The 287,762-nt window shown below is 45.3% G+C and overlaps 2 protein-coding genes and 3 long non-coding RNA genes across 15 annotated transcripts; 3 read left to right on the forward strand and 2 right to left on the reverse strand.

Annotated features, from left to right (window-relative positions):
- Positions 1-33,518: 33,518 nt before the first annotated feature.
- Positions 33,519-35,403, reverse strand: LOC115835216. Its single transcript, XR_004030215.1, has 2 exons — positions 35,272-35,403; positions 33,519-34,616 (listed from the first exon to the last, which is right to left on the reverse strand). It is a non-coding gene; the product is annotated as an uncharacterized LOC115835216 (long non-coding RNA).
- Positions 34,322-225,257, forward strand: ARHGEF7 (Rho guanine nucleotide exchange factor 7). Of its 10 annotated transcripts, none has more exons than XM_030813698.1 (22): positions 34,322-35,416; positions 73,289-73,375; positions 125,463-125,547; positions 130,017-130,147; positions 137,992-138,193; positions 153,140-153,228; positions 163,760-163,854; positions 164,087-164,182; positions 187,060-187,182; positions 193,553-193,691; positions 194,465-194,524; positions 195,271-195,417; positions 197,325-197,411; positions 199,992-200,070; positions 200,262-200,401; positions 202,844-203,068; positions 205,847-205,940; positions 208,038-208,127; positions 211,787-211,963; positions 220,386-220,485; positions 221,125-221,179; positions 222,532-225,257. In XM_030813698.1, the coding sequence occupies exons 1-22, from the start codon at positions 35,252-35,254 to the stop codon at positions 222,652-222,654; spliced, it is 2,589 nt and encodes an 862-aa protein (XP_030669558.1). In that variant the 5' UTR covers positions 34,322-35,251; the 3' UTR covers positions 222,655-225,257. The 10 variants fall into 10 exon arrangements, with proteins under 10 accessions (XP_030669558.1, XP_030669561.1, XP_030669562.1 ...); XM_030813705.1 differs by lacking the exon at positions 34,322-35,416 and adding an exon at positions 73,043-73,105 and having other exon boundaries at positions 222,532-225,251; XM_030813706.1 differs by lacking the exon at positions 34,322-35,416 and adding an exon at positions 73,046-73,130 and having other exon boundaries at positions 222,532-225,251.
- LOC100607034 lies at positions 42,387-64,519 on the forward strand. The gene is made up of 2 exons (XR_001115834.2): positions 42,387-42,515; positions 63,242-64,519. It is a non-coding gene; the product is annotated as an uncharacterized LOC100607034 (long non-coding RNA).
- Positions 197,885-199,992, reverse strand: LOC115835215. Its single transcript, XR_004030214.1, has 2 exons — positions 198,576-199,992; positions 197,885-198,545 (listed from the first exon to the last, which is right to left on the reverse strand). It is a non-coding gene; the product is annotated as an uncharacterized LOC115835215 (long non-coding RNA).
- A 9,202-nt stretch (positions 225,258-234,459) lies between the features above and the next one.
- TEX29 (testis expressed 29) lies at positions 234,460-263,396 on the forward strand. 2 transcript variants are annotated; one of them, XM_012506972.2, is made up of 7 exons: positions 234,460-234,530; positions 240,783-240,875; positions 247,635-247,745; positions 260,312-260,453; positions 260,726-260,795; positions 261,971-262,146; positions 263,232-263,396. In XM_012506972.2, the coding sequence occupies exons 3-7, from the start codon at positions 247,653-247,655 to the stop codon at positions 263,270-263,272; spliced, it is 522 nt and encodes a 173-aa protein (XP_012362426.1). In that variant the 5' UTR covers positions 234,460-234,530; positions 240,783-240,875; positions 247,635-247,652; the 3' UTR covers positions 263,273-263,396. The 2 variants fall into 2 exon arrangements, with proteins under 2 accessions (XP_012362426.1, XP_003270238.2); XM_003270190.3 differs by lacking the exons at positions 234,460-234,530; positions 260,312-260,453 and adding an exon at positions 240,570-240,688.
- The last annotated feature ends 24,366 nt before the right edge of the window (positions 263,397-287,762 follow it).

Consider the following 287,762-nt stretch of genomic DNA (forward strand, 5'->3'; position numbering starts at 1 on the left):
ATCCATCTGCCTCGGCTTCCCAAAGTGCTGGGATTACAGGCATGAGCCACTGCACCCGGCCCTGGCATGGAATTCTTGAACCTGATTTTTACAGACATCTATTGATGGCATAGTAAAATGCAAGCACACTCAATTAACTAAATGTAATGATTAAATCAAGTAATAAAACGTGTTTGTCTATGGCATTTTAGAAACATCCCTATGTTCTGCAAAGAATCTCATTTTTTGTTGACTTTCTTAAGCCAAGGCACAACTCCCTCTGACTCCTCCCGAGTGTGAGCCCGTTCCATCTGCAGCCAACACTTCTGGAAAAAGAGAAGGGTGGGGAGAAACACCATCTCATGGTTGGCATGTGGTGTGATGAGCCAAGTGATGGCCCTGCCCACTGGGTCCTGCACTTGCTTCAGGGCTGAGAGGAGCATTTCTTCTCCCCAAGAAAACACATCCAGTGATTGACCTCAGCCACTGCATCCTGGGCTGACCGTGGGATTAGGACTACAAAGAAAATCTGATCAAGGGGTTATGACTCTTAGGCAAAAATAAAAATTCTATTTTATTGTTTTTAAATACAGACATTTTATTAAGAAGTTAAACATGCTGTAAATTTCAGTCTCACTAATGGATATTAGAGATTTTTAGTTATTAAAGTACTCATGAGATGTTTTAAAATTCAGCATCTATCTTGATAAATGAACTCTAAGTAATACCATCTAAATGCACGGACTTGGGTTTTGGGGGTGAATGCTGGAGCAGTTTGCAAACTTGCAGCTATACAGTGTATCGATTACAGGCATTTTATAGCCACAAACACAGGTGTGCCAAAATGAAACTTCACTTTTTCATGATTTTTAAAAAATTTTATTTGTAGGGACAAGGGTCTCACCATGTTGTCCAGGCTGGTCTCAAACTCCTGGGCTCAAGTTATCTTCCCACCTTGGCCTCCCAAAGTGCATATATTTAAGTTACAGATAATTACGGTACAGAGGAGCCAACAATTGCCATGCAGGTAAAGAGGAGAAAGTCACCAATGCATGGAGCTCCCCATGTGCCCCTCCCTGACCCCATCGCCGCCTTCCTGACCTCACCAGGAGTAACCCTACCCCAAACTGTGGGTTTGTTATTCTCTTCCTTTTTATTTGAGCTTCATTAATATATCTGAAATGCTAACCAGTATATTGTTTATTTTCCCCTAATTTTACCCTATATATAACTGGAACTGTATCGTATTTTTCCAGTGACATGGTTGTTTCTGCTCATGCCTGAGGTTTATACGTTCTGCTGGTAGAACCGTGTAGTATTCACATTTCACTGCTTTGCAGTACTCCCTTGTGTGGATATATCACAATTCTTTTAAAATCCATTCTAACTTCCATATTTTTATCTTGAAAAAATTTCAAAACTGAAGAAAAGTTGAAAGAATTGCACAATGAGCACCATATGCCTTTCACTGAGTTTCCCAAGTCAGTAACGTGTTGGCGCATTTGCCTTCTCTCTCTTCAGTCATTTTCTTCTCCCTGAACCACATGAAATTCTTTGTAGACATCATTACATTTCGCCCCTACATATTTCAGGGATACATTTTCTATGAATGGGGATATTCTCCTACAGAACCACAATGTCATTATTATACACAAGAAAACTAACTTTAATTCAATAATATTATCTAATAGGCAGTCCATGTTCAGATTTTTTGAGTTGTCTGAAAAATGCCTTTATATGGCTGTTTTTCAATTCCGGAGCCACTGAGGACTCCCTCGTTGAATGTTGGGTTTGCCTTTCTCGAGTGTGCTCTAAATCCCTCAGGAATTTTATTTTTCAGTTGTGGAATGAAGTAGGGGTTGCATTTTGATTTTTTTCGACATGGACAACCAAGGCCAGCACCATCTGCTGAACAGACCACCTCCCTTTCTGGCCTGGAGTGCCTCATTCATGTCAGGGGCCCATCCATGAGTGTGAGCTGAGACCCCACCAGTCCCCCTGGCCTGCAGGGCTGCAATCGCACCAGTGCTGCTGTGCGAACCGCTGCAGCTTCGCACTCATTCCCCACAGCCCTGGAGGCAAGCGCCCCGCGCTGCCCTCCCTCCGGCACGTCTTGGCTGCTTTCCACCCTTTCCTTTTCCACCTGACTTTTGGAATCAATTTGCCAACTGGGATTCTTAGTAGAATTACTTTGAATATGTGGATCAATTTGGGGAAAATGATACTTTTATGGCAGGATATATCTCCATTTAAGCCTTCTTTCATGTCAACTCATTTTATAGGTTATTCTCCAGAACATTCTTGCACATTTCTTCTTTACATTTAGTCCCAAGTATTTTTTTTCTTTATTTTTTTGAGACGCAGTCTTGCTCTGTCACCCAGGCTGGAGTACAATGGCACGATCCTGGCTCACTGCAGCCTCTGCCTCCAGGGTTCAAACGACTCTCCTGCTTCAGTCTCCCAAGTAGGTGGAATTACAGGCACCCACCACCAAGCCCAGCTAATTTTTGTATTTTTAGTAGAGGCAGGGTTTCACCATGTTGGCCAGGCTGGTCTCAAACTCCTGACCTCAAGTGATCCCCCGCCTTGGCCTCCCGAAGTGCTGGGATCACAGACGTGAGCCACTGTGCCCAGCTGTCCTAAGTATCTTTTATCACAGTGTAGCTATCTATACCTTTTGATTACACTTAAATCTTTGTTACTGGAATATACGAATAAAATTGACTTTCCTTGTGTGATTTTCTATTCAGTAACCTTAGACATTTTATTTATGCTGTTCGGTTATTCCTAGTTTTTTGGGTGGCAGAGAGTGTTTTGGGGGATGGGGAACACTTTTCAAGGTGTTTCATGTAGGTAATCATATCATTTGTAAATGAAACAATTTTCTTTCTTTCTTTCAAATCTTATGCCTTCTATTTTTATTTTTGCCTTTTATAATTGGCTATAATTGCTCATATATTGTTGAATAGAATTGGAGACAATGGCTATTTCATCCCCCCTGTAAATGGGGCAATTTCTCCTTTTTTCACAGATATGCATGATTTTGCTGTAGGGTCTTGGTAGCTATCTCCTCTGGTTTGAATGTGTCCCCTCCAAAATTTAGCTGTTACCAATGTGGTGATACCAAGAAGCAGACCACTGAGAAGAGATTAGGCCATGAGAATTCCTCCCTCCTGGAAGGGATTAAAACCCTTGAAAAGGAGGCTTCCCTCAGCGATTGACCCGTTGGCCTTGTTGCTCCTGCCCTGCAAGGACACAGTGTCCCTCCTCTCCGGAGAACGCAGCCCTCCCCAGACACCAAATTCCAGCGCCTTGATAGTGGACTCGCAGCCTCCAGAGCTGTGAGAAATACATTATCGTTCTTTGTAAATGGCCCAGTCTGAGGTGTTCTGTGATAGCAACCACAAGCTGAGGGAGAGAATACCCTTTCACATGCAAAGGGAGATTCTTTCCACCCATAATTTGCAGAGTTTTTATAATGAATGTTGAATGCTAATGATTTATTTTTTCACCCACTGAAGTTCATCCTATTAAACTGACCAGGAATTCAAGCGATAAACCTGAATATTTGTGTTTGCTATTTTTGTATACATTGATTTGCAAATGATTGCTGTACAGTTTTGATGCTCATGTTTGAGAGTGACATGGGCCTGCAAATTTCCCTTCTCACATAATCCTTGCTGGGTTCAGATGCCAAAGTGATGCTAGATCAATCATATGAGTGGGGAGTGTTCCCGTTTTGCACAAGTCTAAGGAGGCCAGACTGCAGGAAGTGCAAATCTTGCCACAGACAACTTTCTGCGAGACAGACACACTCCCCTGCTCCCTGTGTGAGATGGTCGTCTTAATGCCCCTTGATAGTCAGGATCAATCACCCCGGTCATAACAGAAACCCTCTTCTTTCCCATAAGTTCGTTGGCACACAGAACCCAAAGTGGCCAGGGGCCAGCGTCCTCCAATGCCATAACACGTGCATGTGTGTCCTCCAGTACAGGAAGGGCGTGTCTTCCTTCTGTGACTGGGAACTAAGACCCCGAGTAGCTGGGATTACAGGTATGCACCACCACGCCTGGCTAATTTTGTATTTTTAGTTGAGATGGAGTTTCTCCATGTTGAACAGGCTGGTCTCGAACTCTTCACCTCAGGTGATCCACCTGCCTCAGCCTCCCAAAGTGCTGGGATTACAGGCATGAGCCACCATGCCCAGCCCATAAAGGTGTCTTTCCAGTGAGGACAGATCACTGCCCATTCCCTTGTAGACCAGTGTAATCAGGCGGCCACCCAGTCCTCCTAGGGCATGGTGCACCACAGCGGCTGGGCATGAGCCTTTGGTATTGACAGGTAGCCCCCTCCCCTCTTAGCTACTCAAGAGGCTAAGGTGGGAGGATTGCTTGAGCCAGGGAGGTCAAGGCTTCAGTCAGCTGTGATTGCACCACTGCACTCCAGCCTGGGTGACAGAGCAAGACCCTGTCTCAAAAAGAAAAGAAAAGGAAAAGAAATTTGCAAGATCAATAGCTGCCTACTATGGTCTGTGTTTATATGCTTGAAGAAAGAGACTGTATGTGGAACATTAGGTACCTTTGGGCCAACAGATTATCAATTCAAAATGATCCACTGTCATTTTCTAAGATTCATCTGTCTTTGGCTCAGTCCAGGTAGAATTGATTAAGGATGTGCTAGGAATCACAGCCCAAGCATACATCAGATCTTCGATGATGGCATTAATCTTTGACATTCCTGAAGGAATGTGGAATTGTCTTCCTTATTGTTGAAATTCAGGTATAGTTCACACGTAGCAAAGCTCCGCTTTTGTAGTCTAGTTTGAGAATTTTGGCATACGCATGCAGACATTTAGCCATCACTGACATCAAGACATAGGGCAGGCCTCTATAGCCTGGTGCCTCTGTAGCTGACCCCTCCCCTCCCTTAGCTCCCCAACACACCTCTGGTTTCTGTTCATATTGTTTTCTCTGTCATATAAATGGAATTATATGGCATGCACTCCTTTTTTGGGGTGAGAGGGGGATCTGGTTTCTATTATTCAGCAAAATGCATTTGAGGTTCATGGTTTGCACGTATCAATACTTCATTATTTCTCATTGCTGGCTAGTATTCCATTGCATGGATAAACCGAAATTTGTTTATTAGTTCACCAGTTGAAAGGCATTTGGGTTATTTCCAGGTAGGGGTGATTAAAAGCCACTATAAACATTCATGTATGCAGGTGGGCATGGTGGCTCACGCCTGTAATCCCAGCATTTTTGGAGGCTGAGGTGGGAGGATGGCTTGAAGCCAGGAGTTCCAAGACCACCCTGAGCAACATAGCAGGACCCCAACTCTACACAAATTAAAAAAATTACCTGGGCATAGTTGTGCATACCTGCAGCCCTAGCTAGCTACCCGGGAGGCTGAGGCAGGAGGATCATTTAAGCCCAAGAGTTTAAAGCCACAGTGAGCTATGGCAGTACCACTGCACTACAGCCTGGGTGACAGAGCAAAACCCTGTTTCTAAAAAAAATAAAAATAAAACAAAAGTAAACCAAAAAACTATTTAGGTATGGGTTTTGTGTAGACTTGTATTCATTTCACTGTAAATATACCTAGGAGTGAGTTATCTGGGGCTTTCGGGGAATGTAGGTTTAACTTTGGAAAAAACTGGCCAAGTGGTTTCCAAAGTGGCAGCACTGTTTTGCATCCCCACTAGCAGCATTTGAGAGTGCCAGCGCACCCAACCCTGCTCAGCTCTGACCCGTCTTTTTCAAGCCATTCATACTCATCACTCATTGTGTTTTCTAATTGACAACTCATGGTGGGTTTTTTGTGACAGGTTTATCGATATGTAATTCACATATGATAGAAGTCACCCTTTTAAAATACAGGCATATCTATATTGTTTTATGGTGCTTTGCATATATTGTGGGGCTTTTGTTAAAAATAATTTCGACTTTTACTTTAGACTCAGGGTACATGCGCAGGTTTATTACATGGGTATATTGTGTGTTGTTGAAGTTTGGGGTGTGATTTATACTGTCACCCAGTGATATGGTTTTGTATGGTTTTGCTGTGTCTTCCCAAATCTCACCTTGAATTGTAATAACCCCCACATGCCAAGGGTGAGGCCAGGTGGAGATAATTGAATAATGGGGGTGGTTTACCCCATACTGTTCTCATGGTAGTGAATAAGTCTCATGAGATCTGATCTGATGGTTTTACAAACGAGAGTTCCCCTGCACAAGCCCTCTTGCCTGCTGCCATGTAAGACGTGACTGTGCTCCCCATTCACTTTCCACCATGATTGTGAGGCCTCTCCAGCCAGGTGGAACTGTGAGGCAATTAAACCACTTTCCTTTATAAATTATCCAGTCTCTGGGATGTTTTTATTAGCAGCATGAGAACAGACTAATACACCCAGCTAGTAAGAACAGTACACAATAGGTAGTTTTTCAGCCCTTGCGTCCCTTCCTTCCTCCCCACCTCTGGTAGTCCCCAGTATCCATTGTTCCTTTTTTTTTTTGAAATGGAGTCTCACTCTGTCACCCAGGCTGGAGGCCAATGGCACGATCTCGTCTCACTGCAACCTCCACCTCCCAGGTTTAAGCAATTCTCCTGCCTCAGCCTCCTGAGTAGCTGGGATTACAGGTGCCTGCCACCACACCCAGCTAATTTTTGTATTTTTAGTAGAGACAGGGTTTTGCCACGTTGGCCAGGATGGTCTCAAACTCTTGACCTCTTAGTCTGCCCGCCTCGGCCTCCCAAAGTGCTGGGATTACAGGCATGAGCCACCACACCTGGCCCATTGTTCCTTTCTTTGTGTTCACATGTACCAATGTTTAGCTCTTACTTACAAGTGAGAACACGTGGTATTTGGTTTTCTGTTCCTGTGATTAATTTGCTTAGGATAACGGCCTTCAGCTGCACTCGTGTTGCTACAAAGGACATAATTTCATTCTATTTTATGGCGGCATCATTGAGGTTTTAGTATGCATTTCCCTTATGACTCTTGATATTGAATACATGCTTATTTGCCACCCACGTATCTTCTTCAGTGAAGTGTTTGTTCAAACATTTTGCCCATTTAAAAAAATGGAGTGCTTTTTTATCATTGATTTTGTAGCATTCTTTACATATTCCGGATACAAGTCCTTTATCAAGTGTATAGTTTGCAAATAATAACTCCCAGTGTGTGGCTTGTCTTTTCATTCTCTTATCAGTATCCTTCAAAGAACAAAGTTTCTAATTTTTCTAAAGGATAATTTATTAATTTTTTCTTTTATTATATTAGTAAGGCTTTTGGTGCCATATCTAAGTAATCTTCACCTAAACCCAAGATCACACAGATTATTTCCCCCAAAGTTTTCTCTGAAAAGTTTAAGAGTTTCAGGTTTTCCACTTAGGCCTGTGATCATTTTGAGTTGATGTTTTCATGTAGTATGAGAATATCTCTTCATTAATTTAGGTTTTCTTTTATCCCTTCCATGTTTTATCACTGTTTTGTCATTTTTTTTAGCACACAGATCTTATACATATTTTGTAAAATTTGTATGTAATGTATTTCATGTATATTTTATCCCCCTAAATATTTCACAGTTTTTGGTGCTATGATAAATGGCCTTATTTTTTAAGTCTCAATTTCCAATTATTCATTGCTAGATATAGAAATATGGCTAATGTTTTTGTATTGACCTTTCGTTTGGTATTCTTGCTAAACTCATGTATGAGTTGAAGAGCTGCAAAAGTTGTCAGAATCAAAATGGAGTCACTTGTGTAAAAAAAAAAAAAACCCTGACAAACACAGTTGAGGAAGGCCATGAAGAGAAGGTTCTCATGCATAAATGACTAATAACAAAAACTATCACAAAAGATTCTACAAAAAACACAACCTTGCACAAAGGCCATCACAACCTTATACAAAAAAAATACTTCTGTGAGGACATCTGTCCAGCAACTGCCTGTTCAATCTTGGACTGGAGTCATCCTGTATCCTTGCAGCCAAGAATAATTGTCTCAAAACGATTATGTAGAGCTGAGCATGGTGGCTGCCTGTAGTCCCAGCTACTTGGGAGGCTGAGGTGGGAGGATCGCTGGAGCCTAGTGGGTTGAGGCTCTGGTGAGCTATGATTATGTCACTGCACTCCATCCTGTGTCACAGAGTGAGACTTTGTCTTTAAAAAGAAAATAAAATGATGTAACCTTCCTCATTTTTTTCCTTTAAAAACCTTTGTCTTCCTTTACCTCCCTTTTTTGGGGGTGGGGAGATGGTGGCAAATTTTGTTGGTTTATCTATGCAAACATGTCATCTTCAAGTAGAGAGAGTTTTAGTTTTTCTTCCCAACCTGTATGCCTTTTATTTCTTTTTCTTTCTTATTCACTGGCTAGGACATCTAGTACTATATATATGTTTGTTTTTTTTTAAAGAAACAGTAGTCTTTATTTTAGCCTGTATGCCTTTTTTCATTCAGGAAGATACATTTATAATGTTAAAAACAGATAAATAATATTGGTTATAACTGATGTGTTCTAGTACATCAGTTGCTTTCAACATTTTCAGATTGTTACATGTTTTCATATTTTTATTCCAGATTTATCCTTTATTCTGACTATAGTGAACTATCGCAAGGACAAAAAACCAAACACCGCATGTTCTCACTCACATGTGGGAATTGAACAATGAGAACACATGGACACAGGAAGGGGAACATCACACACCGGGGCCTGTTGTGGGGTGAGGGGAGGGGGAAAGGATAGCATTAGGAGATATACCTAATGTTAAATGACGAGTTAATGGGTGCAGCACACCAACGTGGCACATATATACGTATGTAACTAACCTGCACGTTGTGCACATGTACCCTAAAACTTAAAGTATAATAAAAAAAACTTGAGAAAAATCTCAATTTATAATTAAAAAGTTTAAATATTTGTATATATGTATGCAATGAGAAATACTGGAAGAAGACATGCCAAAATCATATCAGTAATTATTCTTGGGGTTTGGGTCATAAATATATATTTTCATCCAGTACTATATTAAAAGAAGTGTTTGTTCTTGATCTTAGGGAAAAAGCAGTTCACCATACTGAATTTTTCACCATTCAGTATGACATCAGCTGTAGGTTTGTTGGTAGAAATTCTTTCTTGGATTTAGGAATTGCCTTCTAGTTTGTTGAGAGATTGAATGATGAAATTTTGTCAAGTGATTTTCTGTGTCTATTGAGGTGGTCGTATGCGTTTTCTCCTTTAGTCTGTCGGTAGAATGGATTGAATGGTTTGATTTTCAAATGCTAAACAGGCCTTGCATTCCAAGCTTTGTGTGAACATATAAAACAAACTTGGTCATGACATATTGTGGTTTTTTCGTATTGCTGAATCTGATTTGCTAATATTTTGATGATCTATGTTCAGGAAAGGGTATTGGTTTGAAGTTTTCCTTTACTGTAATGTCTTGGTGTGACTTTGGTACCAGAGTAATGGTAGCTTGATATACAATGAGTTGGGAAGTGTTTTCTCCTCTTCCCATATTCTGGAAGAGTGTGTTTAAAAGTGGCATTATTTTTTAAACATTTGCTAGAATTTATCATTGAAACTATCTGGGCCTGAAATTTTTTTGTTTTGTTTTGTTTTTTGAAAGCCTTTTAATTAGGGATTTAATTTATTTAATGAATATAGGGCTACTCATTGTTTCTTCTAGAATGGGTTTTGTTAGTTTGAGTCTTTCAAGTAATTTGTCCATTTAATCTGTTATTTTTGGCACGTAACACCTGTGTTGCTGTTTCTTTCTGTGAACAAGGCTTCTCAGCACTTACATTGATAAAAATTTTAAAAGGGACAAAATTGGTGATTGCAATGTTGTTCAGTGGTCATTTTGGGCTCCAGTAGACATCTAGACTGGTCAGGGGTACAGCCTTGCCCTCTGGAGGGGGGCACATCTGGTGAGGACTTGGGAGCCCCATGAGCCTCAAAGATGCTAAGGCGGAGCCTCTCACGACACATAGGGTGCAGCAGGCTGGGTGGGTGTCTCCCTGCATTGCAGCCTCCCGCATTCACACCTTCCCAATTCAGATGAAGGGAACCAACCAGTGTCACTTTCATCATGGGCAATATCACCTCGTGACAACACAGCTGACATCATCTCGCCACGACACAGCTGAAACGCACCTGGATACAGCTTTCAGGGGACAGAGCTGGGAAGTCAGCCCAAGGTCAGGTTTCTATGGTGGAGAAAAAACTTTAACATAAAAGCTGAACTTTGTTTCACATCAGCCATCAGAAATATTTACCCATGGACATATGAACTAATTGAAAAGTAAAAAAGCCCTATCCATCTCATTAAAACAATCACTTCTAGAGTCATTTTTATTTTTAATACTGTTATAAAATTGGTATGCTACATTGTTTTTATCAGTCAGGAACTGATAAAAATTATAATGATAACAATCTAAAAGAAATGTTTTTGACACTTGGAACTTTATGATCACATTTTAAAAGATATATATTTCTACTTATGTATGCATTTTGGCTGCAAAGTATGCTAGACTGATTAAAAAAGTCCTGCAAGTATAAAAGTATATTAATTATGATAAATTTGACACAGAAAATTAAAAATACAATTTTGGGGAAAAAAGGTAAAATGTAAAGTTCAAACTTTTAAAGAACTTGGTGCATTTTAAAATGGATAATGGTGGGGATAAAATTTTTATAGTATAAAAATTCAATACGTTAAAAGATTGATACATTAATGTTTATAATACACTGCAAGTTAAATCCTTTGCAACTATTTTAACTTATGATGAAAGCCTTTAGATGTCAATTTAAAAAATGAAAAGCTATAGTAGTTTTCCATTAGTAAAAATATTAGAGGAAGCTGGGTGTGGTGGTGCACACCTATCCCTGCTACCAGGGAGAATGAGGAAGGAAGATTCCTTGAATCCAGGAGCTTGTGGCCAGCCTGGGCAACACAGCAAGACCTGATCTCTAAACACACACACACATGCACACACACACACACACACACACACACACACACACACACTGGGGAAGCACTGCTCTAAGGTCCAGCTTTCATGAGTTTAGTGGTTGTATTTGGGGATGTAACTTGAGTCACCCAGCTAAATATAAGTGCTCCATTTATTCTCTGGTAACTATCCTGGGCGGCTCTCAGCCTCAGCAAGGTGGCGATGGACCTGTGTTGACGCTTCTGTTGTTTTTTTAGTAGTAAATTACAGCAAGGTTTTAATAAGTTAGCTGGAGGGCAGAACATTAAAAATTATTGAGATGTAAAATATACAGGCATGCCAAGAATAATTGTGAAGTGTCAACATAAATAAATTAAAAGTCATATTTTGTTTGTGAACCTGCATTTCGGACACGGGTTGCTAATACATTTCTGATGTAAAAACCTGTGTACACATCTTAACTTTGCTATATCCTTGTTACGAAAATTGTCCACAAAGCTTGAGCATTTTCTATGTAACAGTAGCATCACGGAATTGATGAGTAAGCCCTCCCAACACTTCTATCCATTCTGTCAGCTTGTCCAGAATGCCGCGGTAATTGTGTTATGTGGAATAGAAGAAGTTGATATGTCTGAAAACTGATTTCATCGTGCCTGGGCTTGCCCCGCTCTGTGTCTGCCACCACACTTTCCCTGAAGCCCTCATCCCCACTGGCCACTGGCCCTCCGAAATTGCCAGCCTAGAGGTAGGAGAGTGAGAAGCTGCTCCTCTCGGTTCATGGCTACAGATGCTGAGGTCGACTGGAATCAGGGAGAGGCCCATGCCGAGGAAAGAGCTGATCCTTGTCTTGATCTCATTTTTGATCCCTAGCCACAAACATTATGTTTGGCTTGTAGTTGACCCACAAATCCAGGTAAATGAATTTGTTGGGAGGAGGAACAGGAGGAGGTGGGATGTTGTCAGCCTGAGATGGGGCAGAGTGTCAGGTGGCATGCCGTTGGGAAGCAGTGTCTTCGAGAGGGTGTCCCCCTAATTCATAGGTTGAAGCCACAACCCCCAGTGTGACTGTATTTGAAAATGGGACTTTTAGGAGGTAATTAAGGTTAAATGAGGTTATAAATATGGGGTCTTAATTCTATGGGCTTGGTTGCCTTGTAAGAAGAGGCAGAGAGAGAGAGACAGAGAGAAAGTTCCCTCTCTCTTCCTCGTCTTATAAGGGGACCAATCTCTCTCTCTCTGTTCTTCTCTCCCCCTCCAGCCCCACCTGCCCCCTCTGTGAGGACACAGTGAGAAGGCGGCCGTCTGCACCTAGGGATAAGCCTTCACCAAAACCCCACCATGCAGACACCCAGATCTAGGACTTCCAGCCTCCAGAACTGTGTGAAGTAAATATGTGTTGTTTAAGGCTGTGGTATTTGACTAAGACAGGTGGTAACTTATTTGCAGAAACGTTGTTTCAAAGCTTAGACCTGAATTTTTCAGGACCAGGAGCTACAAGCTGGTACTGTGTAGGAAGGTGTGGACTCAAGTGAACCAAACCTCCAACTGACTGATGTATAAATCAGATCGCCAGTTATGAACTAAGAATACAGGGGTCTTGGGGACCAGCCAGTGAGGTCTCTTGCCAGCACAGTGACCCCCCCCTTGCATCAGCACAGGTGTTGCCACAAGCATTGCTGCAGCACAATGAGCGGTACCTGCATGGGCCCCAGTGGGTGTCATCAGGCTTTGAGGGCATCAGGTGCCCCCACTCCCATGGGCTGGCCAGGTGGATGGTGGTCTGTGAGCCTGGACATGTCTTCCCCGACCAGTCCTGGTGTCCAGGACGGTCTTCTGCACCTCGCCCCCATTTCCTGCTTCATGCTGGCTTCTCCATTTGGTCAGGATGTTCTTTCTACAAAAAGAGTCTCCAGTTTATTAATAAGCTGCCTTCAATGGGAGGAAAACAGAACGTTACTTTATTCTTTCTCTCCAAAGCCCCTTTAAACAGATCTGTCCACTCTTTCTCTGCAGGCGTCCCAGAAACGCTCGGAGCAGATCTAGGGCACAAGCCTTGGCCTTGCTGGTCGCTGTCGGGTATGAGCCAAGCATCACAGCGTTTGGGTATGAAACCTCCCGGTCACCCGATGTGAAACCCCCACGACTCCTCTCTCCTCCCCCGCCAGGCTCTGACCTTGACTCCGGACGGACGCGGTGGGCAGGGGGTGCGGCGTGACTGTCCTCTTCAGCCCCATCTTCCACCTCCCCCAGCACACGCCGCCTCTGGCTTCCCCGTGGAGGGAGAGGAGGGGAGAGAGTTGAAGGCAGGGAGGTTCTCCCTTGCCATAGAGTTGGCACCTCGGGCCATCACAGAGCTTCTGTATGTTCTCCTGAGATGTCCCTCAAGCAGGGACCTCCAGCTTGTGGGTCCCTGATGAGGATGGAGCCTCCTCCAAGTAGCTCTGAATGCCCCTGAGCCCCTGGGCATCAGGGATGCTCCCTACTCTCTTTCTGGAGTTGCTGCATCTCTCCCGATATCCGTTTCAGGAGGACCCGGGTCTGGATCCCTCTTACAGGGTCCACATCCAGCCCCGGGGAGACACGAGCACACCTCATCCCACCATACTCCCAAGGCAGCCTCATGTCTCCCTGCTACCTGTCCCTGCGCCCCCTGCAGATCTGGGGGATGGCATGATGCTCTGAGGGGTCCCTCAAGCCCCTCTCTTGGCTTGGTGGAGTGAAGCACCCCCTCCTGGTGAGAAGCGAGAGAGCCACAGCGCACCTGCCCTGCAGACATTGCTCCCCTGACTGTCCTAGCCCTCATGTTGCCTGGAGGTGGGGAAGGAGGGAAGGTTGGCAGACCCTTCTCATGGGGGCACCTCAGCACCTTATTTTAGAATGTGGGGTCCCTGAGCACTTGTTTTTATTCTTAAAACTCAAGGCAGGAAGAGAGTCCTTTAACCCTGTACACATGCAGAAAAAGGGTATGGAAGGATAAAGAAAAAAATCTTAGTAGCCATTCTTTCTGGGGAGAGGAGAAGGAAGGGAGGTTTTTAATTGTGCATCTGAATCCTCAGCATTGTTTGAGTCTCTTGCTCTGTGCTTCATGGCATTCTGATCAATTGGAGCAGTTGTGACTGGATAGACTGCTAGCTGGTCAATTAGCACAGTCACGATTGGACAGACTGCTAGCTGGTCAGTTAGAGCATCCATGACTGCATAGACTGTTAGCTGATCAATGAGCACAGTCGTGACTGGATAGACTGTTAGCTGATGATTTAGACCAGTCATTATTGCAAAGACTGCTCGCCGATCAATTAGCACAGTCGTGACTGGACAGACCGTTAGCTGATCAACTAGAGCAGTCGTGACTGGATAGACTGTTAACTGATCAATTGGAACAGTCCTGCTTGCATAGACTGCTAGCTGATCAATTAGGGCAGTCATGATGGGACAGACTGTTAGCTGATCAATGAGTGTAGTTGTGATTGTATAGACTGCTCGCTGATCAACTAGCACAGTCGTGACTGGATAGACTGTTAGCACTCTGCACAGCTCCTGGTCCTCACGCCATCTCTGTGAGCAATTCTATTCCTTTCTCTCCTTTTCTCTTCCTTGCCTAATACTTTTTCTGGCAAACTGATTACCCTGTTCCATATAACACCGACTCCTCGTTTCACTAACCACCTTCCTCAGCTCTTTGTATCTAACCCAGCCCTCGCCTGGCTTCCGTGCGCTGTCCCCTCCTCAATGCCCCTGCTGGCTGGGGTCCCCTGGGAAGCGGCATGGTTGTCCTCCAGGTAGGACTGCATCTGAGGGACCGGTTGCTCGATAGAACCCACTGGAGGCCACAGGTGAAGGGGGCTCTGAGCTTCCATGGGGTGACCTGCAGGAGGCCACAGGTGAAGGGGGCTTGGATCTCCCATGGGGTGACCTGCAGGAGGCCACAGGTGAAGGGGGCTCTGAGCTTCCATGGGGTGACCCGCAGGAGGCCACCACCTACGGGGCTGGCAGGAGGGAAACGTGACCATCAGAACTGAGAGTGGGGGCAGGCCCTGTGGACCTGGAGCCCAGGCTGGACAGGGAGGGACTGCCAGGCTGCTGGAGCCCAGGGGGTGCTGGCCAGTCCATGGGGCCAGCCTGGGAGAGGAGGCTGCCGGCTGCTGGTGGGGCCTCTAGAGGCTGCGAAGGGCTGGTGTAGGGGAGTGGGGGAGGAAACTGAAAAGGGGACAGACAGCTCTGCCAGAGTAGGGTGGCAGGGCAGCAAGCCCGGACAAGGAGTGCAGCTTCAGCCCCTCTGGGTGCCACTCTTGGTAGCAGTTACAGGGGTGGGGTGGGATTGGCTAGGGTGCAGGGGAACAGAGCTGCGAGGCTCCAGCGCAGCGTGATGCCCCAGAGCACAGGAGGGCGTATTGGGAGCTGAGAGAGAACAGCACCAGAACACGTATGACCTGCCATTTAGGAAATTTTGTAATTCAGACCAGTCTTCGTGTTTGAAGAGAGTCACTGTCCTGCCATGGGAAACGCTTGCATTATCTTCCAACGTCGACAGGATTAAGCGTGCTCCTGGACCGCGTCCACATAGATCTCTCCCTTATGCCCAGGGCTTGATGTGGCGACCGGCTGTGGGGGCCACGGACCCCTGCTTTTCTGGGGTGTGGCCGTAGTTGTAGTATAAACAGTCGTGCTTATTTTCTATACACTGACCTCAGGCTCTTCACGTTCCCTCTGACGTCACAACAGTCTGTAAAGGTTCTACCCTGTTTACCACGCCCTTTCCCAGTGATACGAATTATTTCCAGGCTCCCACATGAAGTAATTACACTGCTATGAACACACGCATGGATGCTGCCTTTTCTTCATTTACCGTGTTTCCTTATCCTAATACTTTACTTCTAAACCACCTTTAGCCTTACATTTGAATTAGCTGGCACCCCACATCCACATTTTATTAGAACCTCCTGTGCTCGCATATTACCATGAGCCTATTCTCTTTTTCTTTCTGTCCTTTCTGTGTTTCATTCTTAACCCTTTTGACTGATGACTTCTTTATTGGGCTGGTTGTTCCACTCCTTATTTTCTTAACTCCTCTTTGAACCCTCCGTTTCATTTTACTGTCTTCATCTCAAACCAGTTTCCTGAGCTAATGGAACCCCCTCCACCAGAAGCTGTTTGGTGGGGATGAGGCTTTCTCACCCCAGGCAAATTAGCTCACACTGTCTAGGCAGACTCTTAATGAAATCCAGGACCAGGACAAGCCCAAAAATCCTTGTTTCTTAAAGGTCTTCCGTATATTCAATAAGACGTGGCTTCTAAAATTGGGTTCCAATTAATCAAACTCATAATTTAATTGATGTGCCTTTTTTCTGGGAATAAATAAAAATAAAAACAGCAGCCAGGGCAACTAAAAATGCTTCCCTCTGGAAGTAAAATTTACATTCAAATGGCCAAAGCCATAAAAAGCAAAAAATGTTCACGTAAGATTGATTTACTATCCAGGTACAAAATATGGCAAGGAACTAATTATGTCATCAAATATTTATTTGTTGGTATCTGCTTTGGTTCTGCTTCAAAAAGTACTTCTCCAGTATAATTTTTTTTTTTTTTTTAGTTTTGCACAGAATATAGGTAAAGCATTAACGGGCATTTTAAAAGAAGAATCACAGTACCGCTCACTTCTAAGGCAGTATTTGTTTCAGGCTTTGTGACAGATCAGCAGTTTTCTCACCCAGTCCTGGATTCGGTCTCTGCTATTTTACACCCAGGCAAGGGCACTGAGGACAGCACTTGCAAGCCTCTCTTAGGTAAATTCCCATGGAGAGGAAAACAGATTTTATTTGTAAAACATTTGACTTTCCAACAAGCCTTGTCTGTCATGGCATCCTGATGATGCATAGAAACAAGAGCTCACCGGACTGGTTTAATCTTCCAGTGCCTGCTGCTTTCTCCTGAGTAGGTTTTCTGGGCCATGGAATCCTTCAGGATCGTGTGTCTTCCACTTGCATTTGCTCCTGAGCTAGCATGCGCTTAATCCGAAGCCCATGGCTACACCCCGGGGCATCCAAGTGCCCTCTGAAATGTTCTGTGTTGGAGGAGAGTTTCCTTAGCTTCCACCAGATTCTCAAGAGGTTTTTTAGCCCTAAGACCATTAAGAATGAGTGTTACAATCCTGTTTTGGACCTTCTTGTTCGTGCTTTCTGGAAATAAAATGGTGTGAGAGCCTTTCCTACTTAGCCCTGGGGAAGTTCTGGTACCTGCCGGGTAATTATAACTTCCACAAAAAATATGCTTCATTCCTAGTTCTGAGGCTCGTTTAGCAAACTAGTGAAGGAGTTTTACTCAACGCAAGCATGATTGAGGGGTGAGGAACTAGGAAGGGGAGGGAGAATAAAGGACAATAACTTGAAGAGAAGATGATAGGATTGTGGAGAGATTGTTAAAGGTTGGGATCGGAGACAAGGAAGGTGGAGAGAGTAGGGGTGCAGAAGGCGAGATGGGGAGATCCAGGGAATATTTGTTAGCAGAAGAGATGAGGGGATCCATCCAAAGGATGGAGAAGACAGAAAAGGGATGGGAAAGTTAGCAGAATACCATCCAGAGGACAGGAGCAAGAGTTCTGGTGTGATAAACATACTCACCAAATTTGGGTTGTACTTTGGAAAGAAGGAAATGAGGAATTGGAGTGCGGGGTCTGGGGAGGGCAGAAATGCTGGGGGCAGCTGTACTGTGAAATAGGAGAGGGGCTGCCACTTGCTCCAAGCCTCCTGAGCCTTCTTTCCCCCTACTTTGGCCATAAAATAATGGAACAATTGTTTTAACCACCACAAACCCGATTGTGAAGGAGAGAATTTTTGTTCTGCAAATATACATTTATTCCTGAAATTATAAACACAAGACAAAAATACGCTTATGGAGTTTTAAGTGCAACACACACACAACTTTCTGAAGCTAAAATAACAAAATAATTGATGAATTAGAGGAGAAGAACATCCAAATGATTGGACTAGCATCTAAAAGAGAAGACAAATCTCAAAGTACAAATCTCAGGCAGTTTAGGCAATTCATAACATAATGTGTGCACGTGTGCTCTCTTTCTCTCCCCAATCTACACAGATAACATGGGTGTGTGTGCGTCCATCTATCATTGCTCACAACCATTTTGTTTTCTTCATCCCTTCACGCAGCCTAAGGCCCCTGTTCTGGTTTGTGCGGTGTTGGTGTGATGTCTGAAGAGATTTACCTCCGGGGGACATGTGGGTGATAAACGATATAATTTCATCTGTCCCGATTCCCCATTTACTTCTTCTCAAAACACACATACCTTGCCCATCTCAAATTTGGTGAATGTGTTTATCACACCAGAACTCTTGCCTCTGTCCTCTGGATGCTATTCTGCTAACTTTCCTATCCCTTTTCTGTTTTCTCTCTCCTCTGGATGGGTCTCTTCACCTCTTCTGCTGACAAATATTCCCTGGTTCTTTGAAAGTGAGTGAAAATAGAAGGAGATGGAAATCATTAGGAAAAATATCAGAGACAGTGAAAACACGTAAAGAATTCACAGGAAAATAATAAAAGTTCTAAAATGTTGAAAGAAGACATGGAGGAAAGGGATTAAACAAATAATCAAAGAAGATACTTCTAAACTGAAGAGAAATTGAGTCAGGAATTTGAAAAGTCTCATGAAGTTTCAGGCAAAAACGATGACCAACATGGATATGTGCACACATGCACGCACACACATGTGCACGTGCACACCCATGCATGCACATGGTAATCATAGCCTCATGAAAGTTCTAATATCTAATGATAAGGAGAGAATATTATAAATTTCTAGACCAAAATAACCAGTTATTCACAAAGAATAAAAGGATCCAACTAGCATAGGACTCCTTATCTGCAACAGCAGAAGCTGTAAGATAATGGAATAATATTCTGCCATACTGAGGAAGACAGACTGCATCTTAGCCATTCTCTATCCCGCCAAGATAGCAGTCACTGGTTGCGTGATAAAAACAGATTTGCAAACATGGATGAAATTAAATAGTTCATCACCCATACGTCCCACTGGAGGTAAATCTCTGAGACATAACACCAACAACACACAAATCAGAACCAGGGCCTTAGGATGTATGAAAGGATGAGGAAGAAGAAATGATGCGAGCAACAGTAGACAGACACCCACCTACCCATGTTATTTACATAGATTAGGGGAGAGAGAGTGCACATTTGATTACATTCCCTGAGCATGTGTAATATAAGTGCTAAATAAAAACTCCTGGAAAAGGACGGATATTCTACAAGTGAAACTCTAATAATAATTGAAAACTAAAACGACTAAACTGATTGAAAAATATAGGCACTGGAGGCAGAGATGAGCGGAGGCCAGAGCTCTCTAGTGGTCACTCTGGGATGTGAGTGTGGCGGTGCCAGGAGCACAGCTCAAGGCCCTCTGCATGTCTCTTCCTGCTCATGTGGGTGGTGAGCTGGAAGAAGAAAGAACCTATTGGTGGAAAAGCAGTGCATTATGGTACCTCACTTTTAAAACTAGAGGAATATGTGTCTGACTGTAAGCCAATAAAGGGTAGATAACTATTTTCTAAATGGAAAATTATAATGCTGTTTTTAAGTTTTAACAAAAGGACAAAAATGGAAAAGAAGAGTAATTTGAACAAATGAACTAAAACGTGGGAAATGAAAATAGAGAACAACAATGTAAAATAAATAATAATTTATTAAAATAAAGACAATAAAATGAATGTATTAGTCAGTATAGGATGGACTATTTTTCTTTTAAAAAATACACTGTCAAGTACACAAAATAAGCCTGATTTCATGCTATTTATGCACTCTCGCTTAAAATGAAGTCTTGAAAAAAGCTTGAAAATTAAGATGTGGACAAAGAACTATCAGGTAAATACAAGTAAAAAGAAAACAAGGATAGAAAAATGTCAGACATGCTAAAATTAAGAACAGAAGAATGAGGGACATCATGAATTGATTTAAGGCATAACTTATGAGAAAGATGTAAAAGTTTTCAACCAACCTGTGCATCAAACATCTTATGTAATTTTTAAAATAATTTGGAATTTAGGGAAAATGATTTAAAAATTTATGTCCGTGAGAGGAGGGAGAGGAGGGGCCAAGATGGTGAACTAGAAGCAGCTCATATGCGCCACTCTTTTTTTTTTTTTTTTTTTTTTTTTGAGACGGAGTCTCGCTTTGTTGCCCAGGCTGGAGTGCAGTGGCGTGATCTCGGCTCACTGCAAGCTCCGCCTCCCGGGTTCACGCCATTCTCCTGCCTCAGCCTCTCCGAGTAGCTGGGACTACAGGCGCCCGCCACCACGCCCGGCTAATTTTTTGTATTTTTAGTAGAGACGGGGTTTCACCGTGGTCTCGTTCTCCTGACCTCGTGATCCGCCCGCCTCGGCCTCCCAAAGTGCTGGGATTACAAGCGTGAGCCACCGCGCCCGGCCCATATGCGCCACTCTTACTAAAAGGAGACAAAAGGGCTGGTGAACACTGACCCTGCCGGTCGATCATCTGAGAAACCATGTCAGGATCCATCAAGACAGCAGTGGGACACAGCGAGCACAGAGGAGCAAAGCTGGGCCCCAGCCAGTCTGGGCTTAGTGAGTAGCCGGGAGAACCTCTCCAATATGGGAAAAGATGAGTGAGTTAGTGGAGACCCCTGGGGATTCACACTCTCCACAGGGACCTGTGTAAGATTGGGGATGGGAGAATCTCCCTGGCACCCCGAACACCCCCACTGTGCTTCTAGAGTCAGGCAGACAGCCACCTGGACATTTTGTGAGGACAACTCTTGAGTCCAAGGGCACCTCTACAAGCATTGGGTCCCAGAGCACACCAGCACTGGTGCCATAGCTCCAACAGAGCCACAGCTGCAGGACCTGGGAGGAATACGATTGCGCCACCAGCCCTCACTGGACTGGGCTTGGCATTAGCTTCTGGCTCAGCAGCCCTGCTTTTACCTGAACTCAGCACAGCAGCAGCCTCCTGCTGTCCTAGAAAGCACCATGATAGCAGGGTGGGAGACCCCACCCATCCCCACCCATCCCCACCACTGGCAACCACGTAAGCAACACCTGCTAGCACTTCCAGCCCAGGGTTCTCACTTCTGTGTGAACTCAGCCAGAGGATGTAGCCTCCTGTTGTCCCAGGAAATACCCAGGCAGCAGGATGGGCAACCCTATCCAACCCCACTGCTGGTAGCCAAGTGGGCAAGTCTTGCTAGAGCTTTCAGCCCAGCAGTCTCTCTTCTGCCTGAACTCTGCTGGCAAGCACAACCTTGTGTTCCTTCAGGAGGCACTCAGACAGCAGATTAGGGCTGACCCACCAAGGGTATGGCCTCTCTGCCAACTGCAGCCCCTGCCTGAGGGAGCCCCATGGACGAGAACACCCATTAAAAGAAGCAAAGGCATGGAGACAGTGGTTGAAGGGGCCTCCTCCAAGACCCAATAGTAGACTAGAATCGAAGCCAGTTGACTGAACCCACCTTATACCACAAACGAATCCCCGAGGGCATCAAAGAAACTAAAAACAACCCCAACAAAAGGACACCAGTTTCAAAGATTATAAGAACATCAGCCTACACAAATGAGAAAAAAAAAACAGGGCAAGAGCTCTGGCACTCAAAAAGCCAGAATGTCTTCTTTCCTCCAAATAACTGCACTAGTTCACCAGCAGTGGTTCTTAACCAGGCTGAAATGGCTGAAATGTCAGAAAAAGAATTCAGAATATGGATAGGAATAAAAAGCATTGACATTCAGGAGAAAGTTGAACACCAATTCAAGGAATCTAAGGAATACAATAAAATGATACAGAAGATAAAAGACAAAATGGCAACTGAACTGATAGAGCTAAAAACTCACTTCAAGACTTACATGGCCGGGTGCTATGGCTCATGCCTATAATCCCAGCATTTTGGGAGGCTGAGATGGAGTTCGAGACCAGCCTGGCCAACATGGTGAAACCCTGTTTCTACTAAAAATACAAAAATTAGTCTGGCATGATGGTGTGTGCCTGTAGTCCCAGATACTCAGGAGGCTGAGGTGGGAGAATCACTTGAACCCAGGAGACAGAGGTTTCAGTGAGCTGAGACTGTGCCACTGAACTCCAGCCTGGGTGACAGAGTGAGATACCATCTCAAAAAAAAAAATTCATAATACAGGCCAGGCATGATAGTTCACACCTATAATCCCAGCAGTTTGGGAGGCTGGCACAGGTGGATCACTTGAACCCAGGAGTTCCAGACCAGCCTGGGCAATATGGAGAAACCCCATCTCTACAAAAAATACAAAAATTAGCCAAGTGTGGTAGCACACACCTGTAGCCCCAGCTACTCAAGAGGCTGAGGTAGGAAAATCACTTGAGCCTGGGAGGTGGAGGTTGCAGTGAGCTGAGATCACACCACTGCACTCCAGCCTGAGTGACAGAGTAAGACCTTGTCTCAAAAATAAAAAAATTATAATACAATGTAAAGTATTAACAGCAGAATTGACCAAGCTGAGGAAAAAATTTCAGATCTAAAAGACTGGTTCTCTGAAATAACTCAGTCAGTCAAAAATAACAACAAAAACAAAACGAAACAAAGAAGAATGAACAAAACCTTCAAGAAATATGGGATTATGGAAAGAGACTAAATCTACAACTCATTGACATCAGTGAAAGAAGGAGAGAAAGCAAGCAACTTGGAAAACTTATCTGAGGATACCATCCACGAAAATTTTTCCAACCTTGCTAGAGAGGCCAACATTCAAATCCAGAAAATGCAGACAACCCCTGTGAGATAGTATACAAGATGACTGTATTAGGTTGTTCTTGCATTGGTATAAAGAAATACCTGAGACTGGGTAATTGATAAGAAAAGAGGACTAATGGGCTCATGTTTCTGCAGGTAGTACAGGAAGCATAACATTGGCATCTGCTTCTAGGGAGGTCTCAGGAGGAGACCTCATGGTGAGTAAAAGATCCACCTTTTACTCCTGGTGAGTAAAATGAGAACTTTTACTCATGGTGAGTAAAATGACCCACCCCCATGATCCAAACACCTCCCACCAGACCCCACCTCCAACATTGGGGATTATATCCTAACATGAGATTTGAGCAGGGATAAATATCTAAATGATATCAATGACCATCCCCAAGACACATAGTCATTAGACTCCCCAGGGTCAAAATGAAAGAAAAAATATTAAAGGCAGCTAGAGAGAAGGGGCAGGTCACCTACAAAGGGAACCACATCAGGCTAACAGCAAACCTTTCAGTAGAAACCTTATAAGCCAGAAGAGATTAGGGGCCTATATTCAGCATTCTTAAAGAACGTAAATTCCAGCTGAGAATTTCATATCCAGCCAAACTAAGCTTCATAAGTAAAGGACAAATAACATCCTTTTCAGACAAGCAAATGCTAGGGGAATTTGCCACCACCAGGCCTGCCTTATAAGAGGTCCTTAAGGGAATGCTAAATGTGGAAAGGGAAGACTGTTACCTGCCACCATGAAAACTGACTTAAGTACATAGACCATTGAAATAAAGCAACCACACAATCAAGTCTGCATAATAACCAGCTAACAACATGATGACAGGATCAAACCTGCACATATTAATATTTAATCTTGAAAGTAAATGGACTAAATGCCCCAATTAAAAGGCACAGAGTGGCAAGTTGAATAAAGAAGCAAGACCCAACTATATGCTGTCTACAAGAGATCTATCTCACTTGCAATGACACCCATAGGCTCAAAGTAAAGGGATGGAGAAAAATCTAGTGAGCAAATGGAAAACAGAAAAAAATCAGGAGTTACAATTCTAATTTCAGACAAAACAAATTTTCAACCAACAATGGTCAACAAAGACAAACAGAGGCATTAGACAATGGCAAAGGATTCAATTCAACAGGAAGACTATCCTAAATATATATGCACCCAACATAGGAAGACTCAGATTGATGAAGCAAGTTTTTACAGACCTATGAAGAGACTTAGATGACCACGCAATAGTGGGAGACTTCAACACCCCACTGACAGTATTAGACAGATCACTGAGGGGGAAAATTGACAAAGACATATGGGACCTGAACTTGACATTTGACCAAATAGGCCTAATAGATATCTACCGAACTCTCCACACCAAAACAGCAGAATATACATTCTTCTCATCTGCACATAACACATACTCTAAAATTAGCCACACAATTGGCCATAGAACAATCCTCAGAAATTTTTAAAAAACTGAAATTATATCAAACACACTCTTGGACCACAGTGCAATAAAAATAGAAATAGAAATCAATTCTAAGAACATTACTCAAACTCCTATAATTACATGGAAATTAAACAACCTGCCCTGAATGACTTTTGGGTAAACAATGAAATTAAGGCAGAAATCAAGAAATTATTTGAAACTGATTAGAACAAAGATACAACATACCAGAATACCTGGGACACAGCTAATGCATTGTTAAGGGGGAAGTCAACAGCATTAAACATCTACCTCAAAAAATTAGAAAGACCTCAAATTAACAACCTAACATCACACCTAGAGAAACTAAAGAAACAAGAACAAATCAACCCCAAAGCTAGCGGAAGACAAGGAAGAGGCAAAATCAAAGCTAAACTGAAATAAATCAAGGTGTGAAAAACCATAGAAAAGATCAATGAATCCATGAACTGGTTTTTTGAAATAATAAATAAGATTAACAGACTGCTAGCTAGACTAATAAATAAAAGGATAAAGAAGATCAAAATAAACACAATGAGAAATGACAAAGTGGACATTGCCACTAAACTCACGTAAATACAAAACCCCCTCAGAGACTACAATGAACACCTCTATGCACACAAGCTAGAAAATCTAAAAGAAATGTATACATTCCTGGAAACATACAACCTTCTAAGATTGAGCCAGAAGAAACTGAATCCTTAAACAGACCAATAATGAGTTCTTACTAAATCAATATTAAAAAGGCCACCAATCAGGAAAAGCCCAGGACCAGATGGATGCACAGCCAAATTCTACCAGATGTATAAAGAAGAACTGGTACCATTCCACTGCAACTATTCCAAAAAATTGAGGAGGAGGGACTCCTCCTTAACTCATTCTACAAGCCCAGCGTCATCCTGATATAAAAACCTGGCAGAGACACAACAAAAAAGAAAACTTCAGGCCAATATCATTGATGAACACAGATGCAGAACTTTTCAACAAAATCCTATCAAACCAAATCCAGCAGTATATCCAAAAGCGAATCCAACCCAATCAAGTAGGTTTCATCACTGGAATGTAAGGTTGGTTCAACATATGCAAATCAATAAAAGTGATTTTATTTTTATTTATAAAAAAAGCCAAAAACAAAACCACCTGGTCGTCTCAATAGAAACAGAAAAGGCTTTTGATAAAATTCAACATCCCTCCATGTTAAAAACCCTCTACAAACTAGGCATTGAAGGAACATACCTCAAAAGAATAAGAGCCATCTATGACAAACCCACAGCCAATATCATACTTACTGGGCAAAAGCTTGAAGTATTTCCTTTGAGAACCAGAACAAGACAAGGATGCCCACTTTCACCATTCCTATTCAACATAGTACTGGAAGTCCTAGCCAGAGGAGTCAGGCAAGAGAGAGTAAATCAAACTCTCTCTGTTTGCAGAAAATATGATTATATACCTAGAAAATCCATAGTCTCTGCCCAAAAGTTCCTAGATCTGCTACACAATTTCAGCAAAGTTTCAGGATATAAAATCAATGTACAAAAATCAGTAGCATTTCTATTCACAAACAATGTCCGAGCTGAGAGCCAAATCAAGAACACGATCTGGCCAGGTGTGGTGGCTCATGCCTGTAATCCCATCACTCTGGGAGGACAAGGCAGGAGGATTGCTTGAGCCCAGGAATTCAAGACCAGCATGGGCAACAGAGGGAGACCCTATCTCTACAAAATTAAAAATTAGCTGAGTGTGGTGGCTTGTGTCTGTAGTCCTAGCTACATGAGAGGCTGAAATGGGAGAACTGCTTGAGCCCAGGAGGTTGAGGCTGCAGTAAACCATGATCACACCACTGCACTCCAGCCTGGCTGACAGAGTGAAACCCTGTCTCAAAAAAGAAAAAAAAAAAAAAAGGAAAAAGAAAAGCAAATGCAATCCCACTCACAATAGCCACAAAAAGAATAAAATACTTAGGAATACAACTAACCAGGGAGGTGAAAGATCTTTTCAATGAGAATTACAAAACATTACTGAAAGAAATCAGAGATGACCCAAATGGAAAAACATTCCATGCTCATGGGCAGGAAGAATCAATATTGTTAAAGTGGCTATACTGCCAAAAGCAATTTATAGATTCAATGCCATTGCTATCAAACTACCAATGATATTCTTCACAGAAAAAAGAAAAACTATTTTAAAATTCATATGTATCAAAAAAATGGCTCAAGTAGCCAAGGAAATCCTAAGCATAAAGAACAAAGCTGGAGGAATCACTGTACCTGACTTCAAACTCTACTACAAGGCTACAGTAACCAAAACAGCATGGTACTGTACAAAAACAGTTACCTGGACTAATGGAACAGAATAGAGAGCCCAGAAATAACACCACACACCTAAAACCATCTTATCTTCAACAAAGTCAACAAAAACAAGCAATGGGGAAGGGACTCCCTATTCAATAAATGGCTAGTCATATGCAAAATATCAAAACTAGAACCCTTCCTTACACCATATACAAAAATCAACTCAAGATGAATTAAAGATTTAAATGTAAAACCTAAAACTAAAAACCCTGGAAGATAACCTAGCAAATACCCTTCTGGACATAGCCCTGCCAAAGATTTCATGATGAATATGCCAAAAACATTGCAAAAAAAACAAAAATTGACAAATAGGGCCTAATTAAACTAAAGAGCTTCTGCACAGCAAAAGGAACTCTCAACAGAGTAAACAGACAACCTACAGAATGGGAAAAAAATAATTGCAAACTATGCATTTGACAAAGGTCTAATATCCAGAATCTACAAGGCACTTAAACAAACTAATAAGCAAAAAAAACCCCATTAAAAAATGGGCAAAGGATGTAAACAGACATTTTTCAAAAGAAGACATACACGCGGCCAACAAGGATACAAAACAAATGCTCAACATCATTAATCATTAGAGAAATGCAAATTAAAATCACAATGAAATATCATCTCACACCATTCAGAATGGCTATTATTAAGAAATCAGAAAATAACAGATGCTGGCAAGGTTGTGGAGAAAAGGGAGCACTTACACATTGCTGGTGGGAATGCAAATTAGTTAAATCATTGTTGAAAGCAGTTTGGTGGTTTCTCAAAGAATTTAACATAGAAGTACCATTTGACATAGCAATGCCTTTATTGGGTATATACCCAAAGGAATATAAATCGTTCTCCCACAAAGACACATACACATGCATGTTCACTGCAGCACTATTCACAAGAGCAAAGACATGGAATCAACATAAATGTCCATCAATGGTAGCCTGGTTAAAGAAAATGTGGTACATATACACCACGGAATACTATGCAACCATAAAAAGAGAAGATCACATTCTTTGCAGCAACATGGATGGGGCTGGAAGCCATTATCCTAAGGGAACTAATGTGGGAACAGAAAACCAAATACTACACTTTTTCTCACTTGTAAGTGGGAGCTAAACATTGAATACACATGGACACAAAGAACGGAACAACAAACACTGGGGCCCACTTGAAGTTGGAAGGTGGGAGGAGGAAGAGGATCAAAGGACTGCCTATCAGGTATTATGCTAATTACCTGAGGGATGAAATAATCTGTACACGAAACCCCCATGATATGTAATTTACATATGTAACAAACCTGCACATGTACCCCTGAACCAAGAATAAACGTTAAAAAAAGTATGTCCATGAGAACTGACATTTCTAATAGACAAAAAAGGTGAAAACAGGAAAAAATTTAAAAACTCAATTGGCTATTGGGAGGCTAAAATGGTAGGATTGCTTGAGCCCAGGAGTTTGAGACCAGCCTGGGCAATAGAGCAAAAACTGTCTAAACAGAACAAAACAAAACAAAGCAAAACAGAAAAACCTCAATGGGGCACAGTCTGAGTCCGAAAAAGTAGCTAAAGGGAAGTTTTTTGTTTTTTGTAGTTTTGGGAACAATTCTGTGGCCTGATTGTGGTAGTGGTTATAAGAATCTATGCATGTGGTAAAATTTATAGAACTATCTACATACATAGACATATAGTGCATGTAAAAACTGGCGAAGTCCAAATAATGTCTATAGTTTAGTTAATAGTATTGTACCCACATCAATTTCCTTATTTTGAAAGCATACTCTGGTTATGTGAGACATCATCATCAAAGGAGCTGGGTGAAGGGCACACGGGAACTCTCTCTACTTTTTGAAACCTGTTGTGAACATAAAATTATTTCAGGATAAAAAGTGTTTTAATTATAGAAACTTTTCATAATATAATTGCATATTCTCTTGAACAGAGTGTACACATTTTTTCATAAGTTCATGAAATATTTAAAATCCTGGCAAGTTTTAGTAAGTAGGAATATATAGGCTTGATTGCCTAATCTCAATCAATGGCCAATGAACTCTGAATTCATTGGTAATTAAGAAAACGTGTTCCTAGATAAAGATTTGGTCAAAGAGGGGGAACCCTCATACACTGTTGGTGGGAATGTAATTTAGTACTGCCACTGTGGAAAACTACGGAATTTCCTCAAAAAACTAAAAATAGAACTACCATATGATCCAGCGATCCCACTGCTGGGTATATATCCCAAAGAAAGGAAATCGAGCCAAGTACAGTGGCTCATGCCTGTAATCCCAGCACTTTGGGAGGCCAAGGTGGGCAGATTGCTTGAGGCCAGGAGTTCAAGACCAGCCTGGGCAACATGGCAAAAACCCATCTCTACAAAAAATACAAAAAAATTAGCCAGGTATGGTGGCACATTCCTGTACTCCCAGCTACTTGGGAGGCTAAGGTGGTAAGATCACTTGAGCCAAGGGCGTCAAGGCTGCAGTGAGCTGCAATCACGCCACTGTACTCCAGCCTAGGCAACAGAGTGAGACTTTGTCACAAAACAAAACAAAACACAGATGAATGAAATTTTTTAAAAGTGGTATATATAAACTATGCAATTTTGTTCATCCATACAAAACAATGAAATTTTTTTGTAGTAACATGGATTAAACTAGAGGTCGTTTTGTTAAGTAAAATAGGCTAGGCACAAAAAGACAAATATGGCACGTTCTCACTTATATGTGAGAACTAGAAAAGTGGATCTCATGGAGAGAGAGAGTAGACTGGTGGTTAGCAGAGGACAGGAAGGGTGGAGGGGAGCAAGGGATGAAGACAGGTTGCTTAATGCATACCAAAATATAGTTCGATAGGAGAAAGAAGACCTAGTGTTTGATAGATCAGTAGAGTGACTATAATTTACAATAATCTATTACATATTTCAAAATAGCTAGGAGAGAATAATTCAAATGTTTCTAGTATAAAGGAAAGACAAATATTTAAGGTTATGGATATCTCAATTACACTGACTTGATCTTTACAATGAATCTTTATATGAATGTATTAAATTATCACATGTAACCCCCAAATATGTACATCCATTATTTATCTATTAAAAAAATTGAAAGGATTTGGCCAAAGAGGAAATTGAAAGGGAACTTATAAATCCCCTTGGAAGCAATGGAAAAGAATGTACTTTCTAATAAAACTCATGGGACACAGTGAAAGTTATATTTAGAAGGAAAAGGGTAATTGAGCATTCATCTTGAGAAATGAATAAAGGCACTGTGAAGAACTAGAATGGATCTGAGATTTTACCCTCCTCACAAACTAACGCAGTCAGCCACAGTTTCATGGATGCTGGAAGAAGACACGAGACTCCTGGGTCAGAAACAAAGGACCATATGAGCCCTGGCTGAGCAGGCAGCACGGACTTCAGGTTCATAACAGGCTCCTTGCTTCTGAGTCCCATGAGGCCATGCAGAGGTGGCCCAGGGGAAGGCTGCAGGCATGGTGGGCTTGTGTCACAGCTAAGGGACTTCAAGCTTGGGCAACTCTAGTCTTTAAAGGCACTGCAAGCAAACCTGCTCAAACTCTCCCAGAGAGAGACATTTTTTTAATCTACTGGTTGGCAAGCAAATTTGTCCTCTGCCCCAAAGGGGAACAATATATCTACTTTCCAAGCCTGTTTGCTTTAAAAGACTTTTGAAAAGATAGTCTGCAACAAAAACTGTCATTACCTCTGCTCAGATATTCAGAAGTGGGAGAGACTCAAGGAGAAAGGTCTCCCAAGAATTCCAAAAAGAGAAATTAAGAAGAGGGAAATGATAAATTGAAATGCATCAAATGTGTTTTTCAAAGTCTGTGAATTCATAATGGTATTCAGAAAAATCACTGGTCTCCTCTGCAGGATGCTGGAGCACCAACTTGTGATGCTGAAAAGTGGTAAACAATGGAAAATGAGTGAGCATTTATCTTGCCTTTCCTGTAGGAACTACATTTCAGAATACACATATAGCTGATAAAGAACAGTAACTCTTGCAGAATTCTAGCTGAAATATAACTGAAGGATGATCAAGATATGGCAATTCTGAATGAAGCATTGAATCTAGTAGGAATTACGAATCATTGCTGAAGCAAATAGATGATGATGGGTGGAATCATAATGGATGGATCTGGATAGTAACACCAGAACGCACCAATCGATCCTAGCACCACAGAGATCCCAGGACACCACGTGCCTTCTGAGTGATGTGATAGGAAGTTCCACTTCCCCTTCCTCTCATGTAATATTTCTGGTGCAGGGTCCTGATTTCTCAAAGGGCACTATTGTGAGTTAAATTGTCCACCAAAAGATATGTTGAAATCCTAACTCCAAGTACCTGTGAATGCAACCTTATTTAGAAATAGGTTCTTCACAGATACAATCAAGTCAAGATGAGGCCATCCCAGATCAGAGTGGGTGGGTCTTCATCCAGTGACTAGCATGCTTATAAGAAGAGAGAAATTCAGACACTGACACAGAAAGGGAGAGAAGGCCATGTGAACACAGAGGCAGAGATTAGGGCGATTTATACCCAGTCCAAGGAGGTTCCCTTGGATGGCTGGCCACCCACAGAAGCTGGGAGAGAAACCTGCAGCAGATTCTCCCTCTGGGCCCCAGAAAGAACCAATTCTGCCCACACCTTCACCTCAGACTTCCGAACTTCGGAAATGGGAGAGAATATATTTCTTTTTATTTGAGCTGCCCAGCTTGTGAGACTTTGTTATGGCAGCTCCCAGAAATGCATAGGCCCCAGTGGGACTGCAGCCCAGGTGCCCGTAGCAAAAACCTGCCATCAAGGCAGCCTTGTGTTTAGCCTCTCCCCTTCCCTGTCCCATCTTCCCACTTTCTCCTTCGTGCTTTTCATGGTCACTTCCCAAAGAGGCAGCCTGCACTGAAGCCCTGGCTCAGGGTCTGCTTTCGGGGGCAGGAGGGGACAGACCAAGGCAGATGGTATCAGAGGGGACTTTGGAAAGCAGATGCCCAGGGGGAGAATCCCAAGACACATCTCTCCCCAGCCAGACGGCACGGCCTTAGGACACTGTGTCAGTCAGCGTTCTCCAGAGAAACAGACCAATAGAATCTCTTTCTATTGACCAACTGATCAATTGGCACAAAGGGAGAGAGAGGGAGGGGAGAGAGATTTATTACAGGGAAGTAGCTCATGTGACTATGGAGGTGGGCACATCTGCTCTGCAGGGGGCCCACAGGCTGAAGAACCAGAGAAAATCCTCCCTTACCTGGGGAAGGTCAGTCTTTTTTTCTATTCAGGTCTTCAACTGATTAGATAAAGCTCACCACATTGGGGAGGGCCATCTACTTTACTCAAATGTTCATTACATTCCAAAACCCCCTTTCACAGACACACCCAGAATAATATTTAACCAAATGTCCGGGCACCCTGTAGCCTCGTCAAGTTGACACATAAAACTCACTGTCACAGATGCCATTGTTGATGCGCCATGAGTGGCAATCTCCCACGCCCGTTCTCCACCATCACAGTGACTGTGCCTGTCACCTGGGCAGAACTGGCATGTGGAGCAGGTGCGGTGGAAGCGCTGGCTTATGAAATAACGCTAATGCCTGCAGTTGAATTGTCCCCCCAAAATACGTTGGGCTCTGCTGAATCAGAGGTCACTGCTGGGGGAGCCCTCAATCCAGAGTCCATGGGTAAAGTCAGCCTTCCTGCCCTCTGGCCAGAAGGTGCTGAGACTTGTTCCACTTGTTTCTCAAGGGCCCCCTAGGGGAACAGATCCCTAGCGCTCATTTTCACCCCTTGACTCCCTTAGCTGCTTCACTCCCCTTCCTCACTGTCCTTCCTGGGGTCACTCCCTAGCAAGCTACTTGCACCCAATTTGTTGGCTCAGGGTCTGCTTCTAGGCGAAACCCAACCAGGATAAGCGTCTTGTTGGCATCATGTTTCATAATATACTATACTGGTCAAACGCTTTCTGATCCGGCATACTCCTTCAGCCATATGTGTTGATAAAGTAATGTTTCCTGCCTTTTATCTTTTAATTTTAGCATTTTATCATATTTATCCCAAATGAATAGGACCTTGTTTCATACAGTAACACACAGCAGACACAATGAGCTGCATAGAGCCACTTCGCAGTGCATTCTCCAATCTAGACGGGGTCCAGTAGGATAAAGCTAGTTCTACAGGAAGTGATTACTACCCACTCTAGATAAATGGTCATCTGCTTGTCCAGCTTAAGTTTGGAGTGGATTTTGCCTTATTTTTTAGATTTTGGCATTTTTATAGTGACCCCACACACGCTGAGTTGGCAGGGTTCAGCTGAGCTTTGGGTGGAAACTGGTTTGCAGTCGGGTTTGTGGGTGAACTCCTAACAGTGATGTGGAAGGCGCCTACCAGGCACTAGCAAGCAGCCAAGCTGGGTGTGAGGCTGACATCCTCTCATTAGAAACGAAGGAAGCGAAGCCACAGGCTTGCGTGGAAAGCCGTTCTCCACCTCTTGAGGCAAGTCCAGAGGAGAGCCACAGAAAGGGCTAAACTTCTCCTTAGACAATAGCCTTAACTCGAGCTAACCCCATAGCCCAAAAGTGATGGGCGCCAGATTGCACTCCGCGTGGCCTCTGTAATAGGAACCTGGAAAAGTGCTAAGGAAGGTTTAACCAAAATGCCCACTTTGGATACTAAAATAACTCAATTAAGCACCTAAAAATATGTAGTTTGAGCAACGTTACTTTATAAAATCCCTTCCAAGTAAACCCTTTTTCTGAAATTAATAAATACCCAACATAAAAGAACGCAACTCGTAACCACAAAGTGTTTAAAAGTCTGGGCTTCTCCCCACCAAGAAAAGACGAGTTGTAATACCTGGACCGTGGGTCTCCAGTCCGACAAGAATTGGCTCTCTGCTTCACTGGTCTCCTAAGGCCGCTCCCTAGAGTTGGCTTTCTATAGGACCATTTAATTGAGTCTATTTGAATCTTACTCAAGTCTACCACCTTGTAAGTACCAAACCGAATTTAGTGGGATTCGAAATGGTAAGGACTGCCTTAAATTATTTCTCTAATTCAGCAGTAAAGAAAGTGAACAGAAGACTCGGTGTACAACCATCCCCCGGGTTGACATCTTTCCTTCCATGAAGACACTGGGTACAAGCCTTGATGTAGTTGTTAATTGCCCTCCTGTTTCCTAGAAAGCTTATAGGGCAGCAGCAGGAAACGGGTTAGGTATGCCTTTCCTGGTAGGAGCCGAGCTTTGGGTCTTATCTCTGCCACTTGTTCGGCATCTGATCAGTAAAAGGGGACCATGATGGGAGGCGAGGCAGCAGACAGCACTTTGTGAGGGTTCCTAACCAGTCGCTGTTATCACTGAGCACATTGTCCTGGTAATCCAGAATTCACACTGCCATTTGAATATTTTTTGTATTTGCAAAGAAAATTTTAACCACTTAACTCAAGGCTAGAAATAAACGCAATTAGTGATTGCAAGAGAAATCCACCGGCAGAAGGCAGAGGGAGACGACTTAAGCCTCTGATTATTTTTGGAAGCTTTATATGCGTTCTAGCCTTTGTCATTGAATGGATTAATGTGTGTGCCTGGCATAGAGTAAGTGCTTTGCTTGTTAAACTGCCCGCGGGTCACAGCGAGCAAACTGGGGGAGCGCCCAGGGACAGTGGAGGGAGTGGAGACCCGTGTCCTTTTAAGAAGAGGCTCCATTTCTTCCTCGCATGTCAATGTGTTCGTGTCATCAGTTGTTCGAGGAAGCTCGCGCATGACGCGACACTTGCCGTCTGGGCTCTCCAGGTTCGGCCTGCTGCGTTCACAGCCCAGATCTTCGGCGTCCCCGAGACGCAGCCTGGCGCCCGGCCCGGCCCGGCCCTCCGCACAGCCCCACTTCAGGCCACGCCGTTTCCTTGACCTTCCCCCGGCAGGGTCTGAAGCGTCACCGTCCGTCTAGAGCGGAGTCACGCAGGCCCCTGCCCTGCCGGTGAGGTCGGCGCCGCGCTCGGGAGAGTCGGTTCCTCCCGATTCAGACCCATATGGCTTCAGATGGAACCATCATTTGTGTTCCGTAATGACCGGCTTGCAAGGTAGCAAAGGGAAACAAACGTCTCGTTTTCAGCCTCTCCCCACCACCTTGAAATAAAACTGGCAAAAATAAAAAGAGCATTCTGGGAAGTACTTCATCATTTCAACGCTCACGAATTCAAAACATAAACAAAGGGTTCCGAGTGCCCCGGCCAGGGGCGCGGGGCGCACGGCGGGCCCGGGGCAGGTGAGCGCAGGTGCGCGCCCGCCCCCACCCCCGGGTCCCCCGGCTCCCTCCCCATCCGCTCCCCGCTCCCCTTCCCCTTTCCCTTCCCCGCCCGCTCTCAGCCGCCGCCGCCGCCCCGCGCACGGCCTGGAGCGGAGGCTGCGCAGGGCGCGGGGCGGCGCGGGCCGGGCGCGGGCCGGGCGGACGGCCGCGTCTTTCTTCTCCTGGCGGTGATGTCATTGGGCGACGGCGGCCGAGGCCGGGGGGCGGCGGCGGGGGCGGCGGCGGGCGCCCGCAGGTTCCCGAGCCGCTCCTGAGAAGGCGCCTGACAGCGGGCCGGGGCGCACGGAGAAGCGGGCCGGGCTGGACCTGCTGGGCCGCGCCGAGCCAATCGCCGGCGCCGGCCGCTCCATGGGCGAGGAGGCGGCGGCAGCGGGGGCGGTGGGGGCCGCGGGCCGGGCCGCCACTCCGAGGTGAAGGCGCGCGCCCCTCCCCGCCTGCCTCCCGGGCCGCAGCGATGAATTCCGCCGAGCAGACCGTTACGTGGCTCATCACTCTGGGGGTGCTGGAGTCGCCCAAAAAAACCATCTCGGACCCGGAGGGCTTTCTGCAGGCGTCGCTGAAGGATGGGGTGGTCCTCTGCAGGCTGCTGGAGCGCCTGCTCCCCGGGACCATCGAGAAAGTAAGTCCCGGCCCGCGCCCCCGCCCGCGCCCCCCGGTCCGGCCCGCTGCGGCCCGGGATGCGCGCGGAGCACCTGAGGCCGGCCGCGCTCGGGGAACCCGTGCGCCCTCCTTTGTGCGCGAAGCGGCGGCGCGGCCGGCGCCAGGACCGTGGCGGGAGCTCGGGGGGCGCCATTGTGTGCGGGGCAGGGGGAGGGGGCCGGGGAGGGGGTCGGGGGGAGGGGCGGCGCGGGCGGCGGGGGTCCCCGGGAAGGAGAGTGCACCGCAGCGAGGAGACGGGGCTTCTGCGCCGCCCGAACGCTAAGTTGCCCCTCCGCGTGGGGGCCGGCCCCGCTCCCTGGCAGCAGCCGGATCGGAAACCGCGTTCCGACGCCGTGCGGCTCACTCCGCTGGCTTTGTGTGGACAGTTCTTGCCGGTGGCGTTGCGTGAGTTTCGCCTCCCGGGTTAATTGACCGGTTGCTCTGTATTTTTAAAGAGGCACGCATCTGTAGCTGAGGGCTGCGCTGTGAAATGATCTACTACTTTCCCTCAAGAAAATTCCCCACCTATCCGAGCCGAGAGGACGGCAGACACGGGGTCTAAGTCCTGGCACTCTTCAAGGCTTGTTTAAAATTCTAGATTTCGTTCTCAGGTCCCTCCCTCGTTCTGAACAGAACCTTTAGTCCTGCAGGCACTCCTTCTCCCTTCCGGCTGGTGGTTCCCAGGCTGGAGCGTGTGAACCCTGACCCGAATCTCTGGAAGTGATTAAAGTTTGTTTTCATCGCCCACAAGCCGGCCAGCAGGGCCGAGGAGACAGGAGAGCTTCTAAAAACGATGTCTCCCTGTAGCTCAGAATACTAAAATCTTATTCCCAGGGTGTTTCTTCGAGGGGTGGGGTGGGGGTGAGGGTGGCCGATATATAGCGTTAAGATCAACAGTTATTTAAAAGGTGTTAAATATAGAAATTGAAGTGTACCATAATTAAGAAGAATTTCAGTTTTTAAGTGGGGTGTATTGGCCCCCATACAGGATGACAACAACTTGTAAATAAAATGCCACGTAAGTGACTTGAAAAAGTAAAATGTTTAATTTTATTCATACACATGTACATGTTCTCTTGCTACATTTTAAATGAGGTCAGAAAACATTTTATTTAATATGAATTTGGCTTGCATTCCAGTTTTAGGTATTTTTCTTACTTGGAACATCTTTATGAAAACAGAATCTGCATATTAGAGTGAATGGCTGCCTGCCTGTCCATGAAATAAAAATGTTCCTTAAAAATGAACCTGATGTCACAGTGAAATTATGATTTAAGACAGGAGGACTAAGGAGCAGGATCTGACTTTCAAGGCATTCAAAATACTTTGCTGTTTGGATACTGGTACCTCTGGTAATAAAAGACAGATGTTGAGAAGTGTTGAAATGCATGCAAAGTTCACCAAAATAGGCTTAAATAAAATTCTGTTCCATCTCTAAGAGCAAAGCTTTAAGAAATGTCATATGCTGTATTGATAAAAACATGTCGCCATTAAAGAATATGTTGTTTGGCATATTAACTGTATTAATATTGATTGGTCGACTTCAATAATCATTTTCTTTTAAATTATAGAAAGATTTTCCTAGAAAACAGTAGCATTCATTTCATCTCTAAAACAACAAAGAGAAGAACGAATAAAATGTTGAGCTTGCAGAAGCCAAGTTGAAACAACTCAACATATTCTAAAACTACAGTCATTTGGAAATTTCTTAGGTCAGAGCTGTTTCTGATTCCCCCTGAGCTCCAGTTGGTTTGTGTTAAACTGACTGTGTCGCAATGAAAGTTTAACGTCAAGGCAGCATATTGTAGACACAGTTACTGGTTCTCTGGAGTTCAAAGGTAGGTTTTTGGAGTAAAATATTAGCCGTTTTCTGCCTCTGAGATCCCTGTGTTTCAAAAGTTTCATGAGCTTTTTCCATTTCCTAGGCAGAGTTATCTGGGTTGGTTCCTTCCTTCCTTCCTTCCTTCCTTCCTTCCTTCCTTCCTTCCTTCCTTCCTTTCTTTTCTTTTCTTTCTTTCTTTTTCTCTCTCTCTCTCTTTCTTTCTCCTTCCTTCCTTCCTTCCTTCTTTCATAGAGGTGGGTTCTTGCTCTGTTGGCCAGGCTTGTCTTGAACTCCTGGCCTCAAGGGATTGTCCCATCTCGGCCTCCCAAAGTGCTGGGATTACAGGTGTGAGCCACCACGCCCAGCCAGTTATCTGGGTTTTTGGTGTTTTCATGCTTACCAGATAATTTATGCCACAAAGCACACATGCTGAATAACTTTTACTTAAATGTGGGAATGTGAGTCTGAGGATGTTTTTTCCTTAAAAGGAAGCATTTGGAAACTTAACTGAATGTTCATGTGGACATGACAGGGGCTTCACTTGACCTCTGCTGCAGGAGTGCCCTGACAGCCAGTGAGCGGAGGGCAAGTAGCCTGCAACCTTCGCCTCTGCAGGCTCACAACCTGGCATGGGCCATGAGGCTGGGGATGAGGGCAGAACTAAGAAACATGGCTGGGTGCCTCGGGCTTCCCATATGTCTTTTATTAAGAAACCATGCCCTAAATGTGTTTCTTCCATTATGCTCATTTGTTCTGTTTCAGAGTTAGGAAGAGGGTGGAGGGAGCAGAGAGGACATTCACGGAGTGTCAGATTCTTCTGCTCATTTAAAGGAAACTTTCCACCCAGGTTCCCGCTTTGCTTTTAAGGTGGAAGGTTAGACAGTGAGAAGATGGAATTATAAACTTTACATGAACAGTTCAGAAAAGAAACGCTTTTCATTATACTGGACAAATGTTTTCTGCTATAGGGGAGACGAAAATGGGATTAAAAAGTTTTCCCCTTCTCTGTGTCTGGAGATCCTGCACTTTGGTTTTCTCCAGGAGGGGTCAGGATGTTTGGCTGGGCTGCCCACATCTTCGGCTTCCCACACTCCTCCCGTGAGCAGACGCTCTCTGAGGTCATGACATCTAGGGAGCCCTGGTAGCCTTTTTCTCACAAATTCACTTTAAACATCCCTAGGGTATTTAGTCAAAGGAGGTGAAATCAAGATAGATGAATTTTAGAAGATGGAAAATTTCTGTTAAGACTAATACAATGCATTAAAATCATGGAAATCATGAAATGCTCTTTTAATTTCACTTGTGAATGCAACAAATGAAGTCTCTTAACTCACTATGAAAAACTCAAGGAACTTGGTTCTTTCTCTGTGTGTCCCAGGAGAACAGAACACAGAGAACCTTCCTGTGTAATCCATGTGATGTGCTCCCGAGAGACCCTGGCTAGGTGTCTGTGGAACATAATTGAAAGTCAGACGCTGCCTCTGGTCTTAGTGCTGGATGTGGAGGCGTTTGTCTCTCAGCTCTGGAGGTCCAAAGTCTGGGATCAAGGTACCTGCAGGGCCTCGTGCCCTCAGAAGGTTCCAAGGAGGGATCTGTCCCAGGCCACTCTCAGGCTCTGGTAGTTCCTGGCTTGTGGCAACACAAGTCCAATCTTCACAGGATGTCCGTGCTGTGGTTTCTTCTTTGTGTCCAAATTCCTCCTTTTTAGCAGGACATCAGCGGAATTGCATTAGGGGCACCCTACCCCAGTATGGCCTCATCTTAACCAATTACATCTGCATTGACTTCATTTCTGAATAAGGCCCCATCCTGAGATACTGGGGGTTAGGACTTCAAATACGAATGCTGGAGGAGCACAGTTCAGCTCATGACAGGTTGTTTCTACGTTTGAACCAGATCAGTTTATTAGCTGTTGATCTGATTGCACAATGCCAGGTGCTAGGGGAGATTACAAAACCTACATAATAGAGTCTTGGGGGTTCTAGTACAGAAAACATAACTCGAAAGACAAGAACAGCATGAGGCAGAAGGAAGTCAAGAGTCGTAATGTCAGATACGGATGAGAAGGAGCAAAAGAATCAAGGAGCTGAGACCAGCATTTGAGCAGGTCAGACCCAAGACCTTCCTGACGTGTGGGTCAGAATATGGTTTGCATTTCCCAAACTAACCTGGCAGCCCTAGGTGATTTTCCACAGGCTTGCAGAAAATCAGCAAATCTGATGTCGCATATGAAAAAAAAGATACTTTTTTCCAGGTGAACTGGAGACTCCCTTTCTGCTCAGTCTTAGGGTTCTGGGGTTGGTTAGGGGCTGGAGTGGCGAGAAGCAGAAGTGCTCACCTGCTAGAAATGTGCCTTTTCTTAGGTCCTTCGGCCCTAAAAAGAACGTGGTGAGTGACCACATGTGGTGGTAGGGTAATGTTCTCACTCAGGCCTTTGACCTGTAGCCATCGTAAAGACTTGTTGATTGGCTAAGTCACTTATAGAGAAAAGTTATAATATGGTATCTCCAGACTGTGTTTTTAAGGAGAGTTCTTTAAACCCTGCAAACTGAATGATTGGTTATATCAAGTTGCTTCTAACTAAACTACTCTGAATATGGTTTCAGAATAGTGAATTTTGCAATAATAAACATTTCCTTTTGAAGCATGTGACTTTATAGTCCTGTCTCAACCCTGAACCAGTGTGATTCTTGTTTGGGTTTTAGGCCTAGGGAAGAAGGTAGCTGGAACTGCATTTGCTGGCTCACTAAAAAGAAAGCAAACAAACTGAAATTCAATTTAAATCAGGAGCGCCTGAAGAGATTTCCTGAGAACCAGAGTAGAAAGTAGTGTTTATGTTGGCATCACACAGACAGGAGTGCACACACACATAAGCATACACACACGCATACATGCACGCTTGCACATGCACGTGCACACACGAACTTATGCACACACACGCATACGTGCACAAACATGCACATACGTAAACATGCATGTAAATACACGCACATGCACACACAGACACATGCGTGTACACAGACATGCACACATGCACACGGACACGTCTGACTGGGGTTGAGGGAGTGGGGGAAGGAGTGCTGGCATATGTGGCATTCCATTTTCTCAGGGGCAGCCGCTCTATGAACTCTCCAAGCCCAGTCCAAAGGATGCCGTCTCAGGACCCGGCCCTCATTCTGTTAATAGAAGTCACTCCAGAATCTGCCTGCTCGCCTCTTTTCTTTAAGCACTGCCTGCCTTTCTGTACATCTTCTTAAAAGAGAATAAGATGTCTGCCCAGCATGGCAGACAGCATGCTCCTCTCGTTTGCAGGCGCTGTCCCTTGCAGTACCCATACTGCAGATGAGGACCCTGAGGTCTGGCAGTTAGCTTTGCCCCAGGTCATCTGGCTGCACTCGGAGGCGGAAGATTCCAGCTCAAGACTGTGACCTTTCCCATGGAAAACAAGACTGCTTCTGCCACCTATACTGAACTTAGGGGAAGATTGGCAACCACTGCCTTCAGAAATTTACAAACCAGGTCAGGAAGTGAGACAGAGGCAGCAGTGTAATTGAGCACCCAGGCAGGACAAAAGTGAGGACTGGAGGGGGTGGCTCAGGTCACCGGCCACAGGGGCAGAGTGGGAGCCCTCAGGAGTGCCTGGAGCCACTGCTGGTGTCCTGCTTCTCGGGACATCTGGAAGCAGCTCTGCCCTTCAGTGGACATGACCCCAAAGGCACCCAGGGTATAGCCCCTTGCCCTGGGGGAACCTGCAGAAGCTCCTGCAGAAGGCTGTGTCTGGGCCTTTCTCCCCGGCCGCAGAACGTGAGTTCAGTGTTCCTGTGCATCCGATAACTCACTGTAGTTCCTGGGCTTCGCTACTCTGCAGGGCTTACCAGATTTCCGCTTAGTCCCAGATTTCAAACAATGTGTGCGTCTACACCACACACACTTTAAAATTCAAGTACTATGTACACGCGAACATCTCTCTCCCTTTAGAGGACACTGATCACTCTAAAATGTAGAAAGTGGAGGTGATGGGGGCTGTGAGGTGAGTGGGGGCAGAGCTGTTTGCTCTTGTGTAGGGTGGATTTTAGCCGTTTGGATTGGAGTCTTGTGTGGGCTTGACGCCCACGCGTCTCTCACTGCACGAGGGAGGTGGCAGAGGCACATCATCCCTCTGGGCACGCAGCTCTACCACGTGCATCGCTGGGAGCCGGGAGGACTGGCATCCCCCGAACCCGCGGGTCCCTGCCTGGAGACACTGGGAGACCCGGTCCTCTGTGTGCTTCAGAGTCAGGCACACCTGGCTTTGTTCCTGCAGCCATTTGCTCTCTGACTTCCGGCACCTGTCTAACCTCTCGGAGTCCTAGTTTCTTCCTCCTAAAAATGCGATGAATGATATCCACTGGTGGGGGCAGTGAGGTCATGACCAGGGTAAATGAGTAGATGTGCTGGGCACAAAGTAATTCCTCAGTACGTAGTAGTTACTGTTTTGTTGATTGACACTAAAAACCTTCCCCATTGTGTCCAGAAGACTCTAAGCCAAGATTTGAACCTCAGAGCCACCCAAATCCAGGAACACTGGTTAATTCTCACAACAGGGCAGACTCTTGCAACTTTCAGGGGCTGGCAGCCTCTGCATCCCACTCTGGACAGACCACCATTGTCTGGGTTGGTGGGCCCGCTGAACGTGGCTTCCAGGGCCCTCTGGTCAGCGCCAGATCTGGGCCCAGCTGCTGAGTGCACACAGCTGCTGGTTGGGGAGCGGGAGGGCTGAGCGGGTGGACTCAGATTTCGCTTATATAAAGTTTCATGCATCAGCAGGGCCGGGAGTCAGAGATGGGAAGTGAGGGCCAGCCTGCCCCACCTGGTGTCTGCAGAGAGAGGGCTTTGGGGCCGCCCCTGGGCCCACTGCTTCCCGGGTACAGCTTCTGACTTCTCCTTCCTTTATCAGTTCTGTCAAGTTAGGTTAGGAGAATTAATCTATTGATGTTTTTATATTTCTAACTTTAGCTTTGAACTTTTAAGGTTTGATGCACCAGACTGGCAGTTCTCAACCCTGTTTTTGCAGGATGGTGTCATGTCTGCTGGGGTCTCAAGGCGAGGAGGTGGGGGGAACTGAAATGGAATGTGTGCACAGTGTATTTCAAACACACGTATGTGAATTCATTTAATCATCCCTTTTACTAGGTTCCTATTGTGTGCGTGCTAGTGACCCACATCACACACATGGAAGCGCACACATGGATGCCAGCCATACCACCTCTTCAGGCAGGTCAGAAGAGAAATGCTAGGATCTTGGGTATAAAGTATTTGTGAGTTCTCAGGATGAAGGAATGTAGAGTCATCCAGCCCATATGACTCCTTTTGCAGATGGCTTCACTGAGGGCACCTGCATGTGGTTGTGTAAGCTGTGTACTGCCCAGTCTTGGGAGAACCGTTCACACTGTAGTCTAAGAGAATGGCTCTAAGGCCTGTGCTGGGAGGCGGCCCTGGGATACTATGTATAGAGGTCAGCCTCCCAGGACACAAAGCAGAGTGGAGAAGGGTTGGAGTAGACGATAGAAGTGGCCCCAGTTCTCCAACCCTCCCATGCCCCTGGCAAAGTGACCTTGTAGCGCTTCCATCAAGAGGTAGGAGTCTGCTTCCTCACTTCTTGAATCTGAGCTGTGACTTGTTTTGGCCAATGGACTGTGGCAGAAGTGACCAGTGTCACTTCGTAGCCCAGGCCTTGGAAAGGGTTGCACTTTTCTGCACTCTCTCAGGCCCTGTGTCTACCCCCGAGGAGACCCCAGGGCTTGGGTGCTGGTGGTGTGTGATCACATGGAGGAGAACTCAGTTGTCCCTGCCTAGGCCATCCCAGACCTATCTGTAGCCAGCCAACCTCAAACATTGAAGAGAGCCGAGCCAGGGTCAGCAAGCTGCCTGCCCTGCCCAGAGCAGGCACAGCTGCACCAGCAGGCCCAGACCAGGCTGACTCGAGCCAGCCACTGAGGTTTACCATGGCCATAGATAACAAATCACATACACACACACATGCCCATGCCGTTCTTAACTAGGGACGTGCTGATATATGTAAATACATTCCATCCCAATCACAGGAGTGCTCGTACCTTTGTTTAAAATACCCTCTGTATCCTTTATTTCCTTGATAATTTCCTCTCTAGTATTTTCTCTATTCTCATTTTTTAGAAATCTTATTAAGACTAATCAGAGATAATATCTATTGAGTGCATACTGTATGCCAGGCACTGTTCTAAGGACTTTGCCCATAATAATGGATCTAACCTTCCTCACCACCCTATAAGGGAGGCGGTGACAGGATCGCCCTCATTTTCAGATCACGAAACGGAGCTCCAGAGCGCCTGGTAACTGGCCGTCCTTGGCTGGTGGGCTGCGCCCCCGGCCCCGCCCCCTGCCCCTGCGGCCGTCAGGCCTCCTGGGTTGAGTCTCATTTGCTGACCTTTCCGCTTGTATCTTTCTTCTCCTTTTAAAAGACATTTCCTTGACTTGATCTCCCAACTTTTCTACTAACATTGTTTATTTTGACCTACTTTGGCTATTTGTTTTTTAATTTCTAAAAGTTCTTTTGTTATCTGGTTTCTCTCCGTTTCTTCCCTTTCAGTCAGTCCCTTCCTGTTTCTGGGATGATTCCTCTCTTCCGGTGAACATTCATTACAGTTTCCTTGAAGGGTGGTTCCTTCCCTGCATTCACTGTCTCTGTTTCCTCTGAGTCCTCTTGTGCAGTTTTTTTCTTCCATGTTGGAGATTTACTCAAACATCATGTGATCTTTCAAGCGTGAGGCCCTCAAAATGACCAGGAAGTCCTGTGTGACTGCTGGGGCCCAGGGACACGCAGGTCTCACCGTGGGGCAGCCTGGCGATGTCCGGAGTCTGGACCTGTTGGTCTCTTCTCCAGCAGCTGTGAGTCTCTCCAGAGACGCCTCCATCTGCTGCCTATCAGAGCAGTGTCCATCCTCACCTTGGCTCCTGTCCATGCTGGCCCTCTCCATGTTCTGGCCTCTTTGGTTCGCTTTTCCCCAGAGAATAAGCCTCAGACCCCTGCAAGGATGGCAAGAGGGGTGGCCAGCTGTGATGGGGCTGGGGCCCCTAGGCCTGCGTCTGACTCTCAGACAGGTGGCTTGTCTACCACCTGGCAGGGTGCACTTGCCACTGGCTACTGGGATGGGACCTTCCTAGTCTCTGCTGAAGCCCCACCCATCCTCCGTCTGCTTCCTGCCTTCGTAATGGTGGCCTGGGGATGGGTGTCTTCTAGTTTGTTTTGTTTTGTTTTGCTTCGTTTTTTAGATAGAATCTCACTCTGTCACCCAAGCTGGAGTCCAATGGCGCGATCTCGGCTCACTGCAACGGCCGCCTCCCAGGTTCAAGTGATTCTCTTGCCCCCGTCTCTCGAGTAGCTGAGGCTACAGGTGTGCACCACCACGCCCGGCTAATTTTTGTATTTTTAGTAGAGACAGGGTTTCTCCACGTTGGCCAGGCTGGTCTAGAACTCCTGACCTCAGATGATCTGCCCGCCTTGGCCTCCCGAAGTGCTGGGATTACAGGTGTGAGCCAGTGTGCCCGGCCAGGTGTCTTCTAGTTTTATTGAAGATGATGCATGTGTTTCTTGTTCTCCTGGCTGTTTTGGAGGGATTTTTTTTCAAGAGAAGTGAGGCTGAAATAATTTTACTGTACTGCTTTGGACCTGGAATCTTTCCATTATGAGAGAAAGAGAGAGAGTGAGAATATATGAATGAATATCCATGTCCTACACCCTGGGTTTCATATCTCCTGAGTACTTTAAAATTACTAGAGAAAACCAAACTGAAAGCTGGTTATTTGAAATGTTCTTTTTTCTTGTTGCTTGGTATTTTGTGCATAACTTTATTATTATACCTGGAGCATTTTTTTTTAAGGGGCTGGTGGTCATCCTATCTTTTCTCTATAGAAGCTATATATAATTCAGAATCCCAAAAAGTGTATATAAAAGAAACGTAAGCCTCATCCAGTTTATATTAAATTGCTTTTGTCTAAAATGGGCATCCACAGCTCCAAGTGTGTTTGGATTTGCATGTTCTCTTGCCGTGAAGCCTTGTTCTGACAATGTGATCTGTTAGCAACGCCTTTGAAGTGGTCCGGTTTTGATTATTTGTAAATATTATGGCCAGTGGTGGCTTTTCTCCCTCAATTCTGAGTGTCTCACTACTAATTTCCTATGCCAGGATACTGTTTCACCAATGTCCTGTCCTTAAAGTAGCTTAAGTCCATAAGGGACTTTTAAGTACCCATTTGTAGTTAGCAGATTTTTCAGATGTCTTTTGTTAGGAATACAGATTTTCTGAAAAAGCCTTTTGCTTTCTGAACACATGTCAAAAGACTGTGGCTTTGTCATTCACTTTAAGGAAGAATGCTACAGTGATTTTGATAGGAAATTGGGAGATGCAGAGGATATTCCTGGTTCTGACTATGTCTGTTTGGCTCCTCAGGAAGAGGGAGAGCCTCACCTGCCCGTGTGGAATCGGTCCAGGCCTCTGTTTACCTTGAGCAGTGTCATTGAGGCTTCCTCTGGGGTGCTTAGGAAAGTGCCTTAAGACCTGGGTTTGTCTCATTGATCTCATAAAGCACTGGTGCTGGTGACAGATTTCTTCTGGTGGAAACACATTTTCTGGTTATAGTCGTCCGTATTTGTTAAGGATTTTTGTTTCTTTTGAAAATAGGCTTTAAGGCTGGGCGCGGTGGCTCACGCCTATAATCCTAGCACTTTGGGAGGCCGAGGTAGGCAGATCACCTGAGGTCGGGAGCTGAAGACCAGCCTGGCCAACATGGTGAAACCCCATCTCTTCTAAAATACAAAAATTAGCTGGGCATGATGGCGGGTGCCTGTAATCCCAGCTATTTGGGAGGCTGAGACAGGAGAATCGCCTGAATCCGGGAGAGTGGTTGCAGTGAGCCGAGATCATGCCACTGCCCTCCAGCCTGGGCAGCTGAGCGAGACTCCATCTCAAAAGAAAAAAAAAAGGCTTTAACTAAATAGAATATGGCCAAATTCTTGTGACTTGTGACAAAGGTTAAAATTCCAGAAAGTGCCCTAGAAGCCATAATTTTCCATGATAACAGACTAGAATGGAATGTCTTTCAGACTTTATCAATTGATGAGAAATGGAGAAAAATAAAAGTTCATTTATGGCACTTCTGACCAAGCACATTTCCCTAGATTGAATCTGAGTAATTGCAACGTCAGCTATCTAAGGTTGGCTCTTCAAACAAATAACCTGGAGTCATAAGCACACTGTTTATGAATTGCTCAAATGAAATTCTGGGAGCGAGACACCACTCACCCTGCACATAGTTAAATCTTTTGTTGCCTGTAATGGAGCTTCCACCTTAAGAAACTAGAAAAATAAGGGCAAATTAAACTCAAATTAAGTAGTAGGAGAAAGAGAATAATAAAGAACAGAATGGAGATTAGAAAATTACTAGCGAGAACAAACAAAACTGAAAGCTGGTTATTTGAGAAGAATCAATAAAATTGATAAACCTGTTGTGGACTGATTAGGAAAAATGGGGAAAAGACAGAAATTACCAATGTAAGGAATCACCACGGATCTTACAGATATCGAAAGATAATAAGTGGATATTAAAACATTGTTATGCCAACAATTTCTACAACTTAGATGAAACGGATAACTTTCTTGGAAGACACGAAGCTCACTAAAGAAGAAATTGATAACCTTAATAACCCTACATCTATTACAGAAATAAATTTGTAGATAAAATTCTTCTCATAAAGAAAATTCCAGGCCATATAGTTTCACTGGTAAATTCTACCAAGCTTTTAAGAAAAAAAAAAATAGTAATTTTACACAAGCTCTTCTAGGAAATTAAAATTGGGCCAGGTGCAGTGGCTCACATCTGTAATCCCAACATTTTAGGAGGGAGGATTGCTTGAGGTCAGGAGTTTGAGACCAGCCTGAGCAACATAGTGAGATGCCCCCCCAATCACTACAAAAAATTTTAAAAATTAGCTGGATGTGCCTGTGGTCCCAGCTACTTAGGAGGCTGAGGTGGGAGGATCACCTGAGCCTGGGAGGTTGAGACTGCAGTGAGCCATGATCACACCACTACACTTCAGCCTGGGTGCCAGAGTGAGACTCTGTCTCAGAAAAAAAAAAAAAGAAGAAGGAAGGAAGAAAAGAAAGATTAATAATGAGGTTGTACTTCCCAACCCATTCTAAGTGGTAAGCATTATCCTGATAACAAAACCTGACAAAAACATTATAAGAAAAGACTATAGGCCAATAACCCCTATGAACATAGATGTAAACCTTCAAAAAAATTCAGCAAATCAATTTCAGCATTACATGTAAAAGGTAAAATATCATAACCAAGAAACATTTATCCTAGGAAATAAAAATCAATCAATACAATTCATGATATTAACAAACTAAAAAAGAAAAATCCAGAGGATTATCTCAATGGATGGCAGAAAAAGCATTCAATCCAATCCAATCCAATGTAAACTCTTGATAAACACTCCCAGTGATCTAGGAATAGAAGGAAACTTCCTCAACATGCTAAGGGGCATCCATGAAAACCTACAGCCTATGTGAGACTCAATGGTGAAAGACTAAAAGCTTTCCCCCTAAGATCAGGAACAGGACAAGGGTGTTCACTCTTACTACTTCTGTTCAGCCTTACACTGGAGGTCTCAGCCAGTACAATCAAGCAAGAAAAAGAAACCAAAGCCATCCAGATCAAAAAGGAAGAAGTAAAGCTGTCTTTATGTGTAGACTATATGATTGTCTGTGTAGAAAATTTGATAGGATCTACAAAATAGCTACTAGAACTAGTAAGTCAGCTGGATGTGGTGGCTCACACCTGTAATCCCAGCTATTCAGGAGGCTGAGGTAGGAGAATCGCCTGAACCTGGGAGTTGGAGGTTGCAGTGAGCCAAGATTGTGCCACTGCACTCCAGCCCGGGTGACAGAGCGAGACTCTGTCTCAAACAAACAAACAAACAAAAAACTAGTAAGTCAATTTAGCAAGGTTGAAGGGTTAATATACATAATCAGTTGTATTTCTATATATTAGCAACAAATGATCAGAAATTGAAATTTAAAATACCATTTACAATAGCAAAGAAATGAAAGAAAGATGAGTTAATGGGTGCAGCACACCAATATGGCACATGGATACATATGTAACAAACCTGCACGTTGTGCATATGTACCCTAAAACTTAAAGTACAATAATAAAAAAAAAAGAAATGAAAGAAAAGACAAATGCTTAGGGATAAATCTGACAAAAGATAAGAAAAACATGTACACGCTCAGCAACATATATTGCTGAGTGAAATTAAAGATCTAGGTAAAGGGGGCTATACATAACATTCTGGGTCAGAAGTCTTGCTATTAAGCTGTTCTATTCATGTTGATCTATAGATTCAACAGAATCACAACAAAAATCCCAGAATTTTTTCGATAGAAATTGATAAATGATTCTAAAGTGTCTATGGAAAGGCAAAGGGCCTAGAAACAACTTTGAAATGGAAGAAGAAAGTTGGAGGACTTGGTTTCCAGGGTTTTGGAACGGTAATGGAGTCAGCATGACGTTGCAATAAAGATAGAGAAATAGATCAACAGAACAGAATAGAGGTAGAATTAGATCCTTAAAGACATAGACAACTGATTTTCAACAAAGGCACCAAGACACTTGGCTGTCCAAAGGACACTCTTTTCAATAAATGATACTGGAACAAGTAGATACCCATATTTTTAAAGATGAACTTTGATCTATACCTCTTAGTATACAAAAATTAACTAAAAATGAATCATAGATCTAAATGTAAAGCCTAAAACTAAAAAAATCCTAGAAGAAAATGTAAGAGAAAACATTTGTGACTTGGCACTAGGCAAATAATTTTTATATATGACACCACAAACATGATCCATAGAAGAAAGAATTCCATACAAGAAAGAGTGGACAAATTGGACTCAAAACAAAAAGAACTTCTATTATTTGAAAGACACTGTTAAGAGAATGAAAAGACAGTCTATATATTGGAAGAAAATATTTGCAAATCACATGTCTGTTTAAGGATTTGTAGCTAGAATATATAAAGAACTCTCAAAACTTAGTAATTTTAAAAATGGGCAAATGATTTGAATAGACATTTCACCACAAAATATGTACAGATGGCAAATAAGCACTCAAAAAGAAGCTCAACATTATCAGTCATTAGGGAAGTGGAAATGAAACCTGCAAGGAGATAGATACCACTACACACCTATCATCATGGCTGAAATCTAACAGAGTGATCCTCCCAAGTGTTGGCGTGTATGTGAGGGAACCAGCACTCTCATGCACTGACAGTGGGAAGGTAAAATTGTATAACTGCTTCAGAAAACAGTTCATCAGTTTCTTAAAAGAGTAAACATACATCTACCAAATGTTTCAGCTATTCTACTTCGAGATGTCTGCCTAAGAAAATGGAAATGATATGGCCATACCACGCCTTGCACACAAGTGTTCATAGCAGCTGTATTTTTAATAGCCACAGACTGGAAATAATGCAGATGTTGTACAGTTGGTGAATAGATAAACAGATTGTGGTATATTCCTGTAATGGAACATGGCTCAGCAATAAAAAGAAATATTCCATGACATGGATGATTCTCAAAATTATGCTGAATAAAAGAAGCCAGACAAGAAAGTACTTAATGTATGATTCCCATTTATAGAAGATTTCTAGTGACAGAAAGTAAATCAGTGCTCACTTGGGGACAATAGCTGGGGTAGGAGAAAGTGATTGTGGAGTACCTCAAGGAGACCTCTGCGTGAGGGGCAGAGTCATTACCTTGCCTCTTGTGACATTTCCATCAGGTTGCACTATGTCAAAACTTATCAAAGTGCACAGTTTACATATGAGCAGTTTATTGTATGTCAGTGATACCTCAATACGGCGTATGACAGTCTTTACCCTGAGCATAATTACATTTTTGTTGAGTGTAATGGAGCTCTAACTCATTTTATTTGCTGTCCCCTACTTTTGAACCTAATCGTGAATTTAGAAAACATATGGAATTTTAATGTGCAATGGTAAATTGTGTACTTATGTTTTATTAGGGGAAGGGATTTATTGACAGCTCATTTATTGATTTATTTGTTTATTTTCTCATCAAATCTTTACTATGTTCCAAGGATAGTGCGAGGAACTGGAGATTTCGCAGAAATAGACTCGCATACTATTTAATGGAGGAGAATAACATGAAAAGAATTACACGAACTGATTGTATCACACATGAGCTATGTGCTCTGAGGCAAGAGACAGATTTCCAAACACGCAGCAGACGAAACTATGCCCCTTGGCAGATGGGGGCCCAGTGGCGGTTTGGGGAAAGCTGTCCTCAAGAAGTGGCATTTGAGTTGCCCTTTGACTGATGGGTAGCTGTCGTAAGAGGAGGGGCATGCACCCCTAGACAGAGGGGCCCTTCGAGGCCTGGGGCAAGACGAGGCCTGCTTTGTTGGGAGTGGCGAGGAAAGGCCTGGATGGGTAGTGCTGGAACGGAGGGGACACGGAGAGACAGGCAGAGCCAGGCAGCACAGGGCTGGTGGGCCCTTAGTTTTTAAAGGTTTTGATACTTTTCAAATTTTTAAGGGGAGAATGATATGATCAGTTCTGTGTTTTGAAAACAATACTCTAGCCATATCGTGGAGAACAGATGAAATGAGCCCAGGACGGAGGATGTGAAGATGGTTATGAAACTCCCACGGTTGCCCATGGAGAGCTGTGGGAGCCTGGACTAGAGTGGAGGCAGTGCTGACAAGGAGATGGGGATGGCACTGAGGGAGTCCAGGAGGGTGCGGTGGCAAGCGGACAGGGGGACAGTGCTTAGAGTGACTCCTGGGTTTCTGGTTGCACAACAGGATAGATGGGGCAGTCGCCTGTGCTGGAGCCCTGGGCGAGGCTTACCTAGGTTTGGGGCAAGGAGATCAGGAATGGATTCAGGGTTGGGTGTGTCCTTGGAGGCATCCGCATGAAGCTATTGGAGCTTAGAGGCCCCCTGGACTGAAGCATACACGTGGGACTCGTAGTACAGAGATATGAACTGAAGCTGAAGGACTTGTAAGGTTTCTTACAGGGCAGTTAAAGTGCGAACGTGAGAAGGCCGAGGGCCAGCCTTGGGAAGGGTGGAGATGAACAACCAGGCAGTGCTGATGAGCCTGAAGAGAGAGACTAAGGCAGGGTGGTCAGAGGCCATTAGGAGACGGGCAGTGACCTGAGGTCAGGGGACGAGGGTGCTGCTGTGTTTCTGAGAGGTCAGATGAGTGCAATTCAGAAGACTGTCTGCCGGCTTTGGCCTGTGCTGGGTGGGAAGGAGGGTGCTATTCCTAGCTGTTCTGGGACAACTGGCCAGCACACACCCAGAGCCCACATACTGGAGCAATGCGGGCGTGCCCAGGACTGAAGAGGGGGCTGGGAGGGAGCCTGGCAGTTGCCGAGGGGAGTGGAAATGTTAGAATAGAATTGTGGAGTATGAGAGAGGGGTGGACTCAGTGAGGGGGTGGACGGTGGGCCCCATGGAAACCCACCCATGAAGGGGTGCATGCACCTGTAGCGATTGGCAGGGAACTGAGCGGGAGATTAGGGCACTCATTAACCGTCTTGAATGTTTGGTTAAGAGGAAGTGATCTTCAGTGAGGGTCAGCGTGTTTTTCTTGATAAAGGAGGCTCTAGCAAACTGTATCCCTTTCAACAGCTTTAGGGGAGAATGTCTCACATTTTTTATTTCCTTTCCCACGTTTTAAAGTGTATTCTTTTCCTTCCTGATGGATGCATCTGGTGGTTTAAGGCCAATAAGTGTTGCATTGAGCATGAACAGTTGTTTGTTACTCTCAAAATGTCTAAGACTCTCATCTCCAGCTTCTAAATGTATTGATGTCAGGTGTTTAATATTTCCCCTTTGATTCATCTGATAGTGAATGGCTTCTGAGGTCAGGATGGGGACACTGCCAAAACCAGCTGCTCTCTGCTGAGTCTCTGTTTTGCAGGTGACATTTGAAAGTCTAGATTTGATATCATTAAGGCATTTTAGGGAAGTCAATGTATAAGTTTTAGAAAGTTCAGGTGCAAATTGAGGACTATTTGTGTGAGGATTTTATGAATACACTTGTGTCTCTCCTGGGATTTACTTTTTCTTTCCCTTTAGAAAATGCTCACAGTGTGTTACATATCATGCTAAATAGATGGAGATGAAGCAAATCCAGTGGTGCTTATTGGGAATATAGTTCCTAAATAACTGCTGTAAATGTAAGTAATGTCCTGGGGAATTATTTTTCTAATGCAAAGCATTAAAACATGAACAATTCAGTTCTGTCTCCATGTGTGGGAGAAGTAAACTCACCACTTACTTTTTTCTTTTTAATCCTTTTTTTTTAGAGGAAGGTGGGTAGAGAGTGTTATTGGGAGTAGGGTAGGGATATTGAGGGAAGGGAGAATGATGTACACACACACATACATGTACATACATAAGTACACACACATCTATGCATATACACACATGCATCTGTACACACATGTATATATACATGTATATGTGTACATATTTATATATACACATGCACACATACACACATGCATATACACATTATCTAATGCACACATATATATACATACATATATACATATATACATCCAGTATATACACACCTCTATATGCACATATCTATAAACACATATGCCTATATACATGGATATGCACATATGCAGACATACACATGCACACACGTAAACATACGTGAACACGTGCATATCTATACACATGTTGATACACACACGTGTATATGCATGCACATATATGCATATGTTTCAGCTTATGGGTGGAAAATATCGGTTGGTTTGGTTTTCCTCCTTTTATAGTCAGAAATGGCAGACCTGCTCAACACGAACTTTTGTCCATCAGATATGGAAATGTTAGTGATGTCACTGACATCAGAATTGGCAGTACATGTTTTTCCAAGTTGTTTTCAAGTAAGATGGTTCTTCCATCTTTTTTTTCTTTTGTCTAGGTGGTTATATGGTTTGTAAATTTGGGTGTATGTGAGACTGCCCAAGGACCTGTGGAAATCGATCACTGGATACTACCCCCAGAGTTCCTGATTTCGTAGGACTGGGATGGGGCAGAGAATCTGCTTTTCTTTATATATATATATTTATTATATTTTAAGTTCTAGGGTACATGTGCACAACATGCAGGTTTGTTACATATGTATACACGTGCCATGTTAGTGTGCTGCACCCATTAACTCATCATTTACATTAGGTATATCTCCTAATGCTATCCCTCCCCCCTCCCCCCACCCCACAACAGGCCCTGGTGTGTGATGTTCCCCTTCCTGTACCCAAGTGTTCTCATTGTTCAATTCCCACCTATGAGTGAGAACATGCGGTATTTGGTTTTTTGTCCTTGTAATAGTTTGCTGAGAATGATGGTTTCCAGCTTCATCCATGTCCCTACAAAGGACATGAACTCATCATTTTTTATGGCTGCATAGTATTCCGTGATGTATATGTGCCACATTTTCTTAATCCAGTCTATCATTGTTGGACATTTGGGTTGGTTCCAAGTCTTTGCTATTGTGAGTAGTGCCGCAATGAACATACGTGTGCATGTGTCTTTATAGCAGCATGATTTATATTCCTTTCGGTATATATCCAGTAATGGGATGGCTGGGTCTAATGGTATTTCTAGTTCTAGATCCCTGAGGAATTGCCACACTGTCTTCCACAATGGTTGAAATAGTTTACAGTCCCACCAACTGTGTAAAAGTGTTCCTATTTCTCCAAATCCTCTCCAGCACCTGTTGTTTCCTGACTTTTTAATGATGGCCATTCTACCTGGTGTGAGATGATATTTCATTGTGGTTTTGATTTGCATTTCTCTGATGGGCAGTGATGATGAGCATTTTTTCATGTGTTTTTTGGCTGCATAAATGTCTTCTTTTGAGAAGTGTCTGTTCATATCCTTTGCCCACTTTTTGATGGGGTTGTTTGTTTTTTCTTGTAAATTTGTTTAAGTTCTTTGTAGATTCTGGATATTAGCCCTTTGTCAGATGAGTAGATTGCAAAAATTTTCTCCCATTCTGTAGGTTGCCTGTTCACTCTGATGGTAGTTTCTTTTGCTGTGCAGAAGCTCTTTAGTTTAATTAGATCCCATTTGTCAATTTTGGCTTTTGTTGCCATTGCTTTTGGTGTTTTAGACATGAAGTCCTTGCCCATGCCTATGTCCTGAATGGTATTGCCTAGGTTTTCTTCTAGGGTTTTTATGGTTTTAGGTCTAACATTTAAGTCTTTAATGCATCTTGAATTAATTTTTGTATAAGGTGTAAGGAAGGGATCCAGTTTCAGCTTTCCACATATGGCTAGCCAGTTTTCCCAGCACCATTTGTTATATAGGGAATCCTTTCCCCATTTCTTGTTTTTGTCAGGTTTGTCAAAGATCAGATAGTTGTAGATGTGTGGTATTATTTCTGAGGGCTCTGTTCTATTCCATTGGTCTGTATCTCTGTTTTGGTACCAGTACCATGCTGTTTTGGTTACTGTAGGCTTGTAGTGTAGTTTGAAGTCAGGTAGTGTGATGCCTCCAGCTTTGTTTTTTTTGGCTTAGGATTGACTTGGCATTGCGGGCTCTTTTTTGGTTCCATATGAACTTTAAAGTAGTTTTTTCCAATTCTGTGAAGAAAGTCATTGGTAGCTTGATGGGGATGGCATTGAATCTATAAATTACCTTGGGCAGTATGGCCATTTTCACGATACTGATTCTTCCTATCCATGAGCATGGAATGTTCTTCCATTTGTCTCCTCTTTTATTTCATTGAGCAGTGGTTTGTAGTTCTCCTTGAAGAGGTCTTTCACATCCCTTGTAAGTTGGAAAGTATTTTATTCTCTTTGAAGCAATTGTGAATGGGAGTTCACTCATGATTTGGCTCTCTGTTTGTCTGTTATTGGTGTGGAGGAATGCTTGTGATTTTTGTACACTGATTTTGTATCCTGAGACTTTGCTGAAGTTGCTTATCAGCTTAAGGAGATTTTGGGCTGAGACGATGGGGTTTTGTAGATATACAATCATGTCATCTGCAAAGAGGGACAATTTGACTTCCTCTTTTCCTATTTGAATACCCTTTATTTCTTTCTCCTGCCTGATTGCTCTGGCCAGAACTTCCAACACTATGTTGAATAGGAGTGGTGAGAGAGGGCATCTCTGTCTTGTGCCACTTTTCAAAGGGAATGCTTCCAGTTTTTGCCCATTCAGTATGATATTGGCTGTGAGTTTGTCATAAATAGCTCTTATTATTTTGAGATGCGTCCCATCAATACCTAATTTATTGAGAGTTTTTAGCACGAAGGGCTGTTGAATTTTGTCGAAGGCCTTTTCTGCATCTATTGAAATAATCATGTGGTTTTTGTCTTTGGTTCTGTTTATATGCTGGATTACATTTATTGATTTGCGTATGTTGAACAAGCCTTGCATCCCAGGGATGAAGCCCACTTGATAAGCTTTTTGATGTGCTGCTGGATTCGGTTTGCCAGTATTTTATTGAGGATTTTTGCATCGATGTTCATCAGGGATATTGGTCTAAAATTCTACAGAACTCTCCACCCCAAATCAACAGAATATACATTCTTCTCAGCACAACACCGCACCTATTCGAAAATTGACCACATAGTTGGAAGTAAAGCACTCCTCAGCAAATGTAAAAGAACAGAAATTATAACGAACTGTCTCTCAGACCACAGTTCAATCAAATTAGAACTCAGGATTAAGAAACTCACTCAAAACCGCTCAACTACATGGAAACTGAACAACCTGCTCCTGAATGACTACTGGGTACATAGCAGAATGAAGGCAAAAATGAAGATGTTCTTTGAAACCAACGAGAACAAAGACACAACATACCAGAATCTCTGGGACACATTTAAAGCAGTGTGTAGAGGGAAATTTATAGCACTAAATGCCCACAAGAGAAAGCAGGAAAGATCTAAAATTGACACCCTAACATCACAATTAAAAGAACTAGAGAAGCAAGAGCGAACACATTCAAAAGCTAGCAGAAGGCAAGAAATAACTAAGATCAGAGCAGAACTGAAGGAGATAGAGACACAAAAAACCCTTCAAAAAATCAATGAATCCAGGAGCTGGTTTTTTGAAAAGATCAACAAAATTGATAGACCGCTAGCAAGACTAATAAAGAAGAAAAGAGAGAAGAATCAAATAGATGCAATAAAAAATGATAAAGGGATATCACCACTGATCCCACAGAAATACAGACTACCATCAGAGAATACTGTAAACACCTCTATGCAAATAAACTAGAAAATCTAGAAGAAATGGATAAATTCCTCGACACATACACCCTCCAAAGACTAAACCAGGAAGAAATTGAATCTCTTAATAGACCAATAACAGGCTCTGAAATTGAGGCAATAATTAATAGCTTACCAACCAAAAAAAGTCCAGGACCAGACGGATTCACTGCCGAATTCTACCAGAGGTACAAGGAGGAGCTGGTACCATTCCTTCTGAAACTATCCCAATCAATAGAAAAAGAGGGAATCCTCCCTAACTAATTTTATGAGGAGAATCTGCTTTTCTAACAAGTTCTCAGGCAGTGCTGGTGCTGCTGGTCTTGGGGCCATGATTGAGAATCACTGAGCTAGCCCACTGAGCTCATTAGCCCAGCAGCACCATGACCTGGACCAGCCAGATGGTGTGCATGACCCTTGAAGCAGACAAGAGGCCACGGTGTGCTCACCTGGGCATTTTTTCCATGGGTGGCACAGGCTGCTCGCTCACCTTGGTGTGCCCTCCCCATCCTCATGCTTAACAAGTTTCCTAACTAGTACATTCTTAGTTCCAGACAGAGCAGACCCCGAGTGCTGCTTCCTCATGGGCTTTTGGAGTATTTAGGCATGGAGGCAGAGAGACAGAAAAGACATCCTGCTTGGGTTGGAAGGGGACTCAGAATTTATCTGAAAAATTGGAATCCCATTTGTTTCTGTGCATAATTTTTTAAAATAAAAAAGAATGTATGTTTTTTTTTTTCATGCAACAGAAGAGAAACAATCTCTATTAAGAGGCCAAGCTCAGGAGGTTTGTACAAGATTTGATGAAATATGTTACTAAATTGAGGCATGTATGGAGACATCAGTGAAATAATCAAATTAGTGTTGGGAAGAACTATAGCTAAAAAAGATATTGAGTCACAAAAAATGACCAGAAGACGAAGTCACACTGTTTTAGGTAAAGATGCTTTTTAATGCCGAGGCTTTTAAGGAAGAGTAAACCAACCATGTTGCCTGGTTGTGGGAACTAAGGGCAGCCTCAGGGAAGAGTCTGGGTTGCCAGTTCAAAAACACAGCTGGGGCCAGGCACGGTGGCTCATGCCTGTAATCCCAGCACTTTGAGAGGCTGAGGCAGGCGGATCACTTGAGGTCGGGAGTTCGAGACCAGCCTGACCAACATGGAGAAACCCCATCTCTACTAAAAATACAAAATTAGCCTGGCGTGGTGGCATGTGCCTGTAATCCCAGCTACTCGGGAGGCTGAGGCAGGAGAATCGCTTGAACCCGGGAGGCAGAGGTTGCAGTGAGCTGAGATCTCACTGTTGCACTCCAGCCTGGGCAACAAGAGCAAAACTCTGTCTCAAAAAACAAAAACAAACAAAAAAAATTAGCCGGGTGTGGTGGCTCATGCCTGTAATCCCAGCTACTTGGGAGGCTGAGGTGGGAGGATCACTTGAACCCAGGAGGTGGAGGTTGCAGTGAGCTGAGATCACACCACTTCCCTCCAGCCTGGATGACACAGCGAGACTCCATCTCAAAAACAAAAACCAAAAAACACAGCTGGGCGAACGGCTGCTCATCAAGGAAGCAGTTCATGTTGTGGAGTTCAGCTGAGCCATAGCCTCTTTCTAACTCGAAGGGTTGGTGGGTTTTCCTGTCCTTAAATTGGGGATGCCCTTGTACTCTGAAGGTCTGAAGCAGCCTGCACCGTTTGCACTGTCCTTTCGGCAAAACCAAAGACACATTGCTCAATTTCAGTCCAGCGTATGCTTTGCAATTCAGTGGCCAATTGAGGGCCCATCTGTAAGAACTGAATATGGAGAAAATGATGACAATTTTGACAACACCCCACCCCCAAGTCTGGCCATAGGAGAAAACACTGCATCATGTAGAGAAAGAGCTGGGTCTGGAGAACTGGCTCCAGCTGACACAGAAGCTCCTTTTCTAGACGGTTCATTCCCTGGTGGTTTTGCTGAAGCCTTTGGTGACTGTGGCTGCTTTCATGAATGGTGCTGGAATCACCTGACAAGGATTTCCAAGCAGCCATCATGAAAAGGGCTCAAAAAGCAATGACAGGTTCTCTGGAAACAAATGAAACAATGGAACATCTCGGCAAAGAAATAAAACTTATGAAAAGGAAATTAAAAGTATAGAACTGAATAGAATAATGGAAATAAAACTCACTGGATGGGCTCAAAGGTACAGTAGAGATGGCAGAAGATTGATTAGTGAACTTGATCGTGGACTCATCAAGGAAGGGGCTCAGTGTGGACAACAGAGAGAAAACAGACCTCAGAAAGCAAGGGCTGCCCGGGGTGGCAGGACGTCTGCAGGACGGCAGACAGCGTGGGAATGACAACAGGATTCTTCCCTTCCCTCGCTGGCTCCTTGTCTCTCCCTCTGTGTCTCTCTGTGACTCTGTTTCTCCCCTCTTTGTCTCTCTGTATCTGTGACATCCTCTATCTCTCCGTCTCTCCCTCTCTGTGTCTATGTCTCTGTCTCTCTCATCTCTGAACTGTCAGAATCACAGGAGGCCTTCAGAGCGTGTTTTGTCCCCCTTGTTAGAAGAAGAGCCACCCTGTGAAACCTGTGGCTCTTGCGGGTGCCTGCATGGAGCACTGGCAGGTGCCTGCATGGAGCACTTGCGGGTGCCTGCATGGAGCACTGGCGGGTGCCTGCATGGAGCACTGGCGGGTGCCTGCGTGGCGTACTGGCGGCAGACGGGCCTGATGTGGGCTGCAGGAGCAGGCCAGCTGCTTAGGGGGAAACCCAATTTGGGGCCTGCGATTTTCCTTAGTGAAAGGGAGACAGGAGCTGTAACCAGAGCTTGCTCTGGACAGCACTGGCTGAACTGATGCCCATGCACAGAGGAAACTGAGCCATGGGCCTGCAGGTGGGCAGTCCTGGGAGAGCACTGGGAAGCCCATGGGCAGCTGGCCGCAGGCAGAGCCAGTGGCAACAGGATGCAGCCATCAGTCTCAACAGGGAGGGGTGAAACTTTTAAGGTAAAACTAAGACAATCTTTCATTTATCTCTATCATTTTGTCTACAGTGATCATATTTCCAAGTCTTTTTCGGGATAGTTCCTGTCTTAAACATCCAATTCTCACATTAGACCAATTATATTACTTTTTGGTATATTACTTTTTGCCGTGTCAGCATCACTGAACTTCACTTTTGATAGCCATAATCAAGTGATTTATTAGAGTGTCACAGGCACAGGTCCTTCGTTCATTAATTCACAAATAATATACCAAGTGCCTGTATATGCCATCTGTTAAGATACAACCGTCATCCAAACAGACCAAATACGCCGCAGCTGGAGCGTGTATTGTATAGTGCAGGGAGAGATTCTGTAAACACCACACAGAAATCAATGAGACAGTACATTTACCAGTGATATGTGTTATGGAGGAAAACAGCAGGTGGCGGGTGGGAAGTGCCAGCACTTAGGGCGGTGGTGCAGGTTTACATCGGGTCATCGGGGAGGTGTTACTGAGAAGTGACGTGAACAGAGACTTGATGAATGGGAGCAAAGAAAGGAGTGATGTGAAGATCTGGGAGGATGGTGTTGCAGGCAGAGGGAACAGCTATTGTGAGGTCCTGGGGTAGAAGCCTGCCTGGCGAGTTCCAGAACAGCAGAGGCCAGTGAGAGTGGGGAGGGTGGTAGCTGGCTGATGAGGTCAAGGAGGGAACAAGGGAGCAATTGTGTAGTACCTGCTTGGCCATTCGAAGGACTTGGCCTTTTATTATTAACCTTTTTTTGTTTGTTTGTTTGCTTTTTTAGAGGCAGGGTCTTGTTCTGTTGCCCAGGAGGGAGTGCAGTGGCAGATCACAGCTCACTCTAGCCTTGAACTCCTGGGCTCCAGTGAACCTCCTGAGCCGCTGGGACTACAGCATACGTCACCATGCCCAGCTAATTTTTAATGTTTTTGTAGATACAGGGTCTTGCTATGTTGCCCTGGCTGATCTTGAACTCCTGGCTTCAAGTGATTTTCCTGCTTTGGCTTCCCAAAATATTGGGATTACATATAAGGTCTAGGCATGAGCTACCACACCCAGCCTAGACCTTATTTTTTAGAGTAGTTTTAGGTTTCCAGAAGAACTGAGCAAAAAGTACTGAGTTCCCATACAGTCCCTTCTTTTGCCTACCCACTTTCCCCCATTAACACCCTACATTAGTATGATGCACCTGTTACAATTGATGAGCTGATACTTATACTTCATTATTAACTAAGGTTCACAGTTTCCATTAGGGTTCACTGTGTGTTGTATGTTCTGTGGGTTTTGACAAGTGTATAATGACATGTAGCCACTGTATAATATCATGCAGAGTAGTTTCACTGCCCTGAAGTCCCCTTTACTCTGCCTAGTCATCCCTCCCTCACCTCAACCCCTGGCAACTGTTGATCTTTTTAATGTCCCCATGGGTTTTTTTTAAAATTACATTTACTGGTTTATTATAAGAATATTGTAAAGGCTACAGATGAAGAGACATGTAGTGCGAGCTGTGGGGGAAGGGTCGCACAGCTTCCATGCCCTCCCTGGGTGTGCCCCCTCCAGGAACCTCTATGTATTCAGCTGCCTGGAAGCTCCAAAAGTTTTGTCTTTTCCGGAGTGTCACACAGTTAGAACTACACATTCTGTAGCCTTTCTGATTGGCTTCTTTCACTTAGCAATATGCATTTAAGGTTCCTCCATATTTTTTTTTTATGGATTGATAGCCCATTTCTTTCTATCACTGAATAATCCCATTGTATGATGTACCACTGTTTTTTCTCCATTCACCTATTGAAGTACATCTTGGTTGCTTCCAAGTGTTGGCAATTGTGAAGAAAGTTGCTATAAACAAATGTGTGCAGGTTTTTGTGTGGACATACGTTTTCAGCCCCACGTGGGTAAATATAATGCCAAGGGGCACAATTGCTGGATCATATGGTAAGCCTACGTTTAGCTTTGTAGGAGACTGCCCAATTGCCTTCTAGTGGCTGCACCATTTTGCATTCCCACCAGCAATGAATGCGAGTTCCATTGCTCCACATTCTTGCCAGCATTTGGTGTTGACAGTTTTGTGGATTTTGGCCATTCTAATAGGTATGCAGTGGCATCTCCTTGTTTTAATTTACATTTCCTTTAATATATATGATATTGGACATCTTTTCATGTGCTTATTTACCATCTGTGTATCTTTGTTGGTGTTTTTTTCAGATCTTTTGCCCATTTTTAAAACTGAGTTGTTTTCTTAATGAGTTTTAAGAGTTCTTTGTATATTCAGAATACAAGTTATTGATTAGATTGTTTTGCAAATATCTCCTCCCTGTCGGTGGCTTGTCTTCTTGTTCTCTCAAGGACTTTGGCTTTTCCTGAGTGAAATGGGGAGCTTTTAACGGTTTTGAGTGGAGGAGTGACATTACAGGCAAATTATAAATAATGATAGTAATATGAACCAAATGGAATTCTTGTGTATACATTAGCAGCCTTATCTTTAAGTAATGAAGATCAGTGTTTCTAAGTGGTTTTTAAAAAATGCATTTCCCAAGTACAGATTGCCACACATCTTATTCACAGCTATGGCCCTATTTATTTCAGCCCACACTGCTGATACTTGAGTTTTGGGTAATAATGATCTTTTTGTCAACCTTTCTATTACTCACAGATAATATGAAAGTCCCAACTGGCCTGTCTTTCATGCAAGAGGCTTTTATAGCCCACAAGTGTCCTTGGCCAACGCTTCCTGCCCTCTCTTCCTATCCTCTCACCTCTCTCTCTAGGGCAGGCTCAACTGCTATTTATAGAGAGATATGCTTAACTGTGGATGTCCTCAGCTGTTTCCAGCCCCTTTATTTCACTTTCTTCCTCTGGGTGAATGGTTCCCTCCTGCTTCACCATCTCCTCTCCAAAATGAGCCTGCCTCTTTGCATGCCTTCAAATCCCCCACAAGTTAACATGGGGATGAAAACAGATTTCTTCCTAGGTAGTCAGGTTCAGTCTTCTCTTAGGTGGCTCTGAGACTTGAACTTACATTAAACACAGCTTCGAACCAAAGACTCTTGAGTGGGAAGGGCCAGGAACAAAACAGTGCACGACTGCGGAGCTCCCACTCTTGCCCCCTGGCTTCACTGTGTGTGGAGCTGGACGGCAGGAGGACACTTCAGAAGCAAATCTGAATAGTGGAGGCAAACAAATGCAGCGCCACCATAAAAAAACCGTAGACGTCTGAGAACACAAATATGAACAGCGGAGTAGCACTTGGGACTGCAGGGACAGGAGCTGCCATTCTCACTGAGGTACCTTGGTCAAGGATAGGATGTTGGGTTATTGGTGAGGCAGAGAGTAGATACAGGAGGCAGCATCCTGGCAGAGAACAGACTGCTTGTGCTGAGGGTGGACATGACCCTGCCTCGTTTTGAAACTCACCCAGACAATGACTACACAGCCAGTACCCACCTTGGATTCACTAGCACATTTCCGTCAGAGACCACAAGCTTCTCAATAGGTGTCTTTAACAATGGGCAATAAGAAAATAATCACCAACCATGCTGAAGTGCACTCAATGGGAGAGGGAACAGGCTAAAGGGTCGGAAACAATAGAGCAAAGGAGCTTAACAAGAAAGTGATGGGCAGGTCTGATACACAGAATGCCATGCCATCATTTACAGTCTGTTTCCATTAGGTCACAAGCATGAAGGTGAAAGAAAAAAGACAATTATTCCACGTGAACAGGTGAAAGAACAATCTTCGACCACAAGACTCAACTTAAATTGTCTTATGAATCTGTACTGCTCTCAGTTCTCTTGTACCCAGATCCTTCAAGGGCACATGGAATGGCAGCTGCCGATGGAAGTGGCGAGACGTCAACCATGCCCATCCCATCTGCACTTGCTTCCTGGGGATCTGCATCGCCGCAGCCTGACCTTGAGGGGTGGCGGGGCACGTGCTGTTTCCCAGCTCACTCTCACTCAACAATTAAGATACAACTGCTATGTTTTCATCTAACAGTACTGGGAGAACAAAATATGACTCAATGGTGAAATGTATTCTGGGTTATCTGATGAAGTTTTATCTTTAAATATTTTGTTATCCATTTTTGGCAGTGGTATGAATTTGGGACGGTTGCCACCAACTCTGAGGGATTTTAAACTGTGCTTTTAGAGTTTGTGAGAACGAAGCCTCAGGGGATGCGTGAGTCAGTTGAAGCACTGTAGTCTTGTTGGTCTCTCTTTGACATTTCATGTCTCTGGCATATCTGAATTTAGTTGGGAACTGGAGGTTTTGTACACTTGTATCTATTACTACCCTTTATAATCTGGCCAGTTCCATACTCATGGAAAACAATTTGTTTGTTCCCAGATGGCTGCAGCATTTCATTTAGAGTTGGGCTTTGGGATTTCTTGAAGAAGGAATGCAAAAGAGAAACATGCTTTATAAAAGGTTTAAATTTCTTCCAGTAAACGACTTGCTTAGTATGCTAAAGACTTTTTGGGGGAGCAGCTTACTTATCTGGTATTTAACAGTCACATCCTTGGCATTTCTGCCTGTTGCTTCATGTTTTCCAATGGATTTGGAAGAAGAGTTGTCCTGGAGACTTCCAAGTTAGCTCCACTGACCTACATTTTCACTCCATTTAACATTATTGACTGTGGAATGAGCCAGAGTGCCGTGGAAGAGCATAATTCCTGATCAGAAGACAGCTGCAATTTAATTAGAATAAAGCAGTGACTACCATGTAATTAAAAATTACATGAACCATTGAATGCTAAGCAGACTTTTAGAAGGTGAACTTAGGATTTCAAACCTAGCACTGCATCTCTGCATGACATGGTGGAGATCTGCCCTACAAAGACCCCAGCACGCTGGCAGCCCAGCTGTGTTGAGGACTGTTCTGTGACGGGGGAGTCATGTTGGCCTGAGGGGAAGAATAATAGATTGGGAGTGGTCATCGTCTCTTTCTCTAATGTATTTAATAATACTTGCACATGGGACAACATTCAAAGGGTACAATATGTAGAGAGAGAAAAGCAAATTTCCCTTGTTCCCTTGTCCTCCATGCCCAATTCTGTTTCCCTGTAGGGAACTCTTGTGAAGTGTCTGGCATATGCTTGCAGAGACAGCTCCACGCATTTCTAAACACCTACATACATTGTCTTCTTGCTTTTTTTAAAAAAAAACACAAAAGGTAGATATTATCCACAGTGTTCCCCATGTTCCCTACCGCACCAAACATAACTTGGAGATTGTAACATGTCAGGATATAAAGCTGCCCCTTTTTTAAAGGCTGTATGGTAGTGGTGACAGTCTGTTTGTGGAAGCATTAGAATTCATTTAATCTGTCCTCTGGATTGTTTCCAATCGTTTGCCATTCCATTGTGTTCTAATTTTAGATGCCACCAGGATGCTCTCCAGGTTAGGGGCCAGGCAGAAAACAGACAGATGGCACACCGAACAGAGGTGGTGGAGACGATTTATGAAGTGAGGGCAGGAAGAAGGACAACCTAGAAGAGATGGGTTAATGACTGAAAAGTCATTAACTCTCCCTGACCCCGAAGGGAAAGGTCAAGGGAAGCAGGGTTTCTCCAGCCAGTGAGAGCTGTAGTTACAGGAGAGGCTGCCTGACAGGAGCCATGGTCTTCCGCCAGTGGTGTGTTGGTAAATGTTAAACACCTGGCTGTCTGCGACGGGGGCCCTGGTGTGTACCATTTGCTGATTTCTGTGCCATAGGTACTTACACCAGGGCTTTCAAGGCACCAGTGTGACGGGGCGAGACCCATACGGCCCCCTGTGAGCCAGCTCCAGCATCTACTGCTCTAGGCCCTTGCTTCCTGCCCGGGCTCCCTATTGGCTCAACCCCATCAGAAGCCAGAGAGCAGGGAGGCCTGGTTGATGCAGTCCTCAGAGGTCGGTGCAGGTTGGTGAAGTCCACAGGCTGTGTAGTTTTGGACACGACATTTCAGCTCTCTGAGTCCCTGTTTTCTCATCTGTAAAATACCAGAACTACCTCAAAAGTTTTCTGTGACCCTTTCAGCTAAGGTTCTTTGTTTCACTTACTCCGTGATGAGTGGATTTGGTGACCTAAGTGAGTTAGGTCATTTAGTGCACGGTTGCTGACTATTTAACATGAGACATCGGTGGGCCCTGCAGTTAGGGAGCTTATGTCTAATGAGGGAGATGAGATGTGCACAAGTAGGTCCAGCTGTGTTGTAGGTCTAGTTGTGGACAGAACCACACGCATTCAGAGGAAGTGATCTTTCATAGCTGGGGTGTGAGATTTGATGGCAAAGACCTGGGGTGACCTTCGTTCTGTGGTTGGGAGTCTGCATTATTCTCCAAGTAGGAAAAAACCAGAATACTTGTAGATTCAGTCTATATATACCACTAGGTTCTCTAAGTATGGTCCTGGTACCATCAATGTCTACAGGGAACTTGTTAGAAATCTAAATTCTGGGTTCCACCCCACCTACTGAATCTGTGTTACTCCAGGTGATTCTGATGCATGTAGGTGTTTAAGAAACACTGAGTTATACCATACCAGTGGTTCCCAAACCTGGCTGAAAATCAGAATCAGATGAAGACTTTAAACATACACACACACGTGCACACTGACGCTAGGCTCCTGGGCTGTACTTCAGATCTACGCAGAATCAGAATCTCCCTGGGGAGATAAATACTTCTCAGATGTGACTGTTTTCTACTGTTGATCTTAATTGTTGAGATAACATTGAACCTGTTAATTATTTGCCTTGCTGATACTGCCTGTTCTTCCTTCTGTAGTGGTTTTTTACTCAAACTCTTTCAAAGTTTGAGAGTCTTTAATTTCTGAGAGGTGGCAGCTGTCTTAGTCGGCTCTCTGCTTTGGTTGAGGGTGGAGATGATTGTTCCTGCCCTGGAGTAGTTGGTAAGGACTTGACATGAAAACTGGATAGCTGTGGACGCTTCTGAAGTCTGACCTTAATGTTGCTTTGTGATTAATTTGTAGCAAATTTTCATATCACACACACTGCTTATCAAATATTAAGTTCAAAAGCCATACTTTGAAGGAAAATTGTAATCATTCTGGGACTGTCTATGCCTCTGCCTGGTTAGAGTTCTTGATGGAAAAGCCTGGAGTTTATTACCATGGAGAATTTGGCACAGGATTTCTGAAAAGTGAACTGGGCAGAGTTGTTGGTCATTTGAGGCCTGAGTTTTCTGAATATTTCTGGAGACTACATGAAAAAGGAGACGTCCCCACCCCTTTGAATTGTGACGGCTTTGCTGATTATAAATAAAGCTATGAACATTGTTGTACATGGCTTTCAGTGGACCTATGCTTTCATCTCTCTTGGGTAAATACCTAGGAAAGGAATTGCCGGTCTTAGGGTAGATGTATATTTAACTTTGCAAGAAACTGCCAGTTTTCTAAGCATACCATTTACACTCCCATTAGTCGTGTCTGGGAATTCCAGTTACTTTACATCCTTGCCAACACTTGATATATTGTCAGCCCTTTCCACTTGATCCATTCTGGTGGGGTGCTATGTTATCTGTGGTTTTCATTTGCGTTTCCCTAATGACCAAAGAGGTTGAACCGTTTTTCACGTGCTCACTGACCATTCGTTTGTATAGCTTCTTCAGTGAAATATTAAAGGGACTTTCAGCCATCTTGTTTGTATCATAATATTCCAAACATGTTTTTCCACTGCAGCTTCACCCATGATCTCAGCTACCCTTTTTCACTCGCCATCCTTGAGAACACCCTGGACTGCCAAAATGGCACACCTTTGAGATGCAGTTCCATTTGCCTCTTCACCCTTCCAGGCCCAACTCAGAGGTCACCTTTGATGCTGGTTAAGCCTCTAGCCCTGCCCTATCTCTGCAGAATTTAGGTTTCCATCTGCCATGCTTCTGTAGTGCTGAGTCTGCATCTCTGTGGCCACACTTGCCATGCTGTGTGCAAGCTTCTGTGCGTCTCACTCTTTGCATTCGCTGTGCTTATGCCATCATCTGCCGTGGAGTCTAAGCCCAATATTGCTGGATCAATTTATTACCCATTTCATCCTCCCAGCCGCTCTGTACAAAAAGATGTGTTAGCCTTAGATCAGGGACAAGGGCATAGACCCAAGGGGTCAAGTGACTTGTCCAGTGTGACACAACATATTTGTTACACAGCCAGGCACTACTTACTATAAAGTTTTGGTTCTTTGACATTACAGTTTTCCAAACAAATATGTTTTAGGTACAGTGTTCTTTGACCTAGCTTGCTACAGGTACCCATGTACATGTACAGAAATATTTTTCAAGGGATATGCAGGCACAGGATGGTTTTAAGGGAATCCACTTCCAGACCCTCAACTTACATACACAGTCACCTAAAACTGACTAGCCTTAGAAGGTGCCTGAAGCCATGGAAGACATGAAGCTGGCTTGGCCGTCCCATCTCCTCTCTCACGATGGCCATTCTCCCACTTCATACAGAAAGGCAGACTTTGCACCTGTCATCTTCCTGAGGTGCACTGCTGCAAGATGGAAAACTTCCAGGCCATGTAACAAAGAGACAATGAGAAATATTGATGGTATGAAGTCAATGACTTTAACGCCTGAAATTTTGCTACTCAGGGGTTTCCACTTCTTAGCTTTCACAGAAATCAAAGGAGACCTAATCAAGTTGTTAATAAATGATTTAAAATATTTTTAACTTACGAGAGACCATATCTGGACTTTGTCCATGTAACTCAGAAGGCTTCAAAGAGTTAAGTTATATCATGACAAAACTCCTTCCATTTTCAAGTATTTATTTTTGTGAACAAAGTTATTCAGTGTTTGCATAAAAATCCTCCAAGATAGGAAAACAAGTGATGCTAGACCATACCTCACTCTAGCAAAAAGTGATAGTCATTCATGGGTAAATGAACAAACTAAAAAAAAAGCCCTATACATTTCATTAAAAAAACCATTTCTGGCCAGGTGTGATGGCTCACGCCTGTAATCCGAGCACTTTGGGGGTCTGAGGTGGGCGGATTGCTTGAGCCCAGGAGTTCAAGACCAGCCTGGGCAGCACAGTGAGACCACTATCTCTGAAAAAAAAAAAAAGAAAAGAAAAAGGAATACACTTCCAGATAAAACTTTGCTTTTTATATGTAATAATTTATAAAAACTGTAACATATTGTTTTCATCATTTGTGTACTCATAATAGTTGTGTTAACTCAGTTTAGAAAAAAATCATAGCAATTAGATTCTTATGGCTTAATACTCTTAAATGTAGAGTCAATTATCATTATTTGTGGTAGTTATGTTCTAGAAAGTTACCTTGATCATTGAATTACTGACAAATGCAACACTGCTCTGAGGAGAAATATAGCGTTAGGATCCACGAAGACTCTGGCCAGAACATTTTGCCAACCAATCAATATGTAACCTTGTTTTATGTGTATTTTTGTTTGAAGATAGCTTATTTAATATAAATTTCGTACAATTAGTCATATGCAGTATTTCTTTATAATAAACACTGTGTTTCAGTTACAGCATTATGTACTCCTATGACTGTACTAGTTTAATTCTCAGTCATAAGTACACATATGCACACAATACACATATACAGTACTCACATAACACGGAATACTGTGAAGATGCTTTATACTGTATAGCACAGTAATAACAAATACATAAAGTCCTGAAAAAATCATTAAGTGAAGATTAAGCATTTAAAGTTTTATACACATTAACTAAAGTCTTACTGTAATGGAGCTGCAGGATGTGTGATGGTCAGTGAGTGCGCTGTGGTTTACCCTATCAACCTTAGCTTGCCCCATGAAAATCAAAAGAGGCTGGTGGAACTCACTCTGCACAAGAGGAAGATGTCAGTAAGGGCAGCACATTGTGATCTGGCAGAGCTACCTTAGGAGTTTGTCTTTTGCAACTTGTTGATGGTGTTGGCAACTGTCTGTCAAACTGGCTAGAGAAATTGGTTCAGCCTTGTCTGCCTGGCTTTTCGCCTCAAATCTTTAAGCATCTCAGAATAAGGGATAAATGCAGTGGAAGTGAGGTGCTTAACTGTGAGGCTACGTTCAAGTATAGGGTCACATTCTTACATGTCATTGAAAATTTTTTCCAAGGCAGAATTCTATTCTGATACTTTGGTTGCTGTGAGAGGGACAATTCTTGGAGTCTTAGGGTGACTTTCATCACTGTCATGACTTTCATCCCTGACTATGCTGCCATATTTTGCCATCTCATCCAGGTTTTTGTTTGTGGGTTCTACTGCCTTCTCTGACAAAATTTCCTCCACATCTTCTTCCTTCATGTTGTTGAAACCTTCTCCACTTATGTGCCATGCAATATGCATTGTTTTTTTACTTTTTTTTTATATTTTCTGAAACACCTGCAAAGCCTTGAAAAGTTTTCATATAGTCTGGCCAAATATTTTCCCAGCAGTTATTGATAGTAGCCTGCTTGATGCTGTCCCAGGCTGTGCCAACATAATCAATAATGCTGCGTATAGTGAGTGATTTCCAGTAGTCTATCATGGTGGCTTCCTTGTTGGTGTCAAGAGCCTCATAAGCTTTACAATAAAGTTCCCTCGTGTAGTGTGCCTTGAAAGTTTGTATTATGCCCTGAGGGGCTGGATGAGAGATGTAGTATTGGGGGCATGAAAAGAACTTCTTTGTTGGGGTGAGCATTTTCAAGTTCATTGTGCAATGAACTGGGGCATTATCCAAAATTAATAAGACCCAGAAAGCAAGGTTTTTGCCCTGGAGATATCGTTCAACTTCTGGAATGAAGCAGTGGTGGAACCAATCCCAGAATATTTCAGATACCATCCATGCTTTTCTGTTCTACCTCCAACAGACTGGCATGCAGTTCAGGTTTTTCCCTTTAAGAGCTCATGGGTTTTGGGCTCTGTACACCATCAGAGGTTTGCACTTAAAGTCGCCCTTGGCATTGGTGCACAATAGCAAGGTTGAATGCTTTCAAGCCAGGGGCTTGAGTGACCATTTACATTACATAGGTTCGTTTGCCAACATTCTTATAAAACAAGCAGTCTCATCAGCATTGAAAACCTGCTCTTTAACATAACCCTTTAACCCTTTTCACATATAACACTTAGCAGGCATTTTAAAAATTCTTCCGCAGCCTCCTTATGGCAGAACCTGCCTTGCCTGCAAGTTTAAAATTTGATTTAATGCTGTACCACCTTTTGAAACGTGCCAGCCAGCCTGCACTAGCTGAGAAGGGTTTAACATTTTCCTGACCTTGGGTAACATGGCTGTAAATTTCTTCGGCTTTCAGCCTCACAACAATACTGCCCACTACACTTTTTTTATTGGTTGTGGTCTCATGAATCCACAAATTTAGCTGCTTTTCCATCTTTTCCATAGCTTCGTCATGCACTATAGATGTTACTTTAGCACTTTCTGGAGCAGCCTCATGTACACATGTGAATGTACCGTATTGTTGATTCATTAACATTGAACTCATGGCCAACAGCACTGTAACTCATTCCGAACGAAGCTTATCTAACACATGTATTTTCTCTGTTAAGACACATCACAGCCTTCTTGGGCTTAGGGACATTAGACAGCATTTCAGCACTACGCTTGGGGGCCATTTGAAACAGAGAACTCACCATCGGAAAGCACAGAAATTTGAAAAACGTGACACTCAGAGTGAGAAGAGGACATATGTTTACAGAATGAGAACTAAAAAAAGAAGGCAGAGCATGGCCTCATTCAAGCACAGCTGGGAACGCGTACGTAAGGTGATCCAAATTTTTCACTGTTCTGCATGTGTCCATATATGACTGAGAGAGTGCTTCAAGTATTGATTTTTGTGTTACACATAATTTTTAGCAAGTAGCTGAGTTCATAAATAGACTCTTTGAATGATGATTGACTGTATTTGGAGAGGTCACTTGTCAAAAAAGTGTGTTTCAAGCATAAAAATAGACTATATGAGGATACAACTTTTTGGGTGAAGTGGAATGAATTAAAGGAGAAAGAATGTCTGACTTGTTCAGAAACTTTTTAGATGGAGAAATGGGCATTATGTTTCTATTACATTTAGATTCTATTGGATATATTTTTTATAAAGGATGCAATGGTTTAATTTAAAAATGTCATCAGAATGTCAGAAATTACATCCTTTACAACTATGTAAAACTATAAAGAAAAAAATTAGGTATTACCTAGATATGTGATAATTTTTGAAAATTATTTTAAAGAGAAGAGCAAAATGGATTAGGAAGCAGCTTTGCTTTTGCCATTCCACTGAAAAAATGTACAATTTCGATGGAAACATGTCAGCACTTGCTTGTAGGAATTTTTCAACTGTAGAAAGAAAAAAACTTCATTTCATCCCTTTTGGCATTGCTGAACACTTGGTTTTGATGTATAATTTTAAAACACCTGAGCATCATGAAATGAAACCACAGTATGCCTGAGAGTAGCCTGGTGAAATGTCGTGATTTTCTCCTACAGTACAGAAGGACAAAAATGCCTTTAATGTCCTCAAATGCTAGAGTTCTAGATGACGCATTAGTTTAAATGTCAACGCTTAATGTCTTCACATGTAATTTGGAACAGAAATTTTCTTACAGTTAAAATAATCCTTAGAGTAAAAAATGAAATAAACGGTTTTTCGTATGCCTCAGGCTTCTTAAAATTTTCTAGTAGTTGGTACTGTTTCTGGTTTCCTTAGTTTCTCGCCGTGGGTAAGGTGCAAACACCTTACATGTGTTGCTGGTGGCCCTCAAAATTCTACCTTGGACCAAAGCACTAGGGAGTCTGTAGGTGCCTTCCTGCGCTCCTCCACTGCGGTGGATCCACAGTTTCTTCTCAGCTGACTTACTGGTTTTCATGTTAACTGTCTATTTCGGTTAATCATTCATGAAGCACGTGGCTTATACTTGGGAAAACATTCCACCTTAATCCCAACATGCATAATTTATGTTGCTTAATTATTTTAAGTCATTGCATTAGAATCGTTAACTGCGCTCTCCATGAGCCTTGGCTGGAAAGAAGGGAAGAAATCCCAGGTTCTCTTCCAACAATCAGGGGTTACTCAAGCCGCCCGAGTTCTCTGGGGCCCCTCTGGGCCAGACTGCGTCCACTTGGGAGAGGCCCAGGACCGGGAGCCAAGAGGCGGCGGTGTCTGCGCTCGGGGCCGAGCGGGTGCGCTGTGTCTGCGGGGCCAGGCCAAGGACCTGGCGCAGGGAGGAGGCCGCGCGCGGGGCCGGGCCTTGTCCGCTCCGTCCGCGGGGCTGGGGTCGAGGCCGAAGACTGGACAGGAGGAGGCGGCGGTGGCCGCGCGTGGGGCCAACCGGTGGGCTCCCTCTACCGGACCGAAGCCCAGCACTGGGCCGGAGGAGGTGGCAGCTCGCCGGGTAAGCACGGTGGGCTGCCTCCGCGGGGGCGAACACCCGGCGCCAGCCGAAGACGTCCCGCGCGGGCCGGCGGGGGCGCGGTCTGAGGACGTCACTTCCGGCGCCGGGGCTCGCTTCCTGGTGCGGGAAGGGGCAGAGATTGGTGCAGCCCCGGAGGAAGAAAAAAGGGTGAGGAGAAGCAGCGGCTGAGCAGGTTGGCATCTGGGGCAGCGGGCTCGCTCCAGGCCGTCGGGGGCCGCTCGCCAGCGTCGCCCGCTGTGTTGGGAGCGCGGGCCGTGGGCGTCGCTCGGCCTTGTCCGCGGCCTCCCTGCTGCCGGCCACGGCGCTCAGCGCTTGTGCTCTGTGTTGCAGGTCTACCCGGAGCCCCGGAGCGAGAGCGAGTGCCTGAGCAACATCCGCGAGTTCCTGCGCGGCTGCGGGGCTTCCCTGCGCCTGGAGGTGAGCGCGGGCGGCCACAGGCCGAGGGAGGGGCCGGGAAGACGGGGTTGGGCCCGGGGTGGGTGCTTCGCTCCAGCCGGACCTCCCGCCTCCCCCGCTCCCGAGTCCGACCCTCCCCGGCCGCTCGGGGGTCCGGGATGTGTGGAGCGAGGCGTTGCGGGTTTGGGTAACGGCCAGGAGGAGGCGGCGCGCGGGCCACCCCCAGGGCAGGGTGGAGTCTGCGTGTGGAACCCCAGACATTGCCCTCGTTCCAGTGAGGAAGAGTGGTTCTGGTCGCTGGTGGTGCAGGTGACACACATTTTCAACAACCGTTTATCAGGGGTGTGAACCGATTTCTTGGCACCTGCCTCAGCATGAACTCTGCTTTTAGAGATTGTCATCTACGGCCTCGCATCTAGGTCTGGGTCAGGCCTTAGAATCCTCAGCAGGTGATCAGGCAAAGTCGTGCAGAAATAAAATGGGCCAGCCCTCCGCCTGCTTCTCCCAGCCGCACTCCTTTCTCTGCTTTTTCTTCCTGAAACCAGAAATTCAGTGGTTTTTCCGTACCCTCAACACTTAATGTTTAGGTTAGAGAATTCACATTAACCAGTATCTGAGGTTTATAAAACATGCTGTCGGGGAACATACTGGGCGGGGTCTCGATTCCCTGTTGCAAAATGTTGTGTCACTTTAGTAACCATTGTCTTTTCAGTCTTTCAGTGGCAGTTTCTGGGAATTTAACTCTTTCATTTTAATTTACTATTGCGATTCTTCCTACACTTGGGGTAGCACTTTAAATACAGAAATCTAGCTTTGCTTTTCTTGGGATCTGCTTAAGTGGTTGCAGTCAGTCCTGTACTTAAGTCCTGCCTTTTATGTTGCCACTTTGTCACTCTTAACCTTAGTTTTCTTATCTGTAAACTGAGATGGGCAAAATCAAGCTCCCAGATGAGAGTACTGTCGGTCCTCCGTATCCAAGGTTACCCACCTGTGTATTCAGCCAACCTTGGATTGAAAATATTGGAAATATTGGAGGAGGGGGAAACCAATTAAAACAAAATAAAAAAACAACACAGTATAATGATTATTTACATATCATTTATAATGTACTAGGTAGTGTACATAACCTAGAGATGATTTAATGTTTACGAGACTATGCCATTTTATATAAAAGACTTGAGCAGCTGAGGGTTTTGGTATCCACGGGGATCCTGGAACCAATTCCCTGCTGATAAAAAGGGACAACTGTATATGAAAGCGTCTTTGTAGAACCTGTTATATAGGATAACCCAACAGAGGTTTCCCTTCCCGAAGGATAGTCTTTTGCTCTAGGTTTCTCGGAAGACCTAGAATATCAAATCTGTGAGGGCAGGTTACATGGAAAGTTTATTTAATTGAATTAGACATGTAGGAATTCATAGATTAAAGTACTACTGGCGTTATGATTGTAAACAAAGAAATTTACTGTTGGTAGTATTTCATGTTGGCAAGGAAATTATTACACGTAAGTGAAAGTGCTAGGCGAGATTCCAAGAAACTTAGGGCCCTTTCAAAGGGGAAAAAGACAGTGTTTCAGTAGTCTTTCCCTGATACCCATTGTCGTATCAGCTTTGTCATTCTGTAATCCAGCTGCCTTATTGGCTGTGATAATATGCCTTGCTAGTGGCAAGTTTTACTTTTTCTTGACCTTTGTGTGGGATTTTGTTATATTACCCTCTTGAAACTACTGAGTTTTGTTTATGTTAACATACTTTTGAAACTCAATTTTTACATTATCTGACTTTAGTGTAAGACTTTTTAAAAAAGTTTTGTTTTAAAGTAAATTGAGGCTGGGCGCAGTGGCTCACGCCTGTAATCCCAGCACTTTGGGAGGCCGAGGTTGGTGGATCACATGAGGTCGGGAGTTCGAGACCAGCCTGGCCAACATGGTGAAAGCCCGTCTCTACTTAAAAAAACAAAAACAAACCCAAAAACAAAAATTAGCCGGGTGTGGTGGTGCACATCTGTAGTTCCAGTTACTCGGGAGGCTGAGACAGGAGAATCCCTTGAACCCCAGAGGCAGAGGTTGCAGTGAGCTGAGATTGCCACTGCACTCCAGCCTGGGTGACAGAGCAAGACTCCCTCAAAAAAAAAAAAAAGTAAATTGAATGTTAAAAACTTACTGTTTTTAGTTTTCCAAAGGTTGCTGCTGACATTTCATATGGTAACTATTGTTTTTATAATTAAGAGTTTATTTGAAGGTTCTCTGGAAGAGAGTTTTCACTAACATATCCCAAGCATCTAGAATAGTGCTTGGCACATAATAGGCTTTCAATAAATATTTGTTACTAATAGAATGAGCTTGAGGTTGTAGTTGATAGCAAGTGAGTTTCATTTTAAAGTAAAAAATTAGTTTTGACTTATTTTGTGCTATTTTTAAAGAGTAAATATCTCTTCCAGTAAATTTAAACAAGAGGCAAATATTAGCATTCTTCAAGCTTAGTGTGAGTCACCCTTGTAATTACCTAGGAGATAATAAAAATGAAAATATGGAAAAAGCACATGAAAAACCTGATAAATTGTTCAGTCACTGTGTTTTTTGGGAAGTTACCCTGAGAAGTCATTTTGTATGGTGTGCATTCAGCTCTGGCTTCCAGCCTTGTAAGGTGATGTGAAGGGACAGGGCTGGGCCCTGAAGGACTTGGTCATCTCCCGTGCGGGCCACAGTGCAGCAGTTTCCCAGTGTTTAAGAATTGCCTCGGGAGTGATGAGGGAAGGGCCTTGCACTTGTGAAATATGTTGTAGGATTTACACATTTCATTTTCACAAAATTCTGAAAGGTGGGAAATTGATAAATGTTTTGAAATTACAGGCACAAAACTTAAAACTGATAGCTTAAATTCTAGATTAGCTTTTGTTCTATAGTTGTAAATGTCAAGGTGCTTTTCTTCCAGGGGTTAGACTGAATTGTGTTTGTAACAGATTGTGTTTGGTGTATATATTCTTATTTACTGTCAATTTAAGCTCTGCTAAGATTTGTTAAAGGGAAAAAGGAAGTAAACTTGGTTAATATGTCAGCTGTTTTGGTGCATGCCCTCCTTAATTACCTGTAGAAAATCAGATATTATCCCCCAATTGTTCTGATTATGAAAATATTTTTATAAATTGGTTTTAAAGGAATATTGTGTGAGTTGCATTTATTGGTAAACTTTGAGAAGCACTAGGTTTTAAGTTGGAAAACTTTGAAATTTGGAAAATTAAAAAAATTTAATTAGTATTGGAAAGCAGTGCAACTTAGATGACTTCATTTTCTTATAACTTTTATACTTGGCATGCTTAAATTTTTTTTTTTTTCCAGTTAGGGCAAAAAAAAACCCTAGGCACACAATTTCTCTCTATTTGTATCTCAAAAGCAACCAAAATAATAATTATTAATAAGAATAATGATGATGTTGGCTGGGTGCAGTGGCTCATGCCTGTAATCCTAGCGCTTTGGGAGGCTGAGGCGAGTAGATCACCTTAGGTCAGGAGTTTGAGACCAGCATGACCAACATGGTGAAACCCCATCTCTACTAATCACGCCATTGCCCTCTAGCCTGGACAACAGAGCAAAACTCCGTCTCAAAAAAAAAAAAAAAAAAGATGATGATGATGATGTTTGTAGAATTTCACTTGAGGATAAGTAACTTACTGAGGCAAACCAAGCAAGTGATAGGACATTTCTTTGCATTTTCTTAGGTAAATAGCTACAGAGAAATTCAGAGTGATTTCTGTTTCCAGTTTTTTGCTGTGTTACTGTGGAATTCTGATTCAAGTGTTGTAGCTACTGTAGGGTGTGTATGTGTGCATGTGTGTTTGTGCACATGCTTGTTTGTTCACTGAAAAGGTCACAATGAATTAGCTTCCAAGATGTTCCCACCCTATTCAACATTGTCTGATTAGGCATCTGACAACTAGGGAAGCAGGTGAAATGTAACTGGCAAAAGCAGATTTTATGTTCCTAGGAGAAAGCTTGTTTGGTTAAAGCCATCACACCTGTAGCATGTGCTGTGCTTGGTTAAAGCCATCACACCTGTAACATGTTTACCAGTTTTTTATTTCAAGAGCTGAAAGTTAAGGATATAAGATTCCAGTTGTTTAAATGGTACATTATTAAGCTCACATTAATAACGTGGTTTCAGAAATATTAGCAACAAAAGTATTATAATAAAGCTATGGATTTTCACTTAGTTCTGTTTGAAAGAAAGATGTCTACTGTTCTCGATACTTATATTCATACATAATAGAAAAGGGTCATCTTGATGGATAGTTTGATATTAATGAGGCTTTTTTGCTTAAGAATTGACTGTGGACTCATAGTGTTACCATCACTACTTGAAAAGAAAACAAAACATTTCAGATGAAACTGGGTGAGCCTGTTCTCATAGTTGCCAAGAGGGAATAAAGCCAATTTGTCAAGTGTAAGCAAACCACAGCTCTTTCTTGTCATAGACCATTTCTGGAATAGTTATGTTTGATATGATAGGGATGGTAACCCTAATATATTAATAATTGATCTTTCCAGCTCCTTGGCACAGCAACTAATACTAAAATTATCTGCAGGTTTCACAGTTGCTGTTCATTTATTTAACTGTTTTTCTGGAAAAGTGGAAAGCATCCAAAGGCCCAGGTGGTTCAGAACAGAAATCTGCTCTTTTCTCATCCTCACCCTTGGAAGGTTTTGGTTGGTTTTTTGGTTTCTCAGGTCAACAGAGCATGAAATGTGGACCAGCTAGTCACATAAAGCTTGCCTCATATGCAGTTTCTTTTCTTTAATTCTTATATTTTGTTTTTAAATTGACAAATAGTTGCATGTACTTATGGAGTAACATCATTATGTTATGGTATATGAATGCATTGTGGAATGATTAAGTCAGGGGAATGAACATATTCGTTACCTCACATACTTCTTATTTCTTTGTGGTAAGAACATTTAAAATCTAATCTTTCAGCAATTTTGAAATATACTTTACATTATTGTTAACTGTAGTCACCTGCTGTACAATAGATCACTAAAATTTATTCCTCCCATCCAACTGAAATTTTGTACCCTTTGACTAACATCTCCCCTTTCCCTGTCTAGCTCCTGTTCCCTCCTTCCCAGCCTCCTCAGCATCTGGTAACCACCATTCTCTTGTCTGCTTCTGTGAGCTCAGCTTTTTTACACTTTACATATAGGTGAGATCGTGCAGTATTTGTCTTTTTGTGCCCTGCTTTCTCTTAGCATAATGTTCTCCAGGTTCATTCATTGTTGTTGCAAATAACAGGATTTCCTTTTTTTTTTTAAAAGTCTGACTAGTATTCTATTGTGTATATATCCCACATTTCCTTTATTCTCTCATCTTTCAGTGGACACTTAGATTGATTTTATATCTTGGCTGTTGTGAATAGTGCTGCCATGAAAATGGGAGTGCAGACATCTCTTCAACATACTGATTTTAGTTTCTTTGTCTATATACCCAGTAGTGGGATTGCTGGATCATATGATAATTCTGTTTTTAGATTTTTGAGGAACCTCCATACTGTTTCCCAGAATGGCTTTAGGAATTTACATTCCCACCAATAATGTGCAAGGCTTATCTTTTCTCCACATCCTTGCCAACACCTGTCGCCTTTCATCTTTTTGATAATAGCCATTCTACAGTTGTGAGATGCTCTCATGATTTTAATGTGCATTTCTCTGATGATTAGTGATGTTGAACATTTTCTAATCTGTTGGCCATTTGTATGTCTTTTGAGAAATGTCTGTTCAGGTCCTTTGCTCATCATTTTTTAATCAGGTTATTTTTTTTGTTACTGAGTTTTTAAATATATTTTGGATATTAGCTTCTTATCAGATGTATGGTTTGCAAATATTTTCTTTCCATTCTGTGAGTTGTCTCTTAATTCTGTTTTGCTGTGCATAATCTTTTCAGTTCGATTAAATCCCATTTATCTGATTTTTGCCTTTGTTTTCGGCGCTTTTGGGGTCATATCCAAGAACTCATTGTCCAGACCAATGTCATGGAGCTTTCCATGGTGCTTATTTCTGGTAGTTTCATAGTTTCAGGTCTTACATTTAAGTCTTTAGTCCATTTTGAGTTCATTTTTTTTATGTGTTATGAGACAAGGTTCCAATTTAATTTTTCTGCATGTGGATATCCAATTTTCCCAGCACCATATGTTGAAGACTGTCCTTTCCCCATTGGGTGTTCTTGGCACCTTTGTCAAAGATCTGTTGACTGTATTATGTGAGTTTAATTCTCAGCTCTCTATTCTGTTCTGTTGGTCTATGTGTCTGCTTTTATGCTAGTGCCATGCTGTTTTGGCTGCTATAGCTTGGTAATACACTTTGAAATCAGGTAGTGTGATGCCTCCAGCTTTGTTCTTTTTACTCAAGATTGCTTTAGTTATTGGGTTTTTTTTTTTTTTTTTTTGTGCTTCCATGTGAATTTCAGGATTGTTTTTCTATATCTGTGAAGAATACCATTGGAAATTTGGTAGACATTGCATTGAATCTGTGGATCACCTTGGGCAATAATGTTTTAACAATGCAGGTTAAGCATGCTGACTGATATGGTTTGGCTGTGTCCACACCCAGATCTCATCTTGAATTGTAATCTGCATAATCCCCACATGTCTAGGGAGAGACCTATGGAGAGACCTCCAGGAGAGACCTAGGAGATTATGGGGATTACAATTCAAGATGAGATTTGGAAAACCTCATCTCTACAAAGAGAAAAAAAATCTATTGGATAGTGCACGATCCAGTAGAATCCTAGGAGATTGGGTCATGGGGGTGATATCCCCCATGCTGTTCTTGTGATAACGAGGGAGTTCTCAGGAGATCTAATGGTTTTATAAGGGGCTCCTCCCCCTTTGCTCTTCACTCTTCTCTCCCCTGCTGCCTTGTGAAGCGGTGCCTTTCGCCGTGATTGTAAGTTTCCTGTGGCCTCCCCAGCCATGTGGAACTGTGAGTCATTTAAACCTCTTTTCTTTATAAATTACCCAGTCTTGGGTATGTTTTATAACAGTGTGAACATGGACTAATGTACATGCCAAACCTGAAAATCCAAAATGCTCCAAAATCTGAAACTCTTTGAGCACCAACGTGACACTCAAAGGAAATACTCATTGGAATGTTTTGGATTTTCAGGATTTGGGATGCTCAACTGATAAGTATAATGAAAATATCCCCAAATCTGAAATACAAAACACTTCTGATCCCAACTTGTGTCACTTCTGAGAATGTGTACATGATGCTGAGTAGCACAGAGCATGCTTGTGGCACGGGTGCTAAATGGTCGGCTTGGCACACTCACAGCTAGTAATTGTGACTTTGATCTTCAGCTGATTTCTCCTTTTTTGATTCAGGGTTATTGCTCACTCCTGGTAGCTGCCCACGATTATCAGGTGTTTGCTTTTCGGGGGATGGTATGGGGGGAGGGAATGTAGTGCCTGACCGCAACCCCTTTCCTGGGTTGCTGTCCTGTGTTGCCACTCACCAGCTGTGCCATTAGGAAAATGGGTGTCACACGTGCTTGCCCTTTGTGTCGGTCGTGAGGATTACATGAATTCATGCAAAACTCTTAGAACAGTGCCTGGTAAGTTGGAGGTACCAAAGAGACATTAGCTGTTATTATCATTTGCATTATTATTATTTCGTGTAGTTGGAGCCATATGGTATATTTTAAATCTTTACCCAGGGTTCCATATTCATTTTTTAAACTGCAGTAAATAGAGCTATGTAAGAAGAAAATGAAAAGCTGTATAATGCTACCATCTAGAGATACCAGTGTTAAAATTAGCATTTCTTTTTTGGTCATTTTTTTTTTAACCCATTGCAAATATGTAAATATATTTTTAAAATATCTATGACATCATAGACACATGTAATGTTTCATAACATGCTTTAATTTGATCCAGCGTGAGTCTTTTCCCATGTTAAATAATTATTTTACTACTGATTTTAATGGCTGCCTCTTAGTTCCTGGTAATAATCCCCATTTTTGGATACAGAGGTGGATTCTGAGTTTTCACGATTGTGAACAGTGGACTGTGCAATGGACATTTCTGTACCACATCCTTAATCCTTGATTTTCTTTGTAGAACAAATTCCCTGATAGGGCACTGCAAGGCCAAAGGTGGGGGCTTTCAAAGGCTTCGAACACCTGCTACCGTACAGCTTCCAGAGAACTTTTGCCAGTAACAGTACATGAGAGTACTCCTTCCTGTCCTATGGATGTCTTGTGGACAGCTGTCTTGAATCTGTTATATATTTTCTTTCCCTTAGGAAGATGGAAAACTTGTTATGGATAAACATTTTGGCTTTTCTATCTTATATCTTCCGCAGTGCTTTACATTTCTGGGGATATTGCAAACTAAAATAAATGTAAGGCAGTCAACATTTCCTGCATTGGACTTTTGAAAGAGGATGTGAAAGAAAAGCTGCTAGAATTGGAAATAAAAGTTGAAAACCCTAGAAATTTGCAGTGTTATCAGCTGTTGCACAAGTAACCTCGCATGGCACTGGGTGGGACATTCTTGGGCCACTCTGTACAAGCTGGAGTTCTGGCTGTAAATGCATCTTGAGACTGTCTGCAAAGGTGAGAGGGCAGGTTTTCATTTTCTCACTTTACAGCCGAGAGACTTCAAAAGGAGTTCAGGTTAAGCATGCTGACTGATATGGTTTGGCTGATGTGGAGAACTTACCTTGCCTGCCTCATGGGTGTGCGACTAGTGTTGCCACACAGGGCCCTGTGCTTGGTTTCATGCTCTGCTGTTGCCATCAGAAACTCTTAAGAATTTTTTAACAAGGAGCTTTGCATTTCCAATTTGTGCTGGACCCTGCAATTGTGTACTTGGTCCAGCCTGCTGTTGTTGTTCTTAGAGGTCTGTGATCAATAACAGGATTAAGCAGCATTTTCTGAGTGCTTATTATGGCCTAGGCCCCATTATGAAGTGTGTGTTAACCCAGTCTAAAAGTAGCTGTCTCAAGTTGTTATCATCCTTTTCCTCACACGATTGCATACCTGACCCCAAGCAAGCGGAAGTGGGATAAGAATAACCCTCAACAATCCCTGCTACTAAAAAATTGCTTAAAGTACCTCCTCCTGATAGGAAGTTAAGATAATTTGTTGTCTCTCATGCATTAAAAATTGCCACAGCTTCCAAAGCGGCCACCATTTTACCTGTCAGTGATAAGGACCCATGATAATATTGGCTGTGGGTTTTGTTTTTCTAAAGGATCCTTTTGGGAAAGCCATCCTCTCCAGTGTTGGGATGATAAAAGGATGGGAAGTCGAAGTCAGCTTGAACTTACTGATCAGAGAACACGTTGGGGTTGAGTGGAGGGGAAGAGCCTCTCTGAGGAATTGGAGAGAACTTTCTACTCACATTACGTCTCACTAGCCAGAGGATGCGCACTGGGACCGTATACTTGTAAGGTTCCTTCAAAGCCTGACTTGTGTGAGTCAGTGATGCAGCTACTTTCTAGATGAGCTACCAGTTTAATAATAGGACTTAGCCCCAGATTCTGCTCTCCCTTTTTGGCCCTTGACATGGGACACAGATCCCTTAGTAGGTGTTCATGCCTGGCCCATGTGGGCAGCCGGGTAAGTCCAGTGCAGCTGGTCAGTTGGTCTCACCCAAGAGTTGCGTCACTCGTATCTCAGCTAGTTGTTCCGCAAGTACTGGCAGCACTTAACACATGCAGTAAAGTAGCGAGGCTGTTTTACCACCGTGACAATGCAGTTGAGTTTTGCCTAATGTGAAAATACTAAGTTTCTGTGTACTCTCTGCTACCCACAACCAGAAGGCTTGGAGAACAAGCCTTCTGGTTTGTTTATCTGCATCCCTTCCCCTTGATAAAGCAATTGTGAATTTGGTCTTAATTACCTGTAGTCTGTTGAACCAACTCAGTATAGCCAGGGTAGAGGCAGAAAGAAGTGTCCCGCACAGCGGTGCAGCTGAGAGCTTCGTGCTCCTGAGTTGTTGGCACGAGAGAGGGATTCAGTGGTCAGCTCTGCATAGTCTCTCATTTTCTAGCAAATAGAATCCAGAGTGGATGGCCTCATATGTGTAAGTTCTCATGAGACTCAAATGGAAATTAGTTGTCCCTGAGGTTCTTCATACTTGGCTGATTGAACTAGATGGTTTGAGAGGGATATTTTATAGATTAAAGGGTGAGATTAGGGCTGGGGAGAACAATGGTGGTAGAGTGGCCTTAAAGACCAGCCTCCAGGAAAGCCTCTGGCAGTTGGAGTCCCCACTCCCTGACATTAATCATCTGTCACATCTGGTTCATCTTCCTTTTACTAACCCCAGAATCTTGGCTTTTCTCTTTGCCCACCACCATTAGCCCAGGCTGTCCACATCCCTTACCTGGATCACTGCAGCAGCCCCTGGCCTGTCTATCCTTCCCTTTCTCCAGACTGTTTTTTCTGAAACGCAAGGCTGATTTTGGTCATTTTCCTCCTGACTCTGATTTTACCTAATGTCTTCGAATGAAACCCATGACCCTTGGAAGAGATGGGGAATAATAGGAAGTGAGGCCAGGGAGTCATGGGGAGCGAGATCAGGTGGTCCTGTAGGTCCTGTCTTTTCCTCCGAGTGATATGGAGCCTCTGGGGGTATTTGGGCAGAGGGGAGAAGGGATGTGATGTAAGTTTTAACAGGATCATTTTGGCTGCTGTTTTGAATATAGACTGAAAGACTCAAGGGCAAAAGCACGGAAACCAAAGAGGGCACGATGGCAACAATCCAGGTGACCTCCCAGGTGATGGTGGCTCGAACCACAGTCCCGTCAGCATAGGTAGCAGGAGAGATTGAATTCTAGTTTTATCAAGAGGGTAGAGATGAGATGATTTACAGATGGACCAGATGGGGTATGCAGGAGAGGAGTCAAGGAGGACCAAGGGTTTGGCCCGAGCAGTTAGAAGAAGTTGTCTTTGGGATGGGGAAGTCTGGCAGGGCCAGATGTGGGCACTCAGCTTCAGACATGCTCCGTCAGGATACCTGTGAGATGCCTTAGTGAAGATCTGGTCTGGACTTCAGGGATGAGGCCTGGGCTGGGATATCAGCCTCAGACTTCTGCACAAGCAGGTTCTGATTGTATAGAGTGATGTTCCTGTTAGTCTGTGTCATGTGGAAGAGTGTCTTAAACACATATTGTGGGCAGGTGCTGTGGGGAGGAGGACATCCATGCCTCAAAGAGAATGAAGGAATACCTGGTGAAGGGCTGGGGGAGGAAGTGAGGAGGTGTTAGTCCCGGAACATTTTAGGCCCACTAGACGTGTGTACTGAGGTTGCTCATTTCCTGGCCAAGCTGTAACCACCTGAGTAAATGGTTGGTTTGTCCTTGGGTCAGGTGTATCCACAGCAGTCATTCAGTGCGAGGGTACTTAGGTCCTCTTTATCATCAGAAAATCACAGAGAAGCACCATGCAAAAATAGGTTTGTGGTCATGTAGCATGAAAGTTGGCAAAGATGTGATCTCTGGGCTTTTTGTATGTGAGCTTAGAAGAAGCTGAGGACTTGTTGTCATCAAGTTGTATTTTATATTTCTTTTATCCAATAAGACTTGTACATAGCTTAAAAGATAAATGATACTTAGAGCCTCAAAAGGAAACACAGTCCTCCCGCACTCTCCTTATCCCAGAAACACACTCTCAGCTGGTGTTTCTTCTTGGTCTTTACTTCCTCCTTTCCATATTGTATCCTGGCACTGTTGTTTCTTATCAGTTTTAGTTAATAACTGTCTAAGATGAGGGTGTAGCTCTATTAATCTCCTTGTATCACTCCTGTCCCCCAGTTCGGGAGAATCAGTCTTTGCCCTGCATGTGTGACATGAGATCCCTTGGGGCAATGTTAGTTGTTTTAGCCAATGTTTTTTCTTAGTTATAAATGACATGTGTGCATTCTGAGCAAACAGAGTGTTACAGGCACATGTAAAGGGAAACATCCAGTCTTTTCTCTCCCTCTTAAACACCCTAACCTTGCTTCCTGCAGGAGTCACTGTTGAATGCTGTGGCACACACGGACTCTTTTTCAGGAACTGAGGCCATACTAGGAATGCTCTTGTGCAGTTTGCCTCATTCCACTGAGAATGTAGTGCCTTTCCTGTGGGCACCACTGTGGTGGGCAGCACACCAGAGCGAGACAGCTACATAAGGCACTTTCCAGAGGACAGAACGCCAGAGCCACCCCTTCCTCACAGGACACTTGAACAGTAAAACTGAACCTTCTTGGTGTGACAGTGTGGATTCTGTGTGGAATTCTGGTAGGAGAACAGGGCGACTGTCCAGCCTCGAGAATGTTCCCTCCTTGGCAGAGTGATTTCCTTCTGCTCAGTTTGCCTCTTGAGGAGTTGGGCACCAGGAGCCTGAGGAGAGGGTCCTGGCTTACCTAGGTTTTTCCTCTCTCGTCCAGGTCATAGGGAGACTGTCAGGGCTGAGATGGCCAGGGTAGCTGATGGAAGGTGCTAGCCCTCACCTGTGCCTGCTTCTCTGCCTCTGCCACTCTCCCGCTTGGTCTCATCTATTCTGTCTCTGTGGTGTGCGACAGCTTTGTGAGGCCCCACTGGGCAGGGGTGTGGGTCCCCTCCAGGCCTGCGCAGCCACCCAGCAGCTGTTGCCATTCCAGGCTCAGAGTCCCCACCTCCTGCAGATTTCTTCAAGCTCTTCATGCTGCCTTGAGGATAAACAGGAGTGGAGGGTTGACACTTTTCCTTCCGTGTCTTTATGTTCTCAGAATGTTCCAAGAACTTGGAATATTAACAGGGAAATACCAGGGTTTCTGCTTAGAGGTGGATAAAATAGGCAAGAATTGTTCAGGTTCAGTCTTGAAAGGTAATGATTGAAAAGGGATATCCTTATAGATTATACAGTTTTGAAGGTTGTGAAAGGGTTTCAGTAAATTGTCCATTCTCACCCCCAGAACAAAAATCACAGAATCTCAAAACTTGAGTTTAATTTTTTGAAGCTTGAGAGATGATTTTTGAACTAAACAAAGGAAATATTAAAGATGTAAACGTGGCATACTTTTGTAGTTTTGATATGTTAACTCCAAGAAAGTGATGCTGTGTTGAGAGAATAGGTTCCTTGATGACTGATCGCCAGTAAAGTGTTTATGGAAGCCAGGAGTTTTGGATGACATGAGGAGGGTAGGCGACATTGCTTCTGTAATATATTCTTTGGTGCCTGTGCCAGAGACGATGCAGACAGCAACTCACTATTCACAATTGGAAGCAGACCTTATCATTTCTCTTTTAATCAGTAGTTCTGAACTTTTTGGGAAGTTGGCTTAGGTAACAAATAATGACAATAGTAGTGGTTAAGTTTGGGGATGCTTACTGTGGGGATGTGCCAGGCATAGGCAAATCCATTTAACATGTACTAGTTTATTTAATCCTTAAAAAAGTCACTTGGCATTGTTGGGAAGAGAAGAAAGTCGTGTGTTAGGAGAGAATTGCAGAGGTCGTTATTGCCACTGTATTAGTCTGTTCTCACATGGCTATAAATACCTGAGACTGGGTAATTTATAAAGAAAAGAGGTTTAATGGGCTCATGGTTCTACAGGGTATACAGGAAGCATGATGTTGTCATCTGCCCTGTTTCTGGAGAGGCCTCAGGAAACTTACAATTGTGGTGGAAGGCAAAGGGGAAGCAGGCTCGTCTTAACTGGCCGGAGCAGGAGCAAGAGAGTGAGGAGGTGCCACACACCTTGAAACAACCATATCTCACCAGCACACACTCATCATCACCACAACAGCACCAAGGGGAAATCTGCCCCTCCCGATCCAGTCACCTCCCACCAGGCCCCATCTCCAACATTGGGGATTACGCTTCGACATGAGATTTGGATGGGGACACAGAACCAAGCCACATCAGCCAGAGGCTTCTTCCTGGTCCTTGCATTGGTAACCAGGACCTTGCTTGTGAGACATTATTGGAAGATTTTTTGGTGGAATTATATTTTTAACTTTGAATTCATCATTCTTACTGTAAAATATATTTATGCTGTTAAATTAATGAACATTTAGTGATCACCTCTGTTTGCTAGACACCGAGGTGGCTTGGTGAGTAAGGGAGGAGGGGCCCTGCTCTTAGGGAGTGTAATTCTAGTTGGGGAAACACTTACGCAAAGGAATGAGTGTGTGAACAAATAAAACTGTCATGCGCAACAACTGCGGGATATCGGGGGATGAGGTGAGAGAGCGCCGGAGTGCTGACTTAGAGTGGGTCGTCAGAGAAGGCCCCTCTGCAGACGTGACGCTTTAGGATTTGCTCTCACAGCCAATGTGGTACAAGCTAGCCACTCTTCTTCGTCTTTTTTTGGAGACAGAGTGTCGCTCTGTTCTCCCTGCTGGAGTGCAGTGGAGCCCACTGTAACCTCCACCTCCTGGGTTCAAGCAGTTCTCATGCCTCAGCCTCTCGAGTAGCTGGGATTACAGGCCTGTGCCACCATGCCTGGCTAATTTTCGTATTTTTAGTAGAGACGAGGTCTTGCCATGTTGGCCAGGCTGCTCTTGAACTCCTGGCCTTAAGTGATCCACCCGCCTTGGCCTCCCAAAGCGCTGGAATTACAGGCGTGAGCCACCGTGCCTGGCGTAGTTAGTCAATCTTCTGAGGAAGACCAAACATGGATGTCAGAATTGCTCTTCTGTTGACCATTTTCTTCCTCCTCCCTGGAATTCCTTCCTATTTTATGTCTTATGTAGGGAAGCTGGGTGAGAATTGATCATGTTACTGGTGTTATCAGTGGCCTTGCCCAAGGCTGCTCACTCAAGTCTTCCTGCCTTTACTGAATGCAGTGCTGAGTGGTCGGGGAAAGTGCTGTGTGTTACCCTTAGGCCAGATTCACTTTCTGGAAGGTTCTAGAAGGTTCCTTGTTGGGAGATGATGGTGGCTGCCCCAAGGGTCTGGCTCCACTCTGGGAGGACTTTGGAGAACTCTGACGACTGATGGTGCCCAAGCCACTGGAAGCAGAGCCTGCTGCTGTGTGAGGTAAAAACGGGAGACCTGCTTGTTGGGTACTTGAGACAAGAAGTTTGATTTGGGAATTTCATTTATGGCAGATAACAGATAATCGGTCTGTCTTTTCTGTTGCAGATATAAAAAGCAGCAGTGGTTATCTTTAATTTTTAAAAGCATTTTATCCTTTTTCTATTGTTTGTGTTCATAAGAAAAATGCATGCATACCAAATATCCATCATAAAATAGGGAACTAAGAATTTTGTGTGCACTGGATTTTCTTTTTTTAAAATTATTGTTTGAAATCGGTTAAACAAGGGCTTGAACACAAATGAAAGAACTGGCTTTTACTTTAAGCTTAAGCTCACCAATGCACTCCTAGAGTTACTTTTGTTCAGGACTCTGTATAACCAAATGGAATTAGCCTAAGGAAGGTACGGTTTTTTCCACAACATTTTGTTTGTGATGAGGAGGCTAAGATATTTTAAACTGTGTGAGCTGGCACTGTTGTTACCATAAAGATTTGAGGTATTGGGTTTTGGTTGTAGCCAAGCGTAGCTTGGGAGCTGTGTGTGTAGGGGTACAGGTGTCTGAACAGAGTGTGGCTGCTCAGTGCTGGATGAGGCTCGTTGGTGACAGTCTTTGAAAGCAAATTAAAAAAAACAGACTGAAAAGCATTAAAAATAATTTCACTTTGTTTATAGAGTTACACTTTAATATTGCTCCAGGTTACATACTTGAATCTACAAGTCCTTCCCCTTCAAGCTTTGCTCTTTTAGTTGAGGAAGTTGGCTCATTGTGTATGTGTTCAATTTGCATGAGCAGTTTTTGCGTGATGGAGTAAACATCAGTGTGATCTTTGAAGTTAGCTTCGTGAATGGTTTTCTAATTGGGGAAAGCTGTTAAAGTTTGATTTCAAGAGAAAAAGGAAGAGAGGAGTCAATGAGCCTCTGAAAACAAAGGTCTTCTGTGGCTGCCATGGTCTGAATGTTTGTGTCTCCTCCCCAGATTCCCGTGTTGAAATTCTAACCCCCAAGGTGACAGTATTAGGAGATGGGGCCTTCAGAGGTGAGTAGGCTCATGAATGGGGTTAGTGCTCATGAGGTTAGGCCTCATAAAAGAGGCCTCCAGAGAGAGACCTCTGCTCCGTGCTATGTGAGTTTGCAGTGAGTTCAGCTGTGAAGAAACAGGCCTTCACCAAATACTGAATCAGTCCATACCTTGATCTTGGACTTCCCAGTTCCAGAACTGTGAGAATACGTTTCTGTGGCTTATGAGCCGCCCAGGTTATGGTATTTTCTTAGAGCAGCCTGAATGGCCCAAGGCAGTGGCAGAGAGCATCAGTACACGGTACCCTGAGAAAACATGTTAGTAACCTTGACGAGGGGGTGGTACTCTAAATATGTAAGTAGCTCTTATAAGCCAGTAAGGGAGATTATAACAAAATGAATTCCGTTCTTTAAATGGAAACACTCACTGATCAGTGCTCTAGGGGCCTTTAGAGCATAGTCTCTTTGGAAATGTGGTCCTGGAAGTATGTATTCTCTTAATATCCCTAAACGAAATAAATTCAGTTCTATAAAAATAAATTCAGTTCTATAAATGGAAGCACTCAGTGAATCAGTGCTCTAGGGGCTTTTAGAGCATCGTCTCTGGAAATGTGGTCCTGGAAGTATATATTCTCTTAATATCCCTGAAGTCATGGCATTCTGCAGTTCCAAGTCACGTGGTGGTGTCCCTCTCTAAGGCTGCAGGGAAGTTGGTGATCACCTCATCCTGTCACAGTGTCACATCCTCTCTGACTGCTTCTGCCCTTCACACTTTTTGGGAACCATTTCCTCAAAGAACCTCAAACCATAATAAAACTTGGTTTTAAAAAGCCAGCCTCTTTTCTTGCAGTAGATTTGAACTGTCATTTGCACACTTAGTAAAAACACCCTGCAGACTGGGTTAATAGCAGAGAGAGGGGTCCTGGTGCTGTAAACCAAGGCTTGGCAAAGTTTTCTGTAAAAAGCTAGATAGTAACTATCTTGTGGGGGCTGGGGTGGGGCAGACCTCTGTCACAATTATTCTGCCATTGTTATGTGACAGCAGCCAGAGTTGGCATGTACAAACTAGGCATAGCTGTTTTCCAGTCAGACATTATTGATGCTGCCTTTTTCTCCCGGTTATAGTAGCTATGTGTGTAGACAGGTGGGCATCTCAAATCTGAAAATCCAAAATCTGAAATGCTCCTGGTCCCAAGCATTTCAGACGAGGGATACTCAACCTGTATATAGAAATAAAAACTGCAGAAAAGTATATGAAAAAACCATTCCACTTGTATCATTAATAAGTTACCTTTATTAACGTGTTGCCATATTTCCTTCCAGCATTTTTTTTTTTTTTTTTTTTTTGAGACGGAGTCTTGCTCTGTCCCCCAGGCTGGGGTGCAGTGGCGCGATCTCGGCTCACTGCAAGCTCCGCCTCCCAGGTTCATGCCATTCTCCTGCCTCAGCCTCCAGAGTAGCTGGGACTACAGGCGCCCGCCACCACGCCCGGCTAATTTTTTGTATTTTTGGTAGAGACGGGGTTTCACCGTGTTAGCCAGGATGGTCTCGATCTGCTGACCTCGTGATCCGCCCGCCTCGGCCTCCCAAAGTGCTAGGATTACAGGCGTGAGCCACCGCGCCCGGCCCCTTCCAGCATTTTTTAATGCCACTTGCTCACTCTCAACCCACACCCTTTTTCTTTTCACAGAGTTGGTGTCAGAGTGCACACAGATCCTGCCAGTTACTTCCCCCAGAGCATGTTGCGTTTCTGGGCAGAAACAGCCTAGCGATGGTTGGGGTGGAATGCGTACTGCCTGGAGGGCTGGCCCGTCTCAGAGCCTGGCAGCCTAGAGGGGTGGTGTGCTTGGCTAGCTTGTCTTGATATTTTGCCCACTTTTAAAGTCTTCCTGTCACTTTTATCTTCACAGAGTAGCAGGGTCAGACTGGGGAGTCAGAACCAGGAAAAATACCAGGAGTTTGACAAATTCCAGGCCTCTGTGTCTGTCTTGGGAGGATGCTCCACCTTCATACCTACTTTGTGGCATCAGTTGGAGATGCTCTGTAGCGTAAGGTCAGCCCCAGGATGTGGAGGGACAGGGCAGAGTGCTCACTGGGGACACAGTGTATTCACTGATTGGAAGCCTGTGGAATTTCATCCACGGATTGCTTTCCCAGGAGGTTGGCAATTTGGAAAGCACATTTTGGGTGTGCCGTTAGGGTCAGCTTTAAGCTGGCTTGTGTTTCATGGCTGCCAAGTGAGCATGGAGACCACTGCCTCTCCCCACATTGAATGGAGATGTCCCGTGTTTGAGGATGTCATTTGCTGCCTGCAGCACCTGGTCTTGGAGTGTTGGGAGGTCAGGGGGTGGGTGGGGTGTGCCCGTGAGACAGGTGCGGGTGTCTGTAGAGGGATGTGGGTGCCATCCAGTTTTATCAGGCTGCTTAAGTGCTTGTAGTGGTGTTTGCATTGCTCTGACTGGGTCAACTTGTGTAGTGATTACTATGATAAAAAATTTACTTAATTTTCAAGACAAATTTGTGATCTCGGATTGGTATTAATAATTCATAAGGTAAATTTCCCTCCTTTGTCTGGCACCCCAGCCCTCCCCCTGTACTATTCGGGTAAGATAAATGAAGCACCTGAGGTAAACAAGGTAGAATCAGTGTTAGCTTATTTCAGTGTAAAAGGTTTGTTTTGAAAAAAGGAATGATATTTGCAGCTATTTAAAATCTAGATAATATTTTATAGAGACTACTGAGATATTTTGGGATTGAGGATAATTAAAATTGGTTACTCTTATTTCTCAGAGCTTATACTCTAAGATCATTTACTGATTTTTACATTTAACTACACTGTTAAAATGTCCAGACGGTAGTGCCTGTGGAATCCCTCTGTTGGCAGCTGTTGTGTATTGGCATCTTCATCTCTTCCGAATTCTTGGAAGGTTTTATTCCCCTCCTTTGGTCCTTGACAGATTTCTGCCCACCCAGCGAGGAAGAGGCCGTCTTGCTGTCTTCTGTCATCTCCTTGTCTGTCTCCCTTTCTTGCTCTTCCTTCACCTTTCTCGCAGTCTTGGTCTTGCATTTTATGACTTCCTGGTCATTACAAGGAGCTGGGAAATGCCATGCATTATCTGGGCATAAGTGGCTTAGTTCACTAAGTTTTCCCGTAGTGCTATTTTGAGTTCATTGTCTTGCCTTAGTTAAAGTAGACATCTGGAGGGCCACTTTGCTCCAGCTTTGTGAAAATGCACCTTCTGGGTTTGCCCTGCTCTGTGTCCACACACTGTGCCTCAGCTGTGCCAGTGGTATGGTTCGTCTGTATGCTGGAGGTCATAAGCAGAAAGGAGACGAAACACCGGGAGGTCCTTGCAGCTCCTAGGAAGCAGTTTGCTGATAACTCAGCTGGGTGTGCAAGGACTAGAAGTTGCTGACAGTCCTTGGGTTGGTTTTGTGCAGTGTACGTGCTTGTGTGTGTCAGGTGAAACCTAAAGGCTCCATCTGTTGCGTGTGTCTCGGGATCTTGCTGTCTCCTCCTTAACCGTCCTCCTCTATTGGGAGCATACAGCAGTGTGAATTTGACTCTTCACTGTTTTAAGTTGAGTTAAATTAGATTGTGGCCTTTCACAAGGTAGATCTGCCTTCTGAGAGTGGGACGAGCTTCTCTAAATTGAGTATTTGTTTGTGGTAAGCTGTTTATTTCTTTTCGTAATAGTTCACTGAAATAGCCACTAAGGAGTTGATGGGATAATTCAGCAGCTGTGCACTGAGGGCCCCTGTGGGTCCCACACTGTCTTAGAAGCTCTAGAGACAAGGCCCACACTTGTATGGTTCAGAATGTGCAGAGGACAGACATGTTCACGACAGAATTCCTGGTGCCGATGGAAGCCATGAAGAAGACAGAGTGAGGGGAGAGTGAGGGAATGGGAGAGGGTGGGAGAGCAGGGCTGCCCTGTGAGACTCAAAGCCTGGGAGCACCTCTCTGGGGGCCCTCTCAGCTCAGGGTGTTGCCCTGTGAGTGTGGGGAAGGGCACCCAGGCAGAAGAGTACCTGGGCAAAGGCTCTGAGATGGAATTGAGCTCGCCTGCTGCAGGCTGGAGCCTGCAGTTGGGTGAGTGAGCGTTTGGGGGAAGGGCTGGAGGCCCCAGGGGTGGGTCTCCCAAGCTGCTGGCTCCTTACTGGGCGTCCTCTGTTCCAGGCGCTTTGAAAGGTATTGCCTTGGACATCCTCATAGCAGCCCTGGGAGGTGGGACTGCCCACTTCTCGTTGTGGATAAGGAAACTGAGGCACAGGGGTTGAGTCTTTGTGAATGTGTTAGTCCGTTCTCACACTGCTATAGGGAACTGGCTGAGACTGGGTAATTTTATAAAGGAAAAAGGTTTAATTTACTCACAGTTAACGCAGGGCTGGGGAGGTCCCAGGAAACTTAACAGTTGTGGCAAAAGGGGAAGCAAACATGTCCTTCTTTACATGGCGGCAGGAAGGAGAAATGCAGAGCGAAGAGCAGCGAAAAGCCCCTTATTAAACCGTCGGATCTTGTGAGAACTCACTGTCACGAGAAGAGCATGGAGGTAACTGCCCCCATGATTCAGTTACCTCCTACTGGGCCCTCCCATGACACGCGGGGTTTGTGGAAGTACGAGTCAAGATAAGAGTTGGTTGGGGACACAGCAAAACCCTATCAGCCACACAGGTAGTCTGTCACCAGCACCATGCTCTGCCTAGGACTCTGAGCCCCCTTCTGTAGGTTGATAGAAGTGTGGATTTTAGTCTAAAGATGGCCAGAAGCTGCTGGAGGATTTTAAGCCTGATCTTTTAGCCATAGAAAATACGGCCATTGCCGCTATGTGGAGAGTGACTGTAGGTGAGCAAGATACTTTTTGCTGTCAAATTGCAGTGTTTGAGATGTGTAAGGCAGTTTCTATTTCCTGAGAATTGAGCATGATGTGCCCCCTCCCCCTCTGGCATCTGGCTGCCATTTGTGTGGTGGATCTGGTTAGATGGCCATCCCCTGGGACTTGTGTTTTGCTTCCTCCCCAGTTTCTTCCTAGGTCTCACTCTCTCCTTTCTCTTCACTGTGTGCTGTGCCCTGTGGGGTGACCCATGCAGCCCCCGCCTGCCACCTGTCGCTGCCTAAACACCCCCCTGGGAAGTTTCCCATCAGGTAGGGTCACGTCCAGGAGCCTAACCATGATGAGTGGGACCCCCGTGTGCAGACCTTTGTCCTCCTCTTGTCCCCCATCTGCTCTTGAGCTTTCCATTCCAGGCGTGTCACATGATCTGAGATGTCCCTAGGTAGTATTTGCTGATTGGCTTATTTATTTATGTATTTTTGAGACGGAGTTCACTCTTGTCACCCAGGCTAGAGTGCAATGGTGCGTTTTGGCTCACTGCAACCTCCGCCTCCTGGGTTCAAGCGATTCTCCTGCTCAGCCTCCCCAGTAGCTGGGACTACAGGCATGTACCACCACACCCTGCTAATATTTTGTATTTTTAATAGAGATGGGGCTTCACCATGTCGGCCAGGCTGTTCTTGAACTCCTGACCTCAGGTGATGCACCTGCCTTGGCCTCCCAAAGTGCTGGGATTACAGGCGTGAGCCACCGCACCCAGCCAACTGGCTTATTTTGTAAATAAGTGGCATGTATTCTGTGCTAGGCATGGTTCCAGTGACTTCACAGAATTAACTCCTTTAAACCTGTACCAGTGCTGAGGAAGCAGGCATCGCTTCTGGGGAGAAATGGAGGTATTGAGAGGCCTGGGAACTGGGCCAGGGCCACACAGCTGGTGCATTGTGGCCGGGGCTGAGGCTGGGCCTGTTGTGATGCACTTCCTGTCTCTATGTCTGCGTGCATATTGAAGAAACACACATGATGTTGTATTATCGTCCGTTTGTCCCTCTACCCTCGAAGGAGTTCTTCCTGTTGCAAACTGGTCAAGGCCCACTGGTCATTCTGGGAGCTGAGCTCCGGTGGGGTATGAGATGTGCTGTCAGTGGAGTCAGTGTGTTCTGCATGCGGCTGGAATCTAAGGAGCAGGTCTGTGCTCACTGAGAAGGGGAGGGTCACACCCCCTGAGAATGTGTTCTCAGTATCCCTGAGCCGTGTCGGTGAGTTTGCTGGTTCTCACACGGTACTGCTGGTGGTCTCATTAGGCACTGCTGCTGCCCCGGTGCTGCTTGCTCAGCTGACGACGTTTGTCCTTGGGACTGTCACTTGGAAGGCCTCTCACTAGCCTCAGACAGAGTGGCCCAGAGTGGGTAAAAGGCATGTCTTTCTGGGTGTGAAGTATGCGCTATCTTGAATATATTAGGTCATGTGCATTTTTCAACATGCTGTTGAACAAGGATGTTTGATGTTGGCCAGATGGTGGGGGAAAAAGTGTTAAGAAGGGTATATGTTTTTATTTTCCAAAAGTCCTTGTGAAAAAGGAAGCGGACAGTCATGACCAGTGAGTGGGAGCAGTGTGAAGCTTGAACTCGCACCCAGTGTGGTCCTGAGAACTCTGGAATAGCTCACCACCTCTTCTCCACGCGCAGGGAATTCTGTGTTCACTCAGTGCCTGTCCTTTGACCTCCTTCCTCTCTCCTAAACTTCCTGTTTCTCAGCTTGACTGAGGCTAGTAAACAGGGTTCTTTGATCATCTTTTAGTCATCGCTTTTCTATTTTCATTTAAAAATAAAGCAAGAAAATGCCAGCTGATCTTATAGGGATGGGAAGTCGTTGTCTCTCTTTTTCTTGACAGGCGCTTGCCCTGAAGCACTCTGAGTTCCTGAGGAGTTCCCTGATGTCCTGGGAACCAGCAAGAGAACAGGTTCCCAGTGAGTAATTACAAAAACACAAAACCCTGAGTTCTTTTCAGACCATATTTAGATGTGCAGTCTACATTTAATATGTTTTTAAAAATAACTTTCTTATCCAAAATATGTATTTTTGGCCAGATTTTTGTCAGTTTACCTTGTATATTTTCTCTGATAGTTTAGAGAAAGGAAGTGGTCTTCAGTTCAGAAGTGATACAGTATTCAGATGGAATGTTCACTCTTGCCCTTTAGGGAAGGTTTCAAGGTTAGATTGGGTGGTATCCACTTGGGATTCTGAGTATGGGAGTGTTTTTAAAAAATGCTGACCCCAGCGTCTCTCTGGAGAGTTTCTGACTGAGTTAGCTTGGTACTTAGCACTGTCCAGCTGGGCTTGGTGAGGAGTGCCAGCCATCTGTCAGGGAGGCAGCTGCCGGTACCCACCCAGCTTGGAAAAGGCAGGGAGGAAGCCACACTTTTCTCTAACCGTCTCGTTGTAGAATGGGCCAGCCCAGCTATGCTGAGAGTTTGAGGGGAAGATTAGTGTGGCAGCGACTGAGATCTTTAGGAAATGTCGGGCCCGTCAGAAGGATTGTTCATGTGGGTGTTTATTTCACGAAAGGCCCACAGATGATGAGTGAAATGCTTTATTTTCCTCCTAGGCTACGGATGGTGAGCGGATGCTAGAGAGAGCCACTTAATGTGGTGTCCCCCCCTTTTTTTTAGTTTTGAGAAGTTTAAAAGTAACAGAAAGGTTGGGAGACTAGTGTGTGGTAAACATCCATGTGCCCTTCTCACAGATCACCAGCATTCTGAGTTCAAATGCCTGTTTCTTCTTCTTCTTTTTTTTTGAGACAGAGTCTTGCTTTGTCACCTAGGTTGGAGTGCAGCAGTGCAATCTCAGCTCACTGCAGCCTCCGCCTCCCGGGTTCAAGCGATTCTCGTGCCTCAGCCACTCTAGTAGCTGGGATTACAGGCATGTGCCGTCACTCCCAGCTGATTTTTTTCGTGTTTTTAGTAGAGACAGGGTTTCGCTATGTTGGCCAGGCTGGTCTTGAACTCCTGACCGCAGGTGATCCTCCCCCCTCGGCCACCCAAAGTGCTGGGATTACAGGAATAAGCCACTGCACCCGGCCTCAAACGCCTGTTTCTATTTTATTTTGCCAACTATTTAAGTCATGTTGTAGTTCCCATGATCCTTACCTCTGAATACTTCAGCATGTATATCTTAAGAACATTCTCCTACATAACCATGGTGTCATTATCACACCCAGAAATTTAACATTGTTGTATTGCCATATGCTATATCCTATAGTGTTATCGCTTATGCAACCCATATTCAGATATCTGTGGTGGTCTCAAAGTGATGTTTATGGCTTTTCTTTCTGTTAAATGTAGGATCTGAACAAGGATCATGCATTACATCTGATTTGTCTGTAGTTTCTTTTCCTGTAAGATCATTTTTCTGCCTTTATCACTTTAACGTTAGGGTTTGACGCTTTTGAAGAAACCAGGCTTGTTAGTGTGTAGCATGCCCTACAGTCTGGACATGATTTGGTTCAGGTTAGACATTTCTGGCATGAATTCTGCATAGGTAATACTCTGTACTTCCCACTGGGTCCCAGCAGAAGGCACTTACTGTTAGTGGGCTCTGTCACTGCTGGTGCCACAGTTGGTCACTAGGTTAAAGTGATGTCCACCAGATCTCTGTTATAAGGCTGCCTTTCCCTTCGTGCTTAATCCATGGATGATACTTTACCCCCAAACCTTTCACTGATGCTTCTAGCATCCACTGCCGATCCGTGCCTGAATTACTTCCTGTTGTGGTGGTTCAGGTGGTTCTCAGGCCCTTTGATTTGAGGCTTTCTTTAGGGCCTCAGGCTCCTGTTGGTAGGACACTGGAGGGTGGTGTTGGGCATCTAAGCTAGGAAGTTGTGGGATGTGGGAGAGTAGAAAATGTTACTTTGCTTTCAAGACTCCAAAGATTCTATAACGTTTGTGAACTTAGTCATTTACTTCTGAGGTCTGTTTTACTTCCCTTACGAGCTTCTCATTACCAAGCAAAAAATCAATCTTTGACTCAGACTGAAGCCATGAACTGAATTTTATCCATGTGAGCTTCAGGAGTGAATAGAAAGAAGTTGATTGACAAGGAAGGAACACATACAGATAGGATGTTTTCCATTTCATGAGAAGTAATGGTGGAAATATAGAAGAGGTAGAAATGTGAGATTCTTTAAAAAATGCGTAACAGCAGCTTAGTAGTAACAGCTGCTGCTTCCAGAGGAGCTTCTCAGTACCAGAAGCCCCACAAGGCTGTGTTGTAAGGCAGAGATAGTGATCACATTACAGGAAGGAGAAACTGAGATGTAGAGAGGTTAAGGAAGATGCCCGGTGTCCAACATTTACTAGGTGGCAGAGTTGGTATTTGAATCCAGGTTTATGGTGATTTCGGAACTTCCAAATTGAGAATTAAAGATCAGCTCCAGCAAGAGAATGAGAGCAGTACAGTTGGTGGAAGATTATAGACACCTGGAAATTTAATCTTTATGGGGAACTACATACTGTAGTGTCCATAATGTTCTGCATTTTGAATTTTTAATACGTGTGTTTATATAGATAATATACATAATCTGCATCATGTAACTGGAAGGACATTTAAGATTTAAGATATCTGATTGCAAAAATATTAGTGTTCAAAATGCCCCCCATCATTCTGGGCATGATGTGTAACTCAGTGAAGGTCATTGAGTGTAGTGAAAGACTTACTACTTGGAAAATAAATTGGAGAAGGTGAATAGCAACTTTAAAATTTGAGTTGCTCCTGTCCCTGTTGTATTTGCTAATTGTTTATCTCTTAATGGTGAATTTATTCAAAATTCAAACTGTTTAACAACTTTATGGATTCTGTGTGTATTGGTTATAATGTGAAATGCATTTTTTAGTGTGGATCATGGTCAAGAGTTTGAACAACTGATCACATGGGGGTCTTAGAAGGATCAGGACAAGGCAACTTTTGAATTGGTAAATTTGTGTATTGAGGGTTTCAGGTTGTCCCAACTTCAAATTTTATATCCCTTTGCTGAGAGAAGACCTGGAAACCTACTTTTATCTTGTTTATGGCAGTTTATTGGAATCTTAGTTTAGAACTGGCCCCTGAAAGAGGTGGAGGTCACTTTGTAGGACTTGGAGCATGCCCAGAAAGAGATGGGACAAAGTCATGAGATCCTTTGACTGGGGCATTTCTTGGATAGATCATGTTTTTTTAAAACAACAACAATAACGACAACAACAACAACTGGGGAGCATAGTCTGGATTTCATTGTGGTGGAGAACTTGGAGTATTTCTCCAGGTGCTGTTCATCAGTTTGCGCTTGGTTCTGTGGAAGTGTCTTGAGCTGGGTGCCTTGCCCTGAGGGAGTGTACAGGTGAACAAGATATCTGTGCCCTGAGGCATCGTGGAGCAGTGCATTGAAGTGGAAGGAACCCATGTAACCTGAATAGGGGGCAGCAGCTTTAAGTGCTTCAAGAGAGGCGCAGCTGTCATGGGGTTGGGACTTAGAGAGGGGAAGAAACATTCCAGGTGGAAACAGGAAAGAGCTTCAGGTAGGAAGCGACCTTTGAAAGAGCAGAGGGGCCAGACATCATGCAGGTAATGCTGCTGCTTGGTTGGCCTGTGAGCTTTTCAGGTTGATGTGTTGAACTGAACCAACAAAGCGTTGTGGATTTGGTGAGCTGTCCTAAATGTGGAGTCAAGGGAAATCTGAAGAGCCTGCAGCATTGTGCATCTTGACTGCTGGGGATGGAATAACTTGAACCTGATGTTCAGAGTAAGCTGGGAGGGTTTTATTCACAAGAGTGGCCTTAATTCACAAGAGTTGGAGACCAGGAGGGTGAGAACACCGCCGTTCTGGATCACAGCAGTCTTGTTGATCTTCATGGTGTCGAGCATGCTGGTGTGCCGCCTCCATACGACAGGTCCCTGTTCGCCGGAGGATTCAGGACTTCCTTGGGAAGCATTTCTGAGACTCTTTTCCTCTGTACCTAATGGAGCCCCCGTTTTCTCTGGCCAGCTTCCTTCCATGGGGTGCTGAGTTATTATTGCCCCGTGTGTCATACAGTGGACCTTCAAGCTGCCTTTGGTGGTAAAAGCTTGTCCACATGTGTTGCATACAAAAGGCTTTTCTCCAGGTGAGTCCATCCGCCTTTAAATCTGAGGAGCCGGAGAGGATGAGAAGGTCTTCCCACACCTTGTGCATCTCTGTTACTTGGCTATGGGCATGGCTGGGCCTCTTAACAATGGTGTCATGCCCAGGGGTTGGGGGAACACGGCCTGGGGTCTGACGAATACCAGGTGATGGAGTTGGCTGGGCTCTGATAAACTTGGAGACTGCTCCCACCTTCCATCTCAGTGTGGCCGCTCTCAGCCCTGCCCTCGCCATTGGGAGACTTGGACTAGATGTTTAGAAAGCAGTTTTAGGGTTCAGAGAAATTGGGCCTGGCATCTGTGGGCTCATACAGATATGGCTCATGATCTCCAGTGGTTCAACTTACATGATTTTTTTGACTTTGCCATGGTGCAAAAGCAATACACATTCAGTAAAAACAGTGCTTCGAGTACCCATACAGCCAGTTTTTCAGTATTCAGTACGTCACATGAGCTATTATTCAACGCTATGTTATAAAATATGCTCTGTGTGAGATGATTTTGCCCAACTGTAAGCTAATACGAGTGTTCTGAGCACACTTAAGGTAGCTAGGCTGAGCTGTGATGTTGTGTAGGTTAGGTGTATCAAATGTGTTTTCAACTTCACGATATTTTTCAGTTTACAGTGGGTTTAATAGGATGTACCCCATTGTAAGTTGAGCGTCTGGATGGCCCTACAAGGTAGAACCAAGGTATAAATAGTCAAGAGTTAGAGGAAGGCAGATTACTAGCAGTCACATTGCACGCATGCTATGTCATTGTACTCTTGCTAACAAGTTTTGTTAAATGGCGCTTATTTTGAAACACATATGCAGTGGACATGTACTGGGAGTTAGAAATTAAGTGGAGAAGGCAGACAGAGATACAGCATTCTATAGCATTTAGATGGGAGTATTGGCACCTTTTTTTTTTTTCTAAACAAAAATGTTTGGCCGGGCGTGGTGGCTCACGCCTGTAATCCCAGCACTTTGGGAGGCCGAGGCGGGCGGATCATGAGGTCAGGAGATCGGTACCATCCTGGCTAACACGGTGAAACCCCGTCTCTACTAAAAATACAAAAAAAATTAGCCGGGCGTGGTGGCGGGCGCCTGTAGTCCCAGCTACTCAGGAGGCTGAGGCAGGAGAATGGCGTGAACCCAGGAGGCGGAGCTTGCAGTGAGCCGAGATCGGGCCACTGCACTCTAGCCTGGGCGACAGTGCTAGACTCCGTCTCGGAAAAAAAAAAAAAAAAAAAAAAAATGTTCTCAGTGAAAATGTGGTTATAAGCTTTTTTTTTCTATTTCTCTCAGAAGCTGTCTGGCAAATGTTTTGATTCTCTGGATGTTTTTTGATGGAGTCTACCCTCAGGTCTCACCTCCAGCATCATCTATGGCTTCGTCTTTTCTAATCACTCAAACTTCCTTTGAACTTTTCATGTTGTCTGCTGAAAGTTACATTTGCATAGCATCAGATAGTGCATAAACTACATGTACATTGTCATTTTATCAGTTATTATAAAGTCCTGTGGATTTTTACCTATAAACCCTCTTCTAATCCATTTTTCTTTCCCATTATGGCCTATTTATGAGGGAGGGAATTTAATATACTTGCTCTGTCTCTCACCTTCCCCATAGCCCCTCTAAATCCCAGTTTTTGCTAATTGTACCGGTTTTATGATGTTCAGTTTTTAGTAGTCACCTTTTAACTGTGTTTCTAGTATTTCTTGACTTGTCATCTTAGACTTCTCTCCTTTGTAAAAGATGAGGAGCTCTGTAAGTCTCCACCAGGCCTTGTGGGGAAGGGTTGAGGGGGATCACTTGCTTATGGCCGGGTGGGGGTGGGACTGCATTTTTTAACCCTCTCTGTGTGGTTGGGGTAGGATGGTGTTATGGTGTGACTCTGTCCTCACCCAAATCTCACCTTGAATTATAATAATCCCCACCTGTCAAGGGCGGGACCAGGTGGAGATAATTGAATCACGGGCCGGTTTCCCCAGTGCCATTCTCATGATCGTGAATTAGTTCTCACGAGATCTGATGGTTTTATAATGGGCTTCCCCCGCTTTGCCTGGCACTCATTCTCTCTCTTGCTGTCCTGTGAAGAGGTGCCTTTCACCGTGATTGTTAAGTTCCCTGAGGCCTCCCCAGCTATGTGTAACTGTGAGCCAGTTAAACCTCTTTTCTTTATAAATTACCTAGCCTTGGGTATTTCTTCATAGCAGCCTGAGAATGGACTAATACAGATGGTTATTGTTGAAGTTTTTTGACCTACTAGGCTGCCCTGTCCTGGTCCTTTGGCTAGAGAGGATAGGTTTTTCTTGAGGCTTTTCTTCTGTACCTGTTGGTGTTTCTGGGTTGCTGGCTTGTTTAGCACTCAGTTAGGAGCATTTGAGGCAAAAAGAAAACCCAGAGAACCCGCTGGCATGGTTCCCGGCCCTGAAACCCTTAGCCGGTCTGCCTCCTCTCTCACATTCTGAGGCTGACGTTTGTTTTATAGGCAGCATCCAGGGCTTTTAGCTGCATTCAGCTGGAGGGAGGGGGAGATGTGTCTTCTCTATCTTTTTGGGAGTCATAGGTCAGTTCTCTTTGTGCTGTGCTGTTATTTCCTATCAGGTGTGGCCTTGATGGGTTCTTCCTGTTTGTGAATAAAAGCCCAGTTGACTGGCATCAGAGCGGAGGGGACTGTGCAGTCCTGTATGTGGGTTACCGGCCCCGTGGGCTTCACTGTGCGGGTTGTGTGTCTGGGAGCAGGTGGGGAGAACTGGATGGGAGGCTCTAGAAGCAGCTCCACGAGCAGAGCTGAGGGAGACACTTCTCTGCACCTGTTTCCTGTGTCACGCTTCAGACAGGGATAGTCCAGGCTGGTGGTGGAGCTCCCTGGGGATTTCGCTCCTGGGTAGAATTGCCTTTTTTTTTTTTTTTTTTCCTCAGAGATTGTCGTGTGGGCTTAGTGGTGCATCAGGTTCCGGTTAGAATCCAGTGCAGGCCGAAGGCTTCTCTTTAATTAGAGAGGGTCAGTTCACCTCCGTTTAGAATCCAGTGCAGGCAGCAGCTTCTTTTTAGTTAGGGGTCTGGGTGCTGGGCTTCCCATCAGAAAGAAGGGGCTGTCATGCTGAAGTCCCTGAGGTGCGTCATGGGTCCCCTCCTGTGTTAGAAAACCATCTTTGGTGCTCCTGGGGCTCCCTTACAAGTGCTGCTCTGAACTGTTAGGTCTTTCAGAGTCCGTCTGCATCCTGTCCCCAGGAATCTCCTCAAACCCTATTTAGACTGCTCATAGCCTTTCCCTTCCTTTTTAGCACTATAGTGGGTTCTTTCTCGGTTGATTTTTTTAAAGCTTTCTCTTTCTGTCATTTCGGTGGCACCTTGGGAGGGATGGGAGTTAGATAGGTGTTTGCAGTCGGCCATCTTGAGAAACTTCTCAAAACTGGAGTCTTGTAACTGCTTGAGTTTTGAAGTTAATGGAATGGGCGCATTGCCTTTATAGCTGTAAATGTTACTGCTTCACTTACTGTTAGCCCAAGCCAGTGTCTTGCATCTGCCCAGATCCTTCTTTGTGGTATGTGCTCACTTTCTGGCAACAGCCAGGCTGTTCTTTGCAGGCATGTGCTCCTAGCAGTCGAAGACGGAAGTCTGGGGGCCGTGTAGGCTGTATGGGCTGCTGTGTGTGTCTGCGTGGTGAGTTGTGTCTGAGACCACCCCTCCTCCCCAGGTGCTGCCTGATCTGCCTGCATGACCGCTGTGGGACACCACTGTCCCTGGTGTCCTTTCCTGGCTGGCAGTGTGGTGGTGTGGGCAAAGCCAGGCTGGTGGGCTCCGATCTTGGTTCTTTGGTTCTGTCTTTGTAAGCTTTGTCACACTGTCTTTTGGGAGCTCGTTTGTGTGTGTGTGTGTGTGTGTGTGTGTGTGTGTGTGTGCGCGCGCCTGTAAGATAAACTGGCATGCAGTCTACACTGTGAGGTACGGGCTGTGTGCGGGCCAGCACAGCACTGGGTCCTAAGCAGGGAGGTGTCCTTCCTTTCCCCTGCCTGGTGGGGCTGCGCTTCCCCGCCTTGTGTGGAGGTTGCTCCTGGTCTGCAGAAGGCAGAGAGCATCTTGGTGGGATGAGCCCTGCCTGCCTTCCCATGCTCTTCTCCTGCCTCCCCGCTCTGCTCCTCCCACCCCTTCCTGGAAACTACCTAAAATACTTGGTTACTTCTTTTTTGAAGATGTGTTCTCTGTCCTAGTGTTTGGGTGTTGATACAGTGGAATCCACAAAATTGAATAAGATTTGATTCTCATTTTAAAGTGAAATCATTTGGGTGCATGTTGGGTGAAAGTGCCGTAATTGATAGCATCCGTCATCAGACTTTAATTTTATCCCTGGGGTGTAGGAGTAGGTGGGATTAAGTACAAAATCTACGGAAGCCAGGAAGCGAAAACATACTGCTGGATTTCTGTTTTTCATATGTCCCCAACAATATGGACCATTTGCATTAAACTTAAATAGCACCACTTATTTAAGATTCATTTTTCACTCTTGTTCTGAAATCACAAATTCCATTTGACAGTGATAGGACAAAATTATATTTTTAAACTTTGCAAACCACACTCCAGAGCTGTGCCAAAATTAACAATTTCTTGTGTCAAGAATAACTTCCTCATCAAGTCCCTGGAGGAGGCGAGCTGACTGGTGGCAATGCAGACCACTAAAGCTTCAGTGAGCCCAGAAAGTGTGCGCTCAGTCCCACATTGCAGAGGCCTCTCTGTCAGTATTGAGATGGTGGAAAGTGAGGAGAAGCAAAAAGACTACTTCTTTCCCCATTCCCCAGCCTGGTCTTTTTGGGGTCTACGTAGAGGTGCATCAGCCAGCGCTACCGTGGAGGCAGGAGGCATTCTTTTCCTCTGGTGTCAGTACTGACGGGGTTGATTAAGGTTGCTGTGCTTGTTGGTGAGGGTATTGGGAGGGTGGTGTGAAAGCAGTTGGGCCGGAATAGAGCTGGTCACAGTGTGTCCTTTTACCTGGTATCCCCTTGTTTGCATTTGTGTGGCCCTAGTGCTATAGTGATGTCACTTAGCTCTGGGGGACTGTGAATTTTTGTGCTCTACATTATTAATGCATGTTTATGTGTGGGTTTGCCAGAATGCTGTGTCCATGATCGTTGGCTCCATGGGTAGCTCTCCTTGTTCTGCCTCACTGGCTGTGAAATTGGTTCACGTAGTGGGCTCTGGGTCCAGCGAGATGCATCTGAGGTGTTGACCTGGTGGTATGGGCCTGGGGCTGCCAGTGGTCCTGTTGCCTGATGAGGGAGACCATTCCTGAAACTGTAGCGCATGCTCAGGAGAGTAGGAAAGAGAGCGGAGAAAGCCTCCTGGTTCTGGGCTTGTGGCTCTTGCCATTCTTGACTTGTTTGTTGTGCGAACCAATAATTTCCTTTTTTTGCTTAAGCCAATTTGAGTTGGCTTACTTGCTTGTAGTGGAAAGGTTCTGACACAGGATCTTTATTATATGAAGTATTTTCATAATGTACATTGTTATACATTAGACCTATCACACGATCTATTTTGTGATGTAGTTTGCTTTGCTGTTTTTATTCTGTGGAAGATATTCCTGAATTTCTACACTTCCTGTGAATTTGGAAGTGGGGTGAGGCAAAGTCACTAATATCGGGGTATCAGTAGGGGAGCCTTTCGAATCCCAAACACTGGAGTGTCCTTTTGTGACCTGTTTCTTCGTCAAGTTATGTCCGCTCTGCAGAGTGGCTGTGACATCTGACATCCAGTGTGAAGGTGTGGTCACTCAGCTGGAAGAGAAAAACCTAGCACCCTGACAGTGGGTGGATCTGCTGGTGATTTTCTAGCAATGTCTTCCCGTTTTTCGATGCTCCTCCCTTTTGTAGGTGGAGCCTTGTTCCCTTTTTTCTTGAGTACAGGTGGGGCTGATGACTCATTTCTTACGAACAGAGCACAGCCTGCTTGGCTGCTGAGGCTGGCTCATAGGATTCCTGAAGCTGCAGACCCTGGTTTCCTTCCTGCCTCTGCCCTGGGATCATGCGCTCTGTGGAGTCCGTCGTCCATTCTCCGAGGACTCAGGAACTGAGGCCTCCTGCTCACAGCCATGCTGTGGAGCAGTCTTGGTAGCACCCTCCTCAGTCCCGGCAAGGCCTTAGGCTGCCAGAATCCCGCAGCTCCAGCTGACATCTCAACGACCTCCCCTGAGACCCAGAGCCACATTCACCCAGCTAAGCTGCCCTGAATGCGGACACGCAGAAACTGAGATAACAGATGCTTGTTGTTTGGGCCACTGAGTTTTAGAGTGAGTTGCCTGTGGAAATGGATGAGCGGCATGTGTGCCCGGAGGTGAAGGGCGGAGCCAAGCGCATGTCTGTCAGAGTCCGCTGCCATCCATCCTTTCCCTGCCTGCCTTCCTCCTACACGGTGCTGGGTCAGCCGAGAGGATCGGCAGCCGAGAGGCTTTTGCGAAAGAATGTGCTCCTTCAGGGCCGACTTGCATTTGTGTCTTTTTTTCTTGGAGATTTCTGTAAAACAGCAGCTGTTAGCAGTTATGTGATTACTGCGTTTAGAATTTGAGAAGAAAGGGAAAACCTTGTTTGCCATGGAGTAACTACTGTGTTGATAAGTCTTCCTTATTTTGAATAATGGAGAATTCTCTGTGTCTTAGCCAGCTAAGAGCTACTTACTTTTATTATGTTGTGTTAAAATGATAAAAGTTACTCTCAGTGACCTAACTGCTTCACTTAATGAGTTTTGTTTTTGTTTTTGCAGGATGCATTTCCTCTCCTTCAGGAATAAGTTCTGTTGGGGAAAATATGGAATATGGACATGTTGCCACCTCCTGCTAGATGATGGCGTGTTAATAAACAGTTCCTACATCTCAGCGCTTGATAGCCCTGAAGGTTTATGATGTCAGTTATGTGTTAGCTGCAGATAAGGCGTTTCTCTGCTCCAAGTGTCTTTTTCAGCATCCAGGCTGATAGAACATTCTCATTTAAGGAAAAAGGATAGGAGGTTGGCTGGAACACCTGAAGGCTCCCAAGGCTTCTGCTTAGAACCAGGGTGCTTTCTTTCTGCTCGGAGCTGGTGTCTCCCTCTTCTGTCATGTTGTGTCTGGAATTGGTTCCTTCTGGTGGGTTCTTGGTCTCGCTGACTTCAAGAATGAAGCCGCAGACCCTTGCGGCGAGTGTTACAGTTCTTAAAGATGGTGTGTCCGGAGTTTGTTCCTTCAGATGTTCAGATGTGTCGGAGTTTCTTCCTTTCCGTGGGTTTGTGGTCTTGCTGACTTCAGGAGTGAAGCTGCAGACCTTCACAGTGAGTGTTACAGCTCTTAAAGGTGGCGCATCCGGAGTTGATTCTTCCAGTGGGTTCGTGGTCTCGCTGACTTTAGGAATGAAGCTGCAGACCCTCCTGGTGAGTGTTACAGCTCATAAAGGTAGTGAGGGCCCAAAGAATGAGCAGCAGCAAGATTTATTGTGAAGAGTGAAAGAACAAAGCTTCCACAGCGTGGAAGGGGACCCAAGCCGGTTGCCACTGCTGGCTCGGGTGGCGAGCTTTTATTCCCTTATTTGGCCCTGCCCACATCCTGCTGATTGGTCCATTTTACAGAGTGCCGATTGGTGCGTTTTTATAGAGTGCTGATTGGTGTGTTTACAAACCTTTAGCTAGACAGAGCACTGGTGCATTTTTACAGAGTGCCGATTGGTGCGTTTTTATAGAGTGCTGATTGGTGCGTTTACAAACCTTTAGCTAGACACAGTGCTGATTGGTGTGTTTACAATTCTTTAGCTAGACAGAAAAGTTCTCCAGGTCCCCACCTGACCCAGAAGCCCAGCTGGCTTCACCTCTCAATCCCCCCTCTAAATAGGACACTCCAACTGCTGTTGGGAATTGGGCAATGACTGCTCTAGCTACTTACTGCTGGATAGGGGTGAAGAAGGGGCCCTGCAGTTGTAGTGTCCTCCAGAGGAGAACTATTTAGGCTAGTGAAAGGGCCAGCAGGTTTGTCCAGAGGTCCTTGGTAGAAGTTAGTTGAGCTCATTTGGGGTTCCGTTTGTAAGACCATCTGTAGCTTGATAGCCTTGATTCTAAAGGAAACAAATTTGACGAGGTTAAAAATACAGGGCCTGAAGGCGAGTAATAGCAAGATGGCTGCCACGGGACCTAGAAAGGGGAGAAGCCATGTTGCCCAACTCCAGAGGTTCGTATAAGAGTTCGAAAGGCATTGTCTGATTTCAGAAGCCTTTTCCTGTAAACGCTGGGCAGCATCTCGTACTATCCCTGACTGGTTAGTGTGAAAACAACACTCTTCCCCTAAGAAGGTGCAGAGTCCTCCTTTCTTAGCAGTGAGGAGGTCTAGGCCTCGGCGGTTTTGGAGAGTCACTGCTGCCAAAGAGTCTATTTGAGATTGTAGAGTAAGGATAGATTTTGTTATTTCTTGCAAACTGAGAAATCCTTTGAGAGTGTGTGGTAGTAGGATAATGAAGTAGATAAACTGGCTATTCCGGTTCCTGTAGCAGTAGCCATTCCTAACCCTATAAGTAGGGGTATTAGTTGTATGGCTCTGCGCTGACAGACTTGAGCTTTGAGGGGTACTGATAAGGTCTCATTTCCTGGGGGAATGTTAATGTTGGGACTTAGAAAGACTAAGGTGCAGGTGCCTGTCCAGTTAGTGGGGACGTGCTGCATAAGAATACATCTTGGCTGGGTAGACAGAACTGGTTGTGTATGTTAAAAAGCTGTGTGAGTTTGTTGTTTTCATTTTCCCATACTCCTAGAGTACTTGCCAAGGTAGCTCCGGTGAGTGGCTGGAAAGGGGTGTTGGGAGCAAACTGAGTGGCTCTCTATGTTCTATTTTCCCATTGGAGAAAAAACCGTTTTGTATCTACTAGGAACCATTGGAGAGAGTGATTGAAAGAGGGGATGAGAAGGCATTCACTAGTGGTGGGGGCGCTGCTGCAGGGGTCCAGGGGTGAATGGTCATGCAGGGAGTATGTTTGCCATTACAAAACCTGGACTGTTTGTCAAGTATGGAGGAGGTGATGATTTTGGGGGGCCCTGAGAAGCAGACAAGCCATCTGAATGGAGCTGTTTGGGTGACTCGGAAGTTACTATGATCAGTTGGGGCTTGAAGTTGTAGGGTGTAATTACACTGATGGGGTGGTAGGTGCCCCGGGGCAGGTCTGATAACAGGTTGCGTTGGCTGTATAAAGGGGCTTGGAAAGTTAAGATGGCATTCTAGTTACAGGGCCGATGGGCTTTTCATCGCTTGTGTAATAGGTGAGGTTGGAAATGTAAGAACGTAAAAGTTGGATTGCACGTCCTGTTAGGGTATTCTTGGTCCTATCAGAGATGGGGAAGTTGGCTAATGATTGCATATTTAGAAGTTGGAAAGGGTCTTTTGCTTCATAACGAGGGTGGTAGGTTAAGTTGGTAGAGACCCAGTTTTTTGCAGGAATGGGAGTGGCTACATAAGCAGAGGTTGATAGAGAGATACAAAGCCAACAGTCATTTGCGAGGGAAGGATTGGACTGGTTTAACAGAGAGTGGGTTAAGTTGAGAGTCTTGTAGAGGTATTTAGGAGCTAGTGGAAGGGGAGGGGTGATTGTATGAGGTATCCAAGGAAGCAGGAGGGATAGATAGGCAAAGAGTAAATAGGAAGGTAAAGAGGGTGCTCTGGAAGACGAGATCATTCCAGGCTGAGTTAAAGGTAGGAGTAAATTGCTGTCAGAAGGAAGGAAGATAGAAAGAAGGTTGATATGATTAGGATTTTCGTCCTAGCAGGGGCTATAGTATATAGCCTTATCGCAAAGAGTATGGTTAGTATGCTGCTTAATCATATGATGAAATAGTAAAAGGATTCCATTAAAGGGGTAAGGAGAGGTGTTAAAGATTATGTAGGTTTTCACTTATCTTTTTTAAGGAGGAAGGGGTTTTTCTTCGGGATCAGTGGTAGGAGCCTTTTTAGTCTGGGATGTTTCCTTCCAAAATAGGAGATGCAAGTCCTCCAGTGGTTCGCAGGTGTATCAAGGCTGGTCTGGCTGATCTTGGGACTCCTGAGCTGATGGTCCCACAGGTTTCTCAGCGGGTGTCCAAAATTTAACTCGGTGTGGTGAATCCAAGATTCCACTCCTGCCACCTTAACTGCAGTGGGAGTAGAGAGGATTACCGAGTATGGTCCTTCCCACAAAGAATCCATAGATGGGGAGGTAGAGGGGAGAGATTTGACCAACACTAGATCTCCTGGTTGAAACAACTCTGTTCCCTTTTCTCTGTGACATCCTTCAGGTAGGATTTTAAGGTTTTGTTGATATTTTGCCAAAGAAGTTATATCTTTGACAAAGTTGGCCGTTTCCCGATCAAGTAGGAGGTCATTTGTGAGAAAAGGTTGTCCCTACAGCATTTCGTATGGACCGAGCCCCATTTTGTGAGGAGAATTTCGGATTCTCAACAAGGCCATGGGCAAAAGAGTAGGCCATGGGAGGTGAGTTTCTTGTGTTAGTTTCCTTAAGTGCCTCTTGAGTGTTTCATTTGCCTTCTTGACCTTCCCTGAGGATTGTGGCCTCCAGGAGCAGTGAAGGTGATATTCTATCCCTAGCGCCCTGGAAATTCCCTGAGTTACCACGGCTTCAAAAGCAGGACCATTGTCACTCTGTAAGCTTTGGGGAAGCCCAAATCTAGGAATTATTTCATGAATTAGGACTTTAATCACTTCCTGAGCCTTCTCTGTCTTGCAGGGGAAAGCCTTTACCCAATTTGTAGAGGTACCAACATACACCAACAAGTATTGAAATCTCTGACTTAGGCATATGGGTGAAGTCTAACTGCCAGTCCTCTCCAGGATAGTGACCTATTGTTTGTTCCCCCCAGAGGGGCCTTATGATGGACAAAGGGATTATTCCTTTGGCACACCTCACAGGCTTTGACTACCTGTCAGATGGTCTGAAGGAAATTTGGCCCTGTAAATAGGGATTTGGCCATTTGATGAGTGTTTTCAATACCCATATGAAAAGTTTGTTGGAGGGTTTTAAGTCTTTTCCACTGGCTGGCTGTGGGTATAAGTAGCTTTCCTCCTTTTGTCGTTAACCACCCTGAGGGGAGAAAACTATGCCCCCGTGAAAGTCCCCATTCTGTTTCAGTCGGGGAATACTGGGGCTTAATCTCTTGGAGGGGGTTGTTCCATACCAAGGGTCCTTCTGTAGGTATTTCTAATGGGAGATTCCGCCTGGCAGCAATTTTGGCCTCAGCATCTGCCCGATGGTTTCCTTCTGCCTTTTCTCCTTCACCTTTCTGATGGCTTTGGCAGTGTAAGACTGCCACCTCCTTGGGTTTTTGCACTGCGTGCAATGACCGCATAATTACCTTGTGGTATTTAATGGGGGTTCCCTCAGAGGCTAGGAACTCCCTTTCTTTCCATATTGCAGCATGGGCATGTAGGATTAGATAAGTATACTTGCTATCCATATACACATTTATTTTTTCCTTTCGCAATTCTAAGGCTCGGTTAAGTGCCACTAGTTCTGCTAACTGGGTGCTGGTCCCTAGGGGAAGAGGCTTACTTTCAAGCATGGTTACATCACTAACTATGGCATAACCTGCCCTTCGTATCCCATTCTCCACAAATGAACTTCAATCGGTATATAGGTTAAGGTCAGGATTAGCTAAGGAGACTTCTAAGAGATCATCTCGGGCGGCATAAGTCTGGACTGTAATTTGTTGGCAGTCATGCTCAACTGGTTCCCCATCATCTGGGAGAAAAGTGGCAGGGTTGAGGGCCACGCACGTACATATTTGAAGCACTGGTCCCTCAAGGAGTAGCGCCTGGTATCTAAGTAGGCGGTTGTCTGATAGCCATAAACTTCCATTGGCACCTAGTGTACCATTTACATCATGAGTAGTCCAGACAGTGAGATCCTTTCCTTGTATTATTTTGATAGCTTCTGACACTAAGACGGCCACTGCTGCAACTACCCTTAAACACTGAGGCCAGCCTTTTGCTACTACATCAGTTTCCTTACTTAGGTATGCCACTGGTTGTGGGGTTGTCCCACAAGTCTGAGTAAGGACTCTAAGGGCTATTCCTGCTCTCTCTGTAATGTATAAAGAGAAGTTTTGTCCTGTGGGAAGGCTTAAATCTGGAGCTTGTACTAGGGCCTGCTTTAAGGTTTTGAAGGCTGTTTCTGCCCCTGGTTCCCATTCTGCTAGATGAGTATTTGCCTTCTGGGTCTTCTTGATTAGAGTGTAGAGGGGCCTGGCTATCTCGCTGTATCCGGCGATCCATAGTCGGCAAAAGCCGGTGATTCCAAGGAACCCCAGCAACTGTTTTAATGTCTTAGGGTGAGGATAAGCCAGTATAGGCTGTATTCATTCCTTGCTGAGGGCCCTGGTCCCTCTGGCTAAGATTAGGCCTAGATATTTGACCTGCTATAGGCAAAGGTGGGCCTTCAACCTAGATGCCTTGTACCCTTGATTAGCTAGAAAGTTCAGGAAATCTAGAGTAGCCCACTGACATGAGGCTTCCGAACTGATAGCCCAAAGTAAATCATCCACATACTGAAGGACCAGAGTGCCTGGACTTGAGAAGTGGCCTAGATCTTGGACCAGTGCCTGACCAAACAGATGAGGGTTATCCCTAAACCCCTGGGGCAAGACTGTCCACGTAAGTTGGGACGTGTGCTCTGTGGGATCCTCAAAAGCAAAGAGAAACTGGGAGTCAGAGTGCAGGGGAATACAGAAGGTGGCATCGTCCAGAACGGTGAACCATTCTGCTTCCTCTGGTATTTGAGAGAGCAGGGTATAGGGGTTGGGTACGACTGGATATAGAGGAATTACTGCCTCATTGATGAATTTAAGATCTTGCACTAGTCTCCACTGACCATTGGGTTTTGGTACTCCTAGAGTTGAGGTGTTGCAGGGACTGCTGCATTTCCTTACTAAGCCTTGAGCTTTTAAATGTTTAACAATATCCTGTAATCCTTTATGAGCTTCAGGCCTTAGGGGATATTGCCTTTGATAAGGAAAAGTGGTGAGATCTTTTAACCTGATTTGGACTGGGTGGGCATTTTTTGCCCTTCCAGATTGTCCTTCCAATGCCCAGACTTCAGGGTTGATTCCCTCCTCAAGTAGGGGACAACAAATGGGTAACTTATTCCTCATATTCATGTAGATAATGGCTCCAGCTTTGGCTAATATATTCCTCTCTAATAAGGGTGTGGGACTTTCAGGCATAACAAGAAAGGCATGTGAAAAGAGCAAAGTCTCCCAATTACAACTGAGGCAGTGGGAGAAATACCTGGTTACAGGCTGCCCCAGGATTCTTCTGATGGTAACAGACCTTGAGGATAGTCGTCCAGGACAGGAGATTAACACTGAGAAGGCTGCGCCAGTGTCCAGGAGGAAGTCAGTTTCCTGGCCCTCAATGGTTAAACGTACCCGGGGCTCAGTGAGGGTGATGACAAGAGCTGGCGTTTGCCCCGGGCACCATCAGTCCTGTTGTTGGATCATCTGGTTGGGGGCTTCTGGCCCAGAGAACCATTGTACTCTGGGGCAGTGCACCTTCCAGTGATTGCCTTGGCATAATGGACATGGATGAGGGGGTGGCTTCTCGTTGGACCGTCTTTTTTAAAGTGTCCTTGTAAACCACACTGATAACAGGTCCTACCAAGTGACTGGCATGTTCCATTTTCTGTCCTCTCGGAACCACCAAGGTTTGTCTGTCTGAGGGCCGTGACTAAGGCTGCGGCCTTTCTCTGATCTCACTTTTCCTTTTGGGCCTGTTCCTCTTCGTCCCTATTATAGGACACTGAGGTTGCCGGGTTTAGTAATGCCTCCAGATTTTGTTCAGGGCCCAGGGCTCGCTTTTGGAGGTTTCTCCTGATATCTGTGGCTGATTGGGTAATAAACTTATCTTTTAGGATCAATTGACCCTCTAGGGAGTCAGGTGACAGGGTAGAGTATTTTCTTAAGGCCTCCCGTAGCCGCTCGAGGAAGGCAGAAGGATTTTCTTCCTTTCCTTGAGTTACGCTAGACTTCATTGAATAATTAATGGGCTTTTTCCTAACTCTCCTTACACAGGTCAACAGATGTTTACGACCCCAGTCCCCATGATCTGAGTCGAGGTCCCAGTGGGGATCCTTACTGGGGGTGGCTTGCTGACTGGTAGGGAATTTGTCCCTTTCTTCGGCTGTCATTCTGTCATTTGCTTGACTAAGATACCAGGTATCTCCAAACTCTTGGGCTGCAGCTAGAGCCGCATTCTTTTCATTAAAGACCAGGGTTTGGTCTAGCAATAGCATGACATCTCTCCAAGTGAGATAGAAGGTTTGCCCTAGACCCTGTAGGAAATCTATGTACCTATCAGAATCATCTGAAAACTTCCCCAGGCCTGCCTGTATCTGCTTTAAATCAGAGAGGGAGAAGGGGACATGTACCCACGTTGGGCCAAATTCCCCTCCCCCTACAGCTTGAAGGGGACATAACCGATAGCCCGGGGGTTTTTGTGGTCCCTTGGAGATTTCTTTGCTTATTTCCTTCTGGGCGGGGGAGATTAGAGGAGGCTTATCATTAATAGGAAGGGGAGCTATAGGGAGGCTAGGATATGGGGGTAAGCTGAGAGGTCCTCCTGTGGGATGTAAATTGCAAGCCTTGCATATTCTCCTTCAATGAAAAGAAAGCTTGGACATAAAGTATTTCAATCCATTTGCCTTCCCTCTTACAGAAAAGGTCAAGCTGCAGGATAGTATTGTAATTTATACTTCCCTCAGGTGGCCATTTTTCCCCATTAGAGAATACTGGGGCCAAGCCATAGTGCAGAAAAAAATGAGCTGCCTCTTTTTCAGGGCTTGTGGGTCAAATTGGTCCCAATGGCTTAGGATGCATTTCAAGGGTGAGTGTTGATGCCTGAGTGTTTCACATCTGAAAGACAAAACCACCCACAGTTTTGGTTTTTCTCCCCGTGCCCAATAACCTGCAACGGTCCCTGGACCCTGCTGATTGGAATAATTGTGCTCACTGACACAGCAGCAGAAACACTAGTTTCCCTTCTAGACCACAAGGACGACCGAGGAAGGTTGGATTTAGTGGCCCTTACTGATGCATTCTCGAAAACCTGCACCCTTGCCTGTACTCTTAGACCACAAAGAGGACCGAGAAAAATTGGATTTAGTGGCCCTTACTGACGCATTCTCGAAAACCTGTTAGAGTCCTAAGCATTCTTCTGTTAGTATTGGGACTTTACTCACCTCCTATGAAGATGTTGTGCACCCAAAATGAAGTGGAGAGCCATAGCCTGAGGGAGGGAAGGGATTTCCAGAGTTGGAAGAGTGATGCCTTTTGTCCTCACTTATATGAATAGGAAGGATACAATTTCTGAGGCTCCCCATATCCTAGCTTCAGGAATAGCTTTTGTTAGGCCTGCTTGTCTAACAGGGGTGCTAAAATTCTAGATAGTACCCCCTACAACAGGGCTTTTGGCAAAAATTATGTCTTTCTGATTGGTGAGCCCAGGTGCCTAAAGAAGGGCACAGAGTCCTGAAGTTTACACTAGAAATCATTCTTGTAGGAGAAACTAGAAAAGCACTAGAGACAGGGAGTGGTTTTTAGAAGCGGGACTAGCCTCAGAGAAGAGAGGCGAGAGGAAGTTTGTCTGACAGGCATTAGGACCCAGGAGGCAAGGGTCAGGATAGATAGGATAGATGGGTGAGTCTCGCTTGGGCAACATGACTTTGAGAGTTCTGCTCATGGCCACAGGGTCAACCAGCTTGTTGTCGGACCCCAGAGTTGAATGGCTTTCCTCTCTGTTGACCCTCGGCTCAGCCTGGAAGTACAGGAAAAGTGGAAGCTGGTTCCAGGCAAACCACTGCTCCCAACTCTGAAGAGTTGGGGGTTGTTAGCCCTTTCCCAGAAAGCCTGACACCAGTGTCTTTAGTCTGGCATCCACACTAGTTGTTTTTAACTGGCTGACAGGTGCCTGGTATTTAGTCCCCGAATTCTAAGGAAAAATAGGACAGAATAGCAAGCAAAAGGGGTCTGATGATACTCACTGCTTGGTGATAGTCCCATCTGGGTCGCCAAAATGTGTCCAGAATTGGTTCCTTCTGGTGGGTTCTTGGTCTCGCTGACTTCAAGAATGAAGCCGCGGACAGTTCTTAAAGATGGTGTGTCCTGAGTTTGTTCCTTCAGATGTGTGCAGAGTTTCTTCCTTCTGGTGGGTTTGTGGTCTCGCTGACTTTAGGAGTGAAGCTGCACACCTTCACGGTGGGTGTTACAGCTCTTAAAGGTGGCGTGTCTGGAGTTGTTTGTTCCTCCTGGTGGGTTCATGGTCTTGCTGACTTCAGGAATGAAGCTGCAGACCCTCGTGGTGAGTGTTACAGCTCATAAAGGTAGTGCGGACCCAAAGAGTGAGCAGCAGCAAGATTTATTGTGAAGAGCGAAAGAACAAAGCTTCCACAGTGTGGAAGGGGACCTGAGTGGGTTGCTGCTGCTGGCTCGGGTGGCCAGCTGTTATTCCCTTATTTGGCCCTGCCCACGTCCTGCTGATTGGTCCATTTTTTACAGAGTGCTAATTGGTCCATTTCTACAGAGTGCTGATTGGTGCGTTTACAAACCTTTAGCTAGACACAGAGCTCTGATTGGTGCATTTTTACAGAGTGCTGATTGGTGCGTTTACAAACCTTTAGCTAGACACAGAGTGCTGATTGGTTCGTTTTTACAGAGTGCTGATTGGTGCGTTTACAAACCTTTAGCTAGACACAGAGTGCTGATTGGTGTGTTTACAATTCTTTAGCTAGACAGAAAAGTTCTCCAAGTCCCCACCTGACCCAGAAGCCCAGCTGGCTTCACCTCTCAATATCTCATTGGCCAGAGAAAGTCATGTGGCCAGGCCTGCCGCTGCCTGTAGGAAGCTGATGGGCATCACTGGGCTGAATGTAGACTCCTCCTCGAAGGGCAGGGGGAGTGAATGAAAGCAGCCATACTGTCTGCTGCAGTGAGCCTGGGTTAGAGAGGTGGAGGAAGTTGGAACATAATGTACTGAATGTGAAAACTTAAGTTTGGGTCAACATCAGTTCTTAGAACTTTTGCCTGCTGAAGCCTTTTTATTTTACAATAATACTCTTTGATTGAAGCTGTCCTGGAAACCACTGTGGATATTTCTGCTAATAGTTGCCTCTGGTCAGAGGTTTTCATATTTGGGAGCACAGGCGACTATAAGCTCCCTGATGTTGCCTGTGCATACATGCAGGGTTACCCTAAGTGCCTTAGCCTGCCAGATGGTTGCTGGTGACCAGCCGAGCCCCATCTTCCTCACATCCAAATGAGTCCTCCTTTTGTCAGGTGTTCAGGAACTAAACTTAATAATAAATGTGGCTGCTTTGGTGTAACCATAAAATGAGGAATATGCTAAAATAGAATTCCTTTGGAGGCATGGCAAAAATTAAGGCTGGAAGTTGAGTCTGGGCCAGATTGTAGAGCCTTTGATGACTGGTTCCAGCACCTTTGGCTTCAGTTTCTTCTGTGGGGTTAGGAGTCGGAGTGCTGGGTGCCCAGGAACAATCAGCCTGGGCCTAGAGACTGGACGGCAGTGGGGAAGGGACACCAGACAGTGACCTTCTGATATGCCTGTTACAGATGGTGGCCTTAGGTCCACATTTGCATGAGCTCACCCCTCTTCCTTTTTTCTGCTCCAAAGTCTGTACCTCCATTGGGAGCACATACAGTTGTCACCCTCTCTGTGAAGCCCTTTCTGACTCATGTTACAGGTGCTTGCTTTCTGCCATCGTGGACTACTCGATGACTCCTCCTCCTCAACACCCAGGGTGACTTTTCCCTGCCATCTTTTTGTGTCTGTGGACATCACCTCTCTCGGCCCCTAGATGGGAGGGGTCCTGACCAGCCTTGGGCTACGGCCTCTCTGGGGAGAGCCCAGTGCCCACCCTGCTGCGTCCTTCATTTTTCTCCTGGTCATCTCCAACCCGTGCCTCCTTTCTCTGGAACCAAGTGTGGGAGATGCAGTTGCAGTACAAAGGAATGAATGTGCACTCTCCTTAACTCATTTTTTTTCTCTTGTTGTCCTGTACCCAGCTGCTGAATTCCTCACCGCTCACCTTCACCCTTCTCTCGTTTTCTGTTCAGCCAGCTCTCTTGACCATGGTCCTTCCTTTTTTTTTTTTTAAACAATACACTGTGTCAGAGGAATCCTTGAGTTTTACAACTGGAAGTGACTTTAGAGGTTAACTGATTCAGCTTCTCTCCCTTCCCAGGTGAGGAATGGGACACCCACAGCTGTGTGGAGACTTGTCCACCCTGCAGGTGCCAGCTGTTTAGGGATGGATGCCCCCTCTTGGGTACCGAGTGGCCACATGTCCATGTTTGTCTGGGATGGTCTTGCTTTGTGTCCCTGGTCCCAGGTGAATTTCTAACAGTGCTCCCTTTTTCTCTCAGCAGTGATCTGGATGGCCAGTGAACTGCATGAGTGTCCTGCATGGACTACTGTCATCCTGTGGGCGTTAGACCTTATGGTGTCTTCTGTGTCTTCCTTGTGTTAACCCCCCCGACCCCCCCCGCTTTTTTCCCCATCAAGTTTGTTGTCAAACTGTATCTCATGTAAGATGATAGCCAAGACCGGCCAGTGTTATTAAAAACAAAAACCAGCCCAAATGAAAACAGCTAAGTCTTCATTAGTATCTGTTGGTATTAGCTGGGTTATTGATGCATTCTTTTGTCTGTGAAGGTAATTTTAACGCCCTCTGTGGATTATATAAATCTAGGTTTTCCCCTAAACTGAGGAATAGGATGTATATGCTTGTGAGAAAAACTGGTTTGAGAGTTCCTCATGGGTGTTGAGTGTTACAGTCACTCAGGACATTGTTACTAGTGGACTGCCTGTGCCCTGCCTTGAATTTAGCGATGCCTTGAAAGAAAAATTGCTGTGCTACTTTAGGAAGATTATAGCAGTCCTTCCTTTGATTCAAGGGGAATGGCATACTGTCGATCAAAGTTCATTCCCACAGGTTGCAGGCCTAAGGGCGCGCCATTTTCAGTCTGTAGAAGTGGAGGGAGTCTGGAGGAGATCCCACAGTGGGTGCCCAGGACCTAGACAAGAACTGTGCGTGGGTGGCCTGTGGGCTGCTGCCTCCACTGTGTGCCGGAGTCAGAGTGCACCTGGGGGGCCTGCTGCATACCTGGTGGTCAAGATGCCCCTTCCACATGGGAGAGGCAGGACCCCCTGCACCGAGTCTGAGACTTAAATTTCTTTGCCTCCAGTTGCTGGTAGGCCCAGTCTACGCAGCCAGGGCCTTCAGGAGGAAGGGTGTTGGCGGCGTGTTGGGTCAGCACCCCTTCCTGCTGCTCTAAGGTCTGTGTGGTTTCTCTCTGCCCTGCACGAGCCCCCCTGGCCAGGCCTGCTCTGCTGTCGAGGCTCATGTTCCTGATACTCACCTTCACAGGCAGTGCTGTTTGATTTTGTGATTATGCATTGTCCATACTATATTAAAAATGGCCTTAAGCTGGCCATGATTACCGCTAGAGGTTACAGTGTGAAATGGTGCTAGGCTGTTCATTGTTGTGTGGACAGTGTGGGGAGTGACAGTTGTGCATCCATGGCCTGAGAATTCAGGTGAGGGAGAGGCAGGACAGTCAGGGTGCCAGCACAGCTCCCCAGAATCTCAAGCGAGCTCCCAGAGCAGGCCGGGGAGGCTGTCCTCCTCTTTTGTGTTGGTGTCTGTAATCCTGCTGTGAGTCTTGGGGTAGTGAGGACAGTTCGGGCTCTCATGACTGAAAGGTGAAGTTGGTCATTCGGTGTGTGCTAGGGCAAGAGTTTGTGGTAGAAGCAACTGCTTCAAGACTGTGGCTTCTGGATGGAGTCAGGTGATCTCCCGGGGGTGTGAGTTGGAATCTTGTTGATGGAGATCTGTGGAAGGATGGCACCTGCTTGACATTGATAGCCGTAGAGGTGTAGAAGTCATCCGTGTGCTGTGTTTGCAGTGCATGGGTGTGCAGACATGTGGCCACTTCTTGTACAGTGGGACTGGGAGGTGTGTGCATTCAGGAAAGAGCACTGGATTAGGAATGAGGAGTCCCCTGGGACCGTGGATGAGCAGCTACTGCAGCACTGTGGCCTTGGCTCATCTGTGCCTGATCCCTGTCTGCAGAGGGAACTGCCATGGTGTTGGAGCCATCTTTTTGTCTGAGAAATGTCAGTAGCTGGAAGAAAAGCCTTAGCAGCTCCCCATACCTTCTGTTGCTTCCTCCCTTGCCTGGAACACCCTCCCCTCACCTGGCCAAGTCCTGTGTACCTTTCCAGACTTGACTGCTCCTCACCCTGCACTGCCCCTGCCCTGTGGCCCCATTCCCTCTCTGCATTCCCACTGAGCTGGAAGACCACAGCCTCCTACATCTGCTTTCTATCCTGAAAGCCCAACTTTTTCAAAAAACTTAACTTTGTGTTTTTGAATATGCTGACACATTTTAACCTGGGTTATATTCATCATGACATTATGCCCCTAAATCCTTCAAAATGACCTTTCCAAAATTAACGCCATGTTCCAACATAGCCAAAACTGTAATGTCTGTCATACATGACGAGGTTGGCAGTGATGTCTCAACACCATCTGATACATAGTCTGTGTTTACATTTCCACAGGTGTTCCCAAGTACACCTTGTAGATGGTTTATCCAAAACAGTCCAGTGCAGGGCCCCTCATGGCATCTGGGGTCTCTTGATCCGAAACAGTCTTGTTTTCCATGGCCCAGAATTGTGGATGGACTTAACGTCTGGCTTTTATAGGTGCCCAGAAGCTGCTTGTTCAGTGAAGACATGGTAAAGACAATGGGGATGAGATACTGAAGACATTTGTTTCTTTGGCTCAGGGGGATTTCCCTCAGTCTTAAATATTAATGAAGTTCGGCCTTCAATTAAAAAACCATGCCCTTGGTCATCCTCCATGCCATTGTCTTCTGGACCTAGAACTTGATCCCCAGGCTTGTCGGCTCCTTCCAGTCTCTCCCCAGTGTTTGTCCAAATCCCCCTCATCCCCCTTGTCCCTGTGGCTGAGGTTCTCCGACCTGCGATTGCAGAAATCTTCCTCAGATAGTTTCTCTGTGTCTCACTATTTTCTTCTACGGTCTGTATAGTTTAGCACCTTCTAGCCGTTCTATTTTATGCCCAAATTGCTTTATATATGGCCTGTGTATTTCACAGAGGGCAAGATAATTTTCCTAAACAGTGCCAGCTACAATTCAGCTTCCTAAGAAGCAATTTCTGGAAAGCATTGTGAGAGAAATGAGGTCCAACAAACATACTCTATGAGCATAGAGTTGAGAAAGTCATTGTACTTTGGGGCTTCATTTTTATCTCTAAATGAGAGGGTTGACCTGTGAGTAATGTAGATGATTCTTCTCTCTGTTCAGTGGGCTTTTTCTTGTGGTTATTTTGCATTTTTAAAAGTAAGAGTTTCCTTGGCAGAATGGAGTTATCTGTAGGTCTGTTTTGATAAGCGAGATTTGGTGTGCCTTTTTCTTTTTGAAAGTGTGGGGCATTCCAGTTGCTGCTTCCTGTCCTCAAGCGTGTTCCCCTTTCCCTGGGGAGGATGAGAAGTCTGAGGTCTGAGGGGCCCAGTGCAGGGCTGTAGCAAGCAGGTGGTCAGGGAGGCTCCACTCCGTAGACTCAGCCCTCTTCCTTGTTCCAGCGCCACCCCGTCCTTCCCACAACGTGCCTCATTGTGTTGTGCGGTTTGGTGTTAGACCATGGGAACTCCCCTCCCTCCTCCCCTTTTAAGAGGGTATTTTTCTACCCTTGTTTGAATACTCTGGGCTTCTTTTATCCCGGATTTGGTATTGTACTTGATTATGTAGTTTCTATTGAGAGTAAAATATCAAAAATAAGCTAAGGAATTTTAATGTTTTCTGGTGGAAAACTGGTAGGATGATTTCATTTTGGGAATATCGGATCATTCTACTGCACATTTAATTCAATAAATGTAAAAGTAAGGGTGAGCGTTTGAAATATGCTTTTCCAAATGGATGGATCCTAAAGCATATTATGGGGCGAAGTGTGTCTGTGCAGCCACCCTCTTCCCCAGCATGGTGCCTGTGTGGGGTGGTGCAGGTGGCAGGAAGTGTGCCTGTGCTGGCGTTGAGCCTTTAGCTGGGCAGGATTCCTAATGACCTTCCTTACCTCACCAGGAGCGCTTCTCACCCTTGGCTGTGTGTTGGAGTCACTTGGAGAGGGTTGGCATTTTGATTTGAGTCTCTGGACTCCAGAACACTGCTGGAGTATCCTGCCCTTTTACAGCCCCCCAGGAGGTCTTAACATGCAGCTCCTGCTGAGAATTGCTGCTCCTGAGGCTGAGGCTTCCGAAAGGAGGCCTGGAGACAATGGAATATGGTTTGTACTTCCTTCCCTCCTGCTGCTCCTTGCCCTTGGCAAGAGTGGAAATACTCCTAAAGCACCCAGCAAGTCGTGGTGGGGAATGAATGAATCCTGTCTAAGACACTTGTTTTAATAACCCTAGGGAACAATTTAGTGTGCTAAATGTCATGGTAATTCTTATTATACACACTGATTTACTTTTTGCAGAGAGATTTCTAGAAAAGTTCTGAGACTTCCCTCTTATTCTCATAGTACAAAATTTCTCTGTACTCAGATTTTTCTGTTTCTGTTTTTTGTTGAATAGATTTCTATTTTAGGAAATAGTCTGTTATCTTTCTCTAGAGAAGCACTTCAATCGAAACATTCTATTGGCTGAGAATGTGCATTTTCCCCCTCAGGGGTAAGGATTTGCCTCATCTCATTGTCTAGCTTCCTGTTGAGAAGTGTGGTGTGTGTATTCACTTAAACTCTGATGTCATGTTGAAGCCCATTGGTGGGCAGTTTCAGCCAATCAGATGCTTCCTGGGTATCCAAGTAAGAAAGATATATAGTTCTGGAATAACAGGAAACTTCACATTTTTCACATCCTGTTGTTCTGGGTTTTGTGACTTGCTGCCTTGCCACTATGAAGGTTAGTAGAAATTTATATATGTATTTCTTTTTGTAGTATACAAAATTGACAAAATAAAAAATGACTTGAATTTTCCAAGCTCTAAGATTAGATCTGTAGAGCTGAAAGACATTCAGATCTCCTATTTAAAAATGTTATGATGAAGAGAAATTTTATGTTTTGCATATAAGGAAGCTGAGGCCTATTTAATTCCTTTTGAAAAATGCAGCTTAACCCGTATTTGTTATAGATGGTTATGTCAGCCTAGATGCTGCTCTCATTGGAGTTGGGATTTCTTCTTAAATAATAAATATTACAACAAATGTATTCTGTATTAAAGATGGTTCTAAAGACTATCTCTTCTAAGGACTGTTTTTTAAAGGAAGGATTTAGCTTCATGAAATCAGTTATATTTTGTGCTTTTTGTTAGAAATGGCATCGGTAAGCACATAGAATGCTTAGATGTGTTCACAGCTTTCCTTTTATGTTTTGTGGTTCCATTTGATATTTCCTTGTGAACTTTAAGAAAGTGACCTGGTTTTCAGCTCCTTTCTTGACTCTCTTATTAATTTGGTGGGTTTTTCTCTTGAGGTAGTTTTTCAAAGTCTGGTTTTTCTTTTTTTATGTTTAAACATCTCATGACTATCTTTACTTATTTGAAAAATTATAGACAGAAGGCCTTTAGCTGCAGATGAATTTTGAATAATACAGCAGGACTTTTTCACATTTGGTGTCACTTTTCTTAGCTTCTCCTGGTGTGAGCTTCATTACAGCCGCATGCGGCGCCTGCAGGGTGGGTGGCTGGTTGGATGCTGGTGCCCGTCTCCATTCGGATGCCTTTTCACTGTGCACCAGCCCCTGTGCTGGGTGTTGGGAGATGCACAATCTGCCACTGCAGCTTTTTTAGTCTAGGGAGGCCTGTAGACGTCCACCATCAAACTATCATGACACACGTTCTGGGGGAGCCTGGCTGGGGACCTGACTGGGTGTGGTGGGGGCAGCAAGGCTGTCAAGGCAGGGCTGTGTCAGGAAGCAAGATGAATAAGGATTAGCCAGGAAAGGGAGGGGACCGAAGGCAGGAAGAGGAAGAAGTGGGGCTTCTGGCAGGGTCTGCTAGAGGTGTGGGGAGAGGGCAGGACTGACAGGAGGAGAGGACAGCCCGGGAGAGAAGGTGGGGCCCTTGTCCACTGATGCTCACTTCCGGTAATCTCAGTTAGAACATATGGCAACAGGGTACATGTTTTGCTTTTTAAATATATCTTTCTGTTATCTGCACCTCTGAAAGAAATTTTTTCTTAATTTTTCTGGAACATAGTTGTGGATGATTTGACTGTTTATCTTTGCTTGAGGTTATTTGGTGATCAGAAGCCATATGTAGTCTTTGGGCAGTATCTGAGATGAGAGCTCTGTGTGTGTGCACACGCGTTCTAGACTCTAGTTGCCACATACCTAGGCAAACCAATGTGCTTTACCTTTCCAAGCTCCAGGATGGGTGGTCGGAAGTGCCTGCCAGTGGCAGTGTGACCAGCTCCATCATGGTCCCAGCGCTCTAGATAGCCCTGGATTGGAGGGGATGCAGTTGTGGGCTTGCCTGGTTCTGGCCTCAGAGCTCTGAGGGTGGTGGTGTTCGTTTGTCTCTACCCCTTTCCTATCTGGGATCTGCTTCTCCTGTCTTTCCTCCTTTTACCCTCATATGCACTCTGCTCTCTGATGTCCGCATTTCCTTTTGCTGCTGTTAGCTTTGGAATCGACTGTCATTTTCCCTTATTTTCTGTGACTAGGAAAGAACATCTGTAGCACGCCTCGCCTGGGGCCTCTGTGTTAATCTAAGGAGAGGAGGATTGCGCAAGCACCGCTGCTTGCTTGCTGAATGCCAGCAGCCCGCCCCCGTGAATGAGCTCACACTCCAGAGGGGCAGGGGCGGGTGTTGGGTAGGGAATTGGCCTAATGCCGAGGGGGGACCCTGCACCTAAGTAAGAGAATTTTGATTGGACTCTTACCTCTGGACTGAGAGACTGAGCGTGCTGGTCTCCCTGTCGCAGGTTGTGCGGTCTCCTTAGGATTTCAGGCTGAGCATCGTCGCGTTGCTGGGAGAACTTAGTTCTTCCTGCACCCAACATAAGACTCTACTAATTTTGCTTGTTTAATTTTTCCTTTCAGACGTTTGATGCAAATGATTTGTATCAGGGGCAGAATTTTAACAAGGTCCTCAGTTCCTTAGTGACTCTAAATAAAGTAACAGCAGGTAAGACTCTTTTTTATTGAACTCGAGGGGGTGGGAAGACATACGGGCTGACACCTCTGGTTTTCTTGTTTTACCAAAGCCAGGGGAGCGTTACTGAATTTAAAAAATAAGCTTTTGTTGCATTACATTTTGATTGTTCCTTTTGCTGTGATATTTTATTTGCCTTGTTAGAACAGAATCTTCTTTAAATGTTCTGCTATATATCAGGTGTTTTCCTTTCTGTGGGTGGAGAGATTTCTCACCTGAAGGTATAGCAGCAGAAAAGTGTCTAGTTCTCATGGGAAGGCTCGTGGGCTGTCCTGGAGCTAGAAGCACCTTTCTCTGAGTTTTTACTGAGTGTATGCTGGTTAAAATTTGTATCTAGTGAGCAGAAGTTTTGAGCTGTGATCCTGATAAGGGAGTGGCTCGTGGATTGGCCTGTAAAGTCCACACCACCTGTCCAGGGCTCCTGAGGGCTGTGGCACCCAGGTACATGGTGTGTGTGGTCCTAGCCCCCGGTAGTACTGAAGTGGAGAGGAGGTTTTGGGGACATGGTGTGCCCCTCTCATGGGCCACAGCGAAGACAGGAGGTGTTCAGACAGGGTCCTCTGAGGGAAGGTGCATGTTGTCCCTGGTGCCAACGTCCCCGGAGGAAATGCTCCACGAGCTCTGAGGAGCTCTTTCTTGGATCTCTGTGTGGCTCAAAAGGAAGGAACTTTTTAGTTGCTTTTTTGTTTTATTAATTTTTTTTTCCTATTTACCTTCACAGATGTTAAATATCAGATTTGTGGGGGAAAGTGACATGTCCTTTTCAAACAGAAACCTCTTGAGTTTATTTTGTCAGGGTCACTTCTCAGTTTCGTCTGGCCCTTCAGAGGGGGTATACTTGCCTCACTGCACATCGAGGAGAGACTGGGGTTATGAATGCTTTGGGGCTGCAGTTCCTGGCTCTGGGAGGCTTCATCGGTGGTGCAGGGACTGTCCTTGGTGCTGCCTCCCAGCACGTGTGTGCTCTGACTGCTGTCTGGAAGCTGCTGCTGCTGCAGATGCCCCGGCGAGAGGCACTGGCCCCCATCCCTGGGAGCAGGGGCAGACCCCAGGCAGAGATGTGGCTGTGGCTGTGGCTACGAGTTCACAGCTTGACTTCTGAGGTTTAAAGGGCTGTTCAGATAAAAACATCTGGGAAACAAAAATTTAAATGGCAGGATCATGAAGATGGATGTAACTAATGAAAATTGTCACATTATTTAATGCCTTCTCTGTCTCAACAATCTAAAAATGATCCTTTTAATATGAACAAACAATAAGAAAATCATGGCCAGGCACGGTGGCTCACGCCTGTAATCCCAGCACTTTAGGAGGCCGAGGCGGGCAGATCACGAGGTCAGGAAATCAAGACCATCCTGGCTAATATGGTGAAACCCCGTCTCGGCTAAAAATACAAAAAAATTAGCCAGGCGTGATAGTGGGCACCTGTAGTCCCAGCTACTCGGGAGGCTGAGGCAAGAGAATGGCGTGAACCCAGGAGGCGGAGCTTGCAGTGAGCTGAGATCACACCACTGCACTCCAGCCTGGGCGACAGAGCGAGACTCCGTCTCAAAAAAAAAAAAAAAAAAAAAGATCACTTATCTAAAGTTATGGATGACATTGAAAAGGACATACATTTAGAGTGGATCACTGGAATTTAATACAAGAAATACTGCAACAGATGATGTACGGAAGTGGCATATTCATGTATCCTGACCACATGGGGGATCTGCCTGCAAACTCATATTCGTCCATGCCTCAGAATTGTGAATTATTTTTTATGGAGGCAGGGTCTTGCTCTGTTGTCCAGGCTGGGACACAATGGCGTGATCTCAGCTCACTGAAGCCTCAGCCTCTTGGGCTCAGGCAGTCCTCCCACCTTGGCCTCCTCAGCAGCTGCCTCTGCAGGTGTGTGCCTCTGTGCCTGGCTGATTTTTGCATGCTTGTAGAGATGGGGTTTCGCTGTGTTGCCTAGGCTTGTCTTAAACTCCTGAGCTCAAGCTATCTGCCTGCCTTGGCCTCCCGAAGTGCTGAGATTACAGGCTTGTGCCACCATGCCTGGCCTAAATGATGTGCCTTATAATTAACGTAGATCTCTGTGGCAGATGGGGCAATAGCACAGATACGTAAAATCTACAAGTAATCCTTAATTTGACTCTGCTTCCATTGAATACTTTTCTAGAGGTTGCTCACAGGAGCAGAAGATAGTAACTTTGAATTTCACTGTAGATGTTTTCTCTGCCTTTGTTGTAAGTGGGGGTGCTAATTAGGAAGAAGTGGCTTTAGAAGATGGCTTTAATTTGTACACTCAGTCTTGGGATTGTCAACCGTCTAGGTTTGAGATGGTAGGATTTACAAGTAAATAAGATAAGTCAGAATCCAGTAGCTCTCGGGCTATTGGTTTTTACCTCTACCTTATGGAAATGTATTTTGTATGTGTTCTTGGTATCATTGGCTGTGTGTTGGATGTAAAATAGATAGCTTTGTTCTTTACAAAGACAAATTTGGAAGTTACCAGATAAACTTGGTACTTTTAAGCTTTTGAACTATAGGAATGACCCCTCCTAGATGGAAGGAATGTTTTGCTTTTCTGTTTGCCCTTTGTTTTTATTTCTGAAGTCAGTGGGAAGGCAATGCCTGTACCCTTTTCTTTTTGAGACAGAGTTTCGTTCTTGTTGCCCAGGCTGGAGTGCAATGGCACGATCTTGGCTCACCGCAACCTCCGCCTCCTGGATTCAAGCGATTCTCCTGCCTCGGCCTCCTGAGTAGCTGGGATTACAGACACGCGCCACCACACCCGGCTAATTTTGTATTTTTAGTAGAGACGGGTTTTCTCCATGTTGGTCAGGCTGATCTGGAACTCCCAGCCTCAGGTGATCCACCCGCCTCAGCCTCCCAAAGTGTTAGGATTACAGGCATGAGCCACTGTGCCCGGCCTTGTTTCTTTCTAGATTTCGGCTTTCCTTGATTGGCAAACAGTAAGACAACTGCAGCAGCCACAGTTACTATGGACATTCTTGGGAAAATTGTCATTGTCTTTTTGCTTCTGTCTCTTAAAATCATACGTGTTCTCAAGGCATTTAGTTGACTGTAACTGGCCTTTTAATTGAATAGAAGAAAGCTTGGCGATGGGGAACTACAGAATGTCTTCAGGATGCCCTCCTTGTATGAGAATTTCCTGGAAGGCTATGGCCAGCAGAGCACTGCAGACCACGGCAGGGAGCCCTGTAGAATTTGCTGGGAATGCCCTTTTAGCTGGTTTTGTGCTGTGAGTTGCCTGAGACCCCTGTGTTCACAAGTAGAGTGTGCTCTATAGAGATTACTCGTAACCTGCCCTCAGCAGGTCCTGGGAAGTGTAGGGTGTGCGGGTGACCTGAGAAGAATTTAAGACCGCTGGGGTAGCAAGCCCACGTCTGTGGGGTCAGGCAGGTGAGCTGGACGGAAGGGCATGGGTGCTGGGTCCTCTCAGGACAGCCCCTGCCCAGCTCTGAGCCAGCTTTACCTGATGGGATATAGACCTGGTGTGGCCACATCCTAAATATGTCAAGAGCAGTGGGGAACCTGGGTTTTTGGTGATACCTTCAGACTTTTAGATGTTGACCGTTTAATTCAGAATTTTATCAGATACTGTGCAAGCCAATCCAAACACCTGTGAGGAAGCTGGGACCTGGAGTCTTAGGGTTGCTTTCATGGAAGCCTCCCTGGAGTTTAGGACATGGCTGGGCACGTGCCTCTCAGAACAGCGATTTTCCCAGCAAACTTTTTCACAGCCTTGTCTTCTCTTTTTTTTAATTGAGTCACTTTTAAGAATAAATTGCTATTATTTATTTGTTGGTTGGCCTATGTGGAGTGTCTTATGAAGGGGGGGATCCAGAGAATAGAACTAAGCCTCTTACTATCTGTTTACTTTGATTCTGTCAACAACTTTATGAGGGTGAGTAGAGCCTGTGCTGCCTTAGTGTTGGGGAAATAATCCTCACAAGGTTCTCTCTGGCTGAAAAATACACCAGGATTTTCTCTTTTAAATAAGAGTGTTTTCCTTCTGTTGCTTGTTGCATGACACATCATCCTGGAAAAGTGGGCACGTGGTGGTGATGCGTTGGAGAATCAGTACTTGGTCGTTCTCTGCTCCATAATCAAATTTGAGAGGCTTTTTTTTTTTCCAGGTGAAGGGAAAATCTTAAAAAGTTATAATACATTTCACAAACTTTTGAAAATTATACTAGAGAAGAACTGATTAATAGTTATCTCCAGATAATTTCTGGAAAGGTAGTTGGGGAATGAATGCAAGTCATTTATGTAGCAAATAATTTGTTCTTTGTTTTCTGCATAAATGGGCTGCTTTGTTGTGGTCTTTTGGTGTGTCCCTCTGTGCTGCCCTAGTTTTAAAGTCTAGTGTGTAGTGTGGGTGCGTGGTATCAGGCGCTCTCAGCTCTCTTTTTCTGTGTGCATGCCCTTTGCAGACATCGGGCTGGGGAGTGACTCCGTGTGTGCCCGGCCCTCGTCTCACCGCATAAAGTCATTTGACTCCCTTGGATCACAGTCTTTGCACACTCGGACTTCAAAACTGTTCCAGGGCCAGTATCGGAGTTTGGTAAGTTTGAGAGATTTTGTTACTTTTATGTTTGGGAAGGATAGGAGTGTGTATGGATATATCTGGGAAGATACGTATGCCTCCATTAATGGTGTTAAACAGGGTGAAGGTAGCTGGACTTTACCTCCGTTGCGCCTGTAATCTGGTTTGGCATTTGCTCATTACCAGATGATCCAGATATTATGCTTAATGATTGCTTTTGAGAAACTCATTTGTTTTTAGGTTGTATTGCAAGACTCATGACTCGATATCTGGAGTGATGCTGCTTTAGAAAAACACACCCCTTGTCACTTGCATGGCATTATCAGCTATGCACATGTACAGAAATATAATAAGAAATATGTATGGAAAAGCACTCAGCTCTGTAAAGAAGAGATGGTTAAAACTAAAGAATCTGGCTTTTCTTCTCTTCGTGAAAGCATGGCTTAGTGTGCTTTACTAAGTCAGGATTTAGTTTACAGGAGAGGGAATCCCTTAGAATGACTGATTGGGACGTGGAGAAAGAAACTTAGATGATCGAACAGTTGTCGTGGAGAGTGAAAAAATACTCGTTTAAAAAATGCTCAGGATAGCCGGGCGCGGTGGCTCACGCTTGTAATCCCAGCACTTTGGGAGGCTGAGGCGGGCGGATCACGAGGTCAGGAGATCGAGACCACGGTGAAACCCCGTCTCTACTAAAAATACAAAAAAAAAAAAAAAAAAAAAAAAAAATTAGCCAGGCGTGGTGGCGGGCGCCTGTAGTCCCAGCTACTCGGAGAGGCTGAGGCAGGAGAATGGCGTGAACCCGGGAGGCAGAGCTTGCAGTGAGCCGAGATTGCGCTACTGCACTCCAGCCTGGGCGACAGAGCGAGACTCCATCTCAAAAAAAAAAAAAATGCTCAGGATAGAGGCTGTGAGTAAAGCCCACGGAATGTAATAGTGAAGTTGAAAATGAGAAACTCAAGCAGGGTTAAAGCAGGGCTGTCTGGAGAGTGTTGGGGCAGAGCCAGGGCTGCCACTCTGCAGTCCTGCACCCTTCTCTGAACTGCAGCTGGCGGGCAGTGACTTTGATTGGCTGCTGGGGGTTACCACTGCTTTCTCGCGACAGTACATTACTTCATTAGAAACGTAGTGATCTTGTAATATGAGTCTAGAGAGAACCCTATTCTAGAGTCATGAAGGGTTCATGGATTTTCCTCTGCCTTAACATGGGAATATTGCTAAGTAAGCTGATGGTGGTCCTCAAGAAATAAAAGTTAACTTAGATAGAGTCGTGTTTTGTAGAGGGAAATAAATTAGAGTGGTTTATGAAGCATATGTGAAAAACGGAAAGATATGCGAGGAATGTGATTTTTATGTTTCTGAACTTTTTGAACTCAAGCTTGCTATCATTGCTGTGTCTCCTCTTAGAAGACCCCCGAGGGGTCTGACTGCTCCAGGCGTGGTGGGCAGTGGGCTGCGTGGCCTGAGTGCTGCAGTCCTCACAGCGGCCCTGAGAGGCCTGGCTGTTGCTGTTTCCTGCTTCTCAGGAGTCTGTACTGGAAGAATTCTGTGGACTACCGTTGGGAGCATTAGGATTCCAAGTTAAAGAGAACTAAACAAACCACTTTAAACACACTTGAAATTAGCTCCGTAAAACACATGAGGAAAACATAAGAGAAATCAGCTCGCCTTGGGTAAAGCTGTGATTTGCTGTCTCACCCGTTCACTGGTGGCAATTTTCATCTGATTTTTTTTTTCTTTTTGAGTAGAGGACTGGATTACAAATGTATAATTTTAAGTAAAATAAAGTTAAATGTAATGTTGGTAATGTTACTGAGATCATAATAAGTATTGGATTAATTTTTCATTAGCTGCTGAAATTTCATTATACTAGAAATAGACTTGCCCTCTCTGACCTGTGTGAAGTCTTTTTGGGGCTGATGTTTTGATTGGGTGCTAGTGAGCTGCTTTCTCTTTGATGGAATGTGCAAGACCTCTCTCAGCCATGCTAGGTAAGAATGAGTGTTTCTTTACCCTTAGGTTTTTCTGTGTGTAGTTTATCAATAGCACTTTGTGGTAGTTTTCTTGGATTAAAAATTAAGAACTTACCTTGAAACAAGAATGGCCTAACATTCCTTTGAAGCTGGGCGGTGGATGCATGGAGGGCCACCTGTCACTCTCTCCTTTTGTGTGCATTTGAACATTTCCATGATAAAAAGTTAAGCTAAAAGGCAACTTGTAATTTCTTGAACGTCAGTTTTGAGATCATGTTAAACCTAAGCTTTGAGATTGCGTAAGACACTTCCATCCCCCAGGCGAGGATCTGTGTTCTGAGGGGCTGGTGCTGTTTCCACCCCTTTGCGCTTGTGTTGCTCCTTCATCACCTCCCTCCCTTTCAGTGTAAGAATGTGTCCTCCAACCACCACTGCAGTTGCTGGCTGTTTTTGTAAGCTTGTTTTTCATCTGTGAAACCGTCAGCCCCCTGTCTCGGGACGGATTTCCTGTCTCGGGATATAGGCAGGCTTGAACAGTTTGATGCTGCGTTTACTGCTTTGCACTGCAGTGGAGGTTTTCACTTGTCTGCAGTGCCTCTCCACTGTTCCAAGGAAAGAACAGTCAGGGGAGAGTTCTTACCCACTTCTAGAGGCTGAACTAAATCGAGCTCTTTATCCAGTTCGGCTCTGTGATGGGCCTCAGTGGTGAAGAATGTGGTAGGCGCCAGCTGGAGATTTAGGTGTGGTTTTTCTCATAGATAAGACATGCGTTCACACTTCACTCTTTGATCGACAGCCGCTGGAATTCCTGGTGTCTGCTGTGCTTTTGGTCTTCAGCTGCTGGCTGCTGATAGGTACAGCCATGAATGCTGAATGCTGTTCTCAGAGTTTGGGGACGGCGTTTGTGAGGTGATTGTCCCCATCATCCTTCATTTCTGGGAGGGGTGACTTGATTTCTTAAAGTGCTGCTTCTGCTTCTGTTTCTGGAAACCAGGGACCTGGACGTCTGGCACAGTCCTGATGCTGGCAGGTAACCTTGGCTTTGGACCAGTCACTGAGTGTATTTCCAAGACATGCAAGAAATTATATCCAAATGTATTGTACACATTGTTAAATATTTTCATATACCATATTGTGTCAATTCAAAGACTTCTCTTTTTAAGTCATTTTAACACATCTGGAAGTATGTGTATCTTACAGTTGATGGTATGCCATAATTTAATTGAAAGTATTTGGTGGAATATAAAGGCATTGTCTAACTTTTGGCATCTCATATTGCTTGACATGAGGAAACTGAAGCTTAGAGAAGATATTTACCCAAGATCACAGCACTCAGAAATAGTAAAGTTGGAGTAAAAATTGTGTCTCATTCCTTTGGCAAGCATTTCTCCTTCTGTAAAGGAAATTACAGGTGTTCTTAGAGAGTGGAGGAGAGGGTATTGTTGGTGTGAAGCAGCACTCCAGAGTGTCCTGGTTTTGGATTGTTAGGGTCTAATTTCAGAACATGGGATACAATATAGTAATCAGGTGATTAATATGCAAGATACTGATGGGTGGTGCTTCGGCTCCAGGCATCAGAAAGAGGCCGTTAAGGAGCATGGTGGGCATAGATGACTGTGCCTGGCCAGGTCATGTGTGCCTGGTTGGGGTCTCTTTTCCCTTTGGGTTAGGGCAGTGGGGGAACTGTCTTCACTCCCCTCCAGTTACTAAATTTTATTGACATGTAACTTACATAGAAAAACAGTTCCTGTGTTGTGTGCATACAGCGTGATGTATTGCATGATGAAGTTTTATACATGGAACATTCCTGTGTAAGCAGCACCCAGATGAGGAGGCAGAGCATGACCAGCCTCCAACTCCTCGATGGAGCTCGCGTTCCCCAAGGTATCTGCTGTCCTGATGCCTGATGGTAAAGATGAGTTTTATCCATTTTTGTATTTTTTTAGCAGTGGGATTCTGTGGCATATCCTTTTTTGTTGTTGTTGTTTGTACCCACTGGCTTGTTTTTCTCAACTGAATGATTTAGATTCCCATAGAGTGTCATGTTGAGTCCAGACAGGTAACAAGCTACAGTTTCAGGAGAGCTTTTTAAAAAAGGGAGAAAACCCCCACAATGATAAAATAGTGATGAAATACATCTCTTCCAGCTTCCTGTAACACTATTGACAGTGAACGGAGCCCTCACTCAGCTGCCGTGATTTTAGGCTGAACGTGGTAGTATAGAGTGTGTAGTTGGAATATAGCCTTTTCTAGGACACCCTTTTCCAGCCAGTCCCACGCATCTTGCGCTCTGATGGAGCACTTCTTGGCATGTTCTAAGTAACCTGTCTTGAGAGTAATAGGCAGAAAGAAAGAACATTACAGAGCCCACATGTCCTTCAGTGTAATGACTGCTCAAGAATGGACGTATGTTGCGTTGCGACGTTTCACCTGGATACCTGGATCTGAAACGGCTGCCTGCCCCCTGTACCTTTCCTTGGATTCCCCGCTCTCTTAGACGCCACCCTTTCTGGGGTGTTGCATTGATGAAGTAATGTCAATAGGCGTGCCTCCCTCACCCGTGCCTTGAGTGTAAAGCATGCCTGCATTTGCACACTCATGACTGTGAGGTGGAATGCCACTGCCTCTTGATCGTACCTCATCTCCCCTCTGCTTCCATTCAGGCCTGTGCTGGCCTGAGCCCTGGTGCTGGCTGGAGCCTCAGGGCTGGCCAAGGGTGACCCCGGGCCCCTGACCTGGGAAGGGGCCTGCTGCGCCTGTGTTGCTTTGCTCACCACAGTTGTGTTCTGGTGTTGGAGCTGATCACCAGGGTGTATGCACTATGAGCCTGTTTTCCCCAAGGCCAGCGTGCCCCGGTGACGTTGGATTACTTACAGGAGAGCATGGTGGCGATCACAGCAGACAGCAAGGAGTGGAGATGGTGGTTTGCAAAAAGAGAACTTGACATAGCACAGTGAACTCGGGTCACGTTTCACCACACATGAGCAAGGAACATGTGACAGTTTCTGGATGGGATCTTCAGTTGCAGTGGCAGACTTCACCCTGCCCCTTGTTGGTCACAGGGCCCAGAGAGCTTTGTGTCTGCGCTGGTAATTGTTCGCTGGTGCTTTTGTTGCCAAACACTGAAGAGAGGCTTCTTGATTAAATATGAAATATGCATTAAGTATTTCACTTATGAATTTGAATTACTAAATACATATTTATAATTAATACTTAATCTGTAAACACATTTAAATAGATAAGCATTAAATATTTTTGGAATAATATTACAGCTACTCCTTATTGAGGATCTGTTGTGACCTCTTTGCTTTGATGCTTTACCTTTTAAAAATTTTTTTTCAGTGATTTATACATGCAGTTAAAGTCAGGTGATTCTCTGAGACCTGCTATTAGGAAAAAACAGTAGGGACGGCCACTTTTAATTTTTTTTCCACTAGTTCTTTTTTTGTTTTGATTTTTATGGTACATAGTTCATCTATATTTATGGGGTACATGAGCTGTCTTGATACAGACATACAATGCATAATAATCATATCAGAGTAACTGGGGGCGTCCGTCCCCTCTAGCATCCATGACTTCTGAGTGCTGGTTCTTTAAGGAGTGCTTTCTAATGTGGATAGTTGTTAGTTTGATGTCCTGTGGGGCTGAGGGGGCGATCTTGCTGGAGGGTTGTATTTGGCTGTCTTGCTCCTCGGTTGGTTCTTTGTAGGTATTTGCCTGTGTGTCCCTAAATAAAGTGCTGTTTTTTTTTTTTCCTTAATTTGAGGTGATATCAATGTGGACTCCCACAGAGAAAGAGGGGCTGATGCTGTTTTCCTCCCCTGGTCCCTTTACCTGCATCAATGCCTAGGCCTGTCGTCCCCATGGCTGAGTTCCACCGTGGTTTCACTGAGATCGGTGTTCAGGGTAACATGACGAGGCGAATAATATTCATAGCAGAGCCACGTTGTATGCTATGACTGTTCTTACCTTCCTAATATTTTGTTTTCGAGAAATAGTAATTCTCGTTTCTTTGTTTAGTTTTCTGTGTATGTTTTGCAGATTGCAGATCTAGTCTTTTGCTTATTTCTAAGGGTCTCTTTGACATTCAAACACGTTATTTTTTTCTCTTCTCTTCCTGATTAACGCTCTTGGAGCCTGTGCCCTACTTGAATCTCTCTTGGTTGTGAGCCAGGCTGGCCGCACAGCTGCTGCCTCTGAGCCGCCTCCCATTGTCACCTGGGACACTCCCCCTGACTGTGTAGATCTCCTCTGCCTCTTTTCAGTTTTCTTGTTAATTCCCCTGTTTTGGAGAAGCACATTTTTAACTCCTTCAGAAAGGGGTGCGTGGGAGGTAAATTTTTGAGATCTTGTATATCTGCAGGTGTCTGTTTTATTAATAACTTTTTTGTCTTTAGTTTTCAGAAGTTTAATTATGGTATGAGTTGGTTTGAATTTCTTTAGGTTTATACTAGTTGGGGTTCATGCAGGTTCCTGGATTGGTATATTTATGACTTCTGTCAAATTTGGGATATTCTGAGCCATATTTCTTACCTGCTTTTCAGCTCTGCCCTCTTAGACTCAGCTTCTGAGACTGATACCAGTGTTTGAAGTTCTGTTATTTCCCACAAGTCCCTGGGACTGAGTGTTGCTGGATGGGGGGGTGCTGATTGGCCTGCTAGTGGTAGAGCGGGGGCTGTATGTCAAGAAGTGTGGGTGGTCTCAGGCCTTCCCTGTGGCTGGGTGGAGGGCAGGGAGAAGCCAGTGTGGGCAGATGGAATCACCTGCTGCCACCTGGTGGGGATAGAGGCCTAGACTCTCTGCTGATGTCACTGGTGCTCCCTGGAGCTCTGGACATTCTGTGCAGTCTGTGTGGACGCTGTGTTGCAGGTGGGCTGGGCTCGCTTGCCGTCAGTGGTAGGGAAGAGGGGTGGGCTGGGGCTGAGGTCTGCCAGGTGGCCCTTTTCTTGCTCCTGTGCTGGCACGAGCAGGCTTCTCCTGCGGTTGTTAGGCTGTACCCTTTGGTAGTTCTGCATCTCCAGCCTCTCCAGAGCTCCGTCCAGGGCAGATGGAGATCAAAGAGGCTGCAGCACCTCTGCCTTCCTCTTTCTACCTTTCAGAAATCTGAAAATATGCACAGTTCCTGAGAAAAACGCAAATTAAAATATGAGGTACTATTTCTTCTTGTCAGTTTCGCAAAAATAGAAACGTTTGGCGATATTGTGTGTTGGTGGAAGTTTGAAATAAGCACTTTTAGATACTATTGGTGGGGATGTTGCTTGGTGTAGTTTGTAGAAACTTTCTTGAGGACAGTTTAGAAAGATGTATTAAAAAGTTAACTGTAATAAATATGTCTTCTGACCAGAATTTAATGTATAGCTTGTTTACAGGTATATTCAAAGATAGACATACAAATATTTTTAATGCAGCCTTGTCTACACAAGGAAAGTACTGTATATGGTATCTGGAAATATACTGGAAATAATCTAAAAATCCACTAATGGAGAGTGGGTTCCATAATGAATGGCATAGTCATATAGCATAGCATTAAGTGTCATGTAAGCACTAGTAAGTAAGTACTGCCAGATAAATGACCATGTTGTCTTAACGTTTGTGACTTGTGGAGAAGTGCGTGTAGTGTGACTGTCTCTGTGTACACGGATGTGTCTGATTAGGCATCACAGTGGCAGACCAGGACCTTTGAATGCTGTGAAGAGGGTGTCCTCTGGGGCTGGAGTGGGTGCTGGTGGTGGTCATGGGGCACTGGAAGGGAGGAAACTGAAATTTCTCTAAATGTTTTTCTACTGTTGGGCAATTATGCTACCTTTGTACTAGTAAAGTATAATCCATTTTATAATGAAGTAGACTGATCTTGGTATAATTTTTCTCCCACTCTTCTTCCCCATTTAGGACATGACCGATAATAGCAACAATCAACTGGTAGTAAGAGCAAAGTTTAACTTCCAGCAGACCAATGAGGACGAGCTTTCCTTCTCAAAAGGCGACGTCATCCATGTCACCCGTGTGGAAGAGGGAGGCTGGTGGGAGGGCACACTCAACGGCCGGACCGGCTGGTTCCCTAGCAACTACGTGCGGGAGGTCAAGGCCAGCGGTAAGTGGCCAAGCCTGGGCTGTGTGTGGCTTTTTGCGATGAGCAGAAAGACGTAAATGTACTTGACATAGTGTTTACTCTCCAGCTGGACCTGTGCAAATGACCTGGTCTTAGGATACAGTTTTTTGTTAGATGTAATAGATTTTCACCTCAGCCCCACGTTGGGGCCCTGGCATCGGGGGCTCTCTAGTTACTAGCCAGCATTTCCTTTCATCCTGGCATTTTCCAGATGTGAAGAGAAACATCTCGAATCTTTATCGTTGCAGTTTTACTGTGAAAGAATCGATCCTTTTTTTTTTTTTTTTTTTTAAAAGCTAGTGTCAGGACTTGGAGTTGGCAATCCGCAGGCTGTATTTAATTTTTGTGACTCCGGGTACTTTTGGCAGTGGTGTGCAGTGAAGTAATTTCTGTCATTTTCTTCGTGCTAGTGATAGTATTTTACAAATGCGTTGCTTCCTTGTGTTTTGTAGTTGTTCACATTGTTTCACTGACTTTCCGATTTTGAGGCTTGTGTTCTCATGAAAGAATAGTGATCCTCGGCCCATGGCTATGGCTGCTGGGCTGTCATGCTTCTTGTGGAAGCGTGTGGGTGGGTGGACAGAGGTGGGGGGTGGGATTTGTTCAGGGAGCAGTCATGTATGTAACTTTACTTGCATTCTGCCCTGTAGTTGAAAAACACCGTTGTATACTACAGTTCCTCTGATTCTGCTGGGGAAAGAGTAACTTATAGAGAATAGCTGATACACAGGGAGGCGTGGAAAGAATGTGATGTAAAATTATAGCTCTGCTCTAGGGCTTGGGTGACGGAGCCTCAGAGCCACAGGTGTTTCATGTGGAAAATGAGGATGGTAGTTCTCCCTTGTGAGGTCTTGTGGGGTTGAATTGTTAAGGTTTGTACTATGTGTATGGAGTCTGGCAGAGTAGGAGCTCAGGGAGTGTTAATGGCTGCTATTGTTTTTCTAAGGTAGCAAGAAAAAAAGATTTATAAATGGGAATATGACAATTTTGATGTAGAAATATTTTCTCAGTGACCTCAGAAAACAAGTATTTTAATAAGGCAGATGGCAGCCCTCATTTGTCAACTTCCCTGGTGTTGGACTGTTCAGGAACAACACGTGTGTGTTCTTACTGTATGTATACCTATACATATATATAAAGCAGTTGCCGTTTTTACCAGTTTTAAGTGTGCTGTTCAGTAGCACTAAGTACATTCAGTTTTATAACCATCACCACCGTTTATCTCCAGAACTTTTTCTTCTCAAACTGAATTCCGTTCCCATTAATCAGTCCCCATTCCCCTCCCCAGCCCCTGCCCTCTACCATTCTGCTTTCTGTCTCTGAATTTGATTACTGTTGGTGCTTCATGTAAGTGCAGTCATTTTGTCTTTTGACTGCTTATTTCACTCAGCATAAGGTGCTCGAGGGTTTTCCACGCTGTAGCATATGACAGAGTTACCTTCCTTTGTAAGGCTGAATAATATTTCACTGTATGTATGTACAACATTATGTGTTGATGGGAACTTGGGTTACGTGAATAATGATGCTAAGAGCATGGTTGTGTAAGTATTTGAGTCCTTGCTTTTCAGTCCTTTTCTGTATATACCCAGAAATGGAATTGCTGGGTCAGATGGTGGTTCTGTGATTAAGTCTTGAGGAACTGCCATGTGGTTTTCCCCAGCGGCTGCACCACGTCACATTCCCACCAGCAGTGCACAAGGTTCTGCTGCTTCTGTGTTCTCGCCAGCTTGTTTTTTTTTTTTTTTTTTTTAAGTAGTAATAGCCATCCTGTTGGATGTGAAGTTGCTACTGTTTTTTGCAGTTGTTAATAATGATAATTTAAAAGGCAGTATTTTTTTATTATAATAAATCGACTTGGGCAGAGTTTTTTTCTGGCTGCTTGTTATGTTCCAGTTAATGTATAAAGTACTTTCCATTTGCAACTTCAGTTCTCCCCATAACCCTTGAAGACAAGTATTGCTGGGATATTAAGAAGGGGGTAGGTTACAAGTACATGACATCCTTTAAAAAAATCTGTCCATGTGTAGAGCTCACTGAGAGCGTGGCGCTGGCACCATGCTGAGGGGTGGAAATGTCGACTTGACAGACATCACTGTTAGGAAATGCAGTTTAGTCTGTGACTCAGTTGGATGCCACTGGCCTGCGTGAGCCTGCCTGGAGACCTAGGGCTAGGGCAGGCCCAGTGCATCCTGTGAGCCCATCTCCTAGCCCAGCCCCACCAGTTGGAGAGATCTTTCTCCTGGGAACCAATGAGAGCAGCCCTGGGCCGAGAGGCCTGAGATGGTGCCAGTGGACTTTCCAGGAGGACACTTGAGCCAGGGCAGAGGAAGGAGGACCTCGTTGCTCACCTTTGCCAAGGAAAGTTGAGGTTGCAGAACTGCTAAGTGGGACGCACCTCTGGAGTAGGGACAGATGCTTGTTCCAGCTGGTCTTTCTGACTTTCTTTAATTCTTAAGTGAACCCCTCCTTTAAGTGTGAATCCTGGACTGACTCTCAACCACCACAGTAAGAGTGCAGGTGAGTGGGGTTTTCCTTTTCATGTATTTCTCCTTGTGGAGTTTTTAGAAGTAACCCAGAGTAAGGAAATTACACTGAAAAGATGGGGCTTGTGGATCTCAAAATCCTCTCCGGTTGGAAGTGATTTTCAGACACATTTGAATGTCGTCAGTGTCATCTGCCGTGGGAATTTGTCTTGCAGCATGCTGTTACCCCTGATAGCCCGCAGGAAGGCATCGTGAGTCCCCGCTTTTGAGTGGATTGTGGGCCCTTGAGCTGGCAGCAGCAGAGGACGCCCTCCAAAGGACCAGCAGGGCGTGTATAGAAACATGGCTCTCGTGAGGAACAGTGCTCTCACTTTGTTCTACCCGAAGCCACTACTCATGCCTTAGGCGTGTCTGAGCGTGTGTGTGTGCCCGGTTTCAATGTATGTGCGTGTATGTGGTGTGTTGCCATCAAGGAGCTCTTCGCAGGGGCCACACAGAATCCATAGGTGTATCAGGGTGCTTTAGAGGGACAGAACTAGTAGTATTCTCCTATTAGTTATATATATAGATATAGATATAGGTATCAAGGGGACTTTATTAAGGGGAGTTTATTATATATACATGTTATATATATAAAGGGGAGTTTTATATATATATGTAAAGGGGATATATATATATATATATATATGGAGTTAAGTGTAACTTACATGATCACAAGGTCCCACAATAGGGGGATGTATATGTATACTACATATATCTACATATACATATATACATATACATCCCCCTATTGTGGGACCTTGTGATCATGTAAGTTAATACTTAATAAACTCCCTTTCATATATATATACAACTTCCCTTTATATATATATATATATCCCCTTTATATATAACATGTATTTATAATAAACTCCCCTTAATAAACCCCTTGATATCTCTATCTATCTGTATATATACAGCTAATAAGAGAATACTATTAGTTCTGTCCCTTTATTAGTTCTGTCCCTCTAAAGAACCCTAGTACACCTATGGATTCATATATGTATGTATATGTGTACATGTACATATATGGGTATATGTATACAAGGTCCCACAATAGGCCATCTGCAGGCTGAGGAGCAAGGAGAGCCAGTCTGAGTCTCAAAACTGAAGAAGTTGGAGGCTGATGTTTGAGGGCAGGAAGCATCCAGCATGGGAGAAAGATGTAGGCTGGGAGGCTAGGTCAGTCTCGCCTTTTCATGTTTTTCTGCCTGCTTTATATTTGCTGGAAGCTGATTAGGTGGTGCCCAGCAGCTTAAGGGTGGGTCTGCCTTTCCCAGTTCACTGACTCAAACGTGAATCTCCTTTGGCAACATCCTCACAGACACACCCAGGATTAATACTTTGTGTCCTTCAATCCAATCAAGTTGGCACTGAGTATTAACCATCACAATAGGTTTTGTGCCAAACTGAGACCTAAGTAGCTTTGGAAAATTTCCCTTTTTTTCCGTTTATTTTTTAAAATTCAAGAAATGTCATTTTTGAGCATACTAGTGATGCATTTGCTAAACTTCATCTGATGGTTGAACCAAGGGAATAACCTTCTGTCCCTGTTGTTCTCTACCTGAGCATATTGTATGGAAAGTCATGCTAGTTTTAGTTTATTTATTTTTAATTTTATTTTACTATTTTATTTTGAGATGGAGTTTCACTCTTGTTGCCTGGGCTAGAGGGCAGTGGCGCTCACTGCAACCTTTGCCTCCTGGGTTCAAGCGATTCTCCTGTCTCAGCCTCCCGAGTAGCTGGGATTACAGGCACGCACCACCATGCCTGGCTAATTTTTGTATTTTTAGTAGAGATAGGGTTTTACCATGTTGGCAGGCTGGTCTTGAACTTCTGACCCTCAAGTGATCCACCCGCCTCAGCCTCCCAAAGTGCTGGGATTACAGGCGTGAGCCACCACTCCCAGCCCAGTCTGATTTTAACCGTGGGCATTTGAGGCAAGTGTGAAACCACATTTTTGTATCGTGTTACTCTAGAGCAGTTAAGAATAAAACTCTAGGATCACAATTACATTTCAGTACAGCAGACTTCCCTCTCACCTCTGCCTTTGCTTAATGTGGTTACAATTACCTGCAGTCAACCGTGGTTCGAAATAGGTGAGAACAATACAGTAAGGTATCTTGAGAGAAGAGACCACATTCACATAACTTTAGTTATAGTATATTATAATTGTTCTGTTTCATTATTAGTTGTTAATCCATTATTGTACCTAATTTCCAGATTAAACACACATAGGTATGTATAGATGGGAAAACATAGTATATATAGGGTTGGTATGTATACAGAGATATAGCTGCAGTTTCAGACATGCAGTGGGCAGTCTTGACGGTACCTCCGTGGATAAGGGTGGGCGGCTAGATTGCATTTTTTCCAGTAGTTTACGTGGCTTTCTGATTTTGGAATTAGGTTTCCTTTTTTGAAGAGTGTGTTAAATGTATTTTGATTTATAGTTAATTAGTGCTTGAGTTTTCTGAAAACAAAATTGTGCCAGGTTCCAAACTTAGAGACTTCTCTGATCATCATGTTAGGATCATTTCTTTATTCATGAAAACACTGACTACCTTTAAATTGAGGGTTTCTCTTCTGCATTATATTTTAATTTGATGTCCAAATATTTTTACTGAGTAAACAAGAACTGAAGTTTTTCTCTAAATGACATTTTTTTAGGCTGTTTATCTCCAGATAAATTGACCAGATGGTCCAATTCACCTCTCCTGCTTCCCTGGGGAAGTGTAGCCATTGGTGGTTTGCCCTCTTGTGGTCGGAGATGGAATTGTTCTTGTCAAGATTCACCCTTGTGTGTTTGTGTTTTTAACCTGTGGTGTAGGATTTCTTGTTTGAATAGTCCCTCTTTGAAGACAGATAAAATTTTCCAGGATTCTGTAATAATGATCTTTCTAATGCTTGTGTCAAAAGCATCCTATATTATTCCTGAATATGTACAGTCTTATGGAAGGTAAATAATTGTCACTTAGCATTTATTTTCTGTGCACCTTTTTTGGTTAGGTAAAACCCATGGATTTCTATAGCTTTTTTTTTTTTTTTGAGACAGAGTCTTGCTCTGTTGCCCAGGCTGGAGTGCAGTGGCATGATCTCAGCTCATTGTGACCTCCACCTCCTGGGTTCAAGCGATTCTCCTGTCCCAGCCTCCCAAGTAGCTGGGATTACAGGCGCCCACCACCACGCCCGGCTAATTTGTGTATTTTTAGTAGAGACAGGGTTTCACCATGTCAGCCAGGCTGGTCTCGAACACCTGACCTTGTCATCTGCCCACCTCAGCCTCCCAAAGTGCTGGGATTACAGGCATGAGCCACCACACCCAGTGTCTACAGCATTTTTTTACAGGCTGATACGTATTTGTGTTTTGCACCCACCCACCCACCCTCACTTTTACTCCCTTGCTTCAGAATTTCCTAAATTCAAGGGAGAAGGTAAGGAGAGAAGCAGCAAGGTCCATTCTGGAAGCGAGTGATGATGGTGGTTGCTGTGATTGGATAGAAGTGGAGGCACTCAGCCACATGTGGCTCACACGGTTGGCAGCTGTGAGAACACACCTCGTGCTCTGTGTGCTTCCAACACCAGTTTTCTGTGTGTGCATGTGGACTCAGGCTTTTTTAGATGATTATTTCTAATGTGCTGACTTTAGTAATTCCCCTATTTCTGGACAGCTTATTATCTGTTGTAAAGACATTTCTTTTAAATGCTGTTTTGGGGGCTGGTTAGCTTGAGTTGATGACTAACGATCTGTGTTTGGCAGTGATGTGAGAGCTTACATGGGACTGTCATTTGCTGATCCACAGATCTTTACTCTTCACCTTGCCACTTTTTAAGTTGGTCACTTTTAAATATTTTTTACTTATTTTTGACATAAAGCAACATAACATGCAGCTGAATTTTGGATGTCGTTATTAACTTAGCTGTGGAGGAACAGTGTTTGATGTAACTATAATCTGTGCAGGGAAAAGGACAAAAGTACCACAGAACCTTGCTTTCCTTCATGTCACTGGATGTGAGCTTGTGCTGTAGTCCTTCCTCCGGTGAGGATTGGGTTTGGATGGGACACATGAGGCTGCATTACAGGATGGACCTCTCAGCACTATTATTTCTAGATGTAATTGTTTTTAAACGAGAAGAACATAAATTAGAAGATATGGGCCGCCCCAAGGCAGGTGTAGGGAGTGTATTACAGCATTATGTACAAAGGGGTCTTGGATTAGATGGTTTGGAAATTTTTCTGGCTTGTGAAAGTAAATATTCTCCTAGATTGGCATACCAAGCATGTCCTCACTCAAATGTGGCTGTCTCCCACTGTCGGTGATGATTACACATCTTCCATTTCAGAGGCACATCCCATAGATCAACTGACTTAGAATAATTAGGGGTCAGGTTGTTAGTCTTCCAGTATTAGAGCTTCTCTTTTTTAAAAAAGTTTTATTTGCATTTATGCTTAAGTAATTATATTACATGCCACATGCTTGTAGCTTGTGATAGCCTGCAGACGGAAGAGCTCATGTGGGGAAGAGCAGAGGCCACCCACTCCCACAGGCCTGATCCACGGAGAGCCGTTACTCACCTGCTCTCCTCTTCTACGTAGCTGCCTCGCAACTCTTCCCAGTATGCAGAGACTTCTGTGCTTTGATTTTAGGGCGTATCTCACTTTATTGCACTTTGCTTGTTTTTTTTATTTTTTTCCTCTTACAAATGGAAGGCTTGTGGCAAGACTGTTGGTGCCATTTTTCCAGCACCATGTGCCCACTTGTCCCAGTGCTGCATTTGGGTAATTCTTGCACGATTTCACAGCTTTCCATTATTGTGTACATTATGGTGATCTGTGATCAGTGATCTTTGGTGTTACTGTTAGAATTGTTTTGGGGTGCCATGAACCATGCCCTTGTAAGATGGCAGAGACTGAATCGATAAATGTTGTGTGTGTTCTGACTGCTCTACTGACTGGGAATTCCCCATCTTTCTGTTTCCCCAGGCCACTCATTCCCTGAGACACAAAAATACTGAAATTAAACCAATTTATAACCTTACTATGGCCTCTTAAGTGTTCAAGTGAAAGGAAGAGTTGCATATCTCTCACTTTAAATAAAAAGCTAGAAATGATTAACTTTAGTGAGGAAGGCATGTATAAAGGTGAGACAGGCTGAAAGCTAGGCCTGTTGTGCCAGTCAGTCAAGTTGTGAATACAAAGAAAAAGCTCTTGAAGGAAATTATAAGTGCTACTCCAGTGAACACGTGAATGATAAGCAATGAAACCACCTTATTGCTGATATGGAGAAAGTTTGAGTGGTCTGGATAGAAGATCAAATCAGCCACAGCATTTCCTTAAGGGCAAAGCCTAATGTCTTCAGTTCTATGAAGACTGAGAGGTGAGGAAGCAGCAGCAGAAGAGTTTGAAGCTAATGGAGGTTAGTGCATGAGGTTGAAGGAAAAAAGCCATCTCCAGAACATGATGAAAGTGCAGGGTGAAGCAGCACGTGCTGACGGAGAAGCTGCAGCAAGTCATCCAGAAGATCTAGCTGAGATCATCAGTGAAGGTGGCCACACTAACAGGCTGTCTCTCTGGTCTGGGGTTAATGTAGCTGGTGACTGAGTTGAAGCCAATTCTCATTTACCATTCCGAAAATCCTAGTACCCTTAAGAATTATGCTCATCCAGCTTTGCCTCTCTGTGCTGTAAGTTAGAACAGCAAAGCCTGGACGGTGGCACATCTGCTTGTATCATGGTTTGCTGAATATCTGAAGCCCACTGGAGAGACCTCCCACTCAGAAAAAGAAGATTCCCTTGAGCATGTTACTGCTCATTGACAGTGTACCTAATCACCCAAGAGCTCTGAGGGAGACATACAGAGAAATTAATGTTGTTTTCATGCTGCTAACACAGCATCCATCCTGTAGCTCATGGGTCAAGGATTAATTTAGATTTTTGGGTCTTAGCATTTAAGGAATACGTTTTGTAAGGCCATAAATAGTGATTCCTCTAATGGATCTAGGCAAAGTAATTTGAAAACCTTCTGGAAAGGATTTACCCCTTTAGATGCTGTTAAGAACATTTGTGATTTATGGGAGGAGGTTAAAATATCAACATCGACAGGAGTTTGGAAAACGTTGATTCTAACCCTGTTGGATGACCTTAGGGCCTCAGGACTTCAGTTTAGGAAGGAACTACCTGTGTGGTGGGAACAGCAGAGAACTAGAATTGGAAGTGGAGCCTGGAGATGTGACTGAACTGCTGCAGTCTAATGAGAAAACTTGAATGGATGAGGAGTTGCTCCGTTTGGCTGGGCAAAGAAAGTGGTTTCTTGAAATAGAATCTACCCTTGCTGAAGTGCCATGAACATTGTTGAAATAACAAAAGATTTAGACTGTTGCAAAAAGTTAGTTGATAAAGTGGTAGCAGGGTTTGAGAGGATTGACTGTTAATTTTGTAAGAAGTTGTATGTATGTAAAATGCTATCAAACAGCATCTCACGCTCCAGAGAAATCTTTCATGAAAGGAAGAATCAATTGATATTGGCACACTTCATTGTTGTCTTGTTTCAAGAAGTGTCCATAGCCGCCGCAGCCTTCTGCAGCCGCTGATCAGTCAGCAGCCATCCATATCGAGGCAAGACCCTCTACACAGAGACTACAGCTTGCTGAAGGCTCAGATGATTGTTAGCATTTTTTTTAGAAACATTTATTTTTTTTTTAACTAAGGAATGTACTTTTTTTAAGACAGTGCAATTGCAAACTTAATAGACTACAGTATAGTGTAAACACAGCTTTTATATGCAGTAGGAAACAAATTTGTGTGACTCCCTGTATTGCCATGGTCTGAAACCAAGCCCTCAGCAACCTCAGGATCTGCCTGTGCACCCCGTTTGACTTACCTTCTTCCTCCTACTTTTCTTCTAGGTTTGTTCTTTGTGATTAATTTGTTCTTCTGTTGGTCTCCTCTGTTGGTGTGCTAAACGAGATGCTTTAGTCTTATTTGTATTTCGATGACATTTGGCAGATACCTCCTGATGCCCCATTTTGTTCGTGAAGATTCACCTTGACCCTTTTCTCTATCCTCCCACATTCTGCCTTTACTCAGCTGTATCTTTCTGTTGCATTGTCAAGGTTGTTCGCAATTACACCAGTTACACTTGGCTCTAAAGCCACACCCAGCATCCATTCCACAGATACTTACTTTGGTGAACACTGTTGTGGAAACTGAGAAACACAGCAGTGGGAAAACCAAGAGTGTCTTCCCAGAAGTGATGAAGCACATCTGAGGCGTCCTGCACGGCACACGAGGTAAGCGTGAAGGTCTGTGCTCTCTGCTCTCTACTGGCATCCAAAAAAGAGGAGGGGCGCTTTTATAGAATGAAAGAGACTTTAGAGGCACAACAGCCAGATGCGCTGTGCAGACTTTATTTGGTTCCTGATTCAAATAAGCTGACTTCAGAAAGCCATTGTTTTGACACACAGGAAGATCTGAATATAGACTAGGCATTAGATACTATTTAAAAATTATTAATGTCAGGTATGATAATGGTCTGAGGTTGGGGTTTTGAGTTTAAAGAAGAAAAGCTCCCTTTACTAACACTGAAGTTTTGGTGAGTGGAGATGACCTCATCTCTGAGACTTGCTGATAGTGCTTCTAGCAGAGAACAAGGCGGGAGCGGATGAGGCAGGCTCGATGCTGAGGGCTGCTAACACTGTTAGGAGTATATACATGGTCATTCTCTGTGTGTTTATGTATATTTTTAAGTTTTTATCTTAAAGTCTGGGAAAAAGTAATGGCACAATTACATTTTCGGACAAAGATCAAGAGTATTAGCAGATTATCCCTTGAACAACTAGGAGGATGTCACCTGACAGGAGGGTGCATGTGGTTTAGGAAAGCGGCAGGCAGACACTGCTGAGCACGGGCAGACGCACACAGGCACTGACTCTGTGAACTCTGAGTGCGTGAGTAACAGCCAGCAAACCACGCACAGCGCCCCAGCGCAGAAGGTCGGAAGAGGACGTGGGACTTCGGAGTTTTTCAGGGCCATGTCTGCTCTGGTGGTTGAAGCCAGCAGTGATGATTAACTCTGGACTTTGCTGGGTTGGTGACACATCATAAATGAAAGCGTAACCACTGAAACAGAGGGAAACAGCTGGATGGCTTTCAGTCAAGTGGAAGAGGCAAGTGAGGACTCACAGAGAAGCGTGTTCTTAAAAAAGGCAGAAACTCCCAGCCCTGTGCTGATGGAGCTGCCTCAGAACGGGGAGGGCATTGCACCTGGCTCTCCGGACCTGGCCCTCGCCCAGCTGTGCAGCGTTCCTGTGTGTCTCAGTGGACTCTGGTTTTGCTCAGGGCTGGCTGTGCTTCCTCAGCCCAAGGAATCCAGAGCTCTTCAGTTCTGGAAAGGATCTTCTCAAGGACTACTTCCAGCTCGCTCCCTGATTTTTCTCCTGAATATCTTACTAGATGTCTTATTTTGCCCTCTGTTTTAATCCACGTGTTTTAATCTACTTTGCATATCTGTTTGTTTCACTGTGCTGTATTATCCATTCCTCTGCCTGTCAGTTCATTAATTCCCTCTTCACAGTGATACTAACCTGTTCGTGGAGATTTCCGTTTTAGTGACCATATTTATTTGTAGAAGTTTTGCTGCCGCTTCAGATGTTTTTAATCTTCATGGCGCCTTTTTTATTCATCGTGGTTGATCCTAATTGCGTATCTCTTCTGTCATTTTAAACAACAGATTACATTACATCTTGATTTTCCTCTTATTTCTACTTTGGGGAACCTGGTCCCTTTATACGCCACATCTGCTCACACCCTCCTGGCAGCTCAGTACCTTTTGTGGCTGATACTGTTTAATGGTGGGCTTATTCCTGATGGTGGGTTCCTGTGTACCCTGGGTTGGAGAAATATTTCTACAGAGAGGAGTAACATTTGCTTCTTAGGGGTTCCCGGAGACTTTTTTGTCCCAGGCAGGTACTGGTAGTCCTGCAAGAGGAGAGCATAGGTTGGAGTGGTCCTGCTAAGCAGGTGCGGGCTCTGGGTTTTGGTTTCTTCTAGGCTGTGCCCCCATCTGTGAGCAGCCTGCACAGTTCCTTGTTGTTTCTCTGGACCAGTGCACAGAAGCTTCCAGACATCTTCGCATCAGCTGTGCGGGTTACTTGAGGGATCCAGTTTTATTTGCTTGGGTTGGAGCAGGTCTGTTTTCTTCCTGCATTGGGTGTAGCCCCAGCTGCTGGAGCCTGGAGGCAGGTCTGTCTCCCCTCCTCTAGTGAGAGGGTTTCCTCTTTGCTTTTGGCATGTCGTCCCCTCTTTTTCTTTTACACGTCTATATTTAAATTTTCTTGTTTTCAGCATTTTTCGAGTTTATTTTAAGAAAGGGAAGACTTGCTGCCCCAGTCAGCCCCTGGAAAGGTAGCACGAAGCTACATTCTCTTGGTTCCCCACACCTCAATACCAGTGAATTTTATTAATTTTTAGCTACCAGATGGGCCCAAAAATGCTGCTTTTCTTAGGATAGTAGGGCAGTTGAGTGTTTTCTAATCTGTTTCCTGGCTGTGTGCTTTTCCGTCTGTTATGAATGGCCGTAATTTAGCCTCTCAGATTAATTTCAATGCTGTTTTTTGGTAGAAGCTACTAGAAGGCTTCCTAGGCTGCCCGGGAGTTACCTGTGCCCCTGCTGCCCCGCGCCCCTCCTGTTGATGGCGAGTTTCTTCTGGCATGACTGCCCCAGGAGCCTGGACAGTGGTGGGGCGAGCAAGGAGCCTGGCATCGGAAGCCAGGAGTGGCCTGGCTGGGGTCTGGCAGCCAGGGGCTTCCTGTCTCCCCTGCAGGGTCTCCTGACAGCAGACCTGCCTTGGGCATTTGTGGAAATTACACTTCCTAATTGGAAGCAAGGGCACGTTGTGGGTGGCACACCTCAGCGGTGCCCTCTTGTTGAAAACGGACCGCAGGGTGTTTTGGAGAACGTGATCTTGAGACCTTCCATTCAGCAGCTAGCAGAATTGGGAACTCTTTTTGTCTAAGGGAGAAAAGGCAACCTGCCTGGACTGCATCTGATTTGTCTGGGTTTCTTCTGCCCGCTTTTTATTTTTATGTAATGTTAGTAACCTGAAGCTTTTTCTTCCGAAAACTTTTTTCTTATAGTTCTTACAGTAAATTAATTGAATTTTATTAACTGTAGTGTTGAGTTGTGAGGTATGTCTTAAGTTTAAAATAACAGAGCTGGCAAAATCATTACTTTTAAAATAATGCAGATTCAGGGTCACTGTTAGGAAGTTCACTTCACTGGCACGCATGCTGACGTGGCTTATGATCACAGTGGCTGTAATTTAGGTGTGGACAGTCTCCCCTGTAATGTTGTTTTCTGTCCTGCCTCCAAATTGTAGATTTCAAAGATGAAAAAGTGTTGTTTTTCCTCAAATGAAAATATTTCATAGTTTTTTCTTCTACAATTAAATTCTAAGCTGTAGAAAAGAGATCGAGTAGGAAAGTGTGCTAGCAAGAATAGATTGGTTTTCCTCCTTGTAGCTGTTAGTGTAGAAGAGATTTGTTTCCTGTGGAGTTTTGTTTCCATCCTGTGGGCAGAGAGGATTCTTGTAACTTGCAGCGGCACCTTGTTTTGTTGTTTTCAACCACCTGGAAACACAACAGTGAGACATTGAAGGAAGATTGAGGTAAACGGCTCCACAGGAGGAGGACCCAAGGTTAAGGAGCATGAGGTTGGTTTGGGGCATTCTGGGTTTCTGTTGCTAGAAGACGGTGCAGATCCTGAGGAGGCAGTTGACGTTAGGGACCTGAAGCCTTAGAGTGTTTGGGGTTGAATGCACTGTTTTGGGATATACTACCTCAGACCCCAGGACACTGAGATCGCGGATGGGGGATGCATGGGAGGAGAGGAGAGCAGAAGGCATGGACTGTAGGCAGGTGCTGCTCACACACCAGAGGGGAGGGGTGTGTTCCCGCCCAGTGAGGGGGTTCACATGGCAGGATTCTTGCAGTGGAGGTGAGCTTTGAGGGAGAACTGGTAGGGACTAAGTCCCCTAGAAAATGCTCATCAGAATTTCTTGGGGAAGAATGTGGGAAAAAACCTCTCCCTTTCCTTTGTCCCCACTAGCCCCAATTTGATACACTGCCCTGTAGCCCTGGAAAACCAGTGGTAAACAGAATCCGTAGAACAAATATTAGATATATAGAACCAATGTTAGGTCTAACGTTGATTCTATGTTCTGTACATCTGTCTGCCCACCCCCTAGAACTGTTGGTAGATCTACCCCATGAAACTATGATAAACACACACACACACACACACACACACAACCATTGATAGACCCACCCCATAGAATTGTGATAGACACACCCTGTCCATCTAACCATTAATAGAAATACACACGTACCCATAAAACCATTGAGAGACAGAGGGACCCACCCCATAGAACCAATGATGGACACCATATACTGTCTGCAGAACTAATGGTAAAGACACAGACACTGTCCGTAGAACTGATAATAGACACACACACACCCCCATAGAACTATGGAGAGACAGACCCACCCGCACAGCCAGCAATGGACACACCCACACTGTCCATAGAACCAGTGATAGAGACCTCCTTCCCACACCCACACTGTCCATAGAACCAGTGATAGAGACCCCCTTCCCATAGAACCACTGGTAGACAGGCCTACCCCATAGAACTGATGACAGGCATGCACGGTGCCAGGTTTTTGTTTGGCAGGTGTTTCTTCAGCACCTGTTATGCAGAGTAAATATGTGTTGAATGGATGTGGAGCAAAAGCGGTGCTGTTTTAAAACATCGGAATCCTTGCTGGAATCAGGACTGCTTTAATGTTTTCGCCTGGTGTGGAAGTGAAGACGGTGTGGATTTTTCTTGTTTTTGTCCCTGCTTGAGATGACTGTTCTTTCTCCTCTTTGTCTCCTGTGAGTGATGGTTATTTCCAGCCCTGAGCCAGGTCCTGCTTGTTTAGAGAGACTTTTCCATTCTGAGGGATCCGAATCCCTAACTTTTAGCCCTGATGTTTTAATATTGTTACGTATCTGCCAAAATGCCTTTTATTTGGGTGACACTTTGTATTTACCACACTATGGAATTGTCCTTGTAGCTAAACTGCTTTGGTTTTGGCTGACACTCGTGGAGCAGTCTCTCAGACGCTTTCAACTTGAAACTGGGAGAATAGGGTGGGGATGGGGTGCTGTGATTGGCCTTGGTGAGCAGAGCCTGAGGGACTGGGTTTCTGGGGCACTGAGGGTCACTGTGGACGGCCTTTTCCTTGGCTTGCCATTTGGCTTGTTAATTCAGTGAGGTTGCTGGATGAGTATCCTTGGCCTGTGTGAGGGGCTGGAACTTTTGTCATCTTTAGTACTGATCAGTAAAACTATGTTACATTTTTATTTCAGAGAAGCCTGTGTCTCCCAAATCAGGAACATTGAAGAGCCCTCCCAAAGGATTTGATACGACTGCCATAAACAAAAGCTATTACAATGTGGTGAGTAATTGCAGAACATTTTTAAACTAACTGGTTTTTGACTGTCTCTAAAGCTCAGCAATGTAGAATATAGTGTCAAGTACCTAGAATAGGAAGAAGGAAATAAAGTTCATTCATCTGCCACACAAATGTAACCACCATTAAGGTTTCGGTCTGTTTCCTTCTAATCTCTGTATTTTTGTAATTGTACGTTTTTGTTTTAATACCGTGTATATGGAAACGTCCCTTGCTCTTATCCCATAACATAGTAATGTGCCTGTTTCCCCATGCCATAGCCGGTCTTCAAAAATGATGTTTTAAAAGATGTATAATGTGATTTGAAAATTTTATATGCATTGAGTGCCATTCTGTTTGTATTCAGAGTAGACTGTAAGTACTTTAGACATAAGGGCCTCTAATTTATTTTTTCCCCTTAATATAGTGTTTCCCAGGATGGATGTGTACATATCACATGGCGTAGTATTAGGGGAGCATGTCTAAACGCTATACGTGTTAAAGACAGATGTTTCTGGATCCTAAAACTTGCCGCTTAATATGTTCAGTATGTGATACTAAATCTGTGTGGTCTAATGCTATTAAATCAAATGTATAGTCTCATAGTACTAAATCTGTATCGTCTAAACCTTCTTTGTACGTAAGCTTATGTAGCAATTGCATGCTCTATAGAAACGGAAAATAATTTATTTCAAAGAATTTATTAAAACTTTGAACTACTCAATATGATAACAAAGTAAACCCTCTAAACATATGTATGTTTTGAATTCTGGGGAAAATGTGCATTTGTTTTGTTATTTCTTCCCCTACTCCCAATCTTTTTTATTTTCTTCGTGAGGAGGTATAAATATGAACCCATGAGACCTTTGAGTTGTTGGTTTGAAACAGCAGTTGATTGGTGTTTTTGTGCAGCAATCATTTTATTGTGAGCATTTCATTTTCTGCACCTATGTTGGGAAATGGTGAAAAGTTGTGGTGAAATGGAGTCTGAACAGCTCCACCACGTGGACCTGTGCCACCGTCTTGTGCTGTGGGGCTTGCACTCTCAGCTTTCTCTTGAGTGCCCACCTTCCACCTGCCCCAGCATCTTACTGTAGGACAGACTGGCCTGGGGACTCACTCATTAATAACTGTTTATTTGGCGCCAGCTCTGTGCAGCTCTGTTAAAGGCACCAGGGTGCACAGTGAACAGAATGGCGGGTGCCTCTCCCCTCGCTGAGCTCGCATTTGGGTACGGGAACACAATGGTCTTCTGTTGCCTCCATTTTTACTGCTGCTTTTTCATAATTTGACATCTCTGCACCTTCTTATGAACAGGTCTCTTCATGCATCATGCCACTTCTCTTACCTTAGTGGCAATCTTTGACTTATTTTTCCTTGTATTTGGTCAACTCCAGATCCTTTTCTGCCTTGGAAACCCTTTTCTTTGCTTCCCCTCTTTCTTCTCTTTTTTTCATTCATCTTCATTTGGCTACTTGGACTCTGCCTTCCATCTCAACTTTGTGGACTTTGAGAAGATCAGACTCCTTTTAGCCCGTCGTGTGACCCACGTTCCCCGGGATGCCTGCTTTCTGTCATCTCTCCTAGTGCTCTGCATCGCCTTCATCCCTTGGCCTGTTGGGCATTTGCTTCCAGGATTTGGCTGTATTAACTCATTTGCTTTTTAGTGTGTAATGTAGTTTATGTGTAGTTTTGTGTACATAGCTAAAAAGACAGTAGATGGGTTTTATGGGTTGTAGGAAAACTTGAGTTTTAACTCCCGGAGCTGCCCTTTCCTCTTGCATTCTTGTATAAGACATTGCTTTCCTGGGGAAGGCTTCATGTGGTGAATAACACAGCCACAATCCACAGTGAGATTCCAAAGGGTGTGTTACCTTCTGTTATGGTTCAGGTCCAGATAATTGTGTTAGAAAAAATGGTTAGCAGTGTTTAAATTGGTGCCAAGGGCATTCTTTAGTTTCTCCATTAATCTTGCTTTTATTAGGCACTTTATAAAACCAGGCAACCATGCTTTTTTAGAAATCCTGGTGGGTTTTTCTTTGCATTATATATTCTGTAATACTTCTTAGATTGAAGCATGGTCAATACCTTTTTCGTTTTCCTTCTCTAACTGTCCTTTTACAGAGAGAATAGCCGGGGTAGTATAAGTGCTCTTTTCTTCGAATCAGCCAACTCTTTCATACAGAATGATGGAAAACACCTTGACCTCAAAATCACATCCAAATTGTTGTCTATATAAAGCTGCATTTGTAAATAGCACGTGGTAAAATTACAGTTGTTATAGAAATAAACTCATAGAATTCATAGAGAATCATCTTTTGATGTAGTACTCTCATTTTACAATAGAGAAAACAGAAGCTAAATGCCTTGTCCAAGGTTATACAGTGGTTACTGACTAAGCCAGGAATCAATTTCAGCTTTCCTTAATTTTATATTTGTAAATTGTACATAAAAATAGAGAACAGAATACAACACAGAACAAAACATGATAGATAATGTGTTAGGCATTTCCACCCCCCCCCCCCTTTTGTAGTTTCATTTTCACAGAAAACTATAAAGTCTAGGTGTTTTTAACCCCACTGAGAGTTGAAAACTTACTAAAGGGTAAGACTGGTGTGGACCAATGGTGTTAAGGAAAGTTACATGAATGACTTGTCTTAACTTGGGATCAGTATAATGGGGTTGAGAGAAGAGTATTCCATGTGAAAGTACCCACATTTTGAAATTAAGAGACAATGAGACAGGTATGAATGGGATGGATATGTGTTTTCCTGCTATTGTATAATGGTTAAGATGAACACCAAAAAGACACTGGAAAGTAAAACTCATAGTAATTTATGCTGTTATTATGGACCATTCAGTAACTATTTCTCTCTCCTCTCCTTCTGGGACTCCTGTTGTGCAATTAGTCAAATATAGACAATATTTTTGAGCCATTGTCTTCATACCGTCCTTTAATTTTTTAAACATAGTTTCCTTTAGTTCTTTGGACATATTATAATAGCTGCTTTGAAATCTTTATCTCCTAAGTCACTATCTGTGCCCCCTAGAGACAGTTTCCATTGACCGCTTTTTTGTGTGTGTGTGTGTGTGTGTGGTCACACTTTCTTGCATGTCCTATAATTTTTTAAATTGAAAACTGGACATCTTAGACCTATTTTAGCAGCTCTGGATGCTTGAAATCCACCTCCCCTGGGATATACTGTTGCTGTTGCTGTGTCTTGCTCAGTGACTCACCTAGAGCACTTCTGTAGTTTATCTTCCCATAGTCACTGATGTCTATTTTTATTTTTTTATTCTTGTTTTTATTTTTAATTCTGTCTTTCTAGGATTCACTTTTGGGTAGCATAATTTAGTATTCAGCCAAAGATTCACCAAAGATTGTGCTTAAACACCTTTAACAGTTCAGGTATTACGGCTCACACCTGTAATCCCAACACTTTGGGAGGCCTAGTCCCGAGGATTGCTTGAGGCTAGGAGTTTGACACCAGCCTGGGCAGCATAACAAGACCATGTCTCTACAAAAAAACAAAATTACCTGGGCTTGGTGGCAAATGTCTGTAGTCTTAGCTACTTGGGAGGCTGAGGTGGGAGGATTGCTTGAGCCCTGGAGTTTGAGGCTGCAGTAAGCTGTGATTTCACCACTGCACTTCCAGCCTGAGCTACAGAACAAGACTATGTCCCTAAAAAAACAAAAAACACCTCTGACGGTGAGGTTTCACTCTTTGCCAGTGATCTGTATGGGGTTGGGGAATGCATTCAAAGAGGCGTCTGGGGAGGAGCATGACTTTTTAAAAGTTAAAGGCAGTGGATGAAATGACAAAGGAAAAGATAAATCTTTTAGGCTACCTAATGAGAGTTTAATATATTCCTTGCCTCAAACAGTATAAGCCAGATCACAAGTTAATTGGAATGTTATTTGCATCAGGTATAATACAAGGTTATCCTTAATGTCTGAAGAGCTCATTAAGACAAATACATGAAGATTAATAGATAAATGGGAAAGGATGTGAACAATTTAAAAAATGGTAAACACTAAGGCTTTGAAAAAAATAAACTCACCATAAAAATTTTAATAGCCATATTTTCTGTAATCAGTGAGCAGAGATTTAAAGAGAGAATCTTTAGTTTTAATGGTAGAAATGTAAATCCATACGGAGCTTCTCAAAAGTAATATGGCAGTTATATATAGAATTCTGAAAGTGATCAAGCTCTTTAATTTAGGGCTTTCTCTTTAATTTCTAAATTTCTTGAAATCCATTCCAGAGAATTAACCTGAAATATATTCAAAGATGCTTGTGTAAAGGCATTTTCAGAAGATTATTTGTTATAGTAATAAATTGCAAGCAACCCAAAATAAACAGTATGAGATGAACAGTACCAGAATGACTAAGCGATCAGTGGTTTGTCCATTTGTAATTGTTAAAGTGTACATGAGCCTTTAAAAATACAAAAAACATATATTTTCATGTTAAGTGCAATAACAGAATATAAAATTACATAGGTGATATGATCTCATGGTATTACAAAGTTGACATAGAAGATAGAAGACATTGTGCTAGAGAATGGTTTCTTTCCAGTGGAGGAATTTTAGCTTCCCACTAATGTAAGGGATAGTGATTATGGGGGAAGTCTTTGGCACCACAGTCCAGAATGTGTTGGAGATAGAAACAGGGGCCTCTGAGGCTAGGGAGGAAGCCAGCGTGGAACATGGCAGGCACACAGGGCCTTGGGCTTGGAGAGTGACGGGGGAAGGGAGAGGAAATCAGGATCTCTTAAATGCAGATCTTTTAATTTCAATTAGTTTTTGTGACACAGCTAGCCACTACTCTTGCCTCTATTTTCTCATGTACGTACTGTTTGAAGTCAGTCTGTTAGCTGTATCTTAGGGTGCCCTTGTTGTGTAGGTAGTTCAACTAATTAAGATCAGGGCGCTTGATGCAGTGGAAGGTGTACAGCGTTTTTGTTGAATCGTCCATGCTGCTTAGCCTGGGTGGCCAGGAGCTTTGGCCCTGGCTTCCTGAGCCCAGTTATCTCATTTGTAAAATGAGGTTGGTAATGCTGGCCCTGACCTGGTAGTATTAAGTGGCCTGGCAATTGGCCTTAAGGCCTCCAGCAAAGTGCTGGACCTTAGAGGTTTTTGTGTTTATTAAGAAGAGTATTTAAGAGCATTGGGAACAGAAGGCATCACTGAGGCCACCATACCATTCTGTTTGTAAACTGGATCCCCATAGCTTTTGAGGGTGACCTGTGAAAGCGCGTAGCCAGGGTGGCCTGATCATATAATTAAAGGAGACAGGTTTGTGACCTGATATGCCCGAGCTTGGTGGATTTGACAGTGAAAGCACACTCGTTGCGCCCATGGCATGGTGACTGGCATCTTTCCTGATGGGGGTCAAAGGAAGGGGTTGGATGCCTAGACTGGAGAGAATGATGGTCTGGAGTTGCCTCTCGGGGGGATGAGGAGCACCCCGCTCCGTGATTAGAGAATGAGGTTTCTTAAGTTGCTGACTGGAAAGACACAGTCCTTATGGCCCTCCCTGCTCAGCGATATACATTACGGTTTGATTTTACAGGCTTTCTGTATTAGTCCGTTCTCACGCTGCTGTGAAGAAATACCCGAGACTGGGTAATTTATAAAGAAAAGAGGTTTAATTGACTCACAGTTCCACATGGCTGGGGAGGCTTCAGGAAACTTACAAGCATGGCGGAAGGCACCTCTTCACAGAGCACTGGGAGAGAGAATGAGTGCCAACAGGGGAAATGCCAGATGCTTATAAAACCATCAGATCTTGTGAGAACTCACCATGAGAACAGCATGGGGGAACGTGCTGCGCGCCCCTGCTCCCCCGCACCCCCCCGCCATGATTCAGTTACCTCCACCCTGTCCCGCCCTTGACACATGGGGATTATTATAATTCAGGGTGAGATTTCAGTGGGACATATCACTTTCCTTGTTATTTAGTGCATTATTGTAATACTGTGAATGTAATGTAATAGGTAGCATCACTCTTTTTAATCCATAAGTGTATAAAACGGTTATGTATCCTTAGATGCCATCACACACGTCCACGGGCCTTTCTTATGCTCCAGAGAAGCCCCACGCCTGTCTTCTCCTCCCTGCTCCCTTAGTTTCCGATGGCCTTCAGATGCCAGGCTGAGGAGGAAAACCTGAGCCTCCTGGTGACAGGGTGTCCTCTGTCTCTATCCATCAGCAGTGACCCTAAACCCTGGCGTTGCTTCATCTCTTCATCTTCTGCTTTGCCCTTGGCTTTTCTCCACCTTGATGAAGATTTCTTTTAAATCTTTTGACCCCTGAAATCTCTGCTTGGGGCCTGTAGGTGGAGATGGTTAATGATGAGGGGCCCTGAGGTATCAGGGAGGGTGTGCAGCTTGTGGGACCCCCTCTTTTCCTGGGTGGTGAGGTGCCTGCTGGCTTCTTTCACACTTGGCTCCCACTGTTTTTCATGGGATTTCCTTGCTGTATCTGGACTAAGATGATACAGATGAAGGTTGTCAGGTAGGCAGTAGTGGAAGGCTGACACAGAGAGGAGCTCAGTGTTTGGGAGAATCGAGTGACTCAATTGCAAGAAAGGCTGTCTTGTGAAGTAATTACCTCCTGACTGAAGGAGTCATTTAAGAAGCAGCTCCAAGTAAGACTCCACATTGGGCTGGAAGGTCGAAGGGTGACTGGCTACATGCCTTCCTGCTATAAGCCAATGACTGGCACTCTTGAGTAACCATTATAACCCTGTAAAACCCCTTTTTGTGAAAAAGGGAAACAGACCGATAGACTTGTCCGGCTGCAGGCAGTCAGTGGTGGAGTGCAGCTGGGAGCCCAGGTCCACATGGCTGCAGAGGCCAGCTCTTTACCTGTCGCCGTGCTGCTGTGCCATTGGCAGTGTCTGCTTCCCCCTGTGGGCTGGAAGCTTTGCAGGAGCCATTGCCTATAAACCTTTAACATTTAGGAGAAACGTACCCCAAGACCTGTGAATCTCCAAATTTAAAAGTAATAGAATAACATTTATTTCAAAAGATACAGTATCATAAAAGCATTTATGTGGTCCTTCCAAACTTTTTTTGAGAGCTAATGTTCCGAGGTATTGGTAAGGAGCAGCAGTGCTAACACACTACATTAAATCAGCAACTGTGTGGTCGGGGAGCCACTGTCATTGTGACCCGTAGATGAGCCAGCAGGAGCTTCTGAGATTTCTTGTCAACACTCCTTCCTCCTCCTCCTTTCCATGTAGTCAGATGTTTATTAGAGGCTACATTGTGTGGTGAACTACTGTCTTGTAATTTACTTTTTGAAAATTTACTTGAAGTGTAAATAGACTGGAATGGAGAACATTACCTGATGATCTTGTTTCTTTGTAGCAGTGGACAGGGAGGGGCTGATTAGGTAGGGTGGAGGTAGATTTTGAATAATTGTGCCACTTTTTAGTTTTTCTTCTTGGACTTACACATTAGGATTGGGTTATGGAAATATAGTTGTATGATGATAAAAATCTTTTATACAGATGAAATAAAAAATTAATGTCCTTCGTTCTCTTATGCAAATCAGTTATTTGTTTTTAAAGGCTATTGATGACATAAACATATAAAACACTTACCAAGATTGGCAGAGGAAGTCATAACCCATTTGTAAAATCAGAAATACTAAGTACTCCTTTAATGATGCAACGAATAAAGTGTCTGTGTCTGCGAGGCGCAGCAGTGAGTCCTCTTTGTTTTGCTGTACTCTGAGGCAGGCAGTGTAGGGAATTGAGTGGCACCAGTATTTGACTGCACTTGCCTCTCCATGCCTCGTGACCCCCGGGAAGCTGGCACTGGCTGAGCTCGGTTCTCTGGGCCTTTCTTCAGCACTGTGGGTCGTAAAAGCTGCCTTTTCTCTGAAAACTGCGTGTGTCCTCTGGGTTCCCAGTGTTGGTGGGATGGAGCTGTGGCAGCCAGGCTGTGCGGTTTCATGGGGTCCTGCAGCAGCCAGAGCGTGCAGAAGACAAGGAGGGGAAGAAAGGTAAGTGGCATCCAGGGCTGCACCCCGAGGTCAGGAAGGCCAGCAACCTCCTGGCAGAGGGAGTGGGCACCCCAGCTGGAGCCAGGGAGCCAGGCCTGGCTGTGTGTTTGAGGAAAAGTTAAGTGTAACTTGCATTGTTTGGTTGGGAGTAATACAGGAATTGTGTTGAGCACCCTATTTGAAAATAGTGTTTAAGGCTATTTGTTGAATTAACCAACTTAACTGTTTTAACAAATGTAGCTTTTTAGCAGAGGGCTCTTTCGAGTAGTTTTGGGTGCTTATGGGAAGCATTCATTTCTACAACCAGCGCTCAGTGCTGTGACGGACAAAAGGTCATTGTGTTTTATTCTTCTCATATTCGTGCTGGTGATAGTTTCTAGTGGCTGCTTTCTTATCTCACATGGAACATTTTTCTGTTTGAAAATAAGTATATAGGTCTTCAGGTGTGCAGTGAGCAGTATTGGTAAGTTGGTATCCAGTATTTGTAATTAAGAAGCTAAATCATATTTCCTATCTTTAACATTGAAAAGGACTTTTCTGATACGTCTGTAACAGATCTTATTTTATTTTTTTTAGCTCAAGATCCCATTATGCCTGGCTGGCTTCCCCCGTTGTTTTGGAGGACAGGCCTGGTTTAGAGTAGCGTCTCTGGGGTGTGGTGGCTGGCATCACGGTTTGCCTCTGCTCACCAGACCTTTGACATTTGTGTTCGACAGGAATTTCATAGAAGGAAGACATTGTGGTTGTGGGGTCAGCATTTCCCACGAAAAGCCAGCTCCCTGCAGGGCCCCTTGCTCTGGCTCTCCCACGGTCGTCTCCCGTGAATAGATCCCTTCAGGGATGAGCCTGAGTTCCTTGTCACCAGTGGAAGAGCCTCTGTTTTTTTTCGCCCAAGTAGTTTAGTAAGTGATTTAATCAGATTTGCATTTACTCAGGAATGACTGTACTCCTTTCTCAGAGTTTACAGTCAACAGTAGTAAACAGAATAATGACCCGGGTTGTCTTTACTAAGGCTGAAATTTAACTTGATGACTTTTTTCTTAAATGTTTAAATTTACATTTAGATTATCAAAAATTATGGGGACAAGCTGAGCATGTTTAATATCTTTATTACTTCTGTACAATTTCTTTTGTATGAGTAAGTGAGAATGTATTGTTAGCTCTGGGAGACAAATAGCACATCTTGATGCATGTACTAGATGCGCAGAAAATACGTACGTGTAATGTGATTTCCTGATTTAAAAAGCACTAGCTCTGTAACAGAGTCAGGTGAAAAAGAATGGAGGCAAGGATTCCACTTTCTTCACTTACGTCAGGTCCTTCAGGATCCTCAGTCTCATGCCAAAGAAGACAGTGTGGTGCAGTGCAATGGCAGGAGGACCTGGGGCCACTGTCTGGCTCTGCTTTTCCAGGCTGTTTGAGTTGGGAGAAGTCAGCTTCTCTAAGGAGAGGTTGTGTGTGCAGAGCACCTTGCTCGGTACCAGGAGTGCGAGGAGCACCTGCAGTTCACATCCAAGTGCCTTCTTGTCTCGCCCTGGGCTGGGCCTTTGCTGCAGTGATGGCTGGTGGAAAGCATTCCTGCCTGGTTTCACCAGTTTTGCACTTTATATTTATCTGTCAGTTTTTAAGATTTAAATTATTTTGGCTAAATTTGCTACACTAATACAGGGTATTGGGAAACATTTTAATTTTAAGGTTAATTTATAATTATTCTGCTATCTTTAAATGAAGTAGTAAAGATAGTTAACATTGATAAACGTTTAGTTTTTAATAAATGTGGTAATAAGGTGTCTGAGACTGTCATATTCACTAGGGAAAGTCTATAGTTCCCAGAAATTGATTTCAATTTTTAGATGCAATCTAAAGAGTAAACTGTTTTTTTTTAGCTGAGATTAATATTACATATGTTAAAATACATAGATTTCAAAGGCACAGTCCAGTGAGCTTTGACAATGTATGTATCTGTTGTAACCGCCACCCAAATCAAAGTACAGAACCTATTTATCACCTCGGAGACATTTACCTCATTCTCCTTTCCCTGTTGTCCAGGCCGCCATCCTACCCCTCACCTCTTCTGTGATTTCTGTCACCATAGATGAGTTTTGCCATCTCTTAGACTTAATATAAATGGAATGATGCAGGATGTCCTTTTGGGAATGGCTTCTTTTGCACCACACAGTGTCGTAGAGATTGATCTGTTTGTCCGTGCAGTTGTGATTCTTGGTGGCTTCTCCTTTTTATCTAAATAGACATGACATCTGATGATGGAATTCATGCTAGGTATACCTGTGTCAGATACAGTTGGCAGTAAGATAAAGTCAGTTGTGTGGCCTTAGTAATACTTCATTACATGGGTTTAATAGTCAATAATCGCAAAGAATGATGATACTCAACACTTTCGTATTACATAGAAGTAACAGCGTGAATTGAACAATGGCGATGAACTGTCCAAAGTGTATACATCTTAGTGTCAAATAGCAATTGAAATGTCAAATAACACTTATTCATCATTTATTATAGGTGCTACAGAATATTTTAGAAACAGAAAATGAATATTCTAAAGAACTTCAGACTGTGCTTTCAACCTACCTACGGCCATTGCAGACCAGTGAAAAGTAAGTTAGATTATAAATTGCATTAACTGTAAAATAGCCTAAACCTTAGGCTGTTCTCTTCTATTTTCAGAGAATAGAGGGTTAAATAGTGAAACAAAATTCAGTGTACCAGTTTGCCTTAGACATCAGCTATTTATTAGGTTAAGACTTCAATAGGACATTGGGATGGCAAAGGAGAAGAATATAAATAAAACTGTTTACATATGTTTACTGTTATTTTTCTTGGCTCTAGGTTAAGTTCAGCAAACATTTCATATTTAATGGGAAATCTAGAAGAAATATGTTCTTTCCAGCAAATGCTCGTACAGTCTTTAGAAGAATGCACCAAGTAAGTAAGATGCTAAAAATTTGCAACACTCAGGTTGGTATAATTGGTATTTAAAGGATTAAGCGTGAAATAATTTTAGAATTCACATTTCTAAAGATGCAAACTTAAGTTATTTTAAATCTTTTGGGTAAATCAGCTTTTATAGTAAAAGCTGTATTTTAGACTGTCTAGTTTGTATAGCAGGAATCTTCAGAGAAAGACTCGACAAGAATGGTGATTTTTAAGGTGTTCCATGGAGGAAGAGTAGGGATGAAGAGCCTCTGGGAGAGAAAGGAGAATGGCCTGACACCAGGACCACTGAGGGGACAAGTGGCTCAGCTGCTTGTGTGCCCTGAGTGCTAAGCAGGGGGCCTTGAAGGCCAGGTCTTTCCAGCAGCATCCTGCAGCTTGCCTGCTGTTTCTGGCCTTCCAGAAGCAGATACAGTGCTTCTTGAAATAACATATTAGGTTGGTGCAAAAGTAATTGTGGTTTTGGACTGTGAATTTTAGATCATAACTAGGCTCAGACACATCTTTATTAATCAAGAACCATTCCAGTCAACACATTTTCGCCAGTGAGAAACAAGTTTTATTCCTGTAGCGTAAAAATCTGTGCTTCACTGAGAATGATGTTTTCCAGTTTCATCCATGTCCCTACAAAGGACATGAACTCATCATTTTTTATGGCTGCATAGTATTCCATGGTGTATACGTGCCACATTTTCTTAATCCAGTCTATCATTGTTGGACATTTGGGTTGGTTCCAACTCTTTGCTATTGTGAATAGTGCCGCAATAAACATACGTGTAACTGTCACAAGGACAAAAAACCAAACACCGCATGTTCTCACTCATAGGTGGGAATTGAACAATGAGAACTCATGGACACAGGAAGGGGAACATCACACTCCGGGGACTGTTGTGGGTTTGGGGGAGGGGGGAGGGACAGCATTAGGAGATATACCTAATGGTAAATGACGAGTTAATGGGTGCAGGAAATCAACATGGCACATGGATACATATGTAACAAACCTGCACATTGTGCACATGTACCCTAAAACCTAAAGTATAATAATAAAAAATAAATAAATAAATAAAAATAAAAATAAAAAATAAATAAGAAAAAAAAATCTGTGCTTCAGGATTCGACAAACTCTTGGAAAGCACTTTCTGCATCCTGCTGGTTGTGGAAGTGTTTTCCCTGCAAAAAGTTGTCGAGATGCTTGAAGAAATGGTAGTTGGTTGGTGAGAGGTCAGGTGAATATGGCGAATGAGGCAAAACTTCGCAGCCCAATTTGTTCCACTTTTGAAGTGTTGGTTTTGTGATGTGTGGTCAGGCGCTGTTGTGGAGAAGAATTGTGCCCTTCCTGTTGACCAATGCTAGCTGCAGGCGTTGTAGTTTTCAAAGCATCTCATCGATTTGCTGAGCATACTTCTCAGATGTAATGGTTTTGTGGAGATTCAGAAAGTTGTAGTGGATCAGACTGGCAGCAGGCCACCAAACAGTGACCAGGACCTTTTTTTGTTGCAAGTTTGGCTTTGGGAAGTGCTTTGGAGCTTCTTGGTCCAACCACTGAGCTGGTTGTCGTTTAAGACCCACTTTTTGGCATATGTCACAATCTGATTGAGAAACGGTTCATTGTTGTGTAGAATAAGAGAAGATGACACTGCAAAATGATGATTTTTTTTGATTCTCGCTCAGCTCATGAGGCACCCACTTACTGAGCTTTTTCACCTTTTCAAATTGCTTCAAATGCCGATCAACTGTAGAATGGCGACGTTGAGTTCTTCAGCAGCTTCTTGTGTAGTTGTAAGAGGATCGGCTTCAATGATTGCTCTCAGTTGGTTGTTGTCAACTTCTGATGGCCGGCCACTACGCTTCTCATCTTCAAGGCTCTCGTCTCCTCTGCAAAACTTCTTGAACCACCACTGCACTGTATGTTCATTAGCAGTTCCTGGGCCAAATGTATTATTGATGTTGGAAATTGTCTCCACTACTTTATGACTTACTTTGAACTCAAATAAGAAAATTGCTCAAATTTGCCTTTTGTGTAACATTTCCATAGTCTAAAATAAACAGCAAGTAATAAGTCATTAGCAAAGAAACCATAAAGCGAGAAATACACATTAAAATGATGTATAACCACGTTTATTGAAGAACATATTCCAATATCAAATGGGAAATTTCAACGATGCAAAAACCACAAATATGTTTGCACCAACCTGATATAACATGCTATGCTGATGAACTAGGGCTTTGAGGCTTTGTCACTTTTCCGAAATTTTCCTTTGGAGGGACGGAGGCATGTTCTGAATAATCAGCCATCAGTTTTTTCTGTGTGACTATTTTATGTTCTTTGTTTACATCAGACATTAAAGGACATTTGTTAATTTACTGCCAGGTGACTTAAAACAGCAGTGCACATAGAAGGTTTTAGGTTTTGGTAGTCTCCCAGGTGATGTTTCTTTACTTGCGGGTTTGATGAAGGTGACACATTTTATTTTTAAATTATCTTTGATTTTTATTCATATAACCCCCAGAGAAGACCATAGTACATTATTCTCTTGGATTTCCGTATCTTTATTCATATAACCCCCAGAGAAGACCACAGTACATTATTCCCTTGGATTTCGGTTGGTCTCTGGTCTTCCCTTCAGCTTGTGTCTTTTTAGGTTTTGAACGTGGTGAGGGAGTGGCCTGCCTTCTGTGCCACTAGTTCTTGCAGTTCATGACAGTTTACCAACCATGATGAAAGTGCTTCGTTCCCTTAACTTTTTAGCTGGGCTTTGAGGTTTTGTCGAGGCACTTTATACTGGACTATCGATATGGCAAGGAAAGCTGAATGCCAGAGTAACAGAATATTATTAGAAACTGTAAGTGAATATTCTATGGAACTTAAGACTGTACTTTCAGCCCGTCTGCAGGCCATTGTTTTTACTTCTATAGCATTTTTGGTTTGTATAAAGTGGCATTATTTACATGACCATGAAAGAATAGCTTGGGAATCGCCTTGATTTTCTTTTGGTGAACGAAGGTCATTTGCTAATAATTTGAAGTCTTTGTAAGAGTTCATATTGTGCTCAAGATGGAAGTAAATGCTTGCCTCCGTTTTTCTCATTGGCTATAGATAATGTGGTCTAACAAATTATTACAGTACATTTAAAAAATACAGTTTGCAAGTACCTCTGTTGGGCATTATATTAGCCCTGTGAATTATTATCCTCACATTACTGATTAAAAAGCTGAAATGAAGGGCAGTAAAGTAATAGGCTTGAAGCCATGTGTTTACTAAGGCTTCAGTCCTTATGTTATCTCAGAATTTGGTATGGCTTAGGTATTATTTTGATCAAGTTTCTCAAATTTATGCTACATGTATACGAGGTGTTAGAGTTCCACAGGGAAATGGAATGTACTAGACAGAGTTTTCCTTCTTAGCTATTTCTCTTCTTTTTTATTATGAATATTCTGAAATTTTCATCATTTCCATTTTAAGACTGTTACTTTCGTCTTTTTGTCCTATATGTGAATTTCTGTACCATTTTACAGTTTACCAAATGCCATATATATATATATATATGGCAGTTTCATACTCATTCTTTTTTTTTTGATACAGGATATTGCTCTGTTGCCTAGGCTGGAGTGCAGTGGTGCGATTTCAGCTCACTGCAACCTCTGCCTTCTGAGTTCAGGTGATTCTCCTGCCTCAGCCTCCCAAGCAGCTGGGATTACAGGCGTGTGCCACCATGCCCGGCTAATTTTTGTATTTTTAGTAGAGACGGGGTTTCACCATGGCTGGTCGTGAGCTCCTGACCTCAAATGAACCACCCGCTTCAGCCTTGCAAAGTGTTGGGATTACAGGCATGAGCAACCACACCTGGCCTTCATATTCATTATTTCTTTTGATTTTTTTTTTTTCCATCTCTACACAGACTTGATTCCTAGATGTCCAGCCCCTTTCACAGCTGCCTGTTGGTTAGACCCAGGAGCTGGCAAACTATGGGCTGGGTCAGATTCCACCTACCGCCTGTTTCTATAAACAAAGTTTCACTGGCACGTGCTGTACTTTTTCATTCGCCCATTGTTAATGGCTGTGTTTGTACTACAGTGGCAGCAGTGGAGTTGTGATAGAAACTGTCTGGCTCACATACCTCAAATATTTACTCCTTGGTCTTTTATAGAAAGTTGGCTGCCCCCAGGTGAGATGTGCTTTCTTCCTTGGGGCCTCGACCTGGCCCTAACCTCTCCATTCCCTGTGCGTTCTGAGGCCCACGTTTGTTTTCTCAGTATTTTTACCATGTAGGACGTCTGTCTTCCCTCTTGAAAATTGAAGTTTCTATCTGGTGTCATTTTTCTTCAGGCAGAGGAACGCTTTAGTTTTTTGTTAATTCAGGTGTGTTACTGACAAACATGATCTTGGATTTTGTTGTCTGAAAATTGCTCCCTTCGTTCCTGAAGATTTTTTTTTTCCCCTGGATACTGAACTCTGGGTAACAGATTTTTTGTTTCAGCATTTGAAGGATATTGCTCCACTGTCTTTTGGCCTTCGCTGTATCTGGTGATTAATCTGATGATGACCTCCATTATATTCTGATCAGCACAATTTCAGATAGTTGTTCCCCGTCCGCTTCCTAGATTTTTGCCTTTATTTTAGGTTTTTGGCATTTTGACGGTGAATATCTCGGGTGTGGTTTTCTGACTTCTCAAACTTGAAAATTTATGTCTTTCACCAAATGTAGGGAATTTGCGGGCATTATTTCTTCAAATATTTTACTGCTTTACTGTTTCTATTCTGCCCTGGGGCTCCAGTTACACTCATGTAGACCTTTTGCTGGAGGTCCCGGATTTGCTTATTGCTTTCTCACCTGGTCCCTGCTCTGTTCTTCAGGTTGAATGGCGTCTGCTGTGTCCTAAGTGTTCACTGTCTGCCTCTCTACTCTCTTGTTTGTCCCTGTGTAACAAGTTTTTAGTTTGAGAATTTTTTTCAGTTCTAGAATTTGTTTCACTTAAAAAAAAAAAGTTTAGTTCTCTGCTAAGATTTTACATTCATTCACTACAAGAATATTTTTCTTTATATCCTTTAGCAATAATTAGAATAACTGCTGATTCTTTATTGTGAGGATGGGTTACGTCTTCGTGATTCTTTTTATTTCTAGTGACTTTGAATTGCGTCCTGTTTACTGTGGGTTGTAGACTCTTGATCATGTTAGGTTTCCCTGAAGACTATTGATTGCTTGTTTGACAGGCAGTTAACTTGGTCAGGCTCAAATTGCCAACTCTCCCTTTGGCAGATGCTCAAATCTCAGTCCACTTATTTTAGACTCAGCTGATCTGAAGTTGGCCTTGTGCAAGTTCTTTTCTGCTGTCAGCCAGAGATTTGGGCAGAATTTAGGGACAGAATTCAGAGTCACACTCACCGTGGGTTCCCCCAACTTCCCAGCTACTCTGGTTGAACCAAACCCTGTGGATTTTTGTTGGAGTTTTAGCTGTTCCACATAACAAAGTGGCTGCCATTAGCTTAATAGTTGAGAAAGCAGGAGGTGCCCTGCTCGTTCTTTTTTCCAAATGTCCATCCTTCCCCAGAATATACCTGATGTTAACTAAAAAGTGATTGAGGCAGGTCTCAATCGATAGAGGTTTATGTAGCTGCAGTTGAGGATGCGCCAGGTAACAGGAGCATTTGTGCTTTTTCCAAAGGGGGCTTTGAGAAGTTCAGTATTTAAAGGGGAAAGAGCAAGCGGGAGGGGGAAAAAGGGAGGCTGGGGAGCAGTGAGGCAGATGCTTAAACATTCCTGTGAGCCTCCGATTAGCCTCAGTAAGCCTGCATTTTACATGGGAAAGAGGGAGTAGAGGAAAGTCAGTTGTGCGTTTTTCTCAGGGTTATCTCTCACGGGAAGGGTGATTTCTGCTCTTGTCCTTGTCTGTACATATGAAGATAAGCTGGTAGTTGATGTTGCCAGGGTGAGATGCAATAGAATTTGGTTTTAGGGCTAGTTTTTACGGGGGATATATGTTCTGATAGATTTAGGGGCTCACAGGAAATCTTCTTGTGGGCACTTTGTGAGGAAGGCCATCTGGGGAGCTATGTGGCCTTCTGTAGTTGTGGGCACCTGGCATATGGATGAGACCATGACACAGGGTTGTGGAATGACAGCTGTCTGTTCGGCAACAAAAGGTAGCCAGTGTTGCACAGTTCAGTTCCCAAGCTTCACTTTCCCCCTGGCATAGTGAGTTTGGGTCCCAAGATTCTGTTATCTTTCATGCGACTTTGGAGCACCTCTAGGTAGTCACCTTCTAGATGTTTTTTAAAGTTTTGATGTTATTGCAGGCGATTCAGTTTGATAGGAGTAACTTGGCTATAGCCAGATTTATAGAACCCATTTCCTTTTAGTTTTTCAAGTCACAGTTCTTCCTTCCATCAGCTGTGGAGGGTTCCTTGCAAGCATGCTTTGTCTAGGCTCTCAGTTCAAAACAATAGAAACTGCAGTCTGCCTTACATGCCCTTGTGCTGTTTGCTGCATTAGTAGCGGCACACTGCCGTTTGTGTTGTGAGGTTGTGATAGCTGGAACGTGCCCAGTTTGCCTAGAGCAGCTTTCTCAGGTATGCATCCATTCGGTGCTTGTGCACACACTGCCACCACGTGCGTGATGCTGGCTGGCTGCTGATAGACCCTGTCCTAGTGTAGCTTATGGTCTGGTGAGGGAGACAGATAATTGAAAATTGTATAAATAGTTAGAAAGCTACAATTGCAGACCTGCTTATGAAAGAAATCATATCAGGCACCAAGAGCAAACTTCAGGGGAAGATCACTGAGCACTGAAGGGTGAATGGGAGGTAACCAGGCAAAAAACGAGAGGTTTTTTTCTCACACCAGCACTTCTCCGATTGTCTGACACTGAGTTTCCAGTGGTTCAGTTCTATTCGGACAGTTGTCTTTCACGAGACTGCTACATTTCAAACCCAGCTGCAAATGGGGTGCCCAAGCTATTCATACTCCTACCCGACTGAGTAGATTTAAGGGTTCCCATGACTCCCCTCAGGTTTGATAATTTGCTGGAATGACCCATGTAATTCAGGAGAGTGCTTGACTTCCTGGTACCAGCTTAGTATGAAGGATGCAACTCAGAACGAGATGGGTAGAAGAAAGATGTAGGGTGAGGGATGGGAGCGGGGTTTCCAGGCCCTCTAGGTGCGGCACCTCCGTGCTTTCAGCAACCCAAGATCTCTCCAAGCCCCTGGCCTTGGTGGTTTCTAATGTAGGCTCTGGTAGGTAGGCATGCATGATTGACTAGATCACTGGACATTGCTGAGTGGTGTGATCTCCAGCCCCCTTGTCCTCCCTTTAGGTTGCTGGGTGGGGCTGAAAGTTCCTCTGATCATGGTGGTCTTTGTGACAGCTAGCCCCCAGCCTGTAAGCTGTCTAGGGGCCGGCCCAGAGTTATCTCGTTGGCATAGGCTCAGGTATGACGGAAAGGGGTTCATGATGGGTAACAAAAGACATTTCTCTCACTCAGGAAATTCCAGGGGTTTTGGGAGCCAGGGACAGTTTATCTGATGTCACAGGAGAGAGAGCACCCTGAGGTGGGCATTGGCTGTGGCTGGAGCCTGTCAGTGGAGAGGAGTGGAACAGTAGGACCCTGGACGGGCAGGCGAGATCAGGTCCTGGAGACTTTGACTGGATCTTAGGTGACTGTCAAGAGTAGTTGCAAGCTGTTGATGGATTTGAAGCTGGCACTATCATATCATAGTTGGCACTCTTCTGTAAAAGGAACTGTATGCTCTGTGATGAGTGGTCTGGGTGGGGCGGAGGGCAGGAGGACACAGACTCCAGAAAGGAGGATATTGAATTTTGTCGAGATTCTTTTCTGTGTTGAATAAATATCCGTTACCTTAAAAGCCACTGACTTATAATCATTTGGTGGTAATTTTGTGGAGGTGTTTGTAAAAGTTACTTAGCAAGTCTGTTTTTGCTTAGGCGTTGTAGTTAGTGCCTCTGGGATCCACGGCCGGTTGTAGGCAGCGTCTTCTCCCGGAAACACTCTGAACCACTCTTTACATACACTCATGCCTGCATGCATGTATTCTCCTATTTTTTTGTTTTTCCCCCAGAATGACCCTATGCCTAGAATTCTTTTGTAGCTTAGGTGACTTTTTCCAAGCATTCTTTTATCCCCAAAAGGGATCTCTCTGTCTGTGGTTGCCACTGTAGTTGATACTTCCAAAGTGGGAGGAGTGCCCTGGGGCCTTGTCCTCCCGAGGTCCTTGTGTGGTCCTGGAAGGTGCAGCAGGTGACACTGGGGCAGAAGCCTAGATGGCATTCCATAGGAAGCACTAGTTAAGATGGCATAAAAGAGTTAGTCTCATTATAAAATATCCAGAAGCTGTAGAATAGGACAGAGTGAAAAACCACCAATAAACTTTTCCCCCAGATGTAATTATTGTTGATACTGCCTTCCACTTCTCTAAGCTTTGGTGTATAGGAGAACACAGGCATAATTTGGGCCAGGATTGAGGGCCTGCCTCAAGTAAGATAAGATAGTGAGTGCTCTCTCAGGAGAGCCTGCCTGTTGCATTTGGGCGGTGAGGTAACCTGATTTGACCTCAGTATGGGGCAGGTGTGAATAGCACAGGCAGAGGCTTCTCCTTCCTGCATGTCCAGTACAGAAGACATTACATGTTTCGCTGCAAATTAAATGATTGCAGGTGTGAAAAGAAGTTATCCCAGAAGAGAGCTATTGAAGAATTCTAATCACTTTAATGTCATTAGGAGAGTTTTTCAAATACTTTAATGGCAGCTCATGTCTGTCTGATGGCTGCCTTTACTATAAGGGGATACAGTGAACTTCCATGTACAGGTCTACTATTTATATTGAATTCTTAGTGTGTTCCTGGTATTTTTCAGTTATTAACTCATTTTATCCTTTAAAGGACCCCATGAGGCAGGTGTTTAAAGATAAGAAAGCTAGGACACCAAGAGGGTGAGGGACGTGCCCAAGGTTACACAACTGGTAACTGGGGACTCAGATTTGGAGTCAGGTTGTCTTCATTCGAGGTATGTATGTGAAAGGTTGATTCTGAGAGTCTCTGATTCATAGTTCCACCTCTTTCAGTCGGCAGTGCTTTTCGCAAGCCTGGCAGCTTCTCACCCCACCCTCTGCTGCCCTAAGGCAGCCCCAGTGAGAGCCCCCAGCCAGTTAGGTTCCTCTCCCAGAGCCAGGCCCAGCAGCAGCTGGAGGCCAGGCCCCTTCTCCTGTTGGGGGCAGGGCCCCTGCCTCACTTTGGGAGAAGAAAGCCTTAGTGGGGAGAGATAAGATAGTGAGCGCTCCCAGGATAGCATTTGAAATGCAGTTGCCTTCAAACTATTGTTCTAAGTGTCGGAGAATGCCCTGTACTACATGATTTACTATAGACCCTGTTACAGTATGATTTAAAGAGCCTTTGGACTAGTCTGGGAATGTGGAACAGTGGCTTGTAAAAAATTGCTTCGATGGGCAAATGATTTCTTGGAATCTAATAGTATCTTTTAAACAAGTTTTTAAAATAAAACTCATAAGTTGGGAATTTGCTCCTAGTTTATGATAGAAAGGAGGTTAAATTCTGTTGAAAATAGAACCTCAGAAGCTCTCTTATGGAACCTCCTTGTTGTACCAAATTTTATTCTTATTTATTTTGATGGTGACTCAGTGGTCTTCTAATACTTCCCCTAAAGAAATTCTAAAATACCCAGTAACTCTCCATCTCTTTGTTTAGGTGCCAGCGCATGGGCTGGCGAACAGTGGAGACAGCAGGATTTGCCCTGTTCCCGTCTCAGGTGTACAGCTCTTGAAATAGTGAGGTTGCCTGGATCATTGTACTCCAAAGTCTCCACCAAGCCTGGGACTACCACACTAAGCTTGTCGTGTGTAACTGTTGCTTGGGGCAGCCGCGACCATTTCACCATTCCTGCTTGAGTGTTCTGGGCGCTTTCCCCACCCCGGGTCCCCAGCCTCCCCCAGTCCATATACTTCATGCTGCTTTGGCCCCGCTTTGGTGATGTTCAGGGCCACCTGATGACCTCTCACAACCCAGTTATCACAGTTAAAATGTCTCAGAGCATCTTGGCTCTGCTCCATGCCACCATGTGATACATGGGACGCCTTTTCCTCATGGAGTTTCACATAGGTTTTTGATGATTCTGCCGTGTTCTCTGGCTATCTGGGAGATCACAGAATGCCACGCCTGTGGAGGACTGGGAGGGAAGCCTACCCTTTTTGTAGCTAAAGTTGAACCATTGTGGTGCTGGTTCATGGGTGCTATTAGTTTAGAGGGCAAGGTGGTGGTGAATTCCATCTCCAATCCTTTACTCAGATTGTTCTAATATGTTGTACATTTTCTGTAAGGTGATAGTGAAAACAGTACATCAAGAGAAAGATTTTCTTCTCTAGAGACTCAAATTCTCAGCATATTTGTTGTTTGAACTGTTTTTAATCGGTTAACTGCAATGTTTGTAATTTTCAGTTTCCGTTCTGGTGACAGTTTTTTTAAAAATGTGATTTTGAGTCAAGTTTGTTTGAGAGGATATGGGTGCCACTAACATGAAGGCCGAGCTCAGAGGAGGATTTGGGCTAAATCGCTGAGTCACTAACATGAAGTCCGGGCCCAGAAGAGGATTTGGGCTAAGGCGCTGAGTTCCGTTTGGGGTTGCTGTGCATTTCAGTCGGAGATGTCACAGGGGAGGGTGGAAGCGGAGACTGGGAGCCGCAGACTTCCCACCCGGCCTACTGCATGTGTAGGAACAGGTGTGGCCCAGGTAAGGGTTAGGTTTGGATTGACAGCCCTCCTGGTCACCTGCCTCGTGTTGCTTGCCCATGTCTGTCCCAGTGTCCTCATCTATAAAGCAGGGGTGCTGGTGTCACCCACCCACAGTCTCACGGAGGTAGAGTGGCCTGGTACTTACAGAACCATCTGCAAATGCTCGGGGCCCTACTTGGCGTCTGGAGCTGAGTTCTCCTGCAGCCTCTGTTCCGCCAGGGCCCTCCCTGTGCACCATTTGTAACTTCAGTTGTGAAAATGTAACTTCACACTGGCTTTGGAGGGCCCTGAGTGAGTTGGCTGGCGTTCGTGAGAGAAGATCTGTTTTCAGTTACATTGGTGAGGGACTTTTTTCCTTACCCTTCCCATTTCTGCAGCTTTGTCTTTACTTGATTTCACTTTCTGCCCTTAAACTCGGGAACATTCTATGACTGTCTTTAACTGGGGGTATTTCTTCTGCGGAAGATGGGGTCATGGTGCTTTTTCAGTGCCGCTTTTCTCTTGGGTCTGTTGTTTGGGGATGTCTGACAGGCAGTTGACTAGCCATGGAATCAGGTTGGAAGTAGAGAATGATTTAATGAACTTCATGAATGGCGTAATGAATTGGTATGATATTTCATTCATTGTCTGGATCTTTTTAATGTCGATATTTTAATTATTTTTTTCCTAAAATAGCTGGAGGCAACTTATTTTTAACTGCCAGCTAGTTAAGCCATCATTGTCTATATTTGGAATGGTAGAAAACAACCCAATGTGTCTTTAATCTTATTCTTATCCTACACTAATCAGTCACTTGATTAGTAGGCTGTAGCTACGGCATAAACCAAAGGAGGCAGGAAGGTTTCACTTGGAAGGTGATAGAGAAATACACCAAACGTTCAGGAAAGAAACATTTTGGATGATTAAGGAAGCTTTATAAATGGCACGCAGGGAGGCACAGTGATTGGAACTGTGGCGCTTTGATGTTTTTCGCCACCATGCCTCCTTTCTTAGAGGGTTACCTGTGGCATGTTCTCCCTGCCCACACTCAGGTTCCGTCTTGAGCCTGCTCCGCTTCTCTGTTGATGCAGTATGGTCTCCACCATCCTTAGTCTTTCAGTGTCACGGCCAGTTGTTAGCTCCTGCCTCTGAAGTCAGCCCTTCTGGGTCAGATCTTTCTTGATTGTTCAGCTTGTCTTTTCGTGTTTGTGCCGATCTCTGTGGAGACCTTTAGTCAGTGTGCTTCAGGAATTCACTGGCGCCTCCTCCTTCCTCCTCTTCCCTGCTCACTCGCTCTCTTCGTATCACCCACCTGTTGATTTCTTTTTAGAAACATTTAGTATGTCTTTAACTCTCCCTTTTCCTCCACCTTGAATCACTTGCCGAGCTGCCTGTTCTGTGCCTTCTGTGCCTGACCCATCCTGAACGCGTAGTTCAGGTCTTGTGGGTTTTCATGTTGTCTGTGCACTAACCTAACTGGGCCCTGACTTCTAGTTGGTTCCTGTTCTGTCCAGCTTCTCCACCAGCACTAGTCCTCCTGAAATGGTTCATCCCAGAAACTGGGGGTGACACCGCTTTATTCATTTATTTGTACACAGCACTGCTTCACCAGCTGGTCTTCAAGACGTTTGGACAGGACCTGTTAAAATTGTGGCAATTTTTACTTCTTGAAAACAGATAATTTAGATTGGTTCCAAAGTTGTAATAATCTACAGATGTCCCTCTACAGATTGGACCTCCCTTTTTGGCCTCTGTCCTTAGGCCTTGGCTTATGAGCCTTTCTTGTTGCTTCCTGGTAGGGCTGAAAAGTGGGATTTTCCCCCCACCCAGCTCTCCTTACTGTTCCCTTTGTTTGGATTCACTTCTGCTTATCTTCTTACTAAAATCCTATTTAATCCTTCAGTCCTAGTGAGCATACCAGTTCTTAGTACAGCCTTCCCTTTGTTTCTTGCCTTTTGTTTGAATGTATGTCTTGATTTTATTTAGTGGCAAATGCCTTTCAATGTATTATAGACATCAGTAGACTGAGTTCTCGTTTGTTGACTTGTATATGATAGGACTACAGTGTATCAAAGAAAATATCCAATGTGTTTATAAATATTTAATGTAATTGTTATAATAGTTAAATATTATGTAATGATTTTGTTCAAAAGTTAATTATAAAGCCTAAAATGATAGGGAGGAAGTGGAGCAAGACAGCCAAATAGAAACCTCCACTGATTGTCCTCCCCACAGGAACACCACATTGAACAACTCTCCACACGAAGAAATACCTTCTTAAGAACCAGAATCAGGTGAGTGATCACAGTGCCTGGTTCTAACTTCATATCACTGAAGGAGACACGGAAGAGGGTAGGAAAGACAGTCTTAAATTGCTGATGCTACTGCTGTCTCAACTTCGGCAGCAGCCGCGTAGCACAGAGAGAAAACCTGTGCACTTCGGAGAGGGAGAGCTCAGTGGTTGTGGGACTTTGTATTTGAACTCAGTGCTGCCCTGTCACAATGGAAAGCAACAGTGGGCACAGAGGTAGCATTTAGACCAGTCCTAGCCAGAAGGCTACTCACCGGTCCCAGCAGTTGGAAGCTGAGTTCTGGCAAGCCCCGCCACTGTGGGCTAAAATGCCCTGGGGTTCTAAATAAACTTGAAAGACAGTCTAGGCCACAAGGACTGCACTTCCTGGCTAAGACCTGGTGTTGTGCTGGGGCTCTGAGCCAGTGGCCTTGGGGGGCATGCAACCTAGTGAGACCTCAGCCGGGGCAGCCAAGGGAGGCCTTGCATCACCCTCCCACAACCACAAGCAGTGCAGCCTGCAGCCCCAGGAGAGACTCCTTCCTCCTGCTTGAGAATAAGAGAAGAGTAAAGATGGCTTTGTCTTGCAGCTTGGATACCAGCTCAGCCACAGTAGGATAGGGCATCAGGCAGAGCCCTGAGGCTCCCGGATGACGTTTATAGACATACCTTGGACCAAAAGGGAACCCACTGCTTTGAAGGGAAGCACCCAGTTCCTGTCAGGTTCCATCATCTGCTGACTAAAGAGTCCTTGGGCCCTGAGTAATCAGCAGTGGTACTCAGGCAGAACTCACCATGGGTCTTGCATGAGACTCAAAGACGAACTGGCTTCAAATGTGACCTAGCACATTCCCAGCTGTGGTGTCTACAGGGAGGGACTCCTGCTTGAGAAAAAGAGAGGAGACTTTGTCTTGCAGCGTAGGTATCTGCCCAGCCACAGTGAGGCAGAACATCAAGTGGGCTCTTGGGAGTCCCCAGTTTCAGGCCTTGGCTGTTAGACATGATTTCAGGACCTGCTCTGGGCTAGAGGGCAGCCCACTGCTCTGAAAGGAGAGTCTCAGGCCTGGCAGCATTCACCACCAACTGACTGAAGAGTCCTTGGGCCTTGAATGAACATTAGCGATAAACAGGCAGTACTTGCTGCAGGCCTGGGGTGGCGGTGGCCACAGGGAGAGGTTCCTGCTTATGGAAAAGGGGAGTGAAGAGTGGGAAGGACTTTTTCTTGTGGCTTGGGTGCCACAAGAAATATTCAACTGTGGTAGAATAGTGCACCAGCTAGATTCCTAAGGTTTCAGCTTCCAGGCTCTGGCTCCCAGATGGCATCTCTAGACCTGCCGAGAACCAAGAACTCACTGCCCTGAAGGAAAGGACACATGCCCATCTGGCTTTGCCACCTGCCGATTGTAGTGCCCCAGGGTCTTGAGCAAACATAAGCAGTAGTTAGCAAGTGGTTACCATGGGCTTTGGGTGCAGTCCAGTGCTTCACTGGCTTCAGGTGTGAACCAGTGCAGTCCCAATGGTGGTGGCTACAGGGGTATTTGTGTCACCCTCCTCTAGCTCCAGCTAGTCATCACACACACACACACACACACACACACACACACACACACACACACCCCTCTCTCTGTCTCTCTCTCTCTCTCTCTCTGTTTGGGAGAAAGTAAGGGAAAAGAACAGAGAGTCTCTGCCTAGTAATGAAAAATTCTTCTGGATTTTGTTCAAGAACACCACGGTGGTTCCTGTGTGAATCAGCAAGAGTCACAGCATTACTGGGCGTGGGGTGCCCCAATTTAATGCAGATATAGCTGCAGTGGGACCAGAAACTTAAATCGCAACGCCCAAGTCCCTTTGAATACCTGGAAAGCCTTCCCAAGAAGGATGGGTACAAACAAGCCTAGGCTGTTAAGATTACAATAAACACCTCACTCTTCAATGCCCAATGCCCAGACACTGACAAACATCCACAAGCATGAAGTCCATCCAGGAAAACAGGAACTCGCCAAATAAAGCTACCAGTAAACAATTCTGGAGAGACAGATATGTGACCTTTCAGACAGAGAATTAAAAAATAGCTCTTTTGAGGAAACAGTGAAATTCAAGATGACACAGAGAAGGAAATCAGAATCCTATCAGATAAATTTAAACAGATTGAAATATGAAAGAATCAAGCAGAAATTCTGGAGTTGAAAAATGTAGTTGACATACTGAAAAATGCATCAAAGTCTCTTAGCAGAATTGATCAAGCAGAGGAAAGAATTAGTGAGCTTGAAGACAGGCCATCTAAAAATACACAGAAGAGACTAAAGAAAGAATCAAAAACAATGAAGCATGCCTACAAGATATAGAAAATAGCCCCAAAAGGGCAAATCCAGGAGTTACTGGCCTTAAGGAGGAAGTAAAGAGAGACATAGGGGTAGAAAGTTTATTCAAAGAGATAACAGATAACTTCCCAGAGAGAAAGGTATCAGTATTCAAGTACAAGAAGGTTATATTAATAAAACACGGAGTAGATTCAACCCATAGAAGACCACCTTATGAGATTTAATAAGCAAACTCCCATAGGTCAATGATGAAGAAAGGATCCTAAAAGCAGAGAGAGAAACAAATACCATACAAAGATGCTCCAATACATCTGGCAGCAGACTTCTCAGTGGAAAGCTCCCGGGCCAGGAGACAGTGGGCCTGACATATTTAAATTGCTGAAAGCAAAAACCTTTTATCCTAGGATAGTATATCCAGCAAAAATATTCTTCAAACATGAAGGAGAAATAAAAACTTTCCCAAACAAAAGTTGAGGGATTTTATTAACACCAGCCCTGTTCTACAAGAAATGCTAAAGGGAGTTCTTCCGTATGAAAGAAAAGGATGTCAGTGAGCAATAAGAAATCACCTGAAGGTACAAAAGTCACTGGTAATAGTACTCAGAAGAATACAGAATAGTATAACACTGTGTGTAAACTACTCATATCTTGAGTAGAAAGGTTAAAAGATGAACTGATCAAAAACTACAACTTTTCAAGACATAGTACAGTAAGATATAAGTAGAAACAACAAAAAGTTAAAAAGCACAAGGACAAAAAGTGTAGAGTTTCTAATTAATGTTCTCTCCTTGTTTATTACATTGTTTACACAATCAGTGTTGTCATTTAAAAATAATAGGTTTTATTATTAGCAAGTCCATGATAACCTCAAATTAAGAAACATACAATAGATCCATAAAAAATAAAAAGCAAGAAATTAAAACATAAAACCAGAGAACCACCTTTACTAAAAGGAAGACAGGAAGGAAAAAAGGAAGAGGAGATTACAAAACAAGAAAACAAATGACAAAATGCAAGAGTAAGTCCATGGTTATGAATAATAACATTGAACTTAAATGAACTAAACTCTGCAATCAAGAGCTGTAGAGTGGCTGAATGGATTTAAAAAAACAAAAACCCCAATGATCTGTTGCTGACAAGAAACACACTTCACCTCTATAAAGACACCTATAGTCTGGAAATAAAGGAATGGAAAAAGATATTCCATGCAAATGGGAACCAAAAAGAGCAGGAGTAGCTATACTTATATCAAACAAAATAGATTTCAAGACAAAAGCTAGAGACAAGGTCATTATATAATGATAAAGGGGTCAATTCAGCAAGAGGATATAGCAGTTGTATATATGCATCCAACATTGGAGCACCCAGATAATATAAAGCAAGTATTATTAGAACTAAAGATAAACCCCAATACAATAATAGCTAGAGATGTCAACACGCCACTTTCAGCACTGGACAGATCTTTGATACAGAAAAGCAACAAAGACACTTGTCTTTATCTGTACTTTAGAACAAATCAATCTAAAGATACTTACAGAACATTTCCTCTAGTGGCTTCAGAATACGCATTCTTTTCTTAGCACTTGGATCATTCTTAAGGATCATCTATATTAAGCACAAAACAAGTCTTAAAAATTTTTTAAAAATGAAATTCATCTCTTAAAAATCAAATATAATTTCATCAAGATTCTTCTAACCACAATGGAATAAAACTAGAAATCAATAATGAGGAATTTTGGAAACTGTACAGACACATAGAAATTAAACAGTGTGCTCCTGAATGACCAGTGGGTCAATGAAGAAATTAAGAAAATTAAAAAATTTCTTGAAACAAATGATCATGGAAACACAACATACCCAAACCTATGGGATACAGCAAAAGCTGTACTAAGAGGAAGTTTATAGCTGTAAGCACCTACATCAAAAAGTAGAAAAATTTCAAATAAACAACCTTAATGATGCATCTTAAAGAACAAGAAAAGCAAGAGCAAACCAGACCCAAAATTATAGAAGAAAAATAATAAAGATTAGAGTGAAAGTAAATGAAATTGAAATATTACAAAAGATCGATGAAACCAAAAGTGGCTTTTTTGAAAAAATAAAATTGACAAACCTTTAGTCAGACTAAGAAAAAAGAGAAGACCCAAATAAATAATTTTTCTTTTTCGTTTCTGATTTTAAAACTGATACTGCAGAAATTCATAGGCTCACTAGAGGCTACTGTGAACAACTGTATGCCGATAAACTGGAAAACTTAGAAGCTTTGGTAGTCAACAAGAGAGGGACCTGCCAGAGGTCATGTGGTTACAGGGGCCCCGTGTCCATGTGTGTGTGTGTCTGTCTGTCTGTCTCTCTGTCTGTGTCTATCTCCACCCTGAGTGGGAGCAGGAGGCTACTTGTGAAGTCTCATCTCTGAAGGCCATCTGTTGATCACAGACAGGCTGCTGGGTTCATTGCGGCTGGAGATGTGTACGGAGGTTCCCCCAGCACATTGCTCTGTCTTCATGTGCATCTCAGTTTCCATCTGAAGTCACTTGTTATTGAACTGAGAAACATTCCTCTGTCTAGTTAGCAATATCACTAGGAGTAAATGTGTTATGGGGGAAACTGCTTAGCATTTGATTTCTCAAGTGTTTTTCCTGAGACCCAGTCATCTTCTGGGTGAGGAAAAAAAAAAACCCTTGGGTATCCCCTTTCACCTTGTGCTGTTGCTGTTACTGTGAAGATGTAGACAGTATGTGTGACTCTAGCTGTCATCAGATCATTCATGGGCACAATGCAACATCACACCTGTTAGATCATGGCTTTGGTTCTGCCAGGAGGCCTGGTGGGAGCAGCTGGCATGATGCGTGCTGCCCCTAGTGACCCATGTGTGCCATCCTGCTGCCCAAGGCCTTGATGTAGCCCCCGTGGGGTGCCCTGTCTGCACGTTATCACACTCTGAAGAGCAGCCTATGGAGCACAAGAGAGAACCGAGGGGAACATCCTCTCCTTTAATTCTGAACTCATATTCTGTAATGGTGATTTCTGTGAGTCTGGTTGGTTGTCGTGTGAATTCAGGTGTCTAGGCAGCGTTATGTGTGGAATATGTTGGCACGTTATGCTCGAGTCCTAGGGCGCAGCTGACCTTTATGAGCTTTATCTGCTACCGAATTAATGAACAAGGGCTTTATCAACCATGAAACTTTGGTGATGGCAGTGACAGAAAATTCTTGGAGAATTAGTCTGGGACTGAAAGAGGTAATAAAAATCTAGAGCCTAGGCTCAGTGCGGTGAATGAAATAGGAAAAACCACTCGTACCATGAATTGTTCATTTATAAGCTATGCTGAAATATGACTTAATTTTCGTTAATTGATGAAATATCAGAAATGAAAATCAGTTTATCTAGATTTCCATTTCTGAATGCATCAGGGGCTGTGTCACTGGACCAGGTAGGAGATGAAATCTTAGCATAGCCCATGGCCCAGCGCTGAGCAGTATTCCTGCAATCATAAGAATTTAACCCATTGTGGGTAGCACCAATAATTTTCCTGTGCCACATCTCGGGCAGTGTTTTTTTGTGTGTATAATTTTGGCATTCCATCATTACCCAGTTCTCTGCAGTCCTCCCAGTGAGGCATGCAGGGTCCTATCATTCTAGAAGCCAGCCTCTTCCTGATGTTCACTGTGTCTCTGAGTACGAACATCACCTGCTTAGGTGTCAGAATATTCTCAAAACCTGTGTGTTTTAAGTACCTGGATTAAGGGGCATGTCCTTCCTCTCTGTAGGCTGGCAGCAGTTTGTAGCTCCTGTCACTGAGACTACATAATTGTCTTCAGTTTACTTTTGTACAAAATGATAGCACTCACTTTAAGGTAGAGACTGTTTCTTACCCTGTTTTTAGTTTGTTCCCAGTGCCTTGTAATGGTGCTGCATACATCTAGTAGTTGAAATTAATTTGAGTCAGTGACTACCCTGCAGATGGACAGAACTGTGGTTAATCCCTGTAGGCTGTGGAAACCCCGCTTAGCTGTTAGTTGGAAATGGGTCTGCAGCAGTGCAGATGCTAGCTTACTTTGCCTTCTGTTGTGTTTTAGTAAACTAAACAGTAAAGCACCATAATAATTGCGTGACACATTCAGGATTTGGAAACATGGCTTGGATGAATTAGACCAGTGTTGTTGAGAGCTTGCATTGATGGAAACATGCTATATCTGCTAGACAAATTTCAGTAGCCTCTAGCCACGTGGGGCTGTGAAGCTCTGGAAATGAGATTAACGCAACTGAAGAACTGAATTTTTAATTTTTTAAAAAATTTTAACCTTACTTGAAATAGCTGCAGGTGGCTAGTGGCTGTTGGATTTGAGGGTAAAGAAGCATGGCAGAGAAGGCGGGTGGGACAGCCTCCCATCTGTGCAGAGGTCTGTCTGTCACTGCCACTGGCAGGAAGACTTCTGCATCCTAACCCTTAGCCTCGTTGTGCTGTGGGCAAGGTCCCTGCTATTGCAGACCCCACTAAATTCCCAGTCCCTGTAGGTACCTGTTGTGCTTCTGTAAGCTCCCTCCAGTACTCTGGGTGGGGACATGTCTTGCTCAGAGAGAGATCAAAGGAGAGCTAAGAGAGGGAAAGAGATGGACAGTTAAATATTGAAGAAGGGCATTGGCCTTTTTTTACACAGCACAGGGAAGAGACTAGTATGTGGAGGCAGCACTTACATTTGGTAGATGTTCTTACACAGATCAGCCACCTGAACCTGTGTGGGATATTTTTATTACCCACATTTTACATTTCTATTGTCTGTATTATTTACAGTAACTACATTTGACATCTACATATTGCTATGTTTTAGAAGCAGAGGGTTATTCTCACCTCTTTCCTGAAGGCCATGTTTTATAAAACTGACATGTTATCTAGTCTAGAAGGGAAGGCCCGGCCAGGCGTGGTGGCACGTGCCTGTAATCCCAGCTACTTGGGAGGCTGAGACAGGAGAATCGCTTAAACCTGGAAGGCGGAGGTTGCAGTGAGCTGAGATGGCACCGTTGCACTCCAGCCTGGGCAACAAGAGAGAAACTCCATCTCAAAAAAAATAAAAATAAAAAAAAAAATAAAAATAAAAATAAAAAAAAAAGAAGACGACCCATTGTGCTGGGAATGCTTGAGAATCTGAGGAGAGAAAACGGTGGGTGGTGGGATTTGGAACCTCTGTCACAGCGTTACTTCCTGTGCTTTTCTGTCTCCATAGCTATTGTAGGACGTGCTGATAACAGCTCAGTAAATTTTCTTAAATTGATGGAAACAGGAACAGTCTTTTTGAGCCTCGGTTAACAGTTATTAAGAAATGAATTTAAAAAACTGTTGAAAAACAGGGAGAAGACCAAGTTAGCATAAATTTTGAGTGCTCTGTGTTTTGAAAATGAAGATTTTTCCTAATAATTGTGACTCGCTGATTCTCCTGACCGTGGCTTTCTCCAACCAGTACTTAGCCACAGAGTGGAAAGCATTGCTCCTGAAGGTGGAGACACACCCAGAGACTGGATGATAGGTGGAACCAGGAAGTCCTGGGCCTGAGGTCCTGCCTGCGGGGTTGAAAGGCATGCCTGCCAGCTGATACATTTGGGAGCCAGTGTGCTGTGGTCTGAATGTGTATCCCCAGATCATCTGTTATTACAGATGATCACCAATTGGATGGTATTAAAAGGTGGGCCTTGGAGGTGGTTAGGTCGTGAGGATGGAGCCCTCATGAATGGGAGCAGCAGCCTTGTAACAGCTGTGAGGGAGCTGTTTTGCCCTTTCCCCCCGTGAGGATGCAATAGGGGACCATCTGCAGGTGCCTTGATCTTAGGCTTCCAACCTCCAGAGCTGTGGGCGGTGGATTTCTGTTGTTGGTAAATTACCCAGTCCGCGGTGTTCTGTTCCCAGCAGGGGTGGAGTGAGGCCGTGTGCTTATCGGAGGGGCTGGCAGAGCAGAAGCAGTGTCCCCATGAGTTGTAGGCCTGGACCCTATTCCCAGGTTCCATCCACCTTTGTGTTGGATGCTGACGTCTTTCCCTTTTTTTGCATTCCTCTGTCATTTTGGTCAAGTACCTGCTCTGGGAACTTCCCCAGGAGCGAGTGCATGCCAGGCAGTTAATCCATGTGAGTGCTCACGGTTGACTCAGATGGAGACAGTTAGAGGAAGCGATTTCCACCCCCGTTTCAAGGGGTGCTTCAGTGTTTCTGGGCTCTGGTGCTGAGGAGCCCCATGCTGTTCCTCATTCTTGGTGTGAGCAGGTGTTTCTCACTCATGGCTCTTTGCATCCTTGTTTCTGGGCTTCCGAATGACTGCTGTCGTCTGGGGCCTTGGTCTTCTTTCGGCCCGTGCCGACGCTCATGGACACCTTTGGTCTTGTGCCTTGCACTCTTTCTGTTTAGTCGTGTGATGATTTCTTTGATTGACTTCTGCTTATATTTTTGGTTTTCTGTATCAGGAACTTTCATTCTGATGTGGAATGACTATCATATTTCCTTTTTCCCCTTTGCTCCTTCATTCCCCCCCTTTTTTTAGGCAAATGTATTTGTCATCCTTTCATGCCTTCTTATAATTAAGGTTGGCACACTAAAAACACTTTGGAAGTGCTGTCCGAGAGTTGGGACTGGTTGACTCTTGTTTTCTGTAGGAATCCCTGGTGTTCATGTTTTTGGTCACTTTTTCTCTGGCTCCCATTCCCTAGGTAGGAGGATGTAATCCTTCTGGTAATATTGTGGGTATCTGGGGAGCAAAGACACCCTGGGGTGCAGGGAAGGTGGTAAGAGTTCACGTGGGTCTCTTGTTTTCAGCACACGTGCCCCTGCTCCGCGTTGTTGCTGGCGTCCTCCAGAAACTCTGAGGTCTGGAGAGGTGAGCGTGTACCCCATTAGGCACACCCGCCACTAAGGTGGCACCACCAGGGGCCCTGATGCCTGCAGCTTGTGCTGACTCGTCACCCCTCATGCAGCTTCCAGTGCTGGTTCTGGTCGTCTCTTCCTCATTCTTTTTGTTCTCGTGAGTTTATGCTTCTTGGAAAAGCCTGTTAACTGTCAGGATGCTGTGGATCTGGGGAGGAGAGGCAACTGATAGGTGGGCTCGCTTTCTAGTCTCTAACCTGAAGGGAAAGATGGTTTTTGTATTTTTTGTTAGTCTTGATGCTGCTGCTTTGGTAGAAAACCCACAGACTGAATAACCACATTCAATAATTCTCCTTATTTTATGCAAAGCTGAAGGCCCTGTGACATCTGTTTTTCTCACTGCACAAAGAGCTTGGGCCTGAGGCTTGGTTGGGATGCTGTGCAGTGCGAATGCTGCTGGAGAGGACCTGGCAGCAGAGCTGCTTTCTGGGTGCCCCTTCTCCCTGCTAGACTCAAGGCAGCAACACGTGTGTGCTGGGATTGGGGCCTCTTGTTTTCACAGATAGGTGCAGAGGGAGGTTTTCCTTACTCAGAGTATTATATGTCTGTCAGTTAGCAGTTGTCCTGTCTGTAAAACTGATGACTATTTCCCTTTGTGTCGCATTTGTCCAGGTTGCCCGAAGCTCAGCAGAGAGTCGGAGGCTGCTTTTTAAACCTGATGCCCCAGATGAAAACCCTGTACCTCACGTATTGTGCCAATCACCCTTCTGCAGTGAATGTCCTCACGGAACACAGGTGCACTCGCTAGGCGTCTGGGCAACGGGGAGGGTGGATGGCTCTGTGTCCTTCAAATAGTGCATGAAATAGTATGATGCTAATAGTCCCTTGGTTATTAAAGGGTATGAATTTTAATTACCCCTCAAAATTAGTGCTTGAGAAGTACTGGTAAGAAGTCTTTAAAATGATGGTATTTTTGTAAAAAGACAAATCTTTTTGATGTCTTCCTTACAGCCTGAAGCCCTTTGGCTAATAGGTTGAAGGGGTTAGTAAGTGTTCTGGGGTGTAGCCACAAGCTTAGGGGTCCTGGAATCATATTTCAGTTCTTAAAACTGGAAGTACATGAGCCCGAGTTACATCAGCTGTAAAAGAAAGTATCTCATTTCAGATTAATATTAGGTTTTATATACAAAACATTACATTGGAGACCATTAGCTTTTCAACCTGAAACCAAAAATAAGTGCAACAGAGAATGCACAGATGTTTTGCTTATTTTGTGAGACAAGACAGTGTCTGCTTCCTGTGAATTGGAGGAAGATGTTTCTCAGCTGTTCCAGTTATTGAGGAGGATCTCGATCATTAGTGAGTGTTAAGAATTGATTTGTTTGAGGATTGGAGGATTGGCTTGGAGGAGACCACACCGGGGCTGAGAGAGCTCAGAGGCTCACTTTCTGCTTCTAAAAAGATTTATATTAATGTTTTACAAAAAATTAATACACAGATTTGTATTAATGTTTTACAAAAAATTTCATAATTTCTTTTGAAAACAGAAATTCACACATTTTCGAAACCCATAAATGGAAAAAGTATTGTTTTAGTAGCATGAAGATAAATGCCATTGTCTTTCTAACTTAAATATTTAACTTCACCTTAACCGAGCATTTCCACTTATAGCCTCGTCAGTGAACAGGTGTTGGTTCCCTCTTTAGAAGCACATTTGGGGCTCAGGTGTGGCACTGCGTGGGTGTCTAGGACAGCTCAGACATGGCAGCAGGGTGGACTCGGCTCTGGCTTTGGCTGCTCCCTTCAGGCACTGCAACCTTGGGCAGATTTCCTCCTGTCTCTGGGTTTCAGCTTCCTTTCCTGAAGGAACTCATTCACAGGGATGTTACGAGCGTTCAGCTAAAACTGTCAGCAGGTCAGGTCAGGGTGAACACGCCAAATGCTCAGTGAATATTCGGTTGTCTTCTGTTGTTTCTTTGTTGTTGTTGTTGTTTTAAAGACCCTGGATAGTTACTGTTTCCTGGGTGTGCTCAAATATAAAAGGATTAAGATTTTTTGAACTTCCTATTTGTTACTGAAGCATCTGCAGCCCTGAAAGGAAACAGCAGCCTTGAACAATGCAGTGAAAGGAAAGGAAGTTAGAACTCACAACAGTCGCAGAAAAGGAAAACCCAAAGAACCCTCCCTCTGCACCTCCCGCTTGGGAGTGTCCACAGTGCCTCCAAGCGTCCAGCGTGTTTCCAGTTGTGCGCTATTCCCCCTACCCCTGGGAATTTATACATTGAATGAGATTTCCAGAAAGCACAATGCAAGTGTTACATTTGTTATCTCTGGAAATTCTTCAAGAATTATTGATGGAGTGATGAGGAAGATGAACCGAAAGTTCGTCTTTCTGAGGACCTGTCCTAAAGATGACATTGAAAGTCACTAGGACTGTTAGTTTCCTAAAATGCGAAGCCGTTCAAGAGCAGTGCTTGCGGGCGTGTGCTGCGTTGATCCTCTTCTCTGTTATTACCTTAATGAGTGTGTCTGTCAGGTCTTAATGTACGTGTAGCATTTTCCTGAAGTAACTGGAAGAAAGAATACAGGTGGGTTTTTGAGTCAGGAGGGTCTTTGTGCCTCCTTCCCAGGGCTGCCCAGAGAGTGGAGGGACAGACTCAGGACAGCGGAGGGCCTGCTCGGGACAGCAGCCCTGGGTCAAGTCACTGTTGCTTTAGTGCTGGGAGTCAGAGCTGCAGCGAGAGGAAGGTCCCCCGAGCCAGCAGGTGCCACCACTGTGGAACATGAAGCTTGTGTGCCCTCCCGAGGTCCCTGCGTCACGAGAGTTTCCGCCGTGTTGGCCACAGATTCCTCCCCACCCCAAAGAGCGTGGCAGTGAATTGGGGTCAGGCTTCCCTGTGCCAAGGCTCCTTCCTCCCTCCTGCCTTTGTGGTTGGATTCTTTCTTATTCCTCTTGCCGGTTTTTCCACGTGTGTGATGGTCTTTAAGCTGCCACGCCTGTGGGTAGACTAGTCTGCTCATGCTGTGGAATAATTTTTAAGGATTGGTTCAAGTGTAGTGGGTTGAAGTTTAAAGTCTTATTTGCGTCCACACTGTCCTTGTGTTACTTGGGTTTAAGTTCTAAGTGTGAGCCCTGCGAGCGCAGAATGCCAACTCTGACCATTTTAGCAGCTCAGACCTTCTGCAGTGTCCAGTGATGGCGGCAACACTTGTCCATGGCCGGCTATTTTGAATGAACTATGGGTGTCATAATTTAGTCTTTGAAAATGATTTTTTCCCCAGCAGTTTGTTCCTCTGCGCTTGGCTCCATGCTTGCGTGTGTTTTGTGGCTGCCGTCAGCCCACAGCACTGTGTTACTAAGGACTGAGGAGACCCACTGTGTACGGGCTGCTGGCATCAGCAGAAGTGAAGCTGAAAGAGCTGTCTTTGGTCAGAGTAGCTATAACTAGCTGTTTCGTTTTATTATGGCACTATTTTTTTTTTTTTTTAACTTCAAACTGAAACTAAAACGATGATCCACAAACATTTACAAAATTTCATTTCTTTTTTAACTGTATTTGTTCTGGCATTGTAAGAGTGTCTTGTGGATATTAAAAGGAGTTTTGCTTGCACACATTTCACTTTTTTGGCTTCAGGGCTTTTTTTGAGGGAGTGGTGATGAGGGTAATTCTGTTTAGTTTTGTTAATTTTTCTCTGCTGTACCATAGTTAGGAAATTTCACAGGTAACCCTGAAATATAAATAATGACCTGAATGAATTTTTCCTTGATTCTTATTTTGGTGGAAAAGGTACTTATGTGAATTACATTTAAAGGAGTTGAAATATATTTTTAATATCATGAAGTTTGGTTTTCATGGGACTGCCTGATAAATTCTCTAACACCTAGAGAATTGTTGGTAAAATATAAATTGCTCCTGTCTGAAGCCCTCATGTCACTCTATTCATGCTTTAGGAATGCATAGAGTGAGTAGTGGGAAGAGGAGCACTTCTGAGTAAGAACTGGGCGGAGCGGAGGGACACGTGTGTGTGCGGAACAGGCTGTCCATGCTCAGAGGGGCCGGCCATGCCATCCACATAACAGGGGTCCGCCTTGGGTGCAGAGCGTCAGCCGTTCTGCTGGCAGTGATGGTGTGGGCAGTGGCCTTCATGCAGGCTCTCCTCTGTATCACTTGCAGAATTGTAGGTCTGCCCCACCCAGTGATGTTTGGAGCATTGATGTCTATGAGTGCCTGCCCTGGTGCCCAGCATGGTGAGCAGTCCTGTGGCTCCTCCTCTGTCCTTGTGGTTCTGCTGTCCACAGAGTGCTCACTGTTGCCCCAGCAGAGAAGGGGGCAGGGGCCAGTGGCTATAGTGGCTGTAGCGGATGGGAGTCTGTCCTGGACCCTCTTCAGTTCCCCACCCATCTCCCCAGGGAAGGTGGATGTTGAGGAAAGAAGGCAGAGGACGTGTCCATGTTTAGAAATGATAGGAACAGGCCGGGCGCGGTGGCTCATGCTTGTAATCCCAGCACTTTGGGAGGCCGAGGCGGGCGGATCATGAGGTCAGGAGATCGAGACCATGGTGAAACCCCGTCTCTACTAAAAATACAAAAAATTAGCCGGGCGTGGTGGCGGGCGCCTGTAGTCCCAGCTACTCGGAGAGGCTGAGGCAGGAGAATGGCGTGAACCCGGGAGGCGGAGCTTGCAGTGAGCCGAGATGGCGCCACTGCACTCCAGCCTGGGTGACAGAGCGAAACTCCGTCTCAAAAAAAAAAGAAATGATAGGAACACATGCGATGTGCTCATGGGCCCATGTCAATGCAGCCTGCACGGTGAGCAGGACACCTTGCTGTGCAGGTGTTACCCACAGCAGGCCCCTGAAGATAGCACTGTGCTTTATTTCAGTAACCTCTAGCCTGGGATTGTTTCAAGGAAATGATTTTTGGAAAGCACAAAGTTATAGACAAAAGATGCTGAGTTGTCTGTTGCCCACAAAAGTGCACTTGCTCTTGTGTGTGCGTGCTCTCTCTCACAAAGACAGACACCACATACACACACTCGGAAGTACTCTGACAGTTTCTGTGCTACTGATTTTTAAAACAGCATCAACACGATGGGCAGCTTTACAGAAATAATTATGAAGCCTTATATATGGAATTGATAAAATGTTTCTCGTCGTAATTTTTTATAAGTGGATATATGCAACATGACCCTTTTTTATAATTTGCTTTAGTATTGATAATACCCGTTAAGTGTGTATATCTATGTGTTTATTGAAAGTATTTCTTGTTGGCAAGGACAGAGAGAGGTGCTCCACCCACATCGTTACTGTTTTTACGCAGCATAGGACAGCACCCTGGCCTTGGTTAATGAGACCACCCTGGTTTTGTAGAAAGCATTGAGATGTAAGTGGCCTTCTCGGAAGGTCTTATGTGCTTAGGAAGTGGAAGGCTGGTTTCCTAGTGACTGTTTGGTTTTCAGCATGGTGTTTGAATTGGTTTCATTGGAGGACATTCTCCCTGGCTGCCCTGGCAGGGGATCCACATGGAATAAGGAGGGTGAGAAGCGGGAAGGGCTGGCACCACCCTGGCTCTCAGTCCTCCTTATGGGAAGCTGTGTTGAGGTTGAACTCTCTGAAACTGTTAATATTTACTGTTTGTGAACTCAGTCTCCTCTGGGTTAGCCTGAACACTGTCTGTCTTTTCCCTGGGAGCCCTCGATGGTTCTGGTGTCCCCGAGACCTCTGGCAGTAGCCAGCTTGGCTGGAGTGGTGCAGTGGGAGGCTCCTGTGAGACCAGAACCGGAAATTGGCTTGTTTCTCAGTTTTGCTGTTAGGATTTTCATATTTATTTTAGGACATCGTTTACATAATGAGGATATAAAAGTATCTTTTCCTTTTAAGGGAAAACTTCTAGACTAGGAAAATTTGTTCCTAGGATGAGTACCATGGGTATCATTTGAACCAAGCTTTGCTGCCTAGAGACCCTGGTCTCCTAGGATGGGGCGTGGTGATGGGGGGGGGTCACCTGGGTCTCCTGGATGGGATGTGGTGACTGAGAAGTCATCCTGGTCTGGACCTGGCATCGGCTGCCAGCACTGGTGCTGCCTCCCCTCCTTTCTGTGGGCTGTACACTGTCAGATGTGTGGACTGATGGCACATGCGGTTTGAGGGACAGCAGACCCAGGGCCTGGCAGAGACCTCAGAGATCGCCAGTGAAGGGGCGTCGCGGTCAGGTGACTGTCAGCCTTAACAAACGTGGATGAAGAGCTGGACCCCCCAGAAGCCTGCCCGTGTCCTCTGCCACAGCCATGGAAACTCTGAGGACAAAGATGACACACATGAGGACCCACTGTAGGGAACGCTAGGCGAGGCCCCGTGAAGGGGATGGTGAAAGAGGAATACAGAAAGTTCCAAAACTTGTTTCTGACTCTTTAATTTTGGGATATGCACTCAGTTTCTTTGTCCACACACAGGGACACCTTCCTTCCTTACGTGTTGTGAGGGTTGAATGTAACAATGCTTTTGAAGTTCTAAAGCATAAATCAGCATTCGCTGTCTGCACACAGGGACCCCTTCCTTCCTCACGTTTTGTGAGGATTAAACTTAAAGCTTTTGAAGTTCTGAAGCCTAAATCAGCGTTTGCTCTCTTCTCTTGCTGCTTCTCGTGCTCCTCACCCCAAGAGTCATTGCCTGCTCCCAGGCTGAGTGCTGGCAGCACATGGGTGGGGCCTGCTTGCTGGACGAACTCACGTCTGGGGATGACCACCGTCAGCATGCTCTAGCTCTTTACCGGAGCAGCTGGGTCCTTGTTCTACCACCTTGAGACTCTGAGATTGTTGGAATCCATTCTGGCTCTGAGTGTGCATGTTTCCACTGGATGGGTCTGCATGGCACTGGTGTGCTGGAGGGCTCGCCATCAGTAGGATCTCGTGGAGACCCACACATCCTGTGCTGTGTGTAGTTACTGTTGCTCATATGAGAGCAGGAACGGGACCCCTTAGGGGTGAGTGTCCCCTTTGACATTTCCAGATAAGCAGTGCAGATTTGGGATAAAAGCTGGAGCCTTCCAGACGTTAAAAGCAACACTTACATTTCATAAATTCTGGCTGTTGCTCATGGAGATCAGAGAGCCGCCACTGTCTCTCATTGCTAACCACAAGCATCTCTCTTGCCGCTTGCTGCCCAGTGAGGAGTTGGGGGAGTTCATGGAGACCAAAGGTGCCAGCAGCCCTGGGATTCTCGTGCTGACCACGGGCCTGAGCAAACCCTTCATGCGCCTGGATAAATACCCTACGCTGCTCAAAGAGCTCGAGAGACACATGGAGGTACTGCGCTTTCATTCTCTTACTCAGAATCCTTACCAAGGGTTAGTGGCATGGTCAGACTTACTGTGAAAGAAAGTATTATTCATGATTTATTTTAGAAGCCAGAACCAACAGAGTTTACAAAGAGTTTTGTTAAATATTATGTTTTTCTCCTTATTCCAGCTCTATTAAAAAACATTTACCCTTATCTCTCTTTTACCCACTGCTGCTGATTGAAAAGTTTCCAAAAGCTGAAACACGAGAACTGATTTTCAGATAGTGTTGAGATGTCTTATCTGGATCATCCAGCTACAAATAATGTGTGCATAGGTTATAGGGTAATACTGTACTAGTCATTTAATGAATGATTGTGCTCTTTTAATTTTGAATAACAGGTTGCAGCCTAGCAGAAATTTGGGTTAAAGTTACTCTCTTGGCTTGAGTTGACAAACGTTTTCTATAAGGGGGCAGACTGTAGGGTCTTCATCACAGCTACACAGCTCTGCCGTTCTCCATACTGCATGTGAGCCGTGGCAGTGTTCCAATAAGACTTTATTGATGAAGCAAGTGTTGGCTTCCCCACCCCTGCTGCTCGTGACTGTTCTCTTCCAACTTATGTTTCCCCTAAGTCTAATGGCTTCATGATTTTCTGAAAGACTGACACTTTAATGCTGAGGGGAAGAGGGAATAAGGGTTGAAAAGTATTAGAAAAGTTTCAAGCTGGTCTGTAGAAAGTACCTTTTAAGAAAAGCTTTTCCCTGTGAAAGCTAATTGTATGTTTCTTTTACTCAAAGGATTATCATACAGATAGACAAGATATTCAAAAATCTATGGCTGCCTTCAAAAACCTTTCAGTAAGTGATTAAGCATATTGTTTTTTTCCCCCAGACATTATTGTGACAAATGAATGTAAAAGAATTATCAACTGAAAAAGTCAAATGATTAAAAAATGACTTGTGCTGACATGAAAGAAAAACAGAGTCGGCATTCTATGGCTGGTAAACTCCTTTTAGTGGACTATGATAGAATAATTATTTAAATTTTTTAAAATCACAGTATAATTGATGTTAGATCTACTTTTAAATTACTTAAAACATTTTTTTACCCTTCATTCATGTTGTCTTTAATGATTTATTGCAAAACAGAACAATGGTGGTTCCATTTTCTCTGCTGTTGTGTTGTCTACCAACTGTTTTTGAAATATATGCCTTATTTTGTAGCACAAGTTATACTTTCTGTTTCTTCTCTTCAGTCTTCTATATTGGCAAATGCGAACAAAACCAGAATGAAAATACAGTTCTTCTCCTGTCCACATTTCTTTTTCGTACAAGTGGCAAAATCTTCTATATCTTTCTAAAATAATACTTAGTATTCCAGAGCAGTTGTGTGTGTTGCTTCTCTTGACTTGGTTTCATGCTTCTAAGCAAATACTTTCAATTCCATCAATTCTGTATAATTAAGCAAATCGCTCAATAGTTATCTGTCTGAAGAAGTAAGATATAAAGCAATAATTGTCTTAAGGATGATACAAAGCAATGTGGCCAGAACTTAAGATTCTGAAAGTTTCTGTCTGTTAACAGTGTTGTTCTGTGTCTGTCAGGCCCAATGTCAAGAAGTCCGGAAAAGGAAAGAGCTTGAGCTGCAGATCCTGACGGAAGCCATCCGGAACTGGGAGGGCGATGACATTAAAACTCTGGGCAACGTCACTTACATGTCCCAGGTCCTGATTCAGTGTGCCGGAAGTGAGGTACTGCTGCCCACGTGCATGCACCAGGGTTTCTGTCCCACTCTTAGGAGCTCGTAGCAGAAGATTTTAAAGGCATCTCAAGCAATGAAAAACATCTAATAGAAGCTCTATCTTATAATTTGTGAGCTACTTTTTATTCTTGACACAGGAGAGAGGCTTATGGCGTGTTAGAGAGGCTTAGAGCTGAGTGTGGACTTGTTGACCAGTTTGATCCAGCTGAAGTCATTGTGGCCCGAAGCCCATGTGAACTGAAGGATAGATAGTGTGCAGAAAGACTTGCAGGAGTCCTGTGCACACATCTGCACGGAGCTGTATGCGCTTATCTGGCCAGCAACTTTGTGCCAAGGCTCACTCTCACAGGGACCTGCTGCTGTCAATGCTTTTGGGTCATTATACTTTCCTGTGAAAGTACACTAGCTGACATATGCTTACAGGGGTCACAGTTTTCTTACGGGTTTAAGTGAGAGATCAACGCAGAGTTTTGAGACATACCCACCCACACAAGTGAAAATCGAGCAGTTTATTTCATGATTCACATTGACGTACATTCAGTGGGTCACTAAACAGGCACCTCTTTTTGAATTTTATTCTACCTCTGCAAAAATAAAATGATCAAAACATGCTAAATGACTCATTTTTGAACACAAGACTCCAAGGAGAATAAGAAAACTAAAACTTGAAACTTTTACAGCGTGTTTTCCTTTCCACCTGTAAAATATCACCCCTTCTACATAGTCTTGTAGTTTGGGTACCATAAGAAACCATGATTATAAAAACCTCACATCTTTTCAGAAGGAGTTTCTTTTTGAGTCATGCTCTTTTAAACTTGAATCTGTGGAAACATTTCCCAAAGTGTGTTCTTTATAATATTAGATCTACACAACACTGGTGGGTGTTACTCCAAAATGCTTCAGAGTGGTTCTGATCACGACTGAACGTAATTAGTGGAAAAGATTCTTTATGATAGAGCTCCTCAGAGACTTGGCTCTGAGTGTTCCCAGTGTATGTTGTGATTCTTCAAGAGGGGAGTATAGCAAGTCGTTCTCAGTGACTTCTTTAAAGTACAGAAGACTCTTTTCTCAAGGTGCTTTGCATAAGCCTAATGTTCTGAGGAATATACTTGAGGAAACTAATTCCTAGGACTGATTTCACTTTTTTGGGCCGTAGTTTAAATGTCAACATGTGAAAAGGACTGTGGCAGTTTTTTTTGTCACTTTTTGGATTCTTAGCTTTTTTCTTTCACTTACGGTCTCTTTGGCTTTTATCTTACTGAAGCAAATGATTTTTAATACATAAATAATACTTTTAAGTCTGATGTAAACCAGGTGATGTTTATGGGGTGGATGAAAACAACACTGAGTTGACATTTGGGAGGTTTGGGAAGTGCCAGGAATTATTAGTAGACCAAAATTGATTTTAACATTTTATCCTATCCTTTCTTTAGCTTAAAGACTCCACCTGTTCCCCCTGACCCCATTAAAATTTATAGGTTCTCTCCTTTTTCTCTGAACCAGAAAAAGAAAATTTTAGGTTACCTGAAAATAGTTAATCACAGAGCTGAACTCTTTAACCAAATATATTTTCAAGATGTTACACAGGCTAATTGTGAGTCCAGGATCTTTTGATCATTCAGTTTACTTTCTTACCTTTTGTTTTTTGAAGAATTTAGAAGTCCGTCTCTTTACCTATATGTTAAAGCTCGGTCTTAATCATATGTTAAGACTTAATACAGAGTTTATCGTAATTGTTTCCATTTAATTTACCCGATAAAACTTGATAGAAATACCTAAATGAGAAATATCATGTAATGTTTCATAGGGCCTAGTATAAATAAGTGAAGTATTTGTGCTCACATTTGTAAGTAGATGTTTTTTAAGAAATGTTTTGGATTTCTTTTTTTGTATTAGGAAAAGAATGAAAGATATCTTCTACTCTTCCCAAATGTTTTGCTAATGTTGTCTGCCAGTCCTAGGATGAGTGGCTTTATCTATCAGGTAAAACACAATTTAAATTTATATTTTATTGTGGATCTGAGGATAATTTCAGGCTGGCTTTGAATTTTGTGTTAAATATTACATGTATCTATCTGTGTATGTGCTGTGTGTGTAGTGCTGTATGTTCAGATATGGACGTACAGCTCCTGTTTGTTGCGTTGTGACTATGCAAGTATATCCTATGTTAATTTCAAAACAGGAAAGAAGTATAAACTGTAGAGCAACCTCAAAAGGACACAGACTACTGTGGCACAAGTCAGTCTCTGTCATTGCCTTCTGTAATTTCATGCAAAATACCTTGCTCCTCCTTGTTACAGTTTTGTTCTGTGAAATGGGTTCAGCTAGGGCTTGTGGGGTAGTGTAGACTAAGATCCTGTGTCAGTGGCACGGCACTGCCCAAATGCATCAGCAAATAGAAAGTGATATAAGTGTGTAAGTAGCAGTGTGTGATCGTTGAACCTTTTCCATTTTTGTTTCCCTGCTTTTCTTTGAGAAAATGTGACAGCAGGTTTGAGAAGGAGGTGCAAGGGTGAGCAGGGCCTTTTCTGTTGCGACAGTGGTTTATAGTGGTGATATATGAAGGAGCTGGTATTTTTGCTGTCTGTCTAGGAGATGCACTTTGCAGATTTCATTTTTTTTTTCTGTGAAGTTACAGAGGCTCATATCCTTCCCATCAACTTTCTGAGGACTGGCCAGTCACCACGTAACCACTGCAGCAGAAGCCGCCACTTCGTGTTCTCTGGGTTGCATTTCATTGTAGCATGTGTTGTTTTGTGTTGGCCCAGCGAGGTAGTTAGAGAACCCTAAGCAGACACTGTGCCTTCACAGAGGCTCTGTTGACACCCAGAGAGGACTTGTCATCATACGCTTACTCCAAAATGCGTGCTTTAGAATTGGTGAATCACATATAGGCACAGACTCAGGAAAATAAGGCTGTAGTCCGTAAGGCCACTGCTGAAGAGAGGTGATCTGTGGCTAAGATAGTGCCCGCTAGAGTTTCCCCCCAAACTAGCAGCTACTTCTTTGTTAAATGACCTTGATAAACCTAAATCTCTGTCCTTTCTGGTCAGCACTATCTGGCTTCCTATTTTATATCCCCAGAATCTCATTCCAGTGGCTGGAGACAGGGGCCTTCTCTAACCTAAGGAGAGAAGAGGTTGCCACTTGTGGCAGGCTTGAGTCTCTGCCTGTGTGGCTGGTGCTCACACTGGCTTTGCCGTTATGTGTTGACAGACTGCTGGAGCTCATCTCAACAACAGGATTTTATTTTTCCATTCTCAGCACAGTGGTGAGCCATGGTCTCTGTATCATCAGTACCCGTTTCTACCATTAGAACACTGGCTTTGGGGGATGCTAAAAAGCGTTCGGTCCAGCCACAGTCATAGTGTTCTATACATTGATGTTCAGATGGGCTAGGTTAAACACAGTTGTGCGGTTTCATTTTCTGTAGGACTTACAGCTGTTAAAGTACTTATATGCATCATGAATCTTGGAAAGGAGTTCACAGTGTGTAGCATTTTTTAAATACGCTTGGCCACAGAAGTGTCCAGCAGTCTCCTCTTCCACCTGCCATGCTTTAGGATGAGATTTCTCTGCCTGGGCACTGCTGACATTTTGGACTGGATCATTTATGGCCAGGGGCTGGTGGCTTGGTGAGACTGTCCTGGGCACTGTAGAGTATCAGCAGCCTCTCTGGCCCTTACTTGCTGGAAGTCTGAGCCCCTGCCAGGTGGTGGCACTGCCACCCATTCTCTGTGCGGACACGTTCCCACACCGGTTGAGCAGCTTTCCCTCTGGAGGTGCTTATGCAGAACGCTGCTCCGCAGCTGATGGAGTGCTCCCCGGGCAGCGCAGCCCAGACGCCACTGCCTCTTCCTGAGGACTTGGTGGGCCACCATGTACGGTGGTTTCTGTCAGCTGCGCCAGGTTGTTTTGTGTTCACTTCTGACTTGTTTGTAATGATCACTTTGTACCCCCTTTCTGGTTCTTTCCATTGACATTTCCTGTTGCAGTTACCAATTTCTTCCATTTTCAGGGAGCACTGGTTTGCCGACCATTTTGTGCGTTGTGTGCAGCATTTAGCACAACTACTTATTTTCTGTTTGGAGGATTACAAAGTAGAATGTTATGCAATTCTTATTCTTGCCTCAATTTCCCACCCTTATTTTGACTTTAAACTTGGAGCTTCCTTTGCATTTCTTTATGCATGGTTCTTTTCTGCAAAAACATCATTTAAAACAGCTGTTATACACGGTAGTTTTTTAAAAATTATAATGTGTGATGTTTTTTTGTCCTGGTGTCTATGTTTAGTAGCAGCTCATCAGATACAGTGTGTGTTTGGGCTTGTCACTCTGTCCCTTGTCACCAGTTGAGTTTCTTGCTTACAGGACAGTATTATGATTTATTATTTGAGATAAAAATTTTTGTATTATACATGCATCTGCTACAAATGAGCTTTTTTTGGTTCACAAACAGAGTTCCTCCACCAATTCTAAAATCATTTAATATTTACTTTAATAATGGTACCTTTTTCTAGAAAAGCACTAATTGTTTTTTTTTTTGTGGGGGGGTCTTTTTTAGGGAAAGCTTCCAACGACAGGAATGACAATCACAAAGCTTGAGGACAGTGAAAATCATAGAAATGCATTTGAAATATCAGGTGATAGGCACAAGCTGTGTGAGTGCTGTGTCTCGGGGAGGAGAGGCAGCTTGTCCCCGCGTGCAGATTCTTGCTTGCATATTTCAGAAGGTGGTGTTTAAGCGTTGAGTGGAATTCTGTGGGGGGTGTGTGCATGCACTTGCTTTTTACCTGTGTTTCCACTCGGCCTGTTTTTTCCTTCTCTCCTATAGGGAGCATGATCGAGCGGATATTAGTGTCATGCAACAACCAGCAGGATCTGCAGGAATGGGTGGACCACCTACAGAAGCAAACGAAGGTCACATCTGTGGGAAACCCCACCATAAAGCCTCATTCGGTGCCATCTCATACCGTAAGGACTTGGTGCTTCTCCTCCTTCCAGACTCCAGGCGTGGCATCCCGTGGCTGAGCTGTCAGCAAGTGATCAAGTGCTTTAAAACCTAATCAATATTTGGATAAAAATGCAAAACACTTGCTTCATATTTCTCTGCAAATATTTGGCCCTCTTCGTGCAGTAGTGAATTGTTTTCCAACGAGTGTTCTCGAGAAACAACCCTGAATTGTGCCTCCTCATGCACAGTTCAGAGGTGCTTGGGTGGGAAGCTGCTTCTGCTCAGCGTGGCCCTAGAAGACTGATTTAGGGGAGTTTTACACTAAACTATAGATGATTTTTCTGAGAATTTTAACTGTTTATTATGCTTCATTTAAGAAAACAAAAAATAAATGATTATGATGATGAAAAGGGCCAGACTCGTGTTGAAGGCATTAAAATAGAATTTATGACACTGTTGATTTTAAGAAATTGAGGTGTCTTTTACTTAGAAAAGCGCAACAAGTCTTTGGATATTTAGAGAACTTTTTTTTTTTTTTTTACAACTTTTCAGAATAGATGAACACTGAAGTTGCAGTGTTTAAACCTCTCCTGGTGTTTTGTGCTCAAGAAGTTGGTATCAGGTTTTAACAGTCATCATCTTTATCAAGTAATACGGAAAAACTGGGCAGAGCTTCTAAAGAATGACGATGACGCAGGCGTTTTCAGCTTGCAGTTTTCCTCACATCCTGATTAGGTTATTAGGATCAGTTCTGTCGTGTGCTCAGTTTTCATGTTTTCTTGTGAAGGTTGTAGCTCAAGAAGGGTTGCTGTATTCTGATATTCTCATCAGAGTTTCAGAGTCCATCTGATTTCTCAGCAGTGGAGATTGTAACTACTCATTGGCTTTTAGCGAGCATTTCATTTTTAATGGCTCTACCATTTTAAAATTCGCCATTCTTTCATGGAGATCAGTTTATCCCAGGGATGTGTGTGTACACGTGTGTTTATAAAGAACAGTGGATGAGCTGCTTCACTCAGATTTTCAACAGCGGTCTGAAACTCTACTTCACACAGTTTTATATCAAGTCAGCTTTTCTCTGTGGCCAGACCCTCCATCTTAGTGTTCCTTTCACTGGTGGCGGGGAAGGCATCCCTTCAGCGGGGAAGGCACCGTGCCTCATGTTTAAAGTGTTCTGCATTCTCCTACGGGGTTTCTTCTGTGGGATGATGTATTCTCCTGTGATCCAGCTCTGTCCAGCTGAAATCATTTTCTAATTTTAGCATAAAGCACACTTCCTTTGACTTTTTCAAGAAAGGAGAAACAAAACCAGACACTACTTTGACGTTGTTGCTAGAAGGGATGTCTTACATAATTTTATCCATCTATACATTATTTCCTGTGAAAAGACGACCTTACAGTGGCTTCATAGCATGACCTGCATCTCACACAATTCCCTCCCCCATGCAGGGACTAGAGTGTGATCGTTGCAGGAAGTTGATGGCTTCCATTCTTGAAATTGTGGCATTAGCTGCTGTGGGGCCTTCCCTCTCAGCCTGTGTTTTGAAGGTCATGCACTTCTTCAGAATGCCGACCCCACTCAGGTTTCCAGTTGACAGCGCCACGCAGCTTGTTCTCTCATTAAATGCATCTTACTATTGTTGGCTAATTTGAGGTCATTACTGGCTGATTTTGAGAATTACTTATTTAACTTTTCTCATTTAACTGTGGTTGTGATGGGATTTTTTGGGTTTTCCAGGAATATAAAATTCATTAATGGCACACCGCTGTAAGAAGTTAATTTTTTATTAACTTTGTTTTGATTAAAGTTGAGTTTTCTAAGAACGTAACTGGTTTTAATACCAGGGTTTGGCAGTGTTCAATAAAGAGCCAGGTGGTAAACATTCTCTGCTTTACAGGTTCAGGCCTCTTGCAGCTGTACTCTGCCCTTGGAACACAACAGCAGCTTTAGACAGGCACAGGCCTGCTTGTGTGCCAGGAAAACTTTTTTAAAAAACAAAACTAGGCGATCAGGCCTTAGTTTTGCCCAGTACTTTATCACTAGGTGAAGAATAATACGTGACTGGGGGGAATCACCTTCCTTCTTACAGCCACATGCCCTGTGTGCTTTTGTGAAATTCTCATCTTTTTACTAGATGAAGTATGTTTTTTCTATTAATGTTACTCCGTAGCTAATAAATGTGGCTAGTGGATGTCTGAGTGCTGGGGCCCCAGCTACAGCTGCCCCTCCTGTCTGGGGCAGATGCCGTGGGGAGCCCCACGCTCAGCCCAGGTGGCGCGAGCTGATGTTTGGCCCCAAAAACTGACTGCTGAGAGCCAGAGATTTGAACGAAATGATAAATCCTGAGGTTTATTTCACGTGGAGTGTTTAAAGAGCGGAAGGAAGTGCGTGATAAGTGCCCTTTCGCGGTGAGCACGTGAGTCTCACGTTCTCTGCCTTTCCCGCTCTGTGCCCTCGGCAGCTCCCCTCCCACCCGGTCACTCCGTCCAGCAAGCACGCAGACAGCAAGCCCGCGCCGCTGACGCCCGCCTACCACACGCTCCCCCACCCCTCCCACCATGGCACCCCGCACACCACCATCAACTGGGGACCCCTGGAGCCTCCGAAAACACCCAAGCCCTGGAGCCTGAGCTGCCTGCGGCCCGCGCCTCCCCTCCGGCCCTCAGCTGCTCTCTGCTACAAGGAGGTGAGGTCCCTTGACCACTCAAACAGCCAGACCACGGTGAGCATGCCTCGGGCCTTGTGTGTGCCGTGCCGGTCCTTCCGTACACAGCAAAATGCACCGTAACTCCTAGAGAACTGAGAAGGGGGTCTGCCTTGGTTCTCTGGTTATCTGCTCTGCTGCTGAGAGGCCTGTGGTCACCTGTGTGAGAAGGCGATGTGCAGGGTCCCCCTCCTTTCTGCCGTGCACAGGGGGGGCCTTTACTGCGCTGGCCGGAGGGGGTGTGCCGCCGCCGCGGGCCAGGAGCTGGAAAGGCGCTGACCCCAGGTGGCTTTCACTCCCCGCGTGGGAGGCCATCGCTCAGCGTCTGCATGCTGTCTGCTGCGTCTAACGACCCCTCCTCTAGGTTGGGGATCCTGTCCAGGAGCCCTGCATTTTGTCATCCAGAAGCCATTTGCGATGAAGAGAACATTTACTAAAATGAAAAAACAATTACTTAGGCAGTTTCCTCCTTTGATGCATAAGAAATCATGATGCAGTCTTTGCTTGTCTCTGTTCTGATCCAGCATTTTTATATTTGCTAGGCGCAAATAAAGTACGATTCTAATGAACAAATATCAGTATTAACACTTTCGTACACTTTTACCTAAACCAGCTTGGATGAGTCTTGAGGAATGTGTTCTGAGAAATACTTTCACCCGAGGAAGCTGATAATTGAGATGAGAGTTGTTTTCATAAGCCGTTGAGCGTGCATGGTGGTGAGGTATGAGGAGTGGCGGTGAGAGTATGGGCATCGTGCGTGCGAATACGAGCAGCAGTGCCCGTTGGTGGGGTGTGAGTGAGCGTGAGGATGGTGATGCGCTATTGCCTGGCATGGCACCTTTGTGTCTGGTCAAGGCCACATTTGCCAAGGGAACTGGAGCAGACTTTTTCTGCATTCTTGCTAGCAGCCCTGAGGGTTTTAAGGCCCGTAGGAAAGTACTGTGTAAGAAATTAGGATCTGTGCTTTTCGTTTTTTGTTCTGAGTCTTTGTTTTTATGATATCTTTCAGGTAATCGAGTGTAAGTCAGAATTTTCATTTTCTATCATGGGAAGTTACTTGAAAAATGTTGGTGTTCCTCCCTGTATACTTTACTGTGCACAGTCTAAAGAAAAAGTGAGCTACTGAAAGAACAGGTGGAGACTGAATTACTAGGGAAGAAAATTGGGATAAAACTGTTGGGCAAAGAAGTAGAAAGGGCAAGGGAAGGGGTATTGAAGTGAAGATAAACAATTTTTTTTTATAAATATGGCTGCATTTGCTTTGCCACCTCCACACTGGCAGAGAAGGGCTCACACTGAGCAGCTGCCGTGCAGCGTTGCTGAGCACCGCCCAGCATTAGCATGGAGAGTGATCCTGCAGGGTGTGAGAAGAGGACGTGGAGGCCGCTCTGCAGCCTGCTCTTTCTGGCTCTGGGCGTCGGGTGTGCTGTGTGCCCCATGACCCTCTGCGCCTGCAGCTGCCCTCGGAGCACGTGGTGGGTGGGCGTTGGCTATTCAAGGCTCTCCACTTCAATTTGCTTCGAATTAGGGCAGCCAGGGAGCACATGTGTACAAATGTGTCTTCTGGAACAGATTGCTGCTGCATTTCTAAGAGCTTGACAATTTTTATAGAAAGACTTGTTTAACTTTTTGAAGGTTATTTTAGATTCAGAGTTAGTTACGTGGCTGTATTGGGTGATGCTGGGATTTGGGCTTCTGGGGTACCTATTACCCAAATAGGAAACATTGTACCCAATGGGTCGTTTTTCAAAACTCACCCCCATCACCCTCCTCCTTTTGGAGTCCCCAGGGTGTGTCATTTCCATGGTCATGTCCATGTGTACCCATTGTTTAGCTCCCAGTAAAGACTTGTAAAGATAACTTTAAAAACCAAGCTTTGTTTCCTCTGTTTCCAGCCTGGTTCATTCCATAGCACATCTCATCTTCTGAGTCTTGGTTTCACGTGTTAACATTCGTGATGGTTTACGTCATTGGGGTGATGCAGAAACCAGCCTTTTTTTTTGATATCGGTATTTAACATGTGCTTGACAGTTGACACCTTACCTGCTCTGTTGGACTTGCTTTGCTCACTTTGTTTTTTGCTGTCATCTTCTGTGCTTGTTTGAGAAGGTGTTTGAAGAGGTGAGGGGTGGGCCGTTCCGTTGTGAACACTCTGAGCTGGTGTGTGTGTGGCTCCTGCACAGCAGCCCTGGCCGAGCTTGGCTGTGCTCCTGGCACTCAGTCAGGTAGCTGAGCACTCACTCCCTTTTCTTCTCCCTGAAACTTCAAATATTTTCTTAAAGCAATTATTTTTAAGATATATTTTTAAGACAGACATATCTTATCTGTCATTTAATGACAACCTTAGTTTCCTCCTCTTTCCAGTTAGCTGTGCCAGGGGACGGGTCTGTCCTAGGGAGCAGCTGTCCCCTCCTCTCCTCCTCCCTCAGGAGCGTGCAGGTTGTCTGTGCACACCAGCGCCAGCCTGCCTCCTGGTGACACCTCTCATCACAGAACTAAAAGGACCCAAATGGCACGAGGGGTTTTATCAGAATGAAGAAAAAATATTAGCCAATGACTAATACTGAAAATGCCCTATTGATTTTTAAAAATTAATGTTCAGAAGCTGGTAAAGAAAAATCAAAGTAGGAAAAAGCGAGAAGCTCTTATCAGTGGCTATAATAATTGGGGGTTTTATACCTTTACAGCAGCCTTTCTGATACACCAGTGAAAATGATTGGCTTTAGAGTATGTGTTAGCATTTCTTTTGTCTTTCCCTAGGATCTTAGTAAGAGCCCCAAAACCATGAAAAAGCTGCTGCCCAAGCGCAAACCTGAACGGAAGCCTTCAGATGAGGAGTTCGCGTCCCGGAAAAGTGAGTAACCTGCGGTCTGTGTGGTGGAGGACGTGGCCTCCTGGTCACGCAGGCCATGGCGTTCCTGGGATGGAGGGAGGCTTGGTGGCTTTCTGAAGACTCCAAACAAAAGTAAGGTCTGCCCCTTGAGGCAGTGATAGGAATAAGCCACATAACGTTTACCCAAGCAAGTAGGAGAAGCGCCTTTGTGTCAGTGAAGCCTCCGTGCCAGTCCCGGCACCACTGCCTTATAGCCCCTTCCTCATCCAGGAGCTGGGGCCAGACCTGGAGGGCTCTCCTGCTCTTCTGGTTCTCCCTCTCGCCTGTAAGATATTCCACCCACACTTCCTGAAGTGCCATCATCTCCCAAAGTGCCCTCTGTCTGTTAGAAGCGTGACCTGCTGTGTTCTCGTGTGGGTAGCGCCTACCCATGCTGTTCTCTTGCTGGTCTCTCTGCTGTTGGACCCGTGCTGTCTGCTCCTCAGGCCTAGGGTCCGACTCAGCTCTGGGTTCCTACGTGACCTCTCAGCAAGCACCTGGCACTTGTTAGGTGCTCGGTAGATAGCTTTAGAATAAGTGGAGCTCTTTTCAGAAGTAAGTGATTTTCCTGGGGGGTGACTGCTGGGAAGGGGTGCACATGAACAGATTGCTGTGGACTGACGGGTGCAGCCCAGGGAGAGTGAGCCAGCTCCGGGAAAGTTGCAGGATCTGTCCTATGGGGCTCTGCCCTGCCCCACCCCTGTGTCTGAGCTCAGCCTGTGTTGGTCCCGTGCCTTCACTGCTCACTTCCTCCAGCCTCAGGAGGCCCAGCAGCTGTCCCACACGCTCACTGTGCCGCGCCACCGCTGGCCTCCCCTCACCCCCACCATATCATCAATCAGCCCAGTGAGGTGACCATGCTGGAGTGTTCCTTCTTTTCTTGCCCTTGTCACCTGATGTCCGTGGCAGTATAAGTCACCGTTCTGCCTGTCCTCCTCCTCAGGTAGTCCAGGTTCCTGACCACCAGGGCCCCTGATGAGATGGTGAGGCCCTGGGGTCTAGCGATTGAAGTGGAGCTGGTGCTGGACGCCTGCTCTGTTGCTTACTGGCTGTGCCGGGGCTTCTCTCCGAGAGGGCTGTTCTGTGGGCCACTTCCTTCAGCAGATCCAGGGGCAGCACTGAGCTGGGCGGGGGGCCGGCTGCAGCCGAGACTATCGTTCATGGACGCGTGCTTCATCAGCACCTTCATGGGCTGGGTGCAGAGGATACAGTGTGGCCAAAAAAGATCCCTGTTCTCATAGAGCCTATGTTTTAGTAAAAGGATACAGACAAGAAACAAAACAAGTGAACAATGTGTGGGCCATGGAGTGTTGCAGAGACCCAGTGGGGAGGACAGGTGGGAGATTGGGTGCCAGGGCGCCATTTGAGCAGCCTCCTGGGGCTGAGGAAGCAGGTCAAGCAGGTGTCTGGGGAGGAGCTCTCCAGGCCTGGGTGCAGACACCCTGGGCAGGAACCCCAGGCTGTGCCCAGGGGACAGTGTGCTCTGTGGGCCCAAGCTCCCCTGGCAGAGTGGGAGGTAACACGGCGCCCTGAGCAGCAGGCAGCCAGAGTCCTGTTCCGTAGAGAAGATGATGGGGCCTGGGTTTTCACAGGACCACGGGCTGCCGTGTGGGGAACAGATGGGCACGGATGCCCACATCAACGTTGAAAGTTGTCGGCCTTTTGTTTTTGTCTGACTGGCATGTGGAAACACAAAAATATTTTAATTCTCATTTCTTGTTTCAGTGAGATTGGACATTTTTTCTTAGAACTCTTCTTGTTTTGTGACTTGCTTATTCCTGTCTCCTGCCCTTCCAGTTGGAGAGTGGGGATACTAATTTTCTTACGGGTTGGTAGGATAATTATAAAGTTAGGATGTTCGCCATTTTTCCAAATGTGTTGCAAATATTTTTAAAAAACTGAAAACCTTTTTGAATGTAACTTGTGAATTTTGTAGAAAACAGTTATCTGACAAGAAAAAAAAGGGCAGATTATCTTACTTGTCACTTTGGATGAGTTGATGTCTGCATTGCATTCGTCTCGCCAGTTGCACTAGAGGCCTTTCAGTTCGATTGTGAACTGTTGTGCGTCTCTTGACAGGCACAGCTGCTTTGGAAGAAGATGCTCAGATTCTGAAAGTCATTGAAGCTTACTGCACCAGCGCCAAAACAAGGCAAACACTCAATTCAAGTAAGTTTAGCAATAATGGCCTGGGAATTGTGGTGGTTTATTCTGTTTAGTTTCTAACTACAGTCTGAAGGAACCTGTTGTGGTGGGCCCCTTGCACAGCCCATCCGCCTGACCTCCCAGTGAGTGATGTTTCAGTCAGGGGTGGCAGGCAGGACAGCAGCTGAGCTTCAGGTCCCTAAATTCATGGAGCTGTGTCTGAGCTGTGGGCACAATTGCTGTGTGATTTTCTAGATAAAATTATACTAGGAAATATTTAAATATAAGGTATTGCCAGAATTCATAATGCTTTTGCTAAGAGAAGAAGTGTTTAGAAGATAGTGGGAGATTAGTTCGGTTATTTCAGCTATTTAAACTATTGGTGTAGTACTGGAATTTCTGGTTTTTATTTTGTTTTTTAGTTTCTTAGAAATATCCAAAATATAAACCTTGAGCAAGGTTTCTTTTAGCCCTTCTAAAAAATAATTGCTTTTAAAAACTTTTTGGAAATTTACAACTGATTTATTCAGCAAAGTTCAGAACCACAGGATTTACATGTGTCTGATGTATGGTGTCTTAAATGAAAAACTTTTTTCTATTAAGGTGGCTTTTTTTTTTCTTTTTGGAGACGGAGTCTCGCTGTGTCACCCAGGCTGGAGTGCAGTAGTGCGATCTTGGCTCACCGCAACCTCTGCCTCCTGGGTTCAAGCGATTCTCCTATCCCAGCCTCCTGAGTTCCTGGGATTACAGGTGCGTACCACCATGCCCAGCTAATTTTTTTGTGTTTTTAGTAAAGATGGGGTTTCAGCATTTGGGCCAGGCTGGTCTTGAACTCCTGACCTCAGGTGATTTGCCCTCCTCAGCCTCCCAGAGTGCTGGGATTACAAGTGTGAGACACAGTGCTGGGCCCTAAGGTGGCTTTTTTTTCTTTAAATTTTTCCTCCGGTGTTGCCAGTGAAGCGCAGCAGGGTGGTGGCTGACGCAGTGTGCCTGTCATTTACCCTGCCGAGATCTGCGTGCCCACAGCAGCTGACATGTGGGCACGTGCTGCTGGGGCCTCGGACACCACAGGTGGTCCTTTTGAGAACTGGATGATTTCTCTATTATCTCAGCATAGAAACTGATTTATCCTCAATTTTAGGACTTGGTGCCCTTTCCAGCTCGACTGTCACTTATCTCACTTGCTCATTTTGTTAATCACCTGCAGTGTGGTGGTTCCAATTAGTGTCGTGTATTGTTTAATGCTGAGAAAAGGAAAAAGAGGGAAGAAGACTTTCAACTGCTTTAGCTTTTATCAAAGACGGCTACAGCTGTGAAGATAGGATGAGCAGGGTAAATCCTTCGTGGAATCTCGATTATCCAGAAACAACTTTTTTTAACCATTTTCAGTATTTTACTGGTGTCGTACCATATCCCGTCTATGACATTAAGACTTTTTGCCAAGGGTCAACACTGTTGGTTTTTTTGTCCATACTTTAGTGAAAAATACCCATTTGTAGTGACTGCTTATCAGAATAGGAGAGAAATAGAGAAACGGAAAGGCCTGGGTAACCTATCAAAAGGTGGAATAAACATGTGTATAATCACACAATGATGTCTAAGTACAAATTGTTGTGATGAAAGGTATTACATTTTTATAATTTGATATCGATCATGTTTTAAGTAATAGGCTATAAAATGTGGCCATAAATTTTTGGATTTTGAATTTGAGATTTTTTTTGTCATCTCAATTTCAGTTACTTGAAATAAAATTTTAACCAAGTAGTCTCAGATGAACAGACCAGGTTCAGTTGGCCGCCCAACCGTGTCTGTGAGTTCTGCATTTGTGAATTCAACCAACTGCAGATAACTACTCAGAAAAAAGAAACAATAAAAAGTAACAATATAACAGTAAAAAAAATACGAATAAAAATAATTATAACAGCTATTTATATGGCATTTACATTGTATTAGGTACTATAAATAATTTAGAAATGACTCAAAGTATATGGGAGGTTGTGTGTAGGTGCAGTGCAAACACCATGCCATCTTATATCAGGGACTGTAGCGTCTGAGGATTTTGGTGTCTGAGGGGAGTCCTGGAACCAGTCCCCTGTGGGTGAGGGCCGACAGAGGGCTGAGCTTTGTATGTGTCATAGTGCCCGCCACATTTCTTCATGGCCAGGGTCCCGTGATACGCTGCGGCTTCACGGCCCCTGGCTGCCTAAGGGGAGTAGCCCACAGTTCCTTTTCTTACCACATTGCCTGTATTCTGTATTTCCATTTCTCCTGTGCAAGAAAAGCATTGAACAATACGTTGATTTTTGTTTTTAATTCATATTATGGGCAAACCACTCTGGGGCTTCAGGGAGCTTACAGTCATGTATGTCCTTTAAACCTAACACTCACAACTAGGGGGTAATAGGAGAAATCGCTCACTCGTGCTGGAAAGGTGGTATACTTACTCAAGATGTTTGGGAATGGGATCATAGTGAAAGCAGCTCTTTTTACATTAAATGCTTAGTAAAACGGGTTTTAGAAGGATAATATATTTTACCTAAAATGCAGCTCTGTTCAATACACACATTTGGATGCCAAGAAGATTTTGTAAACCAGACTTCCTTGGTATTGATTTCTAACCCCAGGAAGTAATAGCCCTCACAGCCGGTTATGATGTAGTTCTTGCAGTCTGAGAACAGAGGGCAGTTTGATAGAAGCAGGAGCAGGGAGGGGCCAGGGCTACTGTGATTTGCCTTCACCCAGTGAGGGGCATCCCCGCCTCTGCACGGAGGGAGACCCTGGCAGCCCAGCCTGCCTCTCAGCCCAAGTGCCTGGCCATGGGCAGTGCTCATAGTTGCCAGCCACTCGTGATTATTTCTCTGACATGTTGTGCCACTTCCTTTGTCATTCTCCTTTTAACACTGGGACATTGCCAGTTCATGTCTCTCTTCCTGACAGCAGAGGGTCTGCACTGGGGTGGCCGGTGTTGCCAGCAGACCCAGCTTCCCACTGCACCGTGCCTGTGGGCTAAGCTCTGGTGCACCCTGGGAGCAGGGGGTGGGTTCTGGGGCTGTGGGCCCTGGCCAGTCCTTTTCTGCCCTCTGAGTTCTCACAGTGGTTATCGATTGATCAGGTAAGTCCAGACCCACTCTCAGGTTTATGGTCTTGGCAAAGAGTCAGCTGAAGAAGCCCGTCAGAAATCCTTTGAAATTATTTTGCATTTGATACATCTGTTTATTGATAGGAAACAATTCTTAATTAGCCACATAAATGGTACCTTTCCCAAATGACGTCCTAAACGAGACTATTTGTTAATTGAATGTGGAATAGAATTGGTTAATTGCCACATGTCTATAGAATAATCTTTTGGACATGGGTGTAATTTGTAAAAGATTTCTTAAATGAGGGCTTTAGAGCAATATCTTTTTTTAAAAAAGGATCAGTTTGGAAACATTGTATATTAGGTTTAATTAGATAATAATCGATCTAGTTTTATTCTAAGGGTTTTGCTAAGTTCGTTATTGTGAAACCCAGCCATATATAAGGAAAAATATGCATTGTTGCCAATTTTTAACAATATTTTCTCTTTTCCTTCTCTTCCCATCACCTTTTGCTTTTGTTCCATGTTTTGGTTGTGGCTCTTCCTGTCGTTCTCCTCCTCACCCCCTGCCTGTCGCACCTGTCCCTCCGCCCGCCCGTCTTAGCATGGCAAGGCACTGACCTGATGCATAATCACGTCTTGGCTGATGATGACCAACCAAGCCTAGACTCCTTGGGTCGTCGCAGTAGCCTTTCTCGTTTGGAGCCTTCAGACCTCTCGGAAGACTCTGACTATGACAGTATATGGACAGCCCATAGTTACAGAATGGGTTCTACATCTCGTAAGAGCTGTTGCTCATATATCTCTCACCAGAACTAATGCACTTCTGAGCTTTTCTTAACAAATGCTTGTTGTATCGCAGCCTGCTTTTCTTAGATGTTTTCTTGCTGTTCCTTGTCTCTTTTATGTGATATTTTAACAACTTTTGAGAGTGTTCCTGATATTTCCCATTGTACTTTGTGGAGGCTTAACTGCCGATGCGAGTATACATTCGAATGACTGACTATTGGAGGGAGGTGGTGTGTTCACGTGAGGCTACACCGAGGGTGCTCTTCGTAAGGGGTAGTTGTTGTTTTATAGCTCCAAATGGTTTTTTTATTCTCAGTGTAGCAACTGTTTGATTTCTTTCTGGATACAGCTGTATGAACACTTTTCTATTTGATACTGAAATCACACAGGTTTGTGATCGAAGTGCCAGAACCATGGAGGAGACTCTGGCCTTTTCTGTAGGGACCTAAATTTTTTAAGTACCATGAACACTGATTAAGTAGTTGTGGAGAGATGAGAAGAATACATGCAGCAAAGGTGTTGTGAGCCCAGTTCCAACGGCTGTGTTCTGGTCATCGTGCAGAACAGCATGTGGGCTCTGGGCCTTGGCAGGTGCACAGACGGGCGGGCGTCACGTGTGTTCAGAGCTTGTCTCCACCTCACGGCTCTGTGCTCTTCCGTGTGCTGCGTTGCAGCCGTGAAGTGGGAGCTCTCCTTTCCAAAGGCAGAGCTTACTGTCATGGCTCAGATGTTCACTCTCATCTTCACCCTAAACTTCCCTGAATTGCAATGATTTCTGTTATAAGGCACTTAGCAAGTCTGTACCACTCTACAGTAAAATCTCTATACTAACAGTTTAAAGCCCAAAATCTGAAGCATTCAGCCTCTGCAGTTGTAGACTGTAGTAGAGGCATTTGGAATACTTAAAAAGTCAGGTGCTGTGGCGTCAGTTCCCCCGGCTCCCCACCCCTGACATCCATACTTACGTTGTCTGGAAGAGCCACGGACACATCATTATTTTCAGCAACCAGCTGCAGTGAAACTCCATTTACAGCAACCCCATAGTATAAAACCGCAATGCCTCATTGTAATGGGATATTGAAGTTCATTGAAGAATTACTAGGTTGCCATGTAGCTCACTTATTTAAAAAAAAAAAAAAAATCTCCCCCATTTTCCTGGGATTTGTTGTAAGGAGTTTTCACTGGCCTCACTCAGACCAATTTCTGCTTCAAAAATAACTGAATGTGACCTGTTGCATTCAGTTGTAGCATCAAATCCACATGTAGTCATTGCTTGAGGGGCCAAATTGTGTTCTGTCCCATGCACGCTGTATTTAGTGTTAAAATGGAACCTTACGGTTGTGTTTTAAGTATTCATTGAAACCAGCTTCAGAAAACAAGATGCCATAGCAAATTGAGAATAACATTTTTTCCTTCTTCAGGGTGGATGTAATTCCAGGTGGCCGTGATTTCTTTCTTCCCCACCGCCCACTCCTTCGCCAAACCCACGTATTCCGTGTTCTGATCTTGTTTGTGCAGAGTGAACTCTGATGCAGTATCAGTCTTGTCCTGGGAGCCGGGTCCTGCTGCTCACAAGCCCAGAGCTGCCAGGGAGCTCCTGGCAGTAGCACGTTGTTTAGAAAGTTGGGTGGCTTCATTCAGCATGGAACAAGCTAATGGCCCAGGAGTCATCAGGGCAGCTGTTAATTCCAAATATTTGTCTGTTCCCAAGTAGCTACTGAACTGCTCACACCATTGGAAGATTTAGTATTTTCATACCAATGAGTAAAACTAAGAATGTTGAGGAGCAGTCAGAGCCCAGTGTTAATCTCCGGCAGAGATGGGGTTTATGTATGTTTAGCCAGATAGTGGAATTTTCGGAGAAATAAGATAACTACCAAGTTTCTATACTTACTATAAGTGGATTTAGAAGTGATTTTGGTTTTGTATTGCATAACGGTAGTCCTCTGAGTCAGGGAGCACCTTTTTGTTTGCCTCAAGACTACTCATTAGCGCACTGGCTGAGCTGCCTTTGCCTTCTCGTAGGCGTGGGTTGCCTGTGTCATGGGCTGTGTACACCACAACACTGAAACGCAGTTGCTGCACTTGGATTTTCCTTTAATACCAAGTATCATTTGGTTATCTTACTGGGACATTTTCATTGATATTCTATACACCAAAGTTTTGACAGTTTACCGTTATTCCATTTTGTACCAGTTGAAGGCATTTTGATGATGCTTTTTCTTTATGCTAAGATCACTGCAGAAGAATAACCCGACCTTTTCTTTGCATTTGTTTTGAATGTCTAACACCATTAGCTTTTGTGATCTGGTTAAGAAGTATTAGTGCCACAAGCCTGAAAAGACAGTTCTCATGTGGCAGTGGTGATGTGGCATCCAGAGGGCCAGTGTGTCTACTTTTGTGGGACTTCATGCTGATAATAGTATCTTCTGTTCATACAATTCTGTAATATTTATTTGTACAGTTAGTATTCTAATGAAAGGATGAAGAGTCTGAACTAGAAGGTAGGTTTAAGCCATCACCAGGCCTTTGCGAATGGCCTAAATGGTGTTCTCTTTGAAGTAACACTTGCCACAAGTATATAATAAGCTATATTAATTGTGTTTTGCATAAAATTGCCAAAACACAGTAATGTGTATATAGTGGTATAAGATCTTGAAAAAAATCTCTATAATTGTGCTCTTTATCTGTGAATGGGAAAAGCCATTTTTAGTAGGTGACTACCATTTGAAAAACTCAATTGGATGTATATCTGAATGTTGCATTGTATTGTACAGTATGCATATTATTGTTTGTGGTTGCATATGGCAATGAAGTGTTTGTTTTATATTAAAAAACCTGTTATGTACAGTTGAAATAAATTTTGCATTTGCTAGCCCGTGGCTTTTAATATTTGTTACATGGGGGAGGGGAATAGCATAGTTTGCAGTGTAATATAATTTGGCTCTTCTACCTGAATGGAACATCTTCCAAAGGCAGGCAGGTGATAGATAGAACCCTTCTATCTGCCCTGATAGAAAAGCTTGCACTCTCTTAGATTAGCTGTGTTCTGGACAAGACAAAGTCACTCCTTGTACATTTCTTATTTCATCTCTTTCCCGTTTCTTAAAAAGCTTTCAGTCACTGGCCGGTTTGTCTTCAGAAAGAAGCATTATTTTTTGTGTGTGTGCATACATGGGAAAAAGCACAACTTTAAAATGTTTTTATTTAGACTAAGGCCAGTTTTTAATTTTTGTTTTATAAAGTGCTTGTCCAGCTAAGAGAGTGATGAAGCAAAATAAAGGGAAAGGAAACGAAGTACCTGGTGGCAGGTATAGTGATAGGACAAGGTGCAGACAGTAAATGTAGAAAACTCTCTCAGCACAAGTTGGGAGTTTTCCTAAGAAAAGTAAATTAGACCCTTAGAGCCATAAATAACAAAATGGCCTAGATGACTTTTGGAGAGATATTACTAAATCGTTTTTAAGTGTAGTCGTATTTTGCTCCACTGTGAATGTTATTTGATTTTCAGTTGATTAGAGATGCAGATTTTAGAAAAGATAATGAATTTAAGAAGGTGAATTATCCTGCACATGTCCCGGATCACTGGCCAGATAGACAGATGTTCTTTTCTGATGAACTTACCCTGTTTTTAGGCTTTTGGTACAGGCAGGCTTACACATGCATGCATGCACACCACACCGGTGCCTGGACTGGACAGTTGCGCTGCGTTACTCCTGGAGCAGTTAGTTGTGTGTCGTCAGATAAGGCCCCAGAATGGTGTCTAACAGCCAAGTGTGGTGGTCGCGAGCCGGCACTCGGGGCCCCAGGGGTTGATCACCACTGTGTTGCTGCTGTGGCAAGTCATCTCGTCTATGAAATGGAAATACCGGATTAGATCTGTGTTTCTTAAACGAAGCTCCGTAGTTCTCCTGAGATGTGTGACTATTTGGGGTGGTGGAGGGGCAGGGTTCTCAGACATCCCTAAAATGTTAAGTTTTGTGCTCATGTTAACACACGTGTACCAGGCTTCTCTGGCTCACACCTCTGAGTGAGTGTTGCTGTGGGGTCCCGGTGTTCCCCGGGGTCTCCAGTCATGTGGCACACAGCAGCCCCTGAGAGTGGAATGCTTGCTGCAGGATTTTCCAGCACTGGGCGGGCAGACACCGAGCATCTACAGGCACATTCTTGGAGTCCTCGAGTTTGAGAAGTGCTGGATTGGTGTTAAGTATAAATTATTTCATTATATTCATGTTTTTCTTACTCCCACCTCCATACGGAAATAAGAACCAACCGGCTGTTTTGCGTATGTGGTTATAGAAATAGATTATAAGCTGATCTAGCACTTCTCAAAATGTTAACCACAAAACCACAAGATGTTAATAATGATGTTTAAAAGAAAAAAAAGTTCAGCACTCAAATGCATTTCAGAAATGCTGAATTAAAGTTGAGTATTTTTATGGCAGACTTCATCAAAGCCTGTATTGTGCTGAGAGTGCACTGTGATTCTCCAAGAAGTGTAGTCCACAAGATTTCCCGAAACGATGTGTGGTGGAACCCCTGTCATCTCCCAGAAACAAAAAAGTTTGGGAAACACAGATCTTGACTGTGCTAGAACCATCATGAATGTGTTCATCTCTGTCTGAGCCTCTGTTACAGATTTTAAATAAAGTGAGAGAACATTATCTGATAATTCTGTTGTTAAATTGTTTTTCCATCCTAGGTAACTCAGGGAATAATGTGCTATGATGCCTCTAAAAACACTTTTAATAATTTCTGAGATAACTTGTTAAATCTGCTTTCTAAAACATTGTTCTTTAAAGAAATAGTCAACTTACATAAACCTGGCTAGAGAACATTTCTTTGTTGTTTTTTGAAAGGCAGTAAAAACTTTGCAATCATTTTAGAAAAACTGTATGTTGAAAACTAGGCAGATTATTAGAATTGCATTATTTCTAGGCATGTTAATAATCCTCATTTACAGGCTTCCTAGTTCGCCATCAGATCCATAAATGGCATTTTTCACATTAGTGCATTTCAGGAATCAAGCAGTACGTCCTGTCTGTGATACAACATTTTCCAACTTACATTAGTGTATCACTAAATCCTTCTCGCATGCTTTAAGTGTAGCTGTAGAAATAAGACCTGTGCCATTCATATACAGTAACTGTACCAGTTCTCACAGGCTTCGTTCCTCAAATTATGCTACATAATGGAATGACTTACCTTTATGAGTTCATCTGTTAAAAGATATTTACAAAATGTAATATTTAAATCCTCAGAACAGCTCTAGAGAATTAGTTTTATCGTGCTTTGTAAGTAATGAAATTGAGACTCAGTGCTTAAGTGATGCACCCAGGTTAACTTAAAAGACTCACCACGAGGGGCGTCCCAGCTCTGGCTGGAGGCAGTGGACATGTGGCTCATGGCCTCACAACTCCAGCACGGAAGTCGACCCGGTGTCTGACCCATTTCTTTACAAAGTTGACATTCTTTGTGATCCTATTTTATGTCATTTGAAAATGTTAATGCTGGAAACAGATGATGTAAACAGGTTGTCTAGGAAGCTAGAAGACACAAAAATAATTGAAATACAGAATTTACTTTGCCTGATCCACAGTTACATAACTTTTTCCAGTGTGTCTCATTAGCGAATCCATTTGAAGAAATGTGTAGCAAACAATGTGAGATACACAAGTGATACTTTTGTGAATTTGACTCTGAAACAGTCATCAACTGTCTGGGCCCAAAGCAGGACAACTGGATAATTGGTGGGAAAATTAGTTGACTAAAATGTGTGATGCTATCAGTGGACTTCTCTTTGCAGGGAAGAGTAAGTGAAGCCATTTGATTTCTTCACATGGGGTATAAATATCTGAATCTTTATGAATATTCTGGATTTTCTTTGTTTCATTATTTTTTATTTTCTGTGAAATTCTTTTCTGTATCTTTTGGGCAAATAGCACATGAATTAACATTTTCTGGTAGGAACATGGGTACCCTTTGCATTTGTATGAGAAACACTGGCAGCTTCTCCACCTGGCTGGCACCCCACGCTCTGCTGTAATATCCCTCACACATCAGTTTCCTTCCTAAGCAGTATCTTCCCGTGTGGCCCACGTGTCTCAGCAGCATTACCCGTTAGCCAGAAAGGGCCCACCGCCCTCAGGGTCCTCTCCCGTGGCCTCTTGGAGCACAGGCACCTGGAGTGTCGGGAGTCCTCGCAGCCCGAAGGGCTGTCTCCGTCCTTGTCTCCCGCACCTGTAGAGATTCCTGGGGCTGATACTAGCAGCCTAATGTTTTAAAAAACGTTTTTCTGAAATCATATCTTGCAGTCCGGTCCAAAACTTCTGTCCGATAAGTTATTCCTGAGACGTAGGTCATTGTGTGTGTGGGTGGGTGGACTGTGGCCCAGGGGACGCATGTGAGGAGCTGGGCCCCCTCTCCTTCCCTCCCTGACAGTGTCAGGTCTGCTGATGCCAGCTGGTAGCACAGTGGAGACACAACAGCATGAGGGGGAAGGGAGGGTCGCCTTTGAAGGGGCATTTGGCCCACTTTAACACAGATGCAGATGTGCCAGCCATGGCTCGTGACTGAATTTTAAGTGCTGCATTTGATCCTAAGATCCTGCAGTTATCCTCATTTCCCATTATCGGTGTGGTGAGTGTCTCCTGAAGCTTGTGCCAGGTGACAGAGTGGCACTTGGTTGCTTTCCCAGGATGTAATCTTATCTTCTTATGCCTGAGGATGAAGGAGCAGTATCTTGATTTTGTTCAGTCCCTGAATTTCCAGTTTCCCAGGGGTGCCATTCTGAGGAGTGGAGCAGGTTTTGCAGATGCATGAGGGGCAGCACCTGGCCAGTGAGCTCCAGGCCTGGTTCCTGTTGCATGCTGCTGTGGGAATAGCAGCGGTGCCCTCGCGTGTCAGGAACATCTTATGAGCCATCTTAAGCTTTGGTGTCATCCTTAACCTTGTTCCCCTCAGAGGAGCCTAAGCGTGCAGTAAAATGCTGGTGAAGCCATTCTTTTTTTTTTTTTTTTTTTTGAGATGGAGTCTCGCTCTGTCGCCCAGGCTGGAGTGCAGTGGCACGATCTCGGCTCACTGCAAGCTCTGCCTCCCGGCTTCACACCATTCTCCTGCCTCAGCCTCCCGAGTAGCTGGGACTACAGGCACCCGTCACCATGCCCGGCTAATTTTCTGTATTTTTAGTAGAGACGGGGTTTCACCAAGTTAACCAGGATGGTCTCCATCTCCTGACCTCGTGATCCGCCTGCCTCGGCCTCCCAAAGTGCTGGGATTACAGGCGTGAGCCACCGCGTCCGGCCGAAGCCATTCTTTAAAATCCCGTCTTCATAAAACATTCGTATTGTACTGAACTTTCCTGTGACAGTGAGGCTGCGCAGCAAGTGCCATTCTTATGATCTGACAAACTTTTAGGAACAAGCAAAAGGCGAGCCAGAAGAAAGACCCAGCAAGCGGAAGCACCATAGTTTCCATAGTTAGCATGTCTGCAACATGAGTGTCCCTTCTTCATGGAGAAATGTTTATCACGGTACCGCTTGCTGGCGCTTGTGTTCTGTGATAGATTATAGCCTTCTGATTTGCATCTGGTATGATTCTTCAAAAATATAAATGGTACACGTTATACTGTATAATCTTCAAGAAAATATTTTCTTTAAGAAAAGATTTTCTCCCTTGCATCATTAAATACAATTTGATTCTCTTCCTCACCTTTTAAAATGAGTATTTTGATTTCTTAATTTCTAAAGTATGTATTTTGCAACATTTATTGAGGGCCTGTCCCATATAAGCTGTTGTGCAGGTGTTGGTTAAATGACACAAATGTTCTCTGACATTGTGAGCAGTTTGCTTTCATTTAGAAAAATGTTTATATTCTAGGAAATATAAAGTTTTCGTAAAGGACCAAATAATAAATGTTATTTTTTCTAAACCATGTGCTATGATGCTGTAATATCTTGATTATTAAATGTTGCTGTAGAGTAAAATGTTTTTATTGCCAGATCTTTGATGTATAAACACTCACTGTATATGTTCTGATTGGTCTCATATGTCTTTGCTGAAACTCTTGGAATAATGGCTCAAAATGGGATGAATATCCAGAGCAGTACGGTCACAACCTTTAACTTCCTCCCTGTCGAAAATGCTAGGGTTTCAACAATCCATAATTCAGATTTTAAAAGGGCTACAGTTTCCTTCCCTCTCTATGGCTTTGGTCATGAAGAGGCCTGGGCTCAGCAGACAGAGGTGAAGAAAACTGGTAAAAGACGCCCTCCTTTAGCTTGCCTGGATGAACATTTTTAAATGCATAGTTGCTAGAACTTAATATTTAAGTGATATTGTATAGTCAAGTTGTTTTTCTTCATTCTGCCACGGTATTCGCCTGAGGTTTATTTATTATTTTTTCATGATCCTAGGTTCACGCAAAGAATCTGCTCCACAAGTTTTGCTTCCAGAAGAAGAGAAAATTATAGTGGAAGAAACTAAAAGTAATGGTCAGACAGTGATAGAAGAAAAGTAAGATGTCTTCCAGTATTCTAAAGCAGGCATTTGACCTCTGTGGTGGGGTAGTAGAGTCCAGATAACTCCCTGAGGGCGGGGGTATGGCTTCAGAAGCTTCACTTTTTTTTTTTTTTTTTTTTTTGAGACAGAGTGTCACTCTTATCACCCAGGCTGGAGTGCAATGGTACGATCTCAGCTCACTGCAACCTCCACCTCCCGAGTTCAAGCGGTTCTCTTGCCTCAGCCTCCCGAGTAGCTGGGATTACAGGCCTGTGCCACCACGCCTGGCTAATTTTTGTATTTTTAGTAGAAACAAGGTTTCACCCTGTTGGCCAGGCTGGTCTCAAACTCCTGACCTCAAGTGATCTGCCTGCATCGGCCTCCCAAAGTGCTGGGATTACAGGTGTGAGCCACCGTGCCCAGCCAGAGCTTCACTTTTAAAATGTCTTCATAGACGGAAGTTGCCCTTGACTAGGCTTGAACCTGCCATGCACAGAGGTTGGCGGTTTTTAGTTGTGAATTTAGACAGTACATGGGTAAGGCAGAGCAGCTGCGTGTGCTCCACTCAGCATCGTAGCGTCTCCTGGTAAGTTTTCGTGTGTCCTCTCCATGCCTCACCCTGTTCATGTGTGTGTGTTCTGTTTCCTGTTTCAGGAGTCTTGTGGATACCGTATATGCATTAAAGGATGAAGTTCAAGAATTAAGACAGGTACGTCATAATCCATCTTTAAATCTTTTTTTCTTTTCAAATGGGAGAAAAGAAAATTATATTAAAAATAAGCTGGCTGGGTCCGGTGGCTCACACCTGTGATCCCAGCACTTTAGGAGGCCAAGGTGGACAGATCACCTGAGGTCAGGAGTTCAAGACCAACCTCACCAACATGGCAAAAACCCATCTCTACTGAAAATACGAAAATTAGCCGGGCATGGTGGCAGGTGCCTGTAACCCCAGCTACTTGGGAGACTGAGGCAGGAGAATCGCTTGAACCTAGGAGTCGGAGGTTGCTGTGAGCTGAGATTGTGCCACTGCACTCCAGTCTGAGCGACAGAGCGAGACTCCTTTTCAAATAAAAATAAAAAGCTGATTGTCCATAAGCAAAAACTAAAAGGAGGTCATGATAAAATAATTGGTTGTCTCTAAAGTGACTTAAACTCTTTTTTTTTTTCTTAACAATACTGATTTTGATGTCATAAGCCATCGCAAATTCTGTTGGAAGAATAATTTAAAATATCGAAAGTTCTCTCTGGTGACAAATCCTGCGAGGCGCCCCTGAGATTAGCCTCTGCCACTGCATGGTCCTTGGTGCCTGAAGCCAAGTTAGCCAGCCAGAAGTGGCGACTTAACCAAGGGTGTTCTGGGCATTGCACGGAATGTGAGTACGAGCACCTTTGGTCCTCTGCCCAGCTAGGCGAGGGAAGGTTGGGGTGTTCTTTTGGCTGAGGAACAGCCTGAGAAGAGTTGTGGTCTGGGATAGAGAGCTGAGAGCAGGTTGCTGTGTGGAACTGGACGTGTGCTCTGTCATTCTAAGCAGTGTCTGCAGGGCTTCCAGGTACACCTTTGCCTGGCTGGCGGGCTTCCATGTTCACGCTTTGCCCCTACCGGCAGCAGGCATCCGTTTGTGCGTGCCTCCTACATCCGAGACATGCCTGGGTTCAGCTGCACAGAGCAGGTGCTCACCCACTTGCTCCTACACCCATCAGTGGCTGTTACTTCCAGTCCTTTCTGTAACTCTGGAAGGTGGTTATAAATGGACAAAAAGGCTGGATAGGAGCTGTCTCATCTGCAGTTTCCAGCTATTTTCTTACAGTATATTCTATAAAGATTCATTCATGGACTTAATAAGAGCCATTAGGACCGTTTCCATCCCGGGAGCAGCAGCACAGTCAGGAGCACCGCTGCCACCCTGTCCAGGTGTTTGAGCTTTGCAGACCCCCACGACCTCAGAGCCCATGGGATTTCATGAGTCGAGGCCTTAGCTCCTCAAGGATACACATTTGGGGAAAGGAAGCCCTACGCGATGCCAAAGATAGTGAACACACTGTGGTCTGCTTAATTTACAGGACAACAAGAAGATGAAGAAATCTCTGGAGGAAGAACAGAGAGCCCGCAAAGACCTCGAGAAGCTGGTGAGGAAAGTCCTGAAGAACATGAACGACCCTGCCTGGGATGAGACCAATCTATAAGGGACGTCCTTAGTTCTTTCTGTTGAAGACCAGTTCTGAGGTGAAGCTGGGCACCCCGACCCAAGTCGGGGTGCACTCAGGACCACAGGGCAGGGCTGGGTGGGGCGCCACCTTGCTCTCTGTACATAGAAAAGCTGGAGCTTATTCTGCAAATGGAGATGATCAAACCATGACTGATGGATTCAGACAGGAGGGATTGACTCTGAGGACCTGAGCTGCATCAATCCCACTCTGTGAACATCTCAGTTACCTCATTCTGCAATAAGTTCAGTGACTAAAAGTCTTGTTTTCCCAGACTTTGAATTGAATATATAAATATTATATATACATGTTTCTTGTACATATCCCATTTTGAATGCATACCTGTGGTGGTTCTGTCCGGGCTAATCCCCATGCTAGAATGTCCTTTCCAGCTACGTGAATAAGAAGTCCCATGCCCGCACCCACCAAAAGCAGAAGCCTGGTGGATGCCTGGTTCGTTCCGCAGCACCAGGGCCTCCACCGTGCTGTGGCAGCACCCCCCATGTCGATATTTCTAAATAACCTTATTTATACCTGCAGAGATACACTTCAGTCCCATTCAGAAGTCTTCTCTTAAAGCAGCGTTACAGTCCCAGACCTGCGGGGTTCTGAGGGCAGCTTGCCGGCTGACAGACTCAGTCTTGACCTCGAGGAAGGCCCATACGGCACCACCGCGTCCACCTAGAGGTGTTTGCTCTTGTCCGCTGTCTGAGTCCTGTGATTCTCAGAGGAGTTTGCTGCGTTTTGGGAGATGACACAGATGTTTCTGTATAGGCCAGTTCAGTAACAACAACATACTCTGCTTTGTCTTCCCTTAAAGAGAGATCTTACTAGAACCTGTAAATAGAATGTGTTATTTATTATAAGTCACTGCAGCTGATGAAAACCGATGGGGGCCATGCTGCAGGCTCATACTGATGGGTGGGGTTTTCCTGTCAGGCCAGCCTCATCCTGAGGTCTGCTCCACCATTGGCTGCAGCCAGCAGGCTTCATTGCTCACCGAAAGTAAAATCCCCTCCTTCAGCAAGAATAAAGCAATATACCCCTTAGGTTCCACTAAGTGACGTAGGCATAAGCAGGGAACGTTTCCCCCACTGTCTTCCACTGCAGAGGAGACGAAGGGAGCCTGTCCTCACTGCGGCTCGCTGGGCCCAGGCTGGCTCTGGAAAGCCTGTGCGGTCCTGGGCAGGAAGCCCGGCCCGTGGGGCAGGTTTTCGTTCTGCTTCAGCAATAAATAAGGGCGACCACAGGGACTTTGCTTTTGGTTTCCCTTCCCGTGAAAAGGTTGGATTTAAAGTGAGATACACTTTTCCATAGAACAAGTGTTCTATCTTTAAAAACCCACATTGCAGCACCGTGGATTACTGGTCTCAGAACAGCTCATTTCGCATCAGATTTGACTTTCTGATTTTCTATTGGCCAAATTGCCCTTTAACTGCACCTGAATCCTTTGTATACTGATGCCTTTGAGCTGGGCACCTTGGGAGAGTGTTCTGTTGCTGTTTACGGTTCTTCCTTGCCCTTGCTAATTACAGTCTCTGGTGCCCAGCAAGCCCCTTCTGGCTTCCTTCCCTGACTCTGGTCACGTTGTCTGCCTGGGCTCAGCGTGGACCTGGCCTCACCTGGACTTTTCGCTAGAATTGCCAGCTTCCTGAACTTAGCAGATTATTCACTCATGCGGGCACAAGCAAAGATCAACACTTTCTTTTTTGGTAAGCTTGAGTTTTACAAGTTATTTTTTGGTGATGCATAAGACATTGCAGTGAGAAACCATCCAACTTGAGTGTACTGGAGTTCGCTGTTGTAGCAGGTTTTAACTCAGGAACAACACTCCTCTCATCTCTCCACCCCTCTGCCGGGAGGCCACATTAGCTGTCTTCTCGGAGGCGGTAGCGTTGCTGTCCGAGTCCCCAGGACGGATCTCCTGCAGACCTGCCTTAATGCTCAGATCGAAGTATTTCACAAGAATACTTGTGTTTTTAACAGCCCTTCCCCTGGACGGTGCGGCCGCGAGGGCCTCATGTTACTGCATTGCCTTTTCTTTCTGTGGATCCAGTATCTTCCTTGGCTTTTTAGGGAGCAGGAAAAATGCATCTGAGAGCAACTCTTTTTAAAAACCTGCCCTGTTGTATATAACTGTATCTGTTTCACCGTGTGACCTCCCAAGGGGGTGGGAACTTGATGTAAACGTTTAAAGGGGCCACGATTTGCCCGAGGGTTACTCCTTTGCTCTCACCTTGTATGGATGAGGAGATGAAGCCATTTCTTATCCTGTAGATGTGAAGCACTTTCAGTTTTCAGCGATGTTGGAATGTAGCATCCGAAGCTCGTTCCTTCACACTCAGTGGCGTCTGTGCTTGTCCACATGCGCTGGGCGTCTGGGACCTTGAATGCCTGCCCTGGTTGTGTGGACTCCTTAACGCCAATCATTTCTTCACTTCTCTGGGACACCCAGGGCGCCCGTTGACAAGTGTGGAGAAACTCCTAATTTAAATGTCACAGACAATGTCCTGGTGTTGACTACTACAATGTTGATGCTACACTGTTGTAATTATTAAACTGATTATTTTTCTTATGTCACAGAATGTGTCGCTTCGTCTTCTTTGATGTGTTTTCTGTGTGCTTGTTAGCTTTACAGTTTCTTTGGGCTGTTTTAGATTTGAAAATTCTGTCTGTCTTTGATACCGAAGATAACGTGTTTCCTTTAAAGTCTAGAGTTTGAGAAAATTTGAAGATTTTTTTTTAAAAGACAAGGAAAGAACACTGGAAGTCTTAGGAACAAAAACTGAAGTAACAGGTCACGCTGGTAGGCACAGCCCCCAGGTCCTCGCCCATGCCTGGAGGAATGACCCGCATTCTGGAGGCACTCAGGACACCGTTTTGTGGGATCAAGTAAGTGAAACTTTCTTGAAGATATCTGTGGGGTCCCTTTTAGGAGCTGTCATAAGACAAAAGGAAATTGCTCGTGTGTGTCCTTGTGTGGCGGTGGTGCAAACGAGGGTGTCTTCCGGAAGGGTGGCCGGGAGGACCAAGCAGGGTCTCCTGTCCATGGTCCCTGTACCTGGCTCAGGTGTGTCTACAGCTCCGCTGCGTGTAATTTCAGCCAGCCAGAGGTCAGGTAGCCACACGCAGTGCCCAGCCAACTGGCTTATTGTAGGAGCTCAAAAGAAGTCAGGATCTACACTTTCAAGGACTTCAGTCATTTCAGGCTAAAACAAGTAGGCATTCAAAAATCCATTTGTGTTGATTTGCATTGTGACAAGAACGTGTGATGCATAAGACACCTAATGTGAATTGTTCATCTTATTGGTGGCGTAGGTAGGCATTTGTACTTGCTACCTCACCAGTGATTAAAAGCTACCATGTACCTGAGCCATGTATACCGTTTTTTAACCGTACACTTTTTAGAGGTATACTGAGCCTTGTATACTTTATTTTCTTGCATAACTATATTTTTCCCATAAGCAGGTATTATTTTCCTAATTAAAAACTAGCATGTACCAGAGTTTTTAATTGTGAAAATAATACTTGTTTATACGGAAAATAGAAACAGTATACCAGGATATAAAGTAAAAAGCGTGTATTCCGCCTCCCAGCGCCCTGACCCTGTTCCCCAGAAGTAGCTCCTATTCTGTGTTTAGGTTCTTCTGTTCATTCTTCGGAGCAAATGCCAGTGTGCGGTGTCTGTTTTAACTTTTTTCCCAGCAAGTGAGATTGCATTAAGTATATTCTTTCCTAACTTGCCTCTTTGAACCTTATCTTATCTTTCCATATGGGTATATGTAGTTCGAACCATTCATCGTTTTTGACCACTGCATAAATATTCCCCTGATTGAATGCCCTGCAGTTTGTCACCTATGAGTGGATATTTGGGAGGGGGCAGTCGCTATTGCAGAAATGCTCTACTGAATATCCTTATGTATACAGCCGTGCAACTGTGCACATATACAGCTAAATAATTAACTTCTGGGAACGTTTGTGCATTTTTAACTTTGATAGAATTTGCCATATTTTTACGAGGTGTTTTGGAAATGGCAGCCTTGGCAATTGTACAGTTCTAGTTTCTCAAAGAAGGAATGGGGCCACGATGGCATGGGAAACACGCTCTTCATTGCGATGCCTTCTCACGGAAGCCGCTGACTCCAAAACATGCTCTTCATTGCCGTCGCCTTCTCATGGAAGCCGCTGACTCCAAAACACGCTCTTCATTGCGACGCCTTCTCATGGAAGCCACTGACTCCAAAACACGCTCTTCATTGCCGTCGCCTTCTCATGGAAGCCACTGACTCCAAAACACGCTCTTCATTGCAATCTTTCCCATGGAAGCTGCTGACTCCAAAACATGCTCTTCATTGTGACGCCTTCTCATGGAAGCCGCTGACTCCGAAACGTGCTCTCATTGCAATCTTTCCCTTGGAAGCCGCTGACTCCAAACATGCTCTCATTGTGACGCCTTCTCATGGAAGCCACTGACTCCAAAACACGCTCTTCATTGCGATCTTTCCCATGGAAGCTGCTGACTCCAAAACACGCTCTTCATTGCGACGCCTTCTCATGGAAGCCGCTGACTCCAAAACGTGCTCTTCATTGCGATGCCTTCCCTTGGAAGCCGCTGCCCCCGCACGAGCATGGCTTTGGAAGTGGGGAAGATTGGGGTGGGTGGTTCTTTCGTGTGCCAGGCTCCTTGCTCATCTTTCTAAGGCATATCAAAGTCACCCTTGTCTAGGGTCATGACTTCCTGCCTAGCCTGGCCCCTTCCACTCCACGCTGTTCTAAAACATGCGGTGAGTGGACGGGGCCTTCCTGCTAACTCCTGGGTGCTTTTAGAAAATGTCAGTTCCTGTGCCCCCCACCCCCACCCCCCACCTAAGGAGCCGATTTCCGAGGGTGGAATCCAGGAATCTGCGTTTTTAACACACCCCAGTGCTGTTAGTGCCTGTAGTGACAATGTACTGATGCCCATTTAGGTGGGCTGCTCAGTTTTGAGGTCTTTTGCATTTCTGTGCATGATGGTTACTTAGTGTCTGGGCAGCCAAAGGAGAAGGGCGTGTGACCGGCCCGTGTGCAGGAATAAGCCCGGCACCCCCAGCACTGCCGTATCCTAGTTAGTCCGGAGGCCACACCTTCTTTGCCATATCACTAAGAGCAGTTGCTGCCCGTCGTAATTGGAGAGGGTCATCCATTCTAAAACATGTTCAGGTTTTACAGGTGTTAAAGTGCTTTGAGAATCGGGGGAGTTGAGATGAACTGTGGCTTTGGGGGTCAGTCCTGTCTCCAGCTCTCCACAGTGGCTACATAGGGTCTCGCAAGTGCAACCCCACTTCCTCCTCCCTGGCCCTCAGAGGATGTTGGACTGCTTACAAAAAGGTGCAACCCGCTGCGAGGGAACTGCCTCCGCCTCTCACCACACTTAAAAACCTGTCTCCATGTGCCCCGCTGCTCTGTCTTGTTTTGGTGGAAGAATTCGCCCCAGCCCCCAGCCCCATGGCTTCCTTGCTGGCCTGGGAGCCTGCGTCTCTTCTCCTGCCTTCCTGAAAGCCAGACCCTTCTCATGGCCGCTATGTCTGTTGTGTTTGTTTCTTATGGAAAATGTCAAGCTTATATAGAAGTAGGATAATGAGTGATGGTTGCTGTCTGAGATTTATGAACATTCCAGGCCCTGTGACTGCTGGTCTGTTCTGAATGAAGGAAAATGGCTGTGTAGTCCCAGGAGAAAAATGCTATGATCATATGATTATATTAATACATTTAGTCACAGTTCAGTATCCATTTGTGGAGATGAAGCCAATTGCAGACCAGGAATAAAAGGGAATTTCTTTAGTCTGATTGAGAACAGTTACCAAAAAACCTATCAATATACATATAAGAAGGCTAGTAACGCTCACCGGCTATTCCCCAGGGCTTGCTGGTGGAGCAATGCAAGGAAAAGGGGGAGAGGAACAGAGTTGTAAAGAAACAACTACTGTTGCCACGACTTCCCAACTATACTGTTGTTTATGTAGAAAATACAAAAGTGTCCGCAATTAAATAGAATTAATGCTGCCAGATACAAGATGTAGCAATTTTCTCTAAATCAGGAACAAATGGAAAATATATCTTTTCAGAGCAAAGATATCAAATAGGAATAAAATGTAAATATGCAAGACCTTCATGTAGAAAACTACCAAAAACTGTTGAAAGAATTTAGAGAAGGTCTAAATTAACAGAGCGATGGGTTGATGGTTAGAGGACTGCATGGAAAGGCGTCAGTCCTCCATGTTGATGGTTAGAGGACTGCATGGAAAGGTGTCAGTTCTCCTTGTTGATGGTTAGAGGACTGCATGGAAAGGTGTCAGTTCTCCGTGTTGATGGTTGGAGGACTGCATGGAAAGGCGTCAGTTCTCCGTGTTGATGGTTAGAGGACTGCATGGAAAGGCGTCAGTTCTCCATGTTGATGGTTGGAGGACTGCATGGAAAGGCGTCAGTCCTCCGTGTTGATGGTTGGAGGACTGCATGGAAAGGTGTCAGTTCTCCTCCGTGTTGATGGTTGGAGGACTGCATGGAAAGGCGTCAGTTCTCCGTGTTGATGGTCAGAGGACTGCATGGAAAGGTGTCAGTTCTCCTCTGTGTTGATGGTTGGAGGACTGCATGGAAAGGTGTCAGTTCTCCTTGTTGATGGTTGGAGGACTGCATGGAAAGGTGTCAGTCCTCCGTGTTGATGGTTAGAGGACTGCATGGAAAGGTGTCAGTTCTCCTTGTTGATGGTTAGAGGACTGCATGGAAAGGCGTCAGTCCTCCATGTTGATGGTTAGAGGACTGCATGGAAAGCCATCAGTTCTCCTCTGTGTTGATGGTTAGAGGACTGCATGGAAAGGCGTCAGTTCTCCTCTGTGTTGATGGTTAGAGGACTGCATGGAAAGGTGTCAGTTCTCCTCCGTGTTGATGGTTGGAGGACTGCATGGAAAGGCGTCAGTTCTCCGTGTTGATGGTTAGAGGACTGCATGGAAAGGCGTCAGTTCTCCTCTGTGTTGATGGTTAGAGGACTGCATGGAAAGGTGTCAGTTCTCCGTGTTGATGGTTAGAGGACTGCATGGAAAGGCGTCAGTCCTCCGTGTTGATGGTTGGAGGACTGCATGGAAAGGCGTCAGTCCTCCATATTTGATGGTTGGAGGACTGCATGCAAAGGCATTAGTTCTCCTCCATGTTGATGGTTAGAGGACTGCATGGAAAGGCGTCATTTCTCCTCTGTGTTGATGGTTAGAGGACTGCATGGAAAGGCGTCACTTCTCTGTGTTGATGGTTAGATAACTGCATGGAAAGGTGTCAGTCCTCTGTGTTGATGGTTGGAGGACTGCATGGAAAGGCGTCAGTTCTCCGTGTTGATGGTTGGAGGACTGCATGGAAAGGCATCAGTTCAATTAATTGCTTGGTGGATTCCGTGCCAGCCATTCAAGTCCCGTGAATTTTTTACCCCTTTTCTGGATCTTGAAAAACAATTTATGTAGAAATGCAAAGTGCCAAGAACAGCTGAGAACCTCATGCAGACGCAGAGCAAGGCAGGAAGACGTGCCATGCAGGATGACAAGGTTTAGGTGGCCAACCCGGGGGTGGTGCTCAGGGAGGGACCACTGGAGATTACATCAGGGGAAAGGACAGCATTTTCAGTCAGTAGTTCTTTTTAGCCAGCAGTTTTTCCACGGGGACGAATGTGAACCTTGACTCCTCCCTCACACTGTGCCCATTAATCTTAGGTGGATGTTAAATGTAAATGTGCAGGCAAGGCTGAGCCTGGTGGCTCATGCCTATAATCCCAACACTTCAGGAGGCTGAGGCAGGCGGATCGCTTGAGCTCGGGTTAAAGACCCCGTCTCTTCTAAAAATACATGCAAAAAATGCCAGGCATGGTTGTGCATGCCTGTGGCCTCAGCTACTTGGGAGGCTGAGGTGAGAGGATTGCTTGAGCTCTAGGGGTGGAGGTTGAAGCGTGCCGAGATCGCACCACTGCACTCCAGCCTGGGCGACAGAGCCAGACCCTGTCTCAAAAACAAAAATGTGCAGGGGAAACAAGAACCCTTTAGAAAATAATGTAGGAGAAACATCTTCATGACCTGAGAGTTAGGAAAGACTTTTTAACAGGACACACAAAGCTCCAATCACAAGAAAAGGTTAATAACTTTGACTAAAATGAACGTAACCAATGATAAACTGCTTAAACCACTAAGATGCAGCTGTGCCATGTGGAGTAAGAGCACCACACACCGAGGGCCAAACCCAGCCTATGTAGCAGATCAATAAGAAAAAGACAATTGAGACAAGGCAAAATATTTGAAAGACATTTCACAAAGAATATCCAAAATGGCCAGTCAACATAAGAGGTCTTTGATCTCATTTATAATCGGGGAAATGCAAGTTAAAGGTAAAAATTATGCTACTAAAATACCACTAAAATGATTAATACTGTCAAGTATTTCCGAAGGTGTAGATGTTGTTGGTTGCAGGGTGACTTGGTATAAGCACTTTAGAAAAGAGCCAGGCATCATCTGCCGCAGATACTCTGCTCCCACATGCATTCATTTGCTAGTGCTGCTGCTGTGACAGACTGCGTGCCTCACCCAGCATCCCTAGTGTGTCTCTGTCTCTGTGGGTCAGGAGTCCGGGCATGGCAGAGCTGCAGGTCCTGCTTGGGTCCTCCCAGGCTGACATTAAGGTCTCAGAGGGACCAGGTTCTCTGAGCTCGGGGCCTCTTCCAGGTACTCACACAGGTGGCTGGCAGCATTCGCTCCTTGTGGTGGAGGGGTGGAGGCCCATTTTCTTGCTGCCCATTGGCCAGAGGTTGCTTTTGCTCCTTGGCTGCTAGTCATTTTCTCTGGTTCCTGCCCCCTGACCCCTCACACACTCCAAAGCCAGCAGGAGAATCTCTGACTTCAGCCAGGACAGAGCTCCGCATTTCATGCTATAATCACAGGAGCCAGGATCACACCAACTTTGCCTTACGATGTAGCCTGATCCTGGGGGTGACCCCACCCTATTCACAGATCCTAGGGGTGACTGCGTCCTAGTCACGAATCCTGGGGGTGACCCCCTCCTATTCACTGGTCTTGAGGGCAACTCCATCCTAGTCACAGATCCACAGGGGTGACCGTGTACTGTTCACAGATCCTGGAGGTGACCATCCTAATCCTGCCTGGACCTCACAGGGTCGTGGGCGGGCACCGGGGGCAGGAATCCTGCGGCATCTTTGAATTCTGCCCACCATACCATGTAGTGCTACTCCCAGGAGTATGCTCCACAGAAATGACCCAGATAGTTTGAACGGATAAGTGGTGAAAATGCACATGTCAAACCAAAGCTCTGCTTCTCAACGTGGGTGACTCTCTGAACATAACATTGAATGAAAGAGGCCAGATGTAGAAATACACTAAATGATTCAGTTTATGTAAAGTTTTAAAAAAAAAGTTGAACCATAGCATATAGTGATGCAAGCTTAGGTGGCAAAAGTGTAAAGAAAAACAAGAATGTGATTCCCCTAAACACCAGGCCTGCTTTGACCTGGTGGAAAATGCCCTTGGGATGGAGTTTTCCGACTTGGAGAGGTGAGGGGACATGGCAGACTCAGGGCTCATGGGCCTTCCCTGTGTCACGGGGGGACCTCCCACCCTAAAGGGCTGCCACAGTTAGGAAACTAAGCTTTTCAAGAAGGCGGGCGCATCTCCAGTGCCGTTCTCTGAGCGAGGAACACGTTGACAGAAGTGGGTTGCCCAGATATGATCAAGGCAGGGATCGAAAAGGGGGGACCTCCTGATGGGAAGTCCCTCCGGGAGGAACGTCAGCTCCCAGGCAAGGGCTCTCTCTGCCCCTCCATGGCACTGACCTGCTCAAGGCCTCAGCCACCGTGAGTGCTGACTCATGGGAACTTTGATTCTGGGAATGAGGCTGCCAAGGCAAGAGCATTGCTTTTGTTTACAGATTCGGGGAGAGTGCTGGGCTCTGAAACTGTGTACATGAGAGCCTCCTGGAGCATCTGTGGCCCCAGGGGAGCCACACACATCCGTGGAAGGGTAGAGAGGACACTGGGGCCCCAGAGGAGCCACACGTGTCCGTGGAAGGGTGGAGAGGACACTGGGGCCCCTCTGGCTGAGACAGCAGAACAAGAAATGGGGAGAACAATCTCAGATTTGGCTTTTTGGTTGTTTTTTGAGACGGAGTCTCACTCTGTTGCCCAGGCTGGAGTGCAGTGGCATGATCTCGGCTCACTACAACCTCTGCCTCCTTGATTCAAGCAATTCTCTTGCCTCGGCCTCCCGAGTAGCTGGGACTACAGGCACTCGCCACCACGCCTGGCTAATTTTTGTATTTTTAGTAGTGGCGGGTTTCACCATGTTGGCCAGGCTGGTCTTGAACTCCTGACCTCAGATGATCTGCCTGCCTCAGCCTCCCAAAGTGCTGGAATTACAGGCGTGAGATACCACACCCAGCCCAAACTCAGATTTGAATTTAATTTAATTTCTTTGGGCCTTGGCTTGCAAAAGCAGGGAGATTTAACTTGTAGACATTAATTTTCCCAAAAGTTCATCAAGAAAGAGTTCATATTAGGATGTGTGGTGTCTGCATGTTGATGACACTGCATCATCAGAATGTCTGAGTCTGCCTGAGTTGTCACATCCTTGTAGTTAGAAAGGGCCCCACACACAGGCCAAATATCCTATATTTGCCCCTAAGAATGAAAATGGATTACTCTTGTTCCCTGATGTGTCTCATGATTTTTGTTGAATACTGGACACTTTCCATCAACTCTGGATTCCAGAGGGCAGTTATTGGAGTTTTGTTTTGTTAAATAACATATCTGGACGAAATCTGTGATGTCTGCTCCCCATCAGTGTGGGGCACGCATGTCGGCACTCAGTTTTTGCTGGGGGCGGAGGGGGGATTGTTTTAATTCTGAGTTTTGGCGGGTTTTGCTCTTTGCCTGCAAGATTGAGCTGGAGACTGGGCTGAGGCTTGGTTGGAGCTGGTGCTCCCTACACAGCATGGCCTGCACTCTGCTGGGGCTCTGTGGGTGGGCTGGGAGCAGATGTACCTCTTCCTCCAGCTCTCTGAGTGTGCCCTCTGGGCATGTCCCAGCAGCACCTGGCCAGGGAGGCAGGCTTGGGCCCTCCGGTGCACCTGCTTGCGGCCTCCCCAAGCCCCTCCTCCCTGGCCCCGCCCTGCTGAGTCCTGCAGGGCCCCCGTACTTCACCAGCCCCGTTTCTGGACACCCCGCAGGGAAGCACCCCCAGTGGAGAGCTGGGCTCCACTGTGTTTCCACCCCTCAGAGTCCTCGGCTGTGCTGTCTTCTCTTCAGTGCCTAGAAGCAAGAACCGTGCTCCTTCCCTGGGCGGCCCCAGCAAAGCCCCGCAGACTGCATGGCCTAAACTACAGAAATGTGTCATCTGGCCTGGAGCCCGGGGCCCAAGCTCAAGCTCAGGGTGTCGGCAGGGATGGCTCCCTCTGAGGCTGTGCAGGAGAATCCGCCCAGGCCTCTCCTCCAGCTCTTTGGTTGGCTGCCGTCTTTGGGGTTCCTTGGCCTGTAGACGCCTCAGCCCTCTGCACGCTGTGAGGCTAGCCCAAATCGCCCCCTTCATAAGGACACCAGTCACATGGGATTAGGGTTCTGCCATCTGACCTCACCTTAATGCAGCACATCTACAAGACCCTCTTTCTAGACAAGGCCACGCTGAGGTACAGGGGTCAAAGTTCCAGCATATTTTTGTGGGGGCAGACATAACCAGCAACACCAGCCTCATACGTTTGCCCAATTTTACAGCCGAGTTCTCCTGGAAGAAGAATCCGATGCCAGCCATCTGTCAAGGAAGACGGGAAGTAACAGTGCAGGCTCAGTAAGTAGCTGTTGGATGAATAAAGGAAATCGGGGATGACATCCGACAACCTGAGGAAGGCGTGGGGCACGCACATGCCTCCCGCCACCCACACCACCCTCTGCTGCCTCGTGGTGCCCCCGCTGTCTGCCCTGAGGCTGTCGCACGTGCAGCTCCTCAGATGCTTCCTGGAAGGAGCTCTGTGCACTGTGGGCTGTGCCGTTGCTACAAGATGGTGGCATTTCCTGGCACTTCTGAGTTAGAAAGTGCCAGTTATTTCCAATGTTTTCCAGACATTGCTGGAATTCCATGAGCAAAGGGCAAGGGCAAGGGCTAGGGAGTATGATGCTGGGCATGGGCGTTGGCGTCAAAAAGTGCCGTCCACAGTGGCTGAGAACAGAGTGAAACCAGTGCTGCCACACGCACAGAATCCTGCAAGGACCCTCGCTTTTCCATTTTCCAGACACAGGATGCAAATCATCTGGGCTCTGCCTGGGCTGAAATTGATGCTGTTTTAATTTCTTTCTTACTGTATGAGTCTGTATTACACTGCTATAAAGATACTACCTGAGACTGGGTAATTTACAAAGGAAAGAGGTTTAATTGACTGACAGTTCCACATGGCTGGGGAGGCCTCAGGAAACTTACAATCATGGTGGAAGGGGAAGGGGAGGCAAGGCACCTTCACAAGGTGTGAGAAGGTAAGGAAGTGCCGCACTTTAAAACCATCTGCTCTCTATCACGAGAACTCGCTCTCATGAGAACAGCCTGGGGGGAACTGCCCCCACGATCCAATCACCCCCCACCAGGTCCCTCTCTTGACATGTGGGGATTACAATTCGAGATGAGATTCGGGTGGGGACAGAGAGCCAATCCAGACCACTTATTTACATGCAATATTTAACTTCTTTTATTCATAAACAAACGTGGCTGGCATCTAGTAGCTGGGAGGAGGCCTGTGGGTGGTGACGCTGCCATGTAAAATTCTCCGCCAACAACTTCACGGAGTGAGGAATCATCCAGCGAGCCGTCCACTCTGAGACCGTGGGTGTGAGGGTCTGCCTGTGAAGTTGGTGGCCTGCTGTCACCCCATGCTGTGGCGAGGGATTTGGGAGTAAATGGAATCAGCTGTCTTGTGTGGTTGGCAGCAGCATGCGGGGAATGCAGGAAAGCCGGGCCTGAGATGGCGTTGCCCTGCGGTGCCCTGGTGCTCAGGGTGGGGGCCACAGGCTCTGGTCTGACCCTGGGCCCACCTCCAATCTACAATGTGACAGACCTGGCGTGCTCCTCAGGCCTTCTTGTTGTTTTATTTGGGGTTGTTTTCTAATGGGAATACTGGACAGGTTTTGAAGAGTTGGAAGTATCTTTGCTCCGTTTATTGTCCCAGCGAAGTTGTCAACACGGGCGTGTTTGCTTCCTGCGGCTGCTTTCACACAGCAACAGCGACATGGCGCCAACGGCAGAGCTTTCTTCTCGCTGGCTCTGCGGCCACGATCTGAAGTCAGGACGTGGGCCGAGGGTTCTGGGGAGGGCCCTCCTGCCCCTCCTGCTCCAGGGCTGCTGGCAGTCCTCCGTCTTCCTGGGCTCGCAGGCGCCTTGCTCCATCTTCACCTCTGTTGCTGCGCAGCTGTCCGTCCCCTCCCCGGGCCTCTGCGCCCGCACTTGACACCCTCCTGGTGTCTCTGTCTTCTCATCTTAATAGGACACCGGTCCTATTGGACAGGGCCACGCTCACAACCACAGCTCGATTACATCGGCAAAGACCCTATTTCCAAATAAGCCCTCATCCTTAGGTCCTAGGGGTTAGGACTTCAACACTTCTTTTTTGAGGGAACACAGTTCAGCCTGTAGCGATGGGGAAACTGGACTCACACCCCTGTCTAGGAGCCCCCGAATCCCCTGCCCTCAGCCTGGGAGAGCTGCTCTGCCAGGAGTCAGGTCTGAGTGCTTTGCTCAAGTTGTTAGCCAAGTCCGTTACAGGGTTAATAGCTTCATAGTGAGGGGTCCTCAGAGGTAATGGGTCCCCGTGGCACCTGTCCTATTTCCAAAGAACCCCACGGCAGCTCCTACACATTCCCATAGGAAGACTGCACAGTCTACCCCTGCAAACATCTTGCTCTTAGCTAAAATTGTGTCTGTCAGTGTAGTCACTGGTTATCACGTGGGAACGGGACTCAGGACCCATACAGACAGAGCTGAGTCCATGCTGGCTGCTCCGCCCTGTGGCCCGCTGGGTTTCACTCTTCCACGATGTGGCCTCTCCCTAGAAGCCCTTGGTGAGCACCCCTCTCCCCGTGAGTCTGGGGCAGTCCCTGCCGCCCCCAGCCAGTGGCTCCCGCAGCTTCCCGGTGCTGGCTCAATCCTGGCAATGACCACACTGCAGGCTCATCTGTCTCCGCTCCTTCCCCAGAAGCTCATTGATGACATGGTTCTCCAGCCGACTGCTGCCCAGGTTGGTGTCTGCTGTAGGTGACAGTTCCCAGGAGAAAGAAGCGCAGGGTCTCTGCCTGGGAGCCCGCACACAATGCTGGTGGGAACGTGAAATGGTGCAGCCACTTTGTAAAATAGCCTGGCAGGTCCTTAGAGGGTGAAACAGAATTCCTGTATGTCATAGCCCATCTGGACTGCTGTAACAAAAATGCCACAGCCTGGGTGGCTTATAAACAATGGACACTTTTTGCTCACACTTCTGGGGGCTGGAAGTTCTAGGTGGAGGTGTGGCAGATTTGCTGTCCTCCGAAGGCCCCTTCCTGGCTCATACCCGGTGCCTCCTCACTGGGTCCTCACGTGGAAGAAGGGGCGAAGGAGCTCTCTGGGTCCTCTTTAATGGGGGCACGATTCCCATTCATGAGGCTTCAACCTCACGACCTCGTCATCTCCCAAGGCCTCGCCTCCTAATTCCATCTTGAGGGTTGGGATTTTGACTCGTGCATTTTGGGAGGACACAAACATTGGGTTCTTCCCACCGTGTGACCTGGCATATACCAAAGAGAAGTGAAACTATATGTCCACACAGAAACTTACACTGAGTGTTCCCAACAGCATTATTCATAAAAGCCAAAATGTTGGCCCAAGCCAGTGCCCATCCACAGACAAATGACTAAGCGAAATGTGGCATGTCCCTCAGTGGAATATTATTCAGCCGTGAGAAGGAATGAAGCTCTGACACGTGCTACATGGCAGGTGAACCTTCTGCAACATGAAAAATTCAGACACATCAACCCACATCGCGTGTATGTGTATGCCTCCTGGGCGTGTCCCCTGGATGCCTCCTCTGTCCACCTGACGCCCACAGCACCAGCCTCCAGCCCCCCAACAGCATCCTCTGCTCACCATTGACTGTTCCTTCTCTCTCCACATCCAAGCTGTCCACCACTCTTATTGATTGGTTGATTGACACAGTTTCTCCCTCTGTTCCCCAGGCTGGGGTGCAGCGGTGCAATCACAGCTCACTCCATGTATGTAAAGTGGCAGAACAGGCAAATCTGAAGAGAGAGAAGGTGGACCGGGGGCTCCCTAGGGTGGGAGCGTGTGGCTTCCCGAGGGCCAGGCTTCCTTTGGGAGGATGAAAGGTTCCAGTGTGGATCGTGAAGGCTCACATCGCAGACACATTAAACACTATGGAACTGCACGTTGGATGGGTGAGTTCATGGTGCATGAAGTATATTTCAATAAAGCCATCATGAACATCAAAAAGGCAGCCTCGTGTCCTGTGCATGGGTGAAGCCTAGTGTTTGCTGCATGGTGGATGGTGGCAGCCCCGCCCAGGGCATTCCTGGAAACCCACTGTGGCCCTCAGGGTCCCCTGGCCATGGGCACACGTGTGCTGGGCATCGGGCATGAGGGGGTGCTTGCTGGGGAGACTTCGTCCTTACCCTCCTTTAACACCTGGGGAGGGTTGGTCCCAATGGGGAGGTCACAGGGCTGGTGAGGTGGGGGCCAGAGCCCAGCCCCTATCTCATTGTGCACAGGAGTAGGGACCCGAGACCCCACCTCACGCTGCACCCCAGAGCCTGTGACGCCTGGGCCATGGGCTCCATACCTCTGGGGCTGACCGCCTCCTGCGCCCCTGCCCCCAGCTGCAGCTGCCCCTCCTTCTCGGGCTCCTCTCTCCTTCTTGCACCCTTGGCCCTGTGGCCTGGCCCGTCCCCTGGGGTGCCTCTCCCTCTGGCCTGGAGGTGGGGCTCCCCAACTCCAACTCCATCTCCACGTAGCCCGGTTCCTTGATCCCCGCTTCGGGCAACCTCAGTCGCCTGTTCCCGGGGCAGAGCCTTGGCTTCCTCCTCATCCAGAGCAGAGCATGCGCCGCCACCTCACCCTCAGGACCCCCCACTCTGATTGTGGCTTTGTCTCCAGCTCGCTCCATCCACCAGGGGCTGAGCGTCCCACGTCCTCTCCTCTCCCCAGGATGTCCTCATGCTCTTTCCCAATTTAGAGTCCATCAGCACTGCCACCCCCTGCAAGCCTCAGACCACTTAAATCCAGCACCCCAGCCCTGCCTCAGTGGCCGCCAGGTGTGACAGGCAGCAGGTCACCCAGCAGCACACTGGCACATGGCCCCTGAGTCACGCCTCTGCCCTTGCTCTAGTGGGTGCCAGCTCTGGCCAGGCAGCCCCAATCCAGTCACGCCCCTGACAGCACTGACCCCTCATCTGCTTCGCTCCTTGAAGCTCCCTCGTTTTCGCAGGCTCACCTGGACAGCCCCTACACAGCACCCACTGCCTCCACATAGCCTCTCTGGCCTCTGTGGCACCATGGCTGCTGGGCCCAGGCTGTCCCCTGCTCCTGTTGCCGGCACCGGGCTCCTTCTCCGACTGCTGCTCCCCGGGGCGCTCCAGTGCCTGCTGGTGGCTTTCATTACCAGCTGCTGGTGTCCTCACCCACCAAGCCTTCACCCTGAACTGCCTCCTGGGCATGTCCCCTGGATGCCTCTGTCTACCTGATGCCCACAGCACCAACTCCAGCCCCCCAACAGCATCCTTGGCTCACCATTGACTGTTCCTTCTCTCGCTCTCCACGTCCAAGCTGTCCACCACTCTTATTGATTGGTTGAGTAACACAGTGTCTCCCCCTGATCCCCAGGATGGGGTGCAGTGGTGCAGTGGTGCAATCACAGCTCACCGCAACCTTGACCTCCCAGTCTCAAGTGATCCTCCCGCCTTTCCCTACCAAGATCCTGGGATTACAGGTGTGCACCACTATGCACAGCCCACTCCTTCAACTCAAACCACAAAAAGCAGCAGCCCCCTCTGGCAGCTGCCTGCCTTCCTCCTCATGGGCATCCCGTCCTTCCTGCTCACAAACCTCTGAGAGCCATTTCCAGCACAGCAGAGTGATGCTGTGAAAATGATTCAATTTCTCGCACAAAATCTGCTAGTAACTCCCTACTTTGCTCAGAATAAAGGCCACCATCCTCACCATGACCCACATGGTTTCATGCCCTGCCCTCCTGCGGCATCTCAGCTCCTTGTGTCTCTCAAGTCGCCACACCAGCCTCCCTCCAGGACCTCTGCGTGCTCCCTCGTCAGCCCCAGACACACCTTCCTCCCTGGAGGCCGCCCACCCACCCTGTGACAAGGGGCAACCCCTGCCCTGATCCAGCCTTGCCCACACCCCCAGTTTGCTTTCTCCCCATGGGCCGGGTTTGGTACGAGGCAGCTACATCGCTCTGTCCTCTCCCCAGGAGGGAAGGGATTTGGTTTTGTTCTCTGCTGCACCCAGTGCTGGCTGGCAGAGAGGGGTGTCCCAGGAAGGACTGGGGCACAAAGGAAGGGAGGGACAGGACTCAAGCACCTGCGCCCACAGGCTTGGTGGGCAAGGGGCGGGGGTATCCTGCAGGGAAGGTGGGACTCAGCCCGTGGTGTCCCCAGCAGCGTCATGCCCGTGGAACTCCCTCCCTACATCTGTTCACTTGAGTGGCCTTCGTCCTCGATGCAGCCAGCGTTAAGGTAGACACGTGCATGGCTCCAAAGTCCTGTGTGATGTCCATGTGACCTCATGGGGCTGTGTGATGTCACAGCAGGCGGGGTGGGGTGTGCCCAGCCTGGTCCCACAGTCCACAGTGAGCTGCAGACAGAGGGGTGGCCAGTTTGTTGTTTTACCTAAAAGGTGTTTTCCACGTGGGGTAGGACTGAGAGGCACGGGTGGCTGAGGGGACCCGCCTGGGACGTGAGGCGCAGGTGAGTCGACAAACGCCCCCTCCTGGTGTCAGCCGCCCACTCCCCAAACAACGTCCCCATGGCCCCGCCGGTGCTGACCGCTCCTGTTTTCCAGGTGTGCTCGGCCGCTTCATCTGTCCGTCAGCTGCGGCAATGAAATACGTGGAAGTGAAGAAGTCTCCGCCGCACCTCCTGAAGCAATTCACAGGTATGGAGGGAAGGCGCCGGGGTCGGGGGGGTGGAGAAGTTGGGGCGGGGCGGGGGCGTGGGGAGGAGCTGTTTCAGCCCCTGGCGCGGACAGGGGGTCCTGGTTCCAGACCTGGCTAGGAGGGCAAGGCAGAAAAATGCGTGTTCAGGAAATAACCTGGGAAAACACTGTGAAGTCTTCATTTTTGAAAATTTTATTACAGAATACACCAGAACCTGAGGTTTTCTAGATGAAGAAATACATTTAACTATTTCCAGGGGTTTAAGAGGTCAAAGGCATTTTGTCCATGAGGTGCTGAAGATCCACTTCAACTACTTCATAACTTTTATTGCAGGAGTGACTTTTTTTATTAAGGAAAAATATTTATCAGCAATGAAGAAGTTCCGCCTTCCCTTTCCCCACCCGGGCAACTGACCCAGAGGCAGACACTCACCAGTGGGACTGGAAGGAACCACCGGTGTGGGATGTGACTTCTCCCACACGTGCTGTTAATGTGCATAGATGGGGGGTGACAGTGACGGTCAGGAAAAGGAAGATTCTGGAAGTTTGCACCTCCCCGGGGAGGCAGGAGATGCCACCTTCCATGGCTCAGGTTTACCTGCTACTTGAATGTTTTTTTCTCAATTGAGCTTGTATTCATGCAATGCTTTTATAAAACAACAACAACAAAAAACAAAACAAAACAAAAACAAAATCGGATGGGCGTGGTGGCCTGTAATCCCAGCACTTTGAGAAGCCAAGGTGGGTGGATCACCTGAGGTCAGGAGTTCCAGACCAGCCTGGCCAACATGGCAAAACCCCATCTCTAATAAAAATACAAAAATTAGCAGGCGTGGTGGCGGGTTGCCTATAATCCCAGCTACTCAGAAGGCTAAGGCAGGAGAATCACTTAAACCCCGGAGGCAGAGGTTGCAGTGAGCTGAGATTGTGCCACTCCACTCCAGCGTGGGCGACAAAGCAGGACTCTGTCTCAAAAACAAACAAACCAAGGAAATGGAAGAAAAAGAAAACAAATTAGATTGTTTTGGGTTGTTACCTTTGTTGGGAAGGTAGGCTAGGGAGCGCCTCTCAGGCCAGCCAAGGTGCTGGCAGCCACTGAGCACCTGCCCACAGCAGCACCCGGCCCTGCAGCTCTCGCAGTGGCAGTGGGACAGGGCAGCCCAGGTGCCAGGAATGTGTGGCATCTGCCAGACTGTGAGGCCTTCCAAGGCCACCCGGCCACCAGGCTTTGTCACACCAGGGGGGCAGCTAACTCTTTGGACAGGAAGAGGGGTGTCCACAAGAGGGGTCTTTGCAGTTCCCAATCCAGATGCATCCAGGGCAGAGTGGGAGGCCCGCGCCTGGGGCCCCTAGGGAACGGGCCGCTCTTGTGGCCGCCTGGGGTGGCCTCTCTCATATTCTGGCAAGATGGCCCCATAGCCAGGGCAAACACCAGGGAGAAAGCGGTCCCTCTTCCAGGCCCTTGGGGGCCACCCTCCTGGTCTCTGCTTCAGGGCTGCAAGCATTGCAGCTGTTGTGTGTACAAGCTGCTGATGCTGGGCCTGGCCACCCCGTCTGTGAGGGGCTGCCAGGGGCTGCTGGAGGCTGGTGCCACTTCTCAGGGTGCATGGGAGTGGTGGGGGTCATCTCAGGTGTGCCAGGTCACCCAAGGCACTGCCCAAGCTGACCCTGGGCTGGAGCCCTCTCACCTTGCCATGGCCATGCCCAGGACCCAGCTCCTGGCATCTGCAGGCAACACTCCTGTGTGCTTCCCACACAGCCTGTCCTCATGGACTGGAGGATGCATGCAGGGGGGTCAGCGTTGTCCTTATCATCCTTTGCAGAGTGTGGCGTGGCTGTTTTGCGACTGTTTCTAGTCCTTTAGGGGTGTAGGGAAGCTGTGAAATGACAAGGCCAGCGTCGTCCTGGCTTGGAGCTGGCTCATATGTCTGCACCACTGGTGGCCCCAGCGGGCAGGTGGGGAGCTGGAACCTTTAGCCACAGTGGCTGGCCCTGGCCCTGCAGCTCAGGCCCTCTCTGTCGCCCACCCCTGGGTCTGAGCCCAAGAAGCAGCCTAGAGGAATTCCTCCTGTCCTTCTCTGCGCAACTTTGCAGATGTGGAAGAGGCTCTGTGGCTGGGTGCAGTGCAGACTCTGGCCTCCAAGCCCACCCGCTCTGCAGCCTCTTCCCATGTGGGTGCAGAGCCCTGCACGCCTCCCCTTCCACGCAGCCCTGCTGGGTTTCCCATGTCCACACTCGCTCATCCTGGACAGGAGGCAGCTGGGCCTCCAGATGGCCCCCTAGCAGGTGATGGCCTGAGGCTGGCTCCCAGGGCACCATGTTCACATGGCCCTGGACAGCGGGCGACTTGGGGGTGAAGGAGCGGAAATGAGGATGGGAGGATGACAGGCTGCCCCTGGGGAAGAGGCGTGTGCGGGGCGGCTCAGCCCTGGCTGGAGGCTCTGCCTTACTGCAGTGATGCAGCCTCGGCTGCTGTCTGTCAGCTGCTGCCTGTCAGCTGCTGCCTAAAGATTAATGTCAACTCCCTCTCTAAATAAAATAGTTTCTGCAAAAGTGCTTTTAAACTGTGACACACTTTCCACACCGGCGTGTGTTCTTCTCTGAGTGGCTTGTATGAAAGAGTGGGGACTCGAAGCCACTGCTTCTCCTCCCTCACCAGAGGCTCGGAGGTCTGTGGACGTATTTGGACTCTCTGTGTCCGAATCCCAGGGATCCGTGGCTCTGCACGCCCCAGATCCCCATCCGTGGTTCACACGCGCTCTGGGCAGGAAGGCCACACACATGAGCCTCTGCACACACAGGGATCCATGGCCCTGCACGCCCCAGATCCCCATCCGTGGTTCACACGCGCTCCGGGCAGGAAGGCCACACACACGAGCCTCTGCACACACCATGCCAGCTCCCAGAACCTGCTGTGATCCCTGCCCAGCTTCCTCCTCCTCCTCCTCCTCCTCCTCCTCACCTCTCCTTCCGTGTTCTGATGCTCAAACTCTGGGAGAACTGGCGTCTTCTGTCCTAAGATAACTTGATATGCAGCTTCAAGCTCAGTGTCAAGAAAATGGGTCTCCAGTTTCAGAGATTTTTACATTGTTTATGACATCTGCTGTGAAGACACATTCAGCGGATTCCAGGTGGTGTCACAGCTCAAGACAGGGGTGTGCAGTCCGGGCCCGCTGAAGGTCCTGGGGGTGCTGGTGGCAATCGTGACCGCAGGCACGTCTCTCGAGTTCCCACGCCACATTTCCTGTCACCACGGTACTCAGAATCTTGTCTTCTCTTCCCGCCTGGACCATCTTTGGAAACCTGTCTGCGGTCGGGTCTTGCTGTCCGTGACCACGCTGCCAGGAACCCTCAGCTGGGACGTTCTAGTGGGCCGCCGGGCAGTGTGGCTTGGAGGTGTCCGCTGGAGGCCAGCCTGATGCCTGCCTTTCTAGGGGAGCAGGTCCCAGCAGGGAAGCTGAGCCTCAGGAGTGCTGGAAGCCTCCACGGTGCCGTGAAGTCATGGCTGCTGAGTCTGCCGGCTGCTTCTCCAGGAGGTGACCATGGTCTGTCCCCTGCTAATTGACTGCTTCACCGGGAAACGAAGTGGCAGAGGGACTTGGATGGGGAGTCAGTCCAAGGACCCGGCACTGCCCTGAGAGAGTCTCTGGGCTTGGCTCCTCCCCTAGGAAGAATTCCTGCAAGTGTGCGCTTCATAGAGGGAGGGGAAGGGAGGTGGATGGAGCACAGAAAGGAGAAACGCCACGGAATCGTCAGCCACACTTAAAATGGTGACGCCTCCCCACCTGGATCATCAGCCACGTTTAAAACGATGACTCCTCGCTGCCTGGGTCAGAAAGGCCTGGCCTCAGATCTGCACCTCTCTGGACACCATGCCCCTCCTGAACCTTTCCTCTCCTGCTGCAGAAGCAGCAAAATGTGGAGTGAAGAGACTTTCCATGGCCTTGGAGAAAAATAACAGAACATTTACCACCGTGCCGGCGTGGGCGTGTTAGAAGCCCCAGGTGGCGGCCAGCGGGAAGTGGGATGATCGAGGGAGTGAATGGCAGTCCCACTGTCCCTGGGGAGCGGTGGCTTTCCTGGGCTTGCTATCCAAGCAGATGGGGTGACGGTACAGACTCGTGGGACGAGCTTTGAAACCTCACTCCACGGGCCCCCATCTCACCTGGCCCTCCTGAGCCAGGGAGCCAGGGTGGCTTCTCCCAGGAAGCACTCAGCTCATTTTAGATTGATTGATTTAACCCCAGTCTCGTTTCAGTAGATCAGGAAGAACGTGGTTGCCCCGCCATCCTGAGGCAGCGCCTTCCTGTTCCCATAGCCTGGCCCAGCCGATGGCTCCTCTCCCCGTTCCCAGCCACGCTGTCACGACTCTGGGAGAGCACAGGGAGAGAGGCAGGCAGTGGGCCCTGCGCTCGAGCCGCCCTGGCTGTGGTGCGGGGGGTGTGGAGGGCCTACTGGAGATACCACTGCTGGTGCCAGTGGCCGGGCGTCCAGGACCTGTGCAGTGGGCGAGCTGCCAGTGATGCTTCTAGAGGGAGCAGGGAGCTGCATCAGCCCTGCTGATCCCCCACCACGTGGGAAGCCCACCTCGGCCCCCTTGGCGGCTGCGACCTGGTGCCTGCCCAGAAAGCCTCAGCTTACTCCAACCTCAAAGCCTGTTATGGGCTGTGGAGGAGGGTGGAGGGCCGGGCTAGCAATGGAAATGTGTGAGAGACTTTTCAGGGTCTACTGGATTTTTAAAATGCATGGCGACATCGTGGAGGTGCATGCAGGAAAATAACGCTGGGTGTGGAGGGAAAATGGGACACGGGAGGAGGCGCGGGAGGACTGACGGGATTCGACGGCTGGGCAGTCAGATGCGATAGGGACTGAATTCTTAAAATGAGAAATAATGTATGAATGTTTGTGTAGTGATGTTGAAGAAAACAAATCACTTTATGAATAAAAATAATGCTTCGTTCAGTGGCATATTTCCTGCCCAGGCTGTTTGCTGAAATTGAACATCCGCTGTCACCCGGAGCAAGTCTTTAGAAACCTTTGTTCTCTTGGCTTTGTGAGCAGACGACTCTGTGCCGCTGGGGCTTCTCCTTTCACGTCTGGGGACGGTGGGGAGGGCGCCTGGCACGGTGGAGACAGCAGGACCCTGAAGCCAGAGGTCTCTGTGGATCCCGGCTCCGCTGCATCCAAGCTCGTGGGATCTTGGGTTTCGTCTGGATCTTCCCAGATGGGGTGGAGGAGCCTTCGGGCATTCTGAGCCGGTTGCTGGCGGGTGTCTGGTGGGGTGGAGGAGACTGCGGGCAACGCGAGCCTGGCGTTGGTGGGTGTTTGCTGTGCAGCCGCTGTCATCATCTGCGTCAGAAAGTGGAGGCAGTGGCGGACTCTGAATTCTCCGGGAGCTGCCTGTGGGTAGTGTTTGTGAAGTTCTGGCGCTGTGTCCACCCTGGAATTGCACTCCAGGAAAAAGGCCGTGGTGCCTGGACACCCTGGGAGCAAAGCCCTCCTAGTCACCCACTGTAGACACATGGGCTGCTGCACAGAGCATGGGGGACCATCTGGCCAGCCACAGCCCAAGACCAGTCACTCACCCCAGGCCCCTCTGAGCCTGGCTGTGCGGGACCTGCCTGCTGCTGTGGGGCCTCTCCCGGCCTCCCTCAACTGGGAGGTCAGCTCAAACCACCCACAGCCACCCCTTGCAACTGAGGGAGGAGAGGGTGGCAGCAGCCGGTGACTTCAGCCTGCCCTGTGCACTCTGCCTTGGCAGGTGGGGCATTGCCTGGGCAGGGCTCCCGTGTCCATGATGCTTCTGACAGAGGATGAGGGCTGCAGCCGCAGCATTTGCAAACCTGGAATGGGGGTGTCTTGAGAAGGGGGACCTGAAAGACTAAATCAACCCTAAGGAACACAAATGGGGCTCCTCAAGGGTCAAGAAGGCCGGGCAGCTCCCCTCCCGGCCCCTGTCCCAGTGGAACAACTTACAGAGGGGCCAGAGAAGACCCCTAGTGGCTTGGGTGCAGTGTTGGCCTGGGGCATGGAGCCTGGCTTTGTGGGACTGCAGTCCACCCAGCAAAGGTCTCTGCGGGTACCCTGGGCCCTCACCTGCAGGAGCCCCTTTCATCATCCAGTCCAGTCCCTCGGTGGCTCATGGCCGATGAAGGGAGCCACATCTCTCGGGGCTGAACATGTGTGAGGCTGCTGAACTCCTCTGGAAAGGGTCATCTGCCAGGAGATGTCCCCGCCCTGCTTCCTTTACCTCCCACGGCGTGCTGCACACTCATTGTCTTCCCTTTTTCTCCCTTTGGGTCAAAACTGGCATTAAACTTTCTGTCCTTTTGATTCAAGTTTTAAAATTCTGAAATAATCCGCAGCCCATGCTGCTAATTCTAACTCCTGTATGCTTAAGTGTGAAATAATTACACGTTCCCTCCCGAACTCCCAAGCACCCATTGTGTGAGCCCCGCGCTTCTGTGGGCTCTGTCGTGCGCCGTGCCTGGCGCTGCTGCGCGGAAATGTATTATCTCCTAATCGTTAGAGGGCCCTGCATTATTCTGTGTAATTAACTTGACATTATTTTGCTCAGAAATTTAATTCATTCTGGATCTTAGTTTCAAATAAAGATTTGCATGATGCATAATTTAGAAAATAACAAAACCACAACACAAACCCACAGCTGCTCCCCACACTGGTTCCCAGGTTCTTTAGCGGAGAGCGGGGTGGCTTTATTTTTGGGGGTGACACTGGTGTGTGTCTGTGCTTTTGCAGTGTGTGACATTCCTCTGTATGACATTTGTGACTACAACGTCTCCAGGGACCGATGCAAGGAGCTCGGGTGCTGCTTCTACGAAGGCGTCTGCTATGAGAAAGCAGTTCCCAGTGAGTAGCTGCCCCGGCCGCCCCATGGCGGAAGCCGAGGTAGCTGGTGACCATGCTGACCACCGCCCTGCCTGTCTCCCTTCCCCGGGGTCTCTGCTGGAAACACCTTTGTATTGTTCTCTGGCCACACTCTTCTGCTCCATCTTAGTGGGGGCAGTAGACTCTGAGTGGGGTTTGAGCTGGAGGGCCTGTGAATGTGACGTAAGCCACCAGAGGGGTTCCATTCCCAGATGGGCTGGGCAGGGCATGGACGGGGACGGATGGAGACCCCCTTCGTGGAGGAATTTGGCCATTCTGGGTGGTTGCAGAGGCTGGATTTGGGGAAATCGTGCTGCAGAAACACAGGGCGCTGGCAGGGCCTGGGTCAGTGTCCAGCTGTGGGGTGAGCCCATCAGGGTGGAGCGGACCTTGTCCACCAGGGGCTCTGCGAGCCTGGCCCTCACTGGGGACTCCGTGGGGTGCTTCAACGTCGGACTAGAAGCCAGACCAGACGTGAAGATCTGCTGGTAGCCCCTCAAGCCCCCAAGCAGCACGGGGGTGAAGTGAGGACAATGGGCACCCAGTGGGTGGGGAACGGGGGCTGGAGGCGTTGCCACTCCCCATCCCCGTGAAGGCTTCCAGAGGGAGGCGCGCCCTTCAGAGCACCATGGCTAGTTGTAAAATGTGTTCCAAGGGAGGTGGGAGGAGGTTAAGAAACCAGGATGGCGCGCACGTGAAGGGCGTTGGGCTCCCACCTCCTCGGCGTGTTCTCGCCCGTGAGCACACTGGCCTGCGCTGCTGAGGTCTTCTCATTTCCAAACCCTCTTCAAGGTCCGCGTGAAGCTTCATGTGTTTCCTTGCCCTGTGGAGACCCCTTTTGGAAACGAGGGTAAAGGGGCTGTTTGTGCTGCATGGGGAGGGGTGGACAGCAGCACGGAGGGGAGCGGCCTGCACAGCGCGCCCTCGGGAGGGAACAGTGCAGCCCTTGACGGTGGAGGTGCTGGACGTGGCCGATGAGCTCTCACAGCTCTAGGCTTCCTTGGAGATGAGTTCCAAAGCCTCCCTGTCCTAGGCCACTCTCTTCTCCACCCCCAGCACCCTAAAGTGAGTCAAGGCCCCCGGCTTTGTGCAGCTTAGGGCCATTTCTTCTTCCTTTTACTTCTTTCTCCTGCATTTCCCGCTAGACGGAGCCCTCAGAGACCAGGCACCAGGTCCTCTTGATTCCCTGTATCTGGTAGGGCTTAGAAAGTCAGGAAACGTTAGTGACTGATGGGAATGAGTGACTGATGGAAATTTCCAAGTAGTGACCTGCTGGTGGAACCTAGCGCGAGCTCGGCTGCTCACCGCTTGCAAAGCGGTGAAGGGAAAGTGACTTTATTTCCAAAGCTAGCAGTGGGGAAGTGGCTGACTTGTGCTTCCAACTTTAGGCTGGGGAGAGGGGCTTAAAAAGAGGAACTCAGAGTGGGAAGCACATGGGAGGGGTGCTACTACGCCTTCAGATGACCTCTGGCATTTTGCAGCTGGGTCTCTATGCTTGGTCTATTTCAAGATGAGCCCCTAGAAATTGTAAGTAAGCCCATAATTAAATACGAGCACACAGTTAGATAAATGTGCATGGGGCTAGGGGGTAGGTGGTGAGAAAGGGAGACTGTGGTGTTGCAAAGAAAGTACATTTCAAGGCTATATTTTAAGACTAAGGAGAACAAAAGTTTTTTGCAGTAAGCTTTCTGCATCGTGAGACTAGGGGAAGAAGAGAAAAAGGAAAAGTTTTAAAACTCATTTTCAGGCTAGACTGTTTGATTACATGGGGACTGCCCAGTCCTACAGACGTAAAGCCTTAAGCCAGCTCCTCTGAGATGAAAGGGATATTTTGGGCACAAAATCAGTCAAGAAAGAAAGCGCTGATGGGATTCTGGCTGGCTCCAGGGAGGGTGTCTGTCCTGCTTCGTGGTGAAGATTTGGCACCTCATCAAAAGAAGATGAATTTTGGCTCCTCAGAGACGAACGAGAGGTCACAATGGACACCACTGAGAATTGGGAAGGTTTTCTGATGACGATGGCTCCCACAGATCCTGGCTTTAGAGACTCGAGCCCAGACCCCTTGCTGTCCCAGCCTCCACTTCCAGGAGCCTCTGGGATTCCGGGGATCCCATGCCTTCCTCTGACTACAGATAAAATCAGCTGGAAATTGCTTCAGTTATTATTTTTACCAAGATACTATACCATAAAATTCACCTTTTAAAGTATACAATTCAGTGGCTTTTAGTATATTCACAGTTGTGCAGTCATCACCACTAACTCCAGAACATTTGTACCACTCCAGAAAGAAACCTCACGCCCATTAGCAGTCATGTCCTATCCTTCCCTCTCTCTGGCCCCTGGCAGCCACTTGTCTGTCTATGGACTTCCGTATTATGGACATTTCATATAAATGGAACCTCATGACTTGTGGTTCTTTCACTTACGTAGTTCTCAAGGTTCGTTCATGTTGTAGCAGTTATCAATACTTCTTTTCTCTTTATCGTGGAGTAATTGTCCACTGTATAGATGTGCCACATTTTGTTGACCCATCTATCAGTTTATAGACATGTGGGTTGTTTCCACTTTTTGGCTATTATAAATGATGCTGCCCTGAACATTTGTATATAGTTTTTTGTGCAAGCATGTTTTTTATTCTCTTGGGTCTATCCCTAGGGATAGAATTGCTGGATCATATATTAACTCTATGCTTAAATTTTTAAGGAACTTCCCAACTGGTTTGCAAGGTGGCTAGATCATTTTCCAGTCCAATCAGCAGCGTATGCAAGTTCCAATTTCTCCACATTCTTGCCAACACTTGTTGCTGTCCTTTTGTTTACAGCCATTGTAATGGGTGTGAAGTTGTATCTCATTGTGGTTTTGATTCATATTATTCTAATGAATAATGATGTTCACCATTGTTGCATTTTTTTTTTTTTGGCTATTTGGATATCTTCTCTGGAAGAAAAGTCTATTCGAGTCCTTTGCCCAGTTTTAAATTGGGTTAATTGTCTTTTTATTATGGAGTTGTATGAGTTCTTTATCGATTCTGGATATTAAACTCCTATTAGAAATGTGACTTGCAAATACTTTCTATTATTCTCTTACGTGTCTTTTCTTTTTCTTGATAGTGTCCTTTGAAGCACAAATATTTTTAATTTTTATGATGTCCATTTTATCCATTTTTCCTTTTGTTGCTTGTGCTTTGGTGTCACATCTAAGAAACTATTGCCTAATCCAAGGTTGCAAATATTTTTACCTGTAATATCTTCTAAGAGTTTCATACTTACAACTCTTACATTTTGGTCTTTTGATCCTTTTTGAGTTAACTTTTGTATCTGGTGCAAGGAAGGTTTCCAACTTCATTATTTTGCATATGGATATTCAGTTGTCTCAGCAGCATTTGTTGAAAAGATTCTTTTTTCCCGATTAAATTGACACCCTTGTTGAGAATCAGTTGCCCATAAAAGTGAGAGTTTATTTCTAGATTCTCAATTCTATTCGGTTCATCTATATGTCTATCGTTAGCCAGTACCACAGTATTTTTTTTTTTTTTGAGATGGAGTCTTGCTCTGTCACCCAGGCTGGAGTGCAGTGGCGCAATCTCGGCTCACTGCAAGCTCCGCCTCCCGGGTTCACACCATTCTCCTGCCTCAGCCTCTCCGAGTAGCTGGGACTACAGGTGCCTGCCACCACGCCCGGCTAATTTTTTGTATTTTTAGTAGAGACGGGGTTTCACCGTGGTCTCGATCTCCTGACCTCGTGATCCGCCCGCCTCGGCCTCCCAAAGTGCTGGGATTATAAGCGTGAGCCAGCCAGTACCACAGTTTTGATTACTGTAGCTTTGCAGTAAATTTTGAAATCAGAATATGTGAGTGCTTCAACTTCGTTCTTCTTTTTCAAGATTATTTTGGCTGTTATGGGTCCCTTGCATTTCCATATCAAATTTGGCTTGTCAATTTCTGCAGAAAAGAGGTCCTTTGGCAATTTGATTGGGGTTATGTTGAATCTGTACATAATTTGGGAAGTATTGCCATCTTAACACAATATTAAGTGTTCTGGTCCATGAACAGGGGTAGTCTTTCTATTTATTTCGGTCTTTAATTTTTTTCAATATTATATAGTTTTCAGTGTACTGATCTTGAGCTTTTTAAATTAAATTTATTCCAAAGTATTTTACTGTTTTTAATGTTATTATAAATGGAATTGTTTTCTTCATTTTCAGATTATCTATTGCCAGCATATAGAAATATAATTGATTTTCGTATGCTGATCTTGTATCTGGCAACCTTGTTGAACTTGCTCATTCTATTAGTTTTCTAGTTGATTCCTTAGGATTTTTTGCATATAAGATCATGGCATATGCAAATATAGTTTTACTTCTTTTTTCCTAATCTGAATGCCTTTTAGTTCATTTTCTTGCCTAGTTTCTGACTAAAACCTCCAGTACAATGATGAATAGAATTAGGAAGAGCAGAAGCTTTGTCTTTTTCCTGATCTTAAGGAGAAACTTTCAGTGTTTCACCATTAAATACAGTGGTAACTGTGGGTTTTACTAGATGCCATGTATCTATTAATAGTAAATGCAAGACGCAACTTGGAAACACACGAGTTGAGAAAGCTCCCTTCTCTTCCTGCTTTGTTGAGTGTTTTTATCATGAAAGGGTGTTGGATTTTTTTTTCAAATTCTTTTTCTGCATCTATTGAGCACCTTAATGGTGCTCTTTATTACTTCATGTGGATTTGACTTACTGTCTACTGTTCTTTCATTTTATCCTAGAGGACTCCCTTTGGTATTTCTTATAAAGAAGCTTTGCCAGTGATGAATATACTGACTTTATTTATCTGGAATGTCTTAATTTACCCTTCAATTTTGAAGCATAGAGTTGCTGTATATAAAATTGCTGGTTGGTAGTCTTCCTGACAGCCCTTTGAATGTTTTATCTCATTGCCTTCTGGCCTGCATGGTTTCTGATGAGAAACTGCTGTAAATCTTAAGGCTCCTTTGTATATAATGTGTCACTTCTCTTAGGCTGCTTTCAAGATTCTCACTTTGTCTTTTGCAGTTTGCCAGGTGTCTGGGTGTGGATCTCTCTGAGTTTATCCTACTCAGAGTTCACTGAGTTTCTTGGATGTATAGATTAATGTTAACCAAACTTAGGAAGTTTTTACCATTATTTCTTCAAATATTCTTTCTGTTCTTTTATCTTTCTCCTCTCCCTCCGGACTTTCATTATGTGTATTTGATAGACTTTATGGTATCCCACAGACCTCTAAGGCTGTATTAATATTTCTTGGTTATATTTTCTTTCTGTTACTTAAACTGGATAATCTCGTTGACCTATCTTCAAGTTTACTGATTGTTTTGCCTGCTCAAATCTGCTGTTGAGCATCTCCAGTGAATTTTCATGTCTATTATTGTACTCTCAACTTCAGAATTTCTTTTTGGTCTTAATAATGTCTATATTACTATTGATATTTTCTATTTGATGAACGTATTAGTCATTTTTTACACTGCTATAAAGAACTACCTAGGACTGGGTAATTTATAAAGGAAAGAAGTTTAATTGACTCACAGTCCTGCATGGCTGGGGAGGCCTCAGGAAACTTACAATCATGCCAGAAGGCAAAGGGGAAGCAAGACATGTCTTACATGGCAGCAAGGTTGTGGGAAGGGAACTGCCAAACAGTTTTAAACCATTGGATCTCGTGAGAACTCAGTATCATGAGACTATCATGGAGTAAACTGCCCCCATGAGCCAACCACCTCCCACCAGGTCCCTCCCTTGACATGTGAGGATTACAATTCGAGATGAGATTTGAGTGGGTCACAGAGCCAAATCATATCAATAAAATATTATCCTTATACTTTTATTTAGTTCCTTAGACATGATTTCTTCTAGTTCTTTGAATATGCTTAAAATAATTGATTTAAAGTCTTTGTCAAGTAAGTCCAATGTCTGTGCTTCCTCAATGATGATTTCTATTAATGGCATTTTTTATGTATATGGCCATACTTTCTCATTTCTTTGTATGTTTAACATTTTTCTTTCTTGAAAATTGGACATTTTAGGTAAGATAATATAGCACCTCTGAGAATTGGGTTCTTTCACCTCCCCAGGTTTTATTGTTGCTGCTGTTTGTTGTTGTGGTTGTTTGATGACTTTCCTGAACTAACTCAGTAAAGTCTTTATTCTTTGTGGTGTGTGACCACTAAAAACTCTTCTTGGGTAGCTACTAGACAAAAATTCCTTAGATGCCTGGAAACACAAGCCTCTCAGACCTTGCAGAGGGGTTCTGTGTGCATGCTGAGGCACACCTTCAACAAAGTCAGAATATTTCTAGCTCTGCCTTAGCCTTCACTTCCTGCTTATGCAGATCCTTAAGTCAGCCAGAAGTGAGGTCCCAGGGCCACCATAGGTCTTTCCTTGCAAAGCCCACAGCACTGGACATGTCCATGGCCCTCTAGATTCCCAGGAATGTGTCAGAGCATTTCAAAGCTCTCTGTGCACATCTCATTTCTCAGATTTTCATGTTAAGCTTGTTGGTTAGCCTCTTGTTTTCCCTCAACTGCTAACCAACACTTTAGCCAGTAAAACAATTTTCAATTGCTTCTGATTATTTATAACAAATGCCTGGGGAAAAAGCTGTTCTCACCGAATGAGCTCATATCAAATAAAGGTGATATTCCAAGGAAGCACCAGACAGGTCAAATAATGACAACTCTCTGACGATGGGGCTTTGAAGGAGCTCCCACCCTGTTCTGCCTCCCGCAGTGGCTGCCAGGCTGCTGGCTTTACCATGATTACAGGCTGTTGATTTTCAAGCTACCATGGAGCTGGAGGGTGGGCAGGAGAGATGGGAACAGGGCTAGATAAAAGGTCCAAGCTTGCTCTTTTACTGAGATTCAGCTGTTTGCCTCAAATAAACAGATTTCCGCAAGCTTTTGGTTAATTTCCAGACTTCTGAAAAACTTTCCTCTGATGATTTTTGCCAGTGTTCTCATTGTTTTTATGGAGGAAGAAATTGGCAGGGGGGTCCTCTCTCTGCTGTTTTTGCTGATATCACCCTGAAAGTTAATTATGGGCTTTACTGAAGCCCTAGTCCGGTTGTACATAATCAGTTAGTGAGAGTTACAACAAGATGTAGAGCTTTTTCCCAAAGGAATCCATTATCCTTCACCTGACTCACCTGTCTCATCGTAAAACCCATGCCCTTTAGCCAGAATCTTACTTGAGCGATCTTTTTGGGTTCCAGGCCTTCCAGTGTTGAACGGCCTCTCATATGGCTTCATTCCAGCAGCTCGTCCTCTGGGGCATGTGGCAGTACTCCTGCAGCCAAGCTCATGGCAGTGGGTGCTGACTTGGCCATGGTTTGCTGCATTGGCACTTGTCATCATTTTGTTTTTGTTTTGTGAAATTGGGGTTTGCTGCTCATGTTGCATATGCAGAGAGCAGCAGGTGCTCACAGTCGTGCTCAGTTCATTTCCATCACAGAGTTGGACTTCTTACAGAACTCCAGTTTCCAAGGCACTTATACCACTTAGTTTTTCTGAGAAGTGTACCATTTAAGGCTCCTGAAAGCGGCAGTCATTAGCATCCAAAAGGTATTTTAGTTTATTCTTTCAATCTTCTCCATATAATGATTAGTGATCCCAATTTCCTCACATCCCAATGAAGCAGAGATCTAACCATATACAGTGGTGTGAATGCATCACTCCAGGCAGATCACAGCTAGGAAGGGAACTCACGTCCAAGCTGCTACTGCTGCTGCTTTTGCCACCTCTCCCATCCCCTGAGCACCTTTTTATCTGTACCTTGCAGGTGCTGGCCTGTTTGTAAGTGTTGGCATGTATGTCGAACATGGCTTAAGTTAGAACAATCGCCGCATGCCTGTCATCCATTTTAAAAGTGAGCCTTAATCCCTATAGCAGCTTCATGATTGGTGTTCTAAGGAACCCAGAAGAGAACACAAGCTCTCAAGAATGTTTTTGACTTGGAGAGGGCTCACCGTTTTGCAAGGGGGTGTATCATTTTTGCATGGAAGCAACCATTAAGTTCTTTCCATCATTCTAACTTTAATAGCTGGGTTGTGTGGCTGTGCTTTTCTTGACTCCTGACTTCTTTCGGGCCTGTAGGAAGAGACTGGGCAGTAGGCCCTGCCTCGGGGCTCTCACTGGGCCCTCACATTACTTTTCATTTCTTTGACATCTTTCTCATTAAAACGACGAATGAACCTTTGTGCTGTGCAAGTTGTAGTATTCAGTGACAGGGTATTATGAGCTCTTTGTGCACATAATTCCATGTTATGAAAACCTTTCACCAACTTCTTAAATTGGCTGGTTTGAAGTGCACATTGTGTTATGGCATAATCTGTATTATTAAGAATATGAATTGGGGAATTAGCATTAGATCTTTCAGAAAGAATTGGGAATTCAAAGAGAAAGACTTGCCTTCATTCTTCAGTCTTGATTTAGGGTATGTTATTTAACATGTCATTTCTTCTAAGTATCTGACTTCAGTTTCTTCATGGGACTTGCTGAGATGATTTCAAAACTTTTGTTTAACTATATTTTGGGAACATTTACCAAGACGTTTCTTAAAGAAAATAATCCTTTCTTCAATGGCTGCTGTTTCTGAAAGATAAAGTCGATAAGCCAAAGATATGGTCTGTAATAAATAGTGTTGCTAGACAGACACTGTACAGAGCGCATCATTGAGGCTGAGTCTCCATCTTAAGGAGCTTGGCATCAACGACAAAGAACATGAGCACATAGGAAGATACGGAAGATATACTGACAGTGGAATACTAAGACGCTGACTAATATGTGTGTCTCTTTAACAGGACTTCACTCACATAATTTTGAATTTATTCCATGAGCTAAGACACAAAGTCATACTAAGGAATAAAACATTTCCTAGAGTTCAAGAATTTCAGGGTTACCTTCTTGCCTCATGAACGCCCTTAATTCACCCTTTCACTTTATTTGTGCATTTCAATTCAGTCGATTCTCTTTGTTGAACAGCATTTAAGTGCAGATTCTCTGGGCAAGCTCTAGGCTACCTCTCAGATCCATCCTCTATTGCTGTGTGACAAATTACCCCAAAACTTAGTGACTTAAAGCAACTTAGAGGCTTTGCTGGGTGGGTTGGGTTTGGGTGTCTCATGAAATTGTGGTCAAGATGCTAAGTGAGGCTGTAGTCACCTGAAATCTTGGTGTCCCAGATGACTCACCTTGCTGGGAAGTTGATACCAGATGTTACAGGAAGATGACTCACTTTGCTGGGAAGTTGGTACCAGATGTTATAGGAGGCCTCTTCTCCTCGCCATGAGGGCTGCAGTCTTTCCCAGAGCAAGTGGCCCAAGAGAGATCAGGGCAGAAGCTGCAATGTCTTTTTCACCTGGCCTCGGGGGTTAGACTCTGGCATCTCCTTTGGCTCCAGGGGTCAGCGCTGTTCTGTTGCGGGAAGTCAGGGACCCCAAACGGAGGGACCGGCTGAAGCCATGGCAGAAGAACGTGGATTGTGAAGATTTTATGGACATTTATTAGTTCCCCAAATTAATAATTTTGTAATTTCTTATGCCTGTCTTTACTGCAATCTCTAAACATAAATTGTGAAGACTTCATGGACACTTATCACTTCCCCAGTCAATACCCTTGTGATTTCCTATGCCTGTCTTTACTTTAATCTCTTAATCCTGTCAGTTGAGGAGGATGTATATTGTTTCAGGACCCTGTAATAATTGTGTTAACTACAAAAATTGTAGAGCATGTGTGTTTGAGCAATATGAAATGTGGGCACCCTGAAAAAAGAATAGGATAACAGCAATTGTTCAGGGAATAAGAGAGATAACCTTAAACTCTGACCGCCGGTGAGCCGGGCAGAACAGAGCCATATTTCTCTTCTTTCAAAAGCAAATGGGAGAAATGTCGCTGAATTCTTTTTTTCAGCATGGGATATCCCTGGGAAGGAGAATGTGCACCAAGGGGTAGGTCTCTGAACTGGCCCCCCCGGGGCGTACCTGTCTCTTATGGTTGAGACTGCAAGGGTGAAATAAACTCCAGTCTCCCATAGCGCTCCCAGGCTTATTAGGAAGAGGAAATTCCTGCCTAATAAATTTTGTTCAGACTGGTTGATCTCAAAACCCTGTCTCCTGGTAAGATGTTATCAATGACAATGGTGCCTGAAACTTCATTAGCAATTTTAATTTCGCCTCGGTCCTGTGGTCCTGTGATCTCACCCTGCCTCCACTTGCCTTGTGATATTCTATTACCCTGTTAAGTACTTGATGTCTGTCACCCACACCTATTCGCACACTCCCTCCCCTTTTGAAACTCCCTAATAAAAACTTGCTGGTTTTTGTGGCTTGTGGGGCATCATGGATCCTACCAATGTGTGATGTCTCCCCCGGACGCCCAGCTTTAAAATTTCTGTCTTTTTTACTCTGTCCTTTTATTTCTCAAGCCAGCTGATGCTTAGGAAAATAGAAAAGAACCTACGTGATTATCGGGGCAGGTCTTTGCTGGGTGGGTTGGGTTTGGGTGTCTCATGAGATTGTGGTCAAGATGCTAAGTGAGGCTGCAGTCACCTGAAATCTTGGTGTCCCAGATGACTCACTTTGCTGGGAAGTTGATACCAGATGTTATAGGAAGATGACTCACTTTGCTGGGAAGTTGGTACCAGCTGTTATAGGAGGCCTCTTCTCCTCGCCATGAGGGCTGCAGTCCTGCGCAGAGCAAGTGGCCCAAGAGAGATCAGGGCAGAAGCTGCAATGTCTTTTCCACCTGGCCTCGGGGGTTAGACTCTGGCATCTCCTTTGGCTCCAGGGATCAGCGCTGTTCAGTGTGGGAACATCTATCTAGGGTGTAAGTATCAGGAGGTGAGAATTGGGAGGCCATCCTGGAAGCTGTTTATGGTAGCCCTGGATATTTGGAGGTGAGTCTGCCCCGCTGTTTCCCCTCCTCAGGTAAGCAAGTTTCTACGGGACAGTCCTCACTTAAAGAAATAAGCCAGCTGATTGGAAGAACCTTTGACAAGCAGTTTCCCAGTGTGCTCCTCGGTACATGCACACACCTGTTATCCAACAGCTTGCAACCCCAAGCCTCACTCCCTTCCTCCAGCCTCTCCGTGAGGAACTCTTTATCAAGCGCCCAGTGTGTACTTCACTGTTCCTTACCGAGGTCACCTCGGTATGAAGAAAATCGAGGATGTGGGTTACCCTCACGAGCTGGCTTCAACCCCCTCTCAGTTTTCTGACTTCAGTCCCCATGGAAAGAATCCTGGGCACCTCATCCATTGCTGGTGGCCCTGTGATGAGTCCAGGGAGTGTGGATCCTGTGGGAAGCTGGCTCGTGTGCCCAGGAGGCTACTTTCTTTGCACCTGCGGCCCCACTTCTGGGGTGGGTTGAATTGTGTACACCCAATGCATATGTTGAAGTTCAGATCCCTGGTACCTGTGAATGTGACCTAATTTAGAAAAAGCGTCTTTGCAGGTGTAATTAGGTAAGATGAGATGACAGTGGAGTAGAGGGAGCCCTCCATCCAAAATGGCTGGTGTCCTTGTAAAAAGAGAAGAGACACAGAAACAGAGGAACACAGAGGAAAGACAGCCACGTGACAACAGGGGCAGAGACTGCTGTGATGCAAGGAAGAGGCCAGGGAGGCCCCTTCCTAGGAGCCTTTGAAAAGAACACGGCCCTGCTGACACTTTGCTCTTGGACTTCTGGGCTGCAGAACCATGAGATGATCAATTTCTATTGTTTTGAGTCCCCCAGTGCATGGTACTTTCTTACAGCATCCCTGGCAAACTCACACACCATCCAGAGAAGTTACATCTGATGGTGGTGTTACTGCTTCATGACTCTTGGAAGTGGTTTAGCAGGAGGGAGATACCGGAATTGAAGCAAATCACGTCACCTGCACTTGGTATTTGCAAGTCAGCCAGTTTCTTTGAGAGAGTAAGAAAGCAATTAGAGAAGAGGCTGATATTGATAATAATAACAACAATAAGAATTACTGTGTACATGTGATTAGCCAAGCACTTAAGAACTTTACTTGCATTCATTAAAAAATTCCTTACATCAACCCGATGGAGGGAACGTAGAAGAACAAACAGTAGATAAGGATATTATCTGACCAAGGACTCTGAGAGGAGTGATGCTCGTGTACAAATATTAGGACTTGAGGGGGCCAAGTCCTGAACCAATGAGCCGACGGAGATCCAGAGATCAGCCCTCGGTGCTGGGCAGTGCTGCGCCCCTCAGGCCTCTTGCACAGACAGAGCGCTGCCTGCTGAGCAGTGGGCAGTCTCCCAGAAAGAGGCTCAGGAGGGGCCGAGCACTTCCTCCTCCCAGTCACCCCTGTCTTGGAGAGGCTGGGAGCGCAGTCACCCAGGGAAACCCAGGATGGCGGGGCTGCCCCTCACGGCTACCTGGGGAGGCTCAACTTTTGCTGGGGCTGGGTTGGAGAAGGCACAGGAAACTTGGGGATTGCAGGAGCCCCTTTTAATACAAAGAAGCCCAGTCAAGGATTTGTTTATGATCCAATAAGTGTTTTCCTTGTATTCAGTTTAGGGGAGGAATTGACCTGGGCATTGAGGAGCCATTTCCAGGGAGCTGGGGAGCACAGCAGGAACAGAGGGGCCAGCGCCATCTCTCCACGCACCCCCGGGGGTCAGGAGCCAGCGCCGTCTCTCCACGCACCCCCGGGAGTCAGGGTGGTCACAAGGTGTCCTCTGGGTGGCACTGACTACCACCTGGAGCTGCCTTTCACAGGGAGCCCTCGTCTGCCTGCGGGGGCCTTTGGAGATGTCCACAGAGCTGAGTCTCCAGGAGATGCTGGGGAGGGTGGGCCAGGAGTGCTGACCATGGGCAGCCGCGCCGGGAGGGCCCGCACCCGACTCTGGGAGGGTCGCCTTTTCTTCTTCTTCTTCCTTTTCTATTTACCTGGATCGAAATGACTTCAAATCCCACCATTTTTCAGTTTACATCCACGTGTTCTCCGCCTTGATTGTGATCATCGCTGGGGCCTTCGTCATCACCATCATCTACAGGTCAGTCCCTTTGTTCTTCACTGGGAGGGTGGGGAGGAGGGGACTCACCACTCCTGGCCGCAGCCTCCTGCCTGCCTGGGCTCCTTTGGGCTTGGTGCTGCTGGGGTGACTGAGAACAGCTCTCCGTGAGCCTGGGAAAGGGAACTGGCCAGGCAGAGAGGGCCCCACTGATTTTCTCCGGAGTGCTTGTTGATGAAAATCATAACCCACATTTAGTGAGCACCTAAGACTCTAAGTGCTCTGCTCAGCCTTTTCAGCCCTCGCAGCCACTGACGATGTAAGTGAACTTACTGTCCCCAGATTGGGATGATTGACGCAGCATTGAGGGGGTCCCAGGGCTGATGGATGGGGCAGTGAGGCTCTAACTCAGGCTCCCAGTTGTCTCAGAGTCCCTGAAGCCAAGGCTGCCTGCACCTCTTGGCCTGTGGCCTGCGTCCTCATTGCAGGGTGTCAGGGTTTGGAGGTGTCTCGGAGATGAGTCTACTCCCTCTCATTTTAGTGGTGAGGAAATGCAGACCTGGGAGGCCAAGGCAGCAGGTGGCTATTCCCAGGGCAGGGCTGGAATCCAGCATCTCACTCCCCGGCCACCACCTTTGCCATGAGCCCACTCTGTGATGTGCATATAAGCCCCTGAGATTATTCGAGTCTCTTTGTCCAGGAATGAGTAAAGCCATTTTCCTACCATGAGTGGTGCTATATGCTGTCTTATGTGTGTTAATCATGAAGATGAACCGGCAGTAGCCTGCAGTGCAACACACACCTTCCCCCTGCCCGGAGCTGTCTTTGGGAGTCTAGCTGCCTCATACAGTCATCTGTTTGGAGCCTGCACAAGAAACTAAAATGAGGCTGGATGTGGTGGCTCATGCTTGTAATCTCCCAGCACTTTGGGAGGCTGAGGTGGGAGGATCACTTGAGCCCAGGAGGTGGAGGCTGCAGTGAGCCATGTTTGTGCCATTGCACTCCAGCCTGGATGACAGAGCAAAACTGTCTCGAGAGAGAGAGAGAGAGAAAAACAAAAATGAGAACTATTACATCAAAGCATTTACCTTAAAAAATAAGTATGTATGATCAGGAACCTATGTTTTCAGATGGATGTCCTGGTGGGTGGGAGGGGGGAACTGGAGAGTTTTCCATCTGTAACTTCCCTGACTGTGAGAAAACCCTCTTCCCATCAGAGTCATTCAGGACAGCAGGAGAGAAAAGGCCATCCCTACGGATGTCGCGCTGCCACAGAAGTCCAGCGAAAAGGCGGAGGTGGCCTCATCCAGCAGCAAGTTAGGGCTGAAGCCTCCGAGTCCTGGGCCTCCAAGTGCTGGGCCCTCGATGAAGAGTGACGAGGACAAGGATGACGGTGAGAAGCTTCTGGAATGATCCTCAGCCTAAGGTCGAAGGCGTGGCTCTGTTCCCTTGGGAGAACTTCCCTGGGAAGGGGCTCAGCATCTACACAGGTCCTTCAACCTCAGTGATCAGTGTTGTAGTTTGTTCAAAATTCTAATGTACCCAACACTGGAGGTTCAGGTTTGCAGGGTGGGCGTGGCCGTCAGTGTGAGTTTCCGCCTGTGAGTCTTGTCTTCCCCCTTCCCGTCCCCTTCTGCCTTCCTGTCATTTCACCCTCTGGTGAGGCCCTCAGTGTTAGTGTGGGAAGCTCCTGGGGAGGGGGCCAGGGTCCTGCAGAACCTGCACATTTGATCAGGTGACTTCCTGCGCGGAGGCTGCAGGGCTGCCGTGGGTACTCTCTGTGGCGCCCTGGCCGCATGGTGGTCGTGGCTGTGCGGGGAGGCTGCAGGGCTGCTGTGGGAACTCTCTGTGGTGCCCTGGCCGCATGGTGGTCATGGTTGGAGAGGTGGACGATCACTCTATGCCTGCTTCGGTTTCCAGGAAGGAAAGTTGCTCATATGTTGGTTTACCTGCTTTGAGGGCCCTTGGAGGTTGCTGGTTGCTTTTCCTAGATCAGCACCTTGCCAGGTTAGAGAAAGAAACATCTCAAATGGTAATCCTTATCTTCAGAGATGTTTGTACAGGATACGAATGGCCTGGCCTTGCCCATTGTTACCAAGTAGACTTGGCTTTACAGGGACCATCAGGAAAATCAGGAGGCAGGGTAAGAGGGTGACCTACACTTGATTTCAGATCTGGAATGCCTGGCCCCTGACCGAGGCTGCGTCTGTGCGAATGAGGCTTTCCTGCAGGACAGATGTTTGCCTGGGTAAGGGAGCCCCCTGTGTAGTGAGATGATGTGGGAGGAAGAGTGTTTTACTCTCCCCTGGAATGCACTGAGAAACACAGGGCAGGATACGGCCATCCCCAAAACTGGCTTTTGAATCAATCATTGCCAATCGGACACCATGTAGATGGGTTCAAAGACCCTGATGAAATCTTTTCGGGACTGCTGAATATTCCATTTGAAAAAACAATTCTTCTTTTCTAAAAATCTAGTAACAGTGACAATAACAGAAGCCGAAGAAACTGAGGACTGACTGAAAGGCACGAAGAAGTGGTGATTGGCAGAATTATCCAAATGAAATGGTACAGCAGGTGCACTGTTAACAGTGTGATGGAATGACCCCCCAATGGGTAAAAAATGAAGGTATTTTGAAAATTGCTTCTCGTCCGATGTTGCTTATTCATTGCTATATTTTTATCTTAGGGGAGAGAAAGCCTGTGGGGTAGGAGAGTGGGAACCTGAACTTTCAGTTTTTAATGGCACTGCTTGCCACTAATATCAACACCACAGGGGCTCACAGCATGGGCTCGAGGTGGTGTCATCGAGGTCTCCTGTTCGGAAGGCAGGCTGCCCCTTCACCGAGAATGGGCTGCCACATGACACAGGCGGTTCAAGACTCTGGCATGTGGCTTTGCTAGGACTTAGTCACGCTGTGAAGGGACAGGCCCAGGTGTAATCACCTCGGGTTTGTAAATTCACAGAAGAAGTAAGTGGCTTGGCCAAGGTCATGCCGAGGTGGAGGAGGATGAGGTTCTTGTGTTAGGGGAGCCAGGCTGCTCTGCTCCTGAAGGAAGCCTGTGCTCTGGCCAGGAGTATCCCGTCCGAAAACACACTGGCAGCGAATGTTTTCTCTTTTACAGACTGCGTTTCTGACTTGTTTTTGTTCTTCCTTGTTGAAGCCTGTTGTGCTTTTACAATGGCAGAAACTACTCGATACCCCTCATTGCAGGGGAACAATACGCTTTCACAACGGGGCTATACAGTACCTGACAGATTATGTAATAATTTTCATTGTCCTCACTTGTCTAAGAATAAAAACATTTTCTTCTGAAAGTGAGGCGGCGTACACTATAATCTGATCTTTTGATGAAGCAAAGAAAAGCTGGTTTATTTTTAGATAATGAACTTGCTGATAAGCCTTAATTTGGGCCCAGCGTGTTTGACTCCGCCCTGAGGCAGCACAGCCCCTTCCCCCTTCCAAGGGTCCACAGGGACTGATGTTGCCTGTGGGCGCCACACCCTCCCGAGCCCACCCACAAGGTTGCTTTGAGTCTCACGAGGAACAGTAAAGTCAGAACATTTTTGGGGGCTCAAAACTCTCCCTTCCCTCCCATGATGATTTCAAGTGTTTTCTTTTTTTCTTGTTTCTAGGTTTCAAGCAAATAGATTTTTAGAAATGATTCTTGATCTTTTGCTTTCATAGAGTGATTTGAGACGTTAAATATGGGCGCTTAGAATAAAGCCCACCAGGAGCCTGGGGTCCCCGTGCTGGGGAGGGTCCGTCTTCCCCATCACACAGGGGCATTTTTCCTCCAGATAGTGGGTGGGAAGTGGACAAAGCGCCATTTATATCTTTGGGTTTACAGATATATCTAAATAGAAAGAACGACCTGGACAAGTGGACCAAGTATGGGACCAGCGTGGGAGGGGAATGGTGGCTCCAAGTGCTGCTTGGCGAAGATTCTCCTGGCCATGGGATGTTGGCGGCATTGTAGAAGGGAGCAGGCAAGGCCATATGGCCACAGCTGGGAGGTGGGGGCACAGGCTTTTATCTGGCCCATGGAAAGCAGCCTACTTCATGTTGTGTGCAAGCAGCACCTAGTTCACCCTTTTGGATGAAAAAGCGAACCAGCATCCATGCAGTGCTGGCTCTGCGCCTGGGACTTGGTGAGATGTGTGTGATGCACGGGGCACACCCAAGTGTGCAGGTGAGGGCGAGATTGCCAGAGTCCTGCAGGTGAGGCAAGGTCAGCCACTGGGAGAGAGGATGGGAAGAGGCTGTTACAACAGAATAACGGCCGCCAAAGACATCTGCATCCGAATCCCCAGACCGGTGAACATGTCAGTCACCTTACAGCTGTGACTGAGGGACAGGGCCTTAATGGGGAGACTCTCCTGGATCCTCCAGGTGGCACAACCTAACCACATGGGTCCTTAAAAGTGGAGAGCCCCTTCTGGCGGCACTCAGAGGGACGTGACTGTGGAGGAAATGCAGAGAGATGCAGCAGTGGTGGCTGTGGAGACAGGGAAGGGGCCGAAAGCAGCGAATGAAGCTCTAGATGCTGAAAGTGGCACAGAATGAATTATGCCCTAGAGTGCCCGGAAGGAAATACAGCCCCGCAGGCACCTTGATTTTAGCACGGTGGGCCCTGGGTTGGACTTGGGACTGCAGAACTGTAAGGTACACCTCTGTGCTGTGGTTGTGCCATTTAGTTTGTGATTTGCTATTGCCGCAGCAGGAAGCTGAGGCAGTGGCATGGAAGGTTTGAGGAGAGCGGAGCCCATGTGGGACCCCCCTCCAGGAGCTCAGAGTGCCAGGTGTGGCCTTGGGAGCTCGTGAGAGGTGCAGTGACCCGTGCCTCCCCTGATGGACTCAGTCAATGCTGTATGCTGACAGTGTCCTCAGGTGCTTGCCCGCTCAGGTCTAGGAGAGTAGAGCCCTAGGTGCCCATGAGGACGTGGCTGTGAATTTAAAATGTACCTGATCTCGGCAGCTGCATGTTCTGTTTCCCAGTGCTGCTGCGTGGGTGCAGGTGTGGCCGGGTAGGGAGCTTGGTTGAACCTGGGCCGTAGGTTAGCCAGTCGAGTGTGATGCTGGGAGGTGGGGTGGGGCTGAGGGGTGCACGTCAGGACATTCTAATAAAAGGAACATGAAAATAACCTGGGTGCAGAGGAGAGGAGGCCACAGCGTGGGAGAGGAACCTGGGAGGAGGTAGGTCCTATGGAGAGGAGCAGTGGGCGGCCGGGGCTGCAGGGCAGAGGGCATGTGCAATGGGAATTATGGGGAAGTTGAGGTTATTGCTTATGACAAGGTCGAGAACCAGAACCAGCTCCCTGTTTGAGTTTAAGGTGAAGACAGGCTTCCTTTACTGCAGAGACTTCCTGAGGGCACGATTAAGTCTGACCCCACTGCTGCGATCAAGAATGTCACTACTTAAACATATGTGGGCAACTGTCTGATTGTGTAGCCTCTACCTGGACCCTTGTGGTTTAATTTAATTCTATCCACAAAATAATACCTTGAAGTATGATCATACCCATTTTTACAAATAAGGAAACACGAGTTCAGAGGGGGTAAGTAATGTCACCAGAGTCACACAGCTGGAATGTGGCTGAACTGAGGTGGAACCTGCCACCCTCATCCCCTGGGATCTATGAGTAAGATGAAAATCCTCCAGCAAAGTGGACAAGAAATAGAACGATGTAAAGAATGACTGAAGAGAAGGGAGGTGGGAGGGGAAGACAAGAAGAATGGGAGAAAACTCTGTGTTGGCATTCCTAAAAATTACCCTCCAGCCACAGGACATAATCCAAGTGATTCTGGTCGTCAGCAGCCACGTGCCCAAGTGAGCTGAATTCCTCTCTCCCACGGGACAAGGTGCCTTCCTTGCATCTTCCATTCAGGGCTACAAAGCGTGGGAGCTCTGGGTGATTCCGTGTCAGGTGGTGGACTGAGTTATGTCGCCGTCCCCAGAAGTTAAGAGCGAAGGTCCCAGGAGGGGAACTCATCTTGTTCCTGAGGTCAGCACAGTGATTGGTTCCCTTGAGCCTCCATCCCCCACATCAGGACTTCCCTGTACCTGCCCCTCGTCTCATGCCCTTCCCCCTATGAGGAGGAGGACAGGTTTCCTTCCCAGCTTCTTTGGTCAAGTCCACGGGCAGCACTGAGGATGCAGGCAACCGGGGCCCACCCCTCCACGCTGTGCATAGATGGTGCTTGCCAAATTTGGCTCACTGCCTACTTTTGTAGAAGACATTTTATGGGGACACAGCCACCCCTGTCTGTGTACTTCCACGGCTTCTTTCACAGGTCAGCTGCAGAGCTAAGTAGCTGTGACAGGGACCACTTGGCTAAGAGAGCCTCCAGTATTTACTTGACTGCTCTATGCTTTGGACTCGAAAGAGCTCCTCTCTGGCCCTCTCTGGCCATGATCCTCTCCATGAGACATGGAAGCTACAATGCTTGGCAGACAGGCTTGAGAGCCCACACCCTGCCTCCAGCCCAGGCGCCAGGTACCTGCCCCAGAATTCCCTGCACAAGTGGCCCCGAGCTTGTGCTGGTCTATGGGGGTTTCTTCCCTGGGCTGTTCTCCCGGGCATGTGCAGTCCTCAGGCTGATGGGCAGTCGTGGGAAGGCTGGTCACGCAGGCTGGGTATCCACACACCTTCACATGTGACTCCTCCTAATGCAGCATGGAGTCAGGGATGGACCGGGAAGGGCGGCCCGGCTGCCTTGGATCTTGCACACATTAGAGGGGAGCCTGGTCTTCAATCCAGTCTTCCTTCCTGCTCCAGTTCCTTGCTGTATGAATAATCTTCTCTCTCGTTCCTTTCCAAACATGCCTGAGTCTCCCTTCTCCTAAAACTCTGAGGTAGAAAGACAATAAGATGAGGAGAGAATAATCTTTTCAACAACGAGAACTGGGAACGCTGGAGGCACATATGCAAAAGAAAGTAGTGGACTTCAACACACTGTCCCCAGAACTCACCCAGAACAGACCATAGCCTGTGTTAACACTAAACAACCCTTCAAGAAAACATGGGAATCACACTTCATGAGGTTGCGTCAGATGACGGTATTCTTCTTAGATATAGCACAAAAGGCACAAATGACAAAGAAAAAATAATACGCTGGACTTCACCAAAATGAAAAACTTTATGCTGCAAATTATATCATCAAGAAAGTGGAAAGAAAACTCACAGAATGGCAGAAAATATTTGCAAATCACATTTCTGATAAGAGACTTGTATCTAGAATACATAAAGAAATCTTACAACTCAAAAATAAAAGGACATATGACCAAATTTAAAAATTGACAAAGGATCTAAGTAGACTTTTTTTTTTTTTAAAGAAATGAGTGAATGGACAGAATGAGAATGAGTACTAATGGGTATGGAATATATATATATATTTTTGGCAGTCTCGCTCTGTTACCCAGGCTGGAGTACAGAGGTATGATCTCGGTTCACTGCAAACTCCACCTCCCAGGTTCAAGCCATTCTCCTGCCTCAGCCACCCGAGTAGCTGAAGTTACAGGTGCTCACCACCATGCCGGTTAATTTTTGTATTTTTAGTAGAGATGGGGTTTCACCACGTTGGCCAGGCTGGTCTCGAACTCCTGACTGCAAGTGATCCACCTGCCTTGGCCTCCCAAAGTGCTGGGATTACAGGTATGAGCCACCGAGCCCAGCCTATGGAATTTATTTTGAAGTGACAAAAATGTTCTAGAATGAAATGGTGGTGTGGCTGCCCAACTCTGAATTTATGAAAAACTATTAATTATGCACTTAAAACAGGTGCTGTGGATGTTCTATGAATTCTCTCAATAAACTGTGAAACACACCTCTGTAGCAGATTGTTTTCCAGATGCTGTCACAGCCATGTTTCTGGTTTGCATCTCTTCCAGAACCTTCTCACTCCCCTAGCAAGAGGCGACATGTATTTGCTGTCCTCCTGGAGGCAGGTGAGCCTTTGGGCTTACGTGGTGACAGGATTCTCCAGAAGCCATGCTGCATGTCTTCTGAGGCTAGGTCACAGGAGAGGTTGCCTCTTCCCCTGGCTCTCTTCCAAGAGCTCTAAGCCAGCATGGGGAGTGGGGGCTGCCTCTCTGTTGCCAAGGCCTCGTGTGAAGACTCAGGGGAGGGTGGGGGATGCTGGAGGAGCCCAGCTGATTCCCGCAGCTGTTGTGCCCTCCCAGCCCAGGGCAGGCATGTGAGTGTCGGGCTCCAGACGACCCTGCCCAGTGAGGTTGCAGACATGAGGGGTCCGCACCGAGCCCTGCCCAGACTGCAGGCTTGTGAACAGAATAAACGTCGTTGTCAGCGACTACGTCTCGTGGTGGGTGAGTACACAGCACTACATACCTAATGCAAGTGCTCTGGCCGTGACAACCTAAAGTCTCATTTCTCTCTAACATCTCAAGGGAGCGCCCTCTCCTTCTCACTTCCTTTGCAACCAAAGCACGTGAAGGAGCAGAGCACAGTCCACCCCAATTTCTGACTGCGCAATCTGTTCGTGGTCAGTTCCCTGCTTTCTCACTCTGATGTGCTGAGCTGCACCCGGAGGATACCCAGACCTCCATGGCCAGGTACGGTGGTCACGGGCAGTTCTAGCCTCTTCCCCTAGGTGTGAATTTCAGTGTGTCCGGCTGGCTTCCCTTTTCCAGGACGCCTTCTTCCCTCCCTGGGGTTCACCGACCGTGATTATGTCTAGAGTATATTGAGGCTTCTTCTATGGGACTGTTCTGTTTGAAATTTGAACTCTGAACCTTATAAACCCAGTGGGAAAAAACCACTCTGCGTTTGCCTCTAGACTGTTTCCAGTGGAGACTGGCAAGAGGGCCAAAATGACTTGGAACTCAGGGAAGAGGATGAATAGGAACCAGACAGCAGGGGAGGAAGAGAGGCATGTGGAAATTGCCAGGGAGCACCGAGCCAGTTTCAGCAGCTACAGGTTAACAGGTTCACCGTTTTCTGTAAGGAGCCATTGGGAGTTACCATCAGACTCCTGATATATCCGGGCGATCTTACAAGATCATGCTGATATCAGGTAATAATTCTTTGTCATCTTAATGAAGCTTCAAGTTACAAGCGCCTCCTGTCCTTGTAATGAAGGAACCCTGGCCTTTGCGTCCTGATTCTACAGTGAGCTTCTGAATGAAGACGAACTCAATCCTTGGGACATACTCATAAGGCCCAAAACAGAAGCAGAATCAGGTGTGCGTGCAAGGATGTTCCCTGAAACGCTATTCGCAATGGCAAAAATCTAGACGCAGCCTTAATGTCCAACAGCATCCACAATTGAAAAATAATATTTGTTACAGCCATACAATGAAACACCCGCCAGCCATTGCAAATCATATTTTCAAAAAGTTTTATGGGAAACTGCTTATAATACATCAAGTAAAAAGCAGAATGGATGCAGGACTATATAAATGTTTCACCTTTGTTGCATTTACACAAAATAAATGCAGGGAATGAAAACACAGGGAGATAACACACAAAACTCTTGTCCATGCTTATCCTTGGGTGGGAGGATTGCCGGAAATATTAATTTTCTTATTTATTTTCCAAACGTTTTATACTTGTTTATGCCTACCATTGTCAGGCATTTGAGGTACAAGAGCACAAATAATTATAATACACTTTGACAAAATAGAAATGTAAGTTATAAAGTAGGTGCCAGCAACCCAAGAATGAAAGGGATGGACCAGAACTCCACCATGGCAGCCCAGCCAGTCCATGCCAGTGTGTGATAACAGAACAGGAGCCTCTTGAAAGGTTAGAGGACAGTGACCTTGGTGTAGGGGTGGAGGGGCCAGTCAAGGGCTCCACCTAACTAACACTGAGCTTCCTGGTAGTCAAAGAAAAGAAGAAAATGTAGGGTCCTTATACATCGATTAGTGGCATCAAACAAATTCATCTTGAGAGACTCATGTTTTTCTGCCTTGCTTTCAAGGTATAACTTGCTCTGTGGACTTTTACCTAAGAGGCATGACTTCAATTCATGCAAAAGCAACCAGAAATGTTCTTCCCATGGGTATGGCTCTTTGTTCGACATTACATCACTTCAGAGGTGCAACTCAGAGGGCTGAGCTCTGCTGTGAAGTTTGTGAGCCTGACTGGCGGGGACTGAAGGGAACCACCACATGGCCTGAGTGGAGGGCCAGCCAGCGCCCATGGGTGTGAACTACTTTCTCCTCCAAAGGCATCTGACTGTGCTAAGCATTTGGACAGGTGCTTAGATGTGGAGGCAGAGGTTTTGGTCAGAGAGCCTATAAGAGATGTTACCTACTGGCCACTTACTTCCATGTTCCTCAAAGTCAAGTTTGGTTTTGGCACAGTGAAGATTTTTGGGTAGAAATGTAGGAATTAAGTCAAGGTGTGTCTGCTGCAGCTGAAGCAACCCAATTTTTTGGATGGGAGGTTTCAGAATTGCTCATTTAAACACTTGAGAAGCTCTGCCCAGTATATGGTGATTCATTTTAAGGACTCGATGCTGGCTTTTCTCCCTGAGTGCAGTGCACAAAGGCTCACTCACCTTGCTGCTCTCTGCCAGTCACCCAGCAGATGTGCTCACCTCTCTCCACCTCTCCAAGTCCTCTGGATTGAGAAGGCTTGGATGCCGGTGTCCAAACCCGGACTATGAATCTATCTTACAGGTGGCAACTAGGGGCTGACTTCTGTTTTTTTGGTAACTAGCTCTCAGTACCGAGTGTGTGGGGTGAGGGGACGGGGAGGACTCAGCCCTTTTCTTATCAATTTTCTCACCTAAACACCTTGTCTTTGCTTTGCCAAAGCCGTGTCCTCAGCCGATAGGAGATAGAAGACCACTGTCTTATTTGTACAGAAGGGATCAGAATTAGAAACGCTGTAATAAAGAAAGGCTCTTTCTTTACTGATCATTCCAAAGTTGGGTGATTCATTTGAGCACCTGTCTCCCTCTCTTAAATCTATTTCTTGAATCACTTTCAAACTTATAGAAACATCGCAAGTTTTGATAAGCTTGGGTCCTGACTCTCAAATGAACTTCTAAAGGAGGACAAAGACTATATTTGGGATGGTGTTCCATGTAATGCTTGGGATAGCGATAAAATGGGCAATCTTAGGAAGTCTCATCCAAAAAGTCAGTACCTTCAGCTACAAAAGTTTTTCCCCACTGAACCATTTCAGAATAAGTTGCTGACATAACGCCCCTTTCCCAAATATTCTAGTGTGTTTCCAATAAAGCAGGACATTCTCTCACATAACCACAACCCCACTATCAATATCAGTGTATTAGTCCATTTTCACACTGCTGATAAAGACATACCCGAGACTGGGAAGCAAAAGAGGTTTAATTGGACTTACAGTTCCACATGGCTTGGGAGGCCTCAGAATCATGGCAGGAGGTGAAAGGCACTTCTTACAAGGCGGTGGCAAGAGAAAAATGAAAAAGATGCGAACACGGAAACTGCTGATAAACCATCGGATCTCATGAGACTTATTCACTACCTCGAGAACAGTATGGGGGAACCACCCCCATGATTCAAATTATCTCCCACCGGGTCCCTCCCACAACACATGGGAATTATGGGAGTGCAATTCAAGATGAGATTTGGGTGGGGACAGAGCCAAATCATATCAATCAGGAAATTAGCATTGACATGTATTACCATCTAATCCTTAGCCCCTGCTATGGTTTGAACAGGCCTAAATTTCACATGTTGCAAGCTTAGTCTGCAATGTGGTAGTATTGAGAGGTGGGGGCCCTAAGGGGTGACTGGATCATAGCCTCCCTGAATGGATTAATCCATTCATAGATTAATGGGTTCTCACAGGAGTGGGCCTGGTAGTCTTGTAAGAAGAGAGAGAGAGACACCAGAGCCAGCACGCCCAGCCCCCTCGTTAGATGATGCCTGGCACGGTCTCAGGACTCCCCAGAGAGTCCCTACCAGGAAGAAGGCCCTCACCAGACTTGACCCTTGTCCTTGGAATTCTCAGCCTCCTTAAGAAATAAGCTTCTGGCTGTGTACAGTGGTTCACACTTGTAATCGCAGCACTTTGGGAGGCCAAGGCGGGTGGATCACGAGGTCAGGAGTTTGAGACCAGCCTGGCCAACATGGTGAAACCTTGTCTCTACTAAAGATACAAAAAATTAGCTGGGCGTGGTGGCGCACGCATGTAATCCCAGCTACTTGGGAGGCTGACGCAGGAGAACCACTTGAACCTGGGAGGCAGAGGTTGCAGTGAGCTGAGATTATGCCATTGCACTCCAGCCTGGGCGATAGGGTGAGACTACGTCAAAAAAAAAAAAAAATCTTTTCTCTAGAAATTATCCAGTTTTGAGCATTATTTTATAAGCGACAGAAAGCAGACTAAGATTGACCCCATTCAAGTTCAAGACAGACCCCGTGTTTCCAGTTCAACCAAGAATGCCCATGTGTCCACAGGGCCTGGGTGAGAAGTGAACTCCGAGGCAGCTCCAGGACCCTCAGAAAGGACAGAGGTGAGAAGTTCACCCTAATGCGGCTCCAGGACCCTCAGAAAGGGCCTGGTGAGAAGTGCACGCTGACAGGACTCCGGGACCACCAGCCGGGAACATTCCTCACACCTCCCTTCACGGGAAGGTCACTCTGAGGATTGCAGGCCAGTGACTTCGTGCAATGTCCCCTAAGTGGGTTTGTCTGGTGTTTGACTTGGGCTCCCCTCCTCTGGGATGAGGAGCTGGAGAGGGTGATGTCTCCTGGCTGCCTGTCCCTCTGAGCAGCCCTGCGGGTGGTGACAGTCACTTTCATGTTTGATTAAGGTGGCATCTGCCAGGCTTATCCGTGGCACAGTTTCTGCTCGGTTAGTGTTTTGTGTGTCGGGCTTTGAGACGATGCATACACTATGTTACCGTCATGCTTCATTTTGGTGCTTAAAGTCTCTCATGTTTGGCCAAGTGAAGCCCTGCAGGCTGGTTCCCGAGTCTCTCGGGCATGTCACCATCATTCTCCGAGGACGTTCCTGCTTTGTGCCACCATGCAACATCCCACGTCCTGCCCAGCCCCGGGGTTCTCCATCCCTGCAGGGAGCCCCGGTTCCTGTCAGTGGTGCCTCCTTTATCCCCAAATTTGAGACGCTGGCTCCGGCCAAGCAAGGGGGTCAGGGTCCGGGACGGGATTTTTCCTTGTTTTTTGGGGGAGGAGGCGGCTGTAAGGCCACCTCCATCTGGCCCACCTTTGCTTCCACACCTCTGGGGAAGCCGAGGCCCAGCGTGGAAACAAGTCCTTCCCGGTGGCCCTGTCTTCCCCGCCTCCCTCCTCTGAGCGGGAGCTCTGCTCACGCGGCTCAGTGGAGTTCTCTTCTTTTCTTCTTCTTCTTTTTTTTTTTTTGGTTGATTTTTTAAAAACCCGCTTATCTATTCTGCTTCAAATTAATCCCCAAATGTTGCTTTATCAAACCATTTGTAGTTGCAGCGGCTGTTGATTACAGATGTACATCATTTCTTCCCCAGCCTTTTTAAAGGGCCGATCACTATGGTAACCATATTACAGAAAATTGCTGCGTCTCCTTAAAATACCCTTCAGAAAAAGGTCATTTGGTATTAACATGTTCCAGCTAAACCAGCAGTGTGAGCGGTGCTGGAGCCTTGTCACCACACACTGTGCTTCCGAGTGCCCGGCTTTGGTTGCGTAATTTTAGGAAACTCTCAAAACAGGACTAAAGATTGAGGGTGGAATGAGCTCTAACGCTGCACCACGTGTGTGTGTGTGCGTGTGTGTGCGTGTGTGTGTGTGTGTGTGCGTGCAAATCTAAAAGCCACACTCAGTTTAGTTCTTGTGCATACAGGGCAAGGCTTGTTGGCCCTGGGTTCCATTTTGCTGCTGCCCTGTTCTGAGTGTGGGCTCAGACCTCAGGCTGACCCTTAGGGCAGGGCGGCCGTGGGCCGGGTGGATGGGACAGCTGCCCCTGGCATTGGAAGCGCTGTGCCCAGGCAGCCTCAGGCCATGAACATTTTTGTTGTTTCTCATGAAACCTCAAGGTTTTGATAATATTCCATTGCTGGTGGGGTTTTATTTCCCAGAAATAAACAGCAACTCTCTCACCTCTTTCATCTTCCAGGGGAGGAGACAGAAGCACAGAGGCCCCTGAATCTCACCACTAACTTTTGTCCAGATGGTACCAGACGTTCCACCTTCTAATCCTGTGCTGCTGCTTTCTTAAAAATTACTCACTCAAGTTCACCCATGAGCAGAGTGCAATGAGCAAATAACCCATGTAGTTCACAGTGAAAAGCAGCAGCCCTCCCTCCCCACCTCCTGCTCCCCGAAGTGGCCACCACCACGTGTTTGGGTATTTTCCTCCTAACTTCTAAACAATCTTCTTAACAGCCCCTTGGATCTACTGAATAGCTATTTCTCCAGCACGCAGTCTGCCAGGCTCTCCTGTGGCGGGGCTTTACATGTTTCAACTCTTACTTCTCTCCGCCCAGTGAGGAAGGTATTATTGTTCACCCCACGAGGAAGCAGAGGTCCTGGGAAGAGAAGTAGGCAGCCCCAAAACAGGGAGTGAGAGACAGGGGTGGGGCTGGAATCCAGCACCTTGCCTGCGGTGTTCTTGGTTTATCAGCTTTGTATGTTATGCATGGAGTTACTTCCATGGAAGATGAAGATGGACACCCCATATCCTCCAATTTTCATAATTCCTTTCCCATCTTCCCATCTGCATCACTAACCACAACGTCCGTACGTGCTGTCTCGCTGTTTCTCTGACCCTGTGCCTCTATCTCTGTCTCTGTCTGCTTCTGTTTTACACACACACACGCACGCACACACACACACACATACACTCTTCTTGAATCATTTGCAAGGACCCCCACCTGTGTCTCCAGGAACAAAGAGAGCCTCCTGTTTAACTACAGTTCTATTGTCTCCTCAATAAATCATACACACCCCATGATATGGTTTGGGTCTGTGTCCCCACCCAAATCTCATGTCAAATTGTGATCCGCAGTGTTAGAGGTGGGGCCCAGTGGGCGGTGATTGGATCATGGTGGTGGGTTTCCTCTTGGCCCTGTTCTCGCGATAGTGGTGAGTGCTCGTGAGAGTGTGGTTGTTTAAAAGGGTGCGGCACCTCCCCCTTCACGCTCTTCCTCCTCCTACAGCCGCGTAGGAAGTACCTGCTTCCCCTTTCACTCCCACCAGGACTGAAAGTTTTCTGAGGCCTCCCAGCCATGCTTCCTGTACAGCCTGCAGAACTGTGAGTCAACTAAACCGCTTTTCTTTATAAATTATCCAGCCTCCAGTGGTTCTTCATAGCGGTGCAAGGACGGACTAGTACATCCCATGTCCCCATGGTGTCTTTATGTATTTTTAAAATCTCGGGATGTCACCCAGGGCCCTTGGATTTTTGAGTACCTACTTGTACCTTCAGTTGCACCTTCAGTTCCTACTGTTCAGAAACTTCCAAGAAGAAGCTCAGGCCCCAGTGGGAGGTGAACTTGAGTGAACCCTCCTCATTACCGTCCTAAAATCCCCACCCAGGGAGGAGCTCATTCACCATTTCCTATGCATGTGGCATAGAAGCAAGATTGGAACCTGTGCTGTGCTGCCTTGACTCCCAGCCACGTGCCATGATGCAGCGCACCAGCCCAATAAAAGCCCCGATTTCACCTTTTTGGGGGAGGAACTGCTTTTGGAACTACCCGAGTGCTCTCCTTAGTTGTTGCAAGTAGTAAAATCCCTCTGGGTTGTGGTCATTAGACCGTCGCCCACCCAGTGGTCAAACCCACCTGTTGTTGGGGGAGCAGGAACAGTTAAGGCTCACGGGTTACATTTGTTTCCAATGTCTCCCTAATTGCCTTTAATCCAGAGTGTGCCCACTCCCTCTACTTTGATTTTAAGACCCCAGTCAATGTCCTGGAGTGCAGGTGCGCTCTCCTGCAGCACGCCCTCACTCTGGTTTGTCTGGTTATTTCCTCGTGATTAGCTCAGGTCACACATTTCAGCAAGACCTCTCCATCAGTGATGTGATACAAACTTCCTGTTTCATTGCATTAGGAACATGTGACTCCTGTTAAATTTGATCATTTGGTTAAGGTGGCTGCCAATTTGACTGTGATTGTGTGAATATCCTGTTCTCCAATAACTTTTTAACCCGGTGATTTTGCTTAATTATCGATGCAGAATGGTGTTCTAGTTCTATCCTTCCTCCCGCATTTATTAACTGGCCTTTTCCTTTAATGAATAACTGTCCCTCTCCCCCATCCCGTTTTTTAAACAATTATAGACTCACGGATTCTTTTAATCCGGCATATTATAATCGACAGCCCTCATTGTTCTTTTTGATGATGGAGTTGTTTCACGTGTGGCCAGTGGGAGCCTCTACAGTCAGGCTCTGGCCTCTGTCATGCCCTGTTAGTCCTGGAGCGATTCCCTGCTTCCCAACACAAAACCTGGTCCAGGCTCACTTTGGCCTTTCCCTTCCTAAGACCTGGAAGAGCTGATTTTCTAAGGAGTGTTGTTTACTTTCAGTGGAGAGTGGTATTTGTGAACAAAACCCTGGGTACCAGTGTGTTCATTACTTCTGGGGTGTCATTGCTTCTGGTCCTAGGAATGAACAGAGCAGAAGTTTTATATTCTTACTAACTTCTCCAATCTGAGCCAAACACAACAGCTCCTCCTTATTCCACATTGATATTTCACTTCTTTTATGGTGAGAATGTTGGTTTCCCCAGATGTAATATATTTACCTGTTGGCTGTCTGCCATGACATGTACAGAATTATCTCGGAATTACTACGCTGACACCTCCACCAACAACAGAGTGTTAAGAAAAATTCAAGATTTCTTTGTCATAATTTTTGTCTTTAGAGTATATCACACCAGGTGTGTATAGCCAGAGAACTAGGTTCAAAATTTACTTGCATCGATTCTTCTTTCTGTGTGGTCGTGGTATCAATTTGATATGGCATTAAGTTCATTTGCTTGTTTTCAATTTTAGGGTATGCCTTTTATCAATATATTTGACATTTTTGAATATGTTAAGTTTCTACATGCTCAGAAGACAACGCTATATGAAAAAAAGCATAGATAATTCTTACTCCCATCCACAACACTTTCATTTATCTCTCACCAGCCCCTAGGATAATAACACTTTTTTGTCTCTGGTGCATCCCCCTGTCTGAGTGTGTGTGTATATAAGTATTAGGCATGTTTATGCATAACCAATGGTTTTTTAACATAATACAGTATATGTATACTTCTCATTTAACCTCCTTGTGTATGCAAAAGGTAGAATACTACATGTAATCTTTTGTATTTTGCTTTTTAACTTAAAATATATCCTGGAAATCATTGTATATCAATATATAGATGTATTCATTTTTATAGCTGCATAATACTCCATGCAGCTGTACTATCATAGATATAACTAGTTGCTTTTCAAAGAGCATTTGGGCAGTTCTGTATTTTGCTATTACAAATAATGCTGCAATGAATAACCTTGGATATATCTTTGTGAAAATGTCTTTTTCAGGGCTAATTCCTAGAGGTGGGATTTCTGGGTCAAAGGGTAAATATATGGTTTTCTTGGCTATTGCCAGATTCCCCTCCGTAGATGTTGAATCATTTCATATTCTCGCCAGTGAGTTATAAAAGCGTACGCTTTCCCTAGAAGGTTTGCCAACAGGGTGTGTGGTCAAGCCTTTGAATTTCTGCCAACATGATGTGTGTGATATGGAGTCCTAGAGTAGTTTTGATCTGTATTTATGTGTGAAGTTGAGCATCTTTTCATACCGTTAGGGCTTTCTATATATTTTCTGTGAACGATTTTTGTGATCTGTCCATTTTTCTGTAGATTTTTGATCTTTTTTTTCCTATTTTTAACAGCATTTTATGTATTAGGGAGATTAGTCCTTTAACTGTGACAGACATTGTATGTATTTTCTATCATTTTATCTCTTGTTATTTGACTTTGTTTATGGTGTTTTTCAGAAGCCAAAAATATTTATAGTCAAATTAATCCAGTTGTTGCCTTTATTGCATATGAATTATTAGTTTAAAAGGCTTTCTTCACGTCCTTCATCTCCAGATTATATATATAAAAAAATCACCCTAAAACTTAAAGTATAATAAAAAAAATCACCTGTGTTTTCTTCTAGAATTTTTTCCATTTAGAACACTGATCCATTTGGTGTTTATTCTGGTATATGGTGGGAGGTATGGATCCATTTCTACATTTTTTCAAGTGGTTATCCAGTTAACATATTTTATTAAGTCTATCTGTTCTCCAGAGTTTGAAATGTCACCTCTATCATAGACTGTATTTCTATAAATACTTGCATCTGTTCCTGGACCCTTAACTCTGTACCGTTGGTCAGTCTGCTCATCTGTCAACAGCACAGTTTTAACTAGTAAGGCTTTTAGAATGCTTAAAAATTTCAGAGGGTAATCCCCCTGACATTGTTCTTCTTGTAGAGCTTTTCTAGCTTTTTTAGTGTGTCTAATTTCTCATTTAAACTTCAGATTCAATTTGACTTAGTCCAGGATAAAAACTTGTTGGCAATTTTATTTCAATTTTGATAAGTTTATGTATTATCTCTAGGAGGACTGATGTTTTTGTAAGACGGAATTATCCAAGAACAAGGGATTTTTTTTTTTTGTCATTTGCTTAAGTCTTTTCTGTTTCTTAGAAGTGGTTTAAAATTGTTTTCATATTGGTTTTGCATATTTCTTGTTAAATTAATTTGTAAGTACTTTATCTTTTTCATTGCATTTGTAATAGTCTCTCTTCCGTTGAATATTATTTATGTGCAAACACACATGACTTTTTTGGTAAATGATATTGATTTTTCATTGCATAATACATTCTGCTCATTTTGAATTCTTTTATTTTCATTATTGAATCTTTTGGGTTTCCAAGTGTATTATTACATCATCTATAAATAATGTTTAATTATTTTCCAAATGTTTATTCTTTCAATGTTTTTTCTTCTCTAATTGTATACATTATATTTCCAATACAGTGTTAAATAATAGTGCAGATAGTGAGTGTCCTTGTTTTATTTCTGACGTTAGTAGGAAATGCTCTGTTTCCCTATTAAGAAAGATGATGACTTAAAAGGTTGACTTTATACATCTACACATACATACATATATATGTACATGTACATGTGGGTGTATATAAAGACGTGGATCCACACAGTGTATAAACATGCTCATAGATGTATATCTATGCACATGATTATATACACATATACATATATATCTATATACATATGTATTCATATATCTAAATATTGATAAGTGTGTGTATCTTTTTAGTATGAAGAAAATTATGCATTTCATAAGTAGTCTCCTTATCACTACTATTAATAGGGCAAATTATATTGATTTTCTAATATAGATCTACCCTCACATTCCTAGAATGTTTTACTTGGACATAATGTACTATTTCTAAGCATGTTTTTCTATTCCTTTTGCTATCATTTTATTTAGAATTTTTTGGCATTGATATTTATAAGAAATATGAAGCTATAGTTTTCTTTTTGGGGCTATCTATTGGTTTAGATATTAATGTTATATTTGTTTTTAAAAATTTTGGAAGTTTTCTTCTTTCTATATTCTGGGACAAATTATGTGACATTGAGATTATCTTGTATTTTCTTAGTAGACCCTCCGTGAAACCATCCAGGTCTTGTCCTGTTTTACGGGACAGTTCTTTGATAACTTTCTGTATTCTGTCCGTGGAAGTAGGACCGTTTAAGCTTTCTATATTTATTTGGATCAATTTTAGCAAATTATATTTTCTTAAGAAGTCATTTATTTTATCTAAATTTTTAATTTGCATAGAGTTGTACAACATGTTCTTATGAGTTTTTTATGTTGTTTTTTTCGTGGCTATTTTCCCCTGGTTATTTCTTTTTTATTTTTTTCAAGACAGAGTCTCATTCTGTTGCTCAGGCTAGAGTGCAATGGCATGATCTCAGCTCAGTGCAATCTCTTCCTCCAAGGTTCAAGTGATTCTCGTGCCTCAGCCTCCCAAGTGGCTGGGATTAGAGGGGTGTGCCACCACACCTGGCTAATTGTTGTATTTTTAGTAGAGCTGGGGTTTCACCATGTGGTCCAGGCTGGTCTTGAACCCCTGACCTCTGGTGATCTGCCTGTCTCAGCCTCCCAAAATGCTGGGATTATAGGCATGAGACACCACACCCAATCAACCTCCCTGGTTATTATTATTTTTTTTTAACTTTCTTAATTAGGTCTAGTATAGGAGAGTCATTTGTTCATTTCTTTGGAAAGAAACAGTATTTTGAATTATGTAATGGTTCTACTTTTTTAAAAAAATTTTCTGCCACGTGATTTTTCTGTTTTCATCATTTATTTTCTCCTGCTTTCTTTTGGTTTATTGTTATTTTTCTAGTTCTTTTAAGTTGAGAACTTAATTCCTTTATTTTTGTTTTTAAATATATTTGTATAATTATTGACAGCTATAAAATTTCCCCTGATTGGTAGTTTAGTTCTATCCCCTAGATTCTGAATTGTCTTGGATTATCATTTTATTGAAATCTAGTTATAAAAGTTATTTTTCATTGTTATACTGTTTTTTGAAGTCCAATTATATGCATGTTAGATCTTCTTTGTCTTCTTTATGTATTGTTTTATTTGATCCTTTAAAAATCTTTCTTTTTTAATTTTAATTCTCTTATTTTATGTCCTCAATATTCCTTTTATATATTCAGCTGCATACATTTTTCTCCTGGACACTCAATAGTTTAATTTTATTTCCTTTTATTCTGTTTTTCTTAAATTTAGCAAATTCTCATTTTACATATTTCAGTATTTTTTAAAAAGCCATGTTTTGTTTTTAGCTGTTGAATTTTTGATGTAAAGTTCTTTTTAATCTATAATTGTTTGTTTAATAATATTTAATTTGGTTTGGAGTATTTGTTACAATTCTCCACTGCTCCATATTTTCTTTTGGGTGGAGAATTTTCACCAGCTGAAGTGCCTTCTACTTTCTGTTCATTTTGAAATGTCTTCTATTTTTCTAGACTAGCAACAATGAGTGATGCTATGTGGGCAGTAGTGAGGGGTTTGGTTCAGTTCAAAAACGCACTCTTACACATGGTGTCTTTGCAGGGTTTGAGTCCTTTTTCTTTCCTGTAGGACTTGTTTTTTTTGAGACAGAGTCTTGCTCTGTTGCCCAGGCTGGAGTACACTGGCACAATCTCAGCTCACTGCAACCTCTGCCTCCTGGGCTCAAGCAATTCTCCTGCCTCAGCCTCCTGAGTAGCTGGGATCACAGGCGCATGCCACCATGCTCAGCTAATTTTCATACTTTTAGTAGAAATGGGGTCTTGCCATGTTGGGCCAGGCTGGTCTCAAACTCCCGACCTCAGGTGATCCGCCCACCTTGGCCTCCTGGAGTGCTGTAGTTACAGGCATGAGTCACCACACCCAGCCTTTCCTGTGGGATTTTTAATTTGCACCACTTGCTTCCTCCTTTTCCTTCACCAAAAGTCTACAAGTGATGCCTCACCCTCCTCAAACATGGTGCCTGCTAAGACTGCTACCTCCAGTCCCACACATTTTCATGCCACTTTCTTTTTAGGACTTTTGATTTTAAAATAATTTTAGATCTTCAGAAGAGATAAAAAGATAGTATAAAGTGTTTTTATATGTACTTTCACTTAGATTTCTCTAATGATGACACCTTAAACATGGAATATTTATCAAAACTAAGAAGTTAACTTTGCTACAAGACTGCCTACTAAACTATAGACTTTGTTAGGCTTACCCCAGTTTTTCCACTAATACCATTTTTCTGTTCTAGGATCCAGTCCAGGATACTGCAGGTATTTGTTAGGTCTCTTTAGCCTCCCCAGTCTATGGCAGTTTCTTGGTTTCCCTTTGCCTTTCATGACCTTGGCACTTTTGAGGAATCATGGTCTAATATTTTGTAGAACATCCTCAATCTGGCTTTGCTTAACGTTTCTCGTGATTAGGCCAAGGTTGTGGATTCTTGGTAAGAATACTGCAGAGATGATGTATCCTTCTCATCAAATCATATTGGAGGGACATGATATCAATATGACCTATTACTGCTAATATTTATTTTAATCACTCAGTTAAGGTGGTGTTTGCCAGATTCCTTCATTGTTAAATTAACTGTTTTTTCTTTTCCACTCTTTGTTTATTATCTTATTCATACTTCTTCATGGTAAGTAGGTCCAGCCCACACTCAGGTGGAGGGAAAATAAGCCCCACATCCTGGAAGTGGGCATCTGAGGATTTGTGGGACTCACATTAAAAACATGATGGTAATGATCACATTTTAGGGGAGATATTTTGAAGTCATGTAAATACTCTGCTTTAAGTTTTGCATATTTATTTTAGCATTTATCAATGCATCTTTATTGTAGCAATTACTCCTCTGGTGTATTAGTGATGGTTTTCTATTTCCCTTGCTCTTTCTTACACGCATTAATGAGAATTTTTCTGTAAGGAAGATTTGTCTCTTCTTCCACATTTATTTATAAACTCAGTCATTTATGTCAGTATGGACTCGTGCATGTTTGTTTTATTTTAGGGGTTATAATCCAGTGCTATCATCGTTTATCCTGTTGTTCCTCACATTGCTTCAGTTTTTGCCCTCATGACTACCCTCAGGTTGCTTCTGGGTCCTTCTGACATAACTTCATCTTGTTTGCCTGAGCACTTCCTTACTTTCTGGCTCTGAAAGATACCATATATATACATCCTGTAATTTCCCTGCCTTCCCTGGAATCAGCCATTTCCCTAAGGAGCTTCCTGACTAGAGGATGGTGTTAGAAACCACCATCTGGGTGTGGGATGTACTCACCACTTCTGGGGTGTCACGGCTTCCAGTCCCTCTCAGCATTCCCCTTTCTCTGCTCACTGGATTTCTGGGCATGCACTGGGACCTTCTGTTCAGGTCAGTCTGCATCCTGGCACGGCTGTCCTTGGCTGTCTCCCACTGTCCCCTCTCCCTGAAGGCTCCTTGTGAAGCTGCCCTGGTTCAGGTTCCTGGCATGGCTCTTTATTTTCTGCTTGTTCTTGGTCTCCAGGTTGGACAGAAATGTGGACATGTTGTTCCCAGGCTTCACAGTGGAGGAACCTGGTGTCAGTTTGTTGTTGTTGTGTGTTTGTATTGATCAGGGGAACCTATCTGTTAAAGCTATTAACCTGGAAAATCATATCCTTTGATTCTAGGAAATTTTTTGTTTTTTGCTTTTTAAAATAATTTATTACTTTCCTTTTATCCACTTAGATATGAATTTAATAAATAACCTTTATTGGAAGATTCAAATAACTTTTCAAAAAAGGAACTTTAATACAACATACATAAGTGAATTTAGCTGCCATGGAAGTTGATTGTAAATTCTTTTGATCATATTTTATTCATCTTAATTTTTCCCCTCCAGCATCTCTTGGCAAAAGTAATTAGTTGAGAGACTTTAACAGTCTTTTGGGTCATTGGTTTTTCTTCCAAACTGGAAGGTTATGTTGGACCCACTGAGGTGGTGGGTGAGCAGTCCTGGCGTGTCTGCTTAATGACTGAGAGCACTGGGGTCCTTAGAAGGAAAGTCTGCGAGGGTCTCCCACTGTCTGCAGATACTTTCTCCACTTTCTCCTCATCTGTTCTGCTGTGTCTCCTTACTGGAGTATGACTATAGATGTAAAATCAGACCAGCAGAGCAGCACTGATGCAGATGAAGGTGTGTGTGGAGGCAGCTGGTCCCAGGAGTCTGGCTGTGCTCTGCACCTCTGGACACAGCAGGCATCAACTCAATGCACATTTATTGGTTGAAGGAATGAGGGAGGGCACTGGTGAGTGAGGGAGCTCCCAGGGCCTCCTGCCCCGTTCAGATGGTGAGATAGTCATTCTGAAGTCAAGGATGTGCGTTCTGATGCAGATGCAAACTCTACAGACCTGGGCTGGGGGTGGAAGCTGGGGCAGGGCAAGCTCTGCCGAGATGGTGGAGGGAGTGGCTGTTCCAGGGCTGTGGTGACTGGGGGGTGGGGTCTGTAGAGATGGTGGGGGCTGTTCCAGAGCTATGCTGATGGGGAGTGAGCTCTATAGAGATGGTGGGGGGCTATTCCAGGGCTGTGGTGACTGGGGGTGGGTGGGGTTGCAGAGATGGTGGGGGCCTGTTCCAGGGCTGTGGTGATGGGGGTGTGGGCCCTGTAGGGATAGTGGGGCTGTTCCAGGGCTGTGGTGACTCAGGGCTGGGCTCTGCTCTGTAGAGATGGTGGTGGGGGGGGGCTGTCCCAGGGCCATGGTGGCTTGGGGGTGGGGTCTATAGAGATGATGGGGGGCTGTTTCAGGGCTGTGGTGATGGGGGTGGGCTCTAGAGAGATGGTGGAGGGAGTGGCTGTTCCAGGGCTGTGGTGACTGGGGGGTGGGGTCTGTAGAGATGGTAGGGGATTGTTCCAGGACTGTGCTGATGGAATGGGGGGTGGGGTCTGTGGAGATGGTTGGGGGGCTGTTTCAGGGCTGTGGTAATGGGGGATGGGCTCTATAGGGATGGTGAATGCTGTTCCAGGGCTGTAGTGACTGAGGACTTGGCTCTATAGAGATGTTGGGGCCTGTTCCAGGGCTGTGGTGGTTGTGGGGGTAGGGTCTGCAGAGATGATGGAGGATGTTCCAGGGCTGTGGTGATGCAGGGCGTGGGGTTGTGGAGATGGTGAGGGGCTGTTTCTGGGCTGTGGTGATGGAGGTTGGGGTGGGATTGTGGAGATGATGGAAGATGTTCCAGGGCTGTGATGATGGGGGCGGGGGTGGATTGTGGAGACGGTGAGGGCTGGGGGTGTGGAGTTGGGTGGGGTGGAGATGGTGAGGGGCTGTTTCAGGGCTGTGGTGATGGAGGTTGGGGTGGGGTTGTGGAGATGGTGAGGGCTGTTTCTGGGCTGTGGTGATGGAGGTTGGGGTGGGGTTGTGGAGATGGTGAGGGGCTGTCTTCAGGCTGTGGTGATGGAGGTTGGGGTGGGGTTGTGGAGATGGTGAGGGGCTGTTTTCTCGGCTGTGGTGATGGAGGTTGGGGTCAGGGTTGTGGAGATGGTGAGGGGCTGTTTCTGGCTGTGGTGATGGAGGTTGGGGTGGGGTTGTGGAGATGGTGGGGGCTGTTTCTGGGCTGTGGTGATGGAGGTTGGGGTGGGGTTGTGGAGATGGTGGGGGCTGTTTCTGGGCTGTGGTGATGGAGGTTGGGGTGGGGTTGTGGAGATGGTGGGGGCTGTTTCTGGGCTGTGGTGATGGAGGTTGGGGTCGGATTGTGGAGATGGTGAGGGGCTGTTTCTGGGCTGTGGTGATGGAGGTTGGGGTCGGATTGTGGAGATGGTGAGGGGCTGTTTCTGGGCTGTGGTGATGGAGGTTGGGGTGGGGTTGTGGAGATGGTGGGGGCTGTTTCTGGGCTGTGGTGATGGAGGTTGGGGTCGGATTGTGGAGATGGTGAGGGGCTGTTTCTGGGCTGTGGTGATGGAGGTTGGGGTGGGGTTGTGGAGATGGTGGGGGCTGTTTCTGGGCTGTGGTGGTTGTGGGAGCCCTGCAGAGATGATGGAGGATGTTCCAGGGCTGTGATAGGAGACAGAGTTTGGGCTAAGGGCTGGGCACTGCGGGGATGAACCCAGCTCTTTCCTTGCCTACTGGGTTACCAGGGCAGGTCCTTTTGTGTCTGGTCACAAAGTGAAATTCCCCTTCTTGAAGAAAACTCCTCTGTGTGCTCCCACTGCCCCCATAGGAGACTCTTGCGTGTGGAAGCTGCTGCTCATCACTGGGTCCCTTGGGCTGGAGACGGGGAGGTTGTGGGCAGGAGAGGACTTGGGCCATCACGCTAGGACGAGGCCACCTCACCAGCTGGTTCTCAGCTCTTTTGTTTTGCAAGACATTTCTGTTGAAAATAGGTAATAAAATTCCTAGACTAATGCGTAAATTGGTTCTCTCTTTCCATCTCTGCCTTCCTTTCTTTGTTTTGTTTTCTGTTATCTGGGTGGTTTTCTCCATCTCTATTCCTCCAATTAAATTAAAAAGTATTTTTCTCATGTTGTCTTTTTTGTTTCCTGAATGATATTTCTTTTATGGAATCCTCTCCTCATTTCACAGAATCAACCTCTCATCTCTTTGGTATTGTTAGTTATCCCTTTCAGAACAGTCTTCCCGGTCACCTTGATGACACCTACTTGCTCTGAGTTCATTCTCGATTTTCAGCCTTTCCTTCTTGGTTTGTTACAGGAGGAACTTTTACCAAATGCCTGGGATTTCTGATATTGAGTCCACGTCTGATGCTTGGTTTCTGTGGGTGGGGTTTGCTGGCTGGTGGATGATTGTGTGGGGACTTCACTATTTTGTTAGGAGACCCCTAACCTCTATTGTCTTTCCTTGTGGGCATCGGATGGCCTTCCTATTTGCTGATGGTGGCACAGGCCAGGCAGCAGGTGGCCCAGACGCTGGGCTCCCAGGGATACGGGCCTCAGTCTATGTCCAGCTGGCACCACATCTTCACCTGTGGCTGTTCCGCTTTGCTTAATGCCAAGATCATGGATGCCTCCCACTCAGAGACTGGCCTGCCCCCTTCTGCTAGAGCAGAGGGGCCCCATTTCCTGGCTGTGGGGCTGGGAGAAGGGACTTGGGGCTCTAAATAGCGTCTCCTTGGAATTCGACGACTCTGTGTCATCTCCTCACGTCCTGCCTCGAGAGACGCAGGTGGCCCTGGTTTCTGAGCTGCTCCTGGCCCTGGGTGTCTCTGCTGGCTTCTCAGGGCTCCTCTCATCTGGAGGCACCCATTTCCTGGAGCTCTGTCTGCGTCGGTGGCTGGTACCCATATGTCCTCCTTGTCCAGGGGTGCATCCATACCTCCCGCCAGCTGCCAGCTCCCTCTCCTTCCATTTGTCCTTGTAGTTTGCGTCTTTCCTCTCTAGTGCGATTAATGTGGAGGGAGTAGAGATGGAGGACGCTTCCCCTGCTCTAAGCAGGAGGCGCTTTCTGCTGCTGTCTAGCCACGCCTTGCCTCGCTTCCCAGCACACCTTCTTCCTTTCAACTGT

The sequence above is a fragment of the Nomascus leucogenys genome, chromosome 5 (genome assembly GCF_006542625.1).
Source record: "Nomascus leucogenys isolate Asia chromosome 5, Asia_NLE_v1, whole genome shotgun sequence".
NCBI lineage: Eukaryota > Metazoa > Chordata > Mammalia > Primates > Hylobatidae > Nomascus > Nomascus leucogenys.

Excerpts from the sequence above, each read along its gene's own strand:
- TEX29 (XM_012506972.2), top strand. The coding sequence starts at position 247,653 with ATGACATTTGTGACTACAACGTCTCCAGGGACCGATGCAAGGAGCTCG. Across the intron at positions 260,454-260,725 it reads CTCTCCACGCACCCCCGGGA|TTTACATCCACGTGTTCTCC; the intron begins GTCAGGGTGGTC and ends ACCATTTTTCAG. Across the intron at positions 262,147-263,231 it reads TGACGAGGACAAGGATGACG|TAACAGTGACAATAACAGAA; the intron begins GTGAGAAGCTTC and ends CTAAAAATCTAG.
- ARHGEF7 (XM_030813698.1), top strand. The coding sequence starts at position 35,252 with ATGAATTCCGCCGAGCAGACCGTTACGTGGCTCATCACTCTGGGGGTG. Across the intron at positions 200,402-202,843 it reads ATTCGGTGCCATCTCATACC|CTCCCCTCCCACCCGGTCAC; the intron begins GTAAGGACTTGG and ends TGCCCTCGGCAG. Across the intron at positions 205,941-208,037 it reads GGAGTTCGCGTCCCGGAAAA|GCACAGCTGCTTTGGAAGAA; the intron begins GTGAGTAACCTG and ends GTCTCTTGACAG.